A 277519-nucleotide genomic window follows, 5' to 3' on the forward strand; every position below is an offset into this window, starting at 1 on the left:
TTACTCATTGTATCAACTTGAAACTCTGCATATCCATTTAGCATACATTGAATGACTGTTTTTATTGATTCATTTTTGCTGTTTCTATATTGAAATTTGGCCTATTAAAAACCTCCGGTACTTTCCACAAAACACAGTTTAGGTGAAATAGAAAGGGGCTTGCTATTTTTTTTTTTAACTAAGTCTATGTGAAAGTGTAAGCATCAATCATACAATTGTGCTTACTATGACACACAAGTGCACTAGAGTTGTCTATCTGCCAACATCACATAATTGTGCTGTCTGTGTCCTCATCAGGTCAATCCAGCAGAAACTTAACAATCTGCTTGAAAAGGATCAACACTTGTAGGAACAGCCAGGTGCTTTCACTTCTTTAGCCTCTTTGTCTCTCAGCTGACCTTTCCACTCCGTAGGATGGGACTTCGGCATGCTGCGGAGAACGTGATCGCCGAGTGTTTTTTTTCTTCTCCACATGGCCATGTGTTGATGTGCAGAGTGTTATTCCAGCAGCACAGAGAGCCTGCGGGCGGCTTTCTCACATCTGCTCAGCATGTTGCTGTGTGTTTGGTGCCAGTAAGAGGCTGGGCTGTCCTCTGACAGAGTGAGGCACAGAGTGGTGACAGTGCACAGAGACGCATCGGTATAATGTGCTGGCGACCTGGTCAGCTGGAGAGGACACAGTCTCAGCCCACACATGCTTAAATGCTTTTCATCTACACACTCACACGGCTGGACACGCCATCCAACAGAAGTAAAGATACAGTCTGTTCCTGATATTTCTGTGTGGTTCATTGGCAGAGCTATTTAGTTCTGCATGGGAAGTTGTAGCATGCTCGGATAGTTTGCAAACACAAATGTATTCGCTGAGTGTGCCTCCTCTGCCCTCAGCTGTATACTCCCTATCTCTGCCTTTTAGTTCAAATTGTACTCAGATATTTTTTGGTTAAGTGGTCCGTGATTCATGCTCACTCCAGGTTTGTCCAATTATTCCTCATTGAGAATGGAAGGGTGAGTGAGAGAGCAGTGGAAATCTTGTTATAGTCCAGCTGTGGCGTGTGGTGCAGCGGATAGAGAGCACAGCAGTGAGGAGGAGGAAGCACGATGGAGGAAACGTTTGTGGGTCGTCAACCATCAAACCACTTTGGAGCCTTATGCCACACAGACAACATGCAGGTTTGATTTTGGTGCAAGGGGCTGAATTTTGTGAAAATGTGTTATTTTCAGGTATTAGAGTATATAAAGGGACAGGTCCCCAGAAACACCAAAAAAAACTGCCTGGACTCTTGTCTTTTCATTGAGTTTGTTGCTTCTCAAAATGTTTTCTGTTTGACATCTTTGTAAATGGAATATGTTTGGGTTTTAGACTGTTGATTAGAGAAAAAAAAGACATTTTAAGCTATCACTTTGGACTCCAGGAAATTGTGATAGGCATTTTCAGTATCTTTTAAATCAAATGATTAACTGATCACTCAAGATTCACCTCAAGATTACCTGTTACTAAATTTGTTCGAAGAGTTGTACAAATCTACTTCTTTCCTAGCCTTACAGGGCCCTTACTCATCATTCACCCTACCATACTCTACTTTTAAATGAAGTATGGTGCAGAGGAAAAATTGCGATCTCCAAAACAAGCTGAGGGACATACAGCGCTATCTTCTTAGTAAGTTTTTATGGCTGACATGTTAGCAAACACATCCAGCAGACATGGAGTAATGTTTTTTCTTTTTGTTTTGTTTGTAAAGCATTCAACTCAGACAGATAGGTGAACTGTGAAGGTTCTATGAGTTTCACTCAATATCAGGAGAAACTGTTGGGTGTGAGAAGTGAGGTTTGTGATGTCAGGCTGCTAATTTACTTATACATTTTTAATGCTTTGGGGACATGAGAAGTAAAGCAACTGTTGTTGAGAGAAGTAATTTCTCTTGATTTGGATGCATTTATCTCTAGTGGTATAGATTAAACAAAGACATAACACAAGGTATTGAAGGTAGGAGACATTTCTTAGGATATTCCCCAGATCCCCAAACATCTTCTGGCTCCTTTGCAGTAGGGTAATCTGATTAGGAATGCTAGAATAGTATACGTATGATACACACATGTGTTTTTCTTGTGTTGTGAAGTGATCCATCAAGTTGAAGAGTTGACAGACTGGTTGCTGACTCGGAGGGCAGTATATCAACCCTCCCTGGCTCTAGTTTGGACATCAGTGTTTTAAATATCAATGTAGTTTGAGACTAAACTCAGCCAAAGAGATTAGCACCTGAACATGCAGATGGTAGCTCCCTTCAGAGACCTGATGGAGCTGTCAGGCAAGGCACGTACCACTCGTGGGGAGGTATCCAGAAAATAGCCCAAATGGAAACTTTCTCCAACTGACTTCTGGTGTTTTGTAAGGGAAACACGCACACACACACACACTCAGACCACATGGGGAGGAGTGTAGTGTTTCATGGAGGTGATACCTCTGACAGTACCGGGCCCTGCTTAAAATGTCTCAAGTTATTCAAACATGAATCTTCTTTATTGCTTTTACACTCTGCCCCTCACAGAAAATCAATCAGCTGTAAATGAGAATCATTTAGAACATAAGCAGTTCATATAGTTTTCTGTTTATTTATAATGTTTAAACACACATATGAGCACACATAGATAGAAAATACAGGCTTTTTCTTTCTTTTTTTGTCATTGGATTTCCATTTTTGGATGCTTGTGGGTTTGGTTTTTGTGCAGACGTTGTGGTCAAGTGGCTGTGACTTTACAGTACATTAATGTCTTTACTTTCTTACGGGGACAGTAACATGTTTTTTAGGGGGGGGGTTGTATTTCTTTTTCTATGACTCCATGAAAGAGCAATTGGATTTTGTTCATGTTTACAGATTAAAGCTTTGTTTTATATAGTTGTAAACTGTTGGATCGTTGGTTAGACGAAATGAGAAATTTGAAGTTGTCACCTTGGGTTCTGGAAAATTTGGGAATATCCACAATATATGTAACCATTTGTCACTGCTAAAGTTTTATTGACTAAACAATTAATTGATGAATTAAAAAAATAATGAATAGATTGAATGAATAGATAATGAAAATAATTGTTAGTTGCATTGTCAGTTTGCTTTGCAAATGGGAAGAATCATGTATTGTTTAAATATTTAAATGATCATTTGAGGAACTACTTGGAAAATTAAATCTTGCATTTTGAGAGTAAGAACTAGTCTATAGTTTATTAGAGGATCACATAAATGTTGTGAAATATAACTGCAAAATGGCACAAAAACAGGCAAACTGCAGGAATCTGACACTGCACCCTCCTCTTGTGTAGAGGTTCACCTTATTATTGTATTTTTTTATTCTGACTATGTGTAATTTAGTGTAATTTTTCCATTTTCCAAGACTCTTCCCACCCATTTGCATCTTCATACAGTTGTGTGTGCAGGGTTGTATGCATGCATGCAGTCATTTTAAAATTAAAGACTGTTTAGTGTAGTCAGTTGTGCAAATCACTCTTTCTGGAATATTGACTTGACAACTAACCTCCTGTATGGGGCCACTCTCCTTTTGGCCCGTAGGTTAGGGTGTTGGGATCCTGGGGTTACCAAAACAGGCAGCTGACAGGGAGCAATGAGGGAGGGGGTTAAGATGGAAATTGCACTGGTCTTGTCAGTCGCTACAGAGCCTAAGGCAGCAAGTTCATCCTTGATGAAAACAAGTTGCTTCTCCAAACTGTAGGGTCAACCTGCATTCCAAATAGACCTGCCCTTTCCAGATATTTCTGTCTGAGAGGTATGGCACATAGATGCATTTAATTCCAGTCAATTTCATGCTCTGTGCTATTAAAAACCACAGTAGAGAACATTTCCGAAGACCTCAAGCCAAAACATACATCCAACAGATTCAATCTATAAATCTTTGGCTGGAAAATATAAATAAAAGGAGATCCTCAGTGCAGCCATATAATCCATACATGCAAAGAAATGTGGTTTGCAGCTTTCAGTGTAAGAGCACTTTATCATCATTTGGTTTGTGCACATGCCGTGAAGGTACACAAGCGTATTATTACTGGCCAAGCCTGTGTTTTATATCCTGAATTCAAATGGTTAGGCAAGTGCTCAAAATGAGATGTGTTATCATAGAATAATAAGCACATACTGTGAAAGAGTGGAAGGGGGCTCCTTAAAATACGGAAGTAAGATGCTTGAATGACAGTCCAGGGTCAAAGGTCAAATGTGAACAGAGCAGCTGAGATTTAGGGTTACTATGTGAACATGCTTGTGATGGTCTGAGGAGGTTTGGCTTTGAGTTATCACTTGTGTCGTGTTTTGATGTTGTGCTGTGGTGTAATTGAATTACTGAAAACTTTGCCCTTCGTCCTGGTAGTAAATGATAATGAAAGACATCCTACAGAATATGTCACACATTTCTGGTTAACGACTTCTCATGCTTTAGAATTCTTAGAAGTACAAATGCAGCCATCATAAAAGTCACACATTTTAAATGCATTCTGCACTATTGTTCTGCCCCCAAATCATGTGTCTAACTTTGATTCTTCATTTGACTATAAGTCAAGATGTCCTACCTTCACTAGGACAACTAAAATCAAACAGCCTTTTATGAGTTGAGCACATGTTCTCAATCCCCAGTTTATGACATGATGTCAAAGCAACAATAAACAAAATAAAACAACATAATTTTTACACAATTGTACACATTTAAAGCCCCTTCACTATTGTCCACCCACACAGGTGTTTTCACTTATTTTGCCCAATTACATCTCTTCTCAAGACTGTGAGGAAATGTACAGACAATGTTTGATTGACATCTGTAACACTCTCATGTTTGTTTTGCCACACCTGTTAGGACAGGACAACAACTTAGCCTTTATCATTGAGTGATAAATGGGGATAGCTTCGCTCCATTTCACTTTGGCACAAGAAACGGCACATGCCCCTTATGGCTCAAATTAACGGTTATGTAAGCAAAATATCCCATGAATGTCAACAACATGGCAAGCAAGGAAGACTAGTAAACAGTTACATGGTTTAACACTGAATTCAAATAGAAAAGGTATTGTACTGTCTTTGGCAACACTTGCAATTTGCCAAAGGAATATACAGTATTTAAACCTGCATTCATTGATTTTTTTTAGCCACTTGGGGGCAATTCATCTGGTAAACACAACTTATTTCGGTTGTTACCCTCATTCACTCTTATTTTAGCTCTGTGTTGGTCTCGTTCAACTCCTTAGAGGAACATCTGCTTCTTTAGCTGCTAAATGCGTCACCATGTGTCACCAGCTAATTATTAACTTTGTCAGCTGTTTGGTGCTGAACACATAGTGTACAATGGATTTATCAGAGTGTATTCACTGAAAACAGCCGGCTGCTGCTGGAAATTACACTGATGAAAGCAGTGAAACTGGTAAAAAAACACTAAAGTTGTGGGCCACGAAACCAAAACAATGAGCTGAAAGACACTATAAAGCTCCTACATTTGTAGTTCACTTTTATGCTATGTTAACACCTCTTGTTGGTGTTAGCTTGAGCCACAATACCTGCTGATGTTTGATATCAGCAAATAAAGATTCAACGTGATACTTGCCACCATATGTGCCACCTGTTCTCCATTTAAGCAGGTTTCCATGCCTTTATCTACTCTTATTAGTAGAGCGTTGAACCTGGCCTTTAAAAACACTTCATTTTCAGCATGACATTCTTTCAAATTACACCTCCACTGTACATAGTAGTCACTCTATAATTTACAATAGTTTGTGTCTGATGCCAAATGACAAAAAAAACAAAACACTTCTCTGTGTCCATGTTTCTCCTACTCAGGTACATCAAAAAGTCTGATAGAGATGCACTCCCACAAAGAGCACACTATAAGACCAAGTAGATGTTAGGTGCTCCTCTTCCATATTCAAACAGGTAGGTTTATAGATCTTAGAAAAGACATGTTGAAACCTCATAAAGAAATTAAGGGCCTACAGGAGAGAAAAACCACATCACCTCTTCCCTGCCATGTCTTGTGAAGCAGTGAGCTTCTTCTTTCACTCTGTGCACTGTGTGACTTTCTTTGCGTAAGCTTTGAGGCTTCTTGGGGATAGAGACTTTGGCAGCCCAGTGACTGTGTAAAAATCTTTGTGAGACCATCCAAGGTGGACTGAACGGCTGGATCCCACAAGTGCTGGCAGCAAGACTCTCTGTCTAGACACCCAGCCAGATGTCCAGCAGCTACAGACAAACATTGCCATCTAGTGTAGAAATGAGGTCACAGGAGTTCATACATTCAGCATCTGTTTGCTGTAAAGGACCAAGGAGATGTGTATGTCCCAACTCAGTACAACAAAAGGGATCTGCCACTCATCCAAACATACCTCCCCAGTGATGTAGAGCTCAAATAAATCAGCACCTCGGCCTGCAACTGCAAACAAACTTGGCAGAAAACAGAACCAGACAGGCTGGATGGCATGTCATTCTTACAGCATGACATAAACATTCGACCTGTGCTTTGTGGCCTCCTGTAGATGTTTTGAAGCTCAGACACTTGATGCATGTGTTTGGTTTCTGTATGAATGACTGTGGTTGGCAGAAACCTTCAGCACACCAATAATATAAATCTGTCAGATTGCTTTCAACAAACAAATGCAAAATCGGTTGGTTGACCAACAAATAAATTGGTTACAATCCCTAATTTTATGAAGATTTGAGGCCATTAAAGTGTGCCAACTTTTTCTTTCACTAGCAATATCTCTTCTTTGCCGCAAGAGAACAAAACTGTGCACAGAGAATGGAATAATACTTACAAGAAAATAGTTGCTGCTCAAAATGTGTGAGATAAATATCTGAACATGGTGAAGTCTAAACAACTTCAACCAAGTGATTTCCTGAAGTCCTTGAATTTTTGACATCGTATGGAAACATTCCCACAGTCAGCCATACAGCTGATGTGTGTTAGACATCATTACCTCGATAAAATTACATCAGCATGTCTTCTGCTGCCTCATGAGAGGAGGTACAACATAGATCAAAAGGATCTGTAGAAGATAATGTAAATTGAGAAATTCAGCAACTCAGTCCTGTCCTGGGTATCTGTTCCTGAATCATATGACAGGAATGCTGAAATCGCTGCCACCTTTTCCTTCCTGAGATCTTTGCCATCCCTTTGATTTATTTGGTTTGCGTTCTTTGGACAAGGACTGCAATTCCTTCATCGTGGCAGAGAGCCGCCCTGAGAACAGAGATGCTGTGTGTGAAGCACCTCTCAAAACAGTCTTACATAATGTCAACACAATTACGGACATTAAGCTTTGATGGTTCCGAGTAAATTCAAGGGCAGCAGGCCAAAGCTTTTTTTTTTTTGCTGCTTGGTCTGGAGGCTTTTATGGAGGGCTGGAGGGACACAGGAAAAGGCAAATTAGGGAGTAAGGTTGATTGGTTTTAGCAAGTTCAGTAGCGTGTCCTCTCAATCTCTTGATAAGAGAAAGTAGCAGATTAGTTAGCTTGTTTGTTGTCGGCCCAAGGGAAGGAGCTCTGTGCTTCAACTTGTTAATGGCTTCCACTGTTTCACACTTTGTAAAGTGCTTTATCTTGACGTTAGATTGTCAGAGATCTGGCTGTTTAGGCAAATCTTTACTCAACAGGAAACTGAAAGTAGTGAATCAACAGCCCTAATGACTGATGAGTTATGATAATTTGTCATTTTGATAAGAGTGTTGAATAAATTTATGAGACTAGATTCTACAGTCACACAAGTAGCTCTGTTAGATTATACTTACAGACAGCAGTCCTTTGAGTTAAATGCTATAGTCAGCTAACTTGCTGCATGTTGTCTGCTTAAGAGTTAGCAAGAGCTCTTGAAAGAGCAACTTACTGAATTGATTATCATGCCAAACCTCCTGAAAGTTGGAGTGTCCAATAAACTGGATAGGCTCCATTTTGTTCTTTAGCTTGTAGAAAAACTGGGCAGAGGTTATGATGTAGATGCATCTCCCGCGAGCTCCTACAAGGTTAACTTTACAACTTAATATAAATCTGTCAAAACAACAGTGAGAGTTTAATTCTGATGCTATCAAGTCTCGTAAACATCATATAGCAAGGTGGGACTGCTTCAAGACTGTAAAGGCGGCTTCAAGTACTAGACACCAATCGATGAAATGACATGCTGCCTCCTCAGGCACAGCATCAGCAGCAGTGACCAAGAGCCCAGACGAGCCCGAGGCCTCAGATAGCGACAAGATGCTAACTTAGAAGATGCTTTCCCAGCCACTTGACTCATTCCAGGACAATATTTATGCAAAAATTGGGGCAGCAATTTGGGACCTACAGGCTGATATTAAACTGGACATCGACTCTGTGAGAAGTGAGTTAACAACATCGGTCACAAGCCTGCAGGCCTTGCTAACTTCACATGATACCCGACTGAAGGAGCAAGAGAAAGCTGCTGATTTCACTGGCGACTGTGTCAACCAGCTCCTCACCACCGTAGGCCAACTTCAAGGTGGGGTGAGGGACCTGCAGGCCAAACGTGAGGACCTTGAGGGTTGCTCCAGGGGGGATAATTTGCGACTGACTGGGGTTGAGGAAGGGACAGAGAGCGGACAGCCCATACAGTTTGTCTTTCAACCTCTGAAAGAGGTCCCAAACCTAAATGAAGCCCCCCTCCTGGACAGAGCCCATAGATCTCCACGAGCAAATCCGAAACCTGAAGAGCCCCCACGTGTGTTCATTATGCAGGTGCACTATACTCATAAGAGGGATGAGATACTACACAAGTCCAGTCAGAGCTCCCTAATATATAGAGGGAAGAACCTCCACATCTGCCCTGATTATACTGTTGCTGCGATGAGGAAGAGGCCAGTGTTTGGGGACATGAAGAAGTGACTGATATCCATTGATGGGGCCAAATTTGGCCTGCAGTTCCCAGCTACACTACATGTCACTCTCCCAGGGAGCAAGGAACATTCTTTCAAGGACACAGCACTGGCACTGGACTTCATCAACCATGAAATGCGTAGTACCAGCTCTAGCAACTGAAACTATTTTTTTTCTCTAATTGGTGTGATTGGTTAGGTAGCCCTTTTGCTACCGAGATAAGTTAAACATGTACGGTGGGATACGCCAGCTGCTGGATATATGAGAATAAGCTTGTAGCAAAACTGACTGAATAACACAGGTTCATTGATGTGTCACCGAAAACAACCGAAAAAACTTTGCTTTGAAAATTGTCAATTCATGCTTACAAGTCATGCTGCATCGTAGCAATGAGCACGTCATACTATGAAAGTCTTAGCGTTTAGTTATTATGAAGGGAATTTTCCTGCACCTCAGAGAAATTAGGGCTTAAATTTTTAACACTCACAACACTCACAGATGCTAACAAGCACTCTGTTTTTTATCTGGATGAAACCTTGTCGTATACTGTAAATCCTTCCCTGCTAATGTAAATCTCATAATACTCTTACTGACTTTGTGGGTGGCTGCTTTTGTCCGGGAGAGTCAGAGTTAGCGGACCATGTTTTAGAAAAATGGATGTTTACGAAAAGGCCAAGGTGAGATTGTGTCTGCTCAGATTCCTTTTGTGAGCTTATATAGTAAATTTCAACTTATCAAACACACAATATGCTGTAAAATTGAAATCAAAAACAAACAAACAAAAAAAAACCACTGTATGCTGAGTCACTTAAAAGTCTCATATCAGCTTTGTCCTTCTGACACTATGGATTGTGGCTGCAGTTAAATATTTATTGTCATATCATTATTTAGAACATGGGAAGACATAAAGTATAGACATTCCATTTTAAGTGGGTTATGAAGTATGACCAATGCTGTGAATGTGCATTTGAGAATTTACATGTGGTTTATGGATGTAAGACCCTTTATTTTTATTCTCAGAAATACAGAAGGAATGCTTAATTTAACTTGCTGAGGGTTAAATTGAAATTGCATTACTTAGTTACAATGACTTAATCTGCCTCAATGTTAAGATAAAACATCTGTATGCTCATTTGTATCAAAGCAAAATGATGGACTCTGTAACAGCTAACATGTGTTTAAGCAGACCTTGCTGCTATATGTTACAAAACCACCACTGTGAGGTAAACAAGGGGTGGAAACAATATTATGAACACCGAACATGTAATATAATTCAAGAAAGTAGCCCTTGTTTCTAACTATAACTATAACATTTTCTCACATTACTCAACCCCATCTCTACACCCAGCACCCAGGACTTTTAAAAGTGAACATTTACTAACACTTTTAACTGCTCAGTCAATTGTTTTTAAGTAAAGTTTGGGTCACTTTACTAACTTACTCGCTATAATGGTTAGGTACTGTACATGCTCGCAGAAAATGTCAAGACAAGCACAATAAAGCTCAATACAAATAAAAAACACTGTGACATTCTCTGTTTTTTAAGCAAATACATTGCTTAAAGTCCCCCTCCACTCAAAAATGTGTTTTTCTTCTTGTTCTTACAGTTTGATGTTTGAGCTTCATTGTACAGAATGATGTATCTGCAGAGTTTGACATCAGAAGGCTGTTTTCACATTCTTCTCTCTCTGTGCTCATTGATAATCTGATTTGAAGAGGTGGGCCTGTAAGCATGTGACATCACAACTAGTTTGGAAGCCAATCGTGATCCAATATTCTATTTACATAAGTGTGATGTGGAAACTTGACACCTCCAGTGCACAAACACTGAGAATGGACTTTACAGTGAAGTTGGAGACATCTTGTGTCCAACAGTTAAACTTCTGACATGAAATAGTTACATATTCATGGATTGTGGAATTTTAATGAGGGAGAAGGAGTAGATGCCATCTTAAGGATTTTAACATGGTAATTTTTTTCCGGAAAACCATATCAGACACGCATTATTGTTAACAGTATTTTTGTATGTTTAAATATTCTGGAGGGGATCTTTAAACTTTGTCAAAACAACACATTTTGTTTTGTTCTGCATATCTTAAGGGTGTCAAATTCCTATTTTTTTTTGTTATGCTATATCGTCCACCACTTTGGTCCAGACTGAAATATCTCAACAACTATCAGATGGATTGCCTTGAAATCTGGTTCAGACATTCATGTCCACCTCAGAATAAATTCTACTTTTATGATCCCCTGACTTTTTTTGTAGTGCCACCATCAGGCCAAAAATGTAATTTGACCAACAGTTTAGGTTATAATCAAATGTACTTCTGACTAGTAAATGTTAGCATGCTAGCAGACCAAACTAAGGTGAACATGGTAAATATTATACCTGTTAAAGGGCTGGTATTGTGGAAAACAAGAAAAAATATCATTGGGATGGATTAGGGTGATGGTGGGTCCTCCTGTGCTGTAAAATTACTCAGTTCTATCTCCTCTGTCTTTTTAAGTTATTTGAAATTTTGAAATTCATGGCTCAAGAGCAAGCAGTGTTGAGGTGGAGCCTGTTACTACCTCACACCAGAAAGTCAAATCAAATATGCAGGAAGCTTCAGCATGAGCTGTGAAAAGTGCCCTGAGATAATTTCTGTTGTGATTTGGTGCTATATAAACAAAATTGAATTGAATTGAATTAAATACCGCAAATGGACAATAATGAGCCATACTTATAATAAACAACCACCACACTTATGGGTGATTTAATGTTGCAGCAAAATCAACATGACAAAGTCAAGCACACAATTTCACCTAATCAATTATTAATTTAGTCATTTCAAGAATGTGTGAGTATAACATCATAGCACAAATATACAGTATATTTCTTTTAGGTGTTCCATTCATGAAAACAGAGTAAGGCAACGGGCAAATTAGGTCAAATAGCCTTTAAACAATAAACGGTCACATGGCAAAACAAAAATAAAGAAAAATCAATTTACCACTAAAAATGAGTTTTACACACAATGAACATTTGAGAGTAGGCTAAATCATCTTTCTTTGAACATGTGATTATATGTGTCCCTAAAATACACTCTGAGCAGACATCCAGCACCTTACCTGTGCATTTTCCACAGACAGTTTCCCTGCATTTCAGGCACTTGGCGAAGGTTTTCTTGCAGGTCATTCTCCTCTGCTCTTTTTATAATTTAATTATGACTTGACATAGTTGTAAGATCACACACTCCAACAAATGCTGCTGCCTAGCAACTTTGAATGTGTGAACATAAATCGCACAGAAATAAATGCATTTCATCTACAGGTAAATTTTACCTGGTGACAGTTATAGGTATAAATGCCTGTGATTCATCTTCACTATTTTTAACAATAGGGGACACTGCACAACATTAATTTTGGAAAAGTCAAAGACTGGGGGACATGCAATTTTTTTAAAACATAGTAACATACAATTGAAAAACCGTCATGGGTAAATTTTACCCCATGGCAGTTCTAGTGTTAATATTGCTGATTTTATGTAAATAGCTTCCAAAGCAGCCTGTTAGAGGACAGAGGGGGATCTGGGCTGTAAGGAAATCTGGATTTAGAGAAATCTAAACAACTTTTGGTGAATAAAATGTCACAGATATGTTTAAAGTAGACTCAGTATTTATAAAAATTGGTCAAAAAAGGCATAATACCAGATCTTTAAACATTGACATGTTAGCATGCTAAAGTTAGTGTTTAGCGCAAAATACAAGCTGCACAGAGCTGCTAGCATGGCTCTCATTCTTATTCATCTGTATTTTACCTTGACTGCTGTGGAGTAAACCTGGTCTGTATAACAAAATCAAAACTATTTTTGCTACGACAGTTTGAATTCTGAAATATACACACAGCCACATCAAATGTTAGCCTCTGGTGAAAGAGGTATCCAGATCCTTTACATGAGTAAAAGTAGAAATACTGTAGACTAAAAATACTCCATTACAAGTAAAAGTGCTGAATTCCAAATACTTAAGTAAAAGTATGGAAGTATTACCAGAAAAATGTATTTAAAATATCAAAAGTACTCATTCTGCAGACTGGCTTCTTTAAGGGTGTTATATTATTATAGTATATTGTATTGTTTGTTTTTATTACCAACAAATACATGTAAGATCATTTTTCTGTTGTAGTTCATCAACATGGAGCCAATTTTAGACACTTTGGGTAGATTACTAGAAATACTGTACTGCATCATATTAATTACAAGTGTATCTTATGTTTTATAATGATAATAGTCATCATAATAATATATTTATCTATATAGCACCAGTCACACACTAATGCAGCTCAAAGTGCATAACACATTTTAAAAAGAGAAGAGCAGACAGTTGAAACAACAGTTAGATTACTTAAATTTATTATCTTATGTAAAATCTTGATCTGAAAAGTGACTAATAACCATAAGTGACAAATAAATGTAGTGGAGTAAAAAGTAGCCTGCAATATTTCCCTCTGAAAAAAGTGGAGTAGAAGTACAAAGTAGCAAAAAATGGAAATACTCAAGAAAAGTACAAGTACTTCAAATGTACTTACTCACTTAATAAACTTAGTAGTATTCCACCACTGCCTCTGATTCCAGACTTATTCTTTAAGAATTCTTCTTTCTGAATTTTGTTGAATGTTACAGCAGTGTTGTTTTGTCAAGCCACATCATATGATGGTGGCTAAAATGTGATTTAAATTCTTTAGACTACTGCTGCACAACAACATTTACCAAGATTTACCAAAATCTAATTATACTTCCATCAAACTGACTGGAAGAATTTTGTTTGGATGTTGTTCATACATACCAACAGCACAGTTTGAATTTCTCATACTTTGGTTTATTTTCATTTGTATCTCCAAGAATTGGTATGTTTGGGTTGGTACGTACAGCTGCACTCTGATTCTTGGATTTGCTAAAACAGAAACAGCCACCGGGCATTTTCATTTCTGTGGCTGTCTGGGGAAAGAGTCAGCCATGATTTTGTACAAGGTAATTACAGTTAACTTCCAAAATAAAGGAAACAGCAACATTAAGGGTGTTGGACCACTATGATCTACCTCAATGTGACTTGGCATGGAGTGTTTTGCTTGTAATTGTGGAACACGGTGTTTCCATGGCCACTGTTTACATTTTCATCCCTATCAATGACCATACTGAGAAGATTCCACCTCCGACAGGATAGAAATGCTTCAGGTGATGAAGGCAATCACTCAGAATTGCTTTGTATTTTTTGGCATTTACATTGCCCGCTAAGGGTGTCTAAAATGTGCCAGGAAATTTTCCTCCTTCATAACATAACAGAGCAGCCAGAATCACTCACTTACACTTGTGAAATGAATGATGTTGTGAAAAGGAAGTGCAGGATCAAGAGTGCACAACTGCCTTCTGTGGTGACAGACAACATTCACTCAATAAAGACCTTCATATAATATATTATATAAGATAAAATGGCTTGTAGTAAAGGTAGTTTTTTGATAATGGTCATGCAAAGAAAGAAAGAGCTTTCACAGTAGACTTCCACCATTTTAATGTAATATTTAAATACTACGGATCTTCATCAAGTCTTTGTTTTTTTGGTTTTTTTTTCCATTTTTTCCATTTATCACCTTACACAAAATGTGTGACCATGAGGACTGGTTCCAAAACCTTCATCAGATTAAGAAAAATCTTTCCTGCTGTGGTATTTATGTGCTGTATGTACTACATGCTCATGCTTCAGTGTACAAATTGTAGCAGATTTACATTTGCAGAAATCCATTTTCTCACTCTGTTTGTGGTTGAGTGAGATTGTCTTTGAGCAGGTGTGTCACATATATTTCCAAAGCAAAATACTGCTGACAGCAAACTATTTTTTTGTTTGTGCTCAAACAAATTCATAAGGCCTAAACTGCCAATATCCGTCCATAATTTATACACTGCTCAAGGCCCTGCGGTGAAGAGAATTTGATGACTGTAAAACTCAGTGACTTAGAGGTCAATTCATGAATTATTCAGTTCCAAGCGAAACAAAAATAAATTCACATTCAAAAAGCAAACTCAATTGAAAGCAAAATGGATTTTATTCATTTGGTTATTTCCTTTTTCAATAACATGTACTGTACATGTCAGCTTTTTGTTGCATGCTGTCATGCACAATTATTCTGTAGCGAAACCATACCTGACTCATAGGGAAAGTATTGTCATACCCTGTTAAAACAGGTTTAACCTAATAAGCAATCCTGACACTCTTCAGGTGTTTAAATACTGAACTCTACCACAATTAACCGCCAAAGATCCCTACTTTTTTTTAGATGATAAAAAGACCAGTGGACTCGAGAGGTGAACTGCATGTCTCTTCTGTGACTTTGTTTCTGTTGCAAGGAAAGTAAGAACTGAAGAAAAGATTTTTTAAAAAACAGACCACATCGAAGATGCAAGGGGCTAAAACAAGAAAACATTCTGTTTTCTCGGCTGCATGTTAATTCAGTTGTGTAACTTGTTTGCTCCTGTTTCCTTTTTTAAGGAACATTGCTTCGGGATCGGATCATTTGACTGTGAAACACAAAAAAGTAGATGGTCTGTATGAAGTCCTGTCAAAGGCAGAAATTCACGTTGTCTCACTTACTGGTGTTTTATTTCATATTCATTTCATGCAACATTTTGGTTTTAACAACCTTCATCAGGTGTCATCAGAAAACGAGACAGCGTGCAGGAGTTTTTCACTTTCTCACATTCAGGTGTACATAAGTATAGTTTTTAATTGTTTTGACAGCAGCCGCCTCTTCTCAAAGGTTTTCAGAGAGGAAAAGCAAGATGGCTGGTTGCATCATTTTGATTGATTTACAAACTTGACAACTTTTGTCCAATGGGTCACTGTGGATTCAGATCAAACAAAAAATATGGCTCTGAATTATATGTTACATCTTACTTCTTTAGAAACCAAAAATCTTTAATTTCCCAGTTAAGAACTGGTATTCTTCCTCTGGCTAATAAGGCTGGCAGATTCAAAACAATTCAGAAGGAAAATTATTTGTGTGATTGGGAGAAGTGAAAAGTAAGTCCTATTTTCTTCTGTATTGTACGTACTATGATGACTTAAGAGTGTCAGTTTTTCATGAAATGGCTCAGTTCAGATCAGTAGTTTATCGATTGTTGATGTACAGATGATCAAAAGTGGGAATATTTGGGGTTTTTTTGGTTTGTCTTTAGGTCTGCTAACTTTGAATATTTTTTAACTTTAAACATGTGAAAAATAAAGCAGATAGTCATCATCATCAATTCATCTTTATTTTGATTTCTTCAATAGCAAAAATTGGGTCTTTAGTTTTGGACTCTTTGTGGTGTCATTTGAAAACATATGCACTGATTCTGCATCTGGTTTGTATTCATTTATGATATTACATAAGGCCATGGAAGCTGGACTTAGTTGTGCATGACACAATGAAAAAACCACATCATTCATTTATCATGTCAAACCAAACAAACAGCAATTGCAGATATCCACTGTTACACAAGGCCATTTGAAAGGAATGAATAATTGCTTTGGACACTGACAGCAGGATCCAGCATATATAAACATCTCAGTGTCACTCTTTGTCACACTGTCTTCTCTTCTTCTCTTTCACATGGTGTCTTTGTTTCTTGTTAAGGCTGGCAGCTTTCACACATTAAAATACTAATGAATACACATAGCACAGGGTGGGCGACTGGGTTGTTACTGTAACTCAATAGTTAAAGGATGGGTTCACAGTTTTTAAAGTCTGTCTTAACACAACAGTCAGGTGCCCATATGAACATTGAAACAGGTTTTTCTTGCCATAATTATCCCTCCTATTCAAACTCGCCATTAGATGAACTGGCTCTGAGAGAATTTCTGATAAATACAGCAGTGTGTTGGTCCTTCAGCAGCAAATGTTAAGCGAGCCTCAAAAAACTCAGGAGTCTTCTTTGACAAACACATGGACTTTGAGCTGCATGTAAAGAAAGTGGTCCAATCCTGTTTCTTTCAACTAAGAAACATTTTCAAAATCAAGATCTGGAAAAAATCATCAATGTTTTTGTGTCCTCCTGTCTTGATTATTGCCTTGCACTGTTCACCACCCTGAGTTGCTCTTCTGTGTCTCAGCTCCATTTGGTCAAACATGCAGCCTCTAGACTTTTAACCAAGACACGACATAGGTCATATGGGCACCTGACTGTTGTTTTAAGACACGCTTGAAAAATTGTGAACCTTTCCTTTAACTCAATAGCTAAAGTCGCAGCACACCTGCGTTACACACTACAGCACACTGGGTGGCGCCACAGTGCACTAATGTGTGTCTTATGTGACTTAATGTCCAGCAGTCGTCGCCAAAACTCCGGTTTTCTTTGCCAAAATCAATCCCACAATCCCCACACACCGGCGGTGTATTCATTTGAATGGTCAAAACTCAGAGACGCTAGCAAACCTGCAGACAGTAGTTGTTATTGAGTTCAACCAGTTTTTCACATTTGGGATTTTACACACCCGGGGAGACTTCAAGACGTCTGACAGAATGGATCGGTTAGTATTTAACTTATTGCGTAAATCGTTAAAATGATTTCTGAAGCACCATTTATCAAGCCATATGTTCCTTGAGTTGGAAGGCTAGCTAGCCTGTTAGCTCGCACTAGCGGCCCAGCTGGTCAATGTCTACGTCTCCGTGTATACGTGATAGTCGAGCTGTAAGCTAACAGCTACAGATGGCTAACCGTGGCTTTTAAGTTAGCTCGCAAAATGAGCTAGCTCACTTAGCTGAAGGACGTAACAAAATGCAGTGTTGTACTCCAACCATCTGTTGCCTTATTGGTAGCATGTTAGAAAACATGCTAACGCAACTTAAATCAGCAGATAGTGACAGTTATGGCATTATGTTGCAGCTCAGCTAGCTAACGTTAATGCTTGTATCGCAGCAGCCAACGCCTTTGACACTAGGAAAAACAACATATTTATCTCATTTGATTGTTCAGTCTTTGAGAATCACACTGCAGGTTGTGCTCTGTAGCTACATAGCAAGACGTTATTAGGCAACGAAAAGTAATTCTGACTTATTGTCCTTGCTGAAAGCTGAGCTATGAGATTACTAACTTACCAACTTTTCCCCCCACAATTGTTTGTCCAACAGTGTCCTTTATTATGGCAGCTGGTAAGCAATGGGAAGCCTGTAAGGTCAACCAGAATAAAACCAATGGCCTTCTGCGATCTTGCCTGCATCTTTCTGCTGAAAAGAACATGAAGCAGGTACGGAGAACAAATATCATGGCTTATTGTGTAAACAGTTGTCCAGTTTGTCTCTTAAATCCTGATGACTGTGAAGTGACAGTGCAGTGCTGTTGTAGTAGTAGAGCATGTAGTGGTGGCCTCATCCCCTATCCTTTTGTTTTAGGTGGATATTATAAATAAGGAAGAATTAGATAAAGAAAGGTGAGTGTCTGATCCACATCTGTGGGATTCATCTAATCATGATCACTCACTCACTGTCTGTGTCCCACAGATAATCTCTTTCAGTCACTGGACCATTTAAGGCACCTTTCCATAACCATTATCACCATGTCAGCGGCTTTGAATTTAATGGTTTGCCAAGCTAACTCAGCTTTGCGTTTGGACTATGTCGACTTTTCCTCCTCACAGATTTCAAGTGCACAGTCCAGGCAAAGCGAAGCGATTGTCATCTTGCAAGAGGAAGGGTTTCCCATTGGTGGAGGTGGGCTTGAAGCTGCACCGCAAAACATCAGATGTAGGCCGTGCCCGTGACCCCGGCATGGCCAACAAAGAAAATGAGCTGACGTGCTCCGATGATGTGCGGGGCATTCACTACAATGACAACTGCGGGCTCCCTGTGAACTCTGCAGAGGCCTCCAAGATGGCAGGGGCCAGCTCCAAGTACAGCGACTTTACTGAAGTAAGAGACAGAGCAGAGCTGTAGGGTATATTAAAAAAAAGTGCACCTTAATTCTCCTTCTCTGTGTAATGTCAAAGCTTTTGATTCTTTCATGGTTTTGATAAAATTTGCCGCACTGTTGCTGACACTGAATTCCCTCTTTGTCTTTTTGTGTAGCTATCAAAGGACCATGAAGCTATGACTCACGTCCTTTTTGGAAGGAATCTTCGACTAAAAGTAGCCCAAACACTATGGCGAAGAAATGCCAGTGAATTAGTGGCCTATCTAATAAGGTAAAACACCGACCACTTACACTTCCTTATGGTGAATTTTGTCCACTCTTTGAGCACAGGATAATACGTCATCATGTTTTTGGTTTCCCAGAATTCAAGACACAGGGGTGCTGCTTGACTGCTTACCTGTCTTAACAAACAAGTAAGTCTCACCTGGGCGTTACATGATTTCTCCCTTTTGAATGGTTTAGCTTCAACCGTAATGGTTTGACTGCACAATACTGCAGATCTATATTCAATTAAATAATGTAGAATAATCTAACTTATGTTTTGTGGCGTTGCTTTCATGTAAATGTAGGCCATATGAAATGCAACACAGTTTACCAAAGAGGAAAATCCCAGTGTCCTTTATTGCCTCTTTCATATCATATTTTTATATCCACCTCAAAGTATTTAGACATTATGTGATATATAAAAAGCAAAAAAAAGACTTTGAATTTGTGGAACAGACTATATTGTAATACATACACAGGTGTTAGTCAGGGTATGATTTACAGGAAGCATTACATTTCTGTAACTCTTTAACAGCTTGTTTTAATATTTTTGAAGGTTGGTATCTAACAACAATCACAGCAAGTGTGAGGCTGTACTCAACTATTTGAACTCACTTTGCTATCTGCATTTCTCTGTCAGCCCATATTACTAATAACAAGCTTTCTTTCTTTTTTCTTTGTCTGTCTCAGTCTCCAAACTGAAGCACCATGTTTATCACTTGGATGCTGCGTTGACCTCATGCCCCAAGTGAAAGTGATTCTTGCCAGTAAATATGAAGAGTAAGTGTCACTGAGTATCTGCCAAATGTTGACAAATCAAAGGCAAGTAGATTTGCTGTTTTTTAGTCTCAAAGTTGAATCTTCACTCAACCAAGAGACTTCAGCCAGTCTGATCAACTAATGAACTGAACTGAAACCTCACTGAAAGACTAAAACAGCAAAATCATTTGCCTTTTATGAGTTGTAGATAGAGAGAATCTTCATAGACATCTTTTGACAAAATAGTTTTACTAACTGGTATGATTAACCTGTCTTTTTTTAGACACATAATGGTGGGTTTACACTGGGTTCAATCCATCATCAGGAAATGGTGGCCAGAACTTTCAAAGAATGAGAAAAGACTGCGGGACAGTTGTTCAGAAGACAGGTGGGCACTGCATTTTAAATACATTTGTAAACAAAATTCTGACAATAACTTAAAGGGGACATATCATGCTTTTTGTGATTTTCTGTTATTTAAATACTGTTACGATGTGAGATATCTATGTTAAACATAGTCAAAGTCCCAGTGAAAATATGTAAAATGCGTCCTGCAAATGAAAAGCTCGGACTTCGGCCTGCTCTGAACGTTTAGTTTGCAAAGTCACCTTTACTTCCTCCTCATGATGACATCAGATCATTTGTGCACGGCCACAAATGGCCATCTGTTGGTAGCCTTTGTTGTCCACTCACATATTTCAGATCAGATTCAGGCTCAAACATGCACAGATGTATTTGAGAAGTTTCCATTTCGAGTAAAAAGAGAAAAAAGAAATGATTACTACTACTATTGTTTGGTTCTTTTTTAAACTGTAATTATGCAAAGATATTCCAGTAGAGCCCCAGAGTGTAAATATAAACTTGGAAATATGCATGATACTTCCCTTTTAACTGTAACATCTACTTGACTGGAAATGCTGCTGGTCAGTACAATTGAAAACTAAAAACTGTCCTTTTTTAAAGCCTCATTCTATGATGCACTCTGTCCTTCTGTTTGTGTTTCTTATGGATGGGAAATGACCTACTGATACAACTATAGTGTTTTTATGGTGTAAAACATATTTTGAGAAATATTATGACATTTTTTTGGTTATTTATGCTTCCTGTACTTTCTACTAATACTGAACTACACCATAAAAACATACCTGACTGGTGTGTTTAAAGAGTCAGTATTCATGGGGTCAAACCAGATACATTTACATGTTGATTTCACTACTGCAACCTGACTTTTCTCATGACATGTAGTGTACTAACAGCTGTAGTAAGAATCTTTTTTTAAATAGTAAATTACAAAATGGCACAAAAGCTTTGTTTCTCCTGGTTTGCAGTGGCTGGTAATTGTACCCACTTGTGCTTGCTTGTAAACAAAGGAGATGAATGTTGTTGTTTTTTTAGCATAATTGTACCCACTTTAAAACCTTTGTCTGCCATAAATGTGGACTAGAATATTAAATCTCATAATGTGTATAAGAAGATGTTGCATAAAGAACTGTGACAAGTAAAGAAGGAGAGATAATTCTTCATTCAAAGATGTGTATCAGGTGTAGTAATTTAATGTAAAGCTTTTGAGTTTATGAGTCCAGCTTTAGAAGATATTTGTTAAAAGATCATCATATACATTTCTGATGGCAGTTGTGATTCATTTGTATTAGGAGAGTAGGGGTGGAAGAGAGAGTGGGTTGGGGGTCCCATGTGCACACATGCTGTTATGGTAATGTTTGTATGTGCATTGCAGGAATATTGAAGTCATGAAGCAGCGGCTGAAGGACTTGTGGAAGGATGGAGCCAGGTTGTGTTTGGTTCCAGGATCTACGGGAGAACTGGCAAAGGTGAGAAGATGCCATTATTGCAGTAGTTATTAGGAATTTTATAATGATAGTAAAGCTGAAAAGATGTTGGTGTAGATTGTTATAGAAGTCTAGAAGAGTTGCAAATGATTGATGACAAAATGTAATTTTAATTGCCATGTATCAAAATTTAAATATAGGGGGAACATGATAATGTCTTTGTTCAGATGCTCAGTGTCAACTTTAGATGCAAGTCTAAGTTACTTGTTTGATGGTCTTGTGAAATGAAAAATGCATGTTATGTATAATTTATCTTATCCAAAAGAAACAGAATTAAAACAATTGCAATAATTCAGTTAATTCATAAATAAAAAAGTTAATTCATTACCTCCATGCAAAAGTTTCCAAAAGAACACTTTGTCTAGTAGCGTTAACAGACTGCACACGCTTTCTGCTGTCTTTTCCGACTTCTTGTTGATTTTGGGAGGACACAGCCAACCACTCCCATCCTAAAAAAAAAAACCTCTGCAAGCTAAATGGCATTAGCAGTTGTAACATGGGTTGCAAGTCTGTATTGTGGTTGTGGTTCATTTGTTTTCCGTCTTCACATCCTGTTTCATGCATCAAACCATGAGACAAAAATTATGATCTCAGGGCCATTCATGAGACCTGTTAAAGGAAACAATTTTACTAATTTAACGTTTCAAATAATAGTTGCAGAAAGCAAAATTTACACTTTTTTATAGTTGGTATGTACAGAGTAATCCTGTGTCTTGTGCTGTGTGTAATGGAAAAAAACATTGAATTTAAGTGCAGAAACATCTCGGGACTGTGATTTATTCATTGTGTTTATGTAAAACTGAATTTATTTTAATGCATGCAGGATGTTTCACTAGCTGTGAAGAAAACTAACGCAATGTTCCCTTCATGTTGCAGGCCATCGAGGCTTATCTCTCACAGCTGCCCTGACAGTTGTCAATGTAGCACTCTGAGGATGTGACCACTACTGCCGGATCATGGCTGTGTTGTGAACTGATAATGATGCCAGAGAAATGGACTGGTTCATTCTGCCCCTCAAACTCAAACCTCTTAACTGGGACTGAATGTGACACTTCAGACTCCTTAGTTAAAGCTGGAGACACTTAAGAAGGGGCCAGGAGAGCTTTTCTGCAAAAAAAAAAAACAAAAACAAAAAAACACAGCAAATGACTGCTTCACATTGAAGTGGACCGTCTTGTGAAGGGGCACATAGCTGACCTCCATGAGACTGGATGTACGTCGCTCTATGAAGTGCCAAGCTCTTTGTCTCTCACTACACCACTCTTTGCCATGGAATGCAAATGCACTTGTGGATGTAATGAATGCTCCGCTGTTTTGATGTTTTATCCTGGGTTCTTTGGAATCAGGAACTTGAATCTGCAGCAGTCTTAAGTTATTAGAGCTCCTCTTGTTTTCATTTTTGCCTCCTTATATGACATTTGACTGTATAATGTAAAATGTAAAAACAAGTGATTCTTTTAATCTTCTTTTAAATAAATTTGATAAAAATCTAAATTCTTTTATGTTCTTATTGTGTTGTTCATACATAGAAAGAAACATGTAAACAGTAAACATGATTTATTGTCACAGTGTTGGCTAGTATATTATATTGTAGCAAAGAAAAGCCTAATTAATTTATTAAGGGGAGATTAAAATGGTTTACATAAATTAGATTATGGCACTTATTACTTAAAATGTTTTGTCAATGATACATACATACATAACATAATTGTATTTAGGTAATGGCTATTCCCCAGTGAACTTGTTCACTAAGTCTTCCAAGGCGGTCAAACAGGTTTTTTGGGTTAACTTGTTTGTAGTCTGTATTTTTTTTTTTTTTTTGTCAAAACTTTATTAATTAATTAATTTTAATACAAGTACTAAATAGTGTAAATGGAGGGCGCACACACAAGTCTTAGGAAATGACGAGAACAGGAAAGCAGTAGAAAAATAATAATAAAAGCCGCATTTAATTATATTGTACATTGTTTTTATGTAATCTTAGTTGATCAAACACGTGAAATTTTGAAGGAAACAAGCAAACAATCCCAAAACGGCGATTTCGTAATAGAAAACATGTCCAACTGATTCATTTAGAATAATATTAATGTTGGGTCTTTACATTCAAATTATAGTATGGCATCTTTAACAGACAGCTTCAAAATGTATTTATAATGCTGTAAACAACGCCAAAGTTTTTGTTTTGTTTTGAAAGAGAAAAGACAAATTCATTTAAAGAGGAAGTAAAACAACCGAAGTGTCATTGTCGGTTTGTACAATAAAGTTTCGGTCTTTTGACGTGACGTCATTTCTCCGCAGAGACAGCTGAGTCTTCCGCTGCTTCTCCAAACTGCTCTTGGATACATGTCGACGCACATATAGTTAGACTAGATTTTAAGTTAAATAACAAAGGCAGGCGACATGTTGCACAGGGAAAAGCTGCCGCTGTTGTGGGTTTTCATGCAGGCTGTGCTCGTCGTGGTGCGGTGTTTCACCGACATGGACACGGGGCCTGGCGCAGGAGTATCCACACAGACCAACGGAGATCGCTTCAAAATCGAGGGGAGAGCGATAGTCCCGGGTGTGAAAACACAAGACTGGGTTTCCTCAGCTCGGGTCTTAGTGGAAGGAGAAGAATATGTGGGCTTTTTGAGGTGAGAAACATCCACAGTTATACTGTTTACCCGGGCTAACTAGCATTAGCATAGCCAGCTAAGCTAAACGTTTGCCTGAGCTGCTATTGCTAGCAGCTGGCAGGTCCTGACTCTTTTTAGTAATTAACAGCTTAACAATCGTGGATGTAACTAACTTCTGCCAACTGAGATAACAACACCGCTATTTCATTATTACTGACCTGTCACTTAATTTAACCGTTAATTTCCTTTAAGGCTCGTTAGGTAACGTCAGCTGAGCCGGTTATCATAACAAACCTTAGCCATAACAAGCCAATCTGTTGTTGCTGTCATAACAACAGATAAGTCACAGATTTCCTACAAAACAAATAAACAAGAATTTACATTTTATCAGTTTCATACTACTCTTACTGCAATGGGAAGAAGTAAAAATACCAATATATCAATGTAGCTAATAATACTCCATTACAGATAAAAGTCCTGCATGAAAAATCCTACATAGGTAAAAGAACATAAGTATTATGAGCTTGATGTAGTTCAAGTATTGCAGTAAAAGTAGTGGTTTGGTCCCTCTGACTGATATATTATTATATATGACATGGTAGATTATTAATATTGAAGCATCAGTGTTAGAGCAGCATGTTACTGTTGTAGCTGCTGGAGGTGGAGCTAGTTTGAGCTATTTTATATACAGTTAACTAGTTTAGTCCAGTGGTTCCCAACCTAGGGGTTGGGCCCCTCTAAAGGGTCACCATATAAATCTGAGGGGTCGTGAGATGATTAATGGGAGAGGAAAGAAGAAAAGACAATGTTCTGATACACAAATCTGTTTTTCAGTTTTTGGACTTTTTCTCTAATCTTTGATTTTTGGTGAAGTATTGGATCATTTGAACATTTATTGAAATGAAACCATGTGAGAAGTTTAGAGGGAAAAATCACTATTTGGTGGAGCTGTTAACAACTCATAGACATCTGAAATGTGACCCGACTACACACTGCTTTTTGTAAGACGTCAAAAGCCAAAAAGGTTGGAAACCACTGGTTTCATCTTTAACAATGTGTTGTATTTTAAAAGCTTGTTATATTATCAATTGTGTCAAATCTTCATCTGAAAAGTAACTAAAGCTGTCAAATAAATGTGGTGGAGTAGAAAGTACAATTTCTCCCCCTGAAATGTATAAAGTAGCATCAAATAGAAATACTCAAGTGGAGTACAAGTACCTCAAAATTTTATTTAAGTACAGTACATGAGTAAATGTACTTAGATGCTTTCCACCACTGCCCTTATGATATGTGGGATGATGTATTTATTCAGATCAAATTTAACATTATTATGAACTGTTCTCCTCACTAAATACCCCTTCAGTCCACACAGTCACTCATGCACACATCCGTAGCACACATAATTTACATAATGCACAGTAGTGAACCTAGTTTGACTCACCAGATGTAGACTGTGGGTATAAGCCTGTCACTGGCCAACAATTTCAGTCGCCATTCTCCTCCCCTTCCGCTATCTCCATGTTACTGTTTTCAAAATCCTCATCCCCATCCCAACCAACAGTCCACAACCCAAAGATATTCTGTTTACTATCATAAAAGACTAAAGAAACTAGAAAATATTCACATTTAAGAAGCTGGAATCAGAGAATTTGGACTTTTTTCCTTTTAAAAAAAAAAAAAAAAAAAAGTACAAAATTGTTGGCAGTGAATCCATTAATCGACTAATCCTTGCAGCTCTACATGTTTCATATGGTAAGCTGTTAAAAGCATTATAGATGTCTGGGAAAACAATGAGGTCTTTATTTCATTGTAGCAGTTTGACAGAAGTTGATGGAGATTGCCTTTTTAAGAAAAAATCTGTATGAAAATAACCTAACCTCTTTTCTCAGCCAAGACCTCATCTCAGCCCTAACAAAGGTCAATAAGTTGATTTGTTAAGCCTCTATAAGTACAGACAGGTGTGGCAGTAAAATATATATTTTTTTAACCTTCACTAATTTTATTGTGTTACAATCTCTTGTTCCAGAACTGATGGCAGTTTTGCTGTAAATGACGTCCCTTCAGGATCTTACGTTGTGGAAATCGTTACCCCGACTTATAGATTCGAACCAGTGCGTGTTGATATCACATCCAAGGGGAAAATGAGGTAAGATCTTACTGTTGGCAAACATATGTAAATAATGTGGCATGTCACATGAATCATCCTGCTACGTTCATCAATGTAAGTTAAGCTTAAGTAACCATGTGTCATTTTATAGAGCGCGTCTTGTGAACTACATCAAGACTTCAGAAGTAATCCGCCAGCCGTATCCTCTCCAAATCAGAGCTAGCGGCCCTCACAGCTACTTCATGAAGAGGGAAACCTGGGGCTGGACAGACTTCCTTATGAATCCAATGGTAAAAAAAAATAAATAAGTAGCTGAGTGCACACCACACAGATGCTTTTGTTAAGATTAGTCTTGTGCTTCTGGCTCTGTTGTTTAATTTATTGTCTTTGTTGCTCCTGCAGGTTATGATGATGGTTCTGCCCCTGCTGATCATTGTTCTGCTGCCCAAGGTTGTCAACACCAATGACCCAGAGATGAGAAAGGTAAAAAAAAAAAATCCATAAGAGCGTGGGGTATAAATGAAGTGTCATGTGATGTCTCTGAATTGTAGATGATTCATTCTGATCAGTTTAATACAGAATTTAACATTTGGCACTTAATATATATCAGTAGTCAAAGGAATACTTGTATTAAATCCATGATATGTGAGCATATCATAACTGTGAGAGATGTGTGTGAAATCCATTTTGTGATGGATTTTTAAAAACGGTTAGGATGATCGGTCTGTCCTTAGCCTTCAGTTCATGACAGCTGTTTGTATTTACTGCCATCTTCACAGGAAATGGAGCAGTCCATGAACATGCTGAACCCCAACCCTGAACTTCCAGACGTCTCCGAGCTCATGACCAAACTCTTCTCTGGCTCTAAGGGCTCCAGCAAGGCAGGCAGCAGCAGCAAGGGCACCAGGCCAGCTGCCAAGCGGAGGTAGTACTGTAAACGCCTCCTTAATCTGCATAAAGAAGCACCAGTTATGCCATGGAAGCAAGATTTTTAAGTGTCAATTTTTTTTTTTTCTTCTGGGTCTATTGTACAGTTTTCTTTATTAACAGATGTTCTGAGTGCATCTTGATTCCTTATATACTATTGGAAACCAAGCAAAAATAATTTTTTTTTTTTTTTTCATACTGCACTGATAGAAAACTTAAAAACTCTGCAAACGCTGTTTTTCTTCATTTGCTCTTCTACTTCACTCTTTTCTGTGCTAACCCTCCGGTGTGCATTTCCACTGCTGCTAATTCCACTACCTGAAAGATAACATATATACATATTCAGAGTTTTTGTTTTTGGGGTTTCAGTAATACGACTGTGAATGAAGATAAATTGAATTTTAAGACTTATAAATTCTTATTTAAAAATCATAGATAAATAAATTGCAATGGTATATAACAACTGTGTTTTTATTTCAAACTGTCTTATTTGTTTGAAAGTGAGCACATGGCCTTCTCGTTTTTTTGAATTACTGTGTGGTGTACTGCATGGCCAGAATTCACATACTGTACATATGTGCCTAAGGTGTATATATTGATATGGTAATGTCTGGCGGTTCAAAGAATGAAAGAGCTGTGTGGTTACTTTCAGGATCTCTAGAAAGTGTAACTGGCTTTACTTTAAATAAAGCGGGCAGTAAAGTCCTTATTAAAGTCAATAATAAAATGTGTTTGTGGTAAATGTCATCAGTTGATCATAAATCATCTCATCATCTCATAGTTGCTGACAGGACTGATTGAATGAATAATTGTTCAGTAATTGTGTTTGACAAAATAATTCCAACTCATGGTCCACATACTGGCTTTTTTAAGAGCTTTCAGCAAATGTCATCAGCTGATGAAGACTGTGTGATATGATTGAAGCTCTAGGAAAAGCTAGTAAGTGCACCTTGAGTTTGGATTGTTTTGTCAAACCATTGTTTCTAACATAAGGAATGAAATTTGATGCTTTAAAGGGGACATATGATGCATATTTCCAGGTCTGCATTTATATTCTGGGCCTCTATTTGAATATTGTTGCATGATTTATAGTTTACAAAGCTCCTTATTTATCTTACTGACCCTTTATGCAGCCCCTCAGTTCAGCCTCTGGCTGAAACAAAAATCACAAAAGTCACGATATGTCCCCTTTAAGGCAGTGGTAAATAAATCAGAGGGTCCACAAGACATTTAAAGAGACAAGACGGATAAAGTGTCTCTTTTTCTCACTTTCTTTTGAGATAATGGATATTTTCAGAGAGCATGCATGTCCAAAAAACCCCAAAAAACTTAACAGGTACTGGATCAAAAAACAAGCTCAAGACAGAAGTCACCCAAAAGATCTGCACATTGCTCAGTAGATCTACTGAACAGATTAACAGAGATCTTTGCCGGGCACATTGAGGCCTTAATCTGTGATGAGGTGTCACAAGCTTAAATACTGTAGCTTGATTTTAGGGGGTCACAAGCAAAAAGGTTGAGAGCTACAGCTCTAAGGGGACAAGGCTGGCAGTACTCTATAGTTTTGGTCAAGAAATCCACTTAAAAGACCAAAACCATCAATTCATTAGTTGGTCTCTCAATACTTGATAAACTACCTGAGCTTGTCGGTGGCTCTGTCTGTTTTAGAGATGCAAAGATTAGTCAATTTGTCCATTGACAGAACATTAATCAGCAACTATTTTGTTAATCAATTAATTGTTTTGATTAGCTTTTAAAGGAAAAATATCCAAATTCTCTGATGCCAGCTTTTCAAAAATGTGAATATTTTCAGATGTCTTTAGTCTTCCATGATAATAATGGGTTATAGACTGTTGATCATGACAAAAGAAGACATTTGAGGATGTCACCTTGAGCTTTGGGGAACCGTGATTGATATTTTTCACCATTTTCGGACATTTTATAGACCAAATGATTAATTGATAAAATAATTGACAGATTAATTGATAATGAAAATTGTCGTTAGTTTATCTGATACCCACTAAAGACATAAATCTAAAAAAAAAAAACAGGTCATCAATATATACTTTAATTTTTTTTAAAAATGGCAAACATTTTTACTAAAAATGCTAGGTACTGTAGTTTTTACTGAATGTTGCATTGGTTGGGGACTATTTTCAGCTGTGTATTTGGTGAACTAGAGAGTGTTTAAGGCAGCAGGATGGTGTCTGTGGGAATGACTATAGTGCCCATGTTACTTGCAATAAGAGAACATGTCTCTCAGTGTAACTGTGTTTTATTAACGTGTTTTTATTGGTTTTTGGACAACAATGGAGCTCTATGGCACAGAAGAATAAGATATACAGTATCAGACTTTGGCTCAGTTAGTTTTGGTCTTTTCATGGGTTATAAAGTATAGAACATCACCCACCTTTTCCTCTAATAATAGAGTGCATCAGACTGAAGAGACCTGTCATGCAGAACAACTGCACTAACATCTTGAGTCTTGGGACCAATGAGAGCTCTGTTCACCTCTGGGAGGAGGTCCCTGCACACATTCTCCATGACATGTTTGTTTTATTGGTCAACTACTGCAGCAGGTCAATGATTTGCATCATTTCTCAAAAAGGAATTATACAAGTACAAATCAGATCAAATTAAACTCATTTCATGTTGAAAAGGTTCATGCCAACGATGAAATTCTGCATTTGAGTTTGTATTTCACTGTTCATATTAGTACACACAGACTCACTTTTCACAAAACTGCACAGACAGACAATGAGCACAGGTTCATTCACAAAGCACTTTTGCCTCTGAGCAGAACAAAAGGCACAGAGTTTAGGGCGATACATTTGACATTACATCTTAAAAGGACATAAAAGTGCAATAATTTACAACAGCATCACTCATCCATCAGAGAGACATGGTGGTAGTTCATTATGTAAAGTTTAACTTTAAATACCATGTGTCTTGAACTTAACACCTGACATTTAATTCAGTTTTTTTTTTTTTACAGTTATATGAATATTGACAAGAGCAGAGGTGTGATCCATAAACAATCTCATATGTCATATTATCACTGTGAAACTAATGCAGCTGTAAATGCACAGAAATGTACAGATTAGCCCTTGAACACAAGATCAATTGCAACTGGCAAGATAGAAAAACAAAAGATAAAACATTAAGTAAACACTGATACACACTAAGCAATTTACATATTTTTAAAGTGTAAAATGCAATAGAATCAACAAAATGTGTCCTTCATACAATAAATAACTGTCAAATGTGTAAGTCTACAGTATGTCCTTTATATACAGTGCAAGTGAGCAATAGAATAAAAGAGGATTATGTGAGGTTTAACCTAAAATCATGTATAAATATGTTGCCACCTTCATGTATGGAGGTTGAAGTGTACCACTGGAATAATTAGAGACTTTTAAAGTGTTTAATTATAATATATTATCAACATTGATTGTTGATCAACACTATCATAAATTGGTTAATTAGATGTTCATTTGAATGATGCATTAATAAACTAATATAAAAAACAATAATGAAAAGATCATTAAATTTGCCAGTTAATAATTCCTTAATAATCATCTTATTTTATCTCATAATGATGGATTAACAGAATTTTAAAATGTAACCCAAAAATGAATTTTCAAGAGGCTTTAAAATTTTACTTTTTTAAAAATTCATTTACATATGTGTCTGCCTGGTATATGACAGACACACAATAATAAAAGCCTTTTCATAATGACTTTTATGATTCCATTTTATTTTAATCAATTAAAATATGTATCATAAAAATAATAAATCATAATCATAAAAAAGATAGAATAAAGAAATTGAATTATTAACTGGCTATTTTAATTATCTTTTAAGTTTTTTTTGCAACATTTCAATAAAAATGTAATTCATTAATTCATAATACCTTTTTTAAAAATTAATCTATGTATTAATGTACTGTGATTAAACTGTTTTCTGGTGGCACACTCTGAGCTCCATATCATGAGATTCAGACAAGGTTTTCTTTTCTGTAATAATCTGGAACAGCAGTTTAAGTGCTGTGTCAGGCTCAGCTCATTTTCCACTAACATGTACTTTAACACAAAAATCACATGCAGCACTTCATGCTGAAGATGACCACTAACTATACAGTAGATCAAGAAAATTCACAAGTGGGCAAAAGCTGCAATAATATTGCAGTGCCACATCAAGTCATTTTATTGTTGACATTTGGGTTCTGTCCACACCAGTACAGCTTGTCCTCGCCTCTCCTCCTCCTCCTCCACTGGCAGAGCAGAAGCATGCGGAAGGTCTTCTGGAAGGTCTTGTTGCAGAGGGCGTAGCACATGGGGTTGATGGTGCTGTTGACATAGCACAGCCAGTAGCCCAGGTGCCAGAGGGTTGGAGGGATGCACTTGGCGCAGAAGGTCGAGATGAGCACCATGATGTTGTACGGCGTCCATGTGAGGATGAAGGCCAGGAGGATGGCACTGAGGGTCTGGGCTGCCTTCTTCTCCTTCACCAGCACCATTCTCTTCCTCTTGGTGATCTGGCTCTTAATAGCGGGGTCCATAGGTTTGGAGGTGGTGGAGGAGGAAGGGGAGGCGTTTTTGGCGGGCTGCTCTGCTTCAGGTGGGCAGGGGGACGCAGTTGTAGGATTGGCGTTTTTACCCTTTGAGCCTGGTTTGAACTTATATGAGATGCACTTTTTGCTGTTCTTCTTTGGAGGAGTGGAAAAAAACTGATCTTCTGTATAATCAGTTACCTGCCCGTTTTTATTACTCTGTCCACTATCTTGATCTTTGAAAGAGCCCTGTGGGGTTTCTATTGAAACATGATGCTCCTCCTCTTCTGAGGAGGTGTCGCTGTTAAAAGAGGTGATCTGGTCTGCTTTTGCCCATGCGTCATCTGACCTAGTGGTAGTTTTGGTGGCGTTACTTTGGTTTGATGAGGACCAGGAGGCCTGACTCCGGTCTCTTCTCTCTCTGGTGAAATGAAAGCATGAGTGAATTATCGTTTTCTGTGGTTTCGTCCCCTCTGGAACATTATCTGTTGTGAGCCCTTGCAGCTCTGCCAGATCCTTTGTCCGTTTCTGAGTCTCCTTGTAGATCCTGCAGTAAAGGATGGTCATAACAGAGACTGGGATATAGAAGGCAGCAATGGCTGTCCCAAATGTGATCACCGGCTCCGTTAAAAACTGGATTTGGCACTCGTCCGGAGAGTCTTTTCTTTCTCCTACAAAGTACTGCCAGCAGAGAATAGGTGGCGCCCAGAGGATAAAAGACACCAGCCATGCAAGGCCTATCATTATAGCAGCTCTCTTTGGAGTTCTCTTTGCCCTGTAAGTCAGTGGTCTTGTAATGGAGAAGTATCTGTCAAAGCTGATGACAAGTAAGTTCATAACTGAAGCATTGCTGGCTACATAATCCACTGCTAGCCAGAGATCACATGCAAGGTTCCCCAAGGACCAGTAACCCATCAGTATGTATGTGGTGTACAAGTTCATGGACAGCACACCTATGATGAGGTCAGCAAACGCCAAACTCAGTAGGTAGTAGTTGTTGACAGTCTTCAGTTGGCTGTTGACTTTGAAAGACAGCAGGACCAGCACGTTACCAACAATAGTTATCAAGCTGACAATGGCAGACACTGTAGCTATGGTGATAGCCTCCCAAAGGCTGTGGGGAGCAACATGGACATGTGACGTGTTACCAAAAGTGCTGTTTGGAGGATCTACATCCATGGTGCTGTGTTATCTGTCTGTGTTGAAGTGGTGCTCTGTGACTCCACGTAGAGTTAAGAGTTTTTCTGAAATGAAAAGAAAAACAGTTATATAACACAATTATTATTATTTTATTGACCATGTTTTGGAAGCCAAAACATCACATGTCAAGTAGAACTCTTTAGTATAATGTTGTTTTGTAATAATTAAGCCACTTCATTTTTGATTAAATTGTATTAGCATTTTTAACTTTGGCTTTTTATCTGTGTTAATATAGAAATACAGATTAATCGACTGAATTGTGATTTTTGCATTTTATTTGCAAATTTTGCTGATCCATAAGAAAAAAGTTGCGACCTCAAATTTCAAGTTCAATCAATGGGATGTATTGGGAAAAAATATGGCTTTTTATGTTTATTATTTTTTTATTATTTATTCCTTTTTATGATACACAAAAACACACTAGACAAGAAAAACCTGCCCCCCCAAAACAAACAAACAAAATTTAAAAAAATGTTTTTGTAGGTTTGATTTATTTTCATTATTATTATATATTTATTTATTTTAATGTACACTGTATCCACTTATTTTTTTATTCCTATTAAGATAAATCCATGATGTAATGGATCATAGAATGATAGTATGATGTTTTTATAGCCTGAAATGTTGTATTGTTGATGTAATTAGTAAAGGTTATTAAGGTATAATGCTGAAATACAAACTTGAAAAGTAAAATTGTAATATTTTCTGTTTTGTTTTGTTTTGTTTTTTACACTTTTATACTCAATATTTTGGTCAAAATGAGACCTGGAAGAGAGTTTTCGTTTCCTAGAATGGTGACGGAAGTTCAGAGCCAGGGCAGGGAAGGTCTTGGCAGAACAATCCGTCTCCATCCTAGGAAACGAAAATCTGCGACCCGGAACCGTCAAACGCCAACTTTATTGGACGACAACGTTCACTGTAACACTCATTCCCTTCAACTATGGGGTGCAACATGCTAAACTGTCCGGGCTCAGTTGACAGTAATGGAGGTTAGACCTAGCAGAGGCAGAGGAGGCAGCTGGAGAAGAGGTGGCCGGGGTGGACACGACGGCGACAGTTTCGGCGGCGAACACCGGGGCAGAGGGAGAGGAGGCCACCACCGCGGCCGGGGCAAGAGAGACCACTACCGCGGCCGTGGACGCGGAGGAGGAGGCCGAGGAGCGGACTTCCATCACCGGGTGAGGGAGCGTGGAAGTTGCGTCCCACAGACAGCCCCGCTATCCCGCTCTGCCAGACTGCATTAAAAATCTAGTAAATTTAGTTGTTTTCGTCACCAAAAACAAGCACAAAATTATTTGAAGATAATATAAAAGTTAATATGACTTCATCTTCAATTCGGCCTAATTAGCTTCAGTTTTAGTGTAATGTCAGCCGGTGCCACGTCTCTGTGGCACCAAACTACATTGTAGATGTTGATAGCGAGGATTAAAACCATCCCAATATTATATATTTTAGAGAAACCGAGTTTTACATTGTAGATAACATGAATGCCAAGTTTAGGCAATGTTATGACGTCAAGACGTTTGCTGATAGATGACTTTTCCTACATGTTTACAATCAAGGCACAGCCTCAGTCTGCAGTAAAATTCAAGTTGTACAGATAGATAGATAGATAGATAGATAGATAGAGCACTTTATTAATCCTTAAGACAAATTCAAGTGTTACAACAGACACTTGACATAAATGAAAATACAAAAAAAAAACAAAGAGGTAGGCAAAAGAAACAAATGCTAAATGCTAAGTATTGATATTCGAATAATTTACACAATGTATATACATATGATAACAGTATATACAGACAGCACTATACAATGTCTCAAGCATCTTTTTCTCACAATTGTACCATTGCTGTGCATTAAAGGAGTAGGTTGATGTCAGCTTGATCACAACCAAACCTCTCTACTGTCTGTGTGTATCTGTCTTTTATGTATGTAATGAGATCCAGATAGCATGTTTAGATTTAGATGGAGAAGAGTTAAGCATTTTTGGTGTGCATCATCAGATCAAGAACTTGAAATATTCTCCACAGCCACTTTAATGTTATCATAGCACAATCTGGGCCTTGGATATAACACTAGAGGGTTCAGCTTAATTTCCAATGGGATGCTCTGTCAGTCGATGCCTCTGCCATGGTAACTACAGCGTTAGAAGGGAGACAATAGAGGCTCTGTGATTGCAATCACAGAAATCTCCTTTGGTACATACAGGCTCCTTGATTGCAATCATAAAAATCTCTTTTGATGCATCCGTAGCTACCATGTGGTCTTTGGTGATATTGTCGAGAAAAATAATTAGCACTGTTATGGTTTTTTTGTGTGTTTGTTTTCTGACTAAGAAAAAAAAAAAAAACGCTGAGCAAAACCACACTTCACCAGTCTGACACATCTCATGTCACACATTTCCATGACAGCATTATTAAAGGTTTGAGCAGCTGTGTGACAAAACAGGAAAAAAAAAAATCTATGACTCAGACAAATTTAATGAGTTGTGTGTTGTTTGTCATACAGTCGGACATGCCATTTAGCTTGACCCTTTTGTTACGCTTAGCAACCAATCATGAATAAGAGCTATGTGGTAATGACCACTTTACAAAATGCTTTTTGAATTATACTTTGTTGAGCAGCATCAGTAGAAGTATTATTTTTTTGTTACAGTTACCAGGACATGCTGGCTAACAATTTAGACCTTTTTAGGTGAGTAAAAAGGACTCAAACAAGTCTGAATGACTTTTTCAGACGATCTATTCTGTCATAATCTACACTAAACATAAACACCAAAGAAGTCAGTATCAAAATGCTGTTTCCTTTGTCCCTGGAAAGATGGTATATTTCAGAGAGTATAGTGTTCCAGTTGATATGTATGAAATTTCCAACCAACTTTTTAAGTGTCTCTCTTCACCTCATCCATCTGCTGTTTCACCACTTTATAGATGCATCCAGGGGAGGACAGTACAGTTGGATAACACACAAAAATTCCCCAATATGTGGTCAAAATAGGGTCATGTCCATGTAAAATGAAAGAAGGATTGGGAACGAGCTAGCATTATGTGGGTATTGTTTTGTCATTTTATGCAGATAATTGTTACCCAACCCCTTCAAACTTGTTATAGACGTGCATGTGCCTCCTGATTGTTGCAAGTTGGTAGGTTTTTGTGCATTGTGCATCTTTACATTTTTAACAGTTTGATTGTGTGCACAGGATTTTTGAACCCACCCAACATCTTGTTTCAAACAGAAAATTGTAGAAGGCTTTTTGTGGCTTTAAGTATACAAATTTAATACCCTGCTCTTGGCTCACAGATGCTCCTTATGAATTATTGGAATTAGACCTGCCCAAATAGAGTAAAGCTAAAAGCCTCAGTATGCTTTAAACAAACTGCTTGTTGGACTGTTTTGCAATGTTTACGCGTGTTTCCAAACCTGTGTTATTCAGCCTGGCTCAACTGGACTCATTCTCCCCCTTGGCATGATTCATTTGGAAAAAAAGTTTTCCAACTTATCCACTGAATTGGACCAGAACAAATGAACTATAGGTTTGAAAACACCCTAAAACCCTCTCTCTGATGTCAGACTGTATTTGACAATTTTTCTAACTTTCTGAATCTGACACTCCCATGTCACACAGGCAATTGGCCAGATGTTAAGAGGTGTAAAGGTAGGCAGGGTTTGGACATATTTTTCTTTCTTGATTCTTCACACAACTACGCCCGTCACTTTTTATGTTTACAATTGAGTGCAGCACTAAAAGAGCCTTATAGGACAGACAGTCTGAAAATGTGCACCATTATTCCCATTTGTGAGTGTCATCATGTCTCACCTCGCTTTTTGCCCAGTTTAGCCATTTGAAACAGATGTAAAGACTTAAGACATTGTCTGACGAAGACATGTGTGTCCTAGTTTGTTTGAAGTACAGCGAGCAATATGAAAAGCACTCCTGGTACAGGTATGACTTTAAAGTCACTTAAATTGCACATTTCTCACTGTGAATTCTCCCGTGTTCTTTCAGGATCAAGATGAAGGGGATAACTTTCATGAGGATGACGACAGGATGGAGGTTTTCTCCAGGAGGAAACTGGAGTCAAACTGGGATCGTTATGAGGAGTCAGAGAAGGAGCAGCCCGCTGATGACACGCCCACTCAGAGAGGAACCAACTACCATGTCCTACTGGAGTCTGCAGGTAAGATCTGGCCACAAAAGACGGGAAGAGTCTCAGTCTGCCCTCAGCTGGAGAACATACTCACACACGAGAGCTCCGCAAAAATGGAAATGCTGCTTTAATCCAAAGTGTTTTGTTACTAGATTTGTGCACATTACGTTTCTCTCAAAGGTTGAAACAAAGAAGTGAAGTTGTTAATTTGTGATCTTGGTCCTGACAATAGAGCTTTTACATTTCCAATTAGTAGGATGAATCGTTTTGGGACTTGTACATTAATTTTCTGGGATAGCAGTACAAAGCATCACAAGCAATGAAGACAAAGGCTCAGGCGATAATCTTATTTTCTTGTGTTTTTACTTGTTGGTATACAATTTGCCCCAGTCTGCACAGATTAATGTTTGCTCATTTTTACCAACCATGATGAGACCATTACTGCATTAAAGGAGTGGTGCAAGAGTTTAATGCTTTTGTGTTGACTTTTTTCCATTAAATAAACATCAATTAATTTGTGCATTAGCCTTTTTTGTGTAATAATGACATGGAAATTGACTTGGTGTCAAATACTCCACTGAGTGTAACTGTTCTTTTCTGAAGTTGTCTCTGTATCCTAATTAGTTAAAAGGAAATGTTTGTTGTCTTAAGGGACTTTAATTGCTCTGTATGGACACTGCTGTCAGATAGCTGCAAAAAGAACATCCTTGTTTGTCTTTGTTTGCCAATTTCAGCCTCGTTGGCCAGTGTTTGGCCCTCTGGGCTCTCCACAGTCTCTTCCCTGTTTCTGTTAATATTTCTTCCCCCAAAGGAAAACAAGTAAGAGAGCTCAGTGCCATCTTGTTAGACAAGAGCTCAAGATGTTTACATATATGGGGCTGATCAATCTTTCCAAATGAAAGCCCCAATATGAGACTGTCACATTTAACTCATATCTCAAGTTGGGATAAATAAAGAGAGACATCCCCAAAGTTGTCAATTTTTGTTTTTAAATATGACAGACAGAGATGAAGTCTAATTTTAGCAGCTACCAAGCATGCAATAATTTAGCCAAAGTAGCTCATGTGTGCCCACACTTGCAATGGCTGTTGGCTTTCTAGCAATTATTAATCATTACTGATTTTGCTGCTGATTATATTAGAAACCATCTAAAATTTAAACCTGCAATGCGTAATTTTTACATATAAACAAATGTCCATTACATTCAAGCCTTTACCATACGAGTTCACACAATGCTGATTAAGCCTATCACCACCAGATAAATCTCTCTGTATTTCACAGTATACAGAGTTTTTAATCTGGTGTCAGGTTTGACATTCCTGTGCTGGCTGGATGAATGCATACTGTGCATGTCTGTATGGGCAAAGCATGCGCACTAGAGACTTCTTCTGGCTGAGCTGGCTAACTTCCTGTTAGCTCTTTGCTAACTTGAATGGGGATAAAATAATTTAATCGTGCAGCTCTTCTACACTTTCCAAATGTTATCAGACCGAATGTATCAAATTCTAATAGTGAAACAAGTCATTTCGTGGGGGTTGTGACTCTAAAAACAATTTATCCACTGTTTTACAGCCACAACAGTAGTGACAGAGCAGGCTACAGTGGAGCCTATGACGTAAGCACAAATCGACAGTGTTTTTGTAATGACTCTCACTGCCAGAAGAGGGAGACTAAAGTCCTGCACTCCAGCTTTAATTCAGTTTCAGTGAGCAGCTTGTCTTGTCTGATTTTTAGCAACATCCCAAGTTTCCAAAATGCTGTGTATAATGTGAAATATGAAACATGTTTTTTCTGGTGGCAGTGAATGTAGTTTTCATGACCTGAAACTTCCCTCTACTTTCAGATGTTCATGATACATTTGCCTCTCATTTACATGAATGATATTTGTGTCATCTTTCTTCAAACACAGTAGCAACATGCACCCCTGGTTGTTTGTTAGTTAGAAGTTTAAGACTGATGTGCATCTCTTTAAAAATACGGGGGATGTGGTGATACCATGTGGAGACTGAAATAACTGTCATTGGTTAGCTTGGGCTGCTTTTGTTTTATCCTACATGTTGCTGATACCTGTAGGGATTGTTGATGGTGAAGACAACAAGAAACGAGTTGAAGAAAGGCTCAGTCATCTTCTACTTGTCAGACAAATTTACAGTATACTTTGTGATTTAGCGAGGCCATTTCCAGTCAATCCTTTTCCTCACTGTGATCATTGCTCTTGATGTCAAAGCAAATGGAATAATATAAACACTCATGTTATAAACTAAAATGCAGTTATTCCAAAATAGGAGTACTTAAGCAGTTGCCATGAGAAATGGAGAGACTGTGGGGTAGCTCAGCTAATTTGAAAAAAAAAAATCATAATTTGATTAAAAAATACTTTACATATTACATATTTGTGTTTAGGAGTAAATAAACACACAAATGGGAATAAAAATTAGCATGTTGATCTCTGGCATGTTTATCATCACAATAACCAATAAAATGCCAGGTACAATTAGCATAGCAAAAAATCAAATAGCTTTCCCACTAACCTAAATCAGTTGTAACACCATGTGCTGCCATTGAGAATTGAAACTAGTGAAAACTAGTTGGCGTGCCAATAGAGTTAAAATACAAAGATTCAAGTAATGGATAAATGATTGAAATAATCAGCTTCTCCAAGTCATAGTAGTACGAATAAAAAACTTGACCAAACCTACCCTTGATAAAAGAAACCAATATGGAAGCAAATTATTGCCACAATTATTTAAATTTGAATTATATCAGCAACTGAATATTTAATGTTGAAATTTAAGTACAGCTAAATTTATTGCACTGAAATATTTGACTTTGAAAACCATCTTTATGAATTTATATTGTCTCAAAAGTCACTTTGTGCAATTTCAAAAACTTTATTTACCCCATGGGCTATATCTATTTTAGATAGAATTCAGATAGAAAATTAATGTTCCTAATATTCAAAAGCTTTATTAAAGTTGCTTTATTTCAATAAGCTCAATTCAGATCTAAAAATTCAAGTCAAGTTAAAAACTGGCAGCTCAGACACGCTTAAAATCTGGTCTAAAGTGTGCATCGACCCAAGTAAAGTCCAAAGTACCAGAAATGTTCTTGTGTTTTCTCTGCAGTGAAATACTATTGAACAATTTCATGAAGCCATCCTATCTATTGAAGGGGTACTTGAGCCCACCTGATGGGGCTGTTGGGGTACGTCAGACAAAAATAGCTGTAAACCACTGCTGTTGTGAATGCACAACTCATCTCCTTCTCAGTAGCTAGACAAATTTGTATTTATGATCTGGCTGCATTTTCAGTGCAAACCCTCCCCTAGTTGAAAGACTGTAAACTTGATCACTTCCTGCATATAAGGAATGCACAAGCAAAGTATTTAATAGTACTTTATTGTACTACTAACAGGTGTTGTGGTTAAGAAGTCTGAAATGTTTGGCTTCATATTATCTAGTGTTAGATCATTTGAATTTCACAAACCAACACGATGTGATATGAAAAGTGATATGAAAAGTAGGGTTACGTAACGTAACCATGATGTAACCCCAGATTCACAGAGTATAGGCATAGCTGTTGGTGTTCCACAGTGTGTTTCAGTTTCAGTTCATGAAAGTTAATTGGAACATTTTGGTCGCCTAAAAAAGTCTTGTTCAGGGTTTGGTTTTACTAACAGACCCTCTAAAGAGTCAGCTGTTCAGTTTTTCCGGTAAGTACATTTTGTTTTATTGGTTTAGGCCTGTTTTTTTGCTAGCAACCATGGACTGTAAATGCACCGTGCTAACCAAGCTAGCAGCTAGTGCCAGGGTCAGTTCCACCCTCTCGTCCAAATATGGTCACTTCTGGCTCCAAATCAAAGATGACGATGGTTAAATCATTTAACTCAAGGCTTTTAAAAGGCAGTCCACAAACCAATGGGGGACGTCATGGTGATTATGTCCATATTTTTTTTTACAGTCTATGCGTTGCCCCCAAGTGGCAGAAGAAAATCAATTAATGCAGCAATACATGTTGCTTCAGAGGCTTGGGGTTATACAAGCATAATATCATTACGGGAAGAACACTAATTATCACAGTCAAGTTAAATAGGCCATATTTGGATGAAAACTCTAATCTGTTGAATCCTACATGCTACTAATTAACTGCTTGATAAGTACAGCATATTACTCAGCATAAAGTCTGATCAGATTTCTTTGATCAGCCCCAGTTTGACAGGGTTTTAGCCTAATATCCAGGAGTTCACACTGACAAGCTGTAGAGGACTTACACTTGCATTTGTTTTTGGAGAAAGTTATGAGGCCATTTTTAACTCAGGATAAGTGTTTAAACTGTTTTTATAGGACTGTTTTTTTTTCTCACGTCATTAGAGAGTTGGAGAGTGTTGCAGCGCCGTGTCGTTCTCTCCCTTCTCTTGTAGCGTAAATGCCAAAGGTGCTCTTGTGAGTTGTTTGACTCCTATCTCTCGTCTCTGTGTTTTGCCCACATTGTCAGATTAGTCATGCCGTACAGCAAGAGGCTGCCGCTCTCTAGAGGATACTTAATTGTACGTGGGAGGCGATGCTTTCAAGAGTCGTTTTTCTGGCCAATTAAGGTAGCCATGAAATCAGGAATTCGCCATAGAAACCTCCCTTTACCTCTTGGCCAAAGTTATTACAGAAGACTTCTTATTGTGAGGCTTATACTGCCATCACTTTTGTATCCAAGGTGTTGAAGTGTTGAGAGTATTCAGTTTCTTTTATTGGCAAGACTGGGCAGAATGTACAAGTCAGAAGGTGCTTCTGTTTCCTGTAACTTTTTCATATGTGCAGATGTTATATATTTCAGGATAGAAATGCCCTAGAGCAGTGTTTCACAACCTTTTGTAACGTATCTTGCAATTCTTTCGAGATACAAAATCCCAGGGCAGAGAGGTCGAGAGCGCAGCTTTACCTACAGTGTGGTGGAGGCGTTAAGCACAAGTGAGATTAAAGGCTGATTTTACAGCATTTCAATCAAATAGATGCATTGTGTTTCCTTTGCCACAAGCAGTATGTGATACTCTATGGATGCACTGTCAGAACAGGACATTTTTTATGGTTGTGCTGCCATACAGGGGTGTTAGACCACTAAAATGAAACTGTATATGTACTTTATATTCAGGGGGAGAAATGATTGAAGCTTTGTTAAAGTGAGACTATATAACTTTTCAAAGATCTACCTTTTACACATGAAAGGTTAGTAGTGGAAACCAAGTACATTTACTCAAGTACTGTACTTAAGTACAATTATGAGGTACTTGCACTTGAGTATTTCCATTTTTATGATACTTTATACTTCCACTCCACTACATTTCAGGGGAAAATATTGTACTTTCTACTCCACTACATTTATTTGACAGCTTTAGTACTTTTCCGATGAAGTTTTGACACAATGGATAATAAAACAAGCTTTTAAAATACAACACATTATTAAAGATGAAACCAGTGGTTTCCAACATTTTTGGCTTTTGACATCTTACAAAAAGCAGTGTGTAGTCGGGGTCACATTTCAGATGTCTGAGTTGTTAACAGCTCCACCAAATAGTGATTTTTCCCTCTAAACTTCTCACCTGGTTTCATTTCAATAAATGTTCAAATGATCCAATATTTTACCAAAAACCAAAGATTAGAGTAAAAGGCCAAAAAGTGTTTTTTCTTCTTCCTTCTCCCATTAATCATCTCATGACCCCTCAGATTTATATGGTGACCCTTTAGAGGGGCCCAACCCCTAGGTTGGGAACCACTGGACTAAACTAGCTAACTGTATATAAAGTAGCTAAAACTAGCTCCACCTCCAGCAGCTACAATAGTAACATGCTGCTCTAACACTGATGCTTCACTATTAAGAATCTACCAATGTCATATATAATAATATATCAGTCAGAGGGGCCAAACCACTACTTTTACTGCAATACTTTAACTACATTTGCTGCCAATACTTTTGTACTTTTACTCAAGTATGATTTTTCATGCAGGTTTTTTTTTTTTTTTTACTTGTAATAGAGTATTTTTACATTATGCTATGCTATACATGGCTCTTTGGACTCCATTGGATCTTTAAAGTAAAAGATCTGAATACTTCTTCCACCACTGTGAAAGGTTAAATTCAGAATTAAACGCACTCTTGCTCAGTTCAGTACACACTGGGGTTTTGCTGTTACATCCTTACTTGGTCTGGTATGACCGGTAGCGTATGGTGACTAATGTTAGATGTTGCTGTGTAACTAATGCAGCGTTCATGTCCTATCAGAGTCACTGTAATCACAAGTTTCCAACTTGTAAATGTGTTCACATTAACCTCCAATTCATAATTACGACTAGGATACTGGGATTTTTCTGAAAGCTCCAATAGGCCATATCCAGCTTGGCACTTAATAATATGGAATTGCCTGAAAACGAGCACACATGGATGCTTTACGTCAGCCAAAGTCCGTTATTGAACGTAATTAAACCTAACTTTAATTAAACCTAACTTTTAATATAATGTAATTTTGCCAGTGCACAGTATTTTAAACCCTCATACGACCACCTTGGTTCCCAAACAATCTTCCATGATGTGAACGCTCGCAAGTCCTTAACATGGCCATCTTTCCAATCCTTTCCATTCATCCGACATAGCGTGAACGCGGCAAAACATTACTGAGTCAATTTGTTGATTTAACAACTCTGTTGTACTTGTGCTACTGTTACATTATAACTTAGTATTTTACATGACCCTAGTGCAGGACACCTTGAGAGCCTGCTGGTTACTATGTGTACTTTTTTTAAAATTTATTTTATTTAACCTCTATTTTATCAGGCAAGACATTAAGAACAGTTTCTTATTTACAATGATGACCTGGCAAGTAGGCTATACCACATAACCATAACCACAACACCCATGATTCAATTCTGGCTACAGACCTTTGTTGCATGTCATACCCCTCTCTCCACCTCAGTTTCCTGTCTCTCTGCACGTAACAAAACTCTCAGATAAAGGCTTAAATGTGGGGTGGGGTGGGGGGGGGGGGGAATCATCTTTAAAAAACATTACCCCATTGTCACTTGTGGCCAATGTGGCTGCTGTTTAACATAAATTACATACACACTGTAGGCTCACTTAAACCAAAATGGTAAAAGTGATTACTATACATATCTTTACACTGTAGTAAAGAGCTGTAAATAAATGAGACTAATAAAGCAATGAAGTGGCTTCAGTCTTTATACTGTATTGTAGATGGTGAGTTATTTGGATCAGATTGGGCTCAAAATGAGAATGAGTTTGTTTACTTTACATTTAAATGTAAAGTAATTAGAAATTGCTTTACTGTACAAAACAAAGGGAGGTGACGTTCATCCAGCAAAACTGAGTTTTTGGCAATGGCAGAGGGTTGAAGGAAGGCTGAAAAAATATCACTTTCATAAGCAGCCTGGGAGAGTGGAAATGCACCTTTAACACCTTTTAACACTAACCTGGTTCAAGACCTACCAAATTGCTGCACACATCACATCTACTCACCTTTTTAACTATTCAAATGTGAAAATGAAAATGTCTGATTATCACTCTACTCTAAAAACAAAACACTTGTGAAAAAGTTCCATTTTAACTAGTGAGAGCTGCTTTTGCTTCACTGCTCCACGTAGCAGATGGAGAGATGCAATGATTGTCTTAGTAAAAGTGCTCAATAGTAGGCCAGGTTACTGAGGCTTTATATGCCACTTTTAAAGCTTTTAAAGCTCCCACTGAGGCACAGCCCACAGCTGTCATGCAGGAAACATGGTGTTACAACATGTCATGTTAGAATATGACAAGGTCAGAAAATCAGTTTCACACAGTGAGGGGAAGTCCTTGTATGGTCGCAAAACCAAACGCTTCCTACAGCCCAACAGGATCCAACAGGATCCAATTTTTTTGTCATGCACTCTCACCCTGAGAGTGCATGACAAAAAAATTGGATGAAAGGACACCTGTTTTCATTTAAAATTATGATTTCATGTTCACCTTTTTTTGTTTAGATAACTCAGTAAAAAAATTGGATTCTGATCTGAATATCTGGGCCATTATTTTATAGTCTACATCTTTAAAGTTAGGGCTGCAACAATTAATGAGTCGATCGATAGAAAATATTTTATGATGATCAAATAATCATTGCAGCATCTTTTTAGAGCAAAAAGTATAAAAATTAATTGGTTACAGCTTCCCAAATGTGAATATCATCTGGTGTTCATACTCCTGCAATTATCTTATTATCTTTTGGACTGTTAGTCAGACTAAACATGACATTTTTGAAAAGTAACCATGGGCTCTGGGAAGTTGTGATGGACCTTTTTCACAATTGGCTGACATTTTACAGAACACATGAATAATTAAATAAATGAGAAAATAACCTGTAGATTATTTTATAATGAAAATGATCATTAGTTGCAGACATGTTTAGTCAGTTGCAGATCATGTGATATAATTGAAGGCTACAGAACAAAATGGCCCTTGAGATGTGATTGTTTTATCGTTTCAACTACAATCTTAAAATTTGAAATGTACTATAGATAAAGATTTTAACAAATTTGTTTGAGAAATGACTCCAAAATGATTTTTCCAAATGTGGTAGAATTCAAGCTTGAGAAAATGTTGTGAGTTCATATATTTAGTGTATTCTCCATCACACAACCTTCTCTTTGTCCTTGTACTTTCTGCTGCAGTTAGTTTGCACTGTAATAATGCTGCAGTCCATACATCTCACACTCATTCATTCTATCTAAGACGTTCTGCTGGAGAACCTGTCACTGCTGTTTATATAATCTCCATTTATATAACCTCAATTTGTTTATATATCAACTTTTCCTTCTGTTTAATGTATCCAAATGCATGTGCTTCTGCAGTGACTCACAGAGAGCATTAAAGTTTCAACTCGTCTCTGCATGTATTTATTCATGCAATAGAAATAAACGCACATAAAGACAGTGGCTGACTCTCTGTTTGCAAACCCTGTATTGAAAGCTGAAAGCTCTGCTGTACTGTGTGTGATTTGGGAAAAAAAAAAAAAGGACCCTGACAGGGAAATTGTGTAAACAGACTGTTTGATTTGAATTGAAGGTCATGTTGATTTCTGTTGTTTCATGGCCTTGTGGATGGCTATTATGTAGCCTCGCTCCTTGTCCAAACATCCCAAGTGCTTTAAGCATTCATGTGTTTTGATTGACTGTGATTACATGTACTATTACATTCAGTGTTAAGAATCTCGGTGTCAGGAGGCGAAAATTCACTGACTCCAGACTGAGGTTTTTTTTTTCAAGAATGAAACCTTGATGCTTTTATGATTCTTGAAATATTTCACAAACCAGCGCATTTTGCTTTTGCAGGAAGGTTGTCATTGCCATGAAAACTTAAGTGGTCATGAACCAGAGTGGGATGTTTTTGAACTGCAGGTGAATAAAAACACATCGTTCTGCACCGAGCCTCAAGGAATTAATTGTTTCGTAAGCCTAAGGCAATTTTTTATTTTGTCAGGGTCTCGTCTCGGTCCTTGCATTGTTGGGGGTTGATTGTGCTGTTGCTACGGGTAATGGCACACATGGTGCAATTCCCTTGTTCTGTGTGTGTGTGTGTGTGTGTGTCCATGCGCCTGTATGACTAGGGGGAATAGCTGGGCAGTTATTTACATCCTAACACGGTCATCTATCTGTACACATTAACACAAGGATCAATCCTCCTCCCCCGCAGCCGTAGTTTACCAAGGTCACTAATGGGCACCTATCAAGGTTCAATCATAATGAGACAAAAGGAAATCGCATTAGAGCTTCAGTGATTCAGCTAACTAGATTGACAAACACAAGGACGTTTTCCTAACTGAGATGAATAGTCTCAATCATACCATTAATTTATATGTTCCGGTGTCGTTATGGATACTTGATTAGCCATCTAGGCTGGAGGAGACTGGCGTCAAAGCAGAGGAATGAGGCTGGTGATGTACTGTCTGGTTGGCAAGTATAGGAAACAAAACATTACAGGTGCTTGGTTTGTTTCCCTGCATTCACTGATTATGATTAAGCTAGTGGAGGATGGAGTGAAGCAGAAGGTAGATCATAGGCACTTCACGAGGCAAAACAGTCTGCCCACTTTCATCCTTAAATTCCTGTCACTGAGTCCCTGTAACTGGGAGATCAGTTTGGAGCTGCAACAATCAGCAACAACTGACTATTTTCATCATTCTTTTTTACGATTAATCATTTAAAAAATATCAGCAAATAATTGAAAAAAATGCCTATCACAATTTCCCAGAGCCCTATGTGATGTGTTCACTGCTCATTTTGACCGACCAACAGTCCAAAACGCACATTTAAAATGATATAAAATAGATTTGAGCCATTTCAAAAGCTGAAATTAATGAATGTTTGACATCCTTGATGATCAAAATTAGGGCTGCAACTATTGATTATTATTACTGACCAATAATCTGCCAATTATTAATCTATATAATTTCAGAAAATTGTCACAGATGCCCATTACAATTACCCAGAAGTCTTCAAAATTGCTTGTCTTCTCTGATCACCAGTGCAATTTCTCAAATATATCCAGCATACTACTATCCAGTATCACTGCAGACACAGGAAAGCAGCATATATTAAAATTTAAGAAGCTAGAAGCATTGAATTTTTGGCATTTTTTAAAAAGGAATTTTATCAAAATAGTTTCCAATGAATGTTCTGTTCATCCATTAATTGTTTCCAGCTCTAGTTCAGTTTTAATACTTATTTGCACAAAGCTCACAGTGTTTACACCTCCAAGAATAGAGTGGAACAAGTGTTGGGATGCCAGTCATGTGACTTGTCTTCCCATTAGTTTTTAATGATGCCTTAAATCAAATCATCTCCCTCCTCACACCTCCCACTATTTCCTGAGTAAAAAATAAACACACACAGCACCCCCACACCTCTACACAGAAACTTATTTAAACATATTCAAGATTTAGGATCAGTTTAATAATCTTTGAGGTGCAAAACGCTTCTGTTTTAAATCCACAGTGTACAAAATGTACAGTGCATCTCTGAACTATGAAAGCTCTGGTGACAACTGATGAAGCCCAGCACTTGTTCCATGATTCATTTATATAGTAGTAAGTCAGGCTACATTTGCTATTCAGTAATAAATATTTTATAATGTTAGAATTTGCAGTCTGATTTTACTGAACAAGAGGGTTGCTGCTCTGAACTGTTTAATTTCCTGCCATAATAGCCACTTCAAACAGAATATATACTCACCTCTTGTGGCTCTTTCAACAAAACACGATCCTCCAGCTTTAAACGGGCATTTGGCCAGTTCTTTGATGCGCTGTTTTTTCTTTTACTCCTTCAGTCCAGCAGAGTTCTCTCAGTTCCCCACTCCTTGTATTTTTCTCAGCTCTTTACGCCTTTCTCTTTCTGTAGCTCTGTTTCCCTCTCACAGCGTTTTTGCTTCACACCTTCCCTTGCTGGCTCTCTCTTCCCCTCCCCTGTTCCCTCTCGCTGACTTTTTTCCTCTGTGCTCCTCTCTCCAACGAGGTGAAAAACACACTTGTCAAATACAGGTAGGTCATCACACCGTCTCTCATCCTCATCAGTTGCTAAGTACGAGGCGCTTTGATGCAAACAAGTTTTTCAGCATCATCTTGTAGGTATAGCTCCTAAACAGTGCGGTCTCTTCCTGAGGCGAGATGGTAAATGCAACAGCTGTTTAGTGTCAATGTCCATGTGACAAAGCAGCTCAGAAGCCTCGTTGGTACTGTTCAGACCCTTTTAACAGGAGGGTGAATTACTGGAAGCGGCTGCTCGTCCTCAGCTCTGATAATCAAGTGAAGATGTCGTCAAAGCTGTTTCTTTTTTTTTTACCGAAGACAAACATGTGAGCTCAACATCCTCTCAGAAGAAGACAGAGTTTGTCACTCACGCTGCAAAGTTTGAGCTACTCCACCGGCTGTGCAAGGATCCTGAAGGCTGCGTAGGTTGAGTTTTCGTCTCCTATGAGGCTTCTTCTCCTGCTTGCTTGGGATGCTGCTCAAACATCCTTGCCAATGTGCAGATTCAACCGTGAGCCACTATTAGGAGAAATTCCCACATGGCCGGAAGCCTCATCCTGTATCAGGGCAACGAGCAACATGGAAGAGGAGGTTGGAAGAGGTGAGGAGGTGGAGGAGTAGGATGAAGCAGAGGGGTTGGGGGAGGAGGAGCCAGAAGGAGGAGTCGATGTGGGTGTCTGCAGCAGTTCAGAGAGGGCCGACTGTTTGTCTTTGCATCAGCAGTGCTTACAGCTGTACGTCTTCAGCAGAGAGTAGATACATTCGTACAACTGCTGGCTCTTCAAACAGCCACACACACGTCCCATTTCATGGTGATTCAGTTAATCCCCAATGCGTATGCCCTCTTTAAAAGCAGGGAGAGCGACAGTGGAAGCAGACACTGGTGATTGGCAGAGTTTTTAAACTGTTCGCCTGGCAATCCTAACTGCCCCTATCGACCTCCATAGTAAGTGCTTTCTGTTAACGCTGCAATAATTAGTCGATGAATCCATTAGTCGATTAACAGAAATTAATCGCCAACTATTTTGGTTAATGATTTTGAGTCATTTTTTAATAAAAAGATGCAGAAATTTTCTTGTTCCAGCTTCTTAAATGTAAATATTTTAGGTTGCTTTGGGAAATTGTGATTGACTGATTGATTGTGATTTTTATAGTTTTTTGACATTTGATAGACTGATTAATTGAGAAAATAATCAACAGATTAATTGATAATGAAAATAATTGTTAGTTGCAGCCCTGCTTTCTGTTCCTTTTGTATGTAACCCTCCCTGTCCAGATAAGCAAGATAAGGCTGAAATGTAAATTAATTCAGTGGATAGAAGAGAAGAAGGGCCTATGTTGAGAGGGTATGAATAGTTTGGTAACAGCTTTTATGGACCTGGCAGTACAGCATTATTAGTGGTAGTAATTGACATAAAAACTATCTATCTTTTTGGGAGGCAGAATTACTTCTGTGATTTCATCTCCCCAGAGCCATGAAGCATTAGTAATGAGTTGGGAGTATATAGTGTATATCATTATTAGAATGAGAGGAAACATGGGAAAGATCAATAACGAGAGATTGATCTACTATTGACATGAGGTTAGCCAAGGATAATAGCCTTTTAACAACCCAAGCAAATACTCAGCATCCTTTCAGTCCTACCAGTTGCATTTGAATATGTGCTGTGCCTGGTGTATTGTTTTATTGTTTAAAATCACCTTTGAGCCCCTTGTTGATAAAGCCGAACAAATATATGCATGCCAAAGATTCTTTGATATGATTGGGTATGATATGATTTAACAGGCTCATGATTTAAAAAGCTCATCTGTTTCCTGCTTGTTGCTGGATTCATGAGCAGCTATTTGTATCAGTAAGCAGTGTCCACTCCAGTGGAGGACAGCTTGGAGACTGCTGTTGACTCAATGAGACTAACACATTGTCACGTGTCATGGAACATGTCATCAGCACACACCACACTTGTAATGACTTGAAGCCTCATCCAGGTGAGCAGCAAGGATGAAGATGTTTGTGTTACTAGGTGTCATTTTTGCTTAATTTTAGCTTCAAAGTTATTTATAAATCTTATCACCAGTTGTCCTCAGAGCAATATTTCGACAAGGTTTCTCAGCATTTTCTAGCCCATTTCAAATGTTTTAATTTAAAAAAAGATCTAGTTTATAAAACCAGTTGTGTGTATTTGAGTATGCAGTATTTTTAAGGGAACTCTAAATGGAAAATATAAAAACAAAATCCTTTGTTACCATTTACAGTTACAAGACTTTTTTTTAATGGAAGCCATTTTTTTTTCTCTTTAATCAGCCACTGTGTAATGTGGAAAATGCTCCAGCTAGTAAAGCGTGATGGTACTAGGATAAATGATGTTGATTTTAACACATGAAATGATCAACAATATGTGAAATAGGTCATATATATATGTATATATATATATATATATATATATATATATATATATATATATATATATATATATATATATATATATATGTATATATGTATATATATATATATGTATATATGTATATATATATATATGTATATATATATATATATATATATATATATATATATATATATATATATATATATATACACATATATATATATATGTATATATATATATATATATATATATATATATATGTGTATATATATATATATATATATATATATGTGTATATATATATATATATATATATATATATATATGTATATATATATATCTCCAACAAATATGAATATTCTCGAATACCATGGTGGAAATGGCCCTCTTGAAATTGATTGTTTTTTATTGTCTTGTTCTTACAAGAAAAGTGACAGTTTGGTGCATTTTTAAACGTCATGCATGCATTAAATCAGCCTTTTTACCACAACAAAGGTATTAGCATTGAAAATAGTCGCTGTATTATGCCACTATTATAATGGAGGGTTTGGTGACCACTGCTCATCGTCTCCCCACCCATCAGCTTAAAGGAGGACCCATTGAAGCGCCACTATTTGTCTGGCTGCTTCAGAAATCACATCTAGCCTCAGCATCCTGAAAGGACCACAGCTGTTTCATCCTCACTGTGTGTGATTGAACCTGTCAAGTAGAGTGGGTAATCTGCATTTCTTTGAAATAGTTTTTCTTTCATGTGAATATATCATGCATGTTCCCGTCATATTCACCATAGTTCCCTCCAGGCTCGTCACAAAGCTTAAGGACCTGGGATTAAGCACCTCACTGTGCATGTGGATCCTTGACTTCCTGATGGGCAGACCCCAGGTGGTGAAGGTAGGCAGACACACCTCTTCTACCCTCATCCTTAACACCGAAGCACCCCAGCGCTGTGTTTGAGCCCCCTGCTGTACTCCTGTACACACACGACTGTGTAGCCTCTTTCGACTCCAACACCATCATCAAGTTGGCTGACGACACAGCTGTGGCGGACCTGATCACAGATAACATGGCAAAGGCCTACCTAAAGGAAGTAGAGGACTGGACCCGCTGGTGTCATGACAGTAACCTACTTCTGAATGTCAGCAAGACCAAGGCGCTGATAGTGGACTTTGGGAAGAAGCAGGGAAGAAACTATGCCCCCCTTAATATCAATGGGTCCTCGGTGGAGAGGGTGGACAGCTTCAAGTACCTTGGTGTCCACATAACTGAGGGCACGACCTGGGCACGGCATACTGACTCAGTGGTGAGAAAGGCAAGGCAGAGAGTGTTTCACCTCAGGCGCTTGAGGAAATTCTGGGTTTCCCCTCAAATGCTGAAGAATTTCTACTCCTGCACCATCGAGAGCTTCCTGACAGGGAACATCACTGCCTGGCACAGAAACAGCACCAAATAGGACCGCAAGGCCCTGCAAAGAGTGGTTCCTTTGGCTGAACATACAATAGGTGGTGCTCTAACCTGCCTAAAGAATATTTACACAAGGCGCTGCAAGAATAAGGCTAGGAGAATCATTAAGGATCCCAACCACCTGGATAATGGCCTTTTCTCCCCACTGCAGTCAGGAAGAAGGTGTTTTAGGTATTGGATATTTATATTTAAACTATTTTTAATGCACAAATTTAAGGAACTGGTGGGATTACATTTCAATGTGATTGTACCTCATATAATTAAATGTGATAAATAAACTTGATTCGTTGACCGCCAAGCCTCAGGCTCGCTATTGATTATCAGGAGAATGCAATACAAAGGATATGAGGTATTTGTAATGTATCCCTGAGGGATTTCATATAATGAGGCATACAGATACAGATATGACAGCTCGATTTCTTTAGTTTGGGCACATCACAGGCTTCCACCTACACAGTTGGCCCCTGTGACATCAGCACTTTAAGGTGCTGTTAACCACCACTGTTATTGTGAATAGAGATTACCATTGGCTTAAGTGATTGATGGGAGAACATCACAGTAACCATCAATTATTAGCTTCTCATTATTAGTTTCTTACAAGACAGTGGATTTATTTTGCAACTGAAATGTCATGTATTTTATCAGTTGCATCAGTTCAGTTTTTCAAAAGCGAGAGGAAGGAAAAAACAGGAAAAAGAGATAGAAAGTAGTGTTTCATTCCATCTATGTGCTATTGGGGAGCGAAATAGTCCTTGCCGTTGGATAAATGTGTCCTCATGCTGAAGTGATGGTAATTTGATGCCCTCACAGTTTTGGAGGAAATGTTGGTGATGGGGCCTTTGTCTCAATGCCATCCTCTGTCTTGTTTGGATCTTTGGTGTCTGGTTTGGGATTTTAGTGTGAGAATCTCTTGAGGCTTACGGTGTCCCCCAGCTGATTGCCTTTTTGTTTGGGTATTTCTACAAAAAATGAGAGTCACTTCAGTATGACCAAAAGTTGCAGAGAGTAGTTGTATCTTGGAGTTTGTAGGTGGGGTCTTGGCATAGGGCGATTGGGAGGAATGGCCGGGCTCATTGAACCCAATGCTAGTAATTAGCTGCCTATAACATACACCATGTTTGAACTTCAGGAATTTCATAAATATACCTGGTACCAAACCACTGTATGTCAAAGTTGGATGATTGAGTTTGAAGTTGTATCATCTTATTTGCAATTGTATGTTTTGGACACTCGAGTGAAGACCGGAGAAGAGCTGTCTAACTGGTCACCTACCTGGGTAAAGTGACAGGGACGCCTGTTGGACAAAACCCAGTAAACCTAAACATACATTGAAGGTGTACTTGGAATATGTGGCTAAGTGCCTTGTCCATGAAGTCCTGCATCCAAGCAGTGGCTAGATGGTAATCTTTACCTTGTTTCCAGTTATAGAAGAAATACAAACAGGACAGCAATGTGCAGATATTTTATGTTCTTTTTTTTTTTTTTTTGCAGATTTTTGTTACCCAGCACCTGCAAAAGTTAGTGGATGTGCGTGTGGCTCTTGATGATATGATGGTCATCTGTGCCTGTTGTGGAAGCACAAACAGTGAAGAAGGCCATCGAGCTCAAAAACAAGGCCTTTCTTTTCCCATTTCTCTGAACAAACTAATTGAAGTAGTCAAAATTGTCAACAAAATACAGGGAGTGGAAAAGATTCACCCTGAGATACTGATACCTAGCAATGTGACATTGAAAAGGGAACAAACTGTGTGCTCCAATTATTGGACTATCTCACTGTTCAGCCTCCCAAGGAAAGCTTACAGCAGGAAACTGGAAAGGAGGCACTGGCCAGTTGTTCAACTTTACAATGTGGCTTCTGTTCTGGTTGTGGAACAGTCAGCAGTATATGGATTTTGGCTTTTCTCAGTTGGGTGAAACAAGTGGAAAATTACCTTTTAAACCCTTTAATCCAATGTATAAGTGAAATCTAGTCTTCTCTTATTATCTGTGTGCAGCCGTCAAAGCTGTCAAAATATTGATATTGAGGTTGACTATTGATTTTTGTCCACAGATGATATATTATTGTGTCAGAGCTGTATGTTCAAATAACCTTTAATTCCCAAAAGCTCAGCCAATTATTTCAGAAGAGTGCGGTTTAGAAAGAAAAACTAAATTAGTCATTTAATGGTGTGATTCTCTGCCTCAATTAAAGATAATTGCTTTGTGTGCTTCACACCTCCCACACTGTGTTGCTTGTCCTGTGGTAAATAACAATAGCCATGCTGATAATAATGGCACACAAAGCTTTCCACCAGATGCATGGCTTCCAAAAGCATTTGGTTGTCATCGTCCTCCTGCCTCAACAGTTTCACATTTAATGTCACGTCAAGCTGCTCATTAACTGCGACCAACCAAACGTAACATGTCATCAGTCAAACGGCCTCTATTCAACAAGTATTTGAACAAACACCAAAGAGTGTGCACCCAGTTCTCTGTAAGCAGGCATTACATACATGAGCAAAACAAGATGACCCTCGTTTAAAAGTAGCATCTGAATGAACTATTACCACTTAGACCACTGATGTAATATTCTCTTCAAATTAGATAGTGTATCCTACAGGTTCATGAGGGATCAGTGACATTTGATAGACAGATTCTAACTGCCCCTCCTTGAACTGGCCCCATTATTCAGGTTTGAGAGTGTCTCTCGTTCCTCCAAAGTCCCTAAGAGCCTGCCTTTTGAATATGAATGTGACTTCAGTTTGCAAATGGTGGGACTAAGATGAATGAATGTCATTAAAAAGCTCCAGCTGGAACACAAGCACTGTGGTGCATTTGTGCTTCAGCATCTCAGCAAGACAGTCTTGAAGAAGAAGGCTAATGGGCTCTTTAATTTATGAAACAGCTCTTGTTTTTATCCGGTCCAGTTTGTCATTTTGCAATATGGCAATCCTACATTCCAGAGTAAAAATATGAGCAAGGAAGTCATAGAGAATAAGAAGTCTGAGAAAGAGATAGACACCTGGGATCATTTAGTTGGACATTTATTCACTGACCCATACTTTTTGACCTTTCTCTGGCTGTCCGCTGTCTATTTGTGCTATGTGGGCATGTAGATAAAGTTGTCAATAGCCCATGAATGCAACAATGCATCTAATGCCTTTATGAATCAAAATGAAATGGTTCTTCACATTAGTGCTGAATAGATTTTAAACTCGCAATTGACATCTTCTTGTAATGGTCCTCAGTTGGCATCTGTAAGACTACTGAGTGATGTCGATATCACACGGGTCCAGCAAATGTGTCTCTGGGTCATGTTAATTTGAGGATGTGTTAGTAAAATGTTACCTCCCTGTGGGCTTATTGACTCAAGTTGTTGATTTCCATGATGCAACCTCTCTGCATGTGTAATTTAAGGATCAGAAAAGCTTTGTTAAAATGTTTGCAAGTAAGTGTTATTTCAAGTGTAAATCTGTGCCGTTATCCCAAGGTGGTGAATGCAACTTTGTTTGTTTTCACATATGTTTTCCACTATGGTTCAGTGGTTGCTGTTCAAGTACAGATATATTGGTATTTATCTGATTATCTGCTTGTAAGGAACAAGAAATTGCAGCACAGAAATGCCAAACATATGTTTGGGGTGACGTAGAAACCATGTTCCCATACATAGTTAAGTTCATTTAAGAGCAATGACAGGTATGTTTGGTTTTGTTTTTTTAATTTGTAAAATGTCCCGCTCTGTATATGCCTTGGTCACAACTCTTTGATGACCAAATTTAAGGAATCCTTATCAAAAAATTGGATGTTTTAAACTCTCAAATATTGACATCAGCCTCAAAAATCCAGTATCAGTTGAAACATTTAGTTGACAACAATTTTGATAATCAATTAATAGTTTATTATTTATATTTATTTATAATATTCATAATTGTAAATGCATTTTTAATATTTATAGTTTTGTCATTTATTAAGATAAAGAAAAACAAAAAAAATGTGAGGATTTGCTGCTTTTCTCAGTTTATAAATGTAAATTGAAATAGAAATAATATATTTTTGGGTTTTGGACCCTGAGTCCATTTGAAGATGTAATTTCGGGCTCTGGAAAATTGTGATGGGGATTTTTCACTATTTCACAATTTTTTGACTTTACATGAACTAAACGATTTATCAACTAATAGAAGAAAATAATTGTCAAATTATTTGAAAATTAAAATGACAATATTTGTAGCCTTAATAGAAGCTTGAACTCATCATTATCATCATGAAACCTACCACCACACCACCCGAGACTGAGGGCTTGGACACATTTGTTCATTCACATTGTCTTTGTTTAGCTACGAGCACAATGAATGATTCCACAAACTGTATTTGTCTTGAAGTGTGTCTTTACAGAGTGCAGGTGGCGGTGGGTGTTTTGTGTCAGACTGCAGCATTATGATTCAGGCAGACTCCAACAGTTTTGAGTGTCTTTTGATGAATTTTACTACAAGAACGGGGAAACTTGGTATTTCTGGAGTGAGTGAATCACCGGGGTGGCTGGTCTGGATATCTTGTTTGGATTTAAGCACTGTGGTGGCTGTCACATCTCATCCGCTCGAGTCTTCAAAGGATTGAAACATTCATGCTTTCTGGCAGTTTTGTGCTTATTTAAGGCAATCCACAGGTCTTTATTTAGCTGCCAGTGGGTGCATTGTTCTTATCTTCCTGCGGCCTTTGAGTGCCTTTTTGTAAAGAGAGAAGAAATGCTTGCAAGGCTTTTTGCCATCCCTTTCCAAATGATTTAATGAATTTAACAAAGGCTTGATTCTTGGTTCTGTTTTCAAATTTCTGTTTTCAATTGTGTCTGATTCTCATTTATACGAAGGTGAATAACAGCATCATCTAAATAACAAAAAGGTTGAGTTGTATGCTCTTGATGCATCTGTGTTTTTGCATCAAACAATTCAGGAGTAGGCTGCTTTTTTCACACACACGGACCCCTTTTTAGCACAATGTTGATTATTATTAGTGGTTTACAAGGGGTTATGTGATATGGTTTTTCAGGGCTGATATCAGCACCAATTATAAGTAAGGAGACCGATAACCGATATTTGGAACCAATATACATTTGCAGTAAAAATGAAAGTCTTGGTGTCAAAATTTAGAATAACACAAACTCCAACACAAAACTTTATTGAAATGCCTTTAAGCATGTAACATGTAACTCATCCTCAAGACAGACTTTGGCCAATGGCTCACCTGTGTGGGGCCCTAGCAGAGACCTCTATACGGCCACGACAAGTTGCCTTTCTCTCGGTTGCCTTTTGGGGGTTCTGTTTTCCTCATGGATCCCTTCTGCAGCAGCCTGCTCTTCCTCACTGGCTCCTTCTTTTTGACTAGTCTCTTGTGTAGCACCTTCCACATCCTCTTTCAGCCATTCTTTGGCATTGGTCAGTATAACGCCAGAGGAGAATCTTATAATTCAGATCTAAGAGACATGCCAGCACCACAGTTTTTGTTCCTTCTAGTTTTGAGAAATGTTTGAGCAGGCTTTCCCTCATGACTGGCCTGAGTGTTCTGATGCCTTGTGTCGAGAGCCCTTCATCATCTTGAAATAGCATCTTCAGCACGGTCAGACAGGGAATGATGCGGGACGCTGATGAATAGTTATGGCTCACCTCTAGTGTCACTTCCTCCATTGGGATGAGATTTTGGACCAAATTGGACACGATGTCCCACTGGTGAGCAGCAGGACATGCAAATCCTCCATGTTCGCTGGAGTAGATGTTAAGCTTTTGCTTGAGCACTCTTTGCAGCATGTGCTACCTGTTGAAACAGCCTGGATTAGGTTGTGCTCTGGCAGGCCAAGGTCCCTCTGAATATCCCTGGAATGCTGCTTGGCAAGAATTGAAATGAAATGACCTATATCAGGATATGAGATTTTGGTCATATCGCCCAGCCCTACCATTGGCTACCTATAACGTAAAAACACCAACTCATAAGGAACAGTAATGTCACATTTGCGATATGGTAGCTAAAATAAGTTCCACTAACGTTACTAAAAGAGATAGCTATTGCTACATCAAGAAACTCTATAATCTTGTTAGAGTTAACTGTATATCACTGCAACAAAATGCATTATTTGGACATTTTTCAGTGATGTAACTAGGAAACTGGGCATACTTGTCATCATAGAAATAGATCATAAAATTGTGGTATTTTTGGAATTTCAGCTAAGAGGCTTGCAATGTTTATTGCAACTTCACTACAACTCCACTCGCTCACCAGAGCTGCTCCAGTCTGCAAATACGTTCCTCTGTCTAAAAAGGTCAAAACTCCAGCAACACTTGTAGTATATAGAACAACTTTATTACTTGACCAACACATTGAGAATGTTCCATTGTGCCTGTCTGTAGCACAGTAGCCTTCAGTGTTGATAGGTCATTACTCATGACGTGTAACCAATCAGATTGTGCTGTCAGTGGGACATTGCTCAAGACCACAGAGCGATGACTACAGACAGACAGAGGCAGCTGCATCAGTGCCAAATAGCGTATTTTTAAATTAATTTATTTTATCGGCAATCAGATTTAAAAAAAAAAAATAAAAAATTCCAATAATTGTAAAAATGCTGAATTTCGGATCCGATAACCAGCCGACCACTATTGTTTACTCATCTATTCAGCCAATCTTATAGCTGAGGCTGCTTGCGTCTGTGTAATGAGAGACCCAGATGTGGCGGCACTCTCAGTCTGATGGTTATTTCAGCCGCAGGGACCAGTGCTGGGAGGTTACATGTGAGCTTAAAGCACACATTCATTCTCACCTGATTAGCCTGCTGTTCCTCATCAGCTCTTTGTTGGTCCAGAGCATGGCTGTGTTACTGTAGACAGCATGAAGAGAACAGCTATCGTTCAACATTATTTGTTTGATACAGAGGAGTGATAATAGACTCTTATCTCTGAAACCGATGAAATTGATGAATTGTAGTAGAATATTCATGTGCCTCCACTAGTAGAGGGAGGATTTAGTACACCACATATTTCTTTTGATCAAAGCAATCCCTCATTTCATGTGTACCTTGAAAAACAACACACACTGCTACCTAAGGACATCTAGGAAACAACCTAATGTGCAAATTAAACTGGACGTCCACATCAGATGTTGGAATATGATCGATTAGATCCCAGGTAAGTGGTGCCTGAGCCACAGCCTCTTACCTCGGAACAAGCTGCAGGCCAGTAAAACACATGCCTAATGAGAACAAGGCCTCGGGTGGATTGGAGCTGTTCTGATATGACTTTGACATAAACACAGCCCCACACAATCACCATTAAAAGTTAAGAGTAAATAGCTTCAGCGGTCTTTATTGTCTCGCCTGGTTTGCTCAGGATTTTAATTGCAATTAGCGCAGACAGTGATTTATCGATGCACAGTGGATTTCAGCAACGTGTCGTGTTGGGCTAATTGGTTTGGTTAAAAAGGCGTGACAGGGAGCATGCTGGAGGTAGTGTAGCTCTCGGAAAGAGGATCAGCTCCACAGATCGCAACAAGTTTCTCTGAAACAGTCTTCCCTGTATTTTGTCTCAGCTCTGTGTATCTTTTTTCCCCATTTTATCCTTCATCCCTTCAGTCTTTTCCTCTTTTTTCCTTTTCTTTCGTACATGTTCCATCCTGTCCCTCTTCTTAAGGTTGCACAGTATAGTAATAGCACTCAATTGCTCTTCAGTTTTCAATGAGCCGTCTTGCTCCATCTCCTCTCTTATTGAGGATCTGCCACGACAGCCAGTTTAAAAGAGAAGTAATCATTCACTGATCACACACCATTACTCTACTAGCAAATGGAAGAGGAAGGGGGAGTGGGGAATGTGTGTGTTCCTCTTCCAGTCAGATAAAATATCAACATTTCAGTGCAGCTGTTACTGGAGACTGAGCAGCGATACTGTTGCTCCTTATATGTCCCTCCTGTTTCTGTTCAATCAATCACCGCTCCAGGAAAGAAGACTAACCAAGGTTACGACCAGGCCGCAGCCGTATACAGCGAGTGGACTGCCTCTGTGCAGCAAACTGTATACCAAAGGTGTGGCCCAGTCAGCAAGGGTACACCCTTGTTGACTGGGCCACACCATCACAGATGCACATGGTGGCGTGTGCAGCTCTGTGAGCTCAGCAACCGACAGGGCAACAGCAGCATGCTCTGGCAAACAGGATGAGAGGGGTTTGGCAGAAACACAACCCAGGATACTTTTTATGATCGTATTTGTATATACACATGATATTCACTGTAATTGTAAACTAAACTAAATATTAATACCAACTTCCAGATGTTGAGTTGCCCATATTAAGTAGCACAGTCCTCATGTTAACAGTTTCAAAGCTTCAAATTCCTTCTCTAACTGAGGCTCTTTAGTTTGAAATGGAAATCAGTGAGGGATAATCGCTGTTAGGGCTGCAACCAACTATTATTTTCATTATTGATTCATCTGTGGGTTATTTTCTCAATCAATTAGTTGTTTGGTCTATAAAATGTCAGATAATGATGATAAATGTCGATCACCTTTTCCCAAAGCCCAAGATGTAACCTCAGTTGTCTTATTTTTGTGCCAACTAAGAAGTCCACAACCTAAAGATATTTAGTTTACTGTCATAGCAGACTAAAGAAACCAGGAAATTTTTTGAGTCATTTCTTCTTAAAAATATGATTCAAAGTGATGAATGGTGATTCATTTTCTGTCCATCGAATAATCAATTAATTGACTAATTGTTGCAGATCTAATGGCTATAAACGAGAGCTTATGTAATAGATTTTGGTTAGAATTGCTAATATGTTGTGCGAGCATTGTGAGATTCCCTCCAAGATTTTTTTTAATTAAAATTTCTGCAAAAAGAGATTTTTCATTTTCCGTTTCCTGAGGTTTGGTAACTGGTTTCTTGGGAAACCAACAGGTAAATTACGGCTGATTACGGGCTATTAGAATAAAGAAAATCTTCCCTAATTATTTTCCCTAATTTAGGGACAAAAATCTTCATTGACAGTATCACATTTATAATCTGTATCTGCTGGTTCCAACACTTTATTGAAGCTATGTCATACCTACATTGAGTGATGTAGTGGGTGAAGAGTAGAACCCAAGATGCAAGTTTTTCAGTGTGTCTGTTTGATATGTTTGTGTATGGTGAGACTTCAGGTGTAAAACAAGACTAGGTCAAAACCTATTGTATGGCTGGACTGTGTACGGTCAGTGTATGAAATTGTAACCAATGTGCTACAGGGATAGTCAGTGTTAGTGTCTATAATGTGAAATCCTGGATATTAAATGTTCATTGGAAATTTTTTGTAGTGGTCCCAGTAATATTTGTTTTTAAAGTGTACTGAAGTAGCATATCACATGACATGGTTAAGCTACGTTTGAGTTAACAACAAAAAAAAAAAAAAAAAAAAAAAGAAGACCCCCCCCCAGGACATAATAACATTACATAATAACAACAAATAACATTGTTTCAGCTTTAATGATTGGACTCATAATAAGGAGATAACAAAGATATAAACTTCTTTACTGCTAAAAAAACCCCCAGTTGTTCTGACTCGTCATAAACTTGCAGTAAGCTTACAGTTTGTATGCATTTCCTCGATCCCTCACCCTGTTCATCGTGACGTGATGCAGATCCAGCGTGTCTTATCTTCATCCTGACTCCGCGCCAGTTCTAGACAGTCTCGTAGAGCAGAACGGAGGAGAGGGGTGAAGATGAACAGCGCCGGGGTGAGAGCAGAGTGGAGTTGAGTGGAGCAGGAAAAGAGCAGAGCGGAACAGAAAGGCAGGAGCGAGGCCAGCGAGAGCGCACAACACATCCCGATATAAAAGATGAGAGCGGGACTCGGCATTAGCGAGCCATAGATAGCTCAGCGAAGCCGGGGTTGCAAGCAAAAAGCCACATTTGTTAATATGGGGTTCAGCCAGCAAGATGTCAAGAGACAGGATACCACATTATACAGGAGTTACACAATGCCAGCCGAGCCACTTAGCCCACAGCATGAGTAATGCAGTGTTTATTCACTGTGGAATAACTCACTGAGGTTTACCGGCCCAACTGCCACTGACGCACTTAGACAATCATTTTAACTATGAATTGATCTATAATCAGTTCCGTATAGTGAGGTCAGGAGCTTTACTGGCATGCAGTATTATTATTGTATATTTACCAGCATTCCCACACCTCAAGAGTTTCTTGGATATGTGAATTGTTTGGGAATGACAGGAAATGTCTGGAAAACTGTGGAAGAATTTGCTGATAAACACATAATGACATAAATGGAAATGGTGGATAACTGCATTTATTTGCAACTTTTTCATTAATTATTCATTCATTCATTTAATAGTCTGCAATTAATTGATACTCTGTGTTATGGATACATTTCAGTCATTACCAAGGAAGAATTTGGGTTTGATATCCAGCTCTGACTACAATCTTTAAATCTAGCTGTATGAACAGTGTAAGTGTTACTTCTTAGTGGAGTGTCTATACACAGTTTTTACATATAGGAAACCACATGGCCTGTTTTTCACACAGATTTATGATTTGAAGTGACAGATCCTCTGTAGATGTCAAACTCTGCTCTTAAAACAGTGTCAGCCAAGACCGCGGAGAGGATTTAAGTCTCAGATCTGTTTGGACGAGCAAGTATGAAGAGCTTGCTTCGCTCTCTCTCTCTCTCATTCTTTCATTTTTCTTCATCGCCTTCTCACTTGCTCACTCCTTTTTTTTCTTTTTTTTTTCTTTACTCCTCCTCCCAACCCGTCGTCTTGTCTCTGTCTTCTGGAGGTTTGACAGAAGTGTCTCTCATCCTCGCTGGCAGCTGTTGCCATGGTTGTGTCAGCGCCTCCGAACTACCTGGGATGGTATTTCCATGGACACAGATCAGGATGACACTGGGCTCCGGGGTGTAGGAGGGAGGCGGTTCACCAGTGTCAGCAATTCTGTGTGTTGGAGACCGAATGAAGGAGACAGAGCAGGAAGAGGAGGAGGAGGAGGAGGAAGAAGAGGATTAGGATCTGAGAAGATATTAAACAGAGAGTATCAGGAGCCGGAAAAAGAGTGAATGTGAGAGTGAGAGGCCAGGGTGATTTCCTGTAGCCACTGCTGAAGGGTAATTTCACCTCGATGCAGGTTTCCCATTTACCTTTTAACACAGAATCATTCCATTTAGTTTCATGAACAAACAACAAAGCAAGAGAAATGAACAGAGGCACCCTGAGGACATCATGCACTAAATCCTGGAACTGCTCCGTTAACACTGGAGTGGAGATGATAACATTTCAATGACATGATTATACAGGTTTTCTCTCACTTCATGATAAATCACAAACTATGGCCTAATTGAGAAATGGAGTTTTTAATGCACTGTTCTCTGATTCCATTACAAGCCAAGAATCACTGGATTTTTTAGACTGATGCTGACATTGATATTTTAGAAAAATACAAATCCTAAAAAGAACTGTCAATCACAGCTTTTAATCAACACCCACATGGCAGACATCAAAGCCCATTATACGTCTTCAAATCTTATTAACAGAGCGATAATTTCCAAAATTACCATCAGCACACTTGGAGGGCCCAAGTTTAGCGATTGAGACCATAGTCACTCATGGAAAAAACTTATTAACTTAGTATTTCTTGAGAGAAGTTGGTGCGTTTTGAATGGGAGTCAATGGGAGACTGGGATTTTTTGGAGCCAGCATCTAGTGACTGTCGGTGGTTTTGCACTTTAACGAACTTCTGCATTGGCTTCAGTCTCAAGCTGTGTTGGTTGCCAGTTGATTAGAACATCATGGGCAATGTTTTCAAATGACCCCCCCCCCCCCTCCTAAAAATACTATATTAGAACAACAAAAAAGAAGAAAGTGGAGGTCAAATATTCATAATTAACTGTATTTATTTCTTCAGTTTCCTGCAATGTAGAGTTTCAGCGATTATTCAGTTCATCAATTAGTTAGTCGATTGTTGTTGAACTATTTTAATAATCGATCAATCGTTTCGGATGACAGATATTTTTCAAGCAAAAATGCTAAACCTTCTTTGGTTCCAGCTTCTCAAATGTGATTTGCTGTTTCTGTCAGTCATATGTGTCCGTGAATTGAATATCTTAAGGCTTTTGACTGTTAGGTCATAGACATATGCAACCTGTGAAGGTTCATATTATTACATGCATGTGAAAACGAGTATGTTGACAAAGAAATTAAGGCTAATAAATAATTCAACTGGGTTTATTAGTGACCTAACAGGTGTAGGAGGTAATGTTGAATAAATTATTGTAAGTGTAGGACAAGATGCATCTCATTTGTGTTTCATTTTAGTGTGACTGGCCTCATGTTCGCCTATGGATTATGTTGACCTGTTTGAAGCTTTGTCGATGTTATCACTCAGTAATGCTGCCATGTTTTCTTAGTTTGAAGGTAAGCTGCTCAGAATATTGTTAGTAAATGATCTGTTTAAGATACTAGCAGCTCTGAATCAGGTGTGAGATCTGGTTTTCGATTTCCTGTCCACTAAAGTCAGGTTTTATATGCCCAGATTACCTGGGAAGGTGGAAGTGAGTCGATCTTACCGATATCAGACACCCAAGGCCGTTCAGCATAAAGGCATCCACCCCCTCACCCGTCACATAAAGCTGACATTTCCATTCCCTTCTCTTATCTGTCTGCCTCGCAGTCATTGTAACCTCGATAATGCTCCTATTCATAAATCATCTTTTCTCTGCCTGTTTGACAGCAGGCCTGCAGACAAAAAGCCCTCCCGCATTCTCTCCTTTTTGACCCCCGTCACTTCCCGTACAGCAAAACAATCAAGGACAACTGCAGATGGTAGCAAGCATCCCGCCTGAAAGACGGCGTGTCTTTAATATAACCCACACAGGGCAGAGGAACAAAGTGAGAGGCTGTGACTGACTGTGGCTCCTCTGTCAGGTCTCCCACTGACTGTCCATCTGTGTGTGGCAGACTGACCTGTGTCTGCTGTTTGTGACTTCACCCTGTAAAAAAATCTCTGATGCTGAGCAGGTGAAGCAGCACTGGAGGATATCAGAGTGCTTTGATTCAAACCAGTGAGATGAAGCCTGTCGTGGGTTTATTTTTCTGCTGCTGGCTGAGTGGCGACAACCACTTAAACTGCTTCAGGAAGCAAACTCTGCTGTTTTCTGAAAACCAGAAAATTGCTTGTTTTTCACCCAGAGTGCACTAAAAATAATTTATAGGGCATGAGTTGGTGGCCTGCATTCATGTATGCATTTTTTGATAAGTAGTAAAAACGTCTAACAGGTTAAATTCTTTAAACAAAACAAGAAGAAGTTCTATTTATTGGGGAATATTCACCCTAATTTTCAAAATTTGCTTGATTGATTATTCCTTTAAAAACAATAAAGCAATTCCCCACCTTTGTTACCTCAAAAAAGAAAGATCAACTACCTGTTGCGTCAGCGTCATGTAGCATTTGAGAATTTTTACATCCATGTTTGAACAAAGTTAACCTTTCATTACATTCACATCTGACTCTGTGTGTCCTTGTCGAGCAGATGTGTTGGATGTTGTGTTGTTACTCAGCACTCTTCATACTCAGTTTCCCTCTGTGCCTCTCTTATAACACAAGTTTTCTCTCGTGTTCGTCTGCAAACTGCCGATAGCTCTGAAAAAAATGCTAACATGTCGAGTCTGTCTGCTGAACGCGTGTCACCACTGCTGTTTGTGCTTATTAATCATGCAGCTTCAGTGGAGAGCCCTCAGGCGGTTGGTGTTTTGGCAGCAAAGTGGCGCCACATGTTAGCACTGCTTTAGCTCTCATACTGATCAACTGTTTACACAAAGTTATTGCCTGCTTTCCAGAGAAACACTGGTTTACCATTTCGGACATCAGAGGTGTGAAAGCCGTTCACTCAGCTTACATGAACAAGAGAATCAATCACACAAAGCCTAGAGATGTCTTTGTATTTAAAATAAATGAACAAACTGGGGATAAGTTTGGATTCAAAGTGGTATACCAAGGCTCTAGTTACTAATAATACTGTAGGGAGTTGACCATAGCACTGATATGTCAAACTCTGTTTCTGTGTGTTTTTCTCAGGGGATTCGTTCACTCAATTCCGGTTTTCAGATGAAAAAGACTGGGAGATGGATTCATTTGCAGCCAATCAGGTAAATCTATATTCTGCCCCGTCTCCACCACTCTGTATTGCTTCTTTTTCTTTCATGGATTTAACCCACTTTGTGAAGTATGGATCCCTCAAGCAGGCATTACATCCGGGTTGCACAACAGTTACAGTAGGAAGCAGCATGGCTCTATGGAAGGTAATGTCTGATGGGCAATTTGTTGGTCAGTTAACCACTGAAGTCCAGATAAACTGTAAGAGGGATTGGTATGAAATTTGGAGCAGATATCCACAGTGCCCAGAGGACTTTCCATTTATAATATATTTATAATTTTGTACAGATATTTATGGTTCCCAAACAGTGAATCCCTCTGACTTTTCCTGATTTGTTTAATCTAATGCCATCATCAGGTCAAAATTTTAACTTGTCCAATGCTTTGATTTATAACCAAATACCTGCAAAACAAATTACCTTCCCATCAGCTTCAAAATGAATGGCCACCACACAAAGCAGTGAAACAAACAGATTATGTAATGGTTCCTGAACTCTTTCTTCTTCTTGTGTAGTCAGAACCACATTGTTTTCTTTCACTTGTGTACTAACGCAAAGGAATCCTGACCTATTCATGTTTGAATAATGATCCCAATATTTTACTGATATTATGACCTCATGTCAGTGTTTTTATATGCCCTATAAACGTGAATGGCTATCACTGACTGACTGACTGAGGAGTCAGACTGGGGAGTGTCGCCACTTCCTGTAGCTGCTGTTTCATATTGAAATCCTTCTAGTGTTTGATACACAGTCCAGCTATATACTAGCTATATCCTGAAGAAGATCCAGTGGAATTAAAATGTGTCTGTAAATTTTAAAATAAAAGCTACTGTTACAGCTTTATACACATTCTATCTGCCCACACAAACACATGTGGAGCCTGTTTGCAAACCGCTGCGGTTAGACTTTTTTGTTTTCTCTCTAGATGTCTGCAGTGTTTGTGGACCTCCCTGCGCTGGCCCAGAGCCTTCAAGAAGTGCCTCTCCATCAGAGACTGAACCTGGAGGCTGAGCTGGTTCAGGTAGGCAGTTTGACTACTGCACATATGCCCTCATCATTAGACTTCCAGCAGGCTGTGGTTACTTGAAGCTCAAGAGAAAATTCTCAAGAATCTTAATTGTTAAGAGTTCAGCTGTCTTGTCAGGGATTGAACTGAGAAAATCAATTACTGCAAAATTAATTTCTATACATTTCTTATAGAAATAATTGGATATTTGCTTTTTCCTGGTAGTGTGTGAAACATTAAAGAGACTACAGACTGGATTCCCTAATGGAGATTAAGCCTAGTCTGAGACAAAAAACAAATCAATAGCAACAAATCCTTAGACAAGGATTAGGCTAAATCTTTATCCAGGAAACCAGCTCTTAGGATTTTAAATTTAAAACCTTTGTCATCATTTTGCTGTCCTGTACAAAACCAAACACACTTTTGTACAGACCAAATTTTACTGGCATTTGCTGCTTGGAAAATTCTAATTTCAGTAATTGGCTGCAGGATTGTACCTCACAGTATGTCCTGTCAAGAGTGGATTACAAATCAGGCAAAGTCAGCAAATGCCCCAGGGCCCAAAACCCCAAGGCGCCCTAAAAGCCAGCCAGTGTCATTTGATTTGCTGTAATTTAATTAGTTGTGCATTTGTTTTCCAAATTCTGCAACATGCTTCACTGAAAGACAATGTCAGTTGCTAAAGGCAGAGATTAATTCTGCATCATAACCTATACCTTACCTAACTGAATTCTAGTCTTTTTTTTACCTTTTGGTACCATGTGTAAGTGGGGCAGATTTCTAAATAAAATTGTAATAAATCAAACGACTAACTAAGAACTAACTGACATTCAACAAACACAAGTAGAGCAAGTAGTACTGGTAGTTTGGATTTCCATGTGAAATATGTTTTGTCTTTGTTTTTGTATAGTGTCACTTTATTGGTGTTTGGAGGTAACAAGGTGCATAGTGTACAGAACACAGTAGGGAATGGGGTCGTTAGGGGCCCAACAGCTCCTTTTGCCCCATACTGGGTTAATCCAGCCATGTTTCTTGTTACAGCCATTTACACTTACCCTGCTGTTTCAGGTCTCAACACCAGTAGAGTTGCCCACTATGACCCTCGCACCTAAACAGGAGATACCCAAAACTGCCACATTCACTCCACCGTCCGCAACTTTAAAAGTCCTCAGCACCAACCAGAAAGTCTCCGTTGCTTCAATCCCAGTGTCAGGATCAGACTCTCGGGTTTCCGTAAGTGCCGCTGAGCCACAGGTGGATGATGTTGATGAAGAGCTGGACCAGCTGCTCGGTTTAGAGAAACCAGTTTCAGGAGACCAGTCTGTCAGTGTTGCAGACGAGAAGAGTGATGGTCCAGAGAAATGTGAGTACATTCAGCATGCTTTGAAAATGTGATTATATTCACTATATTTCTCCCAGACTTAAATACACCAAAGTCGTCAGAACTTAAATTAAAAAGTTAGTCTTCAAATTGCTGTCCATTTTCAAACCTTATTATAACAGTAAGAGTCACAATCTTCCCTTCATGTGCTCTTTTAATCTGCAGCATGTGAGGAAGTGGTACCGGAGGTGATAAAAGAGAAGATGGAGGAGGTGAAAGACAAAGATGTCACGCCTCCCAAGTCTGCTTCAATCAAACAGGAAATGACAGAGGAGGACCTGGAGGACTGGCTAGATAGCATGATCTCCTGACCATCACCCATCAAGGACACAGAGTTGATTAAAAAACAAAAAAGAAGAGGTATACAAAGGAACCTGAACATTAAAATTTAAAGTTGTAATCCTTAAGATTTCAGTCCTGCTTGATTTGGCAACACCTTTGGTCACCATGGTAACAGCGAGTGCAGTTTAATAGTACAGCAAACACTCCTTGAGCAGCTTCAGAAATACAACACCAGAGCAACTGGTGCATCAGTTTGCAGTGCAGCTTAACAAACTTGCATAAAAAAGATGCCAAAATTGCCTGTTGTTTTGATGAAGGAGTGTGATCAGTGATGTTTATGGAACTTGGCGCAAGCACGTCATGCCAACAATTATGGTAAAGCACACCCTCTCGTGTAATATTGCTTAATTGTGTCCTTGGTAAGCTATGTTTCGGCAGGTCAAAGACAAACAGGCATAAATGCCCGACTAACAGTACTGACATCTGCAGATATTTTTGTAAACAATCTGATATTGGTATCAGTAATTTTTGTCTGTTTGACTGCTGTATGTATGCAAATTATGTACAATAATTCATTGTGCAAACAGTGACTTGCATCTGACACATCTAGGTTGCCGAAGTGGTACTCGAAAAATTCGTCCAGGGTTGGCAGGTGTGGAGAAGACACACTGTGTTTTGCCAGTCGAGTGCTCTTACTGTGAAGCAGCAGCAGTACCAAATGTTCAGTTTGCATTAGCAGCAACTTAATACAGCTCTGATACAGTGTGTACAGGAGAGTCAACAGTAAACAGTAAGGCTGGTGTCTAGGAGATAAAATTAGAAACGTATGGCTTGATAACATACATGCATTGTGTCCTGTGAATAGCTTGTGCGTAGTAAGGCATTTTGAAACCGGCGTGGGAATGGTGGACTCTGCCACCAACAATAAAAACTACTACACAGAGAGGTAATTACAGAATGGAAATACATTGAGTCGCTTTTGTCACTGAAAAAAATGCCGTCCATAAATAGTATCCACTACGGGGACTATAAGGATTATAACTTTAATGTCTTCATTGGGTTTAATCTGATTTAAATCCTCTGCGCTTCAACTTTTGTCCTCCAAACAGAACTTGAGTTGAAATGTCTCATAAAGACATTAAGCCTGAAAACCAATTTTTCAAGTTTAAATACTTGGCGGACACTCAAAGGACTTTAGATTGATGGACTTTCTTTCACTTTGGCCCGCTATTCTTTGCTTATTAAAAAGTGGTGGTCAAGCTATGTTTTTTGTCTAGTTTCTTCAGCTGAATGAGGGACAGTATGTTCGAAGGTGTAGAGATGGGACAGAATGTCTCGGACATCTGTGAGAATATGTCAAAATGTTCCCGCTGTACATGTTTCAGAGAAAGAATGCTCTGTTCCTTGTGAGATGGTGAAGGTTACACACCGCGGGAGTGTCGCCATTAGACGGATCCCAGCTGCTAAAGGGACGGACAAAAAGTGAAACAGCGCTCGGGTGACACGTTTGGTTTATTGCGTCAATTACTTTATTCATTTCCTCCCCCTCATCAAAAGAAATGCGGTTTACCAAAGCTACTACATACATACAAATGGCCATACAATAGCTGTTATCCATTTTGTTGTCAATAAATCCTTGAACCAAGCTGTGTTTTTTTTTTTTCTTTTCCTCTGCTTTGTGGGGTTCTTCTACTGTGGAAAGAAGTGCAGGCGGGCAGGACACCACAGCTTGGGAATAAAACCAAACTAAGCAACATTTACACAAGGATCATCTAGATTTTATACAACAAATGTTTTCTCTTTTTCACTTAAAAGCCACAAAACTAGCTCGAGCTAAATCTGCTTGTAACTAATCCAGAACTAGAGCACTGCTTGTGTCAGGAGGGACAAAAAATTAGTTATCTTGCATAGTTTCTCATAAGGCACGTTGGCACTTGATAAACACTTAAAGCGAGTCATCTCTGGTCCTGGAAGAACCATCTTCTGTTAACAACTCATGTCATCTGACAGATTTCAACCAGCTTTGAAAGGCAGATCAGGTCTCACTCATTATATTCGAGTTAACTGGATTGGTAGTGATCAATACTAGCAGCACACATCCATTCAGTTGGTTTGGTAATAAGTGACGCTAACATCCTGGCGTTCATCTAGAAATTGTGCATATTCAGACATTCAGCTGTCACGCTGTAACCCTTCACACATATCAAATGTCTACACACAACAAATTGTGCAACAGGTTGGGGTTAAGCAAGTGAAAAGGCAATGTGAATCAGAATCAAAAGAAGAATTTTCACAAAAGAGGCGTCGTGGCAAGTGACTATTTTCAGTAAGAGGGAAGAGGACTTGGACGCACAAACCTGAAATGTCCAATCATCTGTTGTTAGTCTTAAAATCATTTTCTTCAGATTACGTTTTGTGTGTATTTGAATTCAAAATGAATGATTTTTTTTTTCTTTAAATTTTTTTGTCAACACCATGGCAGCAGAGAAAGTCCAGCGAGTGTTCAGGTTCTGTTATCAGGGTGAAGTCAAGTTCAGAGTCTCTTTCATAATAGAAGGAGAGTAGAGAGAGGAGCTAAGCAGGGCTGCCTTCTCTAGCCCAACTGGTCCTCATACTGCTTACGGAAGCAGTCTCCAGTAGGGAAGAAGTCCCAGCATCTCTCCTGGTACATCTTCCACACAAATGACTCCTGGAGAGGTAGGGGAAAAAAAATGGCAGTTGTAGATCAGTTGATGAAGCTTTAGCAGTGTTACACATATGTTTTTATTATGACTACTAAAAATTTTGACAATGACATTAAAGGAATTCTATTCTATTGAAACGGTGACGGGGCTGTGAGTGAATCGTGGCGCAGACGGATGCTGTGGACATAAATGGTTACACTGAATGACACTTAGGGGTTCAGAAACCGGAGACCAGGGTCCTATTACATTAAACTGATTTGTGAGGACTGTTTCCATGCAGATCACAAATGGTGACAGCATTATCACTTCATTTGATTAGTCAAATGTGTTTAAATGAGCAAGAAGAAATTATCTTATATTGCAAATTGCAGCTTGCATGTTGCCAATTTGGTGAAATGGGCCACAGGATTTAAAAAAGGCTAAAGGACATAGAATACTGTGTAATACTGTAAGAACCCGAGATGCTGCTGTAAATTAAGACATCATAAGTACATTTTATTGATTATTTAGATCAAGACCCAAAATGATTGTATTTCTGCAAAAACTAAAGAAAGGTTTTAAGATCAAAGAAGTGGAGCTGTGAAGCTACAAAAAGCTTTTCTTGCATTTCCTGTGTCTGCTATTTGTGTCATAAGGACCAGTGCCTGAACATCAAATAAACTTGAATCTCAGGTGCAGGACAATAACAAGTTAATATCAAAAAAGTGAAAGTAAACCCACGCATTGTTTCTTCCTCTTGCAAAGCTGTACTTATGCAACATGAAGTGGGTTGAAATGTTGCACAAGTAAAACCTACTGAACCAAGAGTCAGAAACATCACTTCCTTTGCTGTCTTGAGAATGTCACATTTTGTACTGTAAGATACTGCAGAGCATTTATCATCTCATGTCAGAGAAAAGAGCTCTGAAATTCTTGTCACATACCTGACCCGTGTGTTCAGTCTCATCTTTGTTAATCAGGTACATCAGGAAGAACCTGTACAGTGAAGGACATTAATATTGTTCACAAACATAAATGCTGGAAATTAGAAATACCTCAACTAACTGAGTTTGATCATTTTCTGTGTCTTGTTGCTGCACTCACAGGTAGTTAGCTAGGTTGTGCTCTTGTAAGGTGTGGGTTTCAAACCCGTGAGGTGTCCGGTCAAAATAGTCGTTCCCAATGCCACAGATGAAGCATTTGGTCTGAAAAAGGAATGAGAGGGGATTAGGACTGCAACTCATAATGATTTTCATTATTGATTAATTGATTTATTTATTTATTGAATGGGACAGTGTGCAGTTTGAAACATTAAAGATGCACTGCACTAGAGTTAGCTTGAAGCTAATTTGCATCTGTAGTCCCTGACAAAAAACATACAACAGCACAACAACAAACAGTAAAAAGCAAAAAACAAACAAAAAAAAAAACACACCATATAAACCCACAATGTCAATTAGAAATAATGTAAACTAAACTCAGCTGTGTGACTCAATGGTCAAATGCCTTGTTCAAACGTCTAAAACTCAAAGATATTCAATTTATTATCATAGAGGACCAAGAAAACTAGCAAATATTTACATTTGATATGCTGCAACTTAACTAGTTTTGGCAAATTGCTGCACGTTAACATTTTTTGATCCACTAATAGTTTAACATCTAGAAGGGATATCGAAATTTTGAAACAGAGCTTTACTGAACTATGTCAACTGACACAACAATCATTTATTTTGTATTTGCATTTTTTTGTGGCTGTAATATTTCTCCTTATACAGAAAGTCTTACCTCCATGTCCTCCTTCACCTGCTCCTGCTGGTCTCTCAGCTCACCAAAGGCATCAATAATCAAACCTGAATGAGGGTGCAAAAGTCTGTCAGAGTAGCACTAAACAAAACACATCTTATAACACAACTATCAAGCTGTTATCGAATACAGAAGGAATGAAAAAAGGAAACAGTTGTGCACCTGGCAATCAATAGAGATCAAATTTTTCTGTTGTGTTTTTGTTTTTTTAAGGTAGCACATTGACAAATATGATCTGTGTTTTAGACCACACAAGTAAGATTGTGTACCCTGAATGATGGCCAGCAAGATGACAATGACAAAGAAGAAGAAGGTAATGTCAAAGAGGATGCGGTAGAGTTCATAGGGGTCTCCAGCTGGGTCCTCCAACTCGTCTCCAATACCACCTCCAGCTCTCACACCCACATACATGTGAAACAAATAGCACTGTCAAGAGAAAAAAGGGAAGAATAAGTTAAAAGATTCAGTCATTCCACATGTATTTAAGGTGAACTGATGAGTAGAGCAGCTGTATTTTATTCTGTGGTAGATAGAAATGAAAAATGTTGTGGTCTAAATTCAGTCCATGATGCTGCTGAGAGTTCAGTGTCATTTATTGTTAGCAAAGGATTTGAAGCATAAAGCCTTGAAGGTATACTATGCAGGATTTGTCAGTTGGCCCCTCCTTCCGGATCAACTAGTGAGAGAGAGCAGCAGTGGTTGAGCGAGCTAGAGAGTGAATGAAGACAGGGAGTGGCGCTGGCAAGAACAAAGCCGTGAATCAGATAAATAAAACATTATTTTCTGATTGTTTCATGGCAGTTACATTCTAAAGCACAAATAAACACGCCCACACTTCTGCACAACCCTGCGGGAAACTGCCTCATTGCTTCATCCTGTCCGCTGTGGCCTCTCTGCTCTGTGTGTGTATAGTTCAGCCCCACCCTCAGTCAAGCAGACACACAGACCTGCAGCTCTTTATACATCCATGACAGAGAGCGGAGCAGAGGAGAGAGATGGCGACAGCGATGTAACCTGGTCCCTACACTACGAGTCCCAACCTCACACCCTGTGCGCTGTTATTAGCTAGGCGCTACACACCCACAGTCCATGGGTTGACACCCAGAAGTGTCCTGAACAAAGCAAAATAATAAGAAAATACAGGCAGAGGGCAAAGTGTCTGCAAATAAATACACCACCACACACTAGTGGGTCCTAAGTGATTATTGAGAGGGATTATTTTTGTATGAGTCTATACATTGTTTTTTAGAAAAATCCTGCATAGTATACCTTTTAAGCGGTGTAGGATGTCTCATAAAAAATTACTATACTCTGATAAGTGTATGAACTCCCGAGACTCGGTAAGTAGTTATTCTGAAGGAGGGCAAAGTAAAGTTAATAAACTATTTATGCAGTGTCTCCTCTTCAGAGGCAGAAAATATTTTGAAAAGGAATAACTTTCAAAACCTTAACCAAGGCACAACTTTAACAAATGAAAAATATCAAAGGTCACTAATGAAAAATACTTTCTAATCAGCCCATTAGTCACCTCCTGCATTTATAGACTGATGAAGGCTAGAAGGCTAAAATGTTCAAGTAAACCATAAAGGAGGAAGCCAAAGTAATCCTTTTCATCTCCAAACATTTGCCCTTGGAGAGGGCTGCAGCCTCTTTTTTACTTCCACAAAAGGAAGACATTTTCAATTTCTACTCATTTTTCATGAATGAAAAGATATCAGGGGTGGCCAGACGTACTGTCATCATATCGTCACACTTCATGTCGGGCTCATCTTCATCCTCGCTCTTATTGTAGAACCTCCTGAAGAAGTTGAAGGCCACCACGGTGTACAAGTAGACGACTACCGCCAGCAGACCCACAGTCAGTACAAGCTACAAGGACAGAAAAAATTCATTAAGATGTGGTATGTGCTCTGAAACCTTTTGTTTGACCTTTATTCATTCCCAATGACAATTTGTGCTGAGAATATTTGGTTCAACAGCCTCCTTGGAAGCACAAATGGTAAATGGACTGCACTTAGATGGCACCTTTCTCCTCTTCCGACCACTCAAAGCGCTTTACGCTGCATGCCAACATTCACCCATTCACACACACATTCATACGCTGATGGCAGGGGTGCCAACCTGCTCATCAGGAGGAGAGTTTAATGCATTCTCTCTCACACACACACACAGGGAAGGTGGAGCACAAAGGAACTGCAATATTTTCAAGGCTTCCATGTTGTAGCTGTATTGAGGATTTTAGGAGCAGCTTTCATCAGTATTCAATGACTTTTGAGACCTTCAGGAAATCAAATTCAAGCGGTTTTTATGCTCCATCATTTAAAATGGATGTAATTTAACACTTGATTAATAAAACCAGATATTCATTCAATGTTTTTTTCAGATAATTGAACTGTCAGTGTTTAGGTCCAGTTGATCAAGCCTGCATTCATACTGCTCACTACCTTAAAGTAGCAGAAGCCGAGTGTTTCAACTATTTATCGTTCACTTTTAGCAAAATATTTCAACAATTTATCCATCAGATTTATCATCATTTATCTGATACTTGTAGCCGTTTCAATTATTTATCCATTACTCTAGCCTTTTCACCTGTTATCCAACCCTGTTAGCTAACAATTTCAACCATTTCTTCATTACTTTTAGCTACATATTTCAAATGTTATGTTACTTTAAACTATCTATTTAACTGTTGATCCATTTCTTTTATCTGTTTCATTGATTACAATTTACCTTCGTTCATTACTTTTCTCTATCTATTTCAGGCATTTATACAAAACTCTTCGCTAACTATTGAGAGAAAAAATCCAAATCATTTCTTATGCTTCTCTATAACTGAAAGTTATTGCACTCAATTATATTGCACTTTTTTTTTTTTTAAACATAGAATAAGTTTTCTTCAGTTTCACACAACAGCCAATTAAAGTAAGAAAAGTATGCACAAGCCTGACTCCCAAAAGGTCAGGAGAAATGAGTGGTGAAACAAGAATAAAACTGAAAATCCAGCCACCTTAAGTTTTTATGTCTATTTATTTATCCATTAATTTGTTTCTCATGACTGCTTATAGTTATCCTGTGACCTGGCTGACTGATAATCTTCGTATCCATCCTTTCTTCCACAAATTAATTTCTTGATTTGATTATGTTGGTGTTCAGAATGAATCACGATGCTTGTTGTTTTGTCCCTATTATCTTTCACTGACCACGTGTAGATTCAGATTATTTGCAGAAACAAGTATCTCAATGTTAGATGAGAGTTTAAAAAAAAAAAAAAAATCAGTCTATCCAGACAGTTGCACATTTCCCCCACACTTCAACCAAGTGTTCTTCAACTACTTCAACCCAATTCAAAACCCGTCATCATATTCTTTGACTTAAGCGTTTTCTAGGTCATTGCAGAAACCGTGACAGAAAAAATGAAATTAGAAAGCTGCTTTGACAGTTGACAGCCATAAAATGTGGAGTGTGGAGTAACTGTTGCTCTGTACTCTGGCTCTCTCTAGTGGTAAAAGTGCTTGCCTGCTTTCCGTTGTGAGTGACAGAAGACAAGATGGTGCGAAGGGTCTTGAAGCCCATGGCGATGTCCAGCAGATGGGCAGCAAAGAAGAAGTTGTTGAAATGTCCAAAAATGGACATAACAGTGTACCAGATCAGATACAGGAAGTACTGCAAGAAAAGAAAGACCATTCAATATTGACAAATAATGGTTTTAATATAAAAACCCATCAGTTTGGATATTTCTAGTATCAGAGCAGTGTTCATAGGAATAAACTTAAGAGTAAACATTAATACTTCACTCTACATGCAGAAAGAGCAACCACAAATCAAACCTCTTTTTAGCTTTTTTTGTTTTTTTCACTTTATCTAAGATCACTGATTGTTCCACTGCCCTCAAACTGCTTTTATTCCACATGAACTAAACTTACATTGTCAGTCAAAACAACTCCCATTTTCCAGATGTGGTACTTTGTATCAATGGAGCTCAGCCTGTCAATGAGAAAACAAAAGTGTTGAATCACAGTAGTGTTGTTACAGTGGTACAGCTGACATGCAAACATAAACAAATACTAACTTTATGTATATAAATATAATGTTATTAGCTCAGTCTGGTTTTCTATAAATCTACTCTGTTAAATTTGGACTGAGAGCAGATATTTCAATCATTCTATCCATGTCATAATAATTACATGTAAAATGGAAATATTGGATTGTGTGTGTTTAAACTCATGGATTGACTTGAATCCATTCAACAACACCGGTTTTTAACCTGCTTAGGACAGGTAATGCTCACACTTTCAGGCCTGAGTCAAGCCCTAAATTAAAAGGCCTTTAAGAACAATTTTGACACTTGATGGTGGCTATTATATATATTCAATGGTTGTAAACGGGAGTGTTAAGCAATTACTTAGCTTGATGCTGAAATGTGTTGCCTTGAACATTAATTTTCCAGCCACTAGAGTCTAAAACCCCTCCCCGACTGCAAATGTGTGAACAGGTCCGCCTACAGTATGCAGACACCTGATGTAACAGAATCACGTCCACATCCACTGTCCGTGTCTATATTGGAGTATATTCTCACCAGGAGAGCAGGGAGGCTTCCCTCTCTTCAGTCTCCACTGTGGGGTCAAAGTCCAGAGCGTTCTTATCCAGGCCTAAGAGCTCAGCGATGCGTTCAGCTCCGTACAGGTCACCATATTTGTTGATCACCTACATGTACAGACATCAGCTCTGTCACTTAATATCAAACTGTGAGAAAGAAGTCTGCAGTATGTTGTGGAGAAACTGTAGCGACAGAGAATATATTTATATTTAAATAATTTAAAAGTGGATTCGATGAGGGGGATTCACAGGCATATTACAGGATCAATGTAAATAACTAAACAATGGAAAACTAAATTATAAATGACAGCAATGTTCTCAAATGGTTTCTCTAACTCTCACCTTGCGCTTGATGAACTTGTCCCAATAGTTGCTGGGGAAAGATCTGCAATGGAAAGTGAAGAATAGAGACTAAGTTCAGTTGTTGTGATAAATTTAGATAAAATGCATCTAATGAAGAAACTGTAATAATGCTTCCCATATAAAATCTGATATCATCTGTTGCAAAACCAGAAATGCTTTTGATCTCATTGAAATCCAAGTGTAAGTGTAATATGTCTCCCATTCAACATACATCATTAGTAGCTACTAGGGCTCAAGATATGGCCTTTCAACTCTTGTTTTAAATATATTTAAAAAACACTTAAAATTATCAACTGAATATTACAATTGCTGATTAAGTCTCCTAATAGATAAACTGGCTCATTTCAGTCAAAGGAAATAAATATTACTAGAAAAAGTGATACGTGTGATAATCTGTGCAAAGAGAAGTTTGATGCATAATAAAGATAGGTTGTAAAATCCAGATAAATCAGATTTAGACAAGTTTGAGATCCATGTTAATGCCGTGATGATGCCAGGTGTGAACGAGGTCAGTGACTCACGGGGTGTTGATGACGAGTCGATCCCACTGGCCTTTGATGTCATCATCAGACGGCTGCTCAGTGATGTAAAGACCATCAAATTCAAGCTTCCTGGCAATCTCCTTCTCCCTCTTGAACACCACCAAAGGAACCTAAAGGCAAAACATTCAGATGAGTAAAACTGCAACTCCAAAACAACACATAGAATTGTTATAATCTGCAAAGACATGATTCTCAGCTCTGTTGAAGCAGTACTAGTGTGGTGAATATCCCTACCTTCAGACAGTAGTACCCGACCAAACAGACAAGGGAGATGACGGTGTGGAATATAGCCAGGAAGCGCAGGGTTGGTAACATGTAGCCGGTGCTTTCTTGGAGCACAAACTCATCCATGTCGAAGAGTGTGTTCTCCTCACTCTCTTCCTCGCCACCCCAGCCGTTTTCATCATCTGTTTCATCATCACTTTCACCAGTAACCTAAAGAGCAAAGAGTATATACCATGTAAACAATAAATTATCTGAGCTAACTGGAGTATATTTTTTCACATTACACTTCTTACAATTGTTTTTAGTTCTAATCTTTGCCTTTCAGTTTACATAAAATGCTTACTTTGGATTGTTAGTGGTCATGACCTTTAAATCAAGGTGTTCAGTGATTTTTATGATATTTCTGGATAACATGAGATTTAGTATTCTCCTCTGTCACAGCACAGCAATAAACAGAAAATACCCATTTCAGGAAGCTAAATCAGATATCTGATAAGCTTTAGCTGAACTTTTGCATGCATTTTTGCATGGAATGAAGGTTGTTGGCATTGAATGTCTGGTCACATTAGTAGTATTGTTTGAGTTGTGACATATTATTTGATCAGATAGTACCTGATTTAAATCAAAACTTTGTTCTTGTAGGGCTTTTTGTGTTAAGACACATTTAATAGTAACACATGAAGTTTGGCTTCTTTAGTTAAATGAAAAAATGGTTTTGTACAAACACAATTATATTCCTGAAATTGTACCTCTGCTGACACCTAGCCCTAGTTCATATAGTGGGCTGTTGGTTAGCTAATACTACATAGCATCTATTGAAAGGAAGAAGAAGAACCAAGAACCCTACCATGTACTTTTTAGCAGAAAATCCAGATATAAAAAAAATATATAATTCAAAAAATACTAAACCATCCATTAAATGGTGCTACTGATGTCTGAAGAAGGACCAGAGGCTAAATGCCAAACTGTCTAAAGTACCTCTGAATCCTTTGTAATGCTAGTATGATGATACAAGCTGATCAGACAATCATGTTATGAAAAGAAGGACTGAGTTTTAGCTTTGGTTACTGTGTTACCTTGTAGAAAAGTAGAATGAAGTTGATGGCAAAACACACAAACAGAGCCAGGAAACGCAGATTGTAGAAGTTACGAGCCAGATAGTTCTGTAAGGAAAAAGGTTTTATTAAGAGTGAGATCAACTGCTGACTGCTTTAAAAAATATATCTCTGTGTTTGAACGAGAAATGAGTGCCAAAACAAATACTGAAAAATTTTAATGAAACTTTTTATAAGACGGAATATGTTGTGCCAGGACTCACCAGCATCTTGTTCATCCACACATCCAGAGCAGCAAAGATATTTGACATGAGGGCAGGCGCCTCCTCTTTAGGCTGATTCGATCTTGCTTTGGGCTTCTCCTCAGCCACTGGCTCCTTAGCATTCTCCTCTTTTGGTTTGTCCTCCTTCTCCTGGTTCTCTGTGCTGTATTAGTCATATTTGTTATTACTTTACAGTTCTTTTTGTCTTATATTATAATTACTTTTCCTATCTCTCAATATTACTCACTCTGCTTTCTCTGGTTCACTTTCAGGGGTTTCGACAGGCTTGGCAGCAGCACTCTGCATCAATGTGAAAAGAATACTAATGAGCTGAGGAGGACTGAATGGAGGTGATAATAAAAAGCATATATCTACAGGATTTCAATACAATTCATTAGAGAGATGTAAACAGTTTTTTGAAACCTGTGACCACACACCTTTTTCTGATCCGTAGTGGAGGTCTCTGCACTCAGCTCAGACACATCACCCAGGCCTGGCTCCACATGTTTTCCAGTTTCCTTCTTAGGCACCGTCAGCATCTCTATCATTATGTCAACCTCTCCTATGTCCCCTGGTGGTGCCATGGCTATGTCTAAGCTTCCTGATGACTCTATGGCCTCCACTTTCTCTCCTTCAATCACATCTCCGTGGATGCCAAACTGGGTTGGGTCAGGCATGTTTCCAAGGATATCTGTCACTTTTATGTTCTTGGCTCCCTCAACAAGGCCACCGCCAAACATGGACGACCAAATGACATGGAAGAAACCAAAGATGAGGCCATAGATTCCCTTAAAGAAGCCGGTGAAGAGCATCCAGAAGAAGGAGAAGAAGCCTGTAAAAATCTCCTTGATGCTCAGGTTCTTGATTTTCTTGAGCTGCTTGCGAACGTTCTTAAGAGAAACAATATGGCGGACATGTCTGAGTTTCTTCTTGACAGAGCGGCATGCAGTGGTGAAGGCTGAGGCAGACTCCAAGGCGGCTTCTTCCTCTGCAGCAAGTTCTTCCAGGATATTGTATCCATCCTCCTCTTCTTCCTCCTCAGGTTGTTCAACTATGTCTGGCTCAGAGATCTGTGAAGCCAGCTGCATCTCAAAGATAGTGTCCTCACAGAAATTAACAAACATTTCCATCTTCTCACTCTCGCCACCCTCGTTGACCACATCAAAGATGAACTGACGCTTTGACTCTTTGACTTGCGGCTTCTCCCACTGCTCCCGGCTGGACTCACTGATTTCAAAGTAAACCCTCTCGATGCGCTTTGCGCTGCCCATGATTTCAATACGCCCCAGATATGGCTCGAAGTAGCAAAGCAAGCTTTCTGCCAGATCTAAGAAGGTGGTAAGTCGGGAGTCGCGCGGCATGTGTTCAGAAAGGTTGGTCAGCAGCACTGCCACATTGAAGCCAATATCTTTGGCCGGCTCGTGGAATCGCTCTACAAACTCCTTGTAATTGAACATGTCATTCTCATCGGTCTCCGCACAGGAGAGCAGGAACTCGATCTCTGACTGGCTGTACTGTTTCTGGCTCTCCATGGACTTCTGGAACTCCTTCTTTGAAATAATTCCCTTACAGTCGGGGTCATACTCCCTGAAGTTGTCAGAGGTCGTCAGGTCCTTCAGCTTGAGGAACATATCGAAGAACTTGAGTATCATCTCAACATTGCTAGAAGACTCCACTAGAGTGTCAACCATCTGCTTTCCAATTGTCCCATTCACCACATTACCTGGGCAGGGAACACATTCATTTGAGTGATTATACACAAACACTATGCATTATGTACTTCACAACTTGTACTTAAAATAATCCAGACATTTACTAGAAATGTCTCAACATTTGTGTTTTAGTCTGAACTTTTAGAGCAACAAATATACTAAAACCTTCAGCCATCAATGATCATTATTGTCTTTCGTCTTTTTTTAAATTCAGCTTCAGGCTCTTACCCTCTAGCAGAGACAGCAACATGACAACCATGTCCTTCTGTAAATCCATCAACTCCTTCAACAGCTCAATCTGACTGGCGTCCTACAAGGAGATCAGAGCCTTTTTCTTAAAAGCTTTGCTCTGGAGGAGTTTTCCCAAAGCAAGAACAGTTGTTAACATTCCAAACATCCTCCCCAAAGTACAACACTACAAGATTACACCATAGAAGAGTGAAACAAAAAAAAAAAAAAGTATATCCATGGTCAAACTTGTTAACATCTTTTTTTTTTTTTTTTTTTACAATCTAACTAGTCACACATAAACAACATAGGCTCTTTACAAGACTGCAACTCCACACATGTAACCTGAAACAATCAGCTCAATATTAGTTTTTGTTTTAATGTGTTTCCTAATGTTCTATGCTTTCTTTAATGTGTACAACTGCACAGCTGCATATTTCCTGTTACAACATACTATGTTAAAGCCACAGTGGGTTACTTATTAATGTACTTCATGACATGAGATGGTGGTGTGTTAAGTTATTTGACTGACCCTTTCATTTTTTATTTGTTACAAGACAAGGCCTTATACGCAGAAGAGATGAACGGTTTATTGTACCTGAGATAGCTTCATCTGCATGTTGGCAAATACATGCAAGAAGCCAACAACTGCATCCCACAGTCTGCTGTGAGCCAGACTCTGCTGGTTTCCAATACATGGGCCCTGGAGGAGATGATGCGAGAGGGTAAAAAACACATCATAAATTATTCGATTAAGGTAATCAGTGTCTCTTTACTGTGGATTTAATATTGTTGACTGAGGGCTCAGTGTCTTACCTGAATATACTCAGTCAGTGAGTTGAATATCTGCTTGGCTACAGATAAAGCTTTGGAGAAGTTAACCCTTCCGGTCTCATCAATGATTTCTTTGCCAGAGTAGTACCAGTAGAAGTCACTGATAGATTCCTGAAGAGGAGGATGACATTAGTAAACTGTTGAAAATAACAATGACCACAAACAACGTCAATAATGACGGTGATGATAAAGATGGTGGTGGTGGCGGCAGTTTATGTGGCTTTACATTTGTGTTTCACACACCTGAAGACGGAGCAGATAGTCGACAGTGCTGATAATGATGTTGACTGTGGTTGTGTTTCCAGTTTGGGTTCTCAGGAAATTCTGGAAATCTGACAGAAAGAAATGTTTTGTCATCCTCGTTGTCAATATTTTTGAATTCTTCTTTGGTTGTCTCTTAGAGCAGTGCACAAACAATGTAAAGACTTTGAAACACAGAATGACTCACCTCCATTGTGCCCCTCGCACAGTAGTTGCAAAAACCTGAACAGATCTTTAGTAAACTCATCATTCTGTAGCACCTTAGAACCTTGTGAGAGAAGAGACTTTGGTGAATTCAGCTGCGACATCACACAGATGTAAATTAAACATCTTTATTTATTCCACATGTGGAAGTCTAATAATATGAGAAACTCCCCTCAGAAGCAATTCATGAGGCAAGCAGGAAAGGTTTCATGTTCAAAACATTCTTGAAGTCCAGGGCCTTTAGATGTCAGGTTCAAAACTGAATCCAAAGCGTGTTTTGTAAAAATGCTTTTATATTAACAACAGTGAAACACTAGGACATTTCCATAAGCTGGAGGAAGCCTGATAACTTTCACATGCAGGCCAGGATTGGGCCTGATGAAGGGTATCATTTCCGAAAAGAGTAGGGGGACATACAAGGTTACAATAATTCAGTTTAAAATCAACCAGATAATCCAGTCAACAGAGCTATACAAAATGAGTAAAATACATTTCTGTGAGCAGATAAAAACATGTGAAAGTTAGACATCTATAAGAAAACCAGCTTTGTGAAATAGGCCCCAAATCCAAAGCAAGACAAAGCTTTGATTAGGCTGTGAAAGAGTCCACAAACCTTTAGTCAAACCCTTGGGAGGTGGCACTGATAGTCTTAGAATGAGAGATTAGAGTAATAGGATTTGCATTAGTAAATGTTAACGTGAAGGGAATGGGAAGAATAATAACACAAAGAACAGGCAATGGATTCTGAACATCTGCTTTCTGTGTACACTCTATCAGTCGGCATGCACAGTGAGTCCCAGCAGACATCTGGGTATGGGGGAGGGTGGGGCTGGGTACAAAATAAAACAGGAGTATGGACCACAGATATGGAGAGGACATTCAAGGTGGAAGCATAGCCATATCAGGATGATCTTAATTTGCTATTTACCCCGCTGAGTGTGGACTGCCATCGATGGGTTTTTTAAATGAGAGGAAGGAGACAAACAATACACGAAGACATAAGCAAAAAGAGAGGACATTGAGTTACAATACAAAGAGATATGAACATATTGGCTACGAGTGAAAAACAAAGTCATGCAGTTAAAAAGATTGCTTTTTAGACAAGAAAATCATAGGCCTGGGCTGTGTCTATGCCGCATCTAACGAGATGAGTACCAAATTCATAACAATAACAGAGACACGAGTAGTAACAGTGAATTGTTAAACACAGAGCTCGGTGGAGATGTTTCGCAGAGGACTGAATGATGAAAGACGGACATAGTTTGATGTAAAAAGCGTCAGGTGAAGAGTGTTTGTGTTGCAAATTGGAGAGAAATGGGAGGTCTTTCATTAATGCTGGACCATGTCCTCTATGACTGCATGTTTTGTATTGTTGAAGGCCAATGACAGATCATCACTTTACATAGATGATGGGATAAATCTTACACCACACGTCTAAATACCAGCACACAAGTTGACAAAAAAGTGGGTTTATACTTGATTTTAAATCCCATGCTCTATAGTACACAGTTCGCTATAATTTTTACAACTCACTCTTGATTTTTAATACCGCAAAAAAGACATTAAAGACAGAACGTTGGCATTTCAGTGACCAATAGGCTGCAGCACAAGGAGCAAACTATTTGTTCTCCCAAAATTCACATTGCTAACAGTGAATTTTGATTATTTTATCTACCAGGGCCATTCAGAAACGAATAATTAGGAACTAGCCTTTATTATACATACAGCTTTGTGGACAATGGACACAGGTTATGCAGTTATCATGGTTCAGCATTAGCTACTGGAAGTGGAGAGAGGAAGGTAAGTTCTTATTCAATTTGGAGTAAAATCAGGTGTCTCAACTGTGGCCATCTACTGAACTTCAAAGTAATACTGTGTCAAAATGTGGATCTTAGAAGGCTAAGAAGAAAAGACTGGTGGAATTTCACATAGCGCATCTAATGAGACATCTTTTCACTTACTTGAACCTTCCTCTGTCACCATGCCGAGTCCTTCTGCTTTGTTCTGCCTCTCAAATGCATTCAAGTCCAGGACACTAGGGGAGGAAATACAAATGTCAAATATAAGCACCTGATATCTATTTTTTGTAGCATGGATAATATCACAGAACCTACCTGCATGACTGCATCAGTCCTGAGAGACTCTTGAAAAAGCCTCCATCTCTTTTCTCTTTCAGGTAATCAAGCATTTTCTGGGAAAACGAGAAAAGAAAAGCATTAAAAATCTTCCTTTCCGGTCTGTTTTAACATGGATGAATCCATTATCACATACTTCTTGGCGAGGGATCGAAGAGGGGCTTACAGCTCCGTTGCAGTTGCAAGATACTTTATTTTCCAATTTCTATATTATTATTCTAATTATAAATGTAGGCTTAAGTTTGGTCCAATTATCTCTTATACACTAGCCAATTTTAGGGTAATTGAGAAAAATGTTGAATACAAACAGTCAGGGTCACGCACCACTGTGGCATAATACATCAATTAATTCAGGCAATAAACCCTCTAAATCCTGGTCCTCTAAAGGCATCTTTACGCTGCGTGATATTTGGGGTACTAATGGTATTTCTAGTTTCCAGGAACTTTGTCAGCGGTTTGATATCCCAGGTCATCTTTTTTTTTTGTACTCACAATTGACATCTGCAATTCGTGCTTATGGAGTCCCATGGGGACAGGGGATAGGGAAGCATACAGTCATAGAACGTATTTTAAAATCACCTTTTAGAGTATTTGTGTCAGCTATACATTTGTGGCTTAATACAATTCATCAGACAGTGCTCAATTTTACAAGGTCATGGGAGAGGGACTTAATATCAGGTGAAGAAGGTCTGGTCAAATATGACTCCTTTTCTAAGGCATAGAATGGGTTTAACCTCAAGTGCAAACTATGATTTACGTTGTATGTACATTCTGGAGAACAGTAGTGTGAACCCTTTCTGAGCTGACAGAGAAAAGGATTCCTTTGTATCCTAAGTTGTTGTTGTTGATTGATGACTCAGATGTGGACTTGGAATAGAGCACAGCGCCGGTCGCTGTTGGCAGGCCTAACAGCAGCAAAGAAACTACTTGTTTAAAGATGGATTCCTCCACACAACCTCTCCAAAACAAAGTGGTTACGATACTTTCAAGATGTGGTCATGATGGAACTGTCCACAGCCAGACTACACAAGGCAACGACTTCAACTTTGGGAAGGTGCTGCACTCATCACATAAACATTGTTAATAATACTCCTTATCGCGCTCTAGATTAATTAGTCCCTCTCTATGTTTTTTGATATATATTTATTTATGCTCTTATTTTATTTCAAATGAGATGATTTGAGGTGCAGAAATTCCATAGCTGCCAGGGGTGGGTCGGGGAGTGGAGGTTTTGTTGTCTTTTGGGACCTGTTTTTTTTTTTTAAAAACAGAAATTTTCAATAATAAGTTGTAAAAAAATATCCTCTTTTCAAAACCATGTTACCCATAACAGCATACTGCAGCTGATGCAGATTCATGTTGAATGACAGAGCAATATGACTTCACCTGCTGAACTTGCACATTGCCTCCATTTAGGATGGAGATGCCCAGTTTGAGGGTGCAGGTGACCATGGGGCCCAGACGACCTGATGACAGAGGAAGGTAAATAGTAAAAGTTGCATGTCAGCCAGTCAAAACCTGGAGGGGTTTCACTGGATTTTGCAAAAAGAAAAAAAAAAAAAAAAACACGTGCATATGCATGTACAGTACTATATGTATGTAGGTAGTCCACAGTGCTAATAATAGACTACAAGTGATCAAGAACTTCATGAAGAATTTGATTAATCTGGATTAATTTCAATATATTTTGTGAGAAAACTCACAAGTATTCAATGTTTTCCTGTAAATTTTTCTTGTCAAAACTTCTTCAATGCATTCAGACCATAATGTGGTGCTAAAACTCCCCATTGAACACAGAATAATTAAAGTAATTTGGGGTGGCAGTTTTTCAATGCAGGGCCATCCACCATATATATTCAGAAGAAAGAATTTCTGATACATTTAGAATGTTAAACAACAAATAGAATAATACAATTAAGTAAATGTCTGACATAAGGAACCTTCATGTCTGTGGATAACATTGGTGGATTTTAATATTTCATAAAATCCACTATCAGTCTGTCAGCTTCAAATGCTTGCAGGAGAATGTAGATAAAGGTTATGGCCATGAAAATATTCAGTGCCTACCTGTTCACTGGTGTAACATCGCTTTGCATAAGACAGTAAATTAGCTGCGTAGTTGACTGGGGCAGAAACAATCAGACCACCATTACCTTTAGTGGCGCTAATCATCTGTAGTACCATCTCAGCAGCCCCACGGGCGTGCAGCCTCGCCTGCTGATACAGGATCTTCTGCTTTTCCATCTCCTTTTCCTGAAGGCCAACACGCGGGCACCACACAAGCACACATGTAGTAATTGGCAAAAAGGGACATTTTTAAGAGTCTGACATTGTTAAGGGGAGCGTACCTCAAATGTCTTCTCTTTCCCGTCCTCTTCTTCTTCTTCTTCCTCATCCTCAGCACAGCTCTGAGAACACAAAGATCAACATCCAAAACCTCATATTTTATGCTACTTAACACATGCTTTAGCAGAAGTATTTATGGATAAACAGAGAATAAAAGGCCACTACCTTTGCCATCATGTCTGCATACGCAATATACAAAGGGTCTTCTTCCAAGTGACTGAAAAGGAGTAGAGGAGTAAAATCAAGTCACATTGAATCAATGTGTTTTAATGCAAGAGCAAAGAGATTTTATGCTACGTACAACAAAAGCTGAAATGTTTCTCTTTGTGATTAGATACATCCTCATTGATGATTTCATATCAACTCCTTGTTGAAAACTTACTTAATTTTCTCTGTCAAGCAATTTTTTTTTTTATTTCTAAATAAAGCACAGTAATAGTACATTACTTCTTAACTGTGTCTTCATCAAACAAATATGGGACAGGATATGAGAAAACTCCTAAAGCATGGTCATTGTAACACAAACTTTCTGTCATGCTGACTTATTTCACTTTCTCACCTTCTCTCTGTCAGAGCGTTGTGGCTGAAGTGGAGGATGAGTTGGTGAAGAGGGTCTGGCTGAATCTCAGCCACCTCCTCTTCCTCTTCCTCCACAATCTTCATGGGGGTTTTCTGCAGGAGTTCACAGGTGCAAACAGTTAGCTCTGCCCAAGTTTTATCTGATCACTATTCATTCCCCTCATGAGAAATCATCCCATCACAGCTTCAGTTCATCAACATTTTCAATATCTGAAAATTGTGCCCATTCACACATTTGTTGAAAACACTGAAATGAATCATTAACATTCAACTAGCATCGGCATGCAGATGAGATTTTGTCATGTCCCAGTGATCCGTGGAGAGGACAGGACGAGGAAGTTAAGATGAGAGTGGATAATGAACAGTGTTGGAACCAGTTTTCAAATACATGCAGGTTACAGCAAACAGATGCAAGCAGTAAGCCATTTGGTGATATGACTTTGAACATGAAAAATGAACCTGACAGTACAGGAGCCTGACAAAGAGCTATCAGAGGGCTATCACAACTACTCCAAGAGTCCAAACTACTCTGACAGTTTTCTAGAATTGAACTAATAATAAAAATCTTCCCGAATAAGGACAGTGAATAATCAGATTATTTGAGCAACTATATCTAAGGCTTTGCTTTAATCTTATTCAATGGCAAAGTTGTAGTGTCTTGATGAATTTGCTGCACATCTGCATACAAAGATCTAATATGAAATGTGATCTTCACATGACTACGCAAGCATGCCACTGACGCCACGGCCACAGGACGTACTGTAACGTCACCTTCACACTCACACTACAGACTTACAGAGTACAGCGAAAAGACAACTGATGGGTTGGATCCAGATCTGACAGCCAAACAGCTAGTGACAGTCTCCTAGTGAAAGGCCCTCCTTACCACTGCTGTCAGAAAGGCATAGCCTGCTTTTCTAGAGCTGCGAGCGCCGGAGCTGGCCCTGTGTCTCCTGAGTTGGTCATGCAGCCTCTGACCCTTGACGGATCTCTGTTTGAGGGGTTTTGTACGCCTAGAGCGGGGGCCCCTGGGTGCTTTGGGCGAGGTCCCCACCCGGGCGCGCTCCCAAGGCTCGACAGGCGCGGGGCTAAAGAAGCATTCGGCAGACAGGACTGGCAGAGGGGTGCCAACGCAGGGCACAAGGGGCGAGGGCAAGGCGAGCCCAGTACTTACTGCCAGATCCTGAACTAGCTTCTCCTCAAAGGAGTAATCCTCTGCCTCTATCCATAGTCTCTGATAGGCCGGGATGTAGAAGTTGATAGCGCGATGCCTGGGGAGGGGGGAGGTGAGGGGAAGTGGGGAGGAATGGAGGGGGGTGGGGAGGGAGGTACAGTGGCATTAGGGTGGGTTCTGGTGAGTTTTTGGAGGAGACAGGAAGGAGAGATGTAGGGGGGAGGAAGGGGTTACAGGAAGTGCAGTTCAGGCAGGGTGGTGATTGGTCAATGTGGGACCCACTGGCTCTTCTGACTGGTCACGTATAGTCTCTAAAATAACTGCGGTTATTTCCATCCAGATGTAAAATTCATCAGAGGAACATGCACACTTTAGGAGGGATATGCAGTTTTCTAACACATCTGTGCATCTGCGACAACTTTTTTTTTCTTGCTCTTATGAGATTTAAAGATATTTTTCTGAACAGACACACAGATGTGTTGTAAAACTGCACAACCTTTGAGAAAATGTCAGATGAAAAACAAATCTTAAAATCATCATATAGCAGGAAGTAAGATAACATAAAACAACTTTTTATATAGCGTGTTACTGTTACTAAGCATTATATTGTAAATCTACTGATCAAAGTCAAGATTGTATGCAATATATTTCTTTCTTTCTTCTTCTTTCCTTTCTTCATTCCTTCCTTCAGGGTACACCTGAAATGAAACAGAGGCCTGCAGCTTGCAGTGTGTTTCCACTTTCCAAATAAGTTTGTTTCAGTCAATTCTCGGCTCATTCTAGCTGACCAATCAGAATCAACAGTGCAGAAACAATTGGTTGCTAGGCAGAGATCAGTCCACAGCCTGGTGGATGAAGGGGGGGTTGAACAGATGAAGCATTCGCCCCGTAGTTTCACATTACCGTCAGCAGGGAGAACAGGCGGTCAAAGCTGGAGGCTTTGAACGCCCTTTCCAGCCAAACCTCCCGATAGCCATTCAGGAAGTAATTATTATTTTTGTATCTGAGGGAGGATGAGGTAGTGTTATGCAAGAAAACAACACAGAGGAGAGAATGTCATTAGGGAGGTGATGAGGGGTTTACATGGGTACACAATCAAGAAAGAAAATGCCCCGCCCCCACACAACTACTTGGTGATTGCTTGTTATGTACTGTTAGATTGAAACAAAGCAATGTCTTACTGGGTTTCTTAAATAGTTCATGTCAATATAATTATTGACATTGTGCATCAGTGCGTGAGACAGGTGCAACAGAGACTAACCTGGGTAGATTGTAGAGGGGAGCCATGCGGAAGCAAGCCACCACAGCACGTTTACGCTGTTTGGACAGCAGCTTCTGCCACACACACTTCTTATTCCTCAGAGGTTGCTCCACCTGAGACACAAGGAAATAACAATGGTGAAACACAAAGTTGTGCAGTTAACATTTAAGATATTTTGTGTAGCATTTTATCTAGATTATCACAATGTTTTATCTTGGTATAATGTAAAAGGCATTAACTACCGTACTGACTATTTTCATCATCTCATAATCTGTAGGTTACTTTTTTGATGAATAAATTAGCCTAAAACCCAAAGATGTTCAATTTATAATGATACAAAATAGAGAAAACAGCTAATCCTCACAGTTGAGAGGAAATGTTTGACATTTTTCCATTATAAATTACTATAACAATTAATCCATTATCAAAATTGTTGTTGATCGCTTTTTGTGTGACTAACTGATTCATTCACAAATCACAACATTGCTACCCAGTATTACTTTGTGTCACCTATTACAGGCAGCTGCTAGATAAGTCTCATCTAATTTTATATCTAATTTAATTTTTCATGCCCTGCGATGTTGATATGTGAGCTGAAATATAAGTGCAAGTTGTGTTTTTAACCTGATCCAGGTGGAAAACTGCAGCAGAGATGCTCTGAACTCGTTCCACTGTGTGTTCTGGGTTTTCTGGTTCCTCGCTCTTCACCACCACGTCTTTGTACAGGTTCAACTGCCACTGGACGGCTGGGTCATCAGACTACAACACGATAACAATCGCATCAATAAATAAACCACAAAAAATTATACTCACCACAAGTAAAATCTATGATTACATCTACTGCTGTTGCTGCTTATTCCCATACAGAAAGCCTGTATGATTAAATATGTAAATAAATATATAGATTTTGTAATAATGATTCTTATTGAGTGCATTTCTCCATATTTAACTTACCTTTTCCTGAAGATGGAGATTCTGACGCAGGTGCTCCTTCACCTCATCATCTGTGTCTTTCTAAGATGAAAAAAACACAGAAAAAAAATCAAGTTAATCCACTATTGCTATACATTAAAAGGTTATATTTGTAAAATATTTGTAATTCTATAAATATCTACTGCACAACAGAAGGAGTTTAAAGCTTTTAAAAGACATTTAATTAGCTGTATCCTAACTTAAAATGGATAAGTTACATACAGTAACCATCTGAAGGAAGTATGGCCACAGGTTTTATCACCCTATCATGTTAGGGTGATAAAACCTGTGGTGAAGCAGATCATATTGACTGGAAGAAGTACTGTGAGTGAAAGTACATAGGTCTAGTAAAACGGCACCACCCTGACATACAATAAAAAATGTATTTTTGATATTTAAGAGATTTGCGCTTCAGGAACACTTGCAAACATTCTCTACTTATTCTACATTAACTTTGTCACACGCTCAACCTCATTAACATTATCTCATTATCAGTGAATTACATTATAGGTCCTAAAATAAGTTGATATGGCTGAATATAAGGACTGCCTACTAACAACACATCAGTATTTAGTTAAATGCTGAGGGAGCTCACCAGACTATAGCGTATCTTGGCCAGGGAGATGAGCTCCTGGTCCCCTGGGGTGCACATATTGAGGCCAATGGGCAGCATCTTCTTCAGGGCAGCCACGATCAGAGAGGTCTGAATGGAGTAGTATTCTCCACGGCGAAGCTTGTGTTTCCTCTCCTGGTCCCCACCTGACTGCAGAGAGACACCAGAGCAGCTTAATTTACTCTGTCATGAGTTTAGAGAGCAAAAAGAAGCCAACTCACTCAAATTGTGGACTATAACATGTGTTTCTGTTGTTTGTTTTTTCATTTATTTAGTTTCTTTAAGAAACTCAGGTTTGGTCTTCCCCTCAAATCAGGGTTGTAACACTTCCTAAGAAAATCAAAAACAGTCCAACAAATGTTGAAACAAACAGGACAGTTAGGTTTGTGCCATTTATTTTATTTATATTATCTTTTGATAGGGGTTTATTGTGTTTTGTATTGCACTGTATATACAATTTTTATATGTTGTGTCCCATCACACAATAATAATAGTTTGATGCTTTTATGTACTGCACTAATTAACCTTTTCTTAACTAACTTAATATTTCAAATGTAGCACTTAAACCAAATTTGGCTGCCAAATCCGACATCTAATTTACAATGACTTTGCTTTCAGGGCACAAAAAGTGTATTTCACCTTCCAGCCACTGATTAAGATGAATCACGTACTAGGGACTGAAGGTGCTTCAACATAAATCACTTAACAAGTAGAATCCTGCAAGATCAAGAGCTGAGGAGCTTTTTCTTCACTGTGAGCGATTATGTCAAAACCCCCCAAGACTGCAAATAAATTAACTGTCCAGCTCTGCCAAAACAAATAAACAACAATCTCTCCCAGTGACAGTTAGCTGAGTGCCTGCTGGACCAAACACTGTCAAAATCCAAATATATGACCTGACTTTACTACAACAAATATCCACATGAAATGCCATATGTCGTAAACCCTCGGTGTAGAGGTGAATTTAAGAGTTGTGAACTTATACAGATGATTTGTAGAACATCTCACATCTACATATTCTGCTTGTTCAGCATGTCAGGGCATCTATTAAGAACACAAGAAAACTGCTTAGAAGGATTTTTTTTCTTTTCATTAGCAAAGTCTTTGAAATACAGTGGCAAGAATTGGAGCGCCCGGCGATCCTGTCAGGCAAACTATTCAGGTTGTGCTTTTCCAAAGTGCTGACATAGTGAAGGAGAGAGCAAGAGAGGAGAGATAAGTCCATTTGAAACCTAAAGAGAAGTGAGATGTACTTTGCTCATTCTCCAGGGGTCATTAAACGGGACAGACGTCTCTCAGAATGAAGAGGTCTATTTTCAAAGAGTTATTCCTGGAAGGCCTGCAAGTTACCTCAGCTTTGATGAGAATATCTAAAATACAAATTCAATTCAAATTTTTGATTAATAGAGCTCATTTTCTGGTTAACATGAAGGTCAAGATGACAGGAGACTTGTCTGATTTCTAACATTAACTGAAAAAACTCAAGGAAATAGTGACTCAATGCCTGCTTCACTGGGGTGATTTCTCTGATATTTTATAAAGGATAAGGCTGGTATTTTTTATTTCTCTTATTCTCAAAAAATTGCTCAAAACATCAGAAACCATCAATGTGTTAGTCTGTTTCTCAGTACTTTTTCACTTCTCTGCTCTGCCTGTGGCACTCAGCCCCAAGTTCATTGATTCTTACTGAAGATGTATATCTTTAAAAACAGGACACAAAAATATAATTTAGCCTTTTATAAAGCCTCAGTAATTTCCTAAAAACAGCAGTTTTGGTTTTTTTGGGTTTTTTGACAGCTGTAGTTTCTGGGAAAGGTTACTCAAACAGGAGTAAATAGTCTCTTTGTTGGAACTATTTTCAGCCATCAATGAATATTCATTTGGTGCTCTAGTGAGTATGTGGCAATGAATCAAAATAAACTATCATTAGCATATGATTAGAAATGTCTCGAATTTTATAGTTTTGTATTCACCCATATCCTATGTATTATCCTATGGTTTACCTTGGACATCTTTGTCTTGCCTTCTCCAGTTAGGAAGCCCAAATTGTTGATCTCATTCTGAACCACAAAGTTTTGCTCCTCACGCTTAAAGTTCTGGGTTCAGAGGACAGATTAAAGAGGTTAATCAGGGAAGAAAATGAAAACTGATATTAAAACTTACATTGTCATATGAAAACTCAACTGAACAAACAGTTTGGTGTACAGTAATAGTAGTGAGACTTACATGTGACTTGCACCAGAGGATGAAGATGTCAGCTACCATTCTGAAGAGCTCAGTGGAGTCTGCATCAGGCCCTTTCAGCCACCTAGACCTGAAGATACAAGACATTTTTGACTAAGTTACAATATGAGCATGTTCCATCTGTGCAGGACAGGGCATAAATATCCAGTTTCAGAAATGATCAATTAATAGATTAAACAGTAATACATGAAAATTGTAAAAAGGAAAAAGGAAAATATTCACTGGAAACTGAACAGAAACATGGAGTAAAAATCTAAATTCTCCACAAAAATCCTTAAATAAAAGCTCATGCTAGCTAAGTGTGTATGTATGTTGTACCTGTTGTTATCCACGTAACGGATGAGCATGGGATAGAAAGAGTACAGGTCTCTGCAGAGCACAGCAAACTCATCCAGAATGAGCAGTTCCGCCTCCTGGTTGTCGACTTTACTGTCGGCCTTTAGCAACTCCTCTTCAGACACAACCTATGTTTGCAGCACATGAACACCTTGTCTCCTTTAATCTGTTATTATTTTGTTAGTATAAATGTCCTCACACATGAGCCCTTCCAACCCCATGGTGATAATCCCTTCCCCCTCTCAGGATGTGACACACAGGTATTTTTACTCTCAGTAGATGAGGTGTATGAGCATAATGTTGTCAAGTTAGCTCCTCAGACCACTGACAGCTCATATATACGCCACAAGTTCAGCAGCTAATGATGAAGTCAGCAAAACTAACTACTGGTATCAATGAGCAGTGAATGCAATGTCCAACTGTATTACCATATATACATATTTTAAGCTCACCTTCACGGTCTTTTTCTTTAGTTTGTCCAGTGTGGGCAGGAAGTGGGTTCTCAGCAGATCTCCTCCTGCCTTGCAGATGATTGGCTGAGAGTAAACTGGAGACAGAGACAATGGAAAATATATTCTTGCCTGAGAGACCGATGCTTTCAAGAAGAAGATTTGCATGCCAAGTTTGAGAACATAAGCAAAATTCACCCTGTGTCCCTGGATATCTTTGGCTCTGTTACAACTGCCAAACTACATCATTCAGGGTCATTTTAGTACTTTTTGAGATCAGCATATTTGTTTTCATATGCCGATCTCTCAAAATATAGTATCATATCTAAATTTCCTTGTAGGTAAATGTTTAAGACAATTACAAGAACAATTACCTACCTCTCAAATAAGGATTTAAAAACTGAAGTGAGAAAGTGCTTCAGGCTACGTGTCCTCATAGCAGCCAATTATATTATCTGGCCTTTCCTGAACTCCCACTAAGGAATGTGCACTAAAATGCAAATGTTCTACCAAAACTCTGCACCTCCTGCAGTGTACGTGCATATTCCTACAAAGTGATCATTTGTAAAAGTCTGTGATATTACCTGACATACCCAGAGAATTCTTTACAATCAGAGATTCTTAGTTGGGCTAAAAACACAATCTGACTACCAGGAACCCTGTCAGATCACATTTATCAGTTTCTCTAACAGTCTTGGACCTGGCACTTACCTGCAATTCTCTTCATCCAGGGGGCTTGATCAATGCCCAAGTTGCTGTTGAGGATCTTGAGTATGTTCCCCAGGATGACGCCGAGGTGTTCAGAGGTCACCATGGTGCAGCACTTAGCATCTGGGGGTGAGTTCTCCGGACCTTTCTCCCACCAGTGGGACAGATAGTTACACAGCATGGGAAGGATCACCTCAATCACCTGCAGGAAACAGGCTGAAGGTATGATGATGGAAGAGGCAATCAGGAACTAATTGCTATATGATGTTGGGGACCCAAAGTTCTAAAGGGGATTATAAATCCAACGATATATGCCATATCCTCCAGTAATTATTGATTTTAAGATTATAAAAACACTAGATTTGTACCTTTGTTTTGCAAAAATATGTAAATACAGTAAAAATGACAGTCTTGGAACATTATGTATATCTGAAGTGGTGCAAAATCCACTTGCTAAATCTACAAATAAATGTATAATGGAGGCTTGTATTCCTACAGTGATACATTTAAACTTCATGTGCACAATTCAAGGGGTCTCTAAAAGATGGTATAAATACAATTTTTAAATAAAGGATGTAATTTCAAAATGTTCTACATCATTTTGATTAGATTGTAACATTATATTCAGCACTCACTGCAAACATTAACATTTCTTAAATTATTTAGCATTTTTTGAAGGTCAGTCTAGTAGTAAGTAAATAAATAAAGCCTTACTAGTGGTAAATGAAGTAAGGAAAACTAAAACATTAAAGGGGTGCTCTGGCAATTTAGCATTGCACTTCCATTAAGTTGGGCAATTTGCCAAGAGACATTTAAAAAAAAAAAAAGAAAAACAAGGTTAAAATTGATAGAACAAACCCCTCAAAATAGAGCTGTTTGCATACATTCAAATATCCAATCAGCAAATTCAGACCTGTGGCATGTCGCTGTAGCGTGCTCCAGACTCTGAGACATCATTGACATCTTTCAGCAGCCTGTCGAGGCGAGGCATCTCTGGACACATCTCCTCTACTGTGTCAGGCATACTGAGGACTACAAGACAAACACCATCAGTATTTGCAACAAAACAGATATTATTTTCAATATTTCAAAAATCAGATAAAATTATAATAATGGAATAATGATCATCAAAGATAGACACTCACTGGCCTTCTCACGGGGGGTCTTGGTGTTGAAGACCGAACGCGGGTTGTAGGCGTTTAGGTGAGGCTCCAGGAACGCTACAGGCATGGCTGCTACCAGGGTGGACAGGCTCTCCCCCAGTGCTGGCAGATGCCTGCATATCAACATGTAAATATATACCGTGTGATATAAAGGTGACAAGCACTATGAATAAATTAACACATCATAAACAACTTGTTGCAACATACAAGATAGGAAGTCTTCATATGCTTTTTTTTCTTGGAAAGATCACTGCAATTCCTGGTGCCTACTGGAATTACATCTATCTTTAATACTCTAATGTTTTTTTGACATTGGACTTCCGGTCCATAGAGCAGTCATAGAGCTCCACATGGTATGAGGATTGATTTAGACCACACAGCTAAGGTAAGGTTGTGGTCAAACTTTTTCATTGGTTATTTTACAGCTTGACTCGGCTCAAGGTGAGAAAATTTCAATCCATAACAGTTTTGAGAGGTTTTATGGCCGTGTAACAGCCACTCAGGGAATAATCTCACAGAATCATGGTTTTAATGAAAGACATTTCACAGCTCTCAGTGTTTCTGTTGTGTCCTCTCCCCTGCACAACAAAATCCTTTTTTTCTTTTAATGGATTTTCATAAAATATGATCGTTATCTCGACAGCAAACTGCTGTTTCGCATAGTCCATTGGTCACAAACAGTGATGCTAATTCTCATGGATTATACAAATTACTGCACACATTACTCTTTAAAAGGATTCTTAAAATTAATGATCAACTATACAACCTTGCTCATGAATACAACTAAAAGCCATTTTTTATCCTGCTGCATGATTTCAAAACAGGTTGGCCTCTTACCTCTCAACAAAGATATTCTTTCCTGTTCCCAGAGTGTATAAACAGGTCAGAATTCGGTAGCAGGACAGCTGCACATCATCCACTGAAACACACATACTTCATTAAGCACACATCTATTTCTAACAATAAAAAAACTTCTAACAACAAAAAAAGCTTAAAGATGATAAGGGGGAAAAGGCAAACTGCAATCGACAGCATTTACTATTGAAATTACAAACTCACACAGCAGGTCAACTGCAAACTCATATGTTGCGATGTGTTCAAACAGGGCAGTGAGGATGGGCAGCAGCGCCACAGTCACGTAGTTGATGCTCTGACTGACGCTCTTCATCTGCGCACGCGACTGCATGAACTTCCCCAGTTTTAGCATCTCCAGCAGCTTCTCCAGGTCCTCTGCCGCATTCTCAAAGAAAGTGCGAACCCCGGCTTTGACCAGCTCTGCACCAGACTTCATCACTGTTCTGAGAGAGGGGAGGGAACACAAGGGCTAATGTGCACGCAGAAGACTGATTTTAATGATCTCTACTTGATGGAATACTGTCTAACGTCTACAGCTACAATACAAAATCATATGTGCTTACCTTGTGTCAAGTGAGTGAGTGAGGATGTGCAGACAGCTCACCATCATCGCTGAGTCACCTCCTGTGAGAGAAACATTTGCTGTAGATATGGGAAGAGATTTAAAGCAAAGAGGCACACAGGCACACAAACAGAGGTCAACCTTACCAAAGAGAGAAATCCTGTGTCTGACAAGAGCTGCCAGCTTACAGAACAGGCTGGAAAAGAGGGAAGGTAAGAACAGAACTGAATAAAAAGTCAAGACAGAGCAAAGAAGGCTGAAGAAAAGGAAAGTAAAAGGAAAGAAATAAAGTGGAGGTTTATTATTCACTGAGAGAAAACTTTCTTTGAGGGAGGACATCCTATTTGTCAAAAAACAAACTCTGACCTGCAAAAACCTGACTATTAAAAGAGTGAGGTAAACATGTAATTCTACTGCAGAGTACCTGGTGACCATCTCCTTCTCTTTGTTGGAGGCACATCCACAGCTGCTCAGGTTCTTGCTGGGTGTGGACAGGAAGTAGAGAAAGTGATTCTTAAAGGTTTGATCTGTCAGTGGGAGCAACACCTGGAGAGAGGAAATACAGCTGTGAGACCAAAACTTCAACAAAAGCTACGTATATTAAATGTAAATTTGACAGGATTTCAGTGGCTCATTTCAATTTCAGACTTCCAGACCTTTGCAAAGAACTTGATTTCCTGGTCATGAGGTGATTTGTCTGTCTTCCCACTGGTGGCCATAGCCTCTGGATTAACAAGTTGAGTAGCAAGGTCAGAGTCATAATTTTTTTTCCCCATTTTTCCAATGTACAGCATGTCTTACTACTCAGTGTATCTGTGTTTTAAAAAATGCCATAAACTCACCAAGATGTGCAATAAACTCCTGGGCAGAGTCGACATATTTCAGCAGCCTCTTGAGAAACTTGTAGGCAAAACGCTTCTCCATGGATGATGAGTCCTGCTCCATGTCCTTCTGACCTCTGTGACATGAAAGAATCCCAAATGACTACAGTTCATTAACAAAGGTTAAGCACATGTAAAAAAAAATACAGGTTGCATGCACAGTAGTGCTACAGCAAGGAGATCAACTAGAATATAATTTTCAACCCAGGTTAAATCAGTACCAGCTAAGGAAAATATTGTGAATAAAAGTATATAATAATCACTTGGTTTTGCCTTAAGTATACAACACAGTAAACATTTAGACATAACTTTGTGCTGTTGTGACATTCTGATTATTATTTTTTTACTTATTTCTACAATAAATAACACATGGGAGTGAGAGGAGGTTAACCTTGTGATGGCATAGCCACTGATTTGCAGGAACTTGATGAGATCCTGGGCCTTCTCTCTGTCTCTGTATTTCTCTTTAGCGGTCAGGGTGTCATAGGGAACCAGCAGTGGGTGGGTCCCTCCTCCTGGTAGGTCAAATCGAATTAAAAAATCATTTAAAGTGCATTTTACACAAATATTTGGCCAGAATTACTGCAGGACTTTCTAAAAAATTATGTATGTAATTCACACCTCCAGAGTAAATGATTATTAGACAAGTGTAATGGTGTATTTTTAACCTGTACATTTGCATACCTTTGCTAATGAGTTCAGTTTTTTTCTTCTTGGACCAGATGTTGTGGTAATTTTCTGCAACCACCTCCACCATGCCCTGTGGACACAGCAAAAAATGTATTTTTCATCCATTTGAATGCTTTCATCCTGGTTTTGTGTTTCAAACACATTTCTCTCACTCCACCTTCTACACTATGGTTCTATTTTTAGCCATGCTAGGGGCAGTCCACCACTTTGGTCCAGACTGAAACAGCTATCATATGAGTTGCCATGAAATTTTGAACAGACATGCATGGTCCCCAGAGGATTAATCCTACAGACTTTAGTGGCATGACCTTTCATCTAGCAGCATGATCAGATCATAATTTCAGTTTCTACAATACTTCGGTTTATTCCTGCAAAATTAATGGCATTCCAATCAGCCCAAACTTTGTGTTCAGGGCTGATTAGCAAATGTTAGCATACTAACATCCTGAACTTAAGATGGTGAACATTGTAAACATGATACCTGCTTAGCATCAGCATTTTAGCATGGTGATGTTAGCATTTAGCTCAAAGCTGTGCAGAGGTACAGTTTCACAGAGCTGCTTGCCTGGCTGCAGACTCTCAATCCCATTTTTTCTGAGGGTAATGTAAATGTGACAACACTAAAAGAGTCAGATGAAAACCAACCTGTAACTCTCTAGACAAAGTGACATTGTGCAGGTCCATTGGAGCAGGACTGAATCCGTTAACCTACAAAGTCAGAAGCAGACAATACAAGCACAGAACAATATTTTAATATTAAATCCATTAAAGCTAATCCACAATATTTCCCTTTAAATCAATGTATTTTTATGAACTTTTCCCCCACTGACACTGAATGATATTCAGCTAATTAAACATTTTCTTTGTTCGTCTTTGTTTAGGAAAAATTCTCTGATGCACAGGAAGACATGTGTTTAATGTCTCTGGATTGACCGACATTTCATGTCTTAACAGAGAGAAAATTAGTGCCACCTGCAGAAAATCAACAACACAATTTAGTTAAGCAATACAGTATATCTTTCTATACAATGTGCCATGTGTACTTTTTTTGTGTGGGCAACATATCTGCATGTAGCACATTTTTTGTATCTTTTTTTGTCAGAAATGACCAATTGTCAGATTGTAAAGGCATCTACAACTTTACCACTGACAACCTGACTCCTGAGCTGTCCATGGTGCTGAAAAACCACTAAAAGCAAAAGTTTGTATTTTAATGGTATATAAAAGTGACACTAATGTTCTTAATTGATTTGTGTTTATGGTAATTGTGTAATGGGGCCCCATTATAAAATTATATTTTGCTACTAAGAGATGGAGAAAAAAATTAAAAAGAGAGAATCTTGTGGATTCTGTCAATTACAAATCAGTGAATAAGGTAGTAATACTGTATGTCACATCCGTGAAACAAAATATTTGTTTTTTTTTGTGTTATCATAAAAAAAAAAAAAAATTCGGGAATTATATATCTGGATGTTACCTGAGACTCTGAGATCTTTCGTTGTTTTTCACTCTCTCGTTGTTGGAAGATGGCTTCTCCCTCCTTGGTCCTCTCAATGTTCCAGCCCATAGCCAGCATGCTCTTCAGTGACTCCTTCACTGGCCACCGGTATGTTTCTCTCTCCTACCGCAACCAAACAAATTACTTTTTGGCTTAAAATCTCTTTCTGTTTATCCCCTTATCTTCACAGCATCTCTGCCTCTGAGAGAAGTTGTTTTTATAACTAAAACTTTCATCTATCAGTAAAAACTGGTGAAGCAAATGTGTCTTAAATTATATATACAGTATATAATATTAATTATTTCTTAAATATTTAAAGATATATTCTCTTTCAGGTATCAGATGTTGTTTAAACATTCCCCTAGCAGCAGCTGTCTGTGTACCGGTGTGCATGTACCTTCTCACTCAGAGCTTTATAAGGCTTCAGCAGTGGATGGGTTTTGGCGTGCTCGTCCATATTGTCTCCATGTTTCCAGCCTGCTGACACCTGCAACAACCAAACAATGTAGACCACATTTAGAAGTCCTCAATTCCCATAATTTTGTTCTGCTTCTTCCACATCTCTACTGTATATGTAGAAATAAATCAAATGTCAGACCACACAGGGACTGACCTTCTCTGAGGACCACTTATCATGGGAATGCTCTGCATATTTGTTGGCAATGTACTCGAGTTTTTCAGGAAGGGAGATGCTGAAAAATACAGATAATGTTTGTCATTATATCATGTAAATTGCACTTGTATATTTAGCAGGTAAAAGCTTTGTTTTCGGCTTTGGTTTGTAGCTTTTAACAAAAATCTTATATTTGGCAAAACACAATCAGTTTAAGACTTAAGATTAATTTCCACATTGTGACTTTTATCTCCTTGACTCTAAATAAGTGAGTGAGTAGGTAGGTATATTTTCAAACCACTCACTTGGCAGTGTTTATAGGTTTGGGATCAAAGTTGCCCTGTGCATCCACTGATGTCTGTTTCTCCAGTGTTGCCCCTAAACTGGCATCCACAAAGTCAGGAGGCAGGGCTCCAGCGATGGCACACAGGCATAAGTTGGCCGTTTTGAAAAGTTCAGAATCATACTTCTACAGAACAGAAGACAAACAGACAAGGGAGAAGGGTTACACACTGATTATCCAACCATTTTCTCTGCAGTTGTTGAGGCCATGTCTCTTTAGCTATTAGATGGACAGACGGAGCAGAGCAGAGCCAGAGAAAGAAGAGGAATAGGAAAGAAAATGAAAGCCAGAGAGCAGGAAAAGTCTGCACCAAGTGGCAGCCTGTCACAGACTGATAAATGATTCATCTGTTTCGGTTTCGCCTCAGCTGCAGTGCTCACAAGCACTTCATTGAGCTTTCACTTCACTACCTCTGACTACCAAGAACTTTTCTCCTCTCAGGAGAGCCATACTTGAGCGGTGAAAATCCAAGATTTTCAGAGAAAAAGAATATTAAAAAAACAGCAGAAAATAGTGTAAAGCTTTATGAGAGCAAGCACCACTACTAGGCCACTAAAACATTATGCAACAGAGAGTGATTTAAGGTAAACACTTCCTCATCTCCTTATTTATTCTCAGAGATGGAAAATGGGCAAGAAGAAGAACAGATACAGAAAATACAGAGAAGTATTATAGCTTTCCAAAATCATGAATTATTTCCTGGTCCATGCACATTCTGTCATCTTATCTTAATAAATAATCTATAAAACATGGTTTCCGGCTGTACCTTCTGAGACAGGGAGTCAAAGATTCCCCAGAAGAGTTTCTTGGTGAGGAGGATCTCCTCATCTGAGGCTATGCCAAAGCTGCTCATACCAGACGGCAGACAGTAGTACTTCCAGTTCTGCTCGTAGTGGTGGGTCAGCAGCTGGAGATCACAGATACAAGAGAGCATAAAAAGTCAGGTTCAAATGTATTGAATATTGTTACGTCAATGACTGGACAGTGCTTATTCACTGAGAAAACAAGTGAGATATAAAATGCTTTGACAAGGAGACATTTATATTTATTATGAGTGTTGAGTGTGCTGGAAATGAGGATGATAGATGGGTTGTGAAATACGAGATGCCTCTGATTGCTTGTATTCATAAATCAAACACAATATGGTCAACAGACAGTGTCCAGTGTCTCACCCGGAGAGGTATTTTGCAGTATTCGGTAAGCATGGGAACATCAAACACCAGCCGTCTGAGCAGCTGCTGCATCATGGAGGGACGCAGATGCCTGTAAAATAAATATAGATTGTTTAAACATAAAAATAAAGAAGGAGAAAGTAAAGACTAGATATCAAATAAATAACTAACTGCAGATTCAAGCAACGTTCATTTCAGCAATATGCAGAACTGATCTGATATAATTCTCACTTGTGCAATTAATCCAGTTGGAGCACCTGAGTAGAAATAGATTATCCAAGACTTGGTGTAAACTGGTTTAACTGTATGAAGGACAACTCTCAGTAAAGCCCAGAATGTCAGCTGTAATGTAACCATAAATACCTGGCAGACATACTATATGCACAGAGCTGCATGACTCAGAGTCAACGGAGGTCAAACTTTGTCACAGAAATCCAAAATGACTGCCAAATGTTATGTGGTAAAACTCCTTAATTATCAGTGTGATCACTCTGTAATACTAAGTAGGTTCTTAATTAATGATAATGTTGCTGATGCTAACTTTGGCATCAATAGAGCTGAATTTATAACATGTCAATCCTTCCAATAGCACAGCATGGCAGTTATTCTTTGTTGAATATGTATGAGGTCCTCAAAAATGACTGGGTTTACCAATAATTAAAGTAAAAAATATGTCATATTATTTGTTTCTAAAAGTGATTAAAAGCCAGGGTGCTGGTTAAATTAACCCAAATATCAAATTTGCCTTAATTTAATGTGATTAAATCAATGTTTCCTGGTTGTTCAAGTGAGGTGGAAGAGAGGGCTTTTCAATATGTGTTGTACTAAAGCTTGAGGCAAGCTATTTGACAGTAGAACTCTTTTGAATACAACAGTGTGCAGCCTCTGTCAATCTCCAGCTCTTCTTTAATATTTTCACTCAGCAGAGTCTGAGCAAAGCTTGGCAAGCCTTACTTGCAGATAGCCAGCAGACAGTCTTCAATGGCATCCCTTTGGGCTTTAGTGAGTGAGCGGCCTTTGGACAGCCGGTAGATGGTGTGTAGCGTGGAGTCGATCAGCTGTGCGTAGTGCTCTGTGTTTTCAAAGAGAGCGGCACAGCGGGTCAGCAGAGGCAGCAGAGCTGATCCGATGTATCTGTTCATGGCCAACGCCGTCTCACTGGTACTTAACACCTCCTGTTGGACAGAGAACAATAGGTATACAATAGCTGAAGGACGGAGAGGCACGCTACAGTCTTGTCAAGATTAGTGGAAGGTTGGAGTGATTATAGGCTCCTGGCAGGAGCAAAAAGAAATAATATGTGGTTCACTGGCAGATAAAAACAGTAAAGCCCTGTTAAAGTGGAGTTGCAAAACATCCATTTCCCCCTGATGTCACAGTTAGTGAATGATTGAAATGATGCCCAAGATTTGAAAATTGACTGAATATGAATGGTTTTATGAAAGATTTCTGTATGTTCTTACTTTTAAATTTGACTTTTATGGGGGACAGGAGATGGTGGTGATAGTGCAAAGTGCAGTTTACCTTACTATATGTATGCAAATTGAAAAAGCAAACAAATCTTACTGGTGAAAAACTAACTCCAGACTTAATGCCAAACAACGACTTGTAGAGGAACTGAAGAAGTTGAGTCATTACTATCTTACATAAACATTATAAACTTAAAATGTTTGTCTTGGAGTAATAAAGCCCGCTGAAGACTTGAGATGACTTTATGGGGACAAATATGACTTTTCTTGATACAAGAACACAGATTCTTTTTCAATAATTCAGTTTTTTATTAATCTAAAAAGCTGACAAGGCAACATGAGCCTCAAACATGTTGAGGAAAACTTCCCTGTTAAATCAGATCAGGTAATTGTGGAGTAACAAAACTGCTCAAAAAATAAAAATCGAACCTGACACCCCTCATTGAAAATTTCTCATTGACAAACACAGTAGATTCACTGCATGTTCGATGTAAGAAACAGAACCTGTGGTAAATGATGGCAATAGTAATCATTTTTACACTAATTCAGCTGATAAGTTATATGGAGAGCAATTATATTTCCTCTAGAGAAATTTCTGAAATATTCACAGTGGTTTACTGGTGATTCTCACATTGCCCCAGCAGGGAGTGTTATGTCTCTAAGTATTAGACCAACATGATAAGTCGAACTACTGATCAGACACATAAACTTACAAAAATATATTGAATAAGCTCATTTCTCATTTTCTGTGGATGAGAAGATGTTTACTGTTTCTAATGGGATGATTTTACCAGTGATTATGTTAATGCATCTAACAACTTGGAGGCAGTCATGACGAGGCTTTGTCCTGATTGTATTACTGAGCAATCAGTGTTCATTGTTTGCTGAGATTATCTGACTCTACACACACACACAACTTTAATGAGCAAACTGGGAACGCAAGCATAACTCCATGCACTAAATTAAAGAACACCATTTGAGTCAGAAATGTAATAGCCATGGAGATGAGAAAGATGATAAAATAAATAGACACAAATGTTTTGGTAGCTATTGAGTCTAAAATGGGTATTTGAAGGCGTAAGGGTTGCTAGGGATTAAAGTTATTTAGTTTTTTTTTCACACTCACTGTGTCCAGAGACGCCGAGGCTCGGAGGTCAGGCAGGAAGCCGACCTCCAATAGGTGGAGCAGGAAGCTCTGGTCCTCGATCCCATACACTCTGTCCAGGAAGAGCACCATGGGGGCCTTGTGGTCCGGACAGAAACAGGCTGACATGTCGGGTTCTGTCACTGAGCCATCTGAAGGTTTTTTAGAAAAGAAAGTTTTTTTTTTTTTTTTTTTTTTTTTAAATCAAGATATACACTTTGTTAATGTTGTATTTGTTATTTCTATCTCTTATCTATAATCTGATCTGATCTTTCTAGTATTTCAGACTATTTAAGTAAAGAAAAAACAGGCTTAAACATCGGGGATTGGTAGATGGGGATGAGTTCAGTCATTTAAGATGCAGCTTGCGTTCTTAAAACATGGCACATAGAAAATTGGAAATGTAGTTAATTTTCTGGTGTGATTGCTGCTGATGATAGCTTTTTTTTTTTTTTTTTAGGTAAGCTGATAACTACACATAAAATTATAAGCAAAGCACAAACAGGAGTGTACAGATATTAACTCCTGAATGATTCCTGGCTGCTACAGTAGAACACAGTTATTTACAATAATATACCTCCAGCAGGCAGACCACCATACCTTTATTAACCACAGGCGTTCTGAGGGGGATGCTGATGATGCCAACCAGGTCTTTAGTGGGAACCAGAGAGCGCAGGATAGCTCGGATACGCAGCGCCTCACCTTTACCCGCATTGATAAGCTTTTAGAGATACAAACAGAGACATAGTCGGCATAAACCTTGCTATTTAATTCAGGTCACTGCAGCAATACCACTGTATATAATGGGTTCTGGATAGCTGAGAGTCTGTGCATGATGAAAAGGCATCTAGTAGGCCTATGACAGGGGGAAAGTGATGAATGTGTAGCAGAATATGTTACCAAATTTAAATCTAGTAGCACAGTACAGTATTGTAGCTGTAATTGAAAAGTTAAAAATTGGTTTATTCTGTGTTTTTATGTTGTGAATCCTCATAAAAGAGGCGCCTTCAACAAAACACAAAGGGAGGGTCTTCCTGTCTCTTTTTATACAGTATGTTTACCAATTTTAGAAGGCAAACAAATACTATAATTACAGTTATATTTATGACAGATGATGTTAAAAAAGCACTATGAAGATACTCTCGGAGGAACCAGACTTATGATGATCCAAATTCTACTCCTTTTGATTTATTTTTACAAATGCAGGATGCTGTCGAGAGCCTCACATGCATCTCTGGAGCACAGCGTCCCAGCAGGTCAATAAGAGCTGAGTAGAACGACATGATGGCATTGCCCATGTGGATAATTTCTTCCTCTTCCTCACCAGACCTGAAACATACAGACACACAAACACAACTCTGTCACTTAGTCATATATTTCTTCATATATTTAAGAAAGATATTGTCCATCCATGGTAGTCGGAGACTCAGGAACCGTAAACTTATAGGTTTAATAAGGTAGTTTGAGAAGAAAAAAGAGGAGAAACAGAGGAGCAGTAGATGGGTAATTTTGTGAGCATTTGTAACAGTGTTTTTGCACAATACATGATCTCCTTACAGGCCACTATGTTATACATATTGATTTTGACCTGCTTCCCAATTCCTCTCCTCACATCAGGCAATAATAACCTTACCCATTAAAATGCATCCAGTGTATTACAGGCTTTGCATACTGATCTGAGCAGGCAGGCACCAACACTTTCCACAAACTCGCTTCAATCAATATCAACGCTGCATTAATTTTTTTCTTGAGTCTCTAACCTCTAGTATATCTGCATGATGTCTTTATGTTTAACCTGTGTCCTAAAATTTCTCTGATTTAGCCATTCAAGACTCTACTTCTATTCAAGTAAAGTGTGATGTTCACACACACTGACAATAAGCTTTTCAGAAAAGTAGGAGGCATCTTGCATCCAGCAATTAAAGCTGTGAGAGGAAACACATTTGCATATTCATAGATTCTGGATTTTTCCATGAGGGAGACTGTTTTTGTCAAAACTATGTCAGATAAATTATTATTCAAAGCAGAGCATCTCTACAGTATTTGTCTTAAAATTTGTCTGGAGGGGAACATTAATCTAAACTGACCTGGTTTAATAAAACATTATGTTGTACAGTGGTTAAATAAAATAAATAATTTCCTCTTTAAAGACTTTCCTATTTTAGCAGGAGACATTTTAGTAAATAATTTCAATAAAATTAAACCCCTCATATTCAAACAGAGCAATAACCTCCTTCTCTTTCCTTTGTGCAGGCTTCCACAAAGAAGTAACCTTCAATATCTTCCCAGTAATGTGAATGAACAATATATCAAATTCATACTGACATGGCACCATTAAAGTGTGTACTAACTAAAGATAATGCAGCACTCAGAAAGACACTGAAATTCCCCACAAAGACACAGATAATGTGAGACTTAATCACTACTGATTGCTTTCGATCCACTGAATGGGTTTTTGTCATGATGATCTAAATGCTGATTGAGAGGCTTTTCCACCCTCACAAGAACAGAAAATGTGTAAGAGAAACTGGTGTGGATTCTTACACAGTATTGACTGCAGCAGGAGTTTTAGGCAGGTCCAGAGCTGGATCCTCAGAGATCTTGATGGCTTCGTTCATGGCGGCCAGCAGACCCTGGCCTCCCTCTCCCCTCAGGGCGGGGCCGAAACACTCTGGACGCCTGATCAACAGCTTCACCACCACGTTGGCGTTTTCCTCCACACTCTCACCTGATATGCAAAAACAAGAAGGCCAATAGACGGGTATTTAGATGAAACTTTCTCACACATTAGGTGATGATTTAAATAATCCCCGAAAGGAAAGGTCAGTGTCAGCGAGAGGGCAGAAATCCTGGAAGTGGTATTCAGTGCTCTGCTAAAGGACTATTTAATTTTTTATCCAGGGAAAGCTCACTGACACTTCCACTTGGGTTTCCCAGTCATGGCAACTGAGCAGCACCACAGTTGTTGGTAAAATGTCTTGCACAAGGTCACTTTAGTTAAGTATTTATAGTTATGGAGGATTAGGGTTAATGAAGGGAAGGTGATTCTGTGATTTCTGCCTGTTTTTAATTTCTCTACCTATTACTGTAATAACAGTGTCACAAAAACATAACCATGCAAACACCACATCTACACACCACTCACAAAGACAGATTCACAGGGGTAATGAATCCTCTCAGTTGTATTTGTCTCCACATGCAGGTTTTCATAAAGCTGAAATGACTTTTTCTAGTTTTGCAAAAACAAATTGTATTCTTAAGGCCTAACAAACATGTTGAATATGTTTTCTGCATCATAAAACATTTACAAGACCTCATTTTGAAACAGCTCCACAAGTGGACAAAAACTCCAAAGTGTATTTTTAAAACGCTACATTAACTGTATTTTCTTGTTGAACTCAGTATGGAAGTCAACATACCGTTGCAGAAGACAGCAAACCTCAAGAAGGACAGATAACGCTCTCCCTCTATGGGGTTCCAGCCCAGGTCTGGGTAACCCTTGGCAACCAATATGGCACAACTCTGAAGACCACAGCCTGCCAAGTATGTCACCACCTACACACACACACACACAAAATTCTGTTTCACTCCTGGGTGTATTATGATGGCACACAGTCTTTTTGACAGTCAGTTTCAGTAACAGTGATGGTTTAAAAGCATTTGCTCTGTTAGCTTACTAAACTGGCAGAACGTCATACTTAATTTTTCACTGGGAAAATGTATGTGGTATGAAGTTTCTATTTCTATCTGACCTTGTTTCACCATAAGTCAGCTGTGAGAAGTTTTAATAAGAAGTCATCTCAGTAGTTGATAATGAAAATTAATGTGCTGATCATTTTGCATTTCAGACCGTTTCCGTACTTCATTCTAATATGACATAAAAAATACTGATATCACTTGAATATTATAAAATCTCAAGGACAAGCAAGACTAATTTCATCTCACCATCTGAGTACTAAGAGTCTCTTTGACTAAAAGGTTGTTTCAGAGCACTTAATCTACATAAAACTAAATTTACTCTTAAAACGAGAATATCTGGTTCTCTAATTTCAGCATGTTTCATGTAATTTGATTCAAATTCTCTTTAATTCCACAGCGCCTGGAATAATATTTAACACTAAAGTAAATCTATCATAGTCAGATCTATCTGCTACAACAACAAATACCTCAGGGTCAGTTTTAATGAACAGAATAAAAAACTGCATGGTAATCTAAATCAGCCTGAAACCACAAAGTGCAGTGCTTTGTGGCTGAGTTGTGGCATGACAGCATTTAAATAAGCTTTCTGTACAAATTGCACATTTCTGCCGACAAAAGAAATGAGTGACACAGCTCAACAAATACAAGTTGATATTTTTGTACTTTCTATTACACTGAGCTGAAGCAATTTTGCTGGGTTGCTACATTTTAATAGTGGTTTGAGGATCAATTATGGTAAAATTATAACAAATTCTATTACGTCTCAGATTCTTACGCAGCCTCAGTCCTTTAGTTGCAGTCAAGCGTGAAATGAATACTGCACTGAGCTTCAGATTTGAGTCCTGAAGCAACAAACCTTCTCCAGATCAGGTTCCTCCAGGGCCAGAGCCAGGCCGTTATTGTCCATCACTGAAGATGCAGCCACATCCAGTGGAGTGGAGCCTCGCATAGCTTCAGAGGCTAAACACACAAACACAAAAACATACAGGCAAGTGTCACCAGCAAAGCCAAAAGGCACTTTATATTTGTTCCATACTAAACAACAGGGGGCAGTCTGTCTACATTTGCTATCCTATTATTCTCTGTTTTACCCAGAATAGCAGGTGGTGTTCAAGTGTTCAGGTTTACAGTTGATCTTTGGACAGATGCAGACTTCATATTACAAATGACATACTAATTAAAAAATGTTTTTGGAATATTATTCAAACATTTTACATATTTATTGTTAAAGGAGAACAAAATATTATTTCCAATAGATTTCTTGCAAACCCAGCAGATTCTCACACATTTAATAACAGCACTTAAACTCTGAACTTAGTGTCAAAATATTGAGGTGATATAGCAATGCAGTGATTGAGAATTTTCTCAGTTTGAATTCCAGACCTAATGAAACTTTTGAGAAGCCATTATGAAAAAAATACATAATTATACATTAATACATATGATGCATTGAATGTGAGCTATATCACTTTCACTAGACATCTGCAACTCCTCGTGTTTCTAACAATTAGCATTAATATAGTAATCAATGCACATTTTAATAGGCAAATCAAAACATTTGAGCACCACAGACACAGAAAATTTCTTAAATTTTAATTAATGAATCCTTTGTGTTTCTATATGCAAAAAACACTCCCTGACTATGTCAATGGCTCAAAATAACTGTGCACAATTGCGTGGCAATTATTAATTAAACAATTAGTAATAAATATATATTATTTAATAACAATTAATACATACAATAATTGGCTTATACTTAGAACCAGAAAATTTAGGTGTGCTGGCAACCTGCCCCCCAAAGCATGCGCCACCACAGGCGACTCGCAGGTCAAAAGGCAAAGAGAAAAGTCAAAGTGCGCCAGAAATGGCCAAAAGGCAGTGCAATAAGGCTGATCGTGTTAATATGTTGAGCAGATGGACAGGGGGTGCATGCGTACCAAGTATTGGCCCCATAATGGTAATAGAAAAGCAGGTATTTAAAAATGTAACTGTAGACACCCAATCTGATCCAAGGAATCCACAACGTTTTCTTCTAGGCCTCAGGATTAATGAGTTATTTGCCAAAAAACAAAAAAACAAAAAACATAACTGTCTGACCACATGGTTGCACTGTTGGTGCCATTTTTTATAGGCTGAAGGTATCCACACAGGGACCAAATGTACCAAGTTTAATGACTGTAAGTGACACAGCTCTAGAGAAAAGGTCGAAGTAGCCAATTGCATCCACATGTTGCATTGGGACAGATACAAAAAAAAAGGCTACTTAAAACTCATTATGTGAAAACTGTGCATCAGACTGCTACCAAAACTCATAGTATACTTATCAGCTGGGCATGCTATCAGTGTACATGTAACTCCAAAATTGCAGGAGGAATAGCTCACTGAACTTTTGGTGGAAGTATAAAAATAAAATGAAAGAGAATAATAAGTATGTAGAATAACAACAGTTGTGCACACTTAACTATGTCTGTCATGCAGGCAAACTTATCATTTGGGACAATCAGCTTTGAAATGATCATTTACCCAAAGAAAACATAAAGCCCATGTCCTGTTCATGCTGTGGTTTACAGAAGTGAGCAAATAAATGTTTCACGTTAGGCATCACAATCTGGTGTTTTTGCATTAATTTATTCTCTCCAGACCATGTGACCCTCCCCTCTTTCACATGCAGGTGCTTTAGTTTACAGCAGCAGCAGCCGGAGCCCAGTGACTCATCAGTTCTGCCCTGCATGCCTAAATAACCGTTGTCCCTCATTTCTCTCCCTCTCTCTCTGCCGTTCTTCTTTCTCTATCAGTGACCCCTTTTTCATTCTCACACTGATACCCTGGCATTTTGAATCAGAGGCTGTTATTTTTCTTAACCCACCGCTTGTCATAATATGGTTGATAAGTTTGTGCCGACACTTCAATTAGCTGAAAAACTCATCCAGTAAGTAGCACCTATTGGTTTCAGTGAATTTGACATTATTTTGGGAACAGAAAAACACATTTTTTCTGTTTCTACTGTGGTGAAGAAATTCAAAAAATGTCAAGGAGCCCCTTTAACTTATCCTCAATATTTTTGTTTTTCACTGCTTCCTTCTCCAACTTTTACTAGTCATCTCTTCTTTTACTTTTAAAAAGCCAGTTTCATTCCTCTTGCTTATCCTTTATATTAACATTCTTCCATACATTTTTAAACCTCGTCTTCCTCTCTCAGATTGACAACAGTCTCATTTAGCAAATTTGTTGCTGCTTACCCAGCCCGACGCTGCTGTTTTCCAGCAGGTAGCTCAGGTGATCAAACATGGCTTTCTGGTTCTGGCGGCTAATACGACAGAAGTAGCACAAGAAACGACAGCAGCTCGCCACCATTTTGGGGAAGGCGATCTCCTGTGGATGAAGAAATGAAAACAGATTTAGAAAGATGTGCTGGAGTCAAAACCCTTAGTTTTATATGAACTTTTCTGAAGTTGCTCTAGAGACAAGAGTATATTTTTAAAGATGAAATCTAGTGTTTTTCCACAGAAGTGACTGCAGGAGCGCAGGCGGATTGTGATCTATTTTGATATGTCTAGAGGCTGCTGAGTCTTATGTGTTTGGCTCTGATAATGGTCTGCGACTATCAATAAACTCATGGTGCAGTCAATAAATAAAATGCTGTTTCTGTTCACAACACAACAACTGGAAAATCATTTCACTGTCAAGCATTTTTGCATTCTATGCCTTTTTCTCTGTGTCATCCTATTTTTTGTAGGTTCTAGTATGGGTTGAGTCCAAGCTTCAGTCAGAGCATAAATCTAACAGTGGAGTAATTTTTGTCCACACCAGAGATGAAAGTAAATTGCAAGAGGAATAGATAGATACTAGAGGGAGGGAAATCTTCCTCTTGCCTCCGGCAAATTACACTCTGCAAATATACACAGCGCAAGTTGCCCTAACTGCTCAACTTTCCATCACACTGAATGCTTCCACCTCTATAACCAGCCAAAGCACTTTAACCTTTAGACTGTGTTTAAGGGCAGTGAGAAGTTTCTCAGTATTAATGCTACCTGTAAGGTAATCCTGCGCAGGACTGGGAATCAACATTTTATTTAAGTCTGGGTTGAAAAATAGCAAACCTTGATTATAGCCTTGATTATATTTTTAGATGATTCTGTGAACAAAGCCATAACTAGAAAATTCATTACCCAACTAAATCATGGCTTGACATTATTCTGTACAGTGCCATGACTAAGACAACATTATAGATAATAAAAGAGTAAATACTGCAAACCTGATCTACAAGCTATGCTTACTGCCACTTTATATGGCTACTGTAAGTGAACTACACATATCAAGTGGCAGTAAACTGGTCTGGAATTTATGTCTGAGACTGTGTGATCAGACTGCCAGCGTCAGATGTGAAGGCCTTAATGTCTCCCTGAGGTCTGTCTGCCTGTCTGAGGTTCACTTCATGCTTGGCACTAGCTGTGGCATTAAATCACAACCATCTCCTTCCAGCTTCTGTCAGCGCTGCCCAAAAAGGACACACTTGAGAGGCCTCCCTCTCACGCCTTTCATGCCCACTCCTTTACCTAGTTTACTCCTCTGACCTCTCCATTACCCTTGTGGTTTTTCTGGGTATTGGGTTGTTGCTCTTGGCTTACTTCACCCTCTTAGGATAAAATGTATTTTCCTGAGATCAGTATACTACAGAAGCACATTGCATAACTATCAGAATAAAGCATGCAATAAAGTACAATAAACATTTGCAATGACAATATAGCTGATTCCTAATCAGGTCACAGAATACCGTGTAACACCAGACCTCGTAATTGTAAGATAGTAAGTCATAATTACAAGATAAGTTCTCTAATGTTTTTTTTTTCCCTTTGGTAAAAACAGATTGAATTCAGGAACAAAAAAGCCAATCTATATATTTGTGTTTGCATTTACCTCCACATCGAAAGAGTGCTTAAGAGTAGGCAAATTAGACTTGTAATGGATTTAAAAGTGACTGCTGTGTTTGACATAGAAAATTTCTCCCAATTAGTGACATTTAGTACTGCACACTAAACCCTAATACTTCAGGGTCATCGGATTTTATTACTTTGGGATTAAGGATGTTTTGAGGTGGCAGGAATAAAAGGTTTCCTTGTTCCTGTGCAAATTCCTGTGGGTCATGTAAGCATCCATCAACACTAGAAAGTATATTTTTCCAGTATATTTTTTGGGTCAAAGAGAAAGCCAAAAAGCTGCCACTTACAAGGGTTAAATTAAGTTAAAACTACACCTACCTGTGACTTGTCTCCTCCCAGCACGTTGACCATGACCTCCATTACAGTCTCGTGCATTCCCAGCACTCTCATCAGGTTGGGATGCTGGTAGAAAACCTTGTTGTTCATGATGTCACTGGAAACACAAGAAAGTGATTTGTGAAGGTCACAGTATATTGTACATCCCAACATTTTGAGGCAATATACTTCCTTCTTTGTACATGTATCTATATGGATAGGACTGTGTAATGAGGAACAAACATACATTGCCTTAAAAGAAATACTTCAGAGAGATTTCACTGCATATATTGCATCATATTTTCTTACCCAAGTCCGTCGATCATGAGTTTCTCCTCCTCTTTGCCCATACGCACTGACAGCAGAGACCTGATCTGACCAAGAGATGCCAGTAGGTTAATAGCATCCATCACAGACGCAGCACTGATGGTGTAGGACTTCTTCATAGCCCGAAGCAGCTCCCCGATGCCGTCATACTGCCTCCTCAGCAGGCTGAACATCACTCTGACCAGCTCTGGGTCCTGGATGTGAGACTCCTGGGCCCAGCTCGTTATAGTCTGGGAGATCAGCTCCTTCAGGTTGGCTGGAGAAGTGAAAATTCAACATCCACACGGTGAATAATGGTACAAAGGGTCGTTAAGATAATGGAGCAACCACACTTCACCACCACTGAACAGAAAGTGTGTTCCTGTATGTCTTGCATTGTTTTTGAATTCCTTTAATACTATTTGGAAATAAAGAGTGCAGCTGCACAGGTAGCAAAAAAAAAAAATGTTGCTACTGCATCTATACAGATGATGATAACACAAACATATATATCCGAATAGATCTGACATAGATAGACACAATCAGTGACAAACTGGAAGGAAAATCCTCTCATCTAATAATAACTTGAGGAAAAATATTCTCATCTAGATGAAGACAAAGTAAAACATAACACTGAAATAAAAACTGTCTCCTAATCAGCATCTGGTGCACTGTGTGGATCAAACAGGACTCCCAATGAGATGTGTTACATTTTTTAAATTTTCTCATCCCTTTTGGTATGCTGTGGTATAAAATGTAAAGCTGCAACAATTAGTCAATTAGTTGATCAAATTAATTGGCAACTATTTTGATAATTGTTTGTCATTTTTCATGCAAAAAAGCTGAATGTTCACCTTCTCATATGTGAAGATTTGCTGCTTTTCTTTGTCATATTTTAGGTATATAGGTTATAGGATATAGATTTTGGACTGTTACTTGGACAAAACAAGCAAATTGAAGACATCATTGTGAGCTCTGAGAAATTGTGAATGCCATTTATTCAAAATTTTTAAGAATTTTATAGACAAAGACATTTAATTGCACTTTCCTCATCCATGCATTTGAAATTAACTCTTTCTCTGTTCCAACAATGCTATTTGTATATACTTTAATTAAAATATTAGTCAAAATGTTTGTTGATTAAGCAGCATCAAACGGCATCATTCTGCCATTTTTAACAAACTGGAACTCACTGAAGCTTTGTAGGGAATAACAAAAATGCCAGACACAGGCAGCAGACTGCATCTCTAGTCAGTTTTTCTCTGTGCCACTGCACCAACAATACCTTATAATATTGTGCTGTGCAAAAATATCCCAGATTTACAACAGGTGTCCAAGGGTGGAACCAGAATAAGTAATGTTTCTGAGTCTGCAGTCCTATTGTGTTTATTTTTACTGGAGGTAAATCAGGCCTCTGTAGCTGTATTTTATCCTATGTATGAATCAAGGCAACACAAACACACATACACACATAAAAGCTGTTAGAAAAGGTTCAAATCTGTGGTAATGAAATGTGGAATTACTGTGTGAGAGCAACAGCATTTCTCTTCAACACAGACGAGCCTGTCAAGACTCATTAGAATGCAAAACAAAACAAAACATTATTTTCTGTGTATAAGAACAAAGTGCTGAGACTGGCTCATACTACAAGATCTGCTCCAGGTCCAGGAATGCCAGTTTACGTCTTCAAACAATGACTCACAGTCTATTAACTCAGACTAAATACGTTGAAAATGTACATACACCACAGTAAAGTGATGATACGAACACGAGTCGAAATAAGTATGTTTTACCCTTCTTTTAATCTGTATTTGCAAGTTAAATATTCTCTCAGTATTACAGGAGTATTTTACAGCCATGAGGTACAACTTCTGTATTCTTACTGAAGCAGCTGGGTTCATGTTCTACAGGGCATTTCATTGGTAGTCTCATATATCTATATATTTTTATTACTGATTATTTTCTCCATTAATCATTTAATTATTAGGTCCAGAACATGTCATCACTACTTCCTAAAGCCCAAGATAATGTCTTCAAACACCAAAAATCCAGAGATATTCGATTTACTATCACAGAGTAAACAGAAAAAAACAGCAAATCCTCACAATGGAGAAGCTGAAACTAGATAATGTTTGAAATTTCTGCTTGAAAAGTTACTTTGATTTATTGCTTACAAAAGTAGCTGGTGAATACTTTTCTGTCGATAGACTGATCACTCCATCTCTAAACAGAAATAATTCATGGCCGACTTATAATAACAGAGCTGTTCACATTGCAGGAAAACTCAAGCCATAATGCATAAGGCACTCTCAACCCTGACTCAACACCATCTTACATTAAAACATCATACATTTTACATTTGATCAGAAACCTTGGAGGAGCTCCATGGCTGTCTGTGGTTATTACATTTACATTTCAGAAATTTAATCAGACCACTAGGTCAGAAATGACTTACAAAATCTTAAAAGGTAAAGAAGCTTAAACTTATATATCACCCACATGACAATCATCCAAAAAGGAGCTCAAGAGGAACCACAACAGTACCAAAGCAGAAGAATAAGTAAAACATTTTGTGCTATCCATGAAAATTTTCTATCACCAGGAAGGTAAATGTATAACTAAGCAAAAAGAGCTTGGATCAAAAATAGAGCCAAGCACAAGTTTAGTATACTGTAAGTATCATTATTCATGTCAGGAGACATGTAATTTGACTTGATGACCCAACCATATGCATGTGCTGGTCATCATGTACACTGATGACACTGTCATTTATACATCAGGAAATGCTTCAATGCTGTTGCAGATCCATTAAAAGTGTACATTGAAGAAGTATCTGGTAGGTTTGACACCTTGAGTCTGGAAATGCAGTTTGATCTATCACTATAAAAAAAGTATGAATAAATAAAGAGATTAAATAAATGTACTGCTTAAGCCGTCTCAGCTGAGCACTAGAAAGAGAAAAGGTAATTGAAGCATATTTATAGAATGGCTTTTACACATAGTGTCCACTTATCAAACTGGGAGTTTTGGGAGTTACATGTACAGTATGAGGCTGTAAAGCTCTAACAGTCCCGGATCACTGCTCTGCTCCCCCAAGTCCAGTTCAGGGTTAGAAGACAGTGATTGAATTTTTAAGCAAAATGCAGCTACCACTACTTTTTAAAAAGTGTTTTCCTTAGTGCATTACGTTATCTATGACTTATTAATGGTAAGAGTAAAATTGACTTTTGTCCGTCCTTCAAAACATTTAGACTCCAACAGGAGTACCTTGGACGGAAAGGTCTGCAGAGACACAACTATGGGGTCTTTCAATTTAAAAAGAGTTTTTCATAAAAAAGAATAAAGTTTGTAATCTACCTCCGTGATTCATTTCACCCACATTTACAGCAGTGAAAATGCTCAAATCTAGACACAGTGGACAAACTGACATGAGATGAAAAATAAAAATGTAGCCCACACTGGGAGAATTTCTTCTTACAAAGTTGTTAAGTCTGGGTGAGGCTTTGAACTGCATCTTAAGGTCTCATGAGACTTCAATCTCAGAGATGACAAGCAACAATAAAAGAAGGCACAACTACAGAGGAACTCAGTGACCTGGACTGATAAATGTAGTGGCTACAGCTAAATGCTGCACCACTACTTCCAAATGATAACATTGTTATTCCAAAGCTATCACTGAACTGTGAGTGTTTAAGTCAAACACTCCAACATCTGTAGCAAACAGAGGGTCGGATTCGTGCAGACTTCTAATGAGAGGCGAGACAGATCCAAACAGAGGGAGCCAGATGCCCTGAAGATGAATGTCCCGCAGCTTTACATCTGCTCTGCATCGTCTCAAACAGTAGCTCACATGGGAGTCATCACAAACACAAAACTACCCTGTCTGCAAGCTAATCTCCAAATGACCACACACAATATGGCGTCATTAATAAACACTTTTAGGTTTACAATTAAAATCTTTTGGATTTTGATTCAATAAACCCCCATCTTTTCAGCAATAGCTGTTAAATTTACATTCTGTAATCACCTCTTTATATATTATTTATTATTGTTAGTGGTGGAGTCTGCCATTCCCGTACTGGATTAAAATTGCCAACCCACGCACAAGGGATTCACAGGAAACAATGAATGCATGTCATCCAGTGTTACTGTTTTTAATTTTATGTCAGACTAAAAGGTTAACTGTGAGCTGCCAGAGTGATTAGATAAAGAGCTGCAGACGAAAGGCTGTACACCTCCTCAGCAAGGTAAACAAATTCCTGTTGCCAGTACTGGGCTCTGCTGTGAGAGGAAGACTACTCTCACCGTGTGCAGCATGAAATCAGATCACAGTTATTGACTGACTTCTTTATTAAAACAACTTGAGTTTATTTGGTGTGCTATAAACAGATACATCAGTTGCTCCTCTGTTGTGGTTCTGACAAAGCAGCTGCTCAAAGAGTGTTTGCTGTAGTATTACTTATATTGTTATTATAACTGTACTTACAATCCGTGTACCTTCGTCTTAATCAATTTCCTATTCTGAAACGAAAATCGGAAAATGAAAAACAGGGTTTTTATAAAAATAATTTTATCACTCAATTTGAAAAAAATGATATCAAAGCATTTTCTGACAAAAAACAGAATTTGTAGAAAAAGGCTTGAAATTCTGTTTTTTCATTTCTCAAGTTTCATTTTTTCTTGATAAGGAGCCCTCTATCTAGGGTTAATATTAATCCTAACAGTTCAACTGTATTAACAATAGCTACAACATTGACAGTTCAGGGTGTCATCAACAAAAGGTGTCACCAAGTCAACCAGGATTGAAATCTTAAGGATTATAACTTTAATAGCTGAAGTGCTTGTGAATTAATTTTCAGCAGAGACGGGAACACTGAGTTGGCCATATTGATAATTGTACTATTACAAAATATCAAATCTTTTTTTTGCTCCTGTTAACTTTTTTTTGTAATATTTGTGGTGCCACAGCAAAAGCTGCAGTGCTTGTCATCACTGACAAGTTAATACTGTTTTATAACTAAAAGACTTTTTAAAAAATCTCTCAAGATGCAGATGGTAGATATGAAGAGCACTGCAAGCTGGTGTATGGATACATAAAATGAAGGATAATTTACAAGTACTGCATAGTAATCACATTAAAGCAACCAACCTCCATTACACACCAAATTCAATCATGTGTTCTAAAACCAATTTAAATAGTTACAACATCTGATATTTAAAATTGTGCATATAACCCACTCACTCCCTGAGAGAGTTTAAGAACAAAACAACTGAGATGAGGCTGTCAACAGCAGACAAAACATGGAGCTGCTCCACTGACAATGAACCGCAGACTGATTTTGAAGATGACTTAACATTTCTGTTCTGTTCTGTTCTGTGATGGTGCTAATAGCTCTGAAGCTGTAAGACACTATTCTTTATAAAACCACCCTGCCACAGTGCTCCTCCATAGCCAAAAAGCTCTATGCTGGCAACTGTACTGAGAATGTGTTGAATCTTATTCTCGTAGATTTAGGAACAAACCCTGTTCATATGAACCATTTTCTTTGTTATAAAAATTAGTCATAACTAGGGATGCAGCTAACAAGTAACTTTCATTATTGATTAATCTGCTATTATTTTCTCTATTCATCATTTGGTCTGTAAAATGTCAAGAAATAGTGAAAAATGACAATTTCCTAAAGCTCAAGGTGATGTGATCAAGTTGTTTGTTTTGTCAGTCAAAATTACAAAAATATTCAGTTTACTATCTCAAAAGACAAAGTAAGCAGTAAATCCTCATTAAGAAGCTTTAACAATTAAATATTTGGCATTTTTGCTTGGAAAATAACATAAATGAATAATCAAAAATATCAAAATAGTTGCCAATTCATTTTCTGTCCAATCGACTTATTGTTGCAGCCCTACTCATAAAAGTCGGTTATGTTTGTATATTTTTTGTAATAGTGAATGATGAACTTACTTATGTTTTGATTGATTTGGTGTTATTCAGATTATACATTAGGGTGCATAATCTTAAATATACAGACATTCAGATAACATTTACATGTTTCAAAAATGACAGAATAATAGACTGTAAGAGCAGCTTGTTTCCTCCACTAATCATTTAGCTTGACTACTTCAATATGATGTAGAGAATGTAATGCATTGGTCTCTCAGAATCATCTTGAATCACATCATCTGTCCACTTATAGAGCTGTTCAATAATGCAGGGTAGGTGTGGGAGGCCAGAGTAAGGCATTAAAATTTATAGCAAAGAGTCTTGCAAAGGCTGTCCATTAGTCTTCTATTATTTGAAACAGAACATACTGTGCCTTCAGCAAAACGCATTAGAAAAGAATATTGAAACCACTGACTCAAGGGGAAAGCAAAGACCTTGTCAAACCAGTCGAATGGCAGTGTCTTTTGCTCTGTATCATTTATGATGAATAAATCCATATGACAGATGTGGCATATCAAAGCTAATGTTTTGTAACATGTACAGTATAGAGATTTGGATTAAAAGATTTCAGATGGCTTATGGCTTATTGCCTTTCCAGCAAACCTTTTGATATTAAATAGATGCTGATAATGATGGTACGCAACATCACTGAAATCCTGTGTAACTGTTGCACAGCACCAAGATGAAAGTTGAGGTGATGAGACTTAGTCTGCCTCCACTGCATCTGCATCATTTTATGAAACCACGATCTTCAGACATCAGTTCAAAAGTCACAAATCTGGGTTCACTGTCCCTTAAGAACATGTTATAATATGTTGTTAATACTCTCATGTGGTTTGACAGTTTACTTGTGTGTTGTCTTTTTGCCAGCATTTCCCACTTTAAAATGAGATACATACTTCATATATATATATATAGTGTGAATTCCTTCATCTCTTAGATGTGATCTAGTGCATCTGAATAAGTTAAAGTTTAATTGAAACGCTGTGCTGTGAGATCTTCAGAAACTCTGGTAAAACCTAAGTGTTTAGGTTAGCAAGAATTATTCCTCTTTTTTCTTAAAGTGACTTACTGGGAGCTGCCTGTTCCATCTCTGTGGGTTCCACCTCCGCCTTCTGAGGTGGGCCCTTGATCTTGTAGAGCAAAGCGAGGAGACGGCCTTTTATTGAAGTGTCTTGCTCTTCCTCATCCTCCTCCACTGGAATTCCTGCAAGGGGAAAGACATTTCTGTCAGACAGCCTGAATTTCCACCTGTTATTATCTGCCTTCAAGTTCAACCGTTTAAAAAGGAGCCAAGTTTTTTTTTTCTTAGTCAAAGGTCAAGAACAAACATGTTGGAACTGAATCAGTTTGCGTGACAAAATACTTCACCTTAACTGAAACATAAGCAGCAAGTATGGACATCTGTGAGCAGTCATGAGCAATATTTATATAATAAATGTACATTATGTATTGAGGAAGCAGTTGGACTCTACCACAGTGCAGTCGCAGTTCTTCATGGAAGCCAACGAGTTCATCCTGGATGTCTTCGGGACAGGGGCAGTCATCCCCTGCATTGAAATTCAACAGGATGTTGATCTGCAGGAAACAGACAAACAGAACAATACAGTTAGAAGGGGAAGGGAACACAAAAATATGTTTTGGGGAGCAGTGGAAGTAGAAGAATTGATAAATAAGCGCACAAGCATGTGAGAGAATGAATAAAAGAAGAATGGCATAGCAGAGAGCAGTGGAAAGACAGAGGATAGCACAATCATTATTCAGAGTCACGCTCAATAGCAGAATTACTCATGTAGTCTCCTGCAATGAGCTCTCACACGGGCTTTTCAGATTGTATCCGTCTGATCAATGCAGAAAGATAGTCTGAAGCATTTTACATCAAGTCTAGGGACAAGAGAAAGTGAAAACCTTTAAAGTAATTCTTCATCATGTGACATTATTTAGCTTTAATGATGAGGTTTCCTAAATGGTTACAAATCTACTGTGTCTGCTGTATGTCACAAGCTAACTATAAAACAGACTAAATATAAATGAGATGCTTACTCAGGCTAAGCAAATGCAGAGTCCAGTTTAGGCTATTCTGAAGTCTATTTCTAGCAGGACTTTTTAATAAACCATAGGAGGAACATACAGCGATACAGCATACACCTGCTGCTGACCACTACTACTTATTTTTCAATGTAGCTGTAGGCTTGTGCTTATCTGCAAGGTTTTATAAGCTCAGAGGGAGTGCAATTAAATACTTTGAACATAAAAGCTTTCCAGTCCTGCAGAGCTTAACTTTGGCTCACTCTTTGCAATGCAGCTTTGTTGTATGCAGAAATGCTACTCAGCACAAAAACAAGTGATCTGAAACAGAAACAAAACAGAAAAGAAACAACTGGAACCTTTTGGCTACTGGGCAGGAAGAATAATATTATACCTCTATCTCCCTCCTGTCTTTGGCCCCGGGACACAGAAAGAGAGAAATGGGTGTTGAATGAGGCCTAGTCATTAAGTACAACGATCTGAGCCTCTGGCATGCCGGTGTGCTGACGCAGTTATTACACACTGAGCTGAAAAACACTGAAAGCATGCGGTGTACGGGAGGGCACAACTTACCAATACTTAACCAAAGGGTTACGACCACTCTGTCTATCTAGGTCATTTAGATAATAAATAAAGCAAGAAACAAAAAATGATTTTTACGGGAGCACAGAGGAATTTTTTATTCATTAATTTCGAACCAACAGATATATATTCTCTATAGTCTGTTCACATTAGGGCTGCTAATGGCTGCTTGATTAATAGTTGCTCTATAAAATGTCAGAAAATAGTATCAAATGTTGATTAGAATTTGCGGGAGCCCAAGTTGACAATTTCAAATTGATTTCGCTGATCAACACCCAAAATGTTATGTTTAATATCATAGAAGATGAAGAAAAGAAATATTCACATTTGAGAAGTAGAAACCAGTGAATTTTTGCCATTTTTGCTTCAAATCAATTATGAAAACCGTCGTTGAATAATGACTTTTTTGTCGATCAACTGATCGATTAATCAGCTAATCGTTGCAGCCCCAATACACATAATGCTGAATTTACTAAAGCATGAGTTTAACTTAATATTATTGCCATAAATGTTAGTCACCTTCATTCATTCCCATTTATGGACCCAAAGGGAGAGTATCGTGGATCCAAATAAACAATAAGGGTAACACAGTCTAGTCTGCCCCCTGGCTGACCATCGCCTGACATGGTGCAACGAAACCTGAGTCTGACCTCTCTGAGTAGCTGATTGCTTCAACATCTGCTGTGAAAGTGAGTCAACCCTGAGAGGAATAATTTGGTCTTAAAGGTTCAGATACCACAGATTGCTCCAGTTTGATTTAGGTTTCCTAGCAGCATCTGCTGTACTGTATGTTCTGGTCAAACTAGTAGTTTTGAACATCTAGCTGAGATGACTTTGCATTTTTGTACTTCCTTGTGCTTTTATAGTCAGTTTTCTCTAGCAACCTGCTCTGAACTCTGCAAAGCATTTTAAGGTTATGGATATATTTTCAGTGCTGGTGTGATTGAATATGTTCACATACTCACAGAGCTGCTTGTGTGTGTGTCACACACTGCTTCAATCCTGTCCAATTACATTGTTACCATGATGACGAGTTGTTACTGTCGGTGCCATGTACATGTTAATGCAATGTTCAAGGTTCGCAAACAAATGAAAAAATGATCAAGACAACAGAGAACAGGTGAGTTTTGAGAAATCTTTTCAGAACAGTTTTGGTTAATAAATATTTATGTGGGTGCATCTGAGAGGATATGATGATATGATATGAGGGCATTGTTATGGACCTCTGGTCTTGTAAAAAATCCTATATGGTCACTTAATAAAACATTCAGTAACTCTGGTCTATGCTGTAAATTTCACCTCTGGGACTAATAACGATTTTCTAATCTAAATACGAGCAGTTTGACTTTCACTGCACAGTCAAATCACTGTGCCTTACACATGGCACAATTTACCCTTTGGGAATATCAGCTGAAAATAAAGTTAAGGACCAACCAAAAACCAAAAAGGCACGTAAACTGCAAACCTCTGTTCCATTCAAGGTCATTCTTTTTTTTTTCATCCCAAGGCTCAAGTGATCATTCTGGGCTTTTGTGCCAATATAATACTTCAAACAACCTTGAACATACATTACATTTCAAACAGGATATAAACAATTCTTCATACGCCGCTTGTCTCACTGCAGTATTGTACATTACCTGCTCTTGTGGAGGTGAACGAAACTCTTTGGTCTTCTTGGCAGTGACGGCGGCAGACATGTTGAGCGCCTGCATGAGCTCATTGTAGCGGAACTTCTGGTTGAACTGCAGCTTGGCCACAAAGTTGTCAGAGAACGCGACGATGGCCTCGATGCGGTGCTTCAGCTCACAGTCGCAGAAGTAGTGCAGCAGCTCACACATCTGAAAAACCCATTCAAAGAGGTTAATTCAGCAGGGATAAAGAAGTAAATTTTGAATTAAAAGTTTCGTTTCTCTTTCTGTGTCTGTATTGTTTGATATGGTTTTTGAATAACTGGTCATTTTTTTTAATCATCAAATGATTTAGAGTTTTTTGAGTTGAAACAAAGAGATCTCAGATATATCACAGAGATTATCTGTCCCCATCATTCATGGATTAAAGCTGTGTTTATTAAGTTTGAATGTTTCTTGCATTGGGAAGTTTTTGTCATTGAAGGAAACATTAGTATTCAAACACCGCACTTTCCTTTGCACTCATGCGGTTACTTCTCAGTGAGAAATAAATCATAAAAGCTTTGAAATACTGACAAATGAGGAATGACTGTACCAAACCGGATGATGGCAAATAAGATGGCTAAAATTAAAATTTAATTAAAACCTTGAAAGATAAATTAATGGACTTAGTCTTGTGCAACTATTTTCAGTCTCACATTTAAATCACTAAAATGCGCATTCATGCTTTCATGATCATTTTCATCACCTGGCGTTTGACAGACTCGGGCAGTGATTTCTCCAGCAGACCTTTAATGGGTTGTTTACTCTCCTTTGTTTCCTCTTCTCCTGCCTCCACGGCCTTCTCCTCGTTCTTGCTCACCTCCTCCTTCTCCCCGGACACAGACACTTCATCTCCCTTTGCTTCCTCGCCCTCCTTGTTGTCACCGAACACGTTAGGGTCAATCAGGAGGAGAATCAGTCTCACCTCCTCGCTGGTTAGGACCCCCATGATTAACAGCGTTCCAATAAGCTTGAGAATGGGTACAAATTGGTACTCTACGCTTCCGCCCACCGGGTCTCGGATGTGGACACCTCCGCCCTGCACGGCTTCGGTGAGCATGCTGATGGCTTTCTCTTTCAGGATGCCCAGGGGGATCTGGGGGCTGTAGAGATACTGTGGCCGCTTGGTGTTGATGATGCTGACGGGGGAGAAGTTGACCCGAGGTTTCAGGGAGGTGCTCAGGCCGACACCGGGCAGAGAATGCTGCTTGGACTCATCAGAGAACATCTTGATGGAGCGTGTCTCTTCTGTCACAGGGATGATGAACTCATTGTTCATCATTAGGCGAGCCTCCTTAGCTGTCTCAAGATGGATGCTGGAAATGAGAGTGAGAATCAGGTAAATTATTGCATAAGTCTGCTGGTGTTGGCCGTTATCAGGAAATACATTTTTCAGGTCTGGGTTTAAAATTTGCCTTCTGTAAGTGGTATAAATGTGCAATTAGTGAGATTTCTACAGTCCAACAGTACAAAACCATCACATTAAATCTCTGGAAGGTGGCAGGTTGTTTATCAATACCAATGACTCAGCGATTACCTGGCTAGCTGCTGAGATGCCAACTTCTGAAAACTCTTTGTGGCTTAAAGTTAGTATTTTGAAACAAAACTCCCAAACCACAGGAATGCAAACATGATATTGATTATGCACTATATATGATTTATCCAAAGAGTGTCTGTCTGCATTTCAGGTTGAGAATTTACTCCATATGTGAAAAAACAGACAGTCAACCACACTCAATGTCTGCAGGCAATACAAATACATCACAGAGGCATTATTAAGATTTATATGGCAAATTTACTTGGTGGTTTTGTGTTCCGCTCCATCACTCTACCAGTTAATGCTGTTAGAGTTGAAGTTGTAATAAGTTATAATTCTATCATGGATCAACATTAGATTATCTGATGAATTAAAAAAAACATATATTGTAAACTTTTTCCTTTCAATGCAAGAAAGTTGAGGTTGTTAAATTTTAACACTTCAAACATTGTAGACTTTCATTTGTATCTCTGACAGCAGCCTTTATTATCTTTCCCCACTACACTTTCTAGTCCTTCATATCTCAAACACAAACAAATTTACCAATTTATCAAATTACCCAAAAAGGCATGATGGGTAAATTTGCAAGATATAACAGTTACAACACTTAAGTTATGAATGACTATGTGATTATGTTATATTTCAACCAAGTAACTAACAGTGCAGCTAACAGACCTGATAAGGACATTGTAGAAGCCCTCCCTCAACATGCCAGAAAGGTACTGGTTGTCGATGGTATAGAGCAGCTGTGATTGGTCCAAATGGCTGCAGAGGGCGTGAGCTACGCGGGTGTTCCCCAGAGCACAAAGGGCGCAGTACAGCTTCAGTGTGTGGTAGTGGAACTTCCTCAGGTCTTCATCCTCAGATAACTCCAGGATGTCCAAACACCTGGAATAAGACAGAGAAAGAGGCAAGTAATGCAGAATGGAGGAGTTAAAGCAGGCAGATGCAGGATTGTAAAGGTGTCTGTATTTACATTAAAGCAGTATGTACAAGCTGGCAAACTAGATGTGCTTTGTTTTTATCAAAAGGAACTACTGTATGTGATTAGACAACATCAATCTGTCTACTGTAAGATTTACTACACTCGCTCACACTGTGGTCACTATCCCTTTAAATGCTTCTTCTTGTATTAGACCATTGTGGGAAATGTAAATCATTGTGGACAGTGCAATTTTCTCAACCTTTTGCATCACAACAAATAGCAATTACCAAATCACTAGCATATTAATCTTGAGACAATGGGGTAAAATAACATATTTAAAAAACATCAGACATAAAACCTTTTTTTATATATATTATGTACCACTGGGTTCGATTTCACATTTGCAACTAAGAGAGCTCATGGGAAATTTGGTCTTAATATTGACAACAGTTGCACTAACAACACCATTTGTGAGAGGTAGAGACTACTAACCATTTTAACTATGCTGTTGCTCAGTGTAATTAGTTATCAGGGTATTTAATAGATTGCTTTTTCATGTAGTAATGCGCATGGGATGTCCAAACCACTTATTAATCATAACTGTAATGACAACAAGGCAGCACTAATGTACTGCACAATGCTGACCTGTAAGTTTTTTTCTAAACATTGTAAATATGACAGTTTAGGGCAGAACTAATCACATTATATACATCATGTGAATCTACAAGTCTGTGTTTTTATCCTTGTTGCAGACCTGTTCTCCTCAGGTATATGTACGGCCATCATCTGCAGCGGTTCCAGACACTGGACCACCCAGCCGTGCCTCTCGCTGACTCGAGCCGTCTCCACGTTTAGGAAGGTGTTCGGCATCCGGCTCCACAGCACGGCCACGATGGTCTGCACATCCATTCGCAGCGGGCACTGCGGCACCGGGTTCCTGTGCTCGCTCTTAAATATGGCAGAAGAGAGCGGCATGGCATCCTGGGAACAGAGCAAGGAGAAGGGAAATAATATGATAAAAAAAGATAGATGAAAACAATGTTAACCATAAGATTTCCTGTTTTAATATTCTGCTTGCTGCAATAAACAATTTGATTCTAAAATCTCTTCTAAGTGATTTAAATATGTAGTGCTTTCAGTGTAGTTTGAAGACCCTGAGGAATCCTTGGGCAAAATAGTAAAGAGTTTTACTTGATTAATATTTCATTCACAGTAATTATTCTTACATTATCCCAAGTTGTGTACTGTATATATAAACATATGTATATTGGTCATAGTTTAATTCTAACTACCACTACTCACAATGCAGACAGAGCTTAATATTAAATTAAAAAATATTAAAAACCTTCGTCCAAATCAGAGTCTGCTGACCAGTGTGTGACTCTTTCAGGATGAATAAAATGAAAAATATGAGAAGCTCTCTTCAAAAGTGTTCTGTATCATTGTAATAATCTTTGAAATACCATGAGTGAGTGTTTTTTACAGCTCTGGCACCAGTTGAGCAAGTTGAAAAACATTTTTTGAAAATTTGTTGTGGTAATACCAAGATCAACTACTACGCATCATATAATGTTCAAGCATTGCTGCATGTTAAGATTCGGAAAGAGACGAACCTTGGTCTTGACAAATTCAAACTGGAACAGGTTTGCACTGGTGGGGCGTACAAACACAGCAGGGAACAGCTTAGTATTCGGTTCCACCTGAAAATAAACAAAGTTAAGTCATAGACATCACGTACTAACTTAATCCTACCTGCTGCATGTTCATGGTAGATGTAACAATACACCAACATGCTGAAACATTGCTCGAAGGAGATTAATAGTCAGATCTGTCTTAAACTAAACCCTTAGAGGAATCTTAAGTCTGTGATAATTGTTGTTATTTTCTTTAATGCGGTCCTGATACTCAGCATTGTGCTTCTTGTTATCTAAGACAGCGTTTGCTCTTTGATTCAAGAAGGTTGTTTAATCTTTAAACCCATGACTTACTGTAGCTTATGTTTTAAATTCAATGGGTATTAGTTGGTGTATCAATGACAGGCATCAGACACAAAAGGTAAATACAAAGAGAAAAAAAAAACAACCAGAGCTCTGATGCGGGAACAGGACAAGAAGCTTTTCATCAAGGTAAAAAGCTTCTTGATTCCGTAAGAGGGCTTCCCCTTTTAAAAATGCCAATTCACGACTAAAATAAGGAGTGAAAAAAAAGGGAGAAAAGGGAGGGATGGTAATGAAGAGATAAAGTAGGAGAAAGATTTAGGTGATGGAAGCTTCTCAAGGCACCGATTTTGATGTCTAGTCAGGTATTCAATATGATGCGTTAAAAAGCTGAGACCAGTGAGGCGAGACGAGGATTACTGAGCAAATGTCTGTCTTTGTTATGAAACTGGCATTGAAAACAGATGAGAATTCAGCTGTATAATTTCCTAACTTCCATTCTGCAGGTCTAATTTGCTGCAGTGCAAATTTGTTTACATTACCTGAAGGGAAGATGGATCTTTTGAGCGCGTGCAGGAAATACAAATGAATCTCAACGCTGTCAATGCCAAAAATTTATTACGACAGAAAAACTCAAAAGTTCTCAGTCTCTAAATGTAATAGTTATGGAGCCAAGTGTTGTGGAGTAGTAACCCAAATTTCAACCACACTCAGCTTCTTTTTGCATACAATAGAGAAATAATGACATGCGCACACTGCTGTTTATGAACAAGCCTGTCCTTGTGTCTCAGTCCTCTGCTCCTCACTTCTGTGTTCTGTTCTTATTTACCTGATAAGTTGTGGGCAGCTCCTTGCCGTTGGCAGTGAAGGAGACGAGGCCAGTGGCCAGGTCAATCAGACAGCCGATCTCCAGGTCGGTGTTGGAGCGGCTGGTGGAAGACGGGCTGACTGCGTCTGCTCCACACACCATGTAGCAGTTACTCCTCTGGACACTGCGGCAAGATAAAAGCAGAAAATGAGCTCAGCATGCAGAAATCCATGTGAATGTGAATATCAACAGGACAACAAAGATGATTCAAAATCAAAAGATCTTGTGCTCAGTATTTTTTTCCATTATGTGCCACATTCATTGATCTGTGTTGACTTGTGACTCTTGTCTCATTCATATTCATTCGGTTACACACAGACACACTCTCCCTCCTTTACTCCCCTGAATAATGTAGGAGGATGAAAAGGGATGATAAAAGATAAGTTAACATGTCCATGGTTGTTCAGCTGAATAAGTGGTGTCATTTCAACACTGTAAATAAATTCTGCCACAAGCAGGTCACCATATGTGTAATTCAGAGGTATGTTCAGAAGATGACTGTTATGACTAACAGTCATTGAGGAACACAAGAAAGACATTACTTTATTAAACTAAAGTAATTTGTGAATAACTGTATTTGTTTTTTTTTCACGTGTGATGCATGAAGTATCATAGAAATGTACATGGGAGTATCCGTCTGTATGTGAAAGTCTATGGTTAAATTATAATCAGAAGTACCACTGCCTTTCCTTGCAATAGTTTCTGGGTTTCCAAAAAATAAAGTTTCACAATATCATCACATTCCCATTGATAAATGTTTCAGTATATTACAATGTCTTGCAACACCCAGCAAAACCATGCTATAATGGATTTACTTTAAACTTTGCCTTAAGCATACCAGCACAATGAGGAAAGTGTTATAAAGGGAAAGCAAAAAGTAATGCAAGTGGAACAGAAAAGGTATTGTGAGAAAAGACAAAGTATCTCAAGGAAATGCATTGCTGAAAACACATTCACCAAAGTGTCCTTAGGGGCTCTGTTCATAATAGGATTCACACTGTGGCTGTTAAATACTGTTGTGTGGCGTTCCCTAAATCACAGTAAGGTGGCACATTTTTTTAAATTCCCTGGTATACCCTGATTTCCTCAGAGAACTTGGCAAATCTGCTGACTCTCTTTTACTGCAAAACACTTCTCTAAATTTAATATATCCAATAAACTCCACATATTAATAAAGCAGGTGGCTTGCCTCTCATGGACCCGGCCCCTCTCATCTCCCAGGGTGACGGTGACCGTCCGCGTCTTGCTGAGGCTGAAGTTCTTGCAATAGTAATGATAGTCGGGCGTGACCCAGCCAACCCACACAGACGCAGGGTCCTGTCCAGCGAACACTCTCACTGAGTGGTAGTACTGCCAGGAAAACATACAGCACAACAGGTAACTCTTACTAAATGAAGAGAAGCCATTCATGGAAAAAAAATTTCAGATGTCATGGATATCTTTGAAAATTTGGGTTGATTTACAGTTGTGATGCTTCCATAGTCAATAGTCCCATCTTCTCTCGGAGGATGGCTGCAAAGAACAAATTATTTCAGTTGCCCGACAGAGCAAATAAGCACAAATTAAGACAAAATTACCCCACTGATGAATCTGACATTGCCACTACAACAGTCATTGTTCAGGAAAACATATCCACTGCTGTTCCAATGCAGCAATGATGTCTGACCTGAGTTTCATTGATTCGTCCAATAGCATGTCTGCGGAGTAGAACTCCACAGGCATGCTCAGTCTACAGTAGACCATGTCGTTGTTGCTGTTCTGGGTGCCAAATGTCTTGTGGGTGACTTTGAGGCAGGGAGGACTATCAACCGTTCCATCGATCCTCGTCACCTGAGGAGATTAGGAGTGAAAAGAAGGGGATCAAAATCAAAAGAGAATCAATACCAATGTGTCCATCAACACCAGCTACATTGTTCATAATGACTATGTTTACATGCATAGAATAAGCTGACAACTTTTATGTTAGGTTTTTGTTTTTTTTCTGTTTGGTTTCAAACCTGCTTCCCGACAGGAGTTGGATCAATCTAGGGATTAGGGTAACACCCTTCTCTGTGTAGATTTTGCCATTATTGGAAAGATTACAGTGTAGATATAGATAAATAAATATGAGGAGAGAAAGACAAGTATGACATGCAGCACAGGTCCCCAGCTGGAATCAAACCAGGGATGTTGCAGTTATATGGTATGCATGGTTTTGACATGCAGCCTTTTATCAGTGACTGAGAATCTGAGAACAAAAATAAAAAAATTACAACAACAATAATGATAATAATAATAATAATAATGAAAATACTTCTTTACCTCAATAAACATGTGGTCCTGGGGTACAAGTACAAAGGTGGGCAGGCGCTTGCTGAACCACATGGTGATCTCTCGGTTCATGTTTACACCGAAGGGCTCGAAGCCCTCCTGGAGACCACACATGGTGTAGTACTTAAAAGTGCTGGCGTCCTTGCCCAGGTTCATTAGTCCAATCTGAGACATGCCCAGGCTACACACAGGGATGAAACCTGGAGGAGGGAAAGGTGGGTTTGCCAGTTAGCAGGAAATGAACAGCTTGTATATGTGTGCCTGATACTTGAGGTTCCTCTCTTTCTTTGCACATGTAATCACACAGTCACTTGGGTGTTTTCCTACCACTAACAATGTGGTCTGTCTCTCTGCACTCAAGTGCTACATTTATTTAGTCTGGTGGCTCTACCACCCTGGCAAATTCATCTAGGGACATACTAAAAAGGAATATATTATATCTATTAAATGTAACAATTTCAGTACACAATGTTTTACTAAAATATGCATTTATATTAGCCTTGAAAAACCCACATCAGCGTATAACCATGCATGTAAGCACATAGTTTGAAAACTGTCTACAAAGCAGAATCCATCACACATGAACAATTAACTTAATTCCTATGTGACTTTCTCTCCTGTTTTGTCCTGAAGAATGGTTCATTTACAGTGTAATGAGCCAGTGCCACAATGGACATTAAATTGCAACATCATTAGCATTTTGTTCTGTATTGCTTTGTTTTGTGCTAACTGCCAAACAAACAAAGTCAAAACTCCAGAGACATTGTGGAGGAAACACAAACACAATAAATTAACCAATTAGCACTAAGGTTCAGTGGAATATGGACCCCTCACCGTCCTCTGTCTCAAAGTCGGCAAAGCAAAGCTCCGAGCCCTTGTTGGTGATCAGGAGCTCTCCGTTTAGAGTGAAAATCATTGATTTGTCCTCCATATTGATCATGCAACCGACCACATCGCCCTTTTTCCATGGATGTCCAAAGTAGCGGGTCCCTGCATGCATACGTCGACCCTAATGAAAAAAGACAAAGATCTATGTTTTTGCAGGAAACTCTATATTATCATGATAATACAGCTAGCATGATCAAAATTATATTGTACGCGCTGACAAAATATCATGGTACAAATCAGTGGTTAAGCTCTAAAATTTTGTTTAAGCAAGAAAAAATGGAACAACGTTGGTATTTATACATGAATCATTTTCTCCACCAACATCTAAGATTTACCTAATCTTGTACTGATCTAATTAGCACCACAACATCCATAAAATTCTACTTTCAGGTATATTGAAATTATAATTGCATCCCTTCAAACTCAAAATCTTTCAAGTAACTTGTTTTTAGGCCAGTCATCTTCCCCTCTATCACTGGTACAGCCATCATTTAGCAAGGATGGGGAAAAGAAACAAACTAAATGTGTTTTACTGTAATGGCTGCTGCTGAAGTGGAGCAGTACAATAAGCCTGACAAAGCTGGTTTACCCTGTATCCATCAAAGACGAAGGCCTGGTTGTCTGTTCCCAGTTCCACATCGGGCCTGCAGCCAGGTCTGGCCCAGCCAACCCTCATATCGCCTCCACTCAAGGCCTCAAACTCAAAGTACCACTTTCCCGTCTTCACAGCATAAGTCTGCTCGACACGGAAGAAGCGGATGGTCTCGATGCTCTGATCATCCACCACATGGACAGCTGGGGTCAGGGAGAGACATGAAAAAAATGATGCTTTTGCTCGACAGATACACTAAATAACAGCTGTCAAGAGATAACAATAGGATATGTATGTAGCATTTTCAGTATCGGTGTCAAATTATACAATAACTGCCCAATGATTACAGCTGACAGGAGTTAAGACTGTGTGGGCAACTGCTGTGGAAAATATGCAGTGAACTATAATAAAGAGTTCATACAATATTCCAGCAAACATCTTGATGTAGAATAGATTTTAACATATTGGCACCCAACAATGTTTAAAATGCTATCTGGTGTCAAAATGCCAAAGGAATATAGAGAATATGATCAAAACAGTTTCCAACAACTGTTTTATTATGATGTTACTAACCATAACAGCTCATTATGAATACTTGTGGGTGACACTGAAATACAGTAGCATTTGTACATTTTTTTTTACACTGTATCTTTGAAATAACTGGATATGTTTCACTGAGTTGCAACATCTACTCAGCATACTGTACACAGCACATACATTTTAAATTATGCCAAGAAACTAGGGGTTATAAGGACTTGAAACAGCAGTATCAGTAACACAGCCTTTCTTACTCTCCTGGTCTGGGGGGTCGATGTCATATCCATATCCAACCATTGTTCTGATGGCCTCTCTCAGACTGTCTCTGTTAGATTTCTTTGTGCGCTCATCCAGCAAAGCATATGGCACTAGGCGAGGATTACGCCTGTTCTTCAAATCCTGACACAAACAAAGAAATTACATCCATACGGTTGAGGATTTCTGCCAAGTACAATACAGACTAACATTTATTATTAACCATTAATTCAAATGTTTAAGGGGGATGTATCATGCACATTTCCAGGTCTATATCTATACTGGCGAATCTTTGCATGATTTACAGTTCAAAAAACGTATTTATCTTATACTGGCTCTTTATGCAGTCCCCTCAGTTCAGCCTCTGTCTGAAACAATCTAACGTCATCATGAGGAGGAAGTAGAGGTAAATTTGACCATATTTCCAATAGACGTCCAACATCATAGCAGTATGAACATCACAAAAAACATGATAGCATGTCATAGAGGGGCAGACCAGTATACTACCAATTCCACTCTTCCTCTCTCTATATATATACATAATAATAGAAAAATAATTTTTACCTGTTGGATGCCATAGGTCCATCCTTGTTTAATTCTGTCTTTGGCCCACACATTGTGTGCATTCTCGGCCAGTTTATCAACTAGAACCTCCTGACCTGCAGTCAGTTTCACGTCAGAAAGGTCCAGTGGCGCAGGCTTATATCCATTAGACATCACGTAGCTGCAGACAAAACATGATAAAATAAAAGACACAGCATGAGCATCGTGTTTCAATTTCAATAGTAAACACCAAATCAAATAAGCTGGTATTATGTAACACATAAAATGCATTATATTTTTGTTTGATGACATTCAACAAATATGAAAGGGCTATAACAGGGGAAAAAACTGCTAACTTACTCTTTGGGCAGTTTGATTTTCTTCAGATCGTCCTCAGCATGAACATTAACCTGGGCAACATGGCATCCAAGTGCCAGCAGGGTTCTGAGGATAAAAGAGAAACAGAAGGAAAGATAGAGACCATAACTGATGTCAATACTCAAGCCCCATTACACTTTGTTAGATGAATATGTTTCTGCAGAATCCACTGAGAGACTGCAAAATGTTTAACACAGCTCATTAGACATTGATAAATCTTAGTCGATCAATGCTGTTAGACTGCGAATAATATTCAGTTCTGTCCGTGTGGATCCATGGCAGCTGGGGCCCCAACAGCATGTAATTGACAAATTGCATACCTGATTTAGGCTCACTGTAACAGCAGGAGGCTTTATTGAGCCAAGCCAAATGTTTTTACAGTGAGATGACTCAGTAGTTGTTTCAAATAACCTTTGGACCAAAGATTTCTTAAAAATCGATACTGGAATTCACTCAGGAGATGCAAGTCATTACAAGCACTGCTTTATGCTCTCACACAGCATTCAGCAGAGAGCAGCTGCAACCCCATGAATAGGTAATTGGATTATTTTGCAAACTGCCCAGCCTTACTTAAGCGTTTCACTAGACATCTGTAGGTTGTAGTTCCTTTCAGTTTCAGGCAGCTTGGCGAAATCCACAAGGCAAGGGTGCTGCCTCTTGTTGTCATCACGAACCTGAGGAAAAAGCAGCTTGGTGGTATTATATTTCATCTTACAGCAACAAATCTGGATTCTACCTTCCTTTCTTTTGCTTAATGAGGCTGTCTTTCCATAACAGCAACACATGTAAAAAGGCACAACACCTCAAAGGAAAATATGACAGTGTGTCTCAGCATTCAGAAAATAAAACTGGAACGCATCCAAATTTATCTGCAGCAGACGTTGGCAAATGCATTTTTATTTGTTTTCCTCTCCGACTAATTAAAGCCTCAGATGTAGGTATTTTAACAGTAATTAAGCCAGAATCAGTTCAGAGGAGAGTTACAGCAGCAAGAGGCTCAGCTGTCTGTGAGCAGAGAAATTTACTCCTGCGCCCAGACACAAAAGGTATGAGCAGTATACAGTTAGGCAAAGCACTCACATACAAAATAATTATGCCATATCCAACTTTACTATCATCCCGCCTGCCAAGAAACTGCTGCTTGTCCAAAGAGGCTTCAATCATGGATACAGGGCAATGTCACTTTGAGCTCAATGAGGCTTGTTAGAGCAAAATTAAATACGAAGCAGCTGTTTGAACCTAAATGTTGTTCTTAATAAACTATAAAAACTGGGTTCCCCTCTGAGTGGAGCTTTCTCCCAGTCTTAATTAATGTGGATGTCATACTCTTGGAAGGTGAGACACTCATTAAGTTTGTTAAACAGCCGCTGTAGCGACGGCCTCAGAGGAAAATGATTCTGTGATAACCACTACAGTTCAAAAGAGGCAGTGTGTGTGATCAGACTTCTAACTGTCTACCTGTTTTGCAGTGAACAGGAAGCCTTATGGACAGTAAAAACAATGGGATGTAGATAGAGAGACATGGTGGAGGCAGGAAGCAACAAAATACCTTTAGATGTACTGGATGTTAACTACAGTTTACCACTTTACCTTTATTTACATGTCTGAGTGTCAACCTGCTAAATAAGCAGTTTCTTATCTGACATTATAGCTTAAAAGCACTGAAGCTGGATATATTTGCTCCTTTGCAGTGTTTTTGAATTTACAATTGCAGGTTTAGGTAGGTAGGTTTTGTAAGGTTTATTACGGTAATAGGGATCCTTATCTTTGTTTTTTTATTCTTTGTTTTTTTTTTCCAGACATACTCTAGTTAGAACAAATACTGTATACTATTTCCTCCAGCTTTCTCTTCCCTTTGTATTACCTGGAGCATTTTCTTATCTGCTGCAAGAGTACCTTGTTCACTGTAAACTGTGCAAAATAGTGTCTTCTTACAGCAGAAAAGATGGCACCTTATGGATATATGGAGACATAAATTTCAAGTGAAAAGTGACTTTCTTTGTGAAAGAAACCAGGTATTTAGTTAGAAAATTGCTAAGCTTGACACTTATTTTCCTGCTTCTGTCCTTCATTTCATTTCTTTCCTTTCCTTCTTCACCTAACCTGAAAGCATAATGAATTGTCCAAACTGGAAACTTAATTTCACCTGTCAGCAAAATTAAACTGGACTTTACTTCTCAACAAATAGTTTCATTAGGATACTTTAGTTTTTCTGCTAATTGTTTGTTTCTAATATTTTTGTTATTTATAAAGGGATGGCAGTAGAGAGATGACAGGAAATGAGCAGAGAGAGAAATGACACGCAACAAAGGTCCCATCAGTTCACTATATCAGTCCTCTGAAGAAAGAGCCAAACCCAAGCTGCTGTCATGTAGTTCAAGAGGACTATGATATTGGTGTTAATGGGCCATTAACAAACATTTTACTGGAGAGCTACAGTTGACCTTTGTCACACACTGTTATGTGTGTGACAAATATACCCAGGGTGTGTTTGTGTGCTGAATGTGATGATGAATAGCAGCTTTACCTTGCCATAGGTCCAGCCCAGTTCGATCTTGTTCATCCCCCACAGTTCATGGATGTTTTCTGCCAGCTTGTCCCGGACGTTGTCCAGGTGAGGGGGAAGAACAATCTGCAGTGAGAAGGAGAACAGATGGTAAAGTTGGATGATAAAAAGATGCCAATGGGCCAACAGAATTAAAACTGTGCTCAGCTTTTCTCCTGACTGTGCAATTGTTAGATTCCTGGAGATTGTAGAAAGTTGCACATTATTTTGGCTTTGTTACATGGATGAAGCAAGTCTGCACTCATTTTGCATTGGTGCTTCAGGGCCACTGCAGTACTGAATATTATGTAACAGGTCTGTAACATAAATGGAATTTGTCTCAAATGAGAGATGTTCCCTGAAACCTCTTGATGGCTTAAAAAATAAAAAAGATTTATTTTAATTGAAGACATTCCTTAGAGGAGGAGCAGAGCAGCAATATTATGGAAACACTGAACAACATCAGTGTTTGCAGCAGGTAGTACATGTTTCAACATTTTTTAATTTAATGTCAGAAGAAAAAATATTTTACACCTTGTATTGTATAACCCTTTTTTAAAATTTCTCCAGGTTGTGAATTTTATTTCAAATCTAAATTTTATGTAGAGTCTAATTTTAGGAAGTGGCTTTTCTTAAAAATTGAAATGGTGAAAATAATGTTCTTAATTTAAATAAACATTTGATACAAAAGTGAAACACTTTTAGTGAAAGCCTTTACAACTAAAATATTGTTAAGTCTTATTGTATTAATTCTTATTGTATTAATGTATCTGTGTTTGCCTTATTTATTACAAGTGTTTCATTTTGTTTTATTTTTATGACCCATAATTTTCATTCATACCTCCATTTGCTCTTCTGTTAACTGTATCCAGTTTCCTTAGTTGTATCCTGAACTTAATGCTTAAATCTCACTGACTGACTGAGTTTATCCAGCTCTGCATTAAACTGATAACAGTCTCTTCACCTGGCTGGTGTCAACAGGAGTGGGGATGAAGGAGGCCTGAGAGAGGAACTGGGTGGTTCCCAGCAGGTCGCGGACCCCATCATGGTCCCTCTTGTAATCCTTCACAGGCTCCACATGCATCTTCTCTTTAGGTAACAGTGCCTCATAGCATGGAGAGTAACCAGCGGGTGGCAGGAATTTGAAATCTCCGTGGCGTCCACCCAACAGGAAACGCACCCTGAGATGAGAAGTCACATAAACATTGCATGACGTTAAGCAATAATATTATGACTCTTTACTTCACATAGGTATTTTAAGAGTTTATTTTTACTTACTTTTTTCAACACATTTTGAAACCTGAAATTGTCTATCTAAACACAAACAGCACTCAACACCTCTGTGGTTACATAATACCAGGGCTGCAGAGGACAGTAAAGCCACCCAGCAGTTTATCCACCCTCTTACAGTATGCTGACATTGTTCTTTCTGCCACAAAATCATTTTGTACTTTCTAACACACAGCATTTAAATAATTTAAGTTTTAAGAGGATTTTAAGGAAAAATATTAGTTTTCCTCTTAAAATATTGCGTTTTTTCTTTTTCTGTGGGAAGTTTTTTGTTCCATGATGATCACTAACTTGAGGTCAGCTCAGTAACCTTTAATTAAACACTCTATCACTGCTTTATATCTAACGCTATGGGGGCTGACAAGATGTAATTGCATCTCAAGTATAAAAACAACCCAGCCAGAAAAACAAGCAATTCCACCGAGAATGCCTCTTCATCTAATTTTCCAATTAAAAATGCAGAGCCTTACTTGACACCTGCAGAGAAGCTGACAACAGGGAAGAAGAACCCGTCGGTGTTGAAGTCCTCGAACATGCCCTGGACAGGCTGGCCGTTGATCCTGAAGGACATACTAGGAGCACCCAAATCCAGACAGCAGCTGACCACATCCTCTGAGTTCAGCAGGTGCTGGTTAATAGAGGCCACGGCCCTGGGGATTCGGCCTAGACAACATTGGGCAGAGACAGAGAGGGAGAATGGATGGATGTTACAGTTGCAAAGTCATTGCGAATATAGGGCACGATGATGGGTGAGGAGAAGAGAGGGGAGCAGAGAGGTGGAGAGATGGGTGATGAGTGCTTTAAAAGGGATGACATGGAATTGATGAAAGGAGGTGATGGGCCTTTTAGTAGATTTGGAAAGGAAGAGAGGTGAAACAGGTGCTATGCTTTTAGGGCGAGAGCAGACAACAGGGGGCATTTGAAGGACTTAAAGGCCCAACACACCAAGCCAACTTTTTGCTACATGAATACAAAACTACTGACTAGGTATTTCTTGTTATGCAGGCGTAGAGCATACCTTGCATATCAAAACAATCAGTTGGCCATCAGCTACAGGTTTTACTATGTGCTGCTAAGTTGTGAGACAACATGCCTCAAGTGGTGCATCAAAGCCCATAAAGGAGGTGAGAAGCTTTCCATAGTGGAATTAACAGAGGGGAGGGTGGAAAAAACTTGAGAGGTGTATCAAGTGGAAGTTGGAGGGTGAATTTTGATATCACTGAGTTCTGTGACCTTGCCCTTCACTACTTGGAAAAGCAGCAGGTTCCTTCCTCATTTACACTTACTTCTATCAGTGCAAAGTCTTTCCAAGTCAATAAACAGTGTACGTAAGAACTGACTTCACTGCAATGATCCTTATTTTGCACCTACTTATTAGTATTCTAAGATTTTTTCCAATAGATCTGACTCAAAGGAACAGAACATACTTTTACTTAATATTTACTTTACTGTTTAGTTGTTAATTTGACACACAGCAAACTTCAAAAAAGCTACAAAGTTGAGTATTTTACAAATAGCTGCTTTACTAGCTCATGGTTTTAAATGATTAATGCCGTAATGATAAAGAGCCACTCATTCCTTGCATACCTTGCTCAAGTACAAAACAAACAGAGGGACCCCTCTGTATTTTCTTACCTCTGTACTATAAGTGCACAGTCATGGTAAGCCCCATATTTGAGCAGCCAGTAGTTTAGCTAGGTTGCCTACCTGACCAGAGGTGAAGTCCATCAAAGCTGTAGGAGTACAAGTCATCCCCGACACCGTTGCCTCCCCATCCCTCTCCTCCACCGGGGTACGGAGCGTAGCCTTTAGTGTTGGCCCAGCCTACCCTCAAGTGGGTCGGCTCCCCATTTACAAAGTGGTCCACTTGGTCTATCACCAGCTCAAAATACCACTTCTTGTACTGAGCTGATCCTTCAGCCACACCCAGGAAGATGTTCGGCCTCATGCTAAATGTGAAAACAGAGGAAGAAGAAGCTTGTTTGGTCTGAGGTATAGTATTATAGTTTACGGTAATTTATTCAAATAAATTTGTATATTTACAGATAGTGACACCAAAGCCCAAAATGTACTCCTAACTCATTCTGAGCTCAGTTTTTCAAAACTTGACACAGGAAATGAAACAATAAATCAATTAGTCGATCGACAGAAAATTCACCTGCAAATAATTTGTTAGATTGATGGTTTTGGTCATTTCTGAAGTAAAAATGCTGAACATTCTCAAGTTCTAGCTTGTCAAATGTGACACAATTTGCTGCTTTTTTTGTTATATATATTAGCAAACTGAATGTCTTTGGTTTTGGTTTGATGGTTTGATAAAAATAAGTAATTTCAAGAGGCAACTTTGTGCTCTGGGAAATCATTATGGGTAATTATAATAACCCATCAATATTATTATTAATTATAATTTTTTACAATTTCCTGACATATTATAGATAAAAAATATTAATTAATCAATAAAATAATCAGCAAATTAATCAACAATGAAAATAATTGTTAGTTGCAGAGCTACTTGAGACAGCTGCAAGCTTTGAGTCAAAACATCAACAAGGTGCTGTGGGAATATTTTGGGATCAGGAGGTGATGTTTGTACTAGTGCACATCTTGATATCTTGATCATGTTGTATAAAATACATCCAACATGATGGACTCAAATAAGTTTAAGTTTGAAGAAACAAATGTTTCAGAGTTGATGTGTAATGTGAATGCATTTTACTTCTTTACCTCTGAACATCATTGACCAGTCGAGTCTGAAGCAGCAGGTCCCTTCTGGGAAGCAGATTGTCACAGATCAGATTCTGATTGGCTCTCACTGCCACCCCATTACAAACACAGAGGGAACACAGGACATCCAGAATCTGATAGAGAAAAAAAAAGACTATGTTACACTTTTGTTTGATTAATGTGTTGCACAGATACAAGTGTATTCACACACATTAATGTGAAATTCCACACTGTATTTCTCAGTTAAATTAACCGCTGCTCAGTCGGATTCTCTGCAAGTTACAACGCATGTACCATCCATAGATATAAAAGACCCCCCAAGTCAACTGGGCCACAGACTTCCACCTGTCACTCATGATCAACAGCTATTGTTTACAAGGATGCCCTTTCATGGTACAATTTACAGAGTGAATAATACTGTAACATTTTAACACTGCATGTAAAACACATAGCTGGGAAGAAAGTCATTTGATATGAGTCCTTGATTACAGCCATGACAAAATTTACATATATTGTTTCTTCACTTCTGACTCGTTGGTTTGACTTTTGTTCGACATTGATTGAGGTTTCATGACCTGACAAATAAATCATTTCTCAGGCCAAAAGTCCTTGTACTGGGTTTAGTTTGGTTGTTGTCACCCAGCAGAGCGGGAGGAGAAAGGATTTGGCAGCTCAGATAAAGGATAAAGCCTGCTACTGTGGGCTTTACACTCTAATTCTGTTTTGTCCACTGAGAATGCACTTGAATTTATAATAAACTAAAAAGAGAATAAAAAAAAAAATAAAAAAAAAAACTCCACTCAAATTGGGTTAGAATTTAGCAGAAACCTGAAGTAATTGGCTGCATTTCTTGGAACACATTTGCATGTAAAGAGTATTGCTGAAATCACCATTGCCACAGGAAGCTTTGTACATGATATTTGTATTTTACAGCTTTGTGCTACTTCTCTTGATTTAAGGCAAAACTTGAAGTTCAACAAGTTGAAGTTGACCTCTTTATTTTCCAAGTAATCAGCGTTGTCGCTAGCAGTGTGACTCTTCAGAGAAAACTTTGTTCCAGAGTGAAAATGGCACAAACATTATTCCTAATGACTTTGGTGTTTAACACCCTGAGGTTTCATCTAATGCTACCAACATGTACAAATTTGAACTTGTCCAACACTTCACTTCACTTTCTAACAGAAGAACTATTCCTGTCATTTTACATTGCACTACTCAGATTCATGCCAACACATCATGCTAACATATTAAATTTCAGCCTGCTATAACCTACTTGGCATGTTAGCATACTAAATGTAAACAATACATGGTTACAAGCAAACACATGTAAACATCCTACAGTTGTTAACATGCATGTTAAAATAGTAAAGAAATAAAAATAAAAATGGAGTCAAAGTCACAACCATTCAGCCCAAAACACACTTTGCTAACATTACGTCCTACTGTATTTCTGCACACACCTTGTGGTTGCGTCCATGCTTGTAGAGCAGAGAGATGATGGACTTAATGTGCCCTTTCTGGATGATGTTCAGAGCCTCTGGGCTTTCAACCAAGATACAGTGGAGAACTTCCAGGATTCCTACAACAACATATTTGTCATTATCAGAACAAATGTATATCAAATAGACCACATTTTTGCACCAGTGGAGCACTTTTTCTTTTTCCAAGTTTTCTATTATACCTGATGACGATTCCAGTCTTTCGAGTTTGCTGACCAACCAATCCAGGTTTCGAGAAAACTGGGTGCAGTTGTTCCTGTTCCCACGAATCAGTGAGGCTGAACAAAGGGCAAAAATATACACAGCGATTAGGAAGAACATGGATGATATGGTTGAGGATGTAAAATTTGATCCAAGCAGCTGACTGGTAGATACGTGGATGTTTCAGACAGTTTGTTTTTTTTTTGTTGAAACTCAAACAAAAAAAAACAACAACTTGTACACCATTTTAGAATGAACATTAAATCATTGTTTGACACCCTTGGTCCACAGGTAGTTATTTAAATGCATTAAATCTGTGGAACCACCTGTCACCTACTATCATTAAGCCTTTCTGATAGGGATAAGATTGCAAAGCCACTGTGAAGTCAGGAGCTCTGTGCTTTATAAAAAGTTCAGGTGCCTTCCCTTGTGCCCTTTCTCGGTCACAGTGGTGACATTATGAAGTCTCATTATTTTACTGTCTCATTTTTCACCATTAGGGTTCAGGGACATTAGATTGATAATGCCTGTGAAACTACTTAACAGCACTTTGTACTAAAGGAATACGGCTGGGTGTCTAATCTCCTTTAATTCTGACTTTCCAGGAAAGCTATCGTTCAATACAAACACATGGATAGAGCCACACCACGAGGCAAAGGCAGGGATGTTTACCATTAATGATGTGAATGTGAAATTCAAAGTCAGATAGAGAGAGGAGAATCTGAAGCTGCACAGACAGTCAATGATATCTGAATGATACTTGGCATACACTATAGAGGGTAACTACTATTATTTGTAGAAGGAAAGACTGAGCTTTTAGTAATAATAATACTGGCAACATTTTCATGAGGTTTAGTGATGTCTGAAATGCATTACAGATACCTACACAATACATAAAACATAATACACCATCAAGAGTTCCTATAAACCTTCACAATGCACTATGGCATCTCAAAAAAGGTAGGTATAGGTACCACAGTACTTTACAGGGTCAAATATTTGAATTGCTCAAAAACTTGATAAGACTTGACTTACTTGAAACCTTTTGCGCAAAATGGATAAATCATTTTAATCAATTGCAAATTATATTATGTGTATTATTAAAGTGTTATCTTCACAGTTGTAATGCCGTATGATTTTTGTTAAAAGGTATCCTGTGGAGTTTTTGACTGTACAGTAACACTGTGGAGCAATGTTTTTACAAGTGGGTGCTTGTTTTCTTGCTATTCTGCTGATCGACAAATGTAGCAATTGAAACCTTGAACTTTAACTCTTGCTATGGATTATGCTTGTGTTCCAATGTATTATATGTATATCTACATAATAATATACTGTAGTTATAGGCTTGTGGAAAATGCTCCTAAATTATTCAATGGCATGCAAATTCAAAATTTAAAAGCACAACAAAATCCCAACATTTTAAATAGCTGAAGTAACCAGGTTTATTTTCTAAGTAGTTCAATTGAACACTCATTTATTTATTTATTTACAGTGGTTTGGAAACGGGTACATTTGGCCCTGAAGAACCAAAATGAATGATTTATCACAAAGGATGAATTTGATGTCCATGTCCTCATAATTTATCAGGTAAGTTTGACCACCCGGACAATTAACTTACACCAATAACTATGTGTTTTTCTTTATAATAGACCAGCAGAGTTACAACAGAAAGGAGAGGAGAGAAGGTCAGGACTAACAAGACCGCTGCACAATGCATCATACAAAATCCACTTCACCAGACCGCCTTTGCATCCTTGGGGGTGACCCCTTGCTGGGAAGACTGGAGTATACTCAGAGGAGTGTGTTTGTGGGTTTTAGGCGCGTGTGTGTGTGTGTGTGTGTAATGTGTGTACATGTGCAAGTACATGCTGGGTAGCTGATGATGAATATAAGGGCAGTCAAGGTGAGACGAAGGGGAAGCTGTTGATGGGAAAGCTCCAATGACAGCAAAACAAACTACCCAAGAAAAAGCTGTCCAAAATAAAACTTTTCAGGGTTACAGCTTTAGAATTCATGATTCAATAAAGGCCCTGGGAGAACGGGATAATGGCAGCACCTGTGATGGCTGGCATTTAGTTAATGATGCTGTCATTTCTACAAATATGCAGCTGAATGCTTTGTAATGTGTCCACACTGCTCTCAGAGAAGAATGTGACCTAAATGGAAGGCAGGACAGATTGCGAAAGAAGCATACAAGAGGAATTTTGTCTTTGTTTCTCTCTACTCTCTCTCGTTACAGATAATTACAAATGAATGTCATGTAAAGGCTGTTACCAGCTGTGATCTCCAGATGTGGCACAGAGGCAAGAAGAGTAGAGCGGAGGGAGGTTATGGAGGAGATAAGAAGGAAGGAGGAGAGGAAAACAAGCGAGATAAAAAGTGTGAAAAATAATGGAAGGGGAGGAGGATGAAGACACAAGGGGAAGATTAATATTGCATGTCTACCCAGGGTCAGCAGCTGACAGCGCTGACAGAAGATATGGATATTTCATGTGATCCATCGCTCAGGCCCACTTACCCAAGAGTTCATAGAGGAGGTTAAGAATGTCCTTCCACGCCGCGCCCGCCTCCTCTCCAGCCATCTCTGCAAAGTGGGCAGCGCTGTTGTACAGGTTCATCCGGTCAATGCATTTGGACAGAAGGGTAAGCATGCCCTGAGAAAAAGACAAAATTATTACCATGAATAATTTATGACTCATCTCATTAGAATAGAAGTTTCTTCCCTTTTGCAACAACATGTAAAAAATAGTTGGGTTTTTCAGTTGAGTCTGCTGAAAGTGGTAAAGTTTAAAAACTTTGTTTTCTGACATTGTTCTCAGTTTATTTTTGATGGAATTTACATTACTTACAGTATATTAACTTTGGACTGACCATGATCCTAAGACTGACAGATAAAGACTCTTTAACTAAGGGACAAATTCTTTTGCACATGCAGGGAGGCAAGACCTTTATCATGTGAATTATGTCAGTTCATTTATATAATTAAAGAAGCATAGTGACATATCAAAATAATTCCAAATAAAAGTTATAGAGGCTTCTGTTTACTATGAATCATCCTGACTGTTATCTTAAATTGTTATATAAATAAATAAAATGCAGAGTTATATCCACACGTATCCCAACTTCAAAATCGACATCACTTTGTCCATTCTTACCTCATCTTTGAAGAGGTCCTGACGTTTGATAAGAGAACGGAGGAGACACTGTTTCTCCTCATGCTCCAGCTCTGAGTCGGGCTGCTTGAAGTATTCAATCAGGTCATTTAGCGTCTGCAGCACCTCTTCAACATACCCACCAACCGCCATGGAATCCCCCTCTGCTGTGCTGTCCAAAGCCCTGGAGGGAAAGACAGGGGAGGCCAAGAAAGACAAGAGAAAGTAAAAAGAAGATAATCAAGCTCTAAAACTTGAAATAGACCCAGTGAGAATTCCCCATTGTGCAGTTGTTTTGTCATGTTGTAAGAGTGTGACAGACAAGACACTTGTCCCTGTCATTACTTGATGAAGTTGGTGAACAGAAACGTGGTGTTGCGGATGATGCGGGCGGCCCGAGACTCCTCATGCTGACAGCGCTGGAGGATCAGCCCGTCATCCATGTGGCCCTCAGAATGCAGGCAAGCCTAGGGTAGGAAACAGAAACGCACATTTTTACTATACAATCAAATGTATATAGCAACAATAGGCATCAATACACGCCCTTTGATCCAGTCTGACTCATGAAATTTGATCTATATAATATCTGAGATACTTATGTTACAAATAGGTGGATGATAAAGTGTGTTTTTATGTTTCATTTAATAAAAAGATGCATAAAAACATAGAAACAACAGCCTGGTTTCAACAATGCTCTCTGATTATAAAGTCTAATGTTTTAGCAGATATTATACAAGAAACAAGCTATGAGAAAAGCCATTTAAGTATGGAACTGTGAGGAGTCTCCAGTTGCTAGTGGGTCTCCACCACCAAGGCTCAGTGAAACCTGATTCACTGTAATCAAACAGGATAATCAGGAAGAGGGGGGTGGGTTTAAGTGTAAACTGACCATCACCCCCTATATGTCAGGTGCATTGGCAAGCTGACAAGGCTGCAGAGACTGCCTGGCGCCGGCATAAAATGAGGTTTGATGTCCCTGGAGGCATGCCCAGTGATGAGGAGCGCTCCTCATGTCACAATAATCCCACCTGTCTCACCCAAAACTAACTGTCACCTTCCACATGGCCCATTATCGCATTTAAATGAGTTGTTGCCTCATGGGTGCCTGTCAGGTGAGCATCTGAGAGGGGTGAATGGGGTTGTGTCAGTATCCAGAGTACATGAAGATTTAGAGTAGAGTGAAAATAAACATTTGCATGGGTGAGATAGGTTTTTAAATAGCCATATAACCCAGTTGTTTGACTGGGTGTGATTTGCTACTGTACACATGGGCTACAAGGTGTTAGAGACAAGCTATGGCAGGCATTCAGGATCTTACAGTAAGACAGTAGGATGCTGGATAGTATATAGTTACTGTATTTGTAACACTATGCAGCAGTGCAATGATTGAGTCATAATTATACAAAAGGCAGTTCCACCTATTATGTCTAATTAATCTATTTTTTCAATATCAATATATTTTATTATATGCAATAAAAAAAATCTTTTGTCAATTTTTAATTGCAATTTGTGGAATGAATCCATAGAATATGAATTCTGGAATTAAATAGTAATCGTAAGAAAGTATGTTGCGGAATGATAAACTAATCTTAAATTCCGCAATGTTAAAGTAATGGTAAGTTCCGGAATTATCCAGTAAAATGTATGCTCCAGAATGATTCCGTAACATGTAGGTTTCGGATTGATAATGTAAAATGTACGTTCCAAAATAAAGTAATCTTTAAATTCCGGAATGATAAAGTAAATGCAAATCCTGGAATGATTTCAGTAAAATGTAAGTTCTGGAATAACTCAGTAAAATTCTTGAAGAAAAGTTTTATTCCATTTACCCGTCTTTTCAGGGGTCCTAGGCGAGACGATTTGGCATCAGGTGCTTGGTAAGACAGCCACAGTCCTGTCGCCACATGCATGATGAAGCAGACAGAGTCTCCATACTTGATCTCTGGCGTCCCCATGCCTTCGATGTCCCTTTTTGGGCCCATGTCGCCCTTTTCCTGTTGTTTTCCCATTGAGAAGGACATACACACACACACACACACACACACACACACACACACAGGCATGGAAATATGACAAATGAAGATGCATTGTGATTAGATGGTAATCAGAGAGGCAGGTTGAGGAGAGTACAGTCATTGGCCTGCTGGGAGGTTGCTGCTAGCCTCATTAGCTCTGCTACATTTCTGGCTCAGGAGAGATGGAGTGATGCAGCTTATTGCAGTTGACAGCAAGTAGCGGGGAACATATTAATGCCAATGTTCAAAATGGCAAGACATTGACCTTTCTAGAAACAGGAACCAACTGGTACTGGGTGGTGTGGACAAGTGGTGGAAGGGAGCGGTTAAGAAATACAGACAAAATGAAGAATATTTATTTTTCCAAAGAAGTGTGTGTCCTCAGTAATCCTATGCAGTCTGTGGATCCTGCAGGGTAGTGATTACTGGGAGGGCAATCACATTTGTCAGGAGTGGGATTGGATGTGAAAATAAACCCTCAGAAGTGAACAGGACTCAGGAGGATTTCTTACTGTACCTATTGTAGATAAAATAATATCTGCAGAGACACAATAGTACTCTGTGGAGGTGTCTCAAGGTATTGTGCTGTTTATGTGGCTGTAGCTGGTTCAGCACAGGATAATAATGTAGGATTACTTACTCAACAGACAGTGAATTCAGGAAATCTGCTATAAATATTGATGTCTGAAGAATCTCAGTCATACTATAAATACTTCCACAAAAAAAACTAGAGCCCTACAGATGAATAGTTATCACTATTATGCATAAAAGCTTTAGCTTAGTGGTTCCCAAAGTGGGGCCTGGGGACCCCCACCTTGAGGGGGTTCCAGGGGGTCCCCAGCATAAAGGGAAATTAATTTATTTCACTATAATTCCATCCATAAGTAACACAATGGCAGAATGTATGACTATTTTGGTCATGGGTTTCAAACGCAAAAATCTTATCAGATGGGGGTCCGTGATCTAATTTGTGACAGTTTAGGGGTCCTTGATGTGAAAAAGTTTTAGAGCCACTGCTTTAGCTTATTGTATTAGGACCTATCCAGGTCTAATTTTGATAGAATTCAAACAGGGTTGGGAATCAAAAAGACATGAAACACGATCAAAAACAATCTGACCACCTTCTGTATCTAAACTGCACAAATTAAAAGTAACCACAACATATCTGAGCTTCATCAAAATACCTATTTTCAATTTGAATTTCAAGTACGCCATGTGGTCCTTTCTCAAGGTTATTTTTATCAGCAAGACTTTATTTTTAGAATACATGCTATTAAAACAGAAGAGCTACACAGCCCTCAGAGAGTTCAAAACAGAGAGAGTGTGGGATAAAAAGGATGGGTAATTGAGGAAAGGCGAGTAAAAGAAAATGAAGTTGATATCCTATAAATCTCATTAACTTACTTATACAGTATATCCACCAATGCATCATGAAGAATCCTAAAAAACTGTAGTGATGATAGTAAATCTCTCTTGACCTCCTAATTGTAAATGACTTCGATTAGGCCAGTGGACAACATGAATGTTTACTCCATCATTTACAGTGCTGTGCTGTCTACTCAGCAGCCATGAAAAGGTCAATTTATTGTGGCGAGGCATGAGCTCATTAAGAGCTTACAGATCCGTCTCAAGAGTCTCTGATGAAATCGTCAAGGGAAGATATTTTGACTCCTCTTTTCATGAGATAAGTTGACTTAGAACATTTATTTACATTGGCACCCAGGGCAGGTTTAAAATGGTCTAATTGCCTTGCTCAAAGGGTTTATCACACCTAGTTGTAAAAGTAGGGATTATAGGAGAACTAAGGAGCACTGACCTTGGAAGGCCTGAAGCAGAAGGAAGTGGCCGTGGTGTCGGACTTCTCCCTGTCCTGCAGGACCAGTCCACGGTCCTCAGTCAGGGCCAGGTAATGGCCAGTAGAGAGGTGTCGTAGTCGGAAGGCCTGGCCCCAACGAATGTGGCTTCCGCTCCAGCTAAACACAGAGAACTGGTGTCACAAACTTTGCAACACTGATAATTCTTAAACACTTAAAACTTTACTTGGCTGCTTATATCTTTATTTTTATTAATTGACAGTAATATCAGAGTTTTCCAGACTTTTCTAATACAGCTGTCTGGAATTTTTTGACAATATACAGTTATTTTCTGGGAAACAGTCAGCAGTTTTAGTTCTAGGGGCATGGCTCTAGGGATGGCAATGTCGGTCTGTTGATCGGTCAGTCCAACTCAACAACTGCTGGATGAACTGGTGCCCAAAGCAAGAATCCTAATGACTTTGATGATTCTCTGATGTTTCCTTTACTGCCACCATGAGATTGACATTTGCAGCTTTGAGTGAAATGTCTCAACAACCATCCGATGGCTTGCCATGAAATTTGGTAAAGACATTTACGTCCCCCTCGGGATGAAATGTAGTTAACTTTGGTGACCCTTCTTCAGGTCAAAATTTCAATTTGTCCAGTTAATTACAATACCTGCAACATTGATGACATTCTCATCAGCCTCAGCTGTACTTTGTGATTAGTGCTAATTAGCAAATGTCAGCATGTTCAAACACTAAACTAAAACGGTGAACTTGGAGCACATTAGGCCTGCAAAACTTAACCATGTTAGCATTGTCATTGTAGGCAGGCAGCATGCTCATGTTAGCATTTAGCTCAAAGTAGTTCTGTACCCAAGTACAGCTCACAGAGCCATTAGTGTGGCTGTAGACTTGTGTTTGTTATTGACTGAGATGTGTTCATAGCACTGAGCATTAAAACTGTCAAAAATGAAAAGCTGGGATTGAATGGCTGGTTAGATTTTTAGCCTTGTTTACTTATTCTTTGCTCCAGTAGTTCCTGATTGAAATAAACACTTTGACAGTTTTAACTATTGTATTAAGGCAATGTTCTAATAAGTAAAATGAGTTTGGTTCCCCATAGTGAGGCACCTCACTCATATTCTCAGAGTACAGGGGTAACAGGGTAAGTTATCTCAAGTTTATAATTCTCAAAGTAATGTATCAAAACAGTATTGTTTCAGCAGTGGTATCAAAGCATAGCTATCATATTTATTGAGAAATTTGTTTGATATTACCCAGCCCTATTCTGGAGGCTATTCTGGATCCAAATAATCTAGGTATTCGTTTATTATTACATGTTAGCTAGTTCACCAAACTGCTCTCCATGCTATCTAGACTGTTGACCTTCCCCAATCATGATTGCTGAGTTCATGAATTAATGAAACAAGATGCAACTGATTTATATTTCTCTTTTTTACTTGAGGTTACATAGACCATACTCTATCACTCTGTACTGCAGGTTAATTCACCTAAAAAATATACCTATGGAGAATGTCAACTGAGAAATCAATGAAGTTTTAACTTTTTTAACTGTCGATGAAGCTTAACTTTTTCAGTATGGATGACGCAGTTCAACTCCTGTTCAAAATGCCTTCTAAGCCGAAAAGGATACCATGTGCCTTAATAGATGCACCTGCACCATTTCAAAGTGTACAGACTCTGACAGGCAGTCCCAGTGAGAGCTGCCAGACGACGTGACTGAGGGGAAATTGCGTGGGTAGCCAGTTAAAGAAAGAAAGGAGGAAGAAGAGGAAGCGTGATAGAGAAAGAGAAGTAGAGAAATTGAAAGGGATGGTAAACAGAACCTCACCTTCTGGAGGATTCTGCCTACTAATTAGTAGCGACAGCTCGGTGTAGAGAGAGGTGAAGTGTACAGTAACCTACAGTACAGTAGCTGTGAGATAAAGCACCAATTCTTTTTATTCTTTATGAAGAAATCCCACTCAAATAAGACAACTCATCTGTGTATTTCTGAAAGACAACTAGGGTTTTTGATTATTTACTTTACAAAACTTATTTTTATCACTATGAATGTGTATGTATTCATGTCTGATCTCACCTGATCCTGAGAGGCTCCAGTCTCCACAGTGAGCGGGCCTTTGACGATCCCTTACACGCCTCATAGTTGACTATCCTGAGAGCACAAAGACAGAAGTGGGGGGCACCTTTAATTTCTGAGACTTTCAAGTCACAGTGTGAATAAAATAACTTGAAGAGTTTCTGCTGCAGTAGTGGCACAGGGAATACCAATGATCATGATAAAATCTCACTGCTCAAGTACCGTATTCGCTCAAATATAAGATTAGACTGATTATAAGACGATCTCCACTTTTTCAAATGTAATTTCCAGAATAAAATATCATCTTATATTCGGGCCAGTACTGTATTTTGATAACAAATTATTCCATGAGACGATGTTTCTTACAAAAGCACCTTTTTTGAATTCAAGAACAGTTATACTGAAGTTATTTACATGGATTGATCATGGAAAATTGACATGATCAATTCTTGCCTAAAATTCACACAAAAAATGACACATATTTTTAAATGGATATTAAAGGATCTGAAATGAATTCGCCAATAACGCCAATACTTCACTTTACAGAGTTGTAGTGAACTTTACATATACAGGAGCTGCAAGTCCTGTTTGATAGGCCACAAAGCAGATTTACTTTTTATCCTCATCTTACACAAAACTACTTAAATATTTCAGCCATTTGAAAAAGTGACTCTTTGATCACAGGAAAACTTGGAACTGAACTAAAAATGAGCTGAAATTCCACAGTACTAACCTCTGCTCCTCCTCGCTCTTGTCTGCCCCAGGGATGGTCAAGTTCTCATCATGCCCATGACAAAGACGCATCACATGACCACCAGTCAAATACCCTAATAAGACAAAATCAAGAGTAAGACTGGAGTTTTCATCATTCAATATTCATCTTCAATCTTGAAGCTATGATTTAATATTTGTTTAAAAAAAAGCTAATATGAAACCATGAATTCAAAGATCACAACATCAAAAATGTTTGGCAGGAGCTGTTCTGTGGCTTCTATAAGAGTTTTTTGATCTTTAGTTATTTTTTTTTGCAATTGCCCCACTTTGAGTTATCAGCCTTAATTAAGGGAGGTAATTTGTTATTGTGTACAGGTATAGCCATACATCCAGAAAACCATTAGATACAACTGTATTTAAAAAGTCCTTGAAAAAAAGAGTATGGAGGAGAACTTGCCTACAGCCTTGTTGCCTGAAGAGCAGGTTGGCTGGACGTTCCACAGGGTCTGCATGAAGGACGCGTCCACTTGGATGTTGCCATTGGAGATAGAGAGGTGCTGCAAGAGAGAGGCAGGTTACACAGGGCTTTAGACAGAGGGGTGGAGACTGCCAGTGAAGTAGTTGTGTTAGCAAGAGGGAAACGCATACAGACACCGAGATTCAACAATACTGCACAGATGAGGGAGATGTCCCAGAGTTGGGATTTGAAAAAAAGATTAAAACAACTTTGTGTCTCTCCTCTGGAGCTGCCAAACAGTGTTATAATGCTGTGGGCTAAAAAACACTGCTGCATCAGTGTTTCTCTGTGCGGCAAAATCCAGATAATACTCTACAATAATTCCTTCCAGCAGAAACACTTGGAGCGGCTCCCATTTCCCTACAGGCAGGATTCAGAAATTATCCCAGCCCTCAGCAACAATCTCGCAAGAGCTGATGTGTTGATTGGCGAAGGCATGCAAATGTGGAACATCTTGTACTATCTAACTGAATTCCCCTGAAAACAATGTACTTTTACATGACTGTTGAGCCAAATATAACCATCCATTTAGTATTTTTATTAGTCTGGCTTAGTGTTAGATTTATAGGATGTGTGACTTTTACTGTGACTTTAGACAATGTACAGTATACCATATATTTTACTGCAATCTTGCCTGTGTGTTGACATATAATATGAATTGATGGAGTGCTGAGCATGATATGTATTGCAAACTAGTTTGCAAATTGTATGAAACAAACTTCTTGCTCTCTAATATTCTGACATTCAGGCACTAGGCTGGACAACTAGATGCAGACCAAAAGGGAAACTGCTGACAAAGTTCTGTCTATCTGGACACAAAGCAACAAATGCCAACTTCCTGAAAAGAGTGCATCACGACCTCTGTGATTGTTCACAGTAATGGAGCACTGATTGCTTTTTCCTGAATTTCTGATACGTCCCATTCTTCAAAAGCTGAGCTTCCATCGGGCCGAATCAGGTGAAGATTTCCCATCGGAGGAGATGAAAGTCTGGCCATTTGACAGTTTTGCTTTAATTGCACAATTACTTCCCTGAAAGGCTATAGCAGCCACTAGAAGCATGCACTGTTCACTGCTCACTATCCTATGCTTGGCACGTTGCCGTCCCTCCCTTTTGCCATTTCTGTCTCTACCTCTTCTTCTCCCTCTCACTCTCCCTCTTGAAATCCCCCTCTCCTCTCTCTTTACCAAGTAAGTTAATTGAGGTCGGGAGTACAGCGCTGCGTAAGGGAGGCGGTGTAAGCTCATCAGTCAGATGGATGCCTTCCATAAAAAATATTTTTTAAAAAGAAGGCTGCACAGGAGGGATTTACAGGTAATCAGATTTCCATTACAGATAGCAGTGTTAAGTTTTAAAGATTTCCCCCTGAACTGCCTTGTCACTCTGAAGTTGGATAAGTGAGACGGGTATCCAAGCTATCCTACAGCTATAAAACTTTTCAAAGTGCCTTTTGAGACAGACAATGAACCAAAGCAGATAACTCTGGCTATGCGGGGTGCCGAACCTCCAAAAAACAACCATCCCTTTTTGCATCAGGCAGACTCTCTTGGATGTTTTGAGGCAGACACCTCTGTTCTGACACGAAAACATTTGGCAGAGCAAAAACAAAAGCCCCCCAAAAAAAGAAACAGCAGAGAAAATCTGAATTAAGGGAGATCTGACAGGAAAACCAGACAAAAGGAAAATGAGAGATGATACAATGTGCTTCAAAAACAAGAGACTGTGTCTGGAGCACCCAGAGTGTCTGAAAAACAGTAAATATTCATGAGAAGAGAGAAAATGAGCAGAGGCCTGCTGATTTAATGAGACTCGATTCAGCTGCAGTTAACCAGTCATCTACTTATAGTGAGTAATTTTGAGTTTAGGTCAGATGATTCTCTTTTGTATCACATGTTATCAGCCCAAGCTCAACTACCTTTAAAAAAAAGATTTACCATGGGAGAAGTTTAATGGTATCAAAATCAGACTGCTACAGAACATAATGTCAATGACCTGGGTTGTTTTTAGCATTTTTTTTTTTAAAATCACACTTTGGAGTAGAAATCTACAGATGAAACATGACTATATGCATAGTGGAGTTTGTGCCTGTATTTGATTTAACATAAGGCAAAATAAATATCACTTTTAAACTAAGTAATTAGTAAGTATTCATTTGAGATAAACAGCATTATAAACTTTGTTCTGAAGTCATTTCTTTATGCTTTTATATTTCTTCATTATTTTGTACATTTTTTAAATGTTTTTGGATATTTATATTATTTTTCAATGTACAGTATATACTACCAGTTCAACATATAGTTTTACACTGGCCTTTGGTTGTTTTAGCTGATACTTATTGTGTGTGTGTTTGTTGGTCTGGGTGGCAAACTGCTGCAAGGATAGTTGTACTGCCAGTTCTCTAGTGACATAAAGAAAAAATTAAACTTTAAAACTTTGACCTTTGATAGAAGCTAATTTATTGACGAGTTACTGGACATGACATACCAGGTATCTCTCCGTTGATACGCTGACAAGAATCAGGTCGTCTCCGATGCGGACTTTCTCTCCCTCTGATCTCTGCTTGGACGCAGGGTGGATGGTCCACCAACAGGCCTCGCCTATTGACACAAAAACATACACAAAACACACAAAAACATTATTCAGTAATTGGCGATAAAGTGTAATACAGCAATTGAGCAGGTCTCTTGTCAAAAACAGTCACTGATGTTGCCATTTAAAAAATAGTCCTGACTGCTATCTGCTGTTTAAGTGACTGTCTATTCCAAGAGGCAAAAAGCATAAAAATAGCAATCATCTGAGGAAGACTGAAGAAGCACTTTGCTTTCACTTGATAAATGGCTTTGAGCATTGTTGTAGTTCAAATGTCAAGTGTAGCACTACTGTACACCCACATGCACACAGACAGTTATGTCTCCTATGGCTACTGATACAATCTCAAGGTTAGGCTGACCTGAAACAGCCATTCAGGAGGACTGGATTCAATTAAAAGCAGTAAAAAGCCATGTGAACTTTGAAAGGTACCCATTAGTCATACTGTACCTATTGAGTCTTCTTGTAGTCCAACATCAAATGACAGCTTGTCTGTCAGAGACCTTGATGTCTTCAAACAGGTCAAGTACTGAATGAAAAATTAATTAGTGTTAGGTCAGAGGGAACAGTTCAGCTGCTGTTCAAATATCTCTTATCTGACTAAAACAGTCAATTTCAAGGACAAAAAAAAGTATAATATAAAAATATATATTTAGTGACAAACAACAATATTTACAACACACAATAATTAGTTCCTGCTTCTCAAATGTGGAAGAATTGCAGCCTTTCCTGTTTTTGTATCACTGTTAATGAAATCATTTTGAATTTTGTAACTGTGTGTCAAAGTCAGACTCTTCAGACACAAAACTAATGTAGTCATTTGGCTCTGTGAACTTTAAAATGTCATTATTTTCTGACATTTTCATAAATTGATTGAACCCTTATATACAGTACATGTTTATGTTTTTATCACCTTATCAAATTGCATTCTTAACACTCACCATGCGACTGAAAGAGTGGCGTAGGAGGATGGCATGACCGTAGAGCAGGGTCCGGTGTCCGCCCCCCTGACCCGCCTGCCAGAAAATAAACAGGTGACAGATTATTATCATACCCTAACATCCTTCAACCTCTGGACCCTGTCAGGTTTGACACATCACATCTATACTGCTTTTGGCTATGTGTGTGAACTGCATGTGACCGAAGGGGTAACAAAGTGTCTTCCGCCACGGACCTCCATTCCAAGTGCAAGCAGGCAGACAAAGAAAGAGGGAGGAAAACACACAAAAACTACAGTCTAAACAGTCAAAGAACCCAACAAACACAAACATGTATAGTACCACACTTATTAGACAGCTTGCCCATTCTTGCGACAAACAAGAATAATTGTGACATACAGTAATACAATGTCAGAGGAAATGTGAAAGAAATAGTTGAGCAAAAAAAGATTGAAGATGAGATTTGTTCTTCATTACTCAGGTGAACAAAGAAAATTCTACTTACCCTTTTAATCAACCTCTAGCGGCAGCAGGAAAAAAAGAGAAGATACCATAAGTAGAGACATCTAAACTATGATCAAGGTAATGGTGCAAAGTACTCTACAGTATGATCTATCTAAAGCTGGCATGCTGGAGCTGGTGCTGAAATGACACCTCCGAGCTCCTTCAGTCAGGGATAAAAAACAGTAAAAAATAGTTTTAGAGCTGGACACCAGGCCTACAGCATTAATGGACTGGACACTTGAGTGTCTGTCAAAACAGCAAATATACAAATACACAAAATTTTACATTAAAAAAAGGTCCTAATAATGTTTAATAATGTTTTGTTTTTATTCACTGGACACTTTGGCCATTGGGTTAAATTGTCTTTAATTTTTACCATTAATCCACACACCTGATACTGCTGTTCATACACGGTTAAATATTTCTCAGTGTCATAGCGGAAACTTATTTTTATTAAGGCTATAAACACACACTATTCTTAACTATAGTTGATTTACAGTGTCCAGTCTACATAATTTGAGTGTCATTTGATGTGGCAAACAACATTTAAACTCCTCACACAAACTGTCGAGGACGATTGAGCCCAGGACTGGGGCAGTGCTAACCACTACACCGCTCCCTGCAGTGTTTACCTAATAGGCAATACCATGGAGGCTATCCTGTTTCTTGTCCAGTTGTCACGGTTAATTTGTGTGTTTGCTCGCAGGGTCACATTTAAACTGACCTAAAGGGAACTCCCAACTGGCCCCAGAATATGACCTCAAGCTAATTCTTTCTTGGCTACCAAGTCTCTCCCAAATGGCCTGTATAAGTCAGACAAATAAGGAAACGGAGGGTTTGATCAAAAGAAAAATGGGAAGAGTATCCAGCAACAGCTGGGAGTGAAGGAGGGGGTACGGAGAGAGAGCCAGCCTGTATTTCAGGCCTGCTGTTGTGCTGACACATCACTGCCAGGAATTGTGACCTTTGGTTTGCTGCCCCTCCCGCTGTATAACTGTATCCTAAACAGCTTGGTACTGGCCTGGGAGTGTAGTGTGTATTAGCTACTGTGACATAGAAGTTTGTGTGCATATGTTGTCGGAAACGAGGTGTGGTGTAAGTTACGCCTTCGATGATACGAGCCAGAGTTTTTGGAAATTTAATTGTCTTGCTAGTCAGTGTTTCCTGCCAAGTCCCGAGGACATAGCTACTAGGAACCAAAATCATCCTGTGTCATGGTAGACTGCCGGCTTTAATATTGTACATCGTGCTGACTAATATTAAAAGACAATGCAAGAAAATGTACCGTTTAGTTTTAGAATAGCCCCTATACAGGACAGTCATTGTCCTTGATGGATTTGCCATCCGAGTAAAGCACCAATGACATGTATTTGTTGCCAATAAGTTGCTTTTAGGAAATATATTTAACACTCAAAACTACCAGGGAGCAGGTGAACTTAACAATTCAACAATTTTCAATAGTGGCCGGCTGCCACTCCATTGTCCACCTGTTTATATCAGTAAGGGTAGAGCATATATTAGAAACACCTCTCAGTATAGCACTCACATTTCTTCACTTATTTTTCTGACATTATACTTACAGTTTCAAAAGTAAACGTTATGCAGAATGGCTAATGTCAATATTATATTATTAGATCACTATTATTGCTGCAACATGTAAGCAGTATTTTCATAGTGTAGTTGTTCAAGGTGGTGTGTGGTATGTATACTGTGGGGTAGTTTCATTTCATTTATTTTTATGTGTAGCAGAAAAAAAAAAACAGGGTAGCAAAACTGTTGAAAGCTGTGGATCTGACTCATTTTAGAAACGGTTTTCTATCAGGTTTCCTGCAGTTTAACATATAACTATGCATTGCATTTTTATAAACGGATATGTTTTGTTTGTAAAACTTGATTCTGAAATGTACAGTAACTTCAGCTGTCAAATAAATGTAGTGGAGTAGGAAGTACAATAATTCCCTCTGAAATGTGGTCATATAAGTATAAAGCAGCATAAAATGTGAATATTCAAGTACAAATACCTCAAAATGATACTTAAGAAATTTAGTAAATGTACTTTGTTTCATATCATGGTGGAATGTAACTGAGGAGCCAGTGATTGGCAGTTTTACATGAGAAATTACTTATATGTACAGATCAAGTATAACAAATGTCATTCATTTATTTTCTCTAAATTGTTTTGGCAGCAGTGGTAGAATGGTCTAATGGAAAATACAAACTACTTGAAACACATGGATGACTTGGTGTCAATGTTTTAATCACTTACAAGAACCAATCTCTTAAACACTCATTGCTCTTTAATTTTCCTGCCTGCTGGCCTTTACATGAATGAAACAATGTCTGCTTTCTCTTTACCAGAGCCTGACAGAGCTATTATGCCAAACTATGACTAAGTAATTTACCTAAATGTTGACTTCATATCAATAGCTTATTCTTATGTGGAACAGCCTGAGTGTGGGAAATAGCATACTATTTTTCAAGGCCACAGAGAAGAGATTCATGCTAGACTCATTTACTAAGTACCATCTGATGTATTGATTGATCCTTGTCTCTAGATAATGAGACAGGGATTATGCTCTATTTGCTTTGCATTTACTTCATAACAGTCTATCAAAATACAGTATGATGTGCACTGTGATGAGTAAATAAGTGCCAGTTCGGAGAAAGGAAAAAGCTTAAGCACCACCAATCCAGTCATGACACTAAAAAAGGAAACTCACAGATTGGGGATATAAAAAAAAAATACAAACAAGTGTAGTTTGTTGGCAGTATAGTGTGTTGCATGAATACTTACATACTGCATGAATTGCAGAGAGGCAATCCTATAGTATCAAATACAACAGCTTTGCTCAACAACAGTGCGTGTGCACACTCTGAAATCAAAAGGATTTCAGGACATTTCCTCATGTAAATACCCTTGAAATTAATTGATGTTAGAGACCAAACCCAAAGAAAACAGAGCAACACACCCAAACCACAAAGCGAGTTTTCTGCCAATGTGTGGGTTTTCAGATCCTTTTGTTTAGATTAAATAAATGTGAAGAATTATGTGAGCTAATTACTACCTTTGGTAAGCAACATTTAATGACAATATATGCATTTATTTATTTTTTAACAGCACAGACATATTTTAAAGCTATATACTAAGACTTGAATCTTAATACATTAAAATCAAAGAAAAATGGGATAATGAATGCTTTAAGCAAATGAGAAGCAGACACTATCACTTGAAAGTGTTTGCACACTTGCACACAAAGTAGTCTTCAAAGAGGCCAGGCAAAACATTTGACTCATGTGCACAAGATGGCAGTCCCAGTGAATGTCTATTTCAAGATTGCCGTAAGTTAAAGTTCGGAAAAATTTGTGACAAGCTAATTGCTTGTCCACAGACTGGCTGAGGGAAAGAGAATATTCAAAGCTATAGTGAGGGGAAAGCTTAATTTATTACCCATGGGGAGTCTACACATAAATAAATGTCTTTTAATATCCTTTTGCACATGTGGTGAAGTGCAGAAATTGAAATGTATTACCATTAACTTAATATCTCCCTATAATGCAGTACCTGTCATACACTAAGTGCTTTACATGCTATAAATGCAACTTTTATGACAATCAAGAAATAGGCATCCCTTCAAGTGAAAGTGCTGAAAGTTCAACCCTTTCATTTGGCAGTCAGTACGTCATGCACACTGATAACATGATGGATGAACGAACTGATGGACCTACCCATTTTTCATGGTCAGCACTCTAGTAACACACAAATACAAATGGAAAGAATGTGTTATTTGGATGTATAGCGGTCAATTCCACAACCTGAGAGCAACAATAGAGAGAAATGGGCCCTTACTATGGAAAGGAAGAGGAGGGAAATTTATTAGCCTTGCTACCAGAGAGTTAGTATTCTAGCCAACATTATGTTGTCTTGCCAAACAAGGCCAGCCAACAATGTTGCACTGTTGAGCACAAAACAAATCTGCTATCCAGGCTAATAACAATGCAGGCCTGATCCTCCAGTGGAGAGGACCCAAGCGGTATACAAAATTGGACACTTAAAGACCCATCTATGCCAGAAGGCTATGTTGTGCATGAAAATGCAGTGGTAGCCAGAGTCATCCAGTACAGCACACATCTAGGTCTATCTTGCTTTAGTATTGTGGGATTTTGTACTTGGTTCATCTTGCAAATAGTACTGTAATGCTCTGTAGTGCTACAACTGTGCTGCACAATGATTCGTGCTACCATAGCCTTCTCATCTCTGTTCCTACAATAGCTAATGATCAATTGAGGACTGTTATTAAAATCAACACAGACCAGGTTTATTCATTAGGAACAGTGCTTTAAAAAAAAGAAGAAAAAAATAACACCACTACAAACAAGCAACGTCTTGTATGCAGTGGCTGATTATGTATTTGACAACTAAACAGTGTTTTCTCTTTGTTTTCCCCAAAAATATATTCAGGGGAATGGGTTTAGCAATTCTTATAAACAAGGGTGATGTCATCCCTTAAAATCTGTTGACCTCCTCCTCTGGGTCTGTAGCTAGAAGTGCTGGGTGATGGGATTAAATGACACATGAAATGACTCTGTTAGAGCATAGCAGCATGAGCGGATATGAGCATCTGACAGGGGTTTACAGACCATACGTAGCCCACCGGAATGCTTCACTGCAGTAGATGAGAACCCCGTGGCAATACAGTGTATCTGACCAATCAAAGATTACTTACCTGCTCTAACAAACATGCCAAACGAGCTGGAGCAGAGCCGTGAGAAAAGGGCTCGCACTGTTTAGTATAAATCAAGAGAGTGGAGGGCGAGGAAAGAGGAGGCTATGGATGCAGCAGAGCACTCACAGATAATTTCCCTTCTTTCTTTGACCCTTGACGGTATTTCATTATCAGAGCCTTCTGATCTCTTTTTGCAAAACATGGAACGTGTTACAGAGAATGAAAAGAGACAGCTTCTATTTAGAATTCAATTACAGTTCTTGGTGTTAAAGCAGCTCCGAGTATTGCTAGGTGTGGTCTCTCTACTTGCTCTGAATGCCTTTGGGGATTTGATCCATCCCACTTAATGATTTTCAACATATTAACTTATCCAAGTCAAAACTTTGTCTAGAAATAGTTTGAAGCATGTGCTAAAATTATTAATTCAGCATTTGTCAGTTTAGACTGACATCTTAAACCTGGCAACCTTACTCAGTGCAATGCTTAAAGAGAGCCTGGTTTCAGAGGTTTAAGTCTTCCATTTATACACAATTTTATGGTTAATTCAGTAGAGTCCTCAGCCATGACAGTTATTATAGTAATACAATGCAGTGCAGTTATTAGTTACTGCCTCAGACTTGCATTTTGTTCATTTTGTTGGACTTCCAAAAAACCTTTGACTCTTCATAATTTAAGATTACACTATTTAATACTAAAAAGCCCATTAACTGGAGGAAAACCTAAAATCTTGCATCCATCAGTCTGTCATCAGACACTGCAGAGGACTATGCCTCCAAAAGAAAAGCACCTTTATATTGTGGATTCAGCTAATACTTCCCCTCTGAACTGTAAAAAAGTCAAACTTTAGAATTTACCAGTATTTCTTTTTTGTATTGATATTTTAGACTCTGTTTTGGTAGTTTAGTTGATCTGGTTATAACTTGAAAGATCTCAACTGTTACTTTTAGTAGAGTGACTTTGTAACATGACTGATTGTTGTTTAAGTGACACAGTGAAGTTAAATAACTAATAAGATCCTTGTTTCTTGAAGACAATGCTAAAAGCAGACTTTTTGAGTGTTTTGAGTGAAGTGTGCATCCACGTGGGCTAAGGCCACTCAAACAAAGTTGTGCTACATCAATATTTGACATCCACATCTGACATAAAAGGAGTTTGAAACGCCATTTCCCTCTGAAAAGGTTGTAAACCTGACAGCATTTAAATGCATCATTCTCGCTGGACTTGGGCTTGATTGGTTGGCCTCAAAAAAAAAATCCCTGAAATATTTCCAAGCAGGACAGTTGAATTTGATTTAAGAAGCCTTCTCTAAGCAGATTTAATGTGATTGTATTTCCAGTACTGTGACTGCTGTGCCTGTGAGGGATTTATTTTAGAGTTCATTCAATAAATATCCCTTTAGATAATTTTAACAGGAAAATAGAAGAATATTATTCCATTATACTCATCCTCGGCCAAAGCACATTTCAAAATTTAAAAATATTCAAGGGCATTTTGTGTTACTGGTAGACTACAGATTGATTTGTGTATGTGTTTGTGTATGAAAGAGTTTTAGTGCGTTTGTGGTATGAGACAGAGAGGTAGGGCGGCTCAGTGGGGAGGAGGAAGTACTCACCCCTTCGCTGTTCTGCCCAGTGTTAGCCAACATCTCCTGCAGGGCCCGCACTGACAGGGACTGCTCCAACACAAACTTACAAACACATAGGTCTGGAGGAACAGACTGCAGGATGGAGGGGAAGAAAGACAAGGAGGGAGGGAGAGAGAGAGAGAGGGTCAGGAGGAGAGGACAACAAAAGGATGGTAGGAAAGAAACATTAGTTGAATGAAGAGGCAATGACAAGGTGGCATTGACATTGTAAAAGTTTATGAGATTAGTCGTATCCGAGCAATTTGATTGACATACGGCAAGTGGCCTGAATTCATATTGCAATGTCAATCTATAGTAGGTTCAAACTGATTATGGTACTGATTATGGTAGGAAAAAATTTTTTTTTTAACATATACATAAACAACTTAAACTGATATCATAATGGCTGACATCAGATATTTACATTCTGATTGCACAAATCTGTCAACATACCAGTTGGGAGTGTGAACAAGTAGACATCTAATTCATTCTTTTCTATTTATCTTCATCAAGCTTAAAGAAATTAAACTGAATTGACTTAACACACATGCACACATATGTATATACGCATGTAACATTTTGTCTACATTCCCATATATATTCCCTTAACATTTCCACAGCAGTAATTGGTTACTAAATTAATTACAGGCCCTGCTCTGAGACAAGAGACCAACTGAAATGATTAAACTGCTCAGTGAGGAATGGCACCCATAAATAATTCTGATGACTTGCAACTTCTTTGCCAGACTGGTGTGTTGCTAACGAGTGGCTTGGGATTGGGGGGGGTGGCTGTCAAAAGCTGTGCAGCCTGCAGCTGCGATGACCAATAACTGGTTTGGCTCAACCATATCCCTCAGCACCCTGTGCTGCTTGGTTCTCTACTATAATAAGCTTCAGATTGATCAAATTTCAGCAACTATTTATGTTTGTAAATCTTCATTGCATGGTTTTTATGTTTCAATAAATTCATTAATAATTGATGATCATAAATAATTCAAATATTAAATATATAAACAGACTTTCCACAACACTGAAGTGAAAGTTAGCGGGGATGATTAAAATAAGTAACAATATAAACAGCTGAAACTCACCCAAACAACAAAGATAATAAAGAAGGGAAGGTATATTGCTCATTTAAAATAACAATGTCTGTAAATTACTGGCTGCTTAATTGCCATTCAGAGGCAGACCTGTTTATTAATTACATCTGCTTGTCAAACTATGAAAAATTAATTTACTTTGTGATATGCTAGATGGCACTGTTGATTAACACCACACTGCTGATATAACTTGTAAAAAAAATGTAAACAAACAAATTAGCTGTAAGCCGCTGTAACGCCTACACTGTCAGTGTTCATATTCCTGGCTTAATATCTTTGGCTGATTCTAATATGATTTAGTACATATTTAACGCTGTTTATCTCCATTTCATAACAATACCGTCACATAATATTCACGGCTATCCATCTCTACCAAACACAGAAGAGGATGAGGAATGATTTAAGGTGTTGGGTGCCTGCCCCAACTCAGTAACACGACCGGCTGACCCCTGACCTCTGCAGTAAGGTGAGAAATGTGAGCAGAAGGGAGGGCTGCTGGGTGATAATGAGGACGGTGCTGCCCTGTAACTCAACACAAACATGCATGGGAACCTCCGACACTGCTGTGTGTGTCTAGTTCTGTGTGCTGCAACCAATATTCTGCACACAAATGTTACACTCAGATATTCATCATTTAATTTCCTTTACACCCAGATAAGATTTTTGCCAGTGACACTAAATCCATTAAATGTCACGGACTAGTAACCTCCCAAATCTAGTTTTCTCACCACAAAACTTCAGCAGGGTCAGTTGAATATTTACTTTTGCCCTCAAGAGGACCATGACATGATGCAGCTCCACCTGTAATGTCATATGACCTTCTACAGAGATAATTCACAACCTGCTGCAGACCTTACACCTCTTATGAATTATTCACCGACAATTTTCCAATTATCATACTTCTTCCAGGGTTGGGCAGACATACTGAACATTCTCCCTTGTCTGGGAATAGAAAAGACTGTCTCTGTGGTCACAGTGACCTTTTAGAGAGTCAAATTTTTTCATGCTCTGCAGGGAGCTTGATACAACACAATATTATGAGCTGTAGAAAGGAGTAAAATGATTAATCCAAAGATCAAAAAGTATTATTTGACAGTCTAGAGGCTTTCATCATATGCACTCTATTAAAAAGGGATCAAATAAAGTGAAATATAATGAATTCCTCCATCTTCTCAAGGTTAACCTTCTGTTGTAAATCCCAATAACTCCCTCTTATTCACTAACAAAAGGCATGTAAGCGGAAATGAATATTCTCTTATTGTCCACAAATCCCAGAAAAAGACTAAAAACAACAATGAACTGATCCGACTAGCAAGTATTGTCTGCGTAGCCAAAGCCTGATATAGCCTGATCATCTGTGCCATGGACTTCCATTGTTGTCCAAAAACTATGAAAAACACATGATTGAGTCACACTGCTGCACTGGATGCCATGCTCCTTCGTTAGCATGAACATGGGTGCTGTTGTTTATTTTTAGCCAATCCTACTGTGACGGCCACAGCCACACATGGTAATATTCACCTGATTCACTCTCCCACCTCATTAGTTTGCTACCTACACAGGTTCATTTCGTCTGCAGTCAACCACACCCAAACCATTGACATCACAGTCTGATTTTAAATCAGTTTTTCTGCTTTTAACCTTATGTTATTTTATATGAAGTGCACACATTTGTTGTAAGTTGTAGCTGGTGTCCATCTTGTTTTCCCCTTGTGTTTTATTTGATTTGGCCAAGCCACTAAATATGTTCCCTCATGTGTCATTATGTTAGATCAACTTGTTCAATGTGTAGGATTTAGTGGCATCTAGTGGTGAGGTTGCAGATTGCACCCCTCTTCCAAGCGTATAGAAGAACCTACGAAACTCGCAAGAATCGCAAAAGGCCCTCTCTAGAGCCAGCATTGGGTTTGTCCGTTCTAGGCTACTGTTGAAACATGGTGGTGCAACATGGCAGGCTCCATGGAAGATGACCCGCTCCCTCTGAAGACATAAAGGGCTCATTCTAAGGTAACAAAAACACAATGATTCTTAGTTTCAGGTGATTATACACTAATTGAAATATTATGAATATTATATTCCATTTCTGCCAATCGATCCCTCTAAATCTTACACACTGGTCCTTTAACATCTTGTTAGTTGTTGTTATACTGAGCAAAGTACTATTTTGTTGACCTCTTTTATAGGCCTAGTTATTCAATTCTTAGTTTATAATGTTTTTTGCATTTTTGGGGTTAATAAAACCCCAGTTTTTCCATTTACAACCTGACACCATCCTGCTGCCATTGATTTTCACTACAACACCAAATCTGTGGCTGACAAAAAGTCCCCAACAAATGCACTCTAAATCTACTCCTGCTTGGACAGACTTTTTTCACAGCAGACATCTTATGCAAAAGGACAGTGGGAAAAGCATTGGTGCAGTTAATAAAATTAACAATGGCTGAATACCATTGAGTTTTTCCAAATTCATGACCCTGGCATAGTGCATGATGGTTCACCAGTATGGCTTCCTTCGACAATTTAATGGAACGAAGCCATTAGTTCCATCTGTGCTTTTTCTGCTATGAGTCAAGTCAAAATGCCTGCTGTGAAAAAAATCTATTAAAGCTGAAAAGCACTACAGTAAAATGTCCAGCTGATTTAGGTAATTAAGCCTTTACACGAAATGAAAATATCTAATAATGACACATTTTTATAGATTTATGTCTTCAGTAGTAATGAATGGGCTTAGGGCTGAGAGCCATGGTAGTATCGAGAGGTGGACCAATACATTGTTTGGTTTTTTTAATTGTTTTTTTTTTTAGGGCATTTCTTGTGCCTTTATTATAGTGATACTGGAGAAAGTTGACAAGAAACAAAGGAGAGAGAGAGAGATGGGGGTGACATGCAACAAATGTCCACTGCCAAAATCGAACCGCGGACGTTGTGGTTATGTGGCATACGTAACCAGTAGGCTACTGGGACGTGCTATACGTTGTTGGTTTTGATGTTTTCATGGGATTTGTTAACAAATACAAAATATATATAGAATATTGCCACACTTATCTTTTGAGGAAAAGGAGTTAAAGCAGGTAACACAATTCTAAAAAAGTATTTTTTCTCTGTGGATATTCACATTTATGCAGAAAGTTGTTCCACAAGCTTATCTGATCCTCTACATCATCTTGTATGGAGTTACTGTGTTCACAAGAAAGAATGATAGAATAACAGTTTTGAAAGCTTATAATGTGCCATGAGAGTGCATTATGCTGAACAAAAAAAGTATCCAATTTAAAACACTTTTTTTAATCTGACCCAGTGACTCCCCGTTTCACCTGAGCCTTATTTCTCTCTACCAGCAGCAGCATACAGCTTGGCTTCGTTAGAGTCTAAGAAATGAGGTGTCAACACCTGAGATCAGCCAGCAGATGACAGCCCCTCGCTTTGTGCCAAACCACAGCCGTCACCCTCGACACTCAGCCACATGTCACACCCAAGGAGGCCCGAGGCATTGTCATCGGTACCAAGGTGAGGAGAGGAGAGAGGTGTTTGTGATGGTCCGCCTAGAGCTCTGCCAGCATTGCCCCTTCAACTCAACAACAGTTCCAGGTGGGTGAGTAGAAACATGCCCTCATGTCCTCAAACTTTATTTAAAGCCTTAATGTGAACGGTCTAATTCAATTAGGCTTTACTTGATATGCACGACTCGTGAAAGCATGCCATATGTAAAGTAAGTGTGAGGACAAAAATAAAACAGTATACAGATGCTGCATTGTGTAACCCAAGTACATCTGCATGTATGATTGACAGCAAACTTCCTCTCTCCACTTAAATGTCTCAGAAATATCACTGAAAGTGTTGTGACTAATGATGCGCATAATGACATACAACAATTATGTTGCTATTCAGAAGCATATTCTCCAGGGCCAAAATGATCTGCTTCATTTCATCGTCTTTTTTTGAGGACCATACAGTACGTCTTGTCAAAAAGAAGATTAATGAGACATATAACAGTAGTGACAGCTCTGTTGTGTTGCAACAACAGCACAGGCAGCAAGAAGCAAACTGACATAATTCAGTCACAATAAAAAAATGTCATCCCTTAATTTCAAGACATTAGTTGTTCAAGACAAAAGTTATTCTCTGCAAATCATATTTTTGTTTGTTGTTGGTTGGGCTGGCTCTGCCCAGGTACCTTAACCAACCAGTAAGAATCACCAGTGCGGCATGATCCCTGACTGACCCCATAAACACTGTCAGTTGTGTTGTTAAGAGTCCAAGCCAAGTTGGAAGCACCGCACCCAGAAACTGAACCTGAATCGCTGCAGTGGTGCGTGTTTGTTTTTCCTCTGCGCCAACCAGGCAACCATTTTGAGACCTATTTCATCTAATTAGCTGTAGTTTGCACTTTAGGGGTCCATTGAGAATCTGCACTTTCTAAATCATCCCCATTATTTGACAGGAAAGCTCATCTCAACATGCTGGATGGAAGGGAAACAGAGGACAAACAGATGGGGTTCAGAGAAAGAATTCACAAGTGTCTGTATGATTTATACCGTTGTGAAGAGACATTTTTTCTTTTCTTTTTTGGATGTAACATCATTTGGTGTGTCTATTTAACTACACAGAAGAATTTCAAATGAGGATATCCTAATTTAATTGCTAAAGGATTCACTTCTTGGAAAATGTAATGAACTTTTGGAGAGGGGAAACAAACATGACAGGAAAACAGATAGCAGATCAATCTTAGCTTGTAATACAGCTCCAATTTTTTGTGTTGTCACACTACATCAGAAAGAGCATACTTTTTCAGATAACAAATGACAACTGTATTTACTATTCATTTGAATTGAACAATGAATGAGACAGCATGTCTAGTTTTCACAAAATTGTCTGAATATTCATATCTGGGCCGGTTTCATGACGCTGAGTAAGCTGCACTCAGTTAATTACATTTCAGGAATATGTCTGCTGGATATGATATCAGCTGTTGTGATTCCTCATGCTGTCATCTCATTAAGAAAGCAGTTCATACATCAACCTGGTGGGTTTTCATTAGCACAGTAACACCCATCCAGGGACCCCATAGTGTACTTGCCAGGGGGTACATGGAAAGATTGTGGAGTAGTTCAACTAATTTGAAAAATTAAACCCACATATTGAGTTAGCTGTAACACCTGAACACCATGTGTTATGACAGAGTGTGTGAAAACCACATGTAAGCAGAAAAGTTAGTGAGTAAGCCAAAGGTAATGGATAGGCCTAAATGGTTGAAATAGATAACTGAAAGTAATGGATAATTGAAATGGTTTTCTAAGTGATGGATAAACAGTTCAAATACTTTGCTAAAATTTGGATAAGTAAATAGAAAGCTAAAAGGGATGGATAAAAAAGTCTGAATAGTTATCTAAAGTAATGGTAACAGTTGAAATAACTAAAAATAATGGATAAATGGTTCAAGTAGCCTAGTTAGCTAAAAGTAATGGGTAGCTTGAAATAGATAATTGTAGCTAATGTATAGGCTAGACAGTTCACATATTTAACATTAGCTAAAAATAAAGGGCAACTAAAAGAAATGGATAAATAGCATCAGTTCGGATAGTTAGCTAAAAGTAACAGTTAAACAGTTGAAACACAACTAAAAGTAATGGATAGACAGCTCAAATAATTAGCTAAAAGTAAATAAATGGATTAAATAGTTAACTAAAAGTAAACATTTCAGATGGTCAGCTAAAAGTAAAGTAACAATCTTTACTCCATTGAAATGATAAATGTAATTCATGTATAGGCTAAACCGTTCACATATTTAGCTAAAAAATAATGGGCAACTAAAAGAAATGGATACATACCCTAGTTCAGATAGTTAGCCAAAAGTAATGGCTAATGGTTGGAATGGATATTATTAGCTAAAAGTAATGGTTAAATTGTTGAAATAGTTAACTAATAGTAAACATTTTAAATGGTTAGCTAAAATTAATGGATAAGTCATGCAAATAGTTAGCTACAAGTAATTTAACTATAGTGTTAAGTGGTTGAAATGTCCAGCTTCTGCCTCTCTAAGTTATATTAGTACAAATGATTAAACTGACATAAGTAGTGTTAAATAGCATATAGTTTAAAACTGTACACTTTTGAACACTTTTGGGTGGTGTCCAGTAAGGGGTATCTCACCTGACAAGGCTGTGTGAGGGCACAACAGATAAAACAGGTTGGGAAACACTCCACTAACAAAAAAAATAACTTTCAGCTGACGTATTTTGTTAAGTATTATTTAAATATTATATTAAGTATTATGGCAAACTTTCCAGTATACTGCTTCAGCTTAAAAGGTCATTAGGGTGCTTTGTAGCAGCTTTGGATGCTTGTCTCTGCCACTGAATTGCAATTGCTCCATTATAATTTCAGGTTGCAGCCTTAAAAATATCAAACTCAAAAAAATCTGTGCCGTCCTCACCTTAGCTTCAGATGTGGGTTCCAGATAACACACACGGTTTCCAAGTCCCTCAGCACCTAGACAGAACTTGCGATGCTCCTTCTGGATGGTGGCCACACTCTGAAGCACCACTTGATCATCCTGCCAGGAGGAGAGAGGAGCATTAAGGCCAAAGATGTTTGACAGTGACCTATCCAAAATAAACGAGACCAGACAAGAAGAAAGTAACCTATGTTGGCTCAGAATTGTAGCCTCTTTTGCCCCCATCACTTGGAATCAAAATACTATGGTTCAGGTTTTTAAACTGACACCCAGTATACACCACAAGCTTTTGTATTATGGGGTTTGGCAGCCTGGGTTGTTTCAAAATCAATAATCACATTTTCCTGGATATGCAACCAGAGGAGAAAGATCAATCACAGGCATAAAATTGACAAGAATATGGGAAGCGAGATACTGTACACAAAAGGAAGTATTTTCCAAATATATTTGTCAGGTTTTGATAAAGTGGCACAAAACATTCAGAGTCGAAAGGTAACAACATGGAAACAGCTTTTATAATTTCTCGAGACTTGTGGAAATCAAATAAAAAGAACGCAGCCAAAAAGTGTTCTAGCAGTTAAACTAAAGATTAAAAAGGAAACACAAGAAAACATTTTGTAAAAAAAAAAAAAAAAAAAAAAAAAACATAATTCCAGCAGCAGAAAAGAAAAGAAAAAAACTGTATTAATCAATAGCAGTAACAACAAACCAGCTTGAGTAATATCATTGCTAAACCCGTTACGCAGCCTCTGGTATCACTGCAGGAGAGAGGAAGACCTCGATTCAATCAGTTCAACCAACAAATGAACGTTTGTATCCATCAGGGGGGAGAGGGTAGGGCTCTATTTGGCAACACACACACACACACACACACACACACACAAACACAAACACACAGATATTGATTTGTTTGTGTACTGCATGTGTATGTATGTATGTATGTGTGTGTGAGAATGTGTGCGCGTCTCCTGCCAGCTCACGTCACGTCCCACACTAATCTGAGCTGATGGTTGCCATGGTTCTGGCTCCCACCTCCTTCACAGCAGTACTAATTCAATAGATTTAGACACAGGCTGCACAGCACCCACAGACTCAGGAGGCGAGATAACAGACCCTGACAATATTTCAAAACAATGGCACCCTGGACCCAAAACTAAATAATTTGGCGTGATCGTATAGCAGAAGTTTCTGCATGATTGTACTCTGTGTGAAGAAAATAACTTAAAAAGGGTTTTACGGTTTTCAAATCTGCCCCATTGTGCTGTCAGACAAAGAATTCACCACCACCTCCTGTATGCAACAGTCAAGTAGAAAATTGAGTGTCTAATTTGTAATTTCATACCGCTGTACAGTTTTAAATGAATTGGAAACAAGTGAAAGGGTCTTTTTAGCAGAATTCAGCATCGTTTTCTGGGAATTAGGACAGATTTTCTGTTCTTTCAGCAGATGTGAAAGTTCAAATAGATATAGGAGGACTAAAGTCAATCTCTTCCATCATGTGTTGGCGTTGCACCACAAATTAGATCCTCAGTCTTTCTGGTTTCTACATGTGGGAGGTGCTCCGAATCAAAGGTACTGACTCCACTTTCTTCTCCCTCAACACTAACAGAATTCATTAGACGTGTGAATTTGTTGCTAACACTAAAATTAGTTGAAGGCTAGAATTAATTGACACCTGTGGTGCTGCGCAAGTAATAAAGTTGACCCCTGCAAAACATGCAACAGCACTGAGCATTTTATCTCAGTTAAATAAAATTTTAAAAAAACCAAAAACTCAACCTGTAACAGATGAAACAATCATCTAACTTCCAGCACCAACATATTTCTACTTCAAAGATATGATCAATATTATCCCACTGAAACACTGCCTAAAGAGAGAAATGTGACTGAAATTGATTAATAAATGAATTGTGGTTAAAGGGGCATTTACTACTTTATTTATATTGCAGCTAGATAATGCAGAAGCTAATTATCCAATAAAAATACAAAGTACTTTGGACCTCATCAAAGCTATATTTTGGTCAATCAATCTGTGTTGCACTGCAATAAAAATATATCTTGAAGCACTTTTAATGGGTAAAGTGAAGCACAGTAGAGTTAAATGTCACAGTGATTTAAAAGAGGGGCCAAGCTGGCACGACAGTCCATACCAGCAGCATCTTAAGCACCCCACAACCCGACTTTAGGCTTCAGGGAAGTGGCTACTGATGGCAGAAATGATCACTGTTGGCTCTGAATAGCAGCTGCAGCTTTCCTGGTAGTTCTGTGATGGAGGAAACACTGTTTGTTGTTCCAGGCTACAGATAGGGTAACTCAATATGGCCACAGGAAGACCGAAGACTTGTCACCTCTTTAAAATTGAGTAAATACATCTGTTTCTTCTCAGCTGTTTGGAATACTGGTGGCCTTATGAAACCAGTAGGGTCTGGCACCATTACTGGCATACCAACATGTTTATACATGTGTATGTATGCATGCCTTTTTTAAGTTAATGAAATTGCTAAAAGTCAATAATTAGTGCTAAATTATTCTATAAATGGGACCACTTTCATGAAATGTTCCATTTGTCTGTGTATAAAATCCTGTAAAGCAATAATTAGAACAAAAAGAGATACTAAAAGTCTTCACTGAAAGCCAGGCAACAATAAATATTCATGCTGTCTTCAAAACCACTTGTGGTCACACTGAAAGGCTCAGAAAAAATTGATTTTTGCTCACATTGATACTGCAGCTTCAGAACCAGAAGTGGTCAGAGCTGCAGTGGGACAGAAAGCTACATACTCTACTGTAGACTGGATGACAGACGGATCCATTTTACAAAATGGATGATAATGCCAACATATTTCTAAATAAATACAGCCCGAGGAGATCCTGAGTTTCATATCGCGTGTGGATATATAGTGGTGTTACCCCATAAAAATCCAATTGCCACTATCAGATCTCAAAAACTAATAAATAGACCATGTGTACCAACAGCCAAGATACTTTCTTAAGACACTTTATGTCTCTCTCTGCACCCCTGACTTGATCCCAAGCCAGAGAATCTGGTGAATCTGAGGCAAAGTGATCCTCGCAGCAGCAGTGTGACCATCTGCTAGACAGCTAAAGAGCAGCATCAGTACTATGTATAGGGCCCTGGCCTGCGGCAGGAGGAGGTAAGTAAGGGGTTCCAAGTGTAGAGCGGGAACTTGACCCTGCCCTCTCCCAACTCGACCCCACCCGTCCTTGCTACCCCTTGATATCCCTCTGGAACCTGCACTTCTCCACTCTAGTAAACCAAAGAGTGTTTGTCACTCTGGTTAGGACTTTCCTTGAATGACATCTGGCACTGCTGGATGTGTGTCACTGCTCTTCAACAGACCCTCAACATTTCCCACCTCCTGCTTTCTTCTTTCTCCTTCTATTTTCTTCACTGCGCAGCCAGCCTCTGTGCGCCTTAACAGACAGCAACAGGTGTGTGTGTGTGGCCCGATGCATCCACCAGTGGAAACCCGAGAACTCCCGATGCTCCGGCGTGCCAAATAAACGCTGCCACCAATGTGAACTTGAGAAAAGGTGAATCTGTTCAATCCCTCAGCACTGCTATTTTGACCCGCATGCTTTGCACATGCTCAGTGGAGATCAACAGGCAGACTTTAGGAAGGGAAAAAAAGCATAGACAAGTTAAAAAACCTAAGGGAATCAAGCAAATTCCAGCATGTTTGTTTCCTTGTTCACACTGTCACGGTGTGTAGTCTGCGTAAATTGCTCTGATTGCTCAGGAGTCATGTTTCTCATAAATGTCATGCTGGGTGCTAAGTACAGGTTGAGCTACGTGTTTTTAGTGAAGCTTAGCTAACAACATGGAGAGCAAAGGAGATACAGTGTAGATGTGTGAGAACTACAACCTGATAAACCTGATAAGGGCTGATGTTGGTGCCTATCAGAGCACTTTTTGCGATCCCACGTCACAAAACCATCACAGCTAACACAGATCTAAAGAATCTCCGCACTCATGAGTGATCTGTCAACCATGAGCACCTGACTATAAATAATGAGATTATTATTCACAGTGTTCCAACCTTATGTTAAATTTTTAAAACCTTATAGCCTTAGGAAATGGAAGAAAGGGAGTGTGGAGAAAAAAAATGATAAAGGAGAACCTGACAAAGTGCGGTGACAGTGAAAAATAGAACTTGAAGTCCCAACAGAAACAAATGAGGATGTAAACAAGTAACAGAGAGTGAGACAAAGAGGAAGACTGAGAAATGTACTTTTTTTTTTTAAAGCAATTTGACATTTTAGTTTTACAAAAGATATTTCAGAGGTTTCAGAGGAAAATATAATCTCAATGGCTGAATAAGAGCTGATGAGCAGACTTTCTGGTTAATGGCCAGGCTATATGAGGTCTGGCCCCAGTCTGTCGCTGCTCTGTCTATTAATCAGATCTTATACATACTAAACTAATCAATACAGTCAGCTCATTGGCGGCTCTTAAATAAGCTGTGCTTCTTTGGGGGAATGAGATAGAGAGAGAAAGAAAGAGCCAGAGTAAGAAATAAAGCAGCTTCAAATCCAACAGAAGCTCGCACAATAACAATTCATCATAGAGTCATTTCCTACAAAAGCCAGACTTCCATCATAACTGATTAAGGAGATGTTTAAATGAATGAGATTTAGATCCATGTCTCACCAACAAGCAGCCATTCAGCTTCAGAGAACAAAACCAAAATTAAGTCAATATGGAGTTATGTGCTGCTTTAGCATACCATTCTTTGTAAATTATTAATTTGGTAATATTTTATATTAACAAACAGCTTTTTAGAGCACTCATGCATCCTATTGCAGCCAATGACAATGTGTTTTTCAAGTATACCTAGGACAGAAGCAGCCTTTTTTTTGTTCATCCTTAAGTTTCACAGGTGCAGTGTAGTTCCTCTAGTTTGACTTCCTGCAGCAAGGTGTTTCAATTTCTGACCTTCCCCAAGTGGGATTTAGGTCTATCGTTTTGTTTTGTGTCAGTACTTAGTATTTACTTTAGATTTAGTAGAAGTTGGCAGGTAACATTTAACTAGAAAATATTTTATTCAATGGCTATTCTAGGAGGTAGTCTGGGATGGTCAAGGCCACCTCTGAAATCTCATTAGCCACCCCAGATCCGATAGGTTGTTGGTCAAGTTCATTAACACAATAAGGCGGGACAAATGCTGGTCAATCAATGAAGACAGCAGCCAGCTGATATAGGGCCAGTTTGCCATTTCCAACTACTATAGTGATGGTAGGACTGAGGCCATGAGAGCTGATCTCTAGTCAGCAGACTTTTGACCGTGAGTCAGAAAAAAGCAGGTCTCGAAATCAAAAGTACATGCTGGCCATCAGGACTCCCACAGTAGTTTGTTGTCAGTTTTGTTTAATAGCATTTTACTGTGTCATGTAGGTAATTATTTGTATTTAGTGTGTATAAGAGTGAGATTGTTGCTAGAATACAGGCAGTTAACCAGCCAAGTTAAACCTGTGAGCCAGGCTGGAAAGTGAGGTTTATTGTATTTCCCAGCCATTGTTAGACTGTCTAGGTCATTCAATAGACACAGTTAAAGGTGTCATGTGATGTTTTCCATTAGTTAAACTGAGTAAGAGACATCTATGGAACATAAGAGAGTTTTACTCATGCAGATGAGAAAATATGTTTATATGATTATGTATACTTCATATTGTTTCTGTATTGTGTGGAAAATGTTCAGGTGCATCTTATACATGTAGATGTTTGTAGCATTGTGTATGGGATGTTTAAAGTGAGTGAGGTCCATTGAGAAGTTTAAAGCAAGGCTGTAAGCTGAAGCTATTAAAGTGAAGTTCACAGTTCAGAGATAGTAGAGCTGATGCAAGCTGAGTTAATGCCACCATGATATGAATAACATTGCTGGCAACTGTTTTAAATATGTGAATAAATGTGTTGCACCAGTTTGGACCAAGAGCTTCATTCTGAACCTGTAACAGATAACAATTCACTCCACTGCAGGGAAAACAGCTCTTAGAAAATGTGTAGCCTATCCTGACCAACTCAACTCAAGTTTTATTGAACACATAAACATTATCAGGACAATGGCAGTGAAATGTTTTCCCACTGTGCCCCCACCTCATCCCACCCCCCCATAATTAGTGATTGAAAATAGACATATTTAAATAACCACTGCTTCCCAGAGACTGTGAAACATAGAACAGAAAATGTAACGTACACAAAATAGAAAACAATAGAATAGTAGCTGCATGTTAGTGCTGTCCTTGGTTGTAATATTAATTTTAATTGTTGTTGTTAGTTTAATGCTGTATTATAAAATGTTAAAACAACAACCTGGCCTTGAGTACCAACATTACAATGGATGCTAACATGAGTTTTGGAATTCAATTATGATTTATCTGTGCATATGTTGAAACAATGCGATGCATTGAACATCTGTATTTACACATTTTGTTTATCTGCCATTCATTAAGGTTTGCTATGTCATGGCCACCCCACACTAGCTCTGTGTCCCATCTTGGCCACCCCAGTCAAAAATGTCCTAGATACGCCACTGTTGGGGATACACTCCGGACATGTTGTCTTGCACTGTTTTGATGGCATGTTTGAGGACAGAATTTCCAATTATAACACTTGATGGTGAGACATCAGTAAACCGGAAGAAAACTGGAGTAAAAATATTAGAATATTTACTGTTAAAACATGGTTAATCTGTTGGCTTTTGTAGAAAACAAATATGGACATCCCATTTAATCCCAATATGTTCTCTGATATATTTAAATCCATGAATATTTCATTAGAAATATTTCAGAGTAGGGATTTCTGGCACAACTGCACCTACTTCCTAGGTGCATGGAGAACAGAGGTCAAAACACCTGCAACATTTAGCAGTATAAAGAACAGATTTATAACAATTTATAAAGTTGTTATGCAATTTTCAAGTGTTGCTGGAGTTTTAAACTCTCCATAGAAGTATTTCAAACATACAGACAGGTGACAATTAAAGAAAACCAACATAAAGTGTCTTAATAAGGTGTTGGGCCACCAAGTGCCACCAGAACAGCTTCAATGTGCCTTGGCATTGATTCGACAAGTCTCTGAACTCTACTGGAGGGTGAACACCATTCTTCCAAAAGATATTCCCTCATTTGCTGTTTTGATGATGGTGGTGGAGAGCGCTGTCTAACACGTCGGTCCACAATTTTCCCTTAGATGTTCCACTGGGTTGAGATCTGGTGACTGCGAAGGCCGTAGCATATGATTCACATCATTTTCATACTCATCAAACCATTCAGTGACCCCTCGTTCCCTATGGTTAAGGACATTGTCATTCTGGAAGAGACCACTCCCATCAGGATAGAAATATATCATGATAGGATAAAAGTGATCACTCAGAACAACTTGATTTGCAGTGACCCTTCCCTCTAAGGGGACAAGTGGAACCAAACCATGCCAGCAAAATGCCATTACCGAGCCACCAGATCCCCTCACTGCAGGGGTCAAGCATTCAGACCTGTACCGTTCTCTTGGTGTACGCCACACTTGCACTCACCCACTTGTCGACAATATGGTGAAGGATGACTCATCTGACCATATCACTTTTTTCCACATCTCTGTAGACCAGTGCCTATGTTTTTTGCACCACTTGACTCTCTCATGTCCTCTTCTGCTTTTCCTTTCATATCGCACTAATGCATGAGCATCACAGTCATCAAATGTGTGCTGTCAAACACAACTTCCGACCCTATGTTCTGATGTCTTTCCCATAGATCTAAATGCAGATGTCACTTTAGTCACTGTTCCTATTGAAACACCAGCCAGTTGAGTAGTCTCCGTGACTGAAGCTCCTGCCATCCGTGCCCCAACAATGAACCCTCTTTCAAAGTCACTTAGATCATTTCCTCTTGCCACCTTGAATCAAAATCAGAATCAACTGGGCCTGCTCAGCATTCTTATCCCTGCCACAGAGTATAATTGGATGTGAATTGCTTAATTGTACCATGCAGTGCACCTGTGTGGAAAGATCTGCATTCACTGTTTCTCCACTCATTTATTCAGGTTTTTCCTTTAATTTGTCACCCGTCCATAGCTTGAATCTTGACTGTTGCATCACAAAAGTAGTTGAGAACTTTCTGTAGGTGGTCATAACTGTCACACAGCTTCAAAGACAATATGCTTGATCATATTTGAGGATATTTTCACTTAGATCATTATATTAAAGAAAACATCTTCAATATAAAAAGACAAGAAAAGATGCATTTACCATTATACTATCCCAGTTACACACACATCATGTGCCTACATATGAGCGTCCATTATGTGTGTAGGTGTGCGTATGAAAGTGTGTGTGGGTATGCATATCGGAGATGCTGACATCATGGGTCAAAATGAATAATGCACCGCACATCTGAGCTCTATACTAAAAAAAAAAAAAAAAAGAAATAATATTCCACAGTCAAGCAAGTTTTGCCCTGCAGTACACTGCCATGGATCACAGACTCCCAAGATTTATACGGTGTTCCTATAACAAATTGGATTTTCTTGGCTTGGTTTGTATGCATATTGTTTTAGAGCGGCTTCAAGTAATAGAGGCACCCATGCGTGCAAGGCCGAGACGTCCACCTCAGCAGAAGCGCTGAGAAATGGGGGACTTTTGGTCAGGGACAGAAGTAGAGCCTCTCTGATGTCCATTATCCTGTCTGATGAGACAGAGCGTACACAGGCAAGATGTAGTAGGGTGTGAAGAGGTAGAGAGGATTGTGTATGTGTGTGTTTGTGGCTGTGAGGTGAAAAATAGACAGACAGACAGACTGACAAGTGCAGATTAGGTGAAGTGAAGACATTCACCTGAAGCTAACTTAAGCCTTCTTTGTATTCCTCTAAGCTTTTAGCTCCTGACCCAGACAAACAGTTGTTTTAACCTCTGTGCTATCAATGCTGTGTCTTGTCTGATTAGATGCAAACTTATGATTTTAACTCTCATGCTACAGAAGCCCCTGAAGACAGCTACGTGATAAGGCAAGCATTTTTCTTCTGAATAGATTTCTCAGAGGTCATATTTTCATTTTTCAGATAGACTGATTTAGCCACGGGTCAATAGAGGACATGCCACAAGATAAATTCAATGAGCATTTAAGTGTTTCACAATACATCAGTAGCAGTCTGTGACAAGGTAAACCTCCCTCCCTACAACGGCTGGGAATGCCTTCCAGATCCATCAAGCTACAAGATGTCATCTCTAGACTGCAGCTGCCATGGCTGGCTGCACACAGCAAATAGAAAATCTTGTCTCTAGGACGTCTGTGGGCTCACTGAAAAACTAAAGTTCATTGAATTATTAGCAAAATGACAAATAGAATCATGTTTTTCCTAAAGTGAAAAATAGTTAAATCCTATCTTGTCAGAAAATAAGTTAGATGGGATCATTATTGAAACAATGGAGCGGTAATCATTAAAGAATTGGCATAAAAGTGATTGATAGCATGAGCTTCCCTCATATCAATATAAAATGCCCTTGATCAAGAAATTTAGCATCCAACTTCAGTGGCCTTCATGTGGGCAGCTTGCTAGTGTGAGTGCATGTAACTTTGTCACTTCCTGCAAAATAGCATTCATGCTCAGCTAACTTCAACGTACATTAACTGATTTTTTTTACCCACTTGGGGCAAACACTGATGTATTATCACCTTTTAAGCTAATATGGCGTAAATAGTTTAGCAAACAGTTTCTTATGTACACATCCAACAGATATGGGGCAGCATTAGCATTTGTGTTGGGTTTGTGTCCACCTGATGAAAGTAAGTCCAATAATCTCTCTCCTTTTAGCTCTCTTTTGCTCTGCATCGACTTCCTGAGAAAAATATCTGGCTTTAGCTGCTAAATGCTCCTTCACCTGCTAGTAGTGGCCAACTTTGTCTGTCTGCTGTTTGGTATCGGGCAGGTAGTCCAGAGTGGGTTTATCAGAACTTTTTATGGTTAATATGGCTGCTTGCTGGAAATGACACTGATGAGAGCGGTGAGAGTGAACCAAAATATGTGGACTGTATGAACAAAACAATGAGCTGAAAGACACCAAAGCTACACAGAGCTGAGAGGAACTGCAGAGTCAGGTGATAACTCTCTGTGGTTTGTAACTGCACCTGACACTGTTGTTAACATAAAAAATATTGATTATAGCTGCTTGATTAATAAATAAAACAGGATTAATAATGTTTGCAAACAATGCTAACTGGTTTCAAGAAGAAAACCATTATGGCCACAGAGCTGACAACAAAGAGAACCATGTTGCCATTAAATGAAAATGAACTCACTGACCAGAGGGACACTCAAAATGCTAAGAGTCTCACAGTCTGCACCTTTTTCAGTCCTCAGTTGATTAATGAAGGTAATTATTTGGGTTGAGAGTCCACTCACGCCGACACTGCTGCTCCTTCTGGGATTCTACTGCTAAGTCTGTCTGGACCTTCACAGCAACACACTGCACAATACAATTCTGAAAGTGAAATCAATTCATTTACAACACAAGTTAGACATCTTTATATTATTGTTTGTGACAAGAAACTTGATGCATACAGTATGAAACGATGTTGAGCAAGTGCATTTAGAGGCAATAATTCAAACGAGGCATTGATTTTGATTGTATAATGCTTGCATAATTGAAACAGTATACAGTATATCATTTTGATTTGAACTGTAAGACACAGAAAGCCACTGCCTAACTCACAGCAAAATAATTCATAGTCCGAGTGGAAAAAAATACAATACCAGGTAATTTATAGCTTTTACATAGGCAGGGTAACTGGGTAGTTTTTCCACAGTGATATGGAGTATTTTAGGAATGAACAGGTTAAATATAAAAGACAATCCTATGGCCACAAACTAGCTGCAATGGCAAAAAGCCTTTTCCCACCACTTTCATAATTTATGGGTATTTCAAAACCTTTTCAACACCAGTTCAAGGCAGAAGACACAGAATAATGCAAAGATACTGTAAGACAACCCTCTTTCTAGGAAATAAAAGAGCTCTGAATGCCAAAGACCTTTTCTCCAGGCAGGGGTCACTTCACCTATTGCCTTAATAAATACTTATCACTATTTTTTTTATTATAATGTAATCCATTTTAATCATTTTTCTGCTATATATTATAACAAAGTTTAGTATTTACTAACTAGTTCTTTTTTTCTTCAAAACCAACATCATAAAATTTTGTTTATTTCTAAATCTTCATACATTTGAATTGAACTCCAGCAAGAGCTCATCCTGCATTAAATATTTAAACAAAATGTCAAAAACGTCAACTGTGATTATCAGTTAGTGTACTGCTTAACAGGGCCAACTTCAGTCAAAACTCTCACATCTCATCTACAAATGAAAAGCATTGAAGCACAGTTAATGACCTGGGGTCCTGCCACCGTTACGTCAAGGTTGTGTAAATGACGGGGATGGCAGCCGGCTCACTGTCCTTCAGTAGTGATGACTGGAGAGAGCTGGATCTGCCAGAGAACACACTGTTGCTTTACTATCACAGTCTGCTCAATCAATGCAGAGGAAATCCTTCCCATTAAATTTAGCTCAAGCTGAGGGAGGTTCACCTGAGGCCGCAGGACAACGCTGCTTTTCTCTTTCCAACTCTCACTGAAGAGGCGAACTTTGCAAGGGCATCAACTACTGCAATATCGTAAATGCAGCATACCGGAATAATGTCTCGGTGACTCAGAAATGATATAGATTTCCTTTTCACGAAGAAAGAATCCACAGCACTTCTCACTTTCTATTATTACAGGTTGGGTCTTGCTCTGAGTGAGCATAGTTGAGATATCTGGGCTCATTTTCCAACAATCATGAGAAGCAATTTGCTTATATTCAAGTATAACTTCTCAGCATAATCTACCCAGCAACTTCTCCACCTGAGACTTGTATGCAACTATTTTTAGTAGATTATGGGCATGCAGCACCACTAGGATGATGGTTTTTATGTCAAGATATCACACAAAACTGAACATTATCACCAAAATGTTTACTTTTTTCCCTACAGTACAGAACTGTTGCAGCTAACATTAAGTTTGGGCAACTAAAAACACATGTATGGTGAAGAAAATATCTTAAAAATGTCTGGTACCTTTGATATGAGGGGGATCATCCACCACCTACCCAATCTTGGCATCCTTACTTGTTCCTGCACTATATAAAGTCACACTCCTTTCTGCATTGACACTAAATTGGCAGTAAATGCTAATGCAGCTTTGTTGCATGCAGAATGAGCATCATTTATAGGAGACAAATGAAGCCCTTGTGGTTTTGTTTCCTCATCATTTCAGTGTATCTGAATTGAGCATTTTCCAATTAATGTCACATTTCAAAACAGTCTGCTAACTGCCAATTACCTGACACCTGCAGAAAGAAATAATCTCCCAAAAACATGCCATAGAAACTATATTGAATTTGCTTTGTTAGTATCAAGTTAGATCAGACACTGTCAAGTTTTTATTTAACCCCTGTTCATCTACACTGACATTTGACTCCACTTGTCACACCTTCAACCAACTACATCCCAGAAGTTCAAGCAATCCTACCGTCATCACAACAATCAAACCATAAGTTTTACTCTTCATCCCTTTACACTGGTAAACTATTTGAATAACCATTCAACTTCAGATAACCACTGTTCACTACCTCAAAAATATCTAACTACAGTAGCATTGAATGTGATCTTCTCTGGCTGCACCACATTTATTTGTTTAGTATTTTTGTCCATTTAGTGTAACACTTCCTGTCTTCCACTTTAAAGCTTTATGACACTGTCCATTACTTTGACATATTAAGCTTTAGAAAATGCTGTATATTGCAATGCGGTCTCTAGTTTATCCCTATAAAAATGGTGTTAAAGTGTCACAGGTCTTATGCGGCCCCAGCTGAAGCACTGCCTTTGGTGTGGTTTAGTGCCAGGGGAGCAGAGCTGTATGTGCTGTGGAAGCATCATCTTTAAAAAGGCTAAATTTATACCCCCAGAGTCCTCGCCTTGGTATGCAGAAGGCTTCCAGAACAACATAAGACTCCAAATAAGCCCAGAGGAGCCACTGGTTGACTGCGAGCCCTGATCACCAGGTTTTAAAAAGGTGAAACAGTAGCTTACCTGGACAAACAAACCAGTTTAAAATAATCCTCTGCTCTTGTCAAGTATAGACTTAGTATCTCCAAAATGTTCAGAAACTTAGAGAATGTGACTCAATTATTATTTTCTTGCCTCAAGAACCTACTGTTAATGTTAAAACATTACAGTCACCTGAAGTTAGTTGCACCAACTGTTTTAAGTTCAAATGTTACCAAGTTATAACTTCAGTGCTTACTAAAAAGAGATTTACTATGACTAAATTAAAACAGGTTGCACTGTACAACAAGTTCTTATGTAGAAATTGAGTTATTACTAAAATATTTACACCAAGTAACTGCCATGTGTAACTGTTGCATTGCTGACCGATCCAACTGACAAAACTATCGTTATCTTGCTAACGATAACAATATGCTAACAATATGACCCATTTAGATTAAAGAGCATCACAAGCAATGTGGAATATGGTCGACATATCTTACACTGTTTAATAATGATGTGAACAGTAAAGATTTAATTTTTTTATTTAACAAAAATTACAATATACCTCAAATTACAAAATGTCAATGTTAAACTTAGCATAAAAATATATTTCAGACTCATTCTAGCTTAACTGTACTAACTCTGACACACATATTTCTCCATGTATGCATGCTGTATACAAAAAAGCATTGCCAGTTAAGTTTAATACATTGTTTAGCCCCCTAAAACCGTTACTTTTGGAAGTTGTGTTACAGCTTGTGATGCTAGGATGACTTCATGTTTACATAGCTGATTAGCTTTTGATTGTACAGTGCTACCAGTGTTTTTTTAAGCAACCAATTCACTCATTACCTAAGTCTTTACTAGCTAAGACATGGTTACAAGGTGTTCACCTGACAATGACAATGCACTCCTGTGTCATAAAGCTACAATATTTCTTCATTGTTTTAGTTATAAGATTCAACAAATAAGTGACTGCACATCATTATCGGATCCCACAGCAATTACCGCTAAGTGTTCTTATAGTTAGCACACTGAGCTTGTGCAGATTTTATGATTCCTGCATATATTAAAGCCAAAACAATGTTGCTTGAATCTCCAGCGTCCTGTGCAGTACAGGCCAAAGCTGTACACTGATTCTTTTTGAAGGTAAGCCCAGCAGCATTTGTTTGGAAACTAAATACTACCAAAAAAAACAAGCCTAATCTGAGCTTAATCTTGAGCTGACAAAGCCACAACATTCCTGTCAGGTTTAATCAAAATCTAAGGAGAGTTAGAGAGCTGACCAAGAAAAGTCATTTCTCAGTGATCACAATTTTTTGCCATTTGCCACGTGTTAAGTATTAAATGTAAACATCTACAAACAGAAAGGTAGCCAACTCTATAAAGTTATGGGAGGGGACACCGTCTCCACCTTGCAGCAGAGGTGTAACATTTTCCTCCTCTCACTTGCTTTTCATTGCCGTTTCCTTTGACAGAGAAGCTCTCATCGCTGCCAGCTTTCCCAACGTTACACATCAACAGCAAGGAGAAACCGTGTCCGTGCTGAAATTGAATCACAATGCCAGGACCTCTGTCACCACCTGACAGTAGTATCATGTACAAGCATGGTTTGGGTTACAGATACAATATTAACCATTTGAAATCCATTTTCACTGAATATTTCTTATGAATATAAAGTTATTAAGGTCTTAACAGCTGGAAAATACCACCACAAGTTATCCAGTAACTAATTTCCTTTAAAACTGAAGCTAAAAGTCCAAAAACAAGGTTATAAATGTAGCTGGTAGCTACTGTTGTACTCAGGCTTATTCCATAATGTTCAACAGATTCTAATGTAATGAATTTCAATTAGCACTCTTATTTTAGGGCTTCCTGTGAGGGCACGTTTCTCTCACCACTGAAGACTGATAACAAGGCTCTGTGGCCCTCAGGGGAAGACCCCCTTCTCAAATCGCTGTTGTCATCAGATAACCAGGATGCCATTTTGACAGTTGAATCTCAGATGGGTGGCATGGGTCAGCATATCACTAGCATCACAAATAGTAAGAGCTGTTAAGTGCAGAGTCCCCGCCTGCCACTAACAACCAGCCAAGCCTTCAGGGGCTCATGTATAGATTAGCAATACTGTATATATATCAACATCTCAAAGCCATGAGAGAGTAATACACTGATGTAAGGGTTCAGCTGAGACACTTGAGATGTGAAAATGGATGTCAGAAAAGGTGATACTGTAGCAGCAGGAAAACATTTTTACCCTCCCTGATATAAAATGATAATTAGTCAAGAATATATCAGTATGTTTTTGTCTTCGAATCATGTACACAGCTAGTTTTTCTAACAAATTTTGAATGCAGGCTTTTCCAACAGTCACAGGCTACCATTGCTTTCCATTAATTTCTCTACTGTAAGAAAACCTGTAAGCACACATTGGCAGCACAGTAGCTCAGTGGTCAGCACTGTTGCCTCACAGTAAGAAGGTCTTAGGCCATCTGAACCCTGGTCCTCCCCATGTTTTCATGGGTTTCCACCGGGTGATCCAGTTTCCTTCCACCATCAAAAGATATGTAATTAATACTCCTCTAAGTGTCCCTGACCAAGACACTGTCAAAAAGAGCTGGAGTTGGTCCCTGGGCGCTGCACTGCGGCTGCCCACTGGAGTGTGTAGGATGGGTCAAATGCAGAGGACAAAATTTTGTTTCAATGTATGCAAGCACTGAGAAATGACAATTAAAAAAAAATGGTAAAGTTAATATTCTGTGATGGAATGTACTGGTAGATTTTCAACTTGTACAGAAAGGAATGACATCAGTGTTTGCCGAAACAAAATATAGCAAATTTTCTAAAACAAAGCATGTTTTGCAAAATGGTTGGTTATGTTAAATGGGGCTGCAACTACGACTATTTTCTCGATTAATCGATTAGTTGTTGGGTCTGTAAAATGTCAGAAAATTATGAAAAATGTCAATTCCCAAAATGATATCCCCAAATGTATTGCTTTGTCCAGTCCAGCAGTCCACAACTCAAAGGTGTTCGGTTTACTGTCATAGAAGACTAAAGAAACCAGAAAATATTCATATTTAAGAAGCTGGAATTGGAGAATTTTGACTTTTTTTCTTAAAAAAATGACTCAAAACATTAATCAATTATCAAAATAGTTGGCGATTAATTTAATAGTTGACAACCAATCGATTAACCGACTAATGAGGGATTTGTAGTGAAAAGGCTAAAACCACTGGCATTGTTGGACATCAACACATTTAAACCAACAGAAGAAAGTCAAAAACAAACTGCTATGACATGATTAAACTTCTTTTTTATAAATCCATGCTGAATGAGACCCATTGGGGTCCTAGAGAGAGTTTCATATTTTAAATAGGACTAGAAATAAAAATCATTTGACAATTCAAACCAAAATGCACCCATAACCTTTGAGTTATTTGCAGTTAAAATCAACAAAAAAAATCTTCTCAAATGTGTCTCGGGGAAAAAATGAAGGTCTTATTCCTAACTATGTGTCATTTTACCAGGTTATCACCCCTGCTGTGCACGTTCCCTGAGTCATAACTGAGTCTTATTGCTCTCCATGCAACACCTGGGTCACAAAGCTTCACGAGGCAAGAGAGAAGAATACGTGCGCGGTCAAACCACCGCGATAGTTATTCCCACCACACCAACATACAAGCTGTCATATCATTTACAGGAGAGCTGCTGTGCATATCCACAGAGCAGGGACACCGTAAGCAATCTGCGTCAAACAACTAAAATAGTAACCGCAGAGGCTGGCTTGCGTGTGAACACAACTTACTGAAACTCTTCTCCTCAAGCAGGAGAGAATATATCCATAAAAGTAAAAAAAAAAAAGAAAATAGTAGAGGTTAATTATGTAAAAGAGGCGAGAAAATATATGCTTTTGCACAAACTGTTCCCGAGGCAAAACTGATCGATGAAGGGTAGAAATGTGTTATGAAATAGCAACAGAGTGTTTAGTCATTTTTGTCCTTGCACCTGCAGATGAGTCTCATTGAGATTCTCCACATCAAGAGTCCTGTCGACAGGTGCGCCGTGGCCGCGGGGTGCAGCATGCAACCTGCGGCAACTTCCAAAAAAATCATAATTCATGCAGGAGAGAAACCAACATTAACGCCAGAAAATGCCATTTTGAAAGAAAAACTTCCAGCATATTCTCATTCGGATCGGTGATTTGCTTAATTGACGTGCTGTCTGCCGCCTGTGAAAGCGTTAATTGGCGATTGGAAACTGAAGTGCACGGTAAGAAAACAGCTCAGCCCGCACCCGACGAATTTATCTTTACTTACAGTTCTCAAGAACTGGATCTCATCTTCCCCTTCTCCGCCCTCAGCCATGGCTGTGAAGGAGCCTGCTCAGACTCTGGAAGCCACCACTGACTGCCGGCAGAAACGCGATGCTGTGCCTCAAGCCGATATTAGCATAGAGCTCATCCACAGCCATATAGGGCAGCCCGGCCGAGCCCCCCTCCTCCTCCTCCTCCTCCTCCCTCCTCCTCCCCTGTCCTCTCCTCTCCCACCTACCTACCCCCACATCCACCCTTCCTCCTCCCTCCTCCTCATCTTCCTCCCCCTCCTCCCTGCGCCCAGACGCCAGCAGCAGCAGCAGTGCGGACCAGCGGACGGACAGAGACGGGGCATCAGAGGACGTGCTCCCGGTAGTGGTGGTGGAGGTGGTGGTGATGCTGTTGGCAGCTGCTGCTCCTGCTGATGATGGAAATGATGCTCCACGGCTTAAATACTTCTACTTTTAAAATGTTTGCTCTGAAACCTTCTTTGCCAATTGAGTCAGCAGTTTTAACGACTCTCTGTCTGGCAGTGACGCATGGGTAGACTTGAATGGCAGCAATGGAGCTGAATGTTAAGTTATGAATGGCTCTATCAGTCTGTTTGCATCCACAGCACACCGTACACACCTCCCCTTCCTTCCATTCACACACACACACACACCTGACACTACACATTACTGCAAACTCTATGGACAGATAAACTTTACAGATATGTATTTCCATCTGTTTTGGGAGGGAAAACTACTTTCACTTTTATCAAATCAGGACTTGCAAGAAATAGGCTTTTTTTTGGCTTTGTATTGCTTATAAAGCATATTTAATGGCCTGCTTAATTGATTTTTTGCTTACATTAGGCTATATTTATACACGCTCTTATGTTATTTTGCCCACTTCCATATTTACTTACTTGAGCGTGTACTTGCTCGCTTATTCCCTGACTTGCTAATTTAATAGAAATGTGATCAAACAGACCTTGAAACTTGCAAGCTCAGGTTGTTTTTAGAAAATCTTAAAGTAAAGTTTGTTGTTGATCCACGATCAAGCCATGAATGTATTTTTCTTATTGCAATAATAGAAAGTCTAATTTGGCCATCAATTAGGCTGGAGCCCTAATTGACTCCAGCCTAAGATGTGAGTGTGTGTCAGCTGCAATGAATAATAAAAGGAACTGTGTTTTTATTATTCTATTCTATTATTAGTCTATAAAGCAGCATGTTGCTGTTCATGTATTCACCTGTTACCAGCCATAAATGACTTCAGGCAGGGTGCTGATTTAATTTGAGGTCAATGTTAAACTATAAAATATACTTTTTCTCAATTACAAAGAATTAAGAAAGATGCTACAGGTCATTTATATAAATAGGCTTCAATGTAGAATTTTCATGCAAAACACCAATAAATACCGTTAGTCAGGTGTCAATACTACATTTTTCCTTATCCACTCATCTGGAAATACAGGAGATAAGACATCTGCAAAATTATAATCAGGGTTGCTGCCAAAGACCTTGCTGACATCTAGTGGTCATCTAGTAAAGTCCCATTGTAACTGAGTATACTGCAGAAATATTGTATGTACTGTAGACTAGGTATGTTTTGGTGTAGCTATATGTCTGTGCACTTGTGTTCATTGTGCCTTTTATTAAACTGAAACACCGTAATAACATAGTGAGACATTATGTGCATCTCACTGATACATCAGATCTGTTGCTCAGTCAAAGTATCATTTTCATTGCCTTTGAACTAGAGCTGCAGTAATTAGTCCACTGATAGAAAATTAATCAGCAACTATTTTGATAAATAATAATTTTAGTAATTTTTCAAGCAAGAATGCCAAACAAAATGTGCTGGTTTCAACTTCTTAAATGTGATGATTTATTCCTTTTCTTTGTCATACATGATAGTAAACTGATTACATTTGTGTTTTGGACAGAAAAATCAAGAAATGTGAAGATGTAACCTTTGACTCTGGAAAAACGTTAGTGTTTGCTATCATTTTGTTCTGTCATTAATCGAAAGACTAATCCTCAGAGTGATCGATATATAATGAATGATAATAAAATTATAACAATGATACAAATAAATAATATAAACATTAATATAAAATCATTAGTTACAGCCCAACTTTGAACTCTGTGTATGAGAATCAAACTACACTTTTCTTTAAGCTTCAGATGTAAACATTTACTCTGTTACTGCCTCCATCTCTTGTCGAGTATTTAAGTGATAACCTGCGTTGTAATCTGTAACAGAATTAACATTACTGAGGGTTAACAGCAGTTAATCCCAAATATTCATTCCCAGTTGCTTTTGGATAACTTAACTTCCTGTATCAATGGAGTTAATAATAATGTTTATGAAATGATGGGAACATTAGATTTACATTTTTCTACATTGTAGTCTTTTGTGTATAACCTTAATGCATCTTTAAAAAACAAATTAAAAAAAACAGTATACTTATTGTTGTGGTTTCAATGACATTAACAGCTGTTTATTCTGTAATCCATCAGAGACAGCTGGGCAGTGGGTCAGATTAGCCTGCATGCACTGACCAGTGTGCAGCTCAGCGTGGTGCACAGCTGACCTACATAGAGTCCACAGTCAGTAGATTGCTGGAAGGTAGATTTGACTTACATATCTCATGATAGCCCTTCATGAAACCTAACAGACTAACAGAAACTCCTGCAGAACGAAATTAATACTGCTTTGCCGTGGTATTACACCTACAGTATGTGTAAGGAGGTAAGGAGGATTAGATTTATTAGTGACAAATCCTCATTGAGCCTACCGTCTGTCTCTTTATTTGCTCCCCTTTCAGTACCTGTCAGTCCTCGGGGGGGGGGGCTAGTGGTAGATATTTTTATCTGCTGAGCCAATGGGAGTCCTCCAAATCCCAGCTGACAGCACTGATTGGGTGAAGCTCCTGTCTGTCATTGCAGTGTGCAGGCGGTTGTCATCTGTCACCTGAGTGTCACTCCAAGTGCAACAGAGGAGAAACCTGCTGCTGCACGAAGTACAGTAAGTGCATGCTACTTTTTTTTTCTTTTTTCACTATTACATGATGGAATTTCAAAAAACCAATGTGAATATTAGTTAAGTATTTGAAAAGCTATGTCGGTGAGATATTTTCAACATGCTGTGATGACTTTTTCCACGTGTCTTTTTGAAGTTTAAATGTGTGGACAAATTGTATAGTTTATGATATCAGCAAAATAATCATTAAAGTTATAAACTGTTTTAATACAAGTTGGTTTATTCTTTGATCCAGGAGTTGCAAAACAATGTCTCATGTTTTTTTCAGTTGATTATTCCTTGTCCTACATAATAGAGGAACATTGTGAAGAGGATCAAGACATCAAGACATTTGTTTCACATCATGCATTTTATCTTTGCACAATCTGTACTGTTTGTCTGTTAGTGATGCAATAGTGTTTGTGTGTTTCAGCTCCAGTCTTTTATGGCACTCAGCAGTAGTTTTCACTCTTATGCACACATACACTGTTTAAGATTTTTATGATTTTTATGTTTTGTCTAGTTATCTTAAACCCAGAGAGAAAAAAACATCTCACTCTGCTGTATATACTGGGTTGTTTTTTTTTTTTATATGGATTTAGTTATTAAACGTGAAAATTCATTATCTGCAAGTTGCCACATGCACATACACTCGTTTAAAACAAGTCTGATTTTTTTCCCTCTCTTTTTGTGTCAGGATTCACAAGCTGTACAGTGATGACTGAGATGTCAGTGGTCTAAACTCAAAGAAGCAGCTGGTGTTGTGCAGTAAAGGAACCATCACCTGCTTTATCCGTGATAATCACATAACATCATGAAGGGCACTCACACCACCTTGCCCCTCTACATCCCCATCAGCGAGAGGACCTGTGTGAGTCCATCCCTCTCCCTCTGCAGGGGCCCAGCTTCCCCCTCTAATGCCCCTCTCAGCTACCACCCAGGACTAAGTGCAAAATGCAAGGAGGAGGGTCCAGCTGAGACAGTAAAGCTGGGTCAAGCAGACAAATACGGCCTTACAGACTTTAAAGAAACCCTTAAAGCATTGGATGACTCCTCTAAGATCCACTGGCTGACAGAGTTGTTACTGCTGTATTCAGAGTGCCAGGCTTTCATGAACATGGGCAACCAACAGGGAATGAGGATTAAACCGAACTTTCATAGACATGCAGAGAGCTGGAACACATTACCAAAATCTCCCAGATTCCAGATCCCTCGGAAGAGAAGGAGAAGAACGGAGGGGCTAGTTTATGCTGGAACCCTCCAGCATAACCTCAAGATGACACCCGGGACTCCACGGGTGCCTACAAAAGCTAGAAGGCTAACAAAGCTCCGGATAACGAGCTCTCCTATGTTTGGGGACTCAGAGGAAGAGAGGGCCTTCATTTGTACTCCTGCTGCAAGGAGAAAGAGAGTTTTGGGGAAAGAAAGAGAAGAGAGAAGTGCTTCAAAGTTTGAAGAGAGGAAGAGGAGTCCACAGGGCTCATGGAGAGGGAAGCTGTCTGTGCCCTCCTCTGCAGATTTTCCCAAATGTTTCAGCAAAAAAGGCCCTTTCTGTCACAGAGAGGATTTATCTGTAAAGGGAGAATGTGCTCCTGCTGACTCAGATACTGACCTTTCTGAATATGACAACGACGTGTACTCAATGTATATGTCCCCCACTAGTTTTGAGCCACAAAGGAGGACAGAGGACAGTGATGTGAAAACTCCAAAAGCCCAGATCACCCAGGCAGCAAGAGAAAAACATGAGGAAGAAAAAGCAGAAGGTATAGCAGAAACAGCCTCTCAGCAGAGTTTCGATGAGATGGGGAAGAGGGCTGCAGAACGACGAGTCATGGGCAAGATTGAGGAGGTGGAAGGGATCATACAACGGGTGAGTCTGTCCAGTTCGGACTGGATCAAAGGAGGCAGCAAAGGGGGAGATGAAACTCAGTCCATCTCAGATGGATGTCTGGGTGACGGGGTCACATTAGAAGGTTTGCAGCAGCTCCAAATCCTGCAGCAGAGATGCGAGGCTGAATTCAGTGCTGATCCCCAGTTGGAGACCCAGGACAAGGGGTGCAATGAAGACAAGCCTCCGCTGGTCGAGGAGCTTCGTGCCCTGGGTGAAGCCCTGAGCCAGAGTCTACACCAGGCCCTGAGGATGGAGCGAGCGAGAAAAGACTGGAGGCCGGCAAAAGCACAGAGTGAACTCTTCAAAGAGGCCAAGAAGAGCCTCTTGGGATCATCAAGAAGGCCTCTGAATCTACCATCATACCCTCACCGCTGTTCAACAGTGCCAAACAATTCCTCATCAACCTCTCTGTCAACTAGTGCTGCAATCACCCCTATGCCATCGCCATCTCTGTCCGCAATCCTGGATGTTTCCTCGAAAAGATCTTACAGCTTTGAAGGCATGTCCCCAAACCATTCACCTCTGTTTACATCCAGTCTGAGCCTGACTGATCAGCAAGAAGAAGAAATCTCTGATCATCATATAGAGTGGACAAGATCAGTAGGAGACAGTTCGTTCCCTTGGGGGTCTGGAAGTGCCACCACATTCATGGGTGGGACAGAAAATGATCAGAGTAAGAGGGGGGAAAACTTGGCTCAGGAGAACCTGAATCAGACGCAGACAGACAGATGCATCCGTGAGACAGAGGCCAGTGAGGATTATCTGCTTTCTTCAGGTAAAAATGCTAACAATGCTAATTTGACAACAACAGACAACAACTTTCACTTCTATGTGTTGTTGTTTTACAAAACCCTGCAAATGAAATGAGTCCAAGCTAAAACACAATGAGTTATTGGAGGTTTTGTTTCACACAGTTGAAGAGTTGGCCAATGCACAATATTTTAAACCCTCATATGACCAACTCAGCTATCTTACAGCTTCCTGAGTTGTCAGATCACGTGAACACTTGCAAGTCCTTAACATGGGAATCTTTCTGAATCTTCCCTTCCATCCAACATAGTGTGAATGTGACATAATCTCCTAGGTTGGTGCTAATTATAGGGAAATATTCCATGACACATTAATATTGTGATATTACTTTCAACCATATACCCCAGTCACTTGAAACTAGGTGTTTTCTAACACACGGTGTAGTCTATAAGTATATAGTCCATTTTTACTGTTACACTTTTCCCTGTAATTGATCAAGAAAAGCTACATTTGATCAAATTTTGTTACTCAATTTTGAGCCAACAGGTTGTTTAACAGCAGCCAGTTTTCTCCAGAAGTCACCGTATTGGTTAATTTCAAATTCAGTTCACTATTATGAAAGATTTTATGAAGTATTTTAAAGGATTTCATAGCATAGCTGTCACACTGGGTTCAGCCTCCACCATACGTGTTTCATTAAGTGCTCCATGGTCGTTCAGGGTATGGTGGATTAAGGAGGACAAAATATGTTTTCAGCAGTGTTACAGGGTGAAAAAGGATGTGTGTTTGCATAACAGCGGAACATCGACTTTCACTGGTTGGTTAGTGAAGTGAACAGAAGACGAAGAGCGGATGACTTTAAAGGTGGTGCATGCTGACTCCTGACTGTCAGATTTACACATTGATTTTAGCTGCTCTGATTTTAGTACCTTGACCTCAGCCTGGTGGTGTCTGGTCTCGTCCGCTCCTGTAGTCTCCTCTGGGGTCGATGAACACACACACACACACACTTTTTCTTTTGCTTCCTGTCTCTCATCACAGCTGGTGAAGCAGGCCTGAAGGATGTGTGGTAGTCTGTAAATAATGACCCCTCGCTGGTTTGACATACCACTACATCTGTGTGTGTGTGTGTGTGTGTGTGTGTGTGTGGGATGCGTTTATGTGTGTGTATTCACTCAGGCATGAAGAACTAGGTGAGCACCTGACGTGGATAGTCCCGGTTGCACTGGTTTGGCACTGATCCGAGACAGTTTCATTTTAAAGAACAAAAAAATGTATCTGTATATGTGTGTGTGTGTGTGTGTGTGTGTGTGTGTGTGTGTGTGTGTGTGTGTGTGTGCTCACATGACTCAGAGGAGACTATGGGACACGTGCCTGATGAGAATTAAGCATGTTGGATTCCTTTGTATATAGATGCAGCCTTTACTGGGACAATACATTCAGCTGTGTTTAAAATGAAAATGCAGCGTTGCAAGCAGCTCTCACCTCTTGCATGTTGGTGTATGTTGTTCCACTATGGTACATATGGCGGCACAACATACATGATGCGGCAATTGTGTTTTCATGCTGGCATCTGTGTCTCTATTTGTGTGTTGAAACATTATAAAAACGCAATAACTGAAGAGCAACACAGAAGAGAAACTGAATTAATAACACACACTGTAGGGCTGGGCAGTATCCCACAGATCAATACACATTTAGTGCTCTGTTGAGTATTTATGGCAGCAGGATGGTGTATGTGAGAATAATATAGAATATTGCCACCCTTATTCTTTGACAATATATATATATTAAAATATGGTAAAGATTACATCTAAAATAATCAAGTCTTTACATGTGTAAAACTTAACTCAGAACAATTTGCTCAGAATCATTTTAGACAACAGAATTTTGTGAAACAATGGCGCAATTTAATCATTTTATCACAATACGAATCCAGTGAAAGTTAACATACTCACACTGCAGGTTTCCATCACAAAGTGGATGATATTGTACAAATTGCGGAGCATTATGATATAGAAATATTTGCAAATGAATGCACTTGCAGTAAGCAGAATCTGGCATTCAGTGAGATCAGGAAAGTCTGATGGCCCTTCCTCACTTTCAAGAAATTAAAGCCGCCCCAGCCTGGGCAGCGGGACGCCGGTCTGTCCAAATAGGATTAATGCTCTGAGCCTTGAGAAATCTTTAGAGGATGGTGATTAGGGTGAGAAGAAGAAAGACATGCAGCGTCCTCTGAGGGCTGCTTTCAAACTCCAGTGTTCTGTTCAGTTTGGTCAAATTGAGGACAGATAGCACATTTCCATGAACTGTTTAATCTGGCTTTGAGAATGGTTACGTGTCCACTGGAAGTTACACAACTGAAATCTCTGTTGGCGCTCTTATCTGAAATGATACTGACATACAGTATTTACTGTAGAATAGCATACACTCTGTATCCTGGAGGTGAAAGGAGACAAACTTCTCTCCTCAAGGTTGGGCTGCCTTTGACTACATCTGGTAGTAGCTCTTTTTTTTTTAATCTAAAGTGCTCTACAGGAGCATTTGTGCATACAGTGCATTTTTAGCTTGACCACTGTGAGAATTGAGCTCCAGTAGTGTTAGCTACTCTTAAATGTCTCCTCCCACTGTGGCAACTCAGGCCATTGCTTGATAAAAATGAACAAATGAATAGTTTACTTGCTTAAATAATGAATCCCAAATGAAATTTAAAACATGTTTTGTGTGATAATTGTAATGATTATTGACATTAATGAACCCCCAAATTACCACACAACACATCATCTGTCATACTGTATAACCACATATGTGATTGATAGGCATTGTTTCGCTTATTATTCATGAAAAAAAATCTATAGAAAGTTAAATCTGCACCCTGACATCTGCTCCCATGTATGTGTATGTTGCTGTATGTGCATGGTGTATATATTTATCAACGGATAATCAGTGTCTTAGCTTTTAGTATTCAGATTCTGCTTTTGGGCCTGTTTTTTATTCTGCACTTTACAGGATTTCGATTTGTGCGTTTTCACTCAAAAAAATGGAGGCATATATATTAAAAATATAATCAGATTACTGCAGCAGCAAAGGCTACATCTTAATCTGGTGTATTTTCTTCAACATAATGGTTTCATAAATCAGAATCAGTTAGAAATTAATGAGAATTTTGGTGTGCATAGCACATACATGTAACCACAACGTCTGTGCTTCACTTCTGGCTGCAGACCTTTGTTGCATGTCATACCCCTCTCTCTACCCCTGTTTCCTGTCTATCAGCTGTCAAATGCAGGCAGAAATATTTTTTTTAAAGGAATGAATCCCCAGTATCACTGTATGTCAGGTTTAAACTAAACTTTGACAACCAGGATGCTAAAGTTGCTTTGTCTTGTTGTGTCTTGAAGTGGCAGGTTTTTCTATTTTCTATTCTTAGCTGAAGTTCCTTCTTATATCCTCATGGTGACACTATAGTTTAACACGCAAAATTTACACTACATGACTATAAGGATCAGTTTGTCTTTTAAAGGATTTCTGTGTTGTTTACTTTAGTGTTCAGTTTTATTTAAAGGCAGGTTTCCAGTCTTAACTGTGAACAATGATACTATATGTAGCAGATGTATGATTTAAAAGTTGCCCAAATCAGAACTAAAAATGTCATGTTCATGCTGTCATTAAAACACTGTGGCACAATTGGGTCACTTTCATGTGCATGCTGAGATGTCCCAGTGATATTAATTCTGCTCTAATTGTTATTTGTCTCTCCAGATGAGGCTCTGCAGAGACAGGAGGAGATCTGGCAGCAGGAAGTGGAGGAGTCTCTCTCCTTCTGCAGGTCACTTTCTCATCCATCCAGACCGAAACACGTTGACTTCTTGCGCATCACTGCCCCCGAGGATGACATCACCGACACACCCACAACCACGCCCGTCCCCCCAGAGTTTAGGGTGAGTAGCATGAAAAGTTTAGATAAGTGGTTTTAAAAAGATATTTACTATTAGCTAAAGGAGCTGCTGTAGTGTTTGACTAAAATGACAATAGCTTATCTTTGCCTGCTGGAATGACATACGCAAGCACTTTTTCCCCAAAGTGGCATGATGGTTAGCAATGTCAACTCACAACAATAAGTTCCTGAGTTCAATAATCACTGTTTTGTTTTTATTTTGGAATGAGTCCAAAAACCTGAAGTCACATGACTTTAAGTGTAAATTTGAGGGCAGAGTTTTGATTCATATAAAATAGGTAAATAGCAGATTATAGAAATAAGTAGCACAAAAATCTTTGTAGTTTAAAGATTTAAGGATTTCTAAAAATTACTTTGCGATGATCAGCAACAAATTTGAATTTCCTGCACATTTTTCTTTTCATCTTCCATTAATTTTCTGAGCTCAGCTGCACTTACTATACATTCTGCATGTGCTTTTATCGAAAAATTAGAAAGAGGGAGCATAAATATAAAATATAAAATGTCAAATAAAAACTATAACAAGTTAAAAGACAAGATTCATACAATCACAAGAGAACTAGAAAGTCCTGTTCCAGTGTTTTGCAGTTTACAGTTGAGAGTTTGAACTTGATTCAGATGCACTTTTGTCAGAAGAGAAGCTGCTCTCTATATATTATTTTAACAAAAATATCCTCATAATATTTCTGTGTCTGCAGTCAATATCTGAACCTAGTCCTCATCTGAATGATACTGCAGCATCATGACACTGACTTACATTTTCACACTACAGTCAAGACCACTCTCTTACTTCATGACTTCTGAGCTCTGTGCTGTAGGTCAAGGTTCAAGAAATGACCTCATGCACTGATACTGTACGACAAAGAGTGCCGTGTTCATTGTTCTTACATAACAGAAGGGATTTAATGCAGCTTTGTAGATGCATTGTATAATGTATCTGTATTAGTATGAAATGCTTTCCCTCTGTATGCACGCATGTGTGGAACTGTTGTCCTGCGCTAAAACTTGAGACAAATGACAAGGAGACACATTATATGAGCAAAATATCTTGAGAGTATTAATGTAATTATTATAATAATATGATTTGTATATCACCTTTCATGCAGCCCAAAGTGCTTCATAAGACAGGACTAAAAAGGGGAAACTAAATTAAGCAGAAACAATGATCAAGAATAACAAATAAAATGTTTGAGAAGAGTTTAAAATAAGAAGGTAAAATATTTCTAAAGATTAACGAAATACCTCTTGACAACAGGACAATTCAAACTGCTTTGCAAAAAACATAAAAGGTGTTAAGACGAAATGTAAAAGAAACACAAGATATTATAAAAAGACAAATTTAAATAGAGTTAAATATAAACTAAAAATAAGATAAAATAGAATAAGACAGATAACAGATAAAACAGGAGAATTTACACAGGTTTCTCTCGCTATAATCAGTCCTCCTGCTCATACTGGCCATTAGAAGATCTTCTTCAAATACTCTTACAATGTAAATGATAGGAGACAAAATCCACAGTCGTTGTTTTGAGCAAAAATGTATTTAAAAGTTTATCTGAAAATAATATGAAGCTTCATAACAAAAAGATTGACTTTGGCACTAAAAAGACTGTAACTTTGAAGGATGTTGACTTGATTCCATTAATCTGGATGACTGAAGCTTCATATTATCTTCAGATAAACTTTTAAATATATTCTTGCACAGAAGGAGGATTTTGTGGATTTTGGCAGGAGGAATGATTACAGCAAAAAAAAAAAAAAAAAACATTTGTCAGGGCACCTGCTTGTTGTTTTAGGACAAACTTGAAAAACTGTGAACCTGTCTTTTAAATATTGATTTAAAAGAGCTGAGAGTAGGAGCAGACCTCAAGTTTTCTGGGAGTTTGTTCCAGATCTTTGGTGCATCAAAGCTGAATGCTGCTTCTCTATGTTTAGTTTTGACTGGCAGATGAGAGGTTTGGACAGTTCACAAACCACAATGGCCCTAAACCATTCAGTGCGTCGTAAACCAACAGTAGTAACTTACTATTCAGCTTAAAAGAATTGAGAATCAGTTCCAAAACTGGAAAATATTTCCATCCTACACAGTTAATTTCTTACGTAGCTGTAGACATTTACCATGTCTGGTTTAGGAGACAGAGTTGAATGTTCTCTAATGTGGAACTAATTTTTTAGAAAATCAGAAGGATGGCAGTGTGTTTGGTGGATTAGTTATTGTATGATTCTATGACTGATGCAGTCAGTCATGGCATGGTGTAGTTTAATGCTTGATACAGTCCAGCCTGTTTGTTCAGCAGTGCTGTGTGTGTTCTGATGCTAATGCTATTTCATAGGATTATCTGGATTCATTCCCATTACATAAACACAGCTTGCATAAAGGCCACAGTGTCCCACCTGCGGAATGCAAAAGCACTTTATTAGTATTCATAAGATTAAGTGTAGCCACAGGGTACAGCCAATATCTCCAGACACGGAGCGTACTATCACTCTCCCAGAGAAAGTTACACAGTGTAATGACAGGAGGTAAAAATGTTATCAGTAATGTGATCCGTCTCTCACCTGCTGGCTGTGATAATTAGCAAACAAGGGTGGAACTGAGTGAGAATAACCCAAACATGAACCGGTGAAGTTGTTGGTTTAGAGTCTGAACAAATGTATCCGGTTAAGTCCCACCGACGTGACCGGCTGTGTGTTCTCACAAGCTACATTTTTAATCTCACGTTTGTTTTTAAAAATTATATTCAGTGTATGTTTTTGAATTTTTTCCACAACAATTTTTTATATATTAATTTATATTTTTCTCCCCTTTACCTAACTTTACCATCTTCTGTATTTGTTTACACTTGACTTTGTTTTTTACTTTTGAGATTTGTTTTATTATTATTTGTATAATTAATAAATATAGTATTATATATAATTTCTTATAAATTGTTCCTTTTTCATTGTTCTGTATCACCAGCTTGCTCTTGATTGTTGGCTGTTTTGAAAATTTACTATTTTTATATTTTTCTGGTTTTGTATTGATCTGTGGCACCATCTTATGTTTACTGATAAACAGTTTGTACCTTTGTTTTTTTTTATTTAAATATTTTTATTTAGATATTTATACATTTTTGTGTCATTTTATCAGTTAGTTTTCCTTTGTTGTGTATTGATCTGTGTCACTTGATAACTCTTGATTGGGACATTCTTTCTCTGTTTGTTTTGAGAACCTATTTATTTATTTATTGATCAATCTCTTGTGGTTTAAATCACTTTTCAGTACCTAATTTATTTGTTTTGATTTGTGACATTATCTTACTTTTAGTTGGGAAACAATTTGTCTCTTTATTTCATTTATTTACTTATATATTTATTCATGCATCCATGCGCAAATCCAAAGGCTCATGACAGCACAACATAGTTACAAATTTGTGTTGACAAAACTTTTCTCTCTGTCAGGAGTGTATGTTAGATGTAATGTGAGCAGATTAACAGCACAGTGTAGGTGGGGTTAGACCACTAAGACGCCCAGATTAGCCACGTGTTGCTCAGAACCTGCAGCGGAGCTGAGAGACCTCCCTGTCACGATGGATTTACAGGCCAAATGTTTAGCAAGTGATCCCTTGCAGGCCTATTTACCCTCCTTCAGCTCTGGGTGTGGTGTCCCTCCATCTGTTCTGGGTGGCTTCCTTCTCCTTACAGCTCACGGATCTGTCAGGGTGTTGTCAGAAACAGTGGCAGCCACTGGAGAAATGGCTCAAGACACCATCTGCTTCCAATTATATTGTGACAACCTGTAGGATGACGTCCAAAAAGCTGCTGGAAGCTGTCGGTACAGCAGGTATAGAGGAAACTAGAGGGAATGTGAGACAGAACTTGGAAGCTAAAGCTGGGACTTGGATCTGACTGTATCTGTGGTTGAGCTCATGCTGAGTCACTTCAGCTAACAAGGCCATGGAGCCGCACTCAGAAACCTCCACTTTTCCATTACTCTGTGAATTTCTCTCCTGCCATTGGTTACTCTGAGAGACTAAATACTGCTTCCACTTTTAGGTTTGGAAAATCAGCTCTCTGGTAAGACATGACGGAACTGGTGTAACAGAGAAAGGATAAATCTGTTTCTTTTCAACAAACTGGAGCGAAAAAAGGTTGGGTTTTCAGAAGTGATGATATGACTTTAATGAGTAAACCTTTTCTTGCATTCATTGACTGATAGTAAAAGGAAAGTTGCATGATCCTGGAACCAGTTAGACATATTAGTGCATGCCATACAGACGCCTAAGCTCTAGTTACACCATATTAGACTGCATTTTTTCTGATGTAAGATAACACAATGTTGCGTTCAAGCTTGACGTCTCAGATATGAGCAGTTTTATGGTAACCACAACGTTGACATTGTGGGAAAAGGTTTTCAAGAACTTCCTGCTCACTCCACTTTGGATAACTTCACTGCTTTCTTTATGAGTAACTCTGAGTCCCGGAAAATGGAGCCACAAACAGCTGTCCTAACATTTTTCAGGAGCTTACCAGAGGAACAAAATGTGGACATAATACTGGAAGATGCTGAGCTGAGTTTCAATCAAAAGAAAAACAGGGATATGACTTTTGAGGATACTCTGGAACAGAAAAGAGACTCCTTATCGTATGTTATATTGCCTGTTAAAGGAAAGAAGACAACCTCTAACCAAGAGGGACATATAGTTATGACGGAAAAAGAAAATGACTCAGACACAACAGAGGAGGAGAGGAATCATTTTAACCTAACAGAGCAAGGTAGTGATAGAATAAATACTGGGCAAGGCAAGGCTGTAAACACTGAAAACGGCTCCTCAGAAGAACACAATGTTGGAAAACAGACTTTTGCACTGAATCAGCACAGCGAACATGGTAACAATGTTCACAGTTTCACCAAAGACTCACATGGAGGTTGCAACATGGCAGAGATGTCACCGGATGAATGTGTCTTGAATGAATCTCTGCAACCAAATTGTCAACACATTTCAATTGAGTGTACAAATACAGATTGTGATTGTGTTGCACAAATCGACCACAAGCAGGGTGACACTGAAGGACCCAATCAGGAGGTGACAAAAGATCATGAAAATGTTCAAACTGCAGATTTAATCAGAAGTACTGCAAATTTTGATGGTGTGGATTTCGATGCTGAGGAATCTGCAACTGAAACCGAACATGCAGCAATAACTGTGACTCGGACAGGACCTGCTGTTGAAGAAGAGGTTGAATCAACATCGGAGCAAGATGTGGAGCAAACAGATGAGCCTTCCTGCTTAAAAAAGGAGGATGAAGAGGAGCAGACAGGTGCAGAGGGCGACAGCAAAGAAGAAGAGAAAACAGATGTATTTCCAGACTCCTCCACCCAGCCCCACCATCCTCTAAACCCACAAGACAGTTCACCAAATTTTGCCAATGACCCTCCACCTGGATCCACCTACACCAGAGCCACCTTCTCCCCAGGCTCCCCCACGGACAAGCAGATCCAGCTCCCCGCCCTCTTCAGCGGCCTGAGGGTCCTGAGGAAGGGCGTGACCGGGCCTGAGCATGACACCGTGTCCCAGATCAAACCTTCATCTCAGGGAGCAAGGAGGGCCATTTTCCCAGAGAAACAGGGGGATACAAAGGTTCAGGGAGGATTCCTGGACCAAATCTCCCAGTTCCTGAACCGCGACAAGAGAGGGGAAGAGAAAGAGGAGAAGCTGGATGAGAGCTTAGAGGGAGTCAGCGGGGAGGCTGAGGAAGACCAGGATGACACCAGAGAGAATGAGAATGAGGAAAGTCAAGAGCAGGAGAAGGAAGAGGAAGACATTGAAACAGAATCATTTGAATCTACAAAACCTCCCGTGTCCAGTGCGGAGGCGGCCTTTGATGCCTTCAAGGCCTTCTTCACCCCAAAGCCTTTGAAGAAGGACCCAGCAGAGAAGGTGGACCTGGACGCAATGAGGAAGAAGATAAGAGGTGATAAAGATGTGCTGAAAGCTCTTTTTGAGAGAACGTCCAATAAGACACCGGTGAAGAAAGACCCATCTGATGGCAAAGTATGAATCATGTTATCAAAAGAGAGCATAAACATATATTTCCTGTGTGATTAACTGAAATATTTCAGTCATTAGTTCTTTTTATTGGCCTTGTGGAAAACAGACTTCTGCTGTTTTACTGCTTATTGTCATTTGTCAAGCCACTATAGAAGAGTCATTATTGGAATACTGCAGGTATCAAGGTATGTACAAGCACTATTTTTGGAGTTAAAAATGTCTGTTATGAATCTCTTTTCCCCCCAGTCAGAAGCGTCCACCCCAGGAGAGGGAGAAGAACGAACTCCTGGTCGTCTGCAAGCCGTCTGGCCACCGCTCAAGGAGGAAAAAGTTGGCCTGAAGTATACAGAAGCAGGTAATGACAAATTAATAAAGATTAATATGTTATCATAAAAATATTCTCACCAAAATTGACCCCACTGCTTTGTGTGAAAAAATAATAACAATAATTTATGAATCAACAATTTTCCATCTGTCAAATATGTTTTCTCTCTTCTTTTGACCCAATTAAAATCCAACATTGTAGAAAAGTATTGAAATGGTAACCCTGTAATGAAGGTGACAAAATACAGAAATGGGCATAAAGCACTGTTGTTACACCAAATAGGAAGGAATTATTTAATGTTTTATATATGCTATGGGTTCTACATGAACCAATATATATAGTAGTACTTTTGTTTGCAAAAATCATTCACAGATAAAGAAACTTACAGTATGTCATCCTAGATAGGGACATGTTTGCAGTCAATTAGACCCCAGAGAGGTCTAACTCTCTGTTAAACCTCTTCTGAAAACTGTTACAAAAATCCAAGAACAGAAATATAACTTAACTACTCACATTATTTGGGGTTTTGGAGAGCTGTTAGGTAGTGCTGTGTAAAAAAGCATAGTTAAAACCAATCATAGATATAGAGCTTCTGACAATCCACTGTATTTGACCATGTCAACAGCTGGAGTCTGTGAGACCCCAAACAAAAGTAATATATCATTTTCTATAGCAGATTTCTAAAACCTATTATCAGTTCACAATCTCAAAAATTAAGAAAAGTCATGACATATAAAGCTGGAGGAAATAAGTGGAAATTGTGCTAAAATTAATGCACTAAATGAATTAAAAGACAGACACAGAAATACTATTGTTATATTTAACACTGTCCTGTCAATGTCCTGATTGTTCATGACAAATGTTAATTTTAGACAAAGCAGTAGAGAGAATAGTAGTGTTTGCTCTGTGATATCATGTGACAGATATAATATTAAACTCTACTGCTAAAGTAAACACAACTCCACCCTCTGAGGACAGCAAACCAGTCTGTAAGACTCCACCTGCCATATGTGGAGGGATTTAGATTGCAGACTGAAGTTACATAAAACACTGACAATTGTGCTTTTTAACAAATCATTTTATCTTGTTTTGGTGTATAATTTTCAATTTTTCAACACTGGTGCTCCCCAATGGTAGTATTGTGGCAGACAGCAATGCTTGCTGCTACAAAAACAAAAACTGAATAAGCTATTATCAATATATTTGATATTATTATGACCCAACTCCGCAGTTCAGCTCTACAGAGCATTATTTTGGTTTTTACAGCCTACAACGTGTTGTTTTGATTCATTCTCACCATTCACATAATTGTTCTGATGAACACAGTGTTCACTACCTGCTCAGCACCAAACAGACAAACTTAGTGACTAGGTGATGACCATAGTGGAGCATTTAGCTGCTAAAGAGACAGATATTTCCCTCTGGAGGTGTTGAAGAGCAAACCAGAGGTAAAAGGAGAGAGTGAACATTAGACATCTATCAGGTGGCCTCTGAATCCATATGTACAGTATGTTGCTCTATATCTGTCAGTATTATGTTTGTAGCTTGATTCTGCTGCCCCCAAGTGGCTGGAAAAGTTGCAGGTCTAAATAAAAACACTCATATCCTGTATTATCACCACTTATGCTTTTTATCTTGAACTAGGTGCATCTGGCAGTAGGCAAAAAGCTTTCAGCTCAGAGAGAGAAGATTCACATTTTGAATATCTGTAATAAGTACTAGATATCTCTAAACAGTTTGTTTTAACTTCCATGAAGACTACGCGGCAAGTTTAAAGTTTAAAACATTTTTAAATGGCCATTTTTAAAAGAAAAATAAGGTCAAACACTATTTGACATCACACTTTGCTCACAACTTTTTAAAAGCATTGGGGCGGTCATGATTCCTAAGGCGTTTCAAGACATGAGTAATCTGTAGTCATCTGTAGGATTATCAAATGTTTGGGCAGCAAGAAAAACCATGTGCTCTATGTGTACAAACCCACTTTCCTAAAAATACTCTTACTGTAAATACTGTCAGGCAGGTGACAGTAAATAGACTTTATAACCAACCATTCAACAGGTGTAGTCATCCATTAGCAGATAAGTGTTTGATTAAATAGTTTGCTCAAGATGCCAGTCAGCTGTGTGTTTTTGTGACCTTTTAGGCTCTGCTGTCATCATCTGGTACACTTTGGTATTGTTTTTGAGCAAGTTTGTCCTCAGTATATCCTCAAACACCCCTCAACCTCTTGCAGTGGTTAAAACATGAATTTGATTTGTTGTGCAAAATTAGCCACAGTTCTCTCGTGTCTCGCAGTTGTTGTAATTTGTTTGTCTGGGGTTTGTTAACCAGCCATACTAATAAAGTATCCATCATGGTAAAGAAAACGCCCTCGGGCACCTCTGCTGTAATAATAGATCTGTTGTGGTTCAAGAAAGAACACAAAGCTATTGTGATGCTCTTCTCCTCTGTTTCCTTTCAGAGCACCAGGCTGCTCTGCTGCAGCTGAAGAGAGAATGCAAAGAGGAGCTGGAGAAGTTACAGGTTAGTGTGAAGGATGTGTTCAACTGTGGTATGATGTTACATTACACATAACATGTTGTCTGTGTAATTTTGTACTATTTAGGAAAAATACAGACCGTGTTCAACTTGCACACTTTCAAATAATACATCCAAAATAATCTTCAGCAGACAGAATTGTTTTTTTTATCCTAATTCTGGAAATATCTTTAAAATGAATTATGATTGCCAGGGATCGACATTATATTCCAGATAAAATGATGCGTGGCTCTGTGTCTTTGAATGTCATGATAATACACACACAGCACAAAGTGTGGCTGAAGTCTGATGAACATTATTTCAGGAGGATTATGGCCAGGAACTCTCCAGACTAAGGGTGGAAAACGAGGACAATGTCGCCCGCCTGAACTTCACCCTGACAGAGCTGCAGGCCAAGCTCTCCCTGGTTGGGAGCCTTCATCGTGGAGAACCTAAAGACGTTGCTGTATCCACAGGAGACGACTTTTTACACAAATCATTCCGCACTGTCTGCATCCAGACGGACAGAGAGACCTTTGTCAAGACTCCTGAGGATGGAGAGGGGACGGGGAGAGTATGCATGAGCCCTCAGCAGCAGAAAGTGACCCCCAAAAAGCTAGACCTGGCTTCCATCAGCTTGAGTCTGGCCGGCCAGCGCGAGGACACAGTGTCCTCCTTTTCATCATCACACCCTCCTTCCCAAACTCCTGCTCCTCCTGGACTGCCGCTACCTCTGTCGGAACAACAACCAACACCAGCTGCCCCTCCTCAGACCACGCTACCAACCAAAACAGACAATCTGCTCCCTCCTCCACCCCCTCTGCCATCATCAACCTTGAACCACATGCAGCCATCAAATAACCCTCCACCACCACCTCCACCACCACCACCTCCTCCACCACCTGTGCCATGTTTGTCATCAACCCTGAACCACATGCAGCCTTCAAGTAACCCTCCACCACCACCTCCACCACCACCTCCATCCATGCCAGGTTTAGCTCCCCCACCACCTCCACCACCACCACCATCCATGCCAGGTTTAGCTCCCCCACCCCCTCCTCTAGCTGGGGGTTTCTTCATGGATAAACCTCCCAGGAAACCTGCAGTGGAGCCTTCACGACCCATGAAGCCTCTATACTGGACCAGAATCCAGATCCAGGGCAACAAGTACGTTCACAGCCGCAACAATCACTTATTAAATAAAAACATACACAACCAGATATGTTGAACCCATGATCAAATGCTTTGATCTTATTTTCTCTTAAGTTTAATATATAAAAAAAATGTGTATGACAATTAAAAGAGCCTCTGGGAAGGATTAACTTAGAGCCAAAATGGCAAAAGAATTTGCAAAGGTCCAATCTCCAAATAGCCATTAAATAAATATATGAATAAGACTAAATGACACAAATGATCATATGAATAAAGACAGAAAAATATGTAGATGAACAGATAAATTGTGAAATAATTGAATAGTTTATTAAGACTCAACTTAGATAAAAAAACAAAACAAAACAAATCTCACTATAATCTGACAGACAGATAAAAAATTAAAATATGAGTTATGACATAACATTTGATGATAGGTGGAATTTTAACAATTTATTAAATCATTTTACAATTTATTGGTAAAGTTTGTGTGGATTCATTCATTATTTATCTCATGATGACTTATTTATTTCTTTAATATCTGCCATTTTGGAGTTCTGTACAGATCAAACCCAGGTTTTATTGTGGTGATTATATTATATATTTAAGTAAAAGCCTCATTATTAACAATGATTTATTTTAGATGGTGGAGTTACAGTGGATCTCCCTCCAACTCAATCACTCAATCACAACACAGTTTAGACTAGAAACTGGGCTAACTGTCAGGAACAATAAATGTCTTGGTGAAGTTGGCGTAGAGCTGGCTGAAATTAGTTTTAATAATTTTATATACTGATACATGAGATAACACAAGTAAAGACTTACTGCTTTAGGAGACATTTGTTTGTTAGCTGTCTTCCACGGCTGTCCTGCTGAAAAACTGTCCTCTCCTTCAGAACACAAACTCAGACGTTCATTTCAGTTCAGTTGTAGCAGCCAAGCACGCACGCACGTTAACCACAGTCTCTGATAGTTGGTATGTGGCTCTGTCCGCTTCAAATATCATCCAAAAAGACTGTTTCTAATCCTTTCAGTTTTGGACAGAGAGATAAATGTTGGCAGAGATGTGAGCGGTTTTCTGCCGGTGTTATCAGATATTCTCAAAATGGGCCCACACACATTTTACCGAGAAGTTCCCACAGCTGCAGAAATTCTGTTAGCTATCATCATTTTTGAGCTTTAACAGTGAAAAACTGCTTGTTTTCACCTTTATTCATGTATAATTATCTCTGAATGACAGTGATGTACATATATTATTTAATCATTACTCAGAATCATTCAGGGAGAACAAGTTTACAGTAATATTCATTGATAGATTATACATTTACAGATTGCACCCACCACATGAACTTTATGGATTTAGGGTTTGATTAAATTGTGTTTATAAAGGTTGATACAACTATTTTTGAACAGTATGATGTATTTTTTGCTAATATTACATATGTTAAACGTATTCAATGTTTAGATTATGTGTATCTAATTCTAGCCAGGATAAAGAGGCCTCTGTGACACTATTAAAACATTAAAACTCTTTATTTAACTCCAAATATGGTACAAAGTTTTGAATACTTGAGAATAATTCAATAAAAATTTCACATCACAATCAGTTCTAGTTGAGGCCATGCAATAGATGGTGTTGATCAGCAATAAATACAGAGTTAAACATAGAAATGATTCTAATTTGTCCAGTTTTCTTTTTGTTAAATTGCCATTGCTGATTTCAAGTATAAAAATAACCAATACATCTTTTGTGTTTCCATTCTTTCAAATCGTATACAGCACAGCTGCTACACAGCAATAGTATCATTTACTAATCAAAGGATAATTAAGAATTATGTGTCTCTCTCTCCCAGTAACAAGACACTGTGGAACATTCTGGAGGAACCGCATATAATTAATGCCGTTGAGTTTGAGGATCTCTTCGCCAAAACCACCACAAAGACTAAGAGGAAGCCACTGTCAGAGGCGTATGAGAAGAAAGCCAAAGCCAAGAAGGTAACACGCAAAGTACTGATAATATCATGCAAGACGCTATGCAGCTTTTGGGAATATTTGCTACTGCAGCTGAATATTATTAAATAAAACTACAGTACATATCAACAGTACAGTGTGTAGTGCAGGGAATAGATTGCAATCTGTCCCTTGATCAGCAGAGGGGGTTAAAGTCATTGAGTTTACAGATGCAACATCATTATGAATGTGTCAAAAGAGCATTATAAATCCAGATATACTCTCTCCACACTAGCAGGACATTTCCTCACAGTTCTGTTCATTTCCTCCAAAATCCTGAAACTCTGAAACACTTCAATTTCTCACCTGAGTTGAAATTTGGTTTGCTGCATTTGCATTCAGAGAGGACACTAATGCTATAAACTTAATGTATCACACCTTTCAAACACACATGCAGTTCAAAGAACATCTCGTAAGGCACATTATCACATTAAAACATTTAGAATATTGATTAAAGATTTAAAATAAATAGAATACAATAAAATAGAGAATAAGGCCATTTGTATGCGTGCAGATACTTATTTAACCAGAGTCAACTCTGAGCAGCTGTTCAGATAAATCAATCTTTCATTCCTGACAACTCTGGTTACAGAAGCCAAAAGTGCTGATGCATTATGGTGAAGCAGACTGTGACCTGCGTTTGTTTTGCTCCATCTTTTCACAATAGACTGTCCATTAATGACTCACTAATGGTTTCAAGTTATAAGGTGGTCATGGTAACTCTGTGTGTGTGTGTGTGTGTGTGCGTGTATGTGTGTGTGTTAGCTCATTAAGCTGCTGGAGGGTAAGCGTTCTCAGGCTGTGGGAATCCTCATATCAAGCCTCCACCTGGAGATGAAAGATATACAGCAAGGTGAGTCATAGAGCATTTCACTCATTCACATGTGTTGCTAGGAAACCATCTCAGGTCACAGCTCATTTCCTGTTAGCTGCTGATATGGACAGGACATAAAGTTGCAGTCATTTAGAAAGTTTATGTCTGAAAATGATAAATGGACAGTATACAACATGCTAAGATAAGGTACCACATGTTGGTACAACACGGTAATATTGAATAAACATTCAAGTTTATTCAACTTTAGGTTTATTTGTGTTTTAACCATGAAAAATACAGCTGAGTAAAATATATTTATTCAGGAGTACAAAACAAACACATATCATAACATCTAAAGCGTATGAGCGCATCAGAAATCTGAGTACAAGTTTGAATTTAAATTTAAATAAACTTTTTGCTGTTTTTGCTGTTTCCTTCATCATAATTTGTAAAAACAAAAGCCTTTTGTAGTCCATTCTTTTAAAGCAATTTAGCCTACAAATATAAGTAACCCTGTTCCAGCCTAACAGCATGTAGAACAGGGCTGCAGCCATTAGTCGATTAATTGATTAGTAGATCAAAAGAAATGGAATCTGTTCAGTCTTTTTTCTAGCAAAACTGCCACAAATTCTCTGATTCTAGCCTTTCAAATGTGGGGATTTTCTGGTTTTCTTTATCATATATGACACTAAATTTCATATCTATTTGTTTTGGACTATTAGTCAGAAAAAACAAGTAAATTGAAGACATCACCATGGCCTCTGAGAAATTTTGAATGCCATTGTTTCACTATTTTTTTAATATTTCACTGACTAAATGATTAAGTGACTCACAGGTCAGGTTTCTAAACATTTTCTAGATTAAACATTCAAACCTACATATCTTATACTGTTGACAAAGCAACTGGTATTTTAAAAATATAGATATCTTTAGATGTTTTCATTTTATGCGCTAGTGTTTTTCCAAATTTTGCATAAAGATGTATACTCTGATTATGATGGAAAAGCCTCTGTAATAACATTTAGACCATCATGAAAATCACTACTGCAACCTCAGAGAGTCTATGTAATCTAACACACATCATCTCATCTATCATATAAGAGCTGGATTACAGTATATATCTTTCATCTGTAAACATTCAGGTAACCACAGCTCCCTGAACATCACCTTGTTTAACTTGAACCCCGGCATCACACTGAATCTACTCTGTATTTCACTCTGAATATGAGCCGTCGATATATTTCGAGTAGGATTAAAGGCTAAAACACACACCACAATGTCAGCAAGATAGTGACAGAGAAGCAATCTGCAGTACTAATCCCTAACTCACAAACCTTTGTAGCAAATAGTACATTGTGTTTCCCAGTGAGAGGAATGTGTTTCTTCTGGGATCTGCAGTTCTCTGTTTGGCATCATCGCTTGACCTTATTTGTTCTTTCCAATAAATCAAACCCAACATCATCAGGGACCCTTTAAAGGACTTTTTATCTGAAGCTGATATGAGACTTCAGAAGTCCGAGTTAGTCAAATCATCTGGTAGACCCGCTATTTAATTGGAGATACTGTTCCTTAAATTACTGCATATCTGCATAACACATCTGTGACATTTCTGCACTGCAAACTCTTGTTAATTACCAGCTGATGTACAGTATGTGAAAAATGAACAGCTGCAGGTGGTACTTGTGGGTGGTCGTCTTTTTTTGTTTTTTCGTCTGTTCATCTATGGCAGCTCTTTCTGCTCATGCTATTTACCCTGCGCTTTTATTCAAATCGATCATTGATCTTTGGAACCGATAGAAAAGTTCTGATGAACATACAGTACAGGTTAAATCACTTGTGTTTAGTTGTTTTTATATTATTATTTCATTTTTTTATGTTTTTCTGAATTCACTTGTAGCTGTACTGACTGTGGATCACTCTGTGGTGGACCTGGAGACCATTGAAGCGTTATATGAAAATGTATGTATGATGGCACACGTTTGTTATATACTTTGAGTTTAATACATGTGTAGTTATACAATTATTAACCACTTATTAATGTCTTGTTGTCAATCTGTCAGCGGGCTCAGCCAGACGAGCTGGAGAGGATCAAGAAACACTACGAGACCTCAGAGGAAGAGGAAGTTAAACTGCTGGACAAACCTGAACAGTCAGTATCTCACCTGCTAACGGAAATGTTTAGAGACTCCACCAGTTATTGATAGTGTTTGCACAGACTGGACAGACAACATCATGACATTTTACAAGTTAACTGTTTATGTGATTGCGCTCCAGGTTCCTGTATGAGCTCTCTCAGATCCCAGACTTCGCAGGCAGAGCTCACTGCATCATCTTCCAGGCAACATTCATCGACGGGATCGCATCCATCCAACGCAAGCTCAACACAGTCTCCTCTGTCTGTAAAGTAAGAGGCAACACCTGACAGCAAACACACTCACCTTGAGAATGTTCATCTTGTTCTTATTTAGCTAGATTTGATTTAATGTGTTTTTGCTCTGTCTGATTACAATCAGATCATCTTCTGCATTTTAATTAAAAGGTTAAAATGAATTAAAAAAAAAATAAAATAAATAAAAAATGTATTTACATTTTATCACAAGGTATATACAGTGATAATACTTAAACCTCTCATTTGATATTATCGTCACATCTGTTAGTGACCACCAGCTGTGCGTACACCCTGTTAAAAAAAACCTGTTAACCTTGTGTTTGTGTTCTGTCTCGAGGCTCTGCTGGAGCGCGACGATGTGAGGGAGGTAATGGGACTGGTGTTGGCTCTGGGGAATCACATGAACGGTGGCAGCAGGACCAGAGGGCAGGCTGATGGCTTTGGCCTGGACATCCTCCCGAAACTCAAGGATGTCAAGAGCAGGGTAAGACCTTGAACACTGTAGGATTCTTTTCCTTGTCCTTTATCATGCTTTAGTACTTTGGAATTTACTTTAAGGGGTCATAATGTGCTTTTTGTGATTTTCTGTTATTTTGGTACTGTTATAATGTTGGATATCTATATTAAACATGGTCAAAGTACCAAAAATTGAGGTGAATGTTTGTAAAAATGCCACCTTCAAGTCAACAGCCCAACCTGCTCTGAACTCTCTGTTTGTAAAGTTACCTCTACTTCCTCCTTGTGATGACATCAGATCTTTCGCATGCCCACAAATCATCATCTGTTCTGCTATGGTTGTTGCTGGGTTGTTTTTTTTTCGGGTTGTTCATGTTGTTCAGTCTCATATTTGGGATCAGATTCATGTACAGATGTATTTTAGAACTTTCCATTTTGAGTAAAGAATGAGAAAAAGAAGTAAAATCCTACTACTATTGTTTGTTTATGAAGTCTGCCGAAAAGCAGCTTCCTGAAGTTAGCCAATGAGAACAGAGTAGGCTCATCAGGAGGGGGGCCTTAAAGAGACAGGAGCTAAAACGGCCTGTTTCATACAGAGGCTGAACTGAGGGACTGCATAAACTGCCAGTATAAGATAAATAAGGAGTTTTTAAACTGTAAATCATGCAAAGATATTCCAGTAGAGCCCCATAATGTAAATATAGACTTGGAAATGAGCATAATATTTCCTCTTTAAGATAATTTCCTCTGGAACAGAGCAGAAGGGCAGCATACACGCTTACAGGAAAGGATACTTGTTGCTCATTGGACATTAGAATTGGCAATACAACCTTTGTTTTTCCACTTAATCACATGCTGAGTCAGCCTACTGGTTAAGACGCATGCCATATAACCGCAACATCCGGGGTTCAAATCCGGCTGTGGACCTTTATTGCATGTAACCCTCCCATCACTCTCTCCTTTCAATTGCCGCCATCTCTCCACTCTCCCTATAATAAAGGTATAAAATGCCTACATGCCAAGTCATCTGTCTTATGGCTGATACCATTTTCTCTGTGCATGCAATCCTATAGTCGTATCTATCTCATCTATCTGGAAAAGGGAAAATACATGTTAATGCATGGTTAGCAGAGGCAGTGAACTCTAATGTTTTACTTTAAACTGCCGCACTTTTGAACTGCTTACTGCATTTTTTCTTTAGGACAATCGCATCAGCCTGGTGGACTACGTGGTGTCGTACTACCTGCACAATGTGGACAAGGTATTGAAAAAGAAAAAAAAGCACAGTTATTGACATGTTGTTTTGTATGACTCTACATGAATTTGATGCATTTATATTGTTTTATTTGAATATTTGTTATTCATCAAATTCACAGAAGAACAATGGTTGGGTGTGCTTATAAAAACAAACTGTCACACAAAATGAATTTCAAGCCTATTATTGGTGTTCACCAACATGAAAGAAGTTCTAGCTTGTTTCCTGTGTCCTGAGATAACAATGAATTTCTCGTCCCTGATTTAAGAGTGATGTTTTGTTGCTTTGTTATGATTGGATTCCACCAGAATGCCGGCACAGACAAGAGCATGTTCCCCCTTCCTGAACCTCAGGACGTCTTCCTGGCAGCGCAGGTTGAGTTTGATGACCTCAGCAGAGACCTGAGACTGCTTGGACGAGATCTGACAAGTATGTGATGTCACTACCGCAACATTTACAGCTCCTATCTACTCCAGCTCCTTTTTTTGTGAAGACTTGCAGAGTAATGAATACCTATACTTTTCTCCCCCTTTCGGTTTATTATATTAGTCGGTTACACACATTCCCCAAAACATGAAATCCACATTGTGCAGACAGACGGTGAGCTTCAGCATCCATGTGACTTTGTGACCTGTAATAGTCTCGCCTTGTGGTCATTTTGTTGTGTGTTTTTGTTTGAAAACCTCAGCCAGCCTGTGAAACTCTATCACTGTGATTTTTGTGTTGCTCTTGAGAGGTTCCCACAGACCAAACCTCGGCCTAGTCTGGCATCGTTTTTCCTCAGACAACCCCCCATCCCTCCCCACATCTCACCACCCTGGTTTCCCATCACGGGCCCCAGCCATTGAGTAACTGTTTATACTTTGTGCTAAAGGCCTGCTTCTTTGACCAAACTCGCGTTAGCTAAAGCCCCAGAACAAAAGATTTCCTCTCGTCTTTCTTATCCTTCTCGCCTGTTCTCTTCTCTTCCTTAAGTGTGCCCATATGACGCCATTCAGCATGCCAGCCAGTTAAACCAGACAAGTCATGCTGAGGACAATGCTTACATGTACAGTATACGATTGTGAGTGAGTGCATTGTTGTATCTTTATGTATACATGTGTTTTTGCATGCATTTCATTGCATGTGTGTTTATTTGTGCACTGCATGCGCGTGTATTCAGAGACTAGTAGGAGTCTTGCTGCTGATACTGGCCTGGCGCCTTTCAGATCCAGCTCCTAATCCTCCTGCCCATCAGATCTCCCATCGTTGTGCCTTTGTGCCCCTGTCGCCAGAGCAGGGAGACCATAGCTTCCCACTTATGTAATCTCCAGACCTCTCATATCAGTAGTATCTCTGCACGGGCCTCTGCAGAGATGCACGGATCCTTAACCTGCTCGGCTGTATCACCTGGGCTCCAGTGTGGCCCCCAGATGTGTGCCACAGATAGGATTCTTTACCTCTCAACACAGATTTGTCTTATCAGCCCGTCTACCCAAACCACCGTGTAATCTGGATCGCCCCATCGCAGGTTCCTTTTGTTCTGCCCGTTTGAACCGCCCTCATGCCTGCTTTTGTCGTTCTTCACTCTCCCTGTGTTCTCTCTTCGGTTGGTATGAAATGTTTCCCAACATTCATCTTGAATGAAGACTTTTAAGGAAATGAGACCTTAAGACTCCAAAATATATGACTTTAAAAAGGTGTCAGAAGAAGAGAAAATATTTAAAGTTTAAAAGGTCAGTTCACCCAAATCACTACTAAAAAAAGTGGTAAATTGAATTAGATTAGGTTTTATTTTATTTCTGCCTCCACCCTTAGATAATAGAAATGAATAGAATTTGACTCTTTTTATTGGAACTAGTTATAACTGAATAATACTTGATTTTTGAGGTTGATTCCAAAACTGATATGTGAGAGTTTACAGCAGTATTACTTTATTTTTTGGGCCACCGGAGGGCAGTGGAACACGCTCTAAACACAATATTGACATATTATCACCTCATATATACCGATGTGTTAGTAGACACATCCAGCAGACACAGAGGAATATTATCATTCATTGAGTCGTGTTTCTGTCCAGCTGATGTATGTAAGTGTCCTCTCAGCTCTGATTTGGTCTTCATCAACTCCTGAGAAAAATATGTGGCTCTACTGTGGTCACTAGCTAGTTATCTGCCTGCTCTTTAGTGCTGGGCAGGTGGGCTTAATAAAGCTTTTTGTGAAAACTGTGGCATTGTGTCTATGACAGGCTTTAGAACAAATTTTTCTATCAAAAACATAGTCCCAACTACAATGAATGACGTCAAGCTGTGTGGCGTAAACACAGGTACTGTTTCTGAAAAGAGATCTTGATGTTTTAGTTGGTTTTTTGTTTGTTTGTTTTTTTTTTCATTTTCATTTGGGTGAAATGACTCTTGAAAAACTATCACTGTTGTTGGTGAGATTCTGTTTTATTCCCATTAACTTTGCTTTTGATATATTGCTTTCATTTATTTCTATGATTATACAGTATTTAGACTACATATACTCTAAGTTTTAGTCAAGTTAAGCCACTTTTATTTATACAATATAGTTTAAAATCATAATCAGTAAATCATCTGACACCCTCAGTCCTTAGATCTTTTGTTCAGATTAGTAAAAAACAACTAGTTTTCTAGTTTGTTGTTGTGTTTTTTATGTCATGCTCACTTTCTGTGAATTAATAACTTTTAAAAGATTTATGTATCTGTGGAATCTTGTTATGCTATTGTGATTTATGAGGTGACTGATAATCAAAACCTTGAAACCTCACTTCAGTATGCATCCATCCTTCACTATGAAACCAAATCACCACTTCAGGGCAGTTTGTGTAATTTCAGTCTCACATCTGAAAGCACCCGGCTCTGTTTATGAGAAGGTCTGTAACCCTCTTCAGTCAGAAATAAGCAAACATTTTTCAGGCACAAAAGGCAGACAAAAGAAAAGAACGGCTCGCCACACAATATAGAGAGAGATACCCGCCTCCAAAGTTTACACAAATCCTGAATGAAAACAGTATTCTTTTGTAATCTTATCTGGGAGATGTTGATCGAGCGTCGGGGCGGGGTGGTGGAGTGGGGGGCCAGGGGCTCGGCTCCCTCTCCAGCCTCTATTATGACTGGCTCAGCAGACTGGCTCCTCTGATCCACTGATTGGACACAGAGCAACACGGAGCCACAGACTGGCAGGGGAAGAGAGAGAGAGGGAGTAGAGTTTGCAGTCGCCATCTCAAGGTGAATCTCAATAAGTGATATCTAAAGAGGAAGCTGTGCTGATAACCTCCTGCTCAGGCACAGGTGGAGTTAGTTTAACCCAGCACTCTCTCTTCTTACTCCGTCTGTCTCTCTTTCTGTCCTTCATGGGGAGGGGTTGATGCTGCTCATTCAAGTTTAAAAAAAAAAAAGCAAGTGACTTATCAGTTTAAATCTCAAACACTGGAGAGACTGGTGGGAAAATGATTCAGTTCACAGGAGGCGACATCTCAAAACTTAGGAATGAAATCCAAAAGAGAGAAAGTTTTCTGTCCACTGAAGGCAGGACTGAATTTCTCCAACAACACTAAGAACAAAACGTGATAGTTCAAGCAGTGTGCAGTTTAAAGGCACTTCATTTTATTCACCATGAGGAGTAATACTCAGCCTGTGAAAACAGTTTTCAGTGGCTCTGGAGGGAACTCTCTAAAGTCTGAGGAAAAACCCTTGATGTTGTCATAGCGATGTCATTGGTATAGGCTTGGTGACTACAAATTTATACTGTAAATCCCTCCAGACATGTTTTAAGACATATGAAATACTCTGCTTTGAATAATAATGTGTTTTCCACCGAAAAGTTCAGTTAAGTAGATAAAAATTCTTAAAATGTTATCTGCTCCTTCTCCCTCATTGAAAAATCCAGAATCTATGAATATGCAGACATCTTTAGTTTTTAAAAGTTGAATAGCTGGATATGAGATGTTTCCTACTTCACTATTCTCAGTGTATGTGCGCTGGAGGTTTCAAGTTTCCACATCACACTTGTGTAAGGGGAATCAGACTCTGGTTTGTTTTCCCCCTTGGTGCGATTCATTTGGGCAGATCTGAACACAGCAATCATACTTTTGTGCGGCTCAAAGCAACTGTACAGAGACCCTTTGAGGAATTGCCCCGGTTTGATCCCACACGCACTCTGGAGCGGTTCGTTTGAGGTGGGTACGTGATCTGACCCAACTACAAGGCGTAGTCTACAAGTTTGAGCTCAGTGGTTGTCATAGCGAAGTGTTATTTGCCTGCTGGGATGAGGATGAGCAAAATCAACAGCTGTTAGCTGGAGAATTAATGAAGGTCACTAGTCCAACCTGGACTAGTGCAACAATATGTTTCATTTTTGACATTTGGCAGATAGGACCTTCTTCAGGACCTTCTTCCTGTGTTTGTGTTCTTGCCCCTATCCCAGACACATCTGATCCATATGTGGAGTGAACATTCTCACGTGGCTTGTTGTAATGAATTTGGTTCACTTGGATTTTTCTGTGTTAAACGAAACAAACCAAGGAAAATGCACCAAGTTTACCAACTCATCCACTGATATAGACCAGAGCAAACAAACTACAAGTTTGAAAACACCCCAAGTTGCATACTGGACCATGACTGGCTCCAAATGAGTTGTGATGTCACAAATATGCTTGTAGGTACACGCCTTAAACTTTCCCCCTTTGGCAAATGAATTTGAAAACAGCCTTCTAGTGTAAAACTTGTGTCTTTTTAGTGTAAGTGGACTTTAAGAGAAGTGGGTGTTTACCAGGCAGGGAGATTCTAACAAAAGATGATGCTTTATGGGAAATATTATAGACTATAAATCTGCTTTACCAATTTTGACAATTAATCTGTCTCTCCAGGTCACCCAATTTAATGAAAGTGCAATACTAAGTCATATGAGTGACCTTTAAGGATCAACTTCTGGGTATCAAAGTCCCACAAGTAAATAGTGTCTTTCTATCTAAACCAGCAAAACAGCAAAATTGCCTCATTCTGGTTTAACCAGTTGTTTACTTCTGTGTGAGATCCTTTTTTCATGAGGAGCAGACATTGCTGTGATGCTTCTGCTCTACACTTCACCTGTTCAGCACTGTAATGTCTTCCTTCTTAGATTTTCTGTTTGTTAAGTTTGGGTTTCTGTAAGTGGCTGAAACTTCACCAATGCAGAAGTGTTTAGTCTCTCGTTCCTGGTTCATCAAAGTCCTCTAATTGCTGCAAACACACAATAAACTTACTGCTTACATCCTGGGCCTACAGGAAATCTGCAACAGATTACATTTTAGCAGCAAATGTAAAAGACGTTCAAGATTTAGTGTGTAAACATAAGTTGAAATCACTACTGTGTGTTGTTTCATCACTACTGTTTGTTGTTTCATTGCTACCATTTCCTCCATTTCTTTAAGAAAAGATAAAGTTTAGTTGTGGAGGAAAAACCCACAACGAAACTTTATCTTTTCTTAAACTCAATGACTGAAATTGAAATACGGTTTTCAATTTTCTAAATCCTTGTTTGTTTGTTTTTTCTTTTAGGGTGTGAAAAGGATGTACAGAGGGTTTGCTCTGACTCTCCTGAAGAACACCTGCAGCCGTTTAAGGACAAGATGGAGGCTTTTGTTCTCAGTGGTGAGTAGTTGCAGTCATGTTCTCTGCATCCAAAAAAAGTACGTGTCACTTTTAGCGGGTCTGTAGTTTGGGTCAATATCTGACTAATACAAACTAGACCAAAAGCATGAGATATGTTGAAAGTAACACACCAAACTTATGTACCATTCAGAGTGACTACAGGTTTTTGCAAGTTAGGTTTATGACTTTCAAGTTACTTTTTGGTGTAACATTAAAGATTAGTTTCATCTTTGATATAAAACTGAATAGAGAGAATAGAGAAGGCAGAACCTGCATCAGACTTTACTTCTATTGTGTTGAAACACTTGGGGGGGAAACTGTTTGTAAGGCAGCACTGAAGATATTTTACTCTGTGGATTCAGATATTTTGATTTAAATGCTTTTGAGTCTTTTTAAGAATCTGTTAATCCTAATTTTATTCAGTTATAAATAAATGTTAATGCAAATTTCCCAACAATGACTTTGAAATAGTCTTCTTCCAGAAACCTGCAGCCCCCATCAGTCAATATATGGCTCCTCTAAATGATTCTGTTGTCTCTACTAGTTGTCAGAAAAACATAGGCTTCATCCTGTTACTTGCCTGATTATCTACATTATGTCCCTTTTGCTTTTTCATGGAGTGTTTTTGGTATCTGTGTGTCTGTGTGTGTGGGAGATAGGATGGATTCAGAGTAATGGCTAGACGCTCAGATAGGGATCAGACAGATTTGGCAGTGATTGAGACACTCAGGCACTGGGAGTCTGTTCGCCCACTGCAAAAAACACCTTAGTCATCCAGCTAAACTTATCTAAATCAATGGCAATAGAGAAGAGTCTTCCATCCCCTGTTACTCAAATCATGTAGATTTATGATAATTGATTATGTTAATTAATTGTTGTGACACATTTAAAGCTCTGAAGCTCCTAAAGAGCAATGTGAGTGCTCTGTTCAGACAGAGATGGACTCATTAATAGTTGAACTTTTGGCATAAAACATCATTTTACTGACAGATTTCTCACAACCACAGTTAACTAAATCACTCTATTTTATCAGAGAATAAGTTTTAATTGAAAAAGATTCAGGAAATTCCATGTAAATTGGAATAAAGTGAAAAGATCTCAGTAAAGTGGACATTTGCTTCAACAGAAATCAGAATTTGAGTTAACTAACTTTGAGTAAATGATTTGTTGATGTTGAACAGAATCCGACAACATTACAGGCAGAGAGACATAGTCAGTGATTTACCTGTTATGCTGTGATAATGACATTGCAATTTGAAAGTGGCAGTAAGAATGGCTCCATAGCTGTTTTGAAGAAGCCAGATGGTTGTCTAGCTCCATTTGACAAGGTGATCATCATCATACAAAAGGTTCTTATTGTGGTCCTATGAGTATTTATATCATGGAGATTATAGCTGTTTAAAATATAATCTGTCTTCTTTGTCTCTTTTTTTCTTCCAGCACGAAAAGAACACGCTGATGCTTCCTATGAGTTGATGACTGCACAAAAAAGGTTGGAGAAATAAATTATTCTGTCCTTTGTATGCTTCACACTCACACAAATTGTTTCTGACATCAAAATCCCCTCAAGCAAACACATGATGGTTGGAAAAAGTTTGGAAACCTTTAAACAAACTTTGAAGTGACATGAAGATTTTTAGGTCCTGATTTGATGAAGCGAAGCAGGCAGCTGCTATGAACGAATATGGACATCAATGTCAACTTTTTTTTTTTTTCTGACCATATTTCACCATAACAACTTTTTCTAAACTAAACTAAAAGCAAAGTATTTCTCTCTTCCCCGACCCCTTCTTGCTGCTCAGTTTTCAGGACTTGGTTCTGTACTTTGGACTGAGGCCTAAGACGGGAGACAAGGAGGTGACAGCTGGTCATTTCTTCATGCTCTGGTTCGAGTTTTGCGCTGACTTCAAGACCAGGTGGAAGAGGGAGAACAAGAACATCTCTAATGAGAGGTATCTGTCTGTATATGTCTCTAGAACCACCATGTTTTTGAAATAATCACTTCAATTCAGGAAATAGGTGCTCTCTCTTCATCTTATCACTTTATCTGGAAAAAGTGGGAATGTATAATCCCCACAGAGATTAAGCAATTATTATTATTATTATTATTATTATTATTATTATTATTATTATTATTATTATTATTATTATTATTATTGTTATTGTTGTTGTTGTTGTTATTATTATTATTATTATTATTATTATTATTATTATTATTACTATTATTATTATTGTTGTTGTTGTTGTGGTTGATATTATTAATAATTATATCTGTTTGTATTACTGTTTATTGCTTGTTGTCAATGTGAGCCAGGTAACACAGTTTCTGTTTAGAATATAAGGTTAACCTTAATCTTGGACCTCTATGCAATTTTGTTGTGGCTGATGTATGAACTACAATCAATATTGCGTCTTTGGAAATTATTATTTTTGATCGATCAAAACAAACTTGTATTGGTGCCAGTTTTATTCATATATTTCTGTTTGCATAGGAGTGATGAGAGAAAGATGCTCATCTTACACAAATTAATAACTTACACACTGGGAGGGATTGATTCATTGACGCTCTGAAGTAATAAAGAGATATTTTGAAATGCTGTGCCATTAATAATCTGACACATATAACTTCAGGTTAAAAGAAGCTCAGCTTTCCGTAAAGAGGATCACAGGAGAGAAGAAAGTTGAGACCAGAAAGATTAACCCCAACAGTCTGGTAAGATAGAGTTCATAAAGGCACAGAAATGTGTCTAAATTGACAATACAATTCATGTGAAAGGACACGTTCACAATTTTTAGTAAGTTTTAAGTCTGTTTTAAAACAACAGTCAGGAGCCCAAATGAACATATTCACATGTTTTTCTTCCATTCCTTCATTCCTCCTGTTCATACTGAACATTAGAAGATCCCTTCATAATGCACTTACAACGTAAGTGATGGGGAACAAAATCCACAGTCCTCCTTCTGTGCAAAAATGTTTATCTGAAGCTAATATGAAGCTTCAGTCGTCCAAATGAGTCAAATCAAGTAGATATATTTCAACATTACAGTGTTTTTAGTGCCAAAGTTCCTCTTTTTGTTACTATACTTCCACCACAACTCAACAGGGAAACACTGTCTGAGGAAACACAAAGAGGGAATTTGATGCTAAAAAGACTGTAAATGTGGCAAATGTCCACTTTATTTTACTAAATAAAGTGGCTGAAGCTTAATATTATCTTCAGATAAACTTTTAAAAATATTTTTGCTCAAAACAAGATTTGTAGATTTTGGCCCCCATCACTTAACGTTGTAAGTGCATTATGAAGGGATCCTCTAATGGTCAGTATGAACAGGAGGAATGATTACAGAGAACAAAACTTGTTTCATTGTTCATTTGGGCTCCTGACTGTTGTTTTAAGAAAGACTTGAAAAATGTAAACCTGTCCTTTAACACCAGGTGCACTGTTTTAAGTAGAAAATATGACTTTATTTAGACAGCACATATTACAAAATCCTAGTCCGTCGTGCTGCATTTAATAAATTAGTACAAAATTCTGTGTAGTGTTTTTGTCCGTGTTGATAAGTCCTTTCATGTTTTTCTACCAACAGAAAGAGCGACTGCGCCAGAAAGAAGCCAGCATGTCCTCAACTTAAACTCAGGAGGTATAAATCTGTAACATTAGGAGGATCATACAGTAACAATAATACAACAATCCTCGCCAACATTTCCTCCGTGGACACAACATAAACCTTTTATATTTTTAATATGTTCATGGACTAATGCCATCTATTAACTGGCAGCTTTATGTTATATAATTTACCACCCAAAAATGTATTTAAATTATAAAGACTGAAAAGAAATCTTTTGTGCAATATGTAGACATTAGTGATAGTTTCAACTGTGTATAGATTCTTACATTTTGCATTGATTCTGACATGTGTAGTCTAAGATTTTGCAATATTTTTCCACAAATAAAATCACCGATCAGAAAAATTGTGATGTACAGTAAATAGCTTGAAAACGCTTTTATTCACAAGCAACTTCACAATACATGATACACACATTATACAAAGTTGTAAAATGAAGTGGCATTTAGCAGTGCAGGTTGTAAAAAAAAAAAAGAAAAATCTTTATATCATCAAAGCCCTCAGCTCACATCCCACACAGTGGAAACAATACAACCATTCAAAGTCCTTTGAAGATCCTCACACATTATCTGATGAGGTTGACATTTCTGTACACGTCTTGCACCCCCACACCATCTTTTCTGTTGCCAGATGTCTGCAACAAATATTATGAATTGTTACAGCCTCGACCTAAAACTTGCTTTCACTGACACTCAAAGAGTTCACTAAACTAAAACTTTGTCAAAGTCCAACAAATCTGTTAACACAAATAAAATGACTTTCTGGTTACGGTATATTTGGTATTTGGTTGGTGTGAGAAGTTATTAGTTGCAGGTGAAACCATCATCTCAGAGGAAACATGACACCTGAATCAATAACTTTGTTTATCAGCAGAATTAGTGGTAAATTCAGTATCTTCTCTCCTTTATAATGGTAAAAAGGACAAGATGTTTGATCTCATTTAAGTTCCTCACTTTCTCATTCCCACTTCATTCTCATGTGTCCCTTTTTTATTTTTTGCAAAGCTGCACTTTCCTTCACACAGAAGGGAATATATATTATCGGCCAGCATGTGTTAGTTTGCGTCTAGTCCGTATCTATTGTTGTGCAGCGGCACTGCTTTACGCGCTGGACCCGTTTCTTCCTGGTACTGGGCGTCTGTCCCGGGCAGAAGAGGGTGTAAGTGACGGTGCTGAAGGTTTTGGGTTTGCAGGCGGAGCAGGACTGAAAAGCGTTTCCGTCCTGGTAGATATGCCGCGGGATGTAGAAGGAGTTGCACTGGCCGTAGCAAAACCGGTTGATGATGGTGCGGCTCAGGCATCCTTCCTCGTGGATGGTTTGCTTGAGCGGCTGTGTCTTGCACCAGTCCAGCCGCAGGTACCGACGCTCCGTGACGTGCAGCGCCTCCTGACTGGACTCCAGCACCTCATCGGTTGTGGTCGCGGGCCCATTCCCGCGAGAAATGAATCCACTGATAGGAGGTTGTTGACACCTGTCCGATTCATTCGGGCTGTATTTGTTTGGGTGTGGGAAAGCGCCTTGAAAGGTCGCGGCATCTGTACTCCTCGGCGGGCTAAGCAGCAGCGCCAAAACTATGGCAGAGGTCATTAGACACGACGTTCTCATCGCTGAAGCTGAAAGAAAAACAACATACAAGTTAATCACTGATGGAGAGCATTTTACGCACCATTTTTACGCGCGCATTACGCATTTTCCAAACGCGCTGTACATGATCATTTACAAATTAGGTTTAACAAACTAATAGTTACCTGTTGTTTATCCAAACTCCTTACAAGAAAACGTGATCCAGACAGACAGTTTACAGCATGTGTTTCTTCTACAGGTCCTGCGTCCTCTGTAGTGGCTTTACGACTGACACTGTGAGCGGTTTTCTAAACTGTCTTCAGTTTCAGAGCTTCTGAAGAACACGCCCCCAAACCCTCATCCTCACTTTATCTGTCTGAAAGGGGAAAAAATCTGAAAGGGGGGGGAAAAACTCCAAACTTTTTCTCAATGCAGATAAATCGTTTATTTGACTTTACAGAACAAAAACACAAACATTTTGGCAAGATCAAGTGACTCAAAACAGATTCAGTGCTGCCTGTAGAGATTCATATTACTGCGGTATGGTGACGTATATAAATACTAGTCAGAATAAGCTCCAAGTGTCATGTGAAGTAGTTCTGGTAACTTTTTTTTCATAGAAGTCATTTCTTCTACATAACAAAGCAAATCTACTACTGTTTAACTACTAAGGATATGATTTGTATTGAATTCTTGCTTCAAGACACAGAGGTGATTAACTGGTCATATCAAGACATACAAAAATTAAACCTCATACTGTGAGAACCTCAATTTCTGTACAGCGATTAATAAGTAAATTTTCTGATTCAACATTCCCTCAAAATCAATAAAGCTCTATAAAACGTCTTATGATACAGTCGATAATACTGTACACTGCCAGGCAAGTTTTTAACACCTCATATTTTAGCTTTTTGGATTCAATGGTGGAATCTCAGGGTTTCTGGTCATTCATGCCTTAAAATTAAGACTAAAAGAGAAAAGATGAGTGAACTAAGAATGTTTGTGACTTTTTATTTGACTGGAAATGGATCTTTATCTCCCTAATCAGACACCTGTATCAGATATTTGTCTTAGAATTGAAGCTATTCTACAGTATGTTTTTAACCTACAGTAGGATCACTTTTTACATGACTTTTGACTTTTTTAGGGTATTTTTTCCTCTTATTTCTACTCTGACATTTGCCTCCCATTATGGAAGCTGAGTGGCAAACACCAAAAGTCCCATTCTTTAACATAATGATCCAAACTCAAGGTCCACTTATAACACAAACTGAACAACACACCAAAACCAGGAGTCAGTAGACAGCCGGAGAAAGATTAAGGAGGCTGTTCACATCTGACAACAAAGGCCATCCTTGAATGGAAACAGGGACCTGAGCCCATCTCCATGACAACTAACCAGACAGCATTCACTGATGAGATGCAATTAAAAGCTCTGGAGAAATCAACCAACCAACCAACCAACCAACCAGACCTTGGTTTAAGATTTTGTCAAACTATTTAAAAGGTCAATGATTGACCAACATTTTCATATTTATTTACCTGTTATGATAATTTGCAAACTCTCAGATCATATTGTTGCTGTCCTGTCAGAACCACGTATCTCCAAAACATTAACTTCCTGTTTTCAGCTTTGTGGCAATGCATATTTCAGATAATCCACTGAGTTTTTTAACTGTTTGTTTAGTTTAAATGTAGGAAAATTTTATATTAGGGGTCTATCTGAAAAAATTAAAATCACCAAAGTTGGAGATACATGGTTTTCACTGAATGGTATACTATGAAGGTATATGACTATATGTTGCAAATATAATAACATTAATATGTTTTAGATTCAATAAAACCTTTCTTTATTGTCTTCTTACATTTTCTTATTCATCAGTGAGATTCCATCGCTTGAGATGTAAACAAAAATGATGAAATATATGGTGTTAAAAACTTTTTCCAGTGTACTTTAATATTACAGTGAGCAGTTTCAGGTGCAGGAGTTTAGGTTGTGGATTTGGTGGCAGCAGAGATGGTTGGTGCCTCTTCCTCCTCTTCCTCAGAGAAGTGAGGGACAGATTTCTTGGCAACCACATTGTCCAGCTTCTGGCCCATTAAGTACGGGTTGATGCTCTGCAGACAGACAAAAAAATATTAGAATATTAGTAATGTACCTCAAAACTAAACATCTGACCAAATCTCAAAATGACAATATCAGAACAAACAAGTAAAGTTTCATTAAAGCTTGTTCAGAATATGAATTTATATCCAAAGCAGTGAGTTTAAGAGTAAATCGGTTCCTTCAGGGGTGAATCTCAGTGCTGGCGATGTGGTTTCTCAGAAATAATCCTACAAAAGAAAAAACAAGAACACAACCAAGAAACACTATACCCTTTTTCTCCTTTTTGGTCCTCCCTTCAGTTTTTGGTACAAAAGCTCCTTGTTCTGAAAGAAAAATTAGAAGGAAAAAAAACAGTTTTCAGACATAAAATCATGTATCTGTTGTTTTACAGCCTCTTTGTTCATAAATTACTGTCAAAAAATTGTCTGAATGCATTTTCAGGGAATAAAAACATTCGCAAACGAAGACTGATGGATGAATCCTTACAAATTACAAACAAGTTTGATCTTTCAAATGGCAAAAATCTTGTCTTCATTTAAGTTTTAAGCAGTCGCCAGCATGAGTAGACAACGAGAAACCACAGCTATGACTACTGCTGCTGAGTTTCCTGTCTCCAACAACCAGAGAGGGCGAGAGATTTGCTCTTTTTCAGATGTCAGGCGATAAAATTAAAATAAATTATTGCCATATCATAATAGTACTACTAATATTAATGCAACCTTTTTTGTCTGACACCCTGCAGCCCTGTCAGATGAGCGCAAAATCTTTATCAACACCACCCTGTCATATGCCTACTGTGTTTATTTAAAACAAATAATGATATAAAAGTGGAAATTGTCACAGTATCTTGCTCTAATAAGACGTCATGATCATGCAGTTGATGATGTTTAGGCTTGGTCTCTTTTTTCCAGTAGGTTTGGTTTAATATTTGTACTACTACAGACATTTTCAGCCATTTATTCAGCACTATTAGATCTCTATTGTGACTTACTAACTAGTTTTTAAGCAATCTCAAACACAGGATGTGGTGTTCGGGTGTTACAGCTGATTCAGGTTGATGGGAGGTGCAATAGCCGGTAGTTTACTGGAAGATCAGCATCACACAAATTTGTCATCTTATTAATGAGTTAATTTTCCTCCTACACACAAATATATATTTTCTACCAGATAATAATTTCCATTTAAAAGACAGTGATCCACAATCTTTGCACATACCCGCTGGTAACTGCAGAAGTTGGGAATCAAATGTTGAAACGATTGACTTGATAATAAATTGATTGTTTAAAACAATAGTTTGACATTTTGGTGGTTAATACTCTCATTTGCCTTGTTGCTGAGCGTTAGATGAGAAGATCGATACCACTCTCATGTCTGTACGGTAAATATGAAGCTACATCCAGCACAAAGACTGGAAACAGGGGGAAGCAGCTAGCCTGTCTCTGTGGTAACAAAATCCACCTTCCAACCCTCTAAAGTTCACTAATGAACTTGTTATATCTCATTTGTTTAATCTGTAAAAAATAATACCAAGTACAAAAACCACATGTTGTTTGACAGGGGATTATATGTCGGACTATTTCTTGGCCAGAAGGAGCAACCTCCTGGAGTAATGTTGTCACCCTGAGGTTGCCAGGCAACCAGCGGAGACCTCTAGACAGGAACAGGCTTATTGTTTCCCTTGTTCATATAAGTCTCATTAAGAAAATGAATAAGCGTATTTCCCAATATTGAACTATTCCTTTAAATTGTCTATCAGACAAACATTTGTTGGTTCCAGCCGCTCAAATGTGAGGATTTGCTGCTTTTCTGTGTTTTATATGATTGTGAATTGAATGTCTTTAGGTTTTAGAGTTTTGGTCGGACAAAACTAAGACAATCTGAAGATGTGACCTTGGGCTCTGGGAATTTGCAATTGCTTTTAAACATTTTCTGACATTTTACAATCTAAATAAGGATCACTTGAACATTCAAGTGGTTAATCTGTAATAATACTAATCATTTGTTGCAGTCCTACTCTGTACTCACCCACTTCGCCAGCGCAGGGTAATCATGCTCCGGGTCAAACAGGTGCTGGTGTTTTTGGAACTCTCTGCTGAACTCGGCTGTGTCCGGAGCGTTTTCCAAACACCGGTCTGCTGCTGCAAATGTGACAAGGAACAGACAGAGAAGACTGAAGATGCAATTTATCAGACAGGCTCTAAATTCTGGTTAATCAAAAAGTGGTTATGTACTCACTTGTGTTACTATGTTTTGTCTCTCACTAATTCTGTGAAAGCATTAAAAGCAACATTTTCCGTGATTCTAGTGAATTTAAAAGTACCTGTTTTTCCTTGTGGACAGGGGTTTGGAGGGTCTGGGTAGCCGTGGTCATCACTGAAGTCTTTGGGAACATTATCACCAGTCAGCTCAGCCACAATGTTTGGGATGTTTCCATAAGGACCGAGGTGCTGCAGCCCCTCATGAGCACCACCTTGTGGGAGAAAATAAGCACTTCAGTTATCATGAAAACAACAGAAACAGCACCACCAGCTTGACAAATACTACATGTCACAAAAGCCTTATATTTTTCAAATTTAAAGTTTTTTCAGCTGTAAATGAAACCTCAACTAAAGCAAACTTACAGTGTTCTTCATATTGAGATAACCCTTAATTATTCTGATGATATTACTTGAAATAAACATTTGAATGGGTCTGAATAAATTAATTTAATACAACTGAGGTAATCTACAGTATAGAGGGCTAGAAAATATTGGGAGCAATGTTCTGAAATGTAACTGAACAAGGGCCACATTATGAAGTTTAACACAGCATTATGGTAATATATTGTGAAAATGAAAATAAACAAATGGAACACAACTCTGTGCCCAGAAGCATCGCATCTGAGCATTATAGAATCAAAATTAGAAGAAAAAAGGGGAAACTAGAACAAAAAAGAAAGAAAAATAAATAAGGATTTAAGACTGAGTAGAATTTTGAGTATGAGGGACAAGTGTAGAGAATATTATAACAAATAGATATAGATTTGATTCCTCACGTACTTCACAAACACTGCCATCCTCCACACCTTTCACCTTAACTCACCTGATTCCTCAATGCTCCTAATCCTCCTCCTCACAATAACACTACAGACCCTCTACAGCCCACCTTGTATAAAATCACCCAACATACCCTGTATGCTCTGAGGCCCGACAATGTTTGTGGCCTGGTGTGCGGGGTACTCCACCCTGGGCCGAGCGATGCCCAGCTGCTCCATGACACCGTGCAGGAGCCTCTGGATGTCGGCCTCAGACACCTGGTCTGCCGTGCGGGGGCTGCGGGCTGAAGCCCTGCTGAGCTGCAGGCACAGCAGGAGGCCGAGCAACGATAATCGCACCGCCGCGCACATTTCTGTCATCTAAACACACAACAGACTTCACTGTAGAAAATGTACAAACACAGCTGGTTTTTTTCTATCTAATGGGCTAATTAGATGATGACGGATGGAGTGAGTAACAACATTACGTCACCTAGAATTATAGTTAATGGAAACCTAAAGAAAGTGTATCCAAAGAAATATGAAAGATGTGTAAATTGGATAAAACCTTGGTGCGCCATCTGTAAACAGAGGGTCGATGTGAGGAGCCTATAAATAGCCTACATGATGTCTATGAAACAGAAAAAGACCTTAATGTATGTTATAAACTGTATTTTATTACATTGATACGATAATAAGTGTAAATTATTACCTGAAAATATCACAAATTGTCAGAATAAGGGTTGTGGTGTGTTTTTCTTACCGTGTCTCTGATGAAGGGACCTGCCTACTAAGCGATACCTGCCAAGATAGCCACAATTACAATATCCATTTCCTGTCTCCAAAATAAAAATCTTGCTTTACCAACACGACGATAATAAAGAATAAAAAACGCAATGTTTCCACCAAATACAAATCCTGATATAAGTGAATTTAGCATTTATTCAGATATTCATGTTTTTATGGCGTTGTGGATTAACTGGCCTTAAAGATTATCTTCAGGACTTTTTCTACGACTTTATTCTGAAGGAAAACACCCAATTTCCGGTATCATCATTGCAACCTTTATTCAACCATTATGCAACTTCGCAGAAAGATGCAGTCCGCCTCCCTTCACGGTTCAGACGCAGTTGCTAGGAAACCAAAAATTCTCTCGTCTCATTGGCTGTTGCATTGTGCCAATTATGAGCTCACCACGCGAAGCGTGGAGAGCAATGAGAAGAACCATCATCACCACTAACAGACATATTTGGTCTTTCTTCAAAAACGCCCATTTTCTCTGTAATCCACATCATACATCTTATATCATTATATATATTATTCTGCTGTTGGTTGCAATATTAAATGAGTACAAATCAGAATACAAACTAGATATTTTGTCCTTTCTATCCAACTTCAGTTTTATTATCATATTCCTATATTTAGGTTCTTAATTTATATATTTTTCCCCCTTTAATACTGCCTCTATAAAGCTCAGAGGTTTCAATGATGTAGGCCAGAAAATAGGACCACAGAGAGTTGTTACCTCTCTAATGATGATATATGTATATGCTGGCCTTTATTTAATGTCTATCATTATTAATTCTCCATTATTGGCGCTGTGCTTATTTCTGAGTCTGTACTCTTAGTTTATTGTTGCTGACTTGTTAAATGTCTCTTGTGGATTGATTATTATTATCATCATCATCATCATCATCATCATCATCATCATTATTATTATCATTATTATCTATTTCTGGCATTTTGACTTTGGATCCTTGCTTTGCATTAAAGATGTGAGTGAGAAAAAGTGAGGAAAAAAAGTTTAAACATTTTGATAAAAACAGTGAAATACATAAATTTATTAAAATGTAGACTGTTAAAATATTACTAAGTGCTCTGATCTAGGACAATGTACCAAAACTGATCTATCAGCACTGATCACGTCGGGCAATCAACATGACTACTTAATACTTTAGAGAGAAGAGCGTCTCCTCCAAGGTGTGAGCTGCAGTTTCCCCATAGCGGTGAGTACAGGAGAGCCATCTGCATCGTGTCCTCTGGTGAACCTAGAGAAATTAGCCAAACGCAGATCTCTGCCAACAAAACAGACAGAAAACTGTAAACATCAGATTATGTGAATTAGACTAGTGATGTTGTGATGTTTTTAATATGAAGCCACTGAGATAGTCAACACAAAGGCACAATTTCAGAATTCCTTCATGCTTAAAAACCAATATTTGTTGATTACTTCAAAAAAAAACAAAAAAAACTGAACATGTTGTGCATAATGTGATGCTACCTGGGTTATCACTCACAGCTGTGGTATTTAATATTGTGATCTTTAGCGTGATACCTTTGACTAAAAAGTGACAATATTTCAAAATTCCATGAAGCATTGGCCAATTTTACATTTTGTAATTTACATTCTCAAGTTTTAACTCTGATTCCTTGTAAATCTTGTGAAATTGCCATTTTTCACAGCAGATATTTTGACTTGTCATAGTAGGAAAAGCACAGGAATAACATTAACAATGGCTCTGCTCTATTCTAGTGTCTCATCAGCTCATGACAGACAGTCAGCATGCAACACACCAGGACCCTGGACTGAAGCAGCAAAATGGAATTGAGGCATCATTACTTGTATTATTTACACATTTGCTTTTCCCACTGCGACATAATATGTCTTCTGTGTAAAAAGGACTTCTAATTAACATAATTTACCTTTTTAATCTCTCATGTGGTGTCTTGCATCCCTCTTTGCCAGGAGGACTGGAGCCATCCAAGGCAGCTGCTGCAGGTCTGAAACCGTCTTCTATAAACAATTTATTATAAAATCACATTTCATACAAAAATAAACATTTCCTTCCACTGCTGTGTGTTTCTATCTTCATCTTGTATATACCTGCACAAGGCATGCAGGTCCTAAATAGCAGTAGATTGGGGAAGGTCTCCAGACCAACACTTCTCCTGAGGGTTGGTTTTTCTGTTGATGTGGACCCCTGGCTCTGCTCAGAGACTGGTGGTCTGACCTTTGACCTCCCTTGAATCCATGGTACGGTCTTCACAGACCGCATCACTACATGTATTTGAGAAAATACAATTACAGAGCTCACAGGAGGCTTTCAGGGGAGAAACAAAGATGATAATACAGTTTGTGTTGTTTATCTACATGTTTTACCTCTAAAACTGTGTCTCTTTCTCTGTCCTTTCTTTGTGTCTTTCGGAAGATGGAAGTTCGTCAGAAATTCCATACTATCCATGACAGCCTTAGGAATCACACCTAATAAATATAGTTAAGATCATAACATTGCAGATGTCCAAAACATAAAAATACCATTAATTACAGAACAGTGTCAACACCGACTGATTGGTTTGTTACCAAATAAATGTGGATTCTCAATGAAGCTGCGCAGGACGAGAACTCTGAGTTCGAGGCGCCTTTCAGACATCTCTGCCTTGTTGGGAGGCGGTAAAAGACATGGAACAAAGACTGTAGCGAGGTTGGAGCTGGTCATCAAGTTTTCAGTGCATCTGAGCAACACATGAAATGGTAAAAGTCTGTAGAACATCCAGTAATTTTTAGTAATAAAAAAGGGAAAAGGAAATAATTTTAAGCCAAACATGCTAGCTGCTAATTAGAAATAAATAGCATCACGGGCCTGCAAAGCTTAAAAATCCCACCCAAGTCAATTGTTGACATCAGTATCAAAGCCATGATCATGAAAAGATTTTAAAAGTCACTGCCGAATGCCTTTCTTCTTTATCAATCAAGGACCAATGAATCATTATTTGTCAATACCTCTCAGACAGAGATAAAGAGGCCACGTTTTGAAATGTGCTCCAATGATCCAACAGGCAAAAAATGTTTATCATTCATATGATGATGTTATATGATATTCATATCATTCATATAACATATCAATGACATCTTTTTTACTAGTTAGATAACCTAAAAGTACAATTTGGATGAGTGCTGATTGTACTCATGAATCACCTTTTTGTCTCAAAAATAGCAATAATGTGATAATTTCTGAAACAGTTCAGTGAAGCACTATCACTACATACAAAAATAATGATAGATCCAGACTTTTTGTGGAGTTTTTCTTTCTAATTGAAAGGTCTAAGGACAGACAGTGTTGTGCTATGTTGTACAGATTATAGAACCATCTCAATTAAACATGTGGATATGAATAATACTACTACTACTGAATAAAACTGATTTTACAGTACTTTTAAACTGGGTTACTAAAAGATCATTAGACACTGCGAGGAAAGCGATACAGAACTGTCAGTCTGAATTATGGGTGATATGAAGTAGTTCAGCTACTTAAAATCCAGTTTTTTCTGACATTAAGTAGTTAAAGTTTTCACTTTGCTGGTAATATATAACAACAGGGCAAAGCTACTGTACATCACTGACAGGTTTGGTCACATGTTGGCACAGCAGAGATAGCAGTTAGTGATAAAACAATAATTATTTCTTAAAATTCAAAACTTCAGCTTCTGTTTCAGGCATTAAGCTGCAAATTTAGCTTTGTTCCATTTGTGGTGAAGTTGACTTCCTGTTTGCCTGGTTGTGATTTGCTCTCATTTATTCCAGTGCACTGATAAAAGTAGACTACACGTACCCAGTCTGAAATTTGTATGGACTGGAGTACTTTCTCTTAATATTCCCATATCATTAGTATTGTCTCAAACCTCTTGGAAACTTTGGAGAGGAAGTCAAACAGGTAATGCAGACAGGAGGAGTTTCTGGCAGGTAGCAAACAGGACAGCAGCTGGAGGGCAGAGGTCCTGTCCTGCGGGGCGGGCAGTGCCTGGGCCTTGAGAAGAGCTGCATGGAGCTCAGAGGGGAACAAAGGCTCAGGCAGCTCCCTGCAAAACTGTTTGATGAGAGTGGCCACGTCATTAGGGAGGGCTGTGGGTAGACAGCCTTCTCCGCAATTCAGCTTGGCCTGAAACCAGATACAAGAAGGATGATTTATGTCTGGCAAGAATAAACTGTCACATCAGTAATAACATGTTGCATCACAGAAATTTGTTCATATTATCTCATTGAGGTAAAGTTTGAGCGCAAACCACTAGATGGTGCTGTTGCTCAAGTAGAGATTATATTTATACAATTTAAAAAAGTCAAAATCCTACCCTGAGGGTCTTAATGCGAGGAAGAGAGCCTGGTTTCCTGAACAGGCCCACAGTCCCAGCACGCTCCAGAAGAAATGAGCAAGCATCCACCAAAAAGCTGAGACACAAAACATGCTCAAAACTGTTGTCTGAGGTAATCTCATAAACATCCTAATCCTGCTGTTCACACTCACCAGGGTACCAGACCAAACTCAGGAATGTAGCGTCTTGCTAAATTTTCCAGAGGAACACCAAAGATCTTTGTGCCACTGATGAACAGTCTCTCCTTTTTCTTCTCAAATGTCTTCACAGTTATCCCATGAATGTTTTGAAGGTGAAACCGAATTACATTCCTATCTGTAATCGTCATGATTTAAATATCACTAAAACTATGACTGTGACACCATAATCTCTGCTGCTCGCTCGGTAAACTAGTGAATCAAGGAGGCGGGCTTTATTATGCTCATCTATATCACCTGTGGCACAGGTGGCAAAGTGCTGCATTCAGGTCACGCAGAGAAGGTGGTGGAAATGAGCTTTTAACTAGGAAATTACTTTCACCACAGATTTCATTTCTCAGATTTGCTGAATGTACTGGGAATGATATGGTAAAGGACAAAATATGTAACTCCACCATAGTAAACTGTGAGACTTTTGTGAAAAAGATGATTGTGTCCACACTAATCTGGCTGAATCTGAAAACGCATCATTTTCTCTCTGTTGTGTATGTATGATTTAATTAGAGTGGGAGGGTTCCTGGTTCATTTCCACCTACTTGCAAGGTGCATGGAGAAGGAAACACAGTTTTAAAGGGTAAAAACTCCAGCAACACTTGTAGTTTTCATTAGGAACAACTATTATTTGTGACATCAACTTGTTCTTAATACTTTAAGAGTTTTTATCCTTTAATTATAATCTAATCTCAGCACCTGATTTTATGATAGTTTCATCTAAACAGGTTAATAAATAAAGGATTTTTTTCACACATGGTATTAAGAAAAAAAAACTTCATATAAGGAATAGCTTGACACTTTTGGAAGCACAGTTGCAAAGAGTTTGAAGAGAAGAGAGAATATCAATACCACTGTCATATGTATCTATTAATATGAGGCTGGATGATAGCTCAGCTTAGTATAAAGACTGGAAACAAGGGGAAACAGCTAGCTTTGCTCTGTCCAAGGTGTAAAGAAAAAAAAAATCTGCCTTCCAGTGCCACTAAAGATCACAAATTAACATGCTATATCTTGTTTTTTTAATCTGTGCTAAAACTGAAGTGTAAAAATGACAAGTTGGACTTTGTCTTGGAGCAGTAACATCCTTGAGCCTCTGCTGGCTGCCTGACAGCCTTCAATGACGACAAGACTCCAGTAGCTGCGTCCTTGAGTTAAAAAAAACTTCAGTTTTTGTATGAATTAAACAAACAAGACAAAATGTGTTTATTTGTCAGCTTTAGATGTGCTATTAGATGGATTTTTGACCTATGGACTGCATGTTTAGTGCACAATTATCAATCTTTTCATCTAACCCTGCAAAAAATTGAATGAACGCACTACTCAAGTGTCAAACTTTAAAGTAACTTGTGTTCTGCTGACAACTCCATTTGTGTTGAAAGTGTATTCTTAATCATTAACAGTTTGGGTCAGAATTCAAATCGGATGTTGAAAGAATGTAAAGAATCAGGAGTCAACAGGCCTGTAGACATCTTAAAGTAAGTTCATGGAAAAGCTTGTTACCTGTATATTGAGTCAGACTCCAACACTTAAGATTACTGTTAAAAGCAACTATTTTTATTACAACAGTACATGTATATACAGCAAAGGGCACAGTAGAAATACAGATGGAAGGAAAGCTGGTGCAGTTGGTATGGGGTTGGGCTGTTTCGTTTTGTCTTTTTGGTGCTGCTTGGAGATTTAGAAGCACTTCCTGTGGACGATGGAGGGGCCTGCCTCATCGTACTCCTGCTTGCTGATCCACATCTGCTGGAAGGTGGACAGAGAGGCCAGGATGGAGCCGCCGATCCAGACGGAGTATTTCCTCTCAGGGGGAGCAATGATCTAGATAGGAGAAAAGAGCAGAGGTAGAGGTTGGTAGGAGAACCAGGAGCAACATATTGAGATTTTGGGCACTTCTTGCCAATTTAACCAGTCAGTGCTGCACTACAGGGGCTCACCTTGATCTTCATGGTGCTGGGGGCCAGGGCGGTGATCTCCTTCTGCATACGGTCAGCAATACCAGGGTACATGGTGGTACCACCGGACAGCACATTGTTGGCGTACAGGTCCTTACGGATGTCAATGTCGCACTTCATGATGCTGTTGTATGCGGTCTCATGGATGCCGGCAGACTCCATACCTGAGCAGGTGAGATGAGAAAAGGTGAATGTGGGCTACAGAAGAGGTCAAAACTCCGGCAACACTTGCAGTATAACGAACGCCTTTTTGGCTTTTCTGTCATCATCAGGGTCACAATACAACATATTACAAAAACATTGAGTGTGTATATGGCTGGCGGTAAATGTGTGCGAACAGGATGGAAATATTTACAAGAATGGATGGGCTTTCTTGGAAAAATAGAATCAAATAAAAACAAAAAATATAAAATAAGTAGAGTATGTGATTTTTTTAACCACTTATACCTTTCATCAAGTCAACTTTTATTTCTATAACCCAAAATATCGCAAATCACAAATTAATCTCAGGGGGCTTTACAGTCTGTACAGCAATACATCTCTTATCTTTCAATTCTAACTAGTAGTGGAAAAAATCTAATAGGGAAAAAAACATTTAACTGGGAAAAAATGGAAGAAAGCTCAGGAAGAGCCACAGAGGAGGGATCCCTCTCCCAGTTGTGTGTAAACAATAGACCAACAAGCAAAATTAATTAACATTTTTCAGTCGAATTGTTTTTATTGTCTCATAAAATGTTTTGTGTACTAACAAGGCTGTTACCTCCTTTTGGCCACTAGGTGGAGTAAACTCATGAGTTGCAACAAATCTATTCAGTTGTATACATGTAACATAATCACTTATGAATATGACTTGCATAATGTGAGGCGCTCAGGGGGAGTCAGTAACTCTAGATGCTGGGTATCATGACTCACCGATGAAGGAAGGCTGGAACAGGGTCTCGGGGCAGCGGAAACGCTCGTTGCCGATGGTGATGACCTGACCGTCGGGCAGCTCGTAGCTCTTCTCCAGGGAGGATGAGGAGGCGGCGGTGGCCATCTCGTTCTCAAAGTCCAGGGCGACGTAGCACAGCTTCTCCTTGATGTCACGCACGATCTCACGCTCAGCTGGAAGAAGGAAGGTTTCAGTGAATAAATGAGTCTGCAAATATGCACTGTGTGGCAGTGATGGAAGAAGTACATAGATCCTTAAGTAAAAGTAGCAATACCTCAATGAGAAAATACTCCATTACAAATAAAAGTCCTGCATTTAAATTATACTTAGGCTAAGTAAAAGTGCATAAATATTATGTTACTTTTACCAGTTAAGTATTTAAAGTAGAAAATCGTTAATTAAACAAGTGTAATAAGGTACATTATTAGTTCGGAAAGTAATTAAATTTTTGCTTCCAGTTAATTGTCGAGGTGTCCTGTTGGGGCCCTCTTACCAGTTGTGACGAAGGAATAGCCACGCTCAGTCAGGATCTTCATCAGATAGTCAGTCAGGTCGCGACCAGCCAGATCCAGACGCATGATGGCGTGGGGCAGAGCATAACCCTCATAGATGGGCACATTGTGGGTCACACCATCACCGGAGTCCAACACAATACCTGTCAAGAAAAAAAGAACAATTGTCAGATGATGGAACAAAATGAAAATGTTTATTGGACGAGTTTAAGTTCTTGGCGGAAACTCACCGGTGGTACGACCGGAGGCGTACAGGGACAGCACAGCCTGGATGGCCACGTACATGGCAGGGACGTTGAAGGTCTCAAACATGATCTGGGTCATCTTTTCCCTGTTGGCCTTGGGGTTGAGGGGGGCCTCAGTCAGCAGGGTGGGGTGCTCCTCAGGGGCCACACGGAGCTCATTGTAGAAGGTGTGGTGCCAGATCTGTAACAGCAAGACAGGGGATCAGGAACTTGTCAGTGGATGTAAAATAACTCAGAATCCAATCACAAACTAAAAGAAAAACCTACTGAGGTGTTTTTCTACATATCCCCACTTCTCACCTTCTCCATGTCGTCCCAGTTGGTGATGATGCCGTGCTCGATGGGGTACTTCAGAGTCAGGATACCCCTCTTGCTCTGAGCCTCATCTCCCACATAGCTGTCCTTCTGACCCATACCCACCATCACACCCTGAGAACAAAGCAAACACATCTCAGAATCTCAGGAACCAGACAGACACACAGACAGCCTGTGATATAACTACAAAGAAATGTATCTTTCAGAAATCTCTTGTCTTTTCAGTATTCTAACCTGGTGACGGGGGCGTCCAACAATGGATGGGAAGACAGCGCGGGGAGCGTCATCACCGGCAAACCCAGCCTTGACCAGGCCAGAGCCGTTGTCGCACACCAGGGCGGTGGTCTCGTCGTCGTCACACATGTTTGGTCTTTTCTGGGGTGGCCTTCTATATGAACAACGAGATGGAAACACAGGCAAAATCTTAGTTTGTGATAATTTGATACACTGGACATCACCACACTCAGCATTGTAAGCTACTTTTAAGCTTTTAACAAGATTTCACTTTTATTGACCATGGTGGTTTGCAAAACACACAATCAGGAAATAAGACCTCTATCAAGTTTAAATGCCTAATACTTCCATCTAAAGTCTATGTGGAAGATCATTTCACATCATAAAACAAAGTAATGCAATGCTGAGAAGCAATGTAGCACTATGTTTAGTATGAAGACACTTCTGAGTGCTCTAATCTCCTCTCACTTGTCTCACAGCTGCCTGAAAAGCCAAAATGGGACATGGCTCAACCCCCCGCACACACTCACTGTTCTATTTTCAGCCTCGGGACCCTTGTCACCCCCTTCTGCCCCAACAACCCCTCCTCTGTATCTCATCGTTAAGCCCGAGCCAGTTAACAGCTGAGGCGGTGTGTCTTTTGACAAGTGGCAGTGGTTGGCCTGGGACTCTCCTCAGCTGTCGCCACATAGATGACTCCTCTGTTTGGAGCCAGACCATGTGCTGAGATCTTTCCAGGCTTTCTGGCCACAGCCTGCATCCCAAGTGCCAGCATCAGGCTTCCCCATGAAAATCAACATCTGTAAATTCATTTATTGCAATGTTCTTAGCCTCAGTGCTCTGCATGAAACTTTTAAAGCAATAGGACAGCATCAATGTGTCTCAACGAGCTGACAATGGTTTTACTATAGAAGATACCATTAAAATCAAAATGTTCACCTTCCGTTCACTCTATAATCACATCTCTGAAGTTGTCCTACAAGGCTTATTCACATATATTGGGCCAATATAGTTAAATATTTATCAACTATGAAAAATATGCCAGTAAATGGCATCCATTGCACAAGAAACTCATAATCAAGTTTGACTTGTGATACATTTTCTCCAGTTTTCACACTTATGTTGCTGGAAACTCACCTATGTATGAAGTGTTCTATCCATTTGTCAATATTTTGTCCCGTCAGGACTACGGATGCAAATTAGCTATTGAGTTAACCCTGGCACATTTACACTGATGTTGTTAAAACGTCAGTGTCAATTAATGCACATTGTCCCCTATGAATAAATACAGATAAATAAATAAACTTCACTTTGTAGGCATATTTCATTCATTAATTTAATTCAACTAAGTTCAGTTCAACTTTATTGACAATATACTTGCATACAACTAAACATAGTCTTTTCATTCAAAAAGTTGTGCAAGTTATTTAAGAAGCCATTTGTGTCCTAAGTTTCCACCCTGCCATTAAATAACTTATTTAACCAAGAAAGCCCCAATGAGATTAAAAATCTCTTTGTCAACAGTGTCCTGGCCAAGATAGGCAGACTAGATCTAAATTAGTGTGGGTTTCAGTGCGAGTTTTCAGCCTCCAACAGTACAACAATGCTATTTCAGAGAGTTTTCATCTTTGCTATGGAAAATATTGTGTCACACATTGCTTTTGGTATAAAAGTGGTCAAATTTAATATGAACTAATCTAAAACTCAATCAGAATTCAAAAGCTCTTCTTCAGGCTGTATCTAAGCTGAGTTAGAGCTGTATGCCTGCAACTCCACAGCATCCTAAACCTCAGATCCTCTCCCAGTCTGCTTAGTGAAGGTCACTGTCTTGAATCTGGATGACTTGTCAATCAATTGCAACAATCTAAATTATTTCACACCACCAATTTTCCTGTGCTCTCTCTTTCTCTCTTCTCTTCCTCCTCTCTTATGCTCAGCCCTCATCCTTCTCCCACCAACAAATCATCTACTCTGGTCACAGAAACACAGAACTTTCCCCTGTCTAGTGACCACACTGTAAAATAACTCCATGTTGCAGCAGTTATATGTCCTACAGCAGCAGCAGCAGCAGCAGCAGTATCTACCCATCCTCCCCGTTCCCTTCAGTCCAAAAAGCAAAACAGCTGAAACACAGCAATGAGATTGCAAAGGGACTCACCAAGTTGTAACCACAAGACTGGAGTTTCCACTGGGACAAAGGGCGAGGGTGCAAGGGGGTCCTTAAATATGTCTCGGCGTCCTGAGGTTGAGGGCCAGTGGGCGGGCTCAGGAGTTCACACAAGCCCAAATAAGTGCTGCTGAGTAAAATGGTTCAGTAAAGTGGATCCTGTGTCAGGGACGCCACCAAACTGGAGAGGTGTTGCCTTGGAGATGGATGGCCAAGGAGAGAGTGGTGGGAAGTTTCATGAAGACTGTTGCCATTACAGATGGTTCAATGATAAAACACTGAAAAGTTGGGTTATATTTTACAAATATTCCCACTTTGATATTAATTTCAGTGTGACTGAGCTCTGTGATATCTTTAAATCACAATATTGACATTTGAGACAATATATCAATGGTTTGGATATATTTTTTGTGGATTTTGAGTTTTATCAACCGGTTTTTTAATATTACTTTAATGCATTTTAAATTTAATGCAACAGAAAGTTCAGGACACTTAGAGAACTTTTTAGCTGCAATACCATCAACTACAGTAGTTTGAAATCCTGTGTCATACATAGCAGCATCTTTCTGCCACTTGCACTTTCTGGTGCTGCCCTTCAGGATCCCTAAGGATGTGCTAATATGACTAAGCTCAAACTGGGCACTGGGGATATGGGTGATAGGAGGGGTGTGATTGTAATGTGAGATCTTGTCTGAGCAATCTGATTAAGGAGCCGTCTAGGGGGACCTGCCTGTCACAGTTTGCCGGTGTCATGGCATGTGGAGGGGGGCCAAAAACATGCCAGACAGCTGAGAGGCGATATTGTAAGAGGAGGGATGGGGGGGTGGGTAGATGGGAGGGAGCTAAGGCCAGGGACCAGACCTCCACCAGACGACAGATCCCTGGGATGGCCTGTGCAGGCTGCGATGAGGCTGGTTCTCAGCTCTGATTGGCTCCAGTCTCTCCTTTTAGGGAAATGGAGTCTAACAGGTGCCAGTGGCTGCCTGTAGCTACAGACTGCCGTTAGATCAGCCAGAGCTCAGGCTCCATATTCGTCATCTTGTCGGACCTGTGTCTCCATGCTGGGGCAGTATCAGGCCAGTGGGCTGGTCTGGGAGCGTAATAAGAATGTAAATACCCCCCACACCATCAACATTTTGAAATATTCCATTTGTAGCCATGTGTGAGGTACATTACAGCACACGCTACTAACCTACTTGTCTATTTCTATTCCTAGCTTTTATGTAACAGCATTTCCTTTATATCTTATATCTTGACTGTTTGATCATTTTGTTTAAGAAAGTTTCAGGTGACTTTCCTGGTGAGTTGCTAGAGTCTGTAAAGGATTTTGTGTCTTGTAAAGAGGGGCATGTAAAAATCAATTGACCCTATGATCTTAGTCACCCAGAAAAAGACAGACAACATATGAAACATTACACGATACAACAATATTGCAAAAAAGAGAGAACAATATACACACTAAAAATCAGTGGGTTCAAATTTTACCCAGTCTGGGTCAATATAGCACCTAGACAACATAGAGTTAACTTTATCCAGCAGTAATCTGTTATTTTGATCCAATCTTCAGCTAAAAACTGTCACAAATGTAATATTTCTTGTACAAAACGATGTGCACATGACATACAAACGATACACAAGTTATTAACAATCAATAACAAACTGCGACGTAAGTTTAAAAAGAGTAGAGCAGATTATAACAAGCTTTAGTTTGGGTAAATTACCCAACAGTAAAATAAAAAATAATACTAAAGCTGGGTTAAAAGAATCCCTTGTCTTGAGTGGCTTTCTGGGTAATATTAACCCCATACAGTGTTGGTGCTGTATTGACCCAAACTGGATAAAATTTTAACCCAGTAAGTGTGCATAGCTTCATAAACTGTAGTTTTAGGTAATTTAAGCTGAAGTCAACACAGGAATGGTGTATTAATTGCATACCGGACATGAAGCTTTGTGTATTTTCTGCAGTGATGAAGTCACCCAGATATCAGCCATACCAAAGAGAAAGATGAGGAAACCAGAGATGGATGTACTTCACATGGATTATGTCTGATCATATCACTCAATGTTGTTCTTCTGGCCACACAGAGGATTCTATATATACCTTTTTACAGCAGCAGCAGCAGCAGCGGCGGCAGGAAAGAGTCAGTCAACACAGTCCTGCAGGATTCCTTCTACCCTCTGATGGTCTGAAAAAACTGTTTCTACAGGTCATGAATTTCCAGTTGATCGCAAAAGAGCAATCTCATAAAATACATCATCATAAAAAACATGTATGTTCAAAAAAAAATAGAACATCTTGGTATCATTTACAGCTTGCTTGACTGATTTTTATACTGCTTGGTGACGCCTTGACTGCTGTTTCACATTTGATTTTCACATCAGTCACAGTCCAATGTTGATTTGAATTTACACCAAACCAAACAAATGCAAGATTGAAGTAATTGCTATAAGTGTTATAATAGTTTGCTTGGCACAGCTTCTCTCTTCAGTAAAGGGACAATTGCTTCACATTAGTGAGGAAAAAGCAGTGTCGCTCTGGCTGAAAATGGTTCTGTGTTTTGTCAACAGCTCCCTTCAAGTCAATGAAGCACCTTTTGGCAGAGCCCTCTCTTTATCACCAAGTCTTTATCAGGATAAAGCAGATTGCTCTTAAATGGGTCATGATTTTGAGGGATATTTGTCCTTATATGGGAATGTAGGAAGCACACGGTTTGTCTGTCTGGACAGCTGCCCCCCCCCATAACTCTCCTCCTCCTCCTCCTCCTCCTCCTCCTCCTCCCACACATACACACACATGTACACACTTCAGCTGTTAGCAACAATTGCTCTTTAACAGTCAATCCTCCTTAGGCAGTGGTTTGTTTACCATTTACACCATGTGTTTTTACAGAAGCTGGTGTATTTTGTACCACGTTTTCTGCACATTTGGCACATCAAATCTATTGCTTATTGAATCTTTTGGTTAAAACTTAAGACATTTTTCTATTTTTTCTTTTTAATCCACCTCATTACCTTCTATCACATCATTACACTACCACAAAGATAAATGTCCAAATGACGCAACCTTCAGACTATGAGATACTACAGATTGAAGTGTGTTTGCTTTTTAACAAGTTCCAATTTCTTTCTCTAGTTCTTTGAAAACCTTTGACACCTGTTGTCTGACTGCTCTATATCATAACAGCAGATGATTAATTATAAACTGTCACTGCAGAGGAGTGAATTTCACAAACAGTCAGTGACAGTGAACAATCTTGTTGAGCAGCGTTGTCCTTGGCACTAACAGGCGTCAACGTAATTTGCCACATGCCTGCTGTGAACAGCTGATGGATCAGCAGCATTTGACAAACTGCATGCTGGTTGACATGTTAATCAGAACAATCACATCAGAAGCCATTTTGCATTTGTAAATAATTACACAACGAGGATGAGAGGAGATATGAGAAATGTGACAGCAGTTATGACTCTTTAATGTATTTTAAGTCAAAATGCTGTCATCACCCCATGATTTTCGTCTTCTCTGGTTTGTTTGGATGAACTACTGTATCTGCTTTCTATAGAACCATCACATATAAAATGAATGTGTGAATACATTTTGTGAACAACCTGTATGTTGTAAAATACATTTAAATTAGTTGATTAATCAATTGATTAATGGACAGAAGATTAATCAATGATCCACACATTTTACAAGTTATTTATTAAAGCAAAATTGGCAAATATAAATAAACATTTCATAGACTAAATGATACATTGAAAGAATAATTGAGAACTTAATCCATGATGAAAATAATCATGATTTGCAGCCTTTTCCCAAAAAGTGACCCATTTGTAAAATGTCCTGTTGAAACTGATGAAATTCCTTTATATGCCCTGTTTTGAAACCACCTCTCAGAATTCCATGATATTCCAGGAATTCCAGGAATATCATTGCCTTGATGAAACAAATCCTATAATAGTCAGCTAAATGGTCAACACTGATCAAAAAACAACTAGTTACCAAACATTCAGAGGTTTACTATACATGGCAAGAACCAACCAAACATCCTCTGAGCAGCTTTCCTCGGTATCTCTGTGCTTTGAATATATGACAGGGTGTGTTTTACTGAGTGCTGAGACCTGTGTAGAGCAGACACCATCAAGCACTGCCAGCAGTTTCTCAGATAATGTCAGCTCTATAAATATATGGGGTGCTTTGAAAGTTTCCATGTCAGTGCTCCATTGTCTTGCACCATGAGGGGTCTGTGGTTTTAAATTTGCAGTTCATACAGGAGAATTACAGCAGCATTACAGGAATACTATAGTGACACTGTATAAAATAAGCACAATAAGGGATATACAGATATTACACAGAGTACACAAATTTCATATTTTAACTCCTTATATCATCCTTAATTTAGTAGGTATATCAAGACTGTAAATTGACAATCTAACTGTCACCCTTAATCTTCAATTAATGCCAGCATGGCAAGATGGTAAAACAAGATGGTAAGCCCAACTTTTCAATCTTGGAGTTCACATTAGACTCAGTATAAAGAGAGCGGAACAGGTGGACCCAAACGCAGGAGACTAGGCAGAGCAAAGCTGAAAAATAACTTCTTTATTCTACGTTGGTGCAGGCAAAGCAAAGTTGACAGAACAAACCAGAAACAGAAGTATACAGAACAAGACTGAACAAAGAGAACAGAGGATCCAACAAAACCTAACTGAAAACCAGGATTTAAATATAAATTAAACTGATGAGGGGATGAGATGCAGGTGAAACAGGAGAAAAAGAAAGGAGCTGATTGGCTGGGAAGACACAGGGAGCAGGCCAGGGCGAACGAGGCTTGATGCAGAGCAGGTGTGGAGCACAGGAACACAAAAGGGAAACTCAGAGCAAACAAAAAATAAAAAAGACCCAGAAAACACAATATAACCATGCACAAACCGTCCCAGAACTCACATGAACACAACTTAAATAAGTGCACAAGTCACATCGAGCACACGCAGCAAAATAAACTCCAGCATACATTGCTGTTGACAAAAACATGAATAAATCAGTCTGTCAAGCAGAGTGGTTTGCATATTAAGGCTGTTATAACAACGTAAATTGGACTAAAAGACAACTGCAGCTCTGAATAACATAACTAGTGTTTCAATTCACTTTAGCACTTAGTTCCTACAAGTCAATATAGCGAGCAACAGTATCTCAAGTGGTCCTTAAATATAAACTGCAACCTCTTATCTGTCCTTCTTCCCGCTCAGTCCAGTATTAAACAGGCAGAAAAGTCTGAGGGCATCTGGTGGACTGGTGGAGGGACACAGAACCAGACTTGGACAGAACCATGACATCAGAACATGATGTGCCACAGTGAATGAATGGTATTTACCATTTCTTAATAGAATCAATAAAGCACTCTATCTACTGATAAATGAATTAATGAAACCTAAGTCGATTATTGCATAATAGGTACAGTAAGTTATATAACTATCATCATAATCAGAACCAACAGGCTGGTTGTCCTTCCTTGACCTTTGTGCTTATTATGGTGGTGGAATGTAACTAGGTACATTTACTCAAGAACTGTACTCAAGTACAATTTTGAGATTCTGCTTTACTTGAGTATTTCCATTTTATACTTTATACCTCTACTCCACTAGATTTCAGCGGGAAACATTGTTGCCTACTTTTCATGGAATTACTGGTTACTTTACAGATTAAGATTTTACATACAAAACATCAGTGGTGGAAGAAGTATTCAGATCCTTTACTTAAGTAATAATAGAAATAGTCTAAAAATACTCCATTACAAGTCAAAGTCATTAAAAAAGTATGGCAGTATTATCAGCAAAATGTACTTACAGTGCCAAAAGTAAAAATACCCATTCTTCAGACTGGTTTCTTTAAGAGTGTTATAATATTATAGTATATTATGTTGTTTGTTTGTTTTTATCACTAAAAAATATACATAAGAGCATTTTAAGGTTGTAGTTCATCAATGTGGAGCCAATTTTAGATACTTTGGATAGATTACTAATAAAGTTACTGCATCATATTATACAGGTTTATCATATGTTTTTTCAACAACAACAACAACAACAACAACAACAACAATAATAATAATAACAATAATAATACATGTGTTTATATAACACCATTCACACACTAATGCAGCTCAAAGTGCACAACAAAATTTAAAAGAAAAGAGCGGACAATTTAAACAAAAGTGAGAATACTTAAATATATAATTTTATGTAAAATCTTTATCTGAAAAACAACTAGTGGCAAATACAAGTAGTGGATTAGGAAGTAGAATATTTCCCTCTGAAAAGTGGAGACGTACAAAGCAGCATAAAATGGAAATACTCAAGTTAAGTACAAGTACCTAAAAGACCAGCACTTGAATACATTTACTTAGTTGCATTTCACCACTGCAAAACATGTTATCAGTTTATAAAATATGACACATTTCATAGAACACTATCAAACAGTGGGCCTATATAAGCTAAATCATTTAAATCCAAGACATATTTGTAATAGGGTATTTTTAATGATCTGAATATTACCACTGGCCTTTACAAAAAAAAGTTGGTTCAGTCTGGACCAGGTCTGGACGAGAAAATATTAGTTCATATCTGTGGGACCATAAAGTGGGACTGATGATGTCTTTAACACGTTACGTGATGTGACGTGATGATTACGTTCCAACCGAATGGAGCATTTCATTGGCTGCGACCTTAGCAACCACAGGAGTCCATAGTAACGGAGAAGAACACAGCAAGGAATAAGTTCTGATGTTTTTTTAGCCACAAATCTGTCATTTCTACTAATGTACTTAGACTATTAGTATTACATTCACAGTTGTTATAGATTTAATCATTGCTACAAAAGCTCAAAGCATCACTGCAACCGTCATCTTTTTAAAATGGGAGACAAAAACCAACAAACCCGTCCCAAACGTATTTTTGTCAACGACGTCGACAGGTATTCCTCCAAGCACATCGCTAAGGTAAGGTAAAAAAAAAAAAAGTATATTGTTCGTTTAAACTGAGCGGTCTTTCGCCAGTTAACGCTAAAACTGCAGTTTGTCTTCCACAGTTTTTATCAACATGCGGAGAGACATCTGAAGATGCCGAAGCAGAGGAGCCGTCAGCCTCCCCTGGAGGTCAACCAGCTTTCCAAATAGTCGCGACTGTGTCCTCTTCCTCCACAGACGAGAGAGCAAGCTCTCTGCTAGAGCAATACACGGTGAGTCTAAGAGTAAAAAACTAGTATAAAACTATTAACAGTTAAGCTGTTTCTCTGCTGAACTGTAACAAACTCTGACAAACTGAACTATTAACCCACCACAGCGCCATAATATAACAATATAAGATTTAAGAAGGGGCTAGTCTGCAGAATAAGAACTTTTACGTCTGAATTCTTGAGTACTTTTACTTAAGTAAATATGTAATGTAATGTGTAATGTAAATATGTTTTACTTGTATTTAAGTATTTATAGTGTGGCATTGATACATTTACTTAAGTAAAGGGTCTGAATACTTTTTTTCACCACTCCGTACAGGGACTACAGTATAACAGAGTTATGTATGTCTATCTGTGGAAGATGCAAATAAAAGACAATGTTTAACAGGGTGTACAATGTTCTCTGCAGTCACCAACCCGAGATGAGCTTCTTCAGCACCTGCTGGAGTGTGATGTGGTGGTGTACAACATCTCAGAAAATGCAACACAACAGCAGATTGAAGAGGCAACATGGGCACTCACAGGTAAGGGAGTGAGGTCAGCTTATAACTTGGAGGCCTACATTTTATTTATAGAGTGCTTTTCAGGGCACTCAAACACACTTTACTTAAGCTAAAATGATCATAAAAACAACACACTAAAAACATATAGGCTAACACAACTTTAATCACACGTTAAAAGCAGTTGTGAAAAGGTGAGTTTTGATAAGTGATTTGAACATGGACAGATCGGTGCAGTTTCGGATGTGTTTGGGGAGAGAGTTCCAGATTGAGGGGGCAGCAATGGAGAAGGCTCTGTTGCCCCAGGTCTGGTGCTTGGTCCTGAGTGGTGGAAACAGGAGGTTGGCATCAGAGGAGCGAAGGCTGTGGGAGGGAGTGTGGTGGTGGAGTAGGTTGGTAAGGTAGGAGGGGGCCTGGTTATGGAGGCTTTGTGAGTGAGGAGAAGGACTTTGAATTGGAGCCGTTGTGGGACAGGGAGCCAGTGGAGGTTCTGGAGGACAGGGGCGATGTGGTCACAAGAGCGGGGGTGGGTGAGCAGTTGAGCAGCAGCCCTCTGGATGTACTGGAGTTTATTAAGTATGCCATAAAGAATGCAGTAGTCAATTGTGGATGTTATGAAAGCATGGATCAAAGTTTTGGGCACAGAGAAGGAGAGTGATGGGTGGAGCTCTGTTTTTTAGGTGGAAAAAAACAGTATTGCTGTTTCATGTATCCTCCCTGTACTTTTTTTCTTTTTTTTAATAAACAGCTCTTCAGGCTGAGATGGAGAACTTCAAGAGTCGGAAAATGTTCATCTTAGTCTCGACAGTGATGACGTGGGCCATGACCAAGCCACAAAATCCGGTAAGCCTGGAGAAAATTTTCGCTAATTGCCCAATGCATAAAGTTTCACTAGCATCATTACAGTTTCTCTCCTCAGGATGAAACAGATGTTCTGTTAACAGAAGAAGAGTACAGAAGAAGAAGGCCGCATCCCAGTTTCAGAAACCACAACAACCTGGAGAAACTTGTGCTCAAACTGGGCAGAGGTGTAAGTAGATTATTGTGATAAAAAATTCAATATACTCAAAAAATACTCCAACACTCCCAACTTCATCATTAGCAATATTAAAATGTTCAGAGAATACCAGCACCACAAAATGAGTTAAGCTGAATTTAGCTTCTGTTCTTTGATTTTTACAATCTTACAGAAAAAGGCCAAGCTTACTGGCTATGTTGTAACTGCTGGTCTTCAGTATGGAAAGGGAGAGAACCTCTTCCACTTCTTTTTCAAGGTAGATATTAACCTAATCAATGTGACACAGTATTTCTTTTTGTACTGTCTGTATAATTAGCATTTTGTATTTTCTAACAGGTGTCTTGGTTGATGCTGTATCCAAAAGTTCCTGTATTTGGAGAAGGCACAAATTTCATCCCCACGATTCACGTATATGACCTTGCAGGGTGATCTTGATTTACTGTACTTCGGCATATATAATTTGTTTGTTGAGACAATTAGTGCAGCGCTGGACTGACTGTGTGATCCGTTTTCAGGGTGATACAAAACATCATTCAACTCAAGCCAAAGTCAAAGTACATTCTTGCCGTCAACGATTCCAAGAACACTTTGGAGGAGATTGTAAAGGTAACCTCGTCATGAATAAGAATGTACATTAAAGTAGTAGTGTAGTAAAAATATTACTGTAGGGTACACTGGTGACTCTTTCTCTCCACATGTTTCTTATCACTCTACTGTGAACTAACAAGCAAAATGATAAAAAATAGAAAAAAAACCTGATAAATAACTCTCTCTGACACTTGACCCTTTAGATGATAAGCGATGTACTTGGGCCAGGGGAAATTAACAAAGTACCAGAACAGGAAGCCATCACCATGATCGCCTTTAAGGTGCAGTATGTGATTATTTTTTCTTATTTCATGTAACTTAGAATCTAGTCTGGGTTATCATTCATGAGTTTTTCCATGCCCAGTTAATATTTATCACTATGATCAAGCATCTCCAGGCTTCTTTTACAGACTCTTTTTTTTTTTTTAGTTAGAATACCCAACTGAGTTTTAGAGTACAGTCTAAACTATTCTGCTCAATCCATTTGCTAGATTTTATATCCAGGATGACAATGCTGGCTCTAGGCTCAGAGTTTTTCTCTGGCTTTGACTGAGAGTTGGTCAGGGCCACAAACATAAAATTGACTGGGTTGTCTGTGCTAGTCATGAAACTCTGCATGCTCTTGGCTCACTAAGGCAGACAAAGTTTGTGTTTCTCATCTCAGCCAGAGGAACTGGAATACCTAAGTATCAACCTCCGCCTGGATGCTTTTATTATAAAAGACTCCTTCAACCTCCGCTGGACGTCTGAAACTGGGATGGTTGAGAACATGGAGAGTATTGTGGAAGAATACAAAGACACCAGGCAGCTACTTGTAAGTGTTCAAGTCCATCAAATGAAGAATTGAATTGCTATTAGATACATATAAGCCTTAATAGCAGCCACTGTTACACTGGAAAACCTGTTCAGCAAGTCTGAAGGGCCAGAGTGTTCAAGAGATGTCCCAACACTGGTACACAATAAAAAAGGTCCCATGACTCATGAATTAAACCAGATATCCCCTTTTCCCATCTACTGTATGTCTGTAGCCAATTAGGATCTGCCTTGTTGGACCTCCAGCTGTGGGTAAAACCACTGTTGCAGAGAAGCTCTGTAAGCATTACCAAATACACCACATCATGATCAAAGAGGTCATTGAAGAAAAGACTGCACAACTGGTTAGTGAATGCAAAGATCTTCATTTGTCTCTCACTGCTGTAACATAACAAAAGGAAACATGCTGCCCTCTTGTGGAAATTAATTATCTTTTAAAACTAGATGCATTTCATATTTGGCTGTATTTTGAAATTTGCACGACATCTGTAATGTCATTTTTTCACATTTATTGTCCTTTTTTATGTTTCTCTCTATATGCTACAGAAGGAAATAGTGAATGGAGCTGACCCTGAATATGTCAGTGAAGAGGTGGTGGCTGCTGCACAGACACAACTGGAAAATATCAACAAAAGCATGGAAATGAATGCAGGTTAGATATAAACGCACAGAGTGGTGTTACCAGTCTCTCCTCATCTCGTCTGTTGTCTCCTCATACAAAATATATGTATATATGTACATATATGTTCTGTTGGTATTGTGCCAGACTCAAAAAACAACAAAGTAGAAATTTTATTTTGGTTCATTAACAGCATTTAAAAAGTTAAGTTATTACTCCATAAAATGTGTGAAGGAGACATGACCAGAAAAACTTAACCCATTTCTATAAGGTCATTTTACTAAGTTGAATTATTGATGGGTTGTTATTCCACAGAGTCTTTTAGTGTCTCACTATTTTGGTCCTTTAGGTCGACTCGCTGACCATCTAGTTTTTGACATTTTGCAAGAAAAGCTGAATTCAAAGCCATGTAGGAACCATGGATTTGTTCTCGATGGCTTCCCTAAGACTTATGAGCAAGCAAAGTTGATTTTCTCTGGTGAGTTTAATCCATTAATCTAATTGCAATATAATATTTAATAATATTTACTGCCCTAAAGTGTATGAACCGTTTTTATTGTTCAGATGAAGAAATGGAGAACCGAGATTTGATGTCCAGAACCCCTGTGTACAACAAGAAGATCACTCCAGGTTATTAATTTACTCATAATATTAATTCACCACAACAGTCTAACTAACTTACCAATACTCTCCTCATAATTAATAATACAAAACATTTTGGTTGAAGCATCATCTGATCACACTTGTTTTATGTTTTACAGAGCATGTATTTGCATTAAATGCCTCTGATGATTTCCTGACAAAAAGAGTACAAGGACTTCCACAGAGTGTGGCAGAGAAAATGCGCTACACCCAGGACGAGTTTATCTCTCGTCTGATGAGATACAAACAACTGAGTGACGCTGAGGAAACCCTGCTGGACTACTTTGATGAGCTTGAGATTCACCCAGAACATATTGGTAATGTCCTTAAAGCCATGATGTATATATCAGAGCAAAATGGGATTCAGACTGCAATAAAGAAACAATTTTATTATTACAAAATGCATAAATAGCAATGCACAAACACGATATTTAAAAGTATCTCAGATCTAGAAAATGAAATGAAAGGTAACAGTGTGATCGCTGAGAGTATTTGTGTGTTTAACAGTGCTTTGTTGTACATTTTACTGTGTGACTATGACAAATGTGAGGTTATTATTGCACTGGTGGTGTTGTTGGTCTTGAAATGACTTGACAAGATTTTCCATAAACCCCACTGCTTCATTTTTCAAAGACATTTTCTGTTGAAGATGATAAACTTGTTGTAAGTGATGTTTCTGACAGTATCTGGCGTATTAAGATTAAAGATTGGTGAAGATTCAGCACTGGTGGCCCTGGAAACACAGCCATCTTCCTTTTCTGTGTCATTAATCAATCTGAGTTTGTACCATAAGGCAATATGCAATTGCAAACGACATAAGATGCAGTTGAGAGATTTGTAGAAGCTGCCACTCTTAGCGATGGTTCTTTACAGTGAGTGTGTCTTGTTCCTCTCCAGAAGTCAACACAGATGATCCAGAGTACATAGACATTATGAACAAGATCACTGAGATGGTGGGGATTCCCAAGAACTACGGCCTCAGTCCAGAGGAGCAGGAGGAGGAGGACAGACGACAAGAGGAAGAGAGGAAGCAGAAACTGGCCACTGAAGCTGCTGAGAAGAAACGCAGGAATGAGGCTACACTAGCTGAAATGGCTGCTCAGTATGAGGAGTGGGTAAGAGAGATACATGTTGCATGATACAATCACAGATGGAAGTGATAAACTGATTGCCATGCGTCATTGGGATAGGTTACACAATACAGTACAAGAGAGAGGATGTGTAATCTAAGAAGAAGAAGAGATAGAATAGATGCATTCTTTACTGGAGTGGCTACTAACTGTGGTAGAAGTAGGTTTCTAGAATGAATTTATGCAAAAAAACAAAAACAAACAAACATACAAAAAAATGTACTCCACTGTGATGCAGTAAACTTTTGGGGCAAATCAATATTCAATTACATTCAGTTATATAAATGTGAAACGATGCAGGGTTTCAGGACCATATAAGTCAAAAACAACAAAATCTAAAACACAGAGAAAAATGCATATATAATATATAATATTAAAATATAACCCATATAGTAGGAACGAAACACATGAGAAAAAGATAAAACTGTACAGTATGTATGTGTGTGCTTATACATCAATAATTATGTATCAGTGTCCTGTGGAGGGAAGAAAAACTTTACTTTAAATTAATATATTCATTTCTACTCAATTATTCAGTTATTCTTATATTCATATGATCCCATAAGTTTATATAATGTTGATGTAAAGACGTTTCTGTTGTGATCAGGCTGTGATCAATGACTTATGTGAACACACATAAGCCATTGATGAAATTGAAAATAAAAAAAAAACTTGCTTTGGCCGTTTGATAAGTCAGTTTAATAAAAGCAAAGTAGGTGTTACTAATAACATTAACAATGGCTCTGTTATGTAACAGTGATCCAGCATGCAGAACACCAGGGCCCTGGAACTGAAACAGTTAGATTGAAGGCAACCATTATTTGTTATTGATTACACCTGTGCTTTTCCAACTGTGACATATCAACGTGTTGTCAGTTCTTTTATTATTCTTCATTAGCAGAAGAATTTGTCGGAGGTGAAGAGGCAGGAATACGAGCTGCTGGAAGCTCGCTGTCTTCCTCTGAGGAACTACCTGATGAAGTATGTGATGCCCTCGCTCACTGAGGCCATGTTAGAGTGCTGCAAGATCAAACCAGAGGACCCTGTCGACTTTTTGGTATCAATACACCTTCTTATATATTGTAGATCCTCAGCTGATGTTTAACCAAACCGGCTCTTTTAAACATCAGGGAATTGACGCAGCTGTTGTATTTTGTTTTCGCAGGCTGAACATCTTCTTCGAAACCAACAAGATTAAAAATCAATCACACGAAGACATGATCCAACACAAATATTGATTTCCAGCATTTGAGGCTGTTTTTATTCTACAGTAATTAACATATATCAAGAGATAATTGTACCAAACATTGTTATGTAAAATGAAAAGAGTGATGCATCAGTGTTACAGGCTTATAGTAAATATGAAGAAATGTAATCAGTAAAATTGATGCATTGTAGGTATACTGTGATTTAACAGAAACACATTTAACAAACTTCCTATACTAAAAACTACACTTTCAGTGTGAGAAACATATTTTTTAAATGTCACTTTGTGTGGGACTTGGCTGAGGATGCATGTCAGAGCTCTATAGTTAAGCCAGGTTTCCTCTCATTAGAGAATTTGACCTCTTAGGGCATCCATCTGGGTTATGACTCAGCACCCTGCTGTAGAGTCAGCGCTTCCTGGAAGAACCACACTCATACTGGTCTTATTCCAGCAAAGATGTAAACACAATGTGCACAAGCTCTTCTGTTGCAGGAGAGATTAACGAATAATAAATAAATATATTCAAATATGTAATGATGAATATGTTCCTTTCATGGATTAAATAAGAAAATCACTGTGGTTCCATATTTTATTCAAACTTATGATCCATACGTTTATGAGATTAATAAAAATAAAAAAGGTCAACAATTGTTTTACTTATGAAAGAGTCTAAGTCAGTCTAAGTACAAAACTTAAAAGCCTGCGTACATACATAACAATTATGTAAGGTAATGGGCTTTAATTGTGCATTCACTTACAGTAGTTATACAGTTTGAAATCTTTGTTTCAATCCAGTCATCTTTTTTTTTATTAAAGTCTGCTCTCTCAACACTGGGTGGTGCACAAATTCCTTCTATAAACTACACAGGAAAAAGAGAGACCAGCAGATGTTTTTTTAAACTGAGTACATTTTTCTCATCTTCAGTCAAAGGCATGACAGTGTTCTCTAAATAAAATGCATTGAGTTCCGAGTGTTTTGCACTGCTGTGCTAAGTAATTAGTCTGCTTGTGGAAAGGGCCTTTGTTCTGATATCGTTGTAAAGTTTTCATAAAATAGGAATGTGTCGCTCCAGTTGGTGAGGATATTAAAGTCAAACGGGTGTCTGGAATTTGCTTTGTAGCTTGTTCGTGACTGAGGAACTGAGCTTCTCCAGCTAATTAGATGCTGTCTGCAGGCTGCGTCGTATGGAAAATAAATCACAACATAATAGGAATACTTTCACAGTCATAGTTTGCACTAGACTTTTATTTTAGTAGATGGCATAGTTATTCGTAGCTGTCACAAAACATACTGCAAAACTGTATAATGGTTCTTTTGATAGCTTTGTACATTTTAATAACTCAAATAGTTATTCATACACATCTACACAAGACTCAAAGTCTGAGCTTCATCTCAGTTTTTCACAGAGAAAAAGGCGACACTAGACTGTAAAAGCAAACTGCTTTTATCTGGCTTTTACTGTACTCTTTACTATGTTGAATTATTTCTTGTTTCATTCGTTCGAGGCCAGAATAGCTGTGACCTAAAGCAGCAAAAGACACTGCACACCTGCGGCTCACCCACACAGGTGTTTTCACTTATTTTTCCTGATTAGACTTCTTCCCAGGACAGGGATAGGGTTGCATCTTTTAAGGCAGAATCATCTTACACTTTTATCATTTTTATTGATATATTGAGTTTAGTGACATCACATAATTCAAAGCTTGGCTCCGCTCACCTTGAACCTGATGCCACCCATGGCCGCTAGATGCTCCAACTGACCCTCATTCAAAAGGTGTCAACTTCTCTTTACAAATACTAAGTCAATCAGTTTTTTCAATGAGTCATTGTGGTCTCAGTTGCTAAATGTGGGCCCTCTAATTAGTGTGCTGGTGGTAATTTTAGAAATTATTGAGCCTTTAATAAGATTTGCTCTTCCCGGCTCCGGGACTCACTGAGTCGGGCTATTGTCACAATATTTCACTAAGTTTAATGTCACTTGATTAACATATCTGCTGTGTTAGCACAATTTAGCTAAAGTAGCTAACATTACACTAAGTGTGCACTGGTCGGAGGTTTTCCCAGTAAGCTAGCGTTAACTTCTGTCCGAGGCATAAAATGTATATATAGATGGACGTAGTGAGATGTGACATCACTCATTGGTTTGCATTGCAGTCATTGTGAAGCCCAGAGTCGCAGTTTATGGTCGGCACCATCTTTTCTATTTGGAGCCAGGACCTTCCAAATAAGGAGTGTGGCGTGTTGCCTTTCCCACTCTGGAAACACGCCCTGCTACCTCAGACCCAAGCTAATGCTAGCTTACTGGGAACACCAAGCAGTACACACTTGGCTAACTAGGCTAACATTAGCTACTTCAGCTAAATTGTGCTATCAAATATTGCGACAACAGTCTGACTCAGTGCGAGTCTCGGGGCCGGGGTGAGCAGCAGGTGAACCAGCTGCCAATCACAGCTGTCAATCAACACCCACACAGCAGACATCAAAGCTACCATAAGTCTTCAAATCTTATTAACAGAGCAATAATTTACAAATGACCACCAGCACACTTATTAGAGGGCCTGAATTAAGAGATTGAGACCATAATGACTTGTTAAAAAACATACTAATTTATTATTTCTGGAAAGAAGTTGATGCATTTTGAACAGGAGTCGGTTGGAGCATCTGGCAGCCGTCAGTGACATTGCACTTACTTCCGCACTGGCTTCAACCTCAAACCATGGTAATTGCCACTTTTACTTTTCAAGTAGTGGGGCATGTTTCCAGAGCATGAAAGGCAACACCCCACACTCCTTATTTGGAGGGTCCTGGCTCTAAACAGAAAAGATGGCACCAGCCATAAGCTGCAACTCTGGGCTTCAAACCAGCTCCAACGCAAACCAACAGGTGACATCACACCTCACTACGCCCATCTTTGTATAGAGTCTATGCTTTGAACAAATGACAAATTACTTTAAGAGACCAGTAATAGCAGTAATTCTTATAGTAATACCTGCTGTTTACCACCTGGTCAATAAGGTGAAGAGCGTGTTAACAATAGATTTTATGCAGTGTATGTGTGATAGAGGATAAAACATTGGCAAATGACGCTGTAATGTGCAGGAGGGCAAAAGGCCGACCCATTCAGCCAAAATAACAATGTTAGCAGTGACACTGAGAGCGCCAGAGCGATCTGGCAGAACAAATCAGGACAGACTTCCCCTGCAGGGAGCAGTTCCAGCTCTGTCACTGACATTCAATTTCATATTTATGGGGAGAAATGACAGGATGTCCTGCCAAACACCCACGATTCCCATAACTCATGTATTCAATGTGTGGTTGGTTCAGCTTTTACTGGACCCCAAACTCAGACAGCCCCCTCCTCACTTCAAGTATTTTACTGTTTGAATAGTGAAACTGCATATTTAAGGTTATTTTTCTTGCTATGTGCTGGAGCAGGTTAGTGGTAGAAAACAGTAATGGTAGCAGTACATAGACTAAAAGTAACAGTTGTGGTGGAAGATGTTTGTTAACCTTATTGCAAACTGATCCTCACAGTACTAGCACATGCATTTTATTGCTTGCGGTGCCTGCCAGGTGCAGATTGAAACTTCTGTATCTGAAATATCTTAAAGCACTAAACTCCACCTGTCTGTCCAAAAAAGTTCGAAGAAATGTTGAGAATTCACTGTAAATCACCAAAGCTGTATTTGCTCTCAAGTCTGTTTGGAAAACATGAGTCATCTTTCCAGATGGTCAGGCTTCCTCTGTTGTGTTGAAACTTCTCACCTGCTCCAAAGCATGCTGGGAAAAAGACAACTGAACAGGCCCATTATTGTAACCCTCCTAGAGTCTCCTGGTCCTGCTATATAATATCACTGCTATTATCATACCATTAACATTTCTCCTGCTACTATTACTGCTGCTACTTTAGCATTAAAGCAAGTATGACAATCACTGTTACAATTTTATTACTATCACTATTTCTACTTATTACTAGCTACTGTTCAAAAGTAAATTGATAACAAATACTGCTGTAACATGTAATTATTGGGTTTTACCCTTTACCAAATAATTGGGCATGGTGAACAAAATATGAATTTATCATTTTGGTGAAGTCACTTTAAAGTCAAGTACATTTTTATTTGTATAGTCCAATATCATAAATCACCAATTTACCTCAGGGCACTTCACAATTGTTAGAGCCTCGATTCAGATAAGGAAAACCTCCTCCAAAATACCCTTTAATGGGGAAAAAAGTTGTAAAAAGTTATGTTTTTGAAAACGTTCTAACATCTGATAAAGGTCAGCAACACTAGTTGCAAGTGAAGTGTTTTAGCCTAATGACAGTGTTATAGAATACATCCAAATATGGTCAAATGTCTATTTAACGCTTGAACAACAACATGCATCATGGGATGTTTTTCATTGCCTGTGCACCTTATGTACCATCACGTACAGTACTGTATATCTGAGACTGCATGATTGCATGCATTTAGCAGTCCAGAGGGAGCAAATTATTACAGGAGACCCATATATAGATCTTTTTTTTTTTTTAACCTTTATTTATTCAGGGATTTTTCAGTGAGAGGAAATCTCTCTTTTGCAGGAACACCCTGATCACATTCACACAATTAAACATATTCACACCTGGAAGCTGCCCAGTACAACCACAGTCTGACCTGCTGGCTTCTGAGAGACTCCACTGCAGCAGTTGGGGTTAAGGGCCTTGCCCTTGGTGGTAATAAAGGAGGGACAAGCACTGCTTTTTCACTTTCCCCACCCAGATTTATCCAATTATTTGCTTAAGTGATCCTTTAAATTGTGTTAACCACATTCATGAGGCTGCTCAGATACCATCATTCCTGAATAATTTCCCAGCTTTTTCCAAAACATTTCCGAGAAAAGAATATATGAATTGATGTTTATTATACAGAAAAAAGACAGTGTCCAATTAGTGCACTTCTAATTGATTAATTCCAATTAATTTCTAGCTTTACCACTGAATCACTGAAATCTTAGCAAGTGTACAGCAGGTCTGAACATGAAAAATGTGAATTTTTTCAACAGCTAAGCACACAATTCAATATATATGAAGAATACATTTTTAATAATAAATGAATAATTATTGATTATTTAGTTAATATATACTTAATATATTACTTATATACCACATACCTACATCACATATAAGCAACTGATCAATTAATGAATATCATCCACCTCATAAAATGTGTTTAATTACACTGTGACTCACTGACAACATTATGAGTCATCTGGTGAATGCCCTCAGTACCCCTCCCCCCAAATATACAGCATAAATACACAACGAAATAAAAACCCTTCAGTATTGGACTTTAAACTCCCACATTGGTCACAGCCAGAGGTCACAGTCTGGTCTACCGTAATGGCCGCTCTCCAACTGAGAACCTTTAATTCAGGATGCCAGAAATAATGTAACAGTGAAGACTTTCACCTGAACAAGCGAGGAACAAGGAAGAAAAGGTCTCATTCTGTGGTGCAGGGCGTCGGCTCCAACAGCTGAAATACAGAACAGTTATAGTGAAAATATAGTCTTGTCTTCCTGTTTTATTGAATTCATCTTTCATTTGAGCAGTTTCCCTTTGGGTGTTATCGCCTCCTCATGTTGTCTCTGCTTTGCCTTTGTAAACTCTGCATTTGGATACATGCTGTAGCAATAAACTGTCTTCTTTTAACTTTGTTTCTGGAGGTATTATCCATGACAGCAAGTAGGACTTTCTTACTAGTAGCAGACTGTCAGTCTGTGCTGCTGTTTTTTTCATTTTCATTGATATGTGTGTTCCTGTGTGAAGAAAATATGATGTCATCCTCTCCATAGTCCATCCTCCGTCTACAACACAGTGTGTGTATAGGTGCACGCGCATATGTGTGAGAGAGAGGGAAAGAGGACTTGTGTAAAAGGGAAAGGGAAACACATTTTTCCTCTCTTGGTTAAACAGTAAAGTTTAAGTTTAGTTTACTGTTAAACAGTAAAGTTAACAATGGTGGCAAATGGTCTGCACTCAGCGAGTGTGTGTTTGTGTGTGTGTGTGTACTAGGTATTCCTCATGTTGTGGGGACTTAAATCTGTTTACACAGTCATATGTGGGGACTCGCCTCCCTTTTTAGGAAAAAAACAAGTCCCCATCATGTAAATAATTAAATTTTAGGGTGAAGACTCGGTTTAAGGTTAAGGTGAGGGTTAGGCAAGTATGGTTAGTGTAAATCTCCAGGAAATTAATTTACGTCAGTGTAATGTCCTCTGAGGTCATGTGATGGAAACACGAGTGTGTGTGTGTGTGTGCGTGCGTATAAGACATAGAGTGAGGTCTGTGGTGGTCCCGGTTAGCCATGTTGTTTTATCTGCTGGGCTTCCAGTCACAATAACCTCTACCACCCTTGTAGTGGTCACACACAGACACACGCACGCACATACACAAAGACACACAAGATGGAAATAGCATCCACTGTCTCCTGTGGTGGTCACCCTAACATCTGCTGGTGGTTGAAAATGCTAGAAAAGGACCACACACACACAAACATCTACACACACACACACACACCATGCTATGGCTGTAAGAAGACTGTCTCTCATTGTTATAACACACACACACACACATACCATGGATACCACAAGTAGTACTGCATATCATGTTGTCAAACTCCAAGTAAGAAATCATTCATTCCAACCCCATGTGTCTGCCATATTGACCTACCTCACACCAGAACATGGTGTCACATGTTAATGTGCGCGCTAACACACACATGCACTTTACCAAGTTGTGTTTAACAGCAGTGTTTGCTTTTGTTGGATAATGAACCTGACATGTCAGTCTGAAGTGTGTGTGTGTGTGTGTGTGTGTCCTTGCATACAGACATGCTTCATCATGCGTGCAAACCAGTCACCCACAAGGAGTCCAAAAGGTTAACCCTCATTTGTTTCAAACACTTTGTAGACCAACTTGTGGTATCTGTGAGCTGCTGCTGGTGAGGACAGTTTTCCACATGACATTGTCCACATCAAGACAGATTAGAGGTCTGTAACCTGGCAACAACAATTACTGTGCTACCTTGTAAACAGCCCAGGAGAGGATACAATGTAAAATAACATCATGTGACATGATAAATGTCTAAAACTTCTCACAATTTGCTTTGAAATTTGTCTTCTCCAAGTGTTCTGAGAGGCTTAAGAGCTTTACAGAAGTTGCAAACTATAAGCTGGGAACCAACCATAAGGCTTTCAAGACATACAGTACTACTATTTCCACCATGATACACATATGTTTTTGAATCTTGACAGCCAAAAAGAGGCATATATTGTATGAATGGGTATAATACAGAGGTAACTCACTAGATGACAGGTAGACTACAATTAGAGTCATGTTGTTGGGCTACCCTCGAAATAGAGAGAGATCACACACCCTTGCATATTCCTGAACTAAAAAACAGTTTGGTTTGTTCATTTATGCTGCAAGTTGTGTTGAAGAAGCTCAGTTTGGATGAAATGGTGGATAGAGACACTATGGCAACCGTGGAGACTGTCCTCCTAAGAGAAACGAGACAATAGATCAGTAGGTAATGTCAGTCAGTCGTAATGAGTGACAGATGCTATCTAGTCGCCATAATATTTATGACTTGGAGCAGTGACACAGTTTAGATGACGACAAATTTCCTCATTTGGAGGGGGAGGGGTGGATGGAGGATGAAACCCAACTTTACAACAGGAGGCCGCTGTTCATTTCCTGTTTCTAAGTAACTACAATCGCTCTCCAACCTTATCCCTGTAATTATTGTTGAAGCCATGAGGATGGAGGTCACCCAACTTTTGTGCCTAAACCTAACCAGACCTTAACCACAGCATTGTCAGATTATAAAACATCATTATTTTTTAACGAAAGTACAGACAAATTATGTTGTCCTGCTGATTACTGCTGATAGTTGAGTCAGATTAGAAAATACTTCTATGTGTTGTTCTGGAGAGCACATGGTCAAACGACGCATTTGGTCGTTTAATTTGAAGGACTTGTTGCAACCAGGACTGTAACTTGCAGAGAGAGCTGGAGGAGAGGTCAACCAGTTGAGCTGTGGACTCTGTATTAAAACCTGATGTAGTGGATTATGAATTTTCACTCCCGGCACACATCGCCATTTTATTGTTTTTAAAATTATAATCTCTCCTGCTCACACACATGATGACGATGGTCCTGATTCCAGTAAAAGTATGATTTTATTTCCAGGCTCAGACTGCAGACACACAGGTCTATTTTTCTGAGCCATTTGATTCCTTTTCACTTGGCAGAAAGGGAAAAAATATGATCAATGACATCTTTACTGCTCTGGACACAAATTCAGCCACATTCCCCTCCCATCACCTGTTGATAAATACTGTTTTAATACAATTTATGTAATGAAATATCCCAAAATAAGACTACTTTAAAGACCCCACGAGCTTGATATTTAATTAAAGGAGCACTTCATAGTTTTAACTGTACCATCCACTAAATATCCATTATAATAACATGAACAAAACACTTGAAAAGCAACATCACCCTCTTAAAAACGCCCCTGCAGTGCTTCTACCAGGTCAGTGGCATTCTCCTCATTTATTCACTTTAGTTCCAATTATTTTCCTTTCCACATTTATGATCAGTTGACAGTTATTAATATCTTGCAGCTAACACATACCAGGTGATGTTCTGCACTGAACTCCTGTGAGATCATTCGTCTTTCCAGCATGTGGACTCCTGCTGATCAATCTGGCAGGCGTTTGTGTTTGTGTGCGTTCGCCTGCGTGAGTGAGTTTTGCATGTTTATGATCATGTGCATATTTACGGTAAGAGATGCAGAGGAGTTTATGTATAAAACAGCTCTGCCAAATTAAATGCGGTACTTTGATGTTAATGTGCTGAGCAAATGAGACCATGGAGTTCATGTTAGAAAAACAAATACATGATAACAGCATTTACCGTAAATCCTGTTGCTTCCTGTTGCAACATGGAGTACTAGAAGGACAAAAAAATAACACAATTCAATGTAATGAGTGGTTTTATGTTTCAGAATAGGTCAAAAATCTCAAAACAGTGCACGAAAACTACTGTTCTGATATCCAAATACTGTACCTGATGCTGCCTGCGTGCCTGTGTTTCCATCCAAAAATTTTCCCTCTCTCTGCTTCCATATCTCTCTCTCTGTGGATATATGATCTTGTGAGTGTATCAGCCAGTTAGTGATGTGCACTTCTAACATGACGGCTAAAATGATACACTCATTTACTTCTTGACAGTCTAATAAACCCTCTCCGGGTCAGGCAGGGGCTAAAAAACTTTGGCCGACATTTACTTTAATCCTCTTGGAGCATTAATTCGAGTAGAGGAAGTGTCAGCAGTTTTACTCGTGACTTCTCAGCAGGCTCCAGGGTAAACAGGCCATCTCAATCAATCACAAAAATATCTCATGGGTTTCCAAATGCTAATGGGAGCCAGGTCTACTCAAACCCCGCCTGACGGAGGAGAGATTCCTGCGAGTCTGAAAAAGGAATGTTTGGACAGCGAGACGATGCCGTTTGAATATAAAGGAGAGCAATGTGATGCAACACAGAAATAATTACCTGTAGAAAAAAAAAGTCAAAGTTTGGCTTTCCATTGGCCATTCCATTCTGCACAGTGGATTTTCAGTGGAAATCCATCATCCTGAAGAATGAAAGGCTCTTCTGGATATGAATACTTTGAGCTCTTAAGAATCTTGAGGACTTAGGCCTTAAAATCCCTAAAAACCATTTGAGATTTTCCTAAAAGGGAGGCTCTGACTCCAATCTTGTGTATTTTTTCTGTGTTTACATGAGTGTGTGTGCAAGAATGTGTTGTGTAGGTGGGTGGTTGCGTGTGCGTGTGTGTTTGTGTGTTTCAGGCAATGACATTATAAACATCCCATAATTATCTCTGATTGCCTCTGGGACCCCTGTCCTCCTACAAACCCACAGTTGTACGTCTATTATGGTGACATTTGAGTCGCTGTCATGTTTACAGCTTCACCATAATCTGCTCCCCATGGAAACGATTATCTGTATCGAAATCTATTTGTTTAAACAAGAGGACTCTTTGTTTGTCACATTTCACTGTGTCTATTTTGCAACCAAACTTTTCTTAATTTGGAAGTGTTGCATTTGAAATACTACTACGCGTCGCCATCATGCTGTGCAGTGCATATACTGTCCTGACACCAACACACATCTGGTTCCACTGTAAATTATATACCATATACTACTACTCACAAATAAACACACATATACACGTGAAAGTACAGCATCCTCTACAAGAAAAAGACTTCAAGCTGAAACCCTGAAGCAAACAGTGTCAGTTGCAATTTTTTTTTTTTTATCATATTGCAGCCCTATCGCGTAGTGTTAGGCAATTTACTTGAAAATTGTAATTGATTACTGATTATACATCACTCATTGTAAAAGTCATGACATTACTCATTACTCAGCAGCAAAAGTAACGCGTTACTTTACTTGTCACTTTACTTTGTTACTCAGTCATCAGCTCCGTCTAAGTTGCCTTTAAACAACTCAAAACTCTCCACATCCACATGTTGCATCTTCTGTATTTAATACATGTAGTTACAGAAAATGAGATGTAGTTTAACAAGCAGGCAGGATACAGTTTGTAAGGATTTACTGACCATCCAACAGCTAGCGTTAGCATAGCCTCAGTGACTGCACTCATGACTCTAGAAGTCCCGACCTCAGCTGCACGATTCACACACCTTCCAATTCTATACAGGGTGACTCCTGAATGTAGGCGTACCCGTGGCTAATGTTAGCAAGCTAGCTAAGAATACACAACATGTGAATCATACATTTCCTCCGAAGTACTCTGACAGCTGAACAGAGATCACATTGATATCGATCCTCCATTAATCCCAGTGAGACAGCCAACATTACTGAATTTCAAATTGTAATTCCACTACACGTTACTGAAAAAGGTAATTACTTCTCAGCTCTGGTTGCTTAGAAATTAGATTTATATCCAAATAATTTGCAACAGCAAATATGTTTTGAGATGTATGTAATGCTGCCAAATTATGTTTTATATCAACATAGCGTGGAATCCTTAAATGAATTCATCTCCCAAGCCGCAAAATGTTCATAGCCTACAGAACATATCCTCAAAATGCTCAGAGTTTGGGCTTGCAAGACAATATCACTTGTAGTGACTAAAACATGATTAATGGTTTGCATGGCTATGTTTAAGCACTCAAAGCATTTGGTTAAGGTAAGGGAAAGATACTGAGGAAGTCAAAGGGTTGCAGGTCCTCAATTCATATTCCAACCATATAAAAAGATTGTGTAAGTAGATTCACAGTGGTGTAAAATGCCGAGTTCATTTTTTATGTTTTTCTGCAAGTTTTTTTCATTTGGCATATCGACTGCTGTTGTTTCCTGCAAAATGTTTGATCATTCAGCTGTTGTCTACTATGTTTTTGAGGTTGGCAAGGTGTGAGAGAAGTGTCTTTAGCTCCTTTTCAACCAAAAGGTTCCAGGAACTAAAATAAAAGCCTAAAAGTCTCTGTTGTTTGTGCAAGATGCTGAATCATTACCTGCTCCAGAGCTGCTGCTTATTAGCTGACTTTGACTCATTACATTAATATGGTGATATTATTAAGCACACATGATTTCAGTTTTCCTGTATTTTTAAATTCCCTACATGCAAGTAAACTCCAGATAATGAAGCAATTTTATGCACAGTGGTGTTTCTGCTTGTTTGTATGTTCAGTGTGTAGTAATAAGGGCAGTATTACACTATTGCATGGTTGAAAAACAGACATAATCTCAGTGTATGGCAGAACCTGGTTGCTTAACACAGATGGGAGGTTATTTAAATTTATAATGACCAACATCCCCTTTCTGGCAGAGCTGCTGCACTGAATCAACGAGGCTTTGCTTCACTTGAAATAAAACAGAAAGGAAGAGAGCAAAGTGTCTGAAAGCAGCAGTTTCCATTCGGTGCAGCTGGACTTCTGTTATTCTAAACACAGGGAGGGAAATGAAGAGAGGATTTTTTTACTGCAGCTCCTCCCAGAACCACTGGGTGAGGGTTAACCAAGGGTCTAACTGTCCAGGGTCATGTGCTGGGTGCAGATTTTAAAGAAACACACCATGTTTTAGGCACTGTAGAATAAACTATCAATTAACCCATTAGGTGATATCATAAATGTATTGTCCATTTGGTAGACTGCTGAATTTTGAAGTCAGTAAGTTAGTAGAGTTCTTCTAGAGTTCTTTTATTGACAATACTTTTTGTTTTTGTCTCATAAATTTTAGAACAACATTTATTCGATGTAGATTGTAGACTGATGCTTTGCACAATCTCTACTTCCTCACCAAATTCACTGTGGAAACAATGAAAAGGTTTTTTTTTTTCAAAAATTCAAAACACTGCATGGTTTCATTATTTTCTTTGCAAGAAATCTGGTATGGCTTCAAGTTCTAATTTTCCTTAGTTTTATTTAATCCTGTTGATAATCGTCTGTCGTCAGTCAGGGTAGTGTTTGTTAAAACAATAAACAGGGGCGCTAGATGATCTGTGGGGATTACAAGAGTATTCTTGCTGTGAATTAGGGATGTGCAGAGAGCCGAATAAACGTGGAAAAAGGCATAACAATCCTGTTTTTGTTTTTATTACACTTCTAATTTTAGGATATTAAAGTATTAAAATAAGTGTTCTTCAAACTATTATAATAATTATGAACACTTAAATGTAATATTAGTTTATGGCTTTCATAAACCCAGCGATAAACACGTATAAACATAAACACCATTGAAAAGACACTTATTTTAAAACTAACATTCAGATCCTTATCCACATTCAAACCAATAAACTAAACTCAAAACTAATATGTAATATATAATAATGTGAACATTGTGAATATATGCATTGCATGGCTAACGTTTAAAGTTACTGCACGCAGTGCTGCACGTACACAGGACAGCTATAAGGACACACTGTGCAAGCTAATCCATATTGCCATGAGCTATAATTAGTGAAATAGCAGAACAAAACATAATTTTCTCTGCACTCCTGTTTTCACAACAGAAGAAAATAGTGTTAGCCGAACCGGGAATTGTGTCACACTGAGCTTATGACTTGAAATCACCAACATATCACTGTAATTCACTGTAAGTAACTGTAATTCATCTTCAAAAACATGAAAAACATGAACATGAAATTTACTGTGAACTTTCTACACCGTCACTCAGAGACTAACGTTAGCAGATCAGAGCAGCAATCGGCAGTAACACACAAGACCAGCTGATGAACACATACTGCAGCATTAAACAACTTAAACCAACTCTGAGGTGAGAAAAAGAAAAGAGAATAGAAAATAAGAAGAAAATAACTCAGTGCTCAGTCTGTTTCACTTCAAAAACCCTGCGCCCGCTCAGTATCTTGGACAGCAAGCTTAAAGACAAACACAATGGACCAGAATGGACCACAATGGTGCAGCAATGAGGCTGCTCTCCACTGCTGGAGACATGAGGTTAATAACACAGCGGAGCACTCCACCTCCCCTTCATTTTGTTATTCTCATACAGACGGAAGACTGTGCAATGCTTTCAAATTAACTAATTCATTAATTAATGCAGTTAACTTTTGGTTGTGGACCATTTGTCTTATCTTCTAGTTATGTTTCATATATTCATCAGCATGCAAGCTCATTGACAGACAGTGGAGATAATAAAGTGACACTGAATGCACTGACAGGATTAGGAGAGAAAAGCTTAAAGACAAACATAATGGAACATTTTTATTGCTAAAGCGTATTGTAATTTATTTGCATAATCAGGGAGGATGGAAATCCCTGAAGTGTGGTAAATTTTTGCAGTTTATTGATGAGTTTTTAAACTGTCAAAAGTGTTGGAAAGAAATATGTTTTTACTAACAAAATTACTGGTTTTTAATGATGAGAAACTGTCATGGCTTGTGTTCTCGGGTCACACAGCTGTCTGCCATGTGGTTCCTGCATGACACGTACAGAATCTGGCCTAAATGCCTGCTTTACCAAACAAGAAAAAAACGAGAGAAAACCCACCAACCCACAGCAAGACCACCATCATGTTACTGCTAAATTGCAATGACGATATCCCAGACAAAGAGCTTCAGCTGTTCCATTCAAAGTGGTTGTTTGGCAAAGCTGAAGAACAAAGAAGAATGTAAAGATGTGAAATGTAAAGATTGCAAAAGTTGGGATCAGATGACCAATTTCTACCTTAAGGGCCAAATCTAAGAGTTTATAGAAAAGCAGCCTTTCCACTGACAAACTGAACACTATTCCGGCATTTGATCCATCCCTGAACCTATTTGTGGTGATGTTGTATTGGACATGATTTCGCAGGGTAAAGGTTTGGATTATTGCACTCTTGTTTTCACGGTTTGTAGACAAATGGCAATACCAAAAAAATTACACCACATGCGTGTTATTGCTATAGTCTGTCAAAAATTGCTGTCATTTTTCTGTTGTTCATAAAAAAACATTTCATTGGAATTGGAATTATTGCAATAAAATAGGCATTTTTAAACTGAACCATTTCATACAACTTTTTCTTGCTGGATCAATGTGCCAAAAATAAAACGAAGGAAAACAAAATAGGCCAATGTTCTACAGCTGGTAACTGCGAACTAATCTTCCTCACTGGGCTGCAGTCTCACTCCAAACTCCAAACATATGGTTATAATAATACAAGACCTCATTTTTTCCCCTGCTGCCATGCAAAGCAAACAAACATATACTTTAATTTAGTTTTTGTATTAAACGCTAGGTTACTTATTGAAACAACTTGACTTCAGAGTGTCTGAGGGAAGTTGTTTTCCAGGAGAGCCATTTTTCCTCTGGTGGAGGAAAACAGTCTTAGAAGGCGGATTAGGAGCTGGGCGAGTGCTCAAGGTAAACAGGTGTGTGACATGAAAACTGCAAGTCTGTATTTTTATGTGTATTATTAGTGTTTTTGTGCATTGATGTTGGTTTTTCTTTGGCCAGCTCTCCACCATAGTGAAACTATCTTTCCACCCAGGTACATATTCCATATGTATGGAGAACTTTATCCAGTGAAATCTGGCAAGAGCAGGTGCTGCTAAGTAGATCTCAAGAAAAGAGTATCCAAGCCCCCGTAGTGTCAACATTCTGTGGATCGTGGTAGCAGGCCAGGCAACATTGGTGCTTCTTTCTGCTGCTTGGTCTTTGAAAATGTCTTTTTTAAACAGTTCAACATTTGGGTAAATACACTTATTTACTCTTTTTCGGTGCTAGGTGAGAAGCTTGATACCACCCTTGTTTATGTGAAGACTTTTGTGAAGACTTGAAACAGGGAGAATCAGCTAGCTTGGCTCAATACATGTACAAATGAGTTTTAGAGGTTTACACATGTAAACCTCTAAAAATCACTAACTAACAAATTATATTCTAATCTCTATAAACAGATATCTGCATAGGAACACAGAATCTGTAGGCGACAGGACAAGATTTTGGTACCGGAAGCGTTCTGGTTTCCATTTGTAGTCTGTTTGTAGTCCGAGTAGTATTGACCAAGCACGTTTGAGCAGGCTTTGGTTGCATGCAGGTAAACAGTCCGTGTGGAGAACAAAAGAGGCGGAACACACTGGCCGAAATGCAATCTCAGAACCCATTGGCTATCACTTAGCTTTTTATTAGCTTTTTTTAAATTTTATTTTTCTGCATTCATATGCATATATCTGTTTATGGAGATTAGCCAAAATGTCATCTGGACCATCTCAAGTTGCTAATCAGACTGTAAACAAAGACCAGAACACAGAAGTCCTGGCCTGGATATCTGTTATCTAGACATCCGCTGGCTACACCTGAAGCCCCGTAATATTGGCCATTGCCCCCAGAGGTTAAATTGTCATCACACAAATAGCCAGTGAGTTCCAAGATTGATTATATGCTGATTATTAAATCTGTACACAATCAGAAATGAAAAAATTATAATTTGTGGTTTTTGGCAAGAGTTATATGGTGTAACTATTTATTGGCGAACAACAGTTTATCCATTCCTCCAGTACTTCTGTGAAATGTCTCGGTTGATGGCAACCTCACTGACTACAAGACTCAGTTACATCACGTAACTCCCTGTAAAACCACAAAATATACATTTTACATTTCTGTTTTTGTATGAATTAAACAACCTTGATGTAACATGTTAATTAGTGGGCTTTAGAAATGTTGGTAGGCATATTTTTTAACTTTGGAAAGAGTCAGGCTACCTGTATCCCCCTGCTTCCAGTCTTTATGCTAAGCCAAGCTAATCACTAAGGTAGGCTAATTGCTAATCTAGCTCCATAGCCTATTCAATGCACAGACATGAGAGTGTTATAAATCTTCTCATCTAACTCATGGAAAGAACGCAATAAGGTGCAATTTAAAACAAATAAGCTGTTTTACTGTGAGTTCATGTACAGCTAATACGTCTGAAATGCTCTAGCTGCATTAACAATGACCACACCCTGTTTAAGGGTGTCAAACTTGTAGGGTACCTCAGTATAGGGACAAAGGCAGGGCTCACAGGCACAACTCCTCCATCATCTGACAAAAATCTGCAGACACTCTCCTGCAGCTCTCCCACCCTCATCGCTGTAGTCACTGCCAACAGAAACAGTGCCGCAAGCTGGATTACTGAAGGGGTTCAAAAGGTCTGTGCAGGAACTTTCTTAAAGTCCAAGGCAGAACGTCTTGTAGCCCACGCACAATCTAAACACTACAGTCAGGAAATATCAATATCAGTGTGCTAGACTTTGATTACAGCCACCAGGTATTTTAGAACCAATAGAGACTTCCTTCCAGAGCAGTACTCATACTTAAACAATAAATAAAGTTTGTCTTTCAACCATGATGACATTTTTTTTCAGTTGCTTAAAATATACTTCTGGTAGTAACAATGATTTGATCCTACTAACAAGTATTAGTTGTATAGTCCAGACCTGATGTTGCATATCCCTCTGTGCCATAGAGCTCTATTGTTGTCCAAAACCTATTAAAAACTCATCAGAGTCATACCATTGCATTACGATGAATAAGGGCACTGTAGTTTACTCTGAGTCAATCCTGCATACATCATGCTGGTGCTCTACATACTCACAAGAGCACTGAATGTGTGGTAGTATGCAGCTGAAAATAGTCCCCACAATTTCACTATTTACTCCCATAGTGCTCAGCTACTGTTTTAGGAAATTATTTTAAAAAAAAAAACTTTGTTCTTTTACAATTACAAGTATACATTTGTGACCAGTTTGTAAAGATTGATGTCTTCAGTAGGAACAAAAGAGGCTTGGGGCTGAGAGCCACAGACTGACTGGGGAAGTCAGAAAGTGTTAAGAGACGAACAAACGAATTTTAGATTTTTGTCTTTTCATGGTGTTTGTTAACAATAACAAAAAATACACATTACTGCCTAAATCTTATGATTTAGAGTTGTTTATTTAGAATGGTCTGCAAAAAAGAGGCTGTTAAATGATCTTATTTTGTTGCTTAATGGCAAGAAACCTGTAGGCTAAAAGCTTGTCCAAGCGTCAAGTGCAGTATTCTGGAAACCAGATGTGTTTGTGGGCAATCTGTGGCACTATAGGGACCTTTATACTGGGTGCATGTGAAGGAGGACAGGTGGATCTATCCTAACTAGTGCTTCGACCAGTCTCAAGTTTATTTGCTCTGTGATATTAGAAATCTATTATTCTTCTATCAAAGTGCTTGGTTAATTAATGGTTACAGGGAGATCCAGTTGCAGGCTATGAAAGCCATAATTATTCAGATAAGAGTGAAAATCTCAGCCCAAAGTGAGGTTCAGAGCTTTCAGAGACTCATGACGCCATCATGCCAACCTATTTTGTACTTTTCAATCCTAGACCAATCTAATGTATTTATTTTTGGAGTCACTTGCTGACTCACTACACACATTGCAGCAGGTGTGATCCCTGTCCTCACACACACACACACACACACTGAATAATAGTTACCTGCAGGGAAGTGAAAGGCCAAGTG

At 38.7% G+C, this 277519-nt stretch overlaps 11 protein-coding genes and 1 long non-coding RNA gene across 16 annotated transcripts; 6 read left to right on the forward strand and 6 right to left on the reverse strand.

Moving 5' to 3' along the window:
* Positions 1-17220: 17220 nt before the first annotated feature.
* Positions 17221-23150, forward strand: katnbl1 (katanin p80 subunit B-like 1). The gene is made up of 10 exons (XM_042389540.1): positions 17221-17407; positions 18009-18124; positions 18270-18307; positions 18515-18785; positions 18942-19057; positions 19149-19199; positions 19741-19830; positions 20093-20197; positions 21545-21638; positions 22533-23150. The coding sequence occupies exons 2-10, from the start codon at positions 18020-18022 to the stop codon at positions 22563-22565; spliced, it is 903 nt and encodes a 300-aa protein (XP_042245474.1). The 5' UTR covers positions 17221-17407; positions 18009-18019; the 3' UTR covers positions 22566-23150.
* A 770-nt stretch (positions 23151-23920) lies between these two features.
* Positions 23921-28052, forward strand: emc7b (ER membrane protein complex subunit 7b). The gene is made up of 5 exons (XM_042390689.1): positions 23921-24289; positions 26298-26417; positions 26530-26668; positions 26781-26861; positions 27158-28052. The coding sequence occupies exons 1-5, from the start codon at positions 24057-24059 to the stop codon at positions 27305-27307; spliced, it is 723 nt and encodes a 240-aa protein (XP_042246623.1). The 5' UTR covers positions 23921-24056; the 3' UTR covers positions 27308-28052.
* Positions 28053-31169: 3117 nt separating this feature from the next.
* chrm5b (cholinergic receptor, muscarinic 5b) lies at positions 31170-49349 on the reverse strand. The gene is made up of 2 exons (XM_042390465.1): positions 48464-49349; positions 31170-33101 (listed from the first exon to the last, which is right to left on the reverse strand). Exon 2 carries the CDS (start codon positions 33034-33036, stop codon positions 31501-31503), a length of 1536 nt encoding a protein of 511 aa, XP_042246399.1. The 5' UTR covers positions 33037-33101; positions 48464-49349; the 3' UTR covers positions 31170-31500.
* Positions 33996-71065, forward strand: aven (apoptosis, caspase activation inhibitor). The gene is made up of 6 exons (XM_042390466.1): positions 33996-34235; positions 37064-37235; positions 66672-66742; positions 67677-67772; positions 68826-69120; positions 69304-71065. Exons 1-6 carry the CDS (start codon positions 34041-34043, stop codon positions 69447-69449), a joined length of 975 nt encoding a protein of 324 aa, XP_042246400.1. The 5' UTR covers positions 33996-34040; the 3' UTR covers positions 69450-71065.
* On the reverse strand, positions 70915-191612 carry ryr3 (ryanodine receptor 3). Its single transcript, XM_042390463.1, has 108 exons — positions 191528-191612; positions 174099-174218; positions 166554-166658; positions 163944-163964; positions 160219-160233; positions 159717-159791; positions 159226-159304; positions 158671-158783; positions 156127-156226; positions 155689-155782; positions 154956-155030; positions 152870-153026; positions 150868-151032; positions 149384-149505; positions 149042-149222; positions 148405-148540; positions 145868-145963; positions 145647-145765; positions 144187-144320; positions 143170-143411; positions 141933-142125; positions 141137-141353; positions 140155-140259; positions 138198-138301; positions 137610-137693; positions 137271-137430; positions 136706-136850; positions 135912-136117; positions 135269-135443; positions 134426-134634; positions 133791-133954; positions 133588-133636; positions 133314-133474; positions 132086-132248; positions 130933-131019; positions 130074-130300; positions 129070-129282; positions 127564-128173; positions 126825-127025; positions 124053-124155; positions 123650-123784; positions 116640-116913; positions 116334-116448; positions 114315-114447; positions 111932-112035; positions 110796-110931; positions 109921-110104; positions 108603-108705; positions 107977-108097; positions 107359-107528; positions 105718-105938; positions 104764-104854; positions 104358-104498; positions 103554-103717; positions 103249-103327; positions 103033-103122; positions 102615-102758; positions 101783-101845; positions 101132-101207; positions 100839-100962; positions 100409-100524; positions 100223-100290; positions 99991-100112; positions 99713-99762; positions 99568-99628; positions 99209-99447; positions 98987-99068; positions 98132-98262; positions 97900-98018; positions 96990-97188; positions 96282-96376; positions 95812-95957; positions 95476-95563; positions 95253-95345; positions 93232-93399; positions 92619-92678; positions 92289-92423; positions 91665-91777; positions 90404-90500; positions 89210-89322; positions 88816-88867; positions 88653-88712; positions 88458-88557; positions 87691-87770; positions 86284-86360; positions 86131-86204; positions 85098-85112; positions 84153-84233; positions 83948-84036; positions 83687-83815; positions 83469-83573; positions 82871-82952; positions 81368-82653; positions 81178-81230; positions 80931-81093; positions 80689-80775; positions 79622-79822; positions 79367-79497; positions 78825-78867; positions 78463-78590; positions 77810-77870; positions 77403-77549; positions 75621-75755; positions 74156-74312; positions 73869-73933; positions 73188-73288; positions 73028-73079; positions 70915-72109 (listed from the first exon to the last, which is right to left on the reverse strand). Exons 1-108 carry the CDS (start codon positions 191573-191575, stop codon positions 72014-72016), a joined length of 14586 nt encoding a protein of 4861 aa, XP_042246397.1. The 5' UTR covers positions 191576-191612; the 3' UTR covers positions 70915-72013.
* A 2740-nt stretch (positions 191613-194352) lies between these two features.
* fmn1 (formin 1) lies at positions 194353-227674 on the forward strand. The gene is made up of 19 exons (XM_042390727.1): positions 194353-194541; positions 195233-197201; positions 200939-201117; positions 207413-207521; positions 209956-210017; positions 210337-211178; positions 213014-213155; positions 213936-214023; positions 215882-215943; positions 216045-216133; positions 216259-216388; positions 216711-216857; positions 218031-218090; positions 218393-218513; positions 223625-223717; positions 225158-225209; positions 225520-225669; positions 226349-226430; positions 227306-227674. Exons 2-19 carry the CDS (start codon positions 195350-195352, stop codon positions 227348-227350), a joined length of 4305 nt encoding a protein of 1434 aa, XP_042246661.1. The 5' UTR covers positions 194353-194541; positions 195233-195349; the 3' UTR covers positions 227351-227674.
* Positions 227675-227812: 138 nt separating this feature from the next.
* grem1a (gremlin 1a, DAN family BMP antagonist) lies at positions 227813-229832 on the reverse strand. Its single transcript, XM_042391372.1, has 2 exons — positions 229093-229832; positions 227813-228957 (listed from the first exon to the last, which is right to left on the reverse strand). Exon 2 carries the CDS (start codon positions 228947-228949, stop codon positions 228410-228412), a length of 540 nt encoding a protein of 179 aa, XP_042247306.1. The 5' UTR covers positions 228950-228957; positions 229093-229832; the 3' UTR covers positions 227813-228409.
* Positions 229833-230838: 1006 nt separating this feature from the next.
* LOC121882875 (neuroendocrine protein 7B2) lies at positions 230839-235751 on the reverse strand. Of its 2 annotated transcripts, none has more exons than XM_042391370.1 (6): positions 234791-235751; positions 234183-234408; positions 233335-233484; positions 233040-233152; positions 231284-231337; positions 230839-231025 (listed from the first exon to the last, which is right to left on the reverse strand). In XM_042391370.1, the coding sequence occupies exons 2-6, from the start codon at positions 234406-234408 to the stop codon at positions 230897-230899; spliced, it is 672 nt and encodes a 223-aa protein (XP_042247304.1). In that variant the 5' UTR covers positions 234791-235751; the 3' UTR covers positions 230839-230896. The 2 variants fall into 2 exon arrangements, with proteins under 2 accessions (XP_042247304.1, XP_042247305.1); XM_042391371.1 differs by lacking the exon at positions 234791-235751 and adding an exon at positions 234740-234764.
* An 87-nt stretch (positions 235752-235838) lies between these two features.
* LOC121882874 (rho GTPase-activating protein 11A-like) lies at positions 235839-239581 on the reverse strand. Of its 3 annotated transcripts, none has more exons than XM_042391368.1 (8): positions 239328-239581; positions 239155-239251; positions 238708-238964; positions 237389-237567; positions 237188-237289; positions 236912-237085; positions 236731-236818; positions 235839-236102 (listed from the first exon to the last, which is right to left on the reverse strand). In XM_042391368.1, exons 1-8 carry the CDS (start codon positions 239501-239503, stop codon positions 235982-235984), a joined length of 1194 nt encoding a protein of 397 aa, XP_042247302.1. In that variant the 5' UTR covers positions 239504-239581; the 3' UTR covers positions 235839-235981. The 3 variants fall into 3 exon arrangements, with proteins under 3 accessions (XP_042247302.1, XP_042247301.1, XP_042247303.1); XM_042391367.1 differs by having other exon boundaries at positions 236731-236821; XM_042391369.1 differs by having other exon boundaries at positions 236731-236821; positions 237389-237540; positions 239328-239580.
* A 1317-nt stretch (positions 239582-240898) lies between these two features.
* Positions 240899-245818, reverse strand: actc1a (actin alpha cardiac muscle 1a). Its single transcript, XM_042390272.1, has 8 exons — positions 245717-245818; positions 243559-243712; positions 243310-243438; positions 242995-243190; positions 242746-242907; positions 242234-242425; positions 241304-241485; positions 240899-241187 (listed from the first exon to the last, which is right to left on the reverse strand). The coding sequence occupies exons 2-8, from the start codon at positions 243685-243687 to the stop codon at positions 241044-241046; spliced, it is 1134 nt and encodes a 377-aa protein (XP_042246206.1). The 5' UTR covers positions 243688-243712; positions 245717-245818; the 3' UTR covers positions 240899-241043.
* On the forward strand, positions 243685-244507 carry LOC121882214. Its single transcript, XR_006092047.1, has 2 exons — positions 243685-243795; positions 244038-244507. It is a non-coding gene; the product is annotated as an uncharacterized LOC121882214 (long non-coding RNA).
* A 6628-nt stretch (positions 245819-252446) lies between the features above and the next one.
* ak7a (adenylate kinase 7a) lies at positions 252447-260004 on the forward strand. Of its 2 annotated transcripts, none has more exons than XM_042389569.1 (18): positions 252447-252717; positions 252807-252956; positions 253363-253477; positions 254202-254296; positions 254373-254483; positions 254644-254727; positions 254808-254896; positions 254987-255077; positions 255263-255340; positions 255724-255873; positions 256088-256216; positions 256419-256524; positions 256841-256969; positions 257056-257121; positions 257253-257450; positions 258031-258248; positions 259162-259320; positions 259429-260004. In XM_042389569.1, the coding sequence occupies exons 1-18, from the start codon at positions 252634-252636 to the stop codon at positions 259459-259461; spliced, it is 2085 nt and encodes a 694-aa protein (XP_042245503.1). In that variant the 5' UTR covers positions 252447-252633; the 3' UTR covers positions 259462-260004. The 2 variants fall into 2 exon arrangements, with proteins under 2 accessions (XP_042245503.1, XP_042245502.1); XM_042389568.1 differs by having other exon boundaries at positions 259165-259320.
* Positions 260005-277519: the final 17515 nt, after the last annotated feature.

Source organism: Thunnus maccoyii, chromosome 17, assembly GCF_910596095.1.
Source record: "Thunnus maccoyii chromosome 17, fThuMac1.1, whole genome shotgun sequence".
Classification (NCBI taxonomy): Eukaryota; Metazoa; Chordata; class Actinopteri; order Scombriformes; family Scombridae; genus Thunnus; species Thunnus maccoyii.

Excerpts from the sequence above, each read along its gene's own strand:
- katnbl1 (XM_042389540.1), top strand. The coding sequence starts at position 18,020 with ATGGCAGCTGGTAAGCAATGGGAAGCCTGTAAGGTCAACCAGAATAAA. Across the intron at positions 18,308-18,514 it reads GAAGAATTAGATAAAGAAAG|ATTTCAAGTGCACAGTCCAG; the intron begins GTGAGTGTCTGA and ends TCCTCCTCACAG. Across the intron at positions 19,058-19,148 it reads TTAGTGGCCTATCTAATAAG|AATTCAAGACACAGGGGTGC; the intron begins GTAAAACACCGA and ends TTGGTTTCCCAG.
- emc7b (XM_042390689.1), top strand. The coding sequence starts at position 24,057 with ATGTTGCACAGGGAAAAGCTGCCGCTGTTGTGGGTTTTCATGCAGGCT. Across the intron at positions 26,418-26,529 it reads ACATCCAAGGGGAAAATGAG|AGCGCGTCTTGTGAACTACA; the intron begins GTAAGATCTTAC and ends GTCATTTTATAG. Across the intron at positions 26,862-27,157 it reads ATGACCCAGAGATGAGAAAG|GAAATGGAGCAGTCCATGAA; the intron begins GTAAAAAAAAAA and ends CCATCTTCACAG.
- chrm5b (XM_042390465.1), bottom strand. The coding sequence starts at position 33,036 with ATGGATGTAGATCCTCCAAACAGCACTTTTGGTAACACGTCACATGTC.
- aven (XM_042390466.1), top strand. The coding sequence starts at position 34,041 with ATGGAGGTTAGACCTAGCAGAGGCAGAGGAGGCAGCTGGAGAAGAGGT. Across the intron at positions 37,236-66,671 it reads TGTCCTACTGGAGTCTGCAG|GGGATTCGTTCACTCAATTC; the intron begins GTAAGATCTGGC and ends TGTTTTTCTCAG. Across the intron at positions 67,773-68,825 it reads TGGAGGCTGAGCTGGTTCAG|GTCTCAACACCAGTAGAGTT; the intron begins GTAGGCAGTTTG and ends CTGCTGTTTCAG.
- ryr3 (XM_042390463.1), bottom strand. The coding sequence starts at position 191,575 with ATGGCTGAGGGCGGAGAAGGGGAAGATGAGATCCAGTTCTTGAGAACT. Across the intron at positions 133,955-134,425 it reads AGGACCACATGTTTATTGAG|GTGACGAGGATCGATGGAAC; the intron begins GTAAAGAAGTAT and ends TAATCTCCTCAG. Across the intron at positions 93,400-95,252 it reads GCAAGACAAAGATGTCCAAG|TCAGGTGGGGACCAGGAGAG; the intron begins GTAAACCATAGG and ends GTCTCTCTGCAG.
- fmn1 (XM_042390727.1), top strand. The coding sequence starts at position 195,350 with ATGAAGGGCACTCACACCACCTTGCCCCTCTACATCCCCATCAGCGAG. Across the intron at positions 197,202-200,938 it reads GGATTATCTGCTTTCTTCAG|ATGAGGCTCTGCAGAGACAG; the intron begins GTAAAAATGCTA and ends TTGTCTCTCCAG. Across the intron at positions 215,944-216,044 it reads TTGAAGCGTTATATGAAAAT|CGGGCTCAGCCAGACGAGCT; the intron begins GTATGTATGATG and ends TCAATCTGTCAG.
- grem1a (XM_042391372.1), bottom strand. The coding sequence starts at position 228,949 with ATGAGAACGTCGTGTCTAATGACCTCTGCCATAGTTTTGGCGCTGCTG.
- LOC121882875 (XM_042391370.1), bottom strand. The coding sequence starts at position 234,408 with ATGACAGAAATGTGCGCGGCGGTGCGATTATCGTTGCTCGGCCTCCTG. Across the intron at positions 233,485-234,182 it reads CGGGCCTCAGAGCATACAGG|GTGGTGCTCATGAGGGGCTG; the intron begins GTATGTTGGGTG and ends TTCTCCCACAAG. Across the intron at positions 231,338-233,039 it reads ACCCTGCGCTGGCGAAGTGG|AACAAGGAGCTTTTGTACCA; the intron begins GTGAGTACAGAG and ends TTTTTCTTTCAG.
- LOC121882874 (XM_042391367.1), bottom strand. The coding sequence starts at position 239,503 with ATGACGATTACAGATAGGAATGTAATTCGGTTTCACCTTCAAAACATT. Across the intron at positions 237,086-237,187 it reads AAAGAGACACAGTTTTAGAG|TGATGCGGTCTGTGAAGACC; the intron begins GTAAAACATGTA and ends AAATACATGTAG. Across the intron at positions 236,822-236,911 it reads GACCTGCATGCCTTGTGCAG|AAGACGGTTTCAGACCTGCA; the intron begins GTATATACAAGA and ends AATTGTTTATAG.
- actc1a (XM_042390272.1), bottom strand. The coding sequence starts at position 243,687 with ATGTGTGACGACGACGAGACCACCGCCCTGGTGTGCGACAACGGCTCT. Across the intron at positions 243,191-243,309 it reads ACTGGGACGACATGGAGAAG|ATCTGGCACCACACCTTCTA; the intron begins GTGAGAAGTGGG and ends TTGCTGTTACAG. Across the intron at positions 242,908-242,994 it reads CGCCTCCGGTCGTACCACCG|GTATTGTGTTGGACTCCGGT; the intron begins GTGAGTTTCCGC and ends TTTTCTTGACAG.
- ak7a (XM_042389569.1), top strand. The coding sequence starts at position 252,634 with ATGGGAGACAAAAACCAACAAACCCGTCCCAAACGTATTTTTGTCAAC. Across the intron at positions 252,957-253,362 it reads CTCTGCTAGAGCAATACACG|TCACCAACCCGAGATGAGCT; the intron begins GTGAGTCTAAGA and ends TGTTCTCTGCAG. Across the intron at positions 257,122-257,252 it reads CAACAAGAAGATCACTCCAG|AGCATGTATTTGCATTAAAT; the intron begins GTTATTAATTTA and ends TATGTTTTACAG.